At 37.4% G+C, this 288,358-nt stretch overlaps 1 protein-coding gene across 4 annotated transcripts; it reads left to right on the plus strand.

Annotated features, from left to right (window-relative positions):
• Nucleotides 1-64,769: 64,769 nt before the first annotated feature.
• Nucleotides 64,770-225,427, plus strand: LOC131073363 (uncharacterized). Of its 4 annotated transcripts, none has more exons than XM_059213158.1 (18): nucleotides 64,771-65,126; nucleotides 66,185-66,268; nucleotides 66,416-66,469; nucleotides 67,496-67,552; nucleotides 70,932-71,103; nucleotides 97,043-97,105; nucleotides 97,265-97,325; nucleotides 97,538-97,691; nucleotides 97,774-97,829; nucleotides 133,062-133,124; nucleotides 159,426-159,647; nucleotides 167,726-167,841; nucleotides 168,101-168,208; nucleotides 183,235-183,281; nucleotides 183,362-183,389; nucleotides 199,617-199,720; nucleotides 225,023-225,079; nucleotides 225,159-225,427. In XM_059213158.1, exons 1-18 carry the CDS (start codon nucleotides 65,046-65,048, stop codon nucleotides 225,216-225,218), a joined length of 1,587 nt encoding a protein of 528 aa, XP_059069141.1. In that variant the 5' UTR covers nucleotides 64,771-65,045; the 3' UTR covers nucleotides 225,219-225,427. The 4 variants fall into 4 exon arrangements, with proteins under 4 accessions (XP_059069142.1, XP_059069141.1, XP_059069140.1 ...); XM_059213157.1 differs by having other exon boundaries at nucleotides 64,773-65,126; nucleotides 66,413-66,469; XM_059213159.1 differs by lacking the exons at nucleotides 225,023-225,079; nucleotides 225,159-225,427 and adding an exon at nucleotides 223,733-223,982 and having other exon boundaries at nucleotides 64,770-65,126; nucleotides 66,413-66,469.
• The last annotated feature ends 62,931 nt before the right edge of the window (nucleotides 225,428-288,358 follow it).

Genomic DNA, 288,358 nt, shown 5'->3' on the forward strand with positions numbered 1-288,358 from the left:
CTAGCCCTCTTGAGGAGGTGTCCATACACACCTAATACGTGTTTGCACACTATCGTCTCCTCCTACTCCAATGAATTTTGGAGTTTTTAGACCCCTCCACTTTCCTCTCACTTGCCCATCCCAGCTAGAGAAGCTCTTTTTCACCAAATTTTGTTTTTCATTCCTACTGTTCACAACCTCCACAATAGAAGCTTCAATCTTATTGAGGAGGATATCTACATTCGTTCTTGCATCCTTGAAGATCGGTCTGTTTCTTTCCTTCCAAACTTCCCATGCCAGAAGTGAAGGGCTAGTTATCCATAATCCACTGAAGATTCCATTCTTATTCAAGATAGGCCAAAACTTAAAAAGACTTAAAATATCTGTTGGGAGGGAAGTTGACCACCCTAAATTTGCACATAACCATTGCCAACATTTGATGGTATATGGGTATTGTATGAATAAGTGATAGATGGTCTCCTCTTATTTTTCACAAAGCACACATCTTGAGAGTCCACAAAACCCAATTTTCCTGAATCAGGCTACTGTAAGGACATGACCCTTTAGCATTTCCCAAGAAAAGATACCATCTTTCGGTAGACGGGCCATGTTCTAGCATTTAGAGGAATATTTGAGATTCTCCAATCTTGTTGTTTTATTATTGTCCTGTAACCCTCTTTAGCCGAATATACGCCTAAATTACCTCTAGACAACACCAATCTATCATGTGAAGCTCTGAAAGCCACATTTCTATCCTTCAAAATATCATTCAATTGATTAATGTCAACTTGAAGATCATCCCTATCTTGAAGGGCATTCCAAACCCATCCATCCACTTGACCATCCCCATCCAAAGTCACATAATTCTTAACATAGAGACCCCACCTATGTTCCAAGGATTCTTGAAGTCTTTCTGAGTTCAACATGGATTTTATAGGGGGATATCCACCCAGGAGTCATCCTAGAAGCGATCCTTAGCTCCATCTGGTATGTCCCAAGTAATATTTTTCATAATTATATCCCTACAAGGATAAAGTTCCAAATTTTGGACCTTTCAGGGGAGACTCTGTCCTAAATATCGCAGTCTAATCTTCCCCTATTAGATACTTTCTCTTCATAAGTTTAACCCATTTGAGTTGTGACTATTCATATAATTTCCACACCAATTTAGCTCCTAAAGCCTTGTTTTGCCATAATTGATTCCTAAGCCCCACACCTCTGAATTCTTTAGGCTTGCAAATAGAATCCCACACTATTATGGCCATCTTCTTTTTCTCCTGTAAACCTTGCGAGAAAAATTATCTCATGCATTTTTTAATCTTCTCAACTACCCCTATTGGGAGCACTAAACATGACATCAGATATATAGGTAATGTTGAGATTACTTCCTTTAGCATGATTACTCAGCCTGCCCAAGTCAACCATTTGCCCTTCTAGGAAGAGAGTTTCATATTCAGTTTCTTTTTAAATCCTTCCTAGAATTTTACCGGTCTAATGCCACTCTGTAAGGGAAGACCTAGGTAGGTGCAAGGAAGATTGCCCTGATGAAAATGCAGTATTCTGATGATTTGTGCTCCTCTCATGGCTGAAGAAAAAAGAAGAACACTTGCTATTTTTCTATACTAATTTGTCGTCCCGACACTTTAGAGTATTTTTCCAAGATGTATTTGAAATTGGATGCTTCTTGAGGGGTTCCTTCACCCAATAGCATGGTGTCATCTGCAAATTGTTGATGTATTACCGTTGCAATCTCCCTAGTGATATTAATCCCTTTGATCATCCCAACCTGTTGAGCCTTTTGGATATTTATTCCCAAAGCCTCTGACGTAATAACAAAAAGGAAGGGGGATATTAGATCACACTATATGGGCCCTCTAGAAGCCTCAAAAAACCCCATTGGACATCCATTAGTGATCACTAAAATTTTTGTTGTAGAAATACAATAAAACATAAGACCTATCCATTGTTTGTTGAATCCAAATGCTTCTAAACACTTACATAGAAATATCCAGTCAACCTTATCATATGCCTTCTTTATATCTAATTTTATGAGTATACTTAGGACATTCTTGGTTTAGATGGAATGAATGGCCTCTTGTGCTATGATGATGTCATCTAGGATAGATCTCTCGGGGACAAACTCAGATCGCTCCTTAGAGATGATGTGAGGAAGAACTGATTTCAATCTGTTTGCCAATATTTTGACCAGAACATTATAATTGATGTTACAAAGCGAGATTGGTCTGAAGTCTACAAAATCTTTAATTTTATCCTTCTTAGGTATCAAGACTATGAAAGTGTTATTTATCTCATTTAAAAATCTACCCCCATTTATGGTTGCTTCTAGTGCTTCCACCATTTCTTTCTCAAAGATATGCCAACATCTTTGATAAAATTCTGCTGGGAAACCATCTGGACCAGGGGCTTTGTCCGGATGTAGCTGAAACAGTGTTGTATGTATTTCAACCTCTCAGAACTTAGAGTTAAGTTTCTGATTCTGATTCTCGGATATTAAATTGCGGATGTTGGATAGGATTTCCTCTTGATCCCCCCACATAGATCCATCCAAATTATTAAGTAAATTTGTAAAGTATTTCACACTTTCCTTTGATATTTCTTCCAAACTATCTGTGACTCCTCCATCCTCTTTTTTTATGCTTAAAATCCTATTCATCCCCCTCCTTACCTTAGTGTTGGCATGGAAAATTTTTGAATTGTTATCTCCCGCCTCTAACCTTGTTTCTTTGGACTTTTGTCTCCAAAAGATTTCTTTCTTAGATGATATCTCCTGATACTCAACCAAGAGCACTTTCTCTTTGTCAAATAAGTATGTATTCATACCAGATTTCATGACTTCTTTAGAGATTAGCGACAACTCCTCCTCCACATCTTTCTTTTTTGTAAAAATATTTTGAAATTTCTCTCTATTCCACTTGAGCAATTTTTCTTTTATGGCTTTTATTTTGGAGACAAAACAAAAGAGTTTGGATCCTATAAAAGACTCTTCTTTCCACCAATTTTCTATGAGTTCAAAAAAACCATCTTGTTTCATCCACATAATTTCAAATTTGAAAGGGTTGCAAACAAGTCTCTGACCCTCCACAATATCCAAAACAACTGGGAAGTGATCTAACCCTGCTTGAGTTCTAATTGTTGAGGCCATGTCACCTTGAAAAGATAGGAGATCCCCTTTGAAAAATAATCTATCTAATTTCTCTACAATGTTGTTGACACCTCTGTGTCGGTTGGTCCATGTGAAGGTTCCATTCCCACATTTGATATTAATCAGATTATTCCTACTAACCCAATACTGGAAGTTTTTTTGTGTTTGAAGCTCCCTCTGAATACCCCCATGTTTTTCAGAAAAATGAACGATATCATTGAAATCCCCACCAATTATGGTGTGAGGATAATCCATATGGGCCATATGTTCATCTATATTCTTCTAAAGCTCTTTTTTTACCTCTTGTTAGGGTAGGTCCATATACATTAATGATTCTGAATTTGATTTCCCCTTTAAAGCTTTGGACCAGCCCAACCATCTAGTTGTCTTTTTTTACTATTACGTCCACTAAACTTTTTGGGGATTCCACACAATAGCTAAGCCCCCTGAAGCACCATCTACTTTAACTGCTACACCACTCCATTATCCTAACCCCTTTTTAAATGTTTCTATTTCCTCCTTATCCATTTTGGTTTCTTGTAACAGCACTATCTCTACTTGAGCTCTTTTCAACCTGCGCTTGACTAAGCGCTTATTGTTAGGGGCATTGAGACCCCTAACATTCCACGTTAGGATTTTCATAATTCTTTGGGAAGGATCTTCCCCTTTCCTTCATTTAGGATAGTTGTTATTTTGTTTTTATCTAAGGCAAAACCATCTTTTGTCTCAATTCCGGGGGCAGCATTGACATAACCCCAAGCACTCTTGTCCATCATCTTCTTGACCTATTAATTCTTGTTATGTTGGCTCTAGGGATATATCATGTTCTATGTCCTCTATCCCTTCACATTTTAAGACATTTTGCATCAATCTGAAGGTTTCTTCCCTCTCTTCCTTCGAGTTGAACTTCTCTGATGGGGTTAAGCCGAGAAAATTGCAAACTGTTTCTAGCTCCCTAGGATTTTCTGAAAGGTTTTGACCACCCTCTAAAACCACCCCACCTATTTAAGGGATTGTTTGATCCACTATGTCAACCAAATTTGACACCCTTATCTCATTATCTGGGGTAGTCCCTGTGTTAATTTTTGAGGCGTTCTCTCTGTCCCCTCCCTTTATTTTTGAGTTTTTGAGGGTATCGATCTACGATATGATATCTGCATTCAAAGCCTCACTATCTTTTTTAAATTTATTTAGCTCTTCCAATGGTGTTATGCTAATAAACCCCTTGTGGAGGATTTGTGGACATCTCTACTTCTTTCCTCCTAGAGTGAGGTTTGTATGAACCTGAAACGACTGTAATACTTTCTTTTTCCCTATGCTCAATGTTTGAGCAGTTTCCATCCCCTACCCCCAATTCAAAGGTACACAGAATTGATTCCATTTTGTGTTGATCTATAGGGGATTCATTAAGCCTTAAATCCAAATTGCTAATGTTTTTTGTATTTATGTCACTTGTTTTTGCTTATTGATAGCTAGAATCAACTCCCATATTCATGCTCCTACTATTTTCAACCAACACTTCTTTCTCCTTTTCATTTTCTCCTACTGATTTGGATTTCTCTACCACTGTTATCTGTGTAGAGCATCCTTCTTTCATGTTTTCCCTTGGTAAGCATTTACCTGTAATCCCATCCCGCAAGATTTAAATTCTTTGTATCCATTTACCTAATTTTGATATGATTTTTATGTTTTGATAGATACCATGTTGGCATCGACTTCCACCAATAGGTTAGCTATATCTCCCCTGAAACCATTAAAGAATTCTTTTTCTACCCCTAAACATGCACCCAATGCATCCCCAATTCTGATTAGGGTATCCAGATGCCAAAACTCAGACAGGAGACCTATCAAACTAATCCATAACTGCTTTTTGACATGTTGATGTTTCCTAGGATCGAAACTATGATTCCAGTTAAACCTACTAAAACTACAACTTTTGAAAAACACAGGCATTCTATTGAGCATTGAATTTAAATAAATAAAATTTCATGGTTTCAATTTAAGCTACAGAAGTTTTCTTGAGAAAAAAATGAAATCAAGCATGCCCATAAGAATTTCCATAGAACCTTTGGCACTTCCATCGACATCAAAATCCTAAAGATTATCGCTCAAACCAAGGCCATCGGATATACATGCCACTCCTTCATCGAAATGACTATATCAAAGAAGCCTACCATTATCCTATTGATAAAGTGACTTATCAAACAAATCTTGGCCACGATGGACTTCCAAAAGGATTCACCAAAAACATTAGTTCCATCGACATAAAGTACATTGAGGAAATCATGAGTGGTCCCCGCTGATGAAATAAAGAGTTTTGATAAAACTACAGTATCAATGAGACATGTGAACAACTTGTCAAGGGAAGAAGTTTGGCCGAAAGAGTGATATCGAAGGAACCAATGGATATTTTATCGACGAAGCTATTTCGGGGAAAAGAGTGTATCGAAGAGGCACAAAGGATGTTGACCGAAGATAGCTTTCTCATCGAAGGATAAAAGATCGATGAAACATGAGAAATTTCCATCGATGACTTGTTATCGGCCGAACATAAAGAGTCAAAGGAGAGTATTTTTCTTTTACCGAAAGAGAAAATTTCATCGACGGTAGTACAAAGGTCAGATAATGAAGGACTATTTCGATGGAATTCTAACATCGATAAAACGGTGGAGGGACTTGGTGATAAAAGTATTTTCATCGAAAAGGAAGATTTCGATGAATTGATAAAACATTATATTGACATAAACACTTATAGAGAGGCTTCAATGAAATAAAGATATCGATGAGACCAAGAGAAGTGTCGGTGATGATGTCAATTCCACCGAAATAAAGAATGATGTCGATGGAATATGATGTTTCAGGGAGACATAAGATAAAGCCATCAAGGCATATGATTTCATCGAAGTACAACACAGGTGTAAGGTTGAATAAATGTCGGTGAAAAATTCAAAACACTGCTAGACAAATGATTACCCATTGCCGCAAAGAACAAAACAAATCTCAGTGAAGTCACATTACCATAAATTCAAACGAATATCTGTGTGACCATTGCTTAACTGGAATTATTAACTGATGCTCAATGAATTAATGATGAAGGGACATGACTTCTCATAGAATAGGTGTTGCTCATTTATTTATATGAGCATATTATGTAAAATGAAGCAATCATTAGGATAGGAGAGACTGGACAGATAATGTAGCCTCTGGCATACTATTGTACCATTTTGAAGTTTTAATAGAATCAGTCATTTTTCTTTTGTATATGTGTTGTGGATTATCTCATTTTCTGTAAGCAGTTGTTTGTGATATTATCTAAGGGAGATAAGGTTATTTGTATTCTTACAGTGAAGTTTATGTTTCTATATTATAAATTTGGATTAAAAAGATCTACTCGTGGATTGTAATTGTTCCTTGTAGTTCTTCCTTGAATGGTCCCTTAAGGTTAGGGTTAAATTCGTTCAGGCGGTTTATGATATAAACATTTAGCAGATCTCATAAGAAACAGTAACTAACAGATTTACCAAAGGGGGTAGGTTTAAAAATTGTCTCACAAATTATACATTAAGTCCTAAAGAAATATAAGACTCTGTAGCCCAAATAACAGGAAAGGCACTGGTCATTTACAAATCACAATCTTTACCATATTAATTACCTTTACATTAAAGCAGTAGGAATAGTTGAGTAGGATATATAGAATCAATTAGCAATAGTGTATACATATAAATTTCAAGCACAAAGATCGAATAACTTTCATAACAACAATCTTGAACTCATATAAAAGCCACCCATCCTAGGAACCTATGCCATTCTAAGATAGGAGGAAGTTAGATTAAGATAAAAAAATCTGCTATAAAAAACACTAGTCATCGAAAGCCACTAGTGAATAGGTATACCCGCCTAGGTCTTGCAGAGCCTAAAGTGAGGGAGTTAGTAACCAAATTGGTTCAGTCTATAAGTTGGCCAAGTCAAATTGGAGGGTTTGATCACAGGAGTTGGCATTTCCTTAGAACCTATCCAATCTGTTGATTCGAGATCCAATAGATTGGCGACTCTGCTGGGGAGAGTATTCATTTAAAAGGACTCTGCTGTGGGAAATAACTCATATAAAAAGAAACAAATTTCCTCTCTAGAGAGAGGTGGTGACTCTAAAGAAAAGAGAAGAAGTTTTATGTACGGGAGGAGGTCAATAACACAAGGCCATCCAATAATACAATTGAACTTTGATTAGAAAAGAAACAAGAAAAAACCAAACAAAGAACCGACAAACAATCCAATGGAACACATGAATGATTTCATGAATGAGAGGTATAACCAATACTACTCTGAAAAATAACTCACAGCCAACTTGGAATAGATAGGATCATACAATTCCTTCATGCCCAAGAAATGAGGACTTGGCAACTGCAGATAAAGCACGAAAAGTAAAATTTCCTCCTCGTTTTGAAAATCATCGCTCGAATTCAAGAGCAAATACATCAAGTTCCTCAGGTTCAAGTAGGATGGATGCACTAGACCATTTTGCAGATTTGAAAAAACAAATGTTAGATGTAGCTACTAAAATGAAAGATACTGGAAGAACAAGGGAATGTGTGGCATTATGTGCTAGGCTGGGTATCAGTGTTAATGAAAAATGATATTGATCATGACCTGAATAAGTACAAAGAAAGATGTGAACATGCAACCCAAGGATCGAACAAGGGAAGAAATCATAAAGATGAAACAAATGTAAAGAACAATACCTATAAGATAACTGAAAACCCCTTATATGATCGTAGGAATGGTAACTATGCATACACCCATGTACCTCCTGAACATCAGTACAATCATTATAACAACTTTGCATGTCAAAGTCAATTCCAACCCCGAAACCAATTTCCCCATTATAATAACATGAGTCAGAACCATGGGAATTTCTTCCAGGGAGGGTATGGATTGATGAATACAGAGCGTACCAAAAAATTTGACTTTTTAGGAATGATGGTGTATCCTCATCCCATCCCAAATGAAATCGGAACTGCAGTACCAAAATTCAGTGGGAGTAATGCTATCACAGGGGAAGCACATTGCAAAGCTTTCGACACAGTCATGGAAGATTTTTGCCTCCCATATGAAGATGTTAAAATGAAGTTATTCATGCAGTCCTTAATAGAAGATGCATGAGATTGGTTCAGAACATTACCTGATGCTTCAATAAGTAACCTTGCAGAGTTTAGGAGACTTTTTCTCGAACAATATGGAGATCAAAATAGCCCTGAGTTTGCACTACATGAAATCATAAGTATCAAAAAAGAACCTAATGAGATAGTATTAGATTTCAATAGAAGATTTAACAGAGTTATAAACAAAATTCCTAATAGGATAAAGCCAGTCCCAGAAGTAAGCATCTTGTACTACATAAATGCCTTTGACAGCAAGACAAATTATGGACTCAGGATGAAAAACCCTACGACTCTTCAAGGAGTTATGAAAGCTGCCATAACTATAGAAAACAATAGAAAAGTTTCTCAGAGAATTGGGAAGAGAGAAGATACTAGGTTGTTCAACCGAAAAGCTCCCAAACAAACTAAAGATGAAGACAAATTGGAAAAAGTATTGAATGTTTTAAAAGATTTATCTGTGAAGGTAAATAAAACAAAGAAACAACAATTCTTCTGTCATGATAGACCCAGACTACACGATATGCCTTACAATACTACCTGGAAGGATGGGAAACCAGTGGAGAAGAATTAAAAGGATAATATGCAAACGCCAGGTCCTCTAAAAAGAATTGTGAATCAAGTGTCAGATGATAACCTATGGTGCTTTGCTTGTGACATGCCACATTCTCCTTACCAATGTATAGTGGCAAAGAAGCTGCAAGAAGAAGAAGAAGAATGTGAAGGGTATACAGATGACCACACCATACATTTTATATCATTCAAAGAATATGACTCATCTGAGGAAGAAGGGGATGGTGATGTAAGTTCCAGACGGATCAATCAACAATGTTGTATGCATCAAATATTCTCAGATGAGGAAGAAGAGATCAAACTCAAGGTCCCCACTGAGGAAGAAAGGGAAAGAATCATGGTGGCTGCAGTGGAACAAGCCAAAAGAACTTATGCTCTTAGAAACAAAACCATAAACCCCGAGCAGGGAAAGTTCTTCGGAATGTTCATAAAAGAAGTCAATAAAGTATCTAAACCAATAAATAGAATGAGTAATATCCAAGATAGGGACTCAGGGAAAATCAAAGAGAAAGAGGTTTAGATAACAAAATTGCAAAAGGGAGAGAGAGAGAGAGAGAGAGAGAGAGAGAGAATATGAAAGCTACTTCCCCAATACCCATTGCCACATCATTTGAGATTGCCAATGCTTTGACACAAATGAAGGATTACTTGAGATGATGAAGTTCCCAAAATACAGAGAGAAGACTCTAAGGATGATCACAGATGTCTTGGGAGGTAAAGTGAAAGAACACAAGCAAGGTGGTCAGGACAATAATGGTGAACATGATCTAGCTCCAGCCATATATTTGGGGTCAGCAATAACAAAAAATTCTTCCCAAGTAGATCCCTTTTACCTGAATCTAATGATCAATAATAAGATGATTAAAAATTGCATGATTGATTCGGGAGCAACAATAAATGTTATGCCTGTGGGAGTTATTAAAGAGCTTTACGCTATGGATAATTGATCTATTCCAGTGGTGGGTGTTATGAAAGATGTGGAGTTCAAGCTAGCAGCATGCCCCAAAGCATCATACAAGACATACATCACGGTGGTGGATGTCCCTCCAAATTATGGAATGTTATTATCCAAACAGTGGTCAAACCTGATAGGGGGACATGTCCAATTGGACTTGTCATATGCAACCATACCAGTGAACGAACATGAAGTGAGAATTGAAAGAGAGCCTCATTCCTCATATATCATTGAGGATGTGGAAACGCCTGAGCCAATATGTTTTATTCAGTCAGACATGGATAATTTTAAAGTACAATTCACAAAACCAAAGACTAAGGATTTGTTTCCAATTGAGTCTTGCATCAAAGAAACAAATGATCAAGTGTGGTGCATGTACTTTGATGGCTCATGCAATAAGGAAGGAAGTGGGGCTGTAATTCTATTCATTTCACCAAGTGGAGAAACATTTAAGTCTTCTTTCAAGTTAATGTTTGAATGTACCAACAATATTGTTGAGTATGAGGCTTTAATCACAGGACTGAACCTAGCAGTTAAGCATGGAATTAAAATCCTTAGTGTATTTGGGGACTCAAAATTGATAGTGTCCCAAATTAAAGAAATATATGCCTCTAAACATATCATATTGAAGCAATAAAGAAATGCAATTTGGGACACCATTGAATTGTTTGATACCTTTCAGATAAATTGGATTGATAGGTCAAAGAACATAATGGCTGACTTTCTGGCGAATATTGCACTAAATGAAAGTGATGTGACATTAAATGGGATATCGGAAGTGGAGATAAAAGTTAGACCTTCTATCCCTGATAACCTGTATAATTGGCAAATTTTTCAAGATGATGTTGACTTGCTAAACTTCTTGCAGTGTGTGGATCATTATCAGGCACAGGCTATTAACTTAAATGACTTTGTGGAAGAGATTGATGGGAAAGAAACCTTGTTTGGACAAGAAATCATACAACTGAAATCAAACAAAATTCCAAGAGGTTTGGTTGCATTAGAAAGAACTTTCAATGCATGGGATGGAATAGAAACTAAAGTGACTGCAGCTAGAGAAAGTGGTGTTGAACAAGTTAACTTAGGAAACAAGGAGTCACCAAGGCATGTGTTTGTTGGAAATAAATTAACTCCTAAAATGAAACAACAACTGATAATGTTGCTTAGAAGTATAGGCACATTTTTGCATGGTCATATGATGACCTCAAAGCCTATAGAGAAGATCTTTTCCAGCATGAAATACCCCTCAAACCTGATGCTAAGCCATTTAGACAAAAAAAGAGACCTATAAATCCAACCTTGCTACCTAAGATGAAAGAAGAAATAATAAAAATGAAAGATGTAGGGATAATCAAACCTTGTAGGTATTCCACTTGGGTTTCAAACCTAGTGTCTGTCAGAAAAAAGAATGGAGATATAAGACTCTGTGAAGACTTCAAGAACTTGAATATATCATCTTTGAAATATAACTACCCATTACCAAATATGGATATCATGTTGAAAAAGGTAACTGGATGTGAACTATTATCTATGATGGATGGATTCTCAAGTTATAACCAAGTAAAAATCAGGGAGGTTGAGAAATACAAGATAGCCTTTACAACACCGTGGGGTACGTATGTGTATGCAAGGATGCCATTTGGCCTAACTAATGTTGGAGAAACTTTCCAAAGAGAAATGGATGTAGCATTTGTAGAGCTAATAGATGTGATAATGGTGGTATATTAGGATGATCTAACTGCTTACTCAAAAAAGGATGAAGACCACTGCAATCACGTTGAAAGGATATTCAGAAAAGCTTTAGAATATGGGATCTCTCTTAATCCAAATAAATGTCATTTTGGAGTTGAGGAAGGAAAGCTCCTAGGACACATAGTATCTAAGGAGGGAGTAAAACTTGATCCTGAAAGAGTGGCTGCAATCAATGAAGTCCCCATTCCAAAAACTATTAAAGCCATTCAGTTATTTTTGGGATAAATCAAATTTGTCAGGAGATTCATCTTATACATTGCAGATATTGTAAAACCTATAGTGTAGATGTTAAAGAAAGGAGCCAAAATAGATTGGGATGTAGAAGCATTGGAGTCCTTTATAGTAATCAAGAGGGCAATATCTGAGGCACCAGTATTGATATCACCAGATTTTAGCAAACCATTTCTAATCTTTTCTTTTGCCTCTTGTCACATGGTAGCAGCAGCATTACTACAAAAGAACCAAAATGGGTGTGAGCAACCCATCGCATACTTTAGAAAATCATTAAGCCCATCTAAGACCAAATATGATATAAATGAGAAATGGGCATATTCCCTGGTAAGAGCGGTAAAACACTTCAGAACATACCTAGTAGGGGTAGAGATCACAGCTTATGTTCCTAATGCAACAGTGAAGGATATTTTCAGACAAACATAAGTAACAAGAAAAAAGGTGGAAATGGATCAATCAAATCCAGGAGTTTAACATTGAGCTCAAGATCTCACAAGTCATTAAGGGTCAGGGATTAGCTAAACTCATGGCAGGAGCATATTCTGAAGGATTTCGAATAAATGAAGTGGGGCTTGAGGAAGCCAGTATCGAGCACACAGTATGGTACACAGATGTTATGTATTATCTTAAACATATGAAGTGTCCAGACAATATGACTGATAATCAAAAGAGGACCTTGAAGTTGAAATCATTAAAGTATGTGATCATTAATGGTGACTTGTATTGGAAAAATAGAGATGGAATATCACTACTGTGTTTGGATGAATGTCAGGCAAACAAAATCTTGCAAGAAATGCATGGTGGAGTGTGTGGTGGTCATTTTTTTGCCAAAACTATAGCTCACAAGATATAAAGGGCAGGGTATTATTGGCCACATGTGTTTAAAGATTCCTATGAGTATGTTATAAAGTGTGAAGCATGCCAAAGATTCTCAGGAAAATGAAATACCAAGGAGCACTCCCATCAAGACCAATGCAAGTTGAAGAACCATTTCAACAATGGGAATTGGATTTCATAGGGGAAATATGTGATAAATCTAGTGGAGGATACAAATGGATCTTGGTAGCCACTGACTATCTAACTAAATGGGTGGAAGCAATCCCTACCAAACAGGCTACTAGTAAAGTAGTGATCAAATTCTTGATGGAAAATATCATTGTCAAATTTGGTGTCCCTACAAGAATCATTACAAACAATGGTATGTGTTTTAGATCTAAAGAATTCAACACCTTTTGTGGAGAATATGGCATCAAGATATCTCATTTATCTCCCTATCATCCCCAAGGTAATGAACAAGCTAAGTCCAGTAATAAAAATATTCTCAAGATTATTAAGAGGATGTTAGGACAGAATAAGAAAGCATGGGATTCTAAATTGAGTCTGGCAATCTGGGCAGATAGGATAACAGTGAAGAAGCCTACAGGAAGATCTCCATTTTTGTTAGTTTATGGCAAGAAAGTTAGACTTCCTCTGGATAACCTCTTACCTGTTCTCAAATTCATAGTACAGGAAGAGATTGATATCATTGATCCTATGCAAGAAAGACTTGTGCAATTAATAGAGTTGGATGAAATCAGGACAGAGGCCCAGAGGCAAAATGTTAAGGCACATAATCAAATGAAAAGGTTATATGACAAAAAGGCAACAAATAGGAAGTTTGATATAGGTGATTGGGTCCTGATGTGGGATGCCAGAAACCAGGACAAAGGTAGACATGGAAAGTTTGAGGCCCTTTGGCTTAGGCCATATATGATTATAGAGAAAGCAGGGGAGGATGCTTATTACATACAAAGTGCAACAGGAGACAATCAGGAATTGCCAGCACATGGACAGTTCCTGAAGAGATTTTTCTCTTAAAATATTTTTCCATGTACAGTAGGTTAGAGTTCATTTTCCATTGTATATACCGCCAACCACCATTAGTAGGTCCCTATTCACCAGAGATTCTAGATTCTTGAAGGCATCCATAGCATACCTCCATCCCCAGTCAGAGCCACTGTTGAGCATTGAATTTAAATAAATAGAATTTTGTGGTTTCAATTGAAGCTACAGAAGTTTTATTGAGAAAAAAATGAAATCAAGCATGCCCTTAATAATTTTGATAGAAACTTTGGCACTTCCATCGACATCATAATCCTAAATATTATCGCTCAAACCAAGGCCATCGGATATACATGCTACTCCTTCACCGAAACACCCAGTCTAACCGAAATGACTCTATCGAAGAAGCCTACCATTATCCTATTGATAAAGTGACTTATCGAACAATTCTTGGTCATGATGGACTTCCAAAAGGATTCATTGAAAACTAGTTCCATCGATATAAAGTACATCGAGGAAATCAAGAGTGGTCCCCGCCGATGAAATAAAGAGTTTCGATGAAACTACAAAATCGATGAGACATGTGAATAGCTCACCGAGGGAAGAAGTTTGGCTGAAAGAGTGATATCGAAAGAACCAATGGATATTTTATTGACAAAGCTATTTCGAGGAAAAGAGCGTATCGAAGAGGAACAAAGGATGTTGACCGAAGATAGCTTTCTCATCAAAGGATAAAAGATTGATGAAACATGAGAAATTACCATCGATGACTTGTTATCGGCCAAACATAAAGAGTCGAAGGAGAGTATTTTTCTTTTACCAAAAGAGGAAATTTCATCAACGCTAGTACAAAGGCCGGATAATGAAGGACTGTTTCGATGGAATTCTAAAATCGATAAAACGGTGGAGGGACTTAGCGATAAAAGCATTTTCATTGAAAAGGAAGATTTCGATGAATTGATATAACATTATACCGACATAAACACTTATAGCGAGGCTTTGATGAAATAAAGATATCAATGAGACCAATAGAAGTGTCGGCGATGATGTCAATTCCACCGAAATAAAGAATGATGTCGATGGAATTTGGTGTTTCGGGGAGACATAAGATAAAGCCATCGAGACATATGATTTCATCGAAGTACAGCACAGGTGTAAGGTTGAATAAACTTCGGTGAAAAAATCAAAGCACTGCTAGACAAATGATTACCCGTTGCTGTGAAGAACAAAACAAATCTCAGTGAAGTCACATTACCATAAATTCAAACGAATATCTGTGTGACCGTTGCTTAACTGGAATTATTAACAGATGCTCAATGAATTAATGATGAAGGGACATGACTTCTCATAGAATAGGTGTTGCTCATTTATTTATATGAGCATATTTTGTAAAATGAAGCAATCATTAGGATAGGAGAGACTGGACAGATACTATAGCCTTTGGCATACTATTGTACCATTTTGAATTTTTAATAGAATCAATTGTTTTTCTTTTGTATATATGTTGTGGATTATCTCATTTTCTGTAGGCAGTTGTTTGTGATATTATCTAAGAGAGATAAGGTTATTCATATTCTTATAGTGAAGTTTATGTTTCTATATTATAAATTTGGATTAAAAAGATCTACTCATGGATTGTAATTGTTCCTTGTAGTTCTTCCTTGAATGGTCCCTTAAGGTTAGGGTTAAATTCATTCAAGCGGTTTATGATATAAACATTTAGCAGATCTCATAAGAAATAATAATTGACAGATTTACCAAAGGGGTAGGTTTAAAAATTGTCTCACAAATCATACATTAAGTCGTAAAGAAATATAAGACTTTGTAGCCCAAATAACAGGAAAGACACTGGTCATTTACAAATCACAATCTTTACCATATTCATTACCTTTACATTAAAGCAGTAGGAATAGTTGAGTAGGATATATAGAATCAATTAGCAATAGTGTATACATATAAATTTCAAGCACAAAGATCGAATAGCTTTCATAACATCAATCTTGAATTCATCTAAACGTCACCCATCCTAGGAACCTATGCCATTCTGAGATAGGAGGAAGTTAGATTAAGATAAACAATCTACTATAAAAAGCACTAGTCATTGAAAGCCACTAGTGAATAGGTATACCCACCTAGGTCTTACAGAGCCTAAAGTGAGGGGGTTAGTAACCAAATCGGTTCAGTCTATAAGTTGGCCAAGTCAAATTGGAGGGTTTGATCATAGGAGTTGGCATTTCCTTGGAACCTATCTAATCTGTTGATTTGAGATCCAACACGTTCCAAACAATAAATCTAGTTTCATCTTTTCATCAATACATTCTATGGAAAAAATCATTTTACAAGGGTCTGATTCTTAACTTGCTTGGAAGTGTGGCTAGGATCTCGTCTTGCACCCCATTGGTCTCATTCCATCTTACAAACAACGTCTGCTTTTGTAGGCATTCCATGGACATTTTCAGGAGATTTGGAGGAAGGGCAATTAGTTTGTTCCCCGATTTTTTGGTATGTTGGGGATTCAAATTCACTCCCCCATAACCCCTGTCAGCTTTGAACCACCCTCTGCCCGAAAACTTGCCCTTATGGTTTGGAAATTCCCTTCTATAGTCATCTTGATGACCCCAAACTGTTCTAAATGAACCTTGCTTCTGATGTTGGGTTTCCTGCCTGCCAAATCTTCCCTAGGGACCGTTAGGGATTGCTTTTATCCACTCTTGATGTGTGTCTTCTCGTCTAATGCCAATCGGAATTCTATTCACTCCCATGGCAACCCCTACATTCTGTGACTCACTCTTGAAGCCTACCCCAACGACGGTCATACCATTATTTTGTTTCTTCCCAAACCCGAGCTCTGACTGTGAAAATTGTTGCAAGTTTTGCCCTCGCCATGGCCTCTGTTACAAAGGATCCCTTCGCACCATTTTTTTTGAAGTGGAACTCCCTTATTAATAATTCTTATTATTTAATTAATGTATATTTTTTGTCAATTAATTGAATAATTTATATTTAATTAAATTAACATCTTTCATGTTATTTTATCTCTTATAATTAAATAATATTAAATTATTTAATTATTCTTATATAATTGTATTAATTATTTAATTAGTTCAACTATTTCCCTCTACATTTCCACATTTATTAAATAATTTTATATTATTTAATATAATTACTAATTATCATTTTCTTCTAGATAATTAAATAAACCTATTTATTTATTTTGGTAAAAGGTCAAAGGCCTACACTTGTATTAATATTAAAATATTAAGAAAATATTACAATATACGAGGAGACAGAGCAATATTATCAAATTTATACAATTATATCAGCTTTCATGCACTCATTTGTTGAGTATAATATCTCCTTTCAAGTTGCAGATATTTCTTAACCTGATTATGATATGGACATATACTATCTTTGAGATTTGACAATACAAAATACCATTACAGCTGATAGTTACACATCTGGCTATTAACAAAAACCAGGGGTCCATTATGTTGCCCCTTATGTACCAAATCGAGTCTCTTACAGGTTACAAAAGGAGACATCAATGTATATCTGGGTAAACTAAGACTATTTTATGCCATGAACAAACTACCCAAAGATAATAAAATTAATCTCCAAAACTTAATTTGTCGTAGAGAACCCACGAAGTCACTTGAAACCAAAGAAAAAAACAAGTAAGAAACATTCTATTTGTAATAATTTTAATCCGCCATGTCCATGTCCACTACAATATTAGAATCTTGGCTTCCTCTTCTTCATTAGTGCCAAAGACAGCTTCAAGACCAAAGGCAAGCCCATTGCCCAAACCCATGTTCCTGACGATATCTCCTGCAAATGCATGGGCAAATACATCATTTGGTCTCCCCACCACTGGGACCAATGTCACCTTGAAGACCAAGAACATTGCTTTTCACTCTCATTGCTTCCTTGGCTCCACCTACTCCATTGTTTGGGTGGCTATCCTATTTTACATGCAATTTTTGATTGTTCTGAGAGTTTTTCTCTTCCTCACCATAGAGGATATTGTAAGGTCAGGCCGGAGGTTGGTTGTTGTGGATAGTGAGAAGAAACAAGGCTTCATACTTGTCAAAAACTCTATTACATAAGTGTTCTCCCAATTCCAATTTATGGGTTCATATAGCATCCAAGAGAAGCATGTCGTCCTTATAAATTAGAGGTTTCTTGAGAGCTATATATACAAACAGATGGCCAGAATTTCTAGCCAAATATTTTCTATAAAATAACCAACCCACTAAAGCTTTACTTGAATGTAGGTTGTATCCTTAATAGAAAAGGCTAAGGTCTTTTGTGGGCAATACCTTAAGTAATTGGTGGCCAACTCAATCATAATAGGAAAGGATTGGGTAAGGACCATGGCATTAGAAACGAACACAGTAGCCACCTGGGTAGGATATAGTAGGCGAGGATAAGCATCAAGCAGATTAACCCCAATTACAACTCTAATGGCATGCTCAACTCTATGGTATTGCAAGTAGAAAATATTGCTAAGCATTACTTGTGAAAACTACCCTAATTTTAGAATTTCCACATTTGGAATTTGTAGGGCAATGTGCTTGTTGATGGGAGAGATGTCCATGTTGTAGAGACTCCAGAAAGAACTCAACATTTGAGGGAATAGGCACTGGCTTCAAAAAAATAGGAAAAACTCTTCAAGATAACGTGTTAGTAAATGGATAATTTGCCTCCCTAAATATGCCCAAATGTTTTCCATGCCATTTGGATGTAGGGATGAAATAATGGTGCAATGATCATGGAGTACACAGGCTTAAGATGAACCACTGTGAGAAGAGAAACACACGCATAGGAAGCCAATGATATTGAAAGTTGGGGTTTGCATGGTAAAATTTGATGCTATGAGTGGGGTGGTAGTCGTCAAATTCAGGCACAACCTTTTCAAAGAATGAATGTTTATTGTATTCACCAACTCAAATCACAAGGGGGTAAAAAATGTTGCATGTTCGATCATGCGAAGTGGCCATAAATGGTTCCTAGTTTTAGGAAATGGGAGAATAGGTATTTCTATGCTATAAGTGCAATACATGATGTTGTATATGCATATTTCAATAGCAAGTTAGTGGTAAATATAGCTTTTGCCAAAAAGCATGCTTGAAGCCATGCTAGACGTCAGGTGTATAGAGACTCCTTCCTAGGTTTTCGAGAATATGCCACGATGAAAAAAGTAATTTCCAGCTATTTCATATTCCATCTTATCCATATTCTCCTTGTTACCAAATATAGGAGTCCATGTGTGTGGTATTTCAAACAAAACATTCTCGTATGAATGCACAAATTGTTGACCCCTTTTTATATCAAATTGCCTGTAATGCATAAATATTTTGACCTCTTTTTAATATCAAATTTCTTGTTTTGAACATAGTCCTATGTTTTAGGAGTCAATTTCTAAGGATTTTACTTTGCTTGGTCTACCTCATAAACCTTAGGACATATGTATCCTCTTTAGCTTGAGTAAATAGTGCTACTAGTACTCCATCTTTTGAATTGATATTAGCTAACAGGTACTTGTCATCTTACTATTGATATGTTTATTTATCTTTGCAACCCAAGACAAATTGTTTTATTTTAAATTAGGACATAACTAATATCTTTCTCTTTGTAAAATTTTACATGCTTTTGGAAAAAAATCAAAACCTAATTCTTCTAGCACCATTTTTGAATTATTAGGTTGAATACAACCTTGATTTGCTAGCCAACCTACTAGCTTGTTTTCTTCTCTATAGGTGTGCATAATTTCAAAATATTCAAGGTGGTCTAGGATGTCCCAAATGTTATGGAGTATGTGTGAGATATTCATGTTGTTCCCCCTTCTTTGTTTACATGCATTGATAAGGAGCAATGAGTCTCCTTCAATAATGAGTTTCTTGATATCCATCTCCTTAGCCAATTTAATTCCTCTTACTAGTGAAAACACAACCACAACCTCTATATAATTTGTGTTTTGTAATTTCTTATAACACAACCACAACCTGATATGTCTAGATTACCATGAGAGTCTCCATCAAAATTTAGTTTATGCAAGTCCTTAAGTGGGAGAATCTAGGATATCTTATTGCAGTCATTTTTTTTATTCACTTGGTAAATATGACTACTTTTGTAAGAGACTTTTAGGTCTTCCTAATGTTTCAACAATCGATCATCCCAATCTGTAAAGGTCAATACTATGTTTTTATTATTTTTGACATGTGTGTTAATTACTTTTATAATTGATTTTACAATATTGGAGATGATTGTTTGGGCTTCAAAAACTCATGTTTTGAAAATTCTTTTTTATGTTATTTAACTATTTTCATACGTATTTATCAAATAATTATTGAAATTATTTATTAAAACTATCTATCCTCAAATATTTTCTACAATTTGAAAATGCAAACAAATATCTTTTTTTTTTTAATTCATTTTTTGAATCAATTACTTCGGCAACTTATCTTCTTTTCTCAATTTCAAAAATAGAAAATAAGGTGTGCATGTGTAAAAATTAGAAACTTTCCATTTTTCTCCTTCGATTAAAATTGTTATTTTCAATCTCTCTTATCTTCATATCCTCTTATCCAGGATCTTAGTTATTCATCCTTGTTGGATTGATTTAAATCCTAGTCATTGATCAATCATGGATCCTCTATTTAAATCCATCTACTCATCTCCACTAATCACATCTTTGATATCTTCTATTCATTATTATCCTTGATATTTGAATTCACTTTGTGTAGGCATGACAAATATCTAAGAGAATTTGAAGAAGATTAAGAAGTACAATGGAGGCTTTGTAGATTCACTACAATATGGTTTATGGCTCCCATTTCATTTTTTGCATTTTGAATATATTTTCTTCATCGGTTGAATAGTGTTTTTGCATTGAATTTTGAGTTTGTGGTTCATGATATGTTTCATTGAAATTATTTGTATTTTCTGTTCAATAAGACCATATGTGGGTAAGGTAGGATTTGGTATTAAAAGACACAAGAGTTTCAAACTCAACGATATAATGAAACAATGAAACATATTTGTAACTCACATACCATTTAACCAAAACATTAAACCACTTTACTAACATTAGTAATAGTTCATTTCATATCACTTCCGGTCATCTAAACATATCTAAGTAGCTTTGTCAGTTAATCATATCAAAACATATCCACAAAATCAGTCACGACATGACACAATGATTTTTCACATGGAAACCCAAATGGGAAAAACCACGGTGGGGATGAATAACCACAAGTATTTTGAACTCTTCTGAAGTTCGCCCTGTTAGAAGCCAAACCTTATTAGAAGCTTATACAATAATGTCTTGTAGAGAACAAATCCGTTTAGGGACCACCCAATTAAGGGATTGACTACAATACCCTATTAAAGGCAATACCTTGTTAGGAGTAACCTTAGTAGAGGATTTCAAATCCAAGCTAATGGATCACCTGGTTAGAGGATTTAGACAACACCAAGCCTATTAAAGCTTACCCAGTTAGGGGATTTCACTGTTGTCATGGTTAGAGAACAATTGGATCTTTGTTGATCTGGTAATAGTACTAACTTGCTTAATTAGATCCTTTTATGCTCCTATCTGCCTTCAAAACATTCTACAGACACTCCTTCTAGTTTGGCAACAATCATACTCCACACTTAACCAAATTGCCAATACAATTACAAAATAACTCATCGACCTTATAAGCAAATACAATAGGTCGGTAACACAGCACAAAACCTACAACTCTCATAGACATTACAAACATATCGGTTCAATTATGACCATTGGATTACATAGCAATCAACTACACATTGTTCTAGACAACTTGAACCGCTCCTAGATCACCGCACATCGAACCTTGTAACTCATCACACGGTTATCACTTCATGCTATGCATTTTCTCATTCCCAAGATAAACAGTTATCTTCACACACCAAAACCACTTTGAAACTCATCACGTGCATCATGTATACGTGACATATTCATCTTCAATCACCATTCGATCTTAGATCAACATAATTGATTCACCAAGATCCATCCGTTAGGGTTTGGTATATCAACTGGTTAAGGTTATTGGTTGATCACTCTGCTTCAAATACCAATATTAGTTTCCTTCACTTCTCTACTACTGGTTGCATTACTGCATCATTATCGGTTTCAATACAACTCCATTACCGATTAGTATTGACATCAATGACAAATCTATACTCCATCAATGCAATCTTCGTGAAATGCCAACTATCTCCCCCTTTGGCATTGATGGAAATATAAATATCAATACCCTTTGATCGTGATGATTGAGAATAATGCACATACACAAGTATAGGAATCCTAGTTTACATTTTTCATGTACTCTCCTTAACTATATCTCCATTTCTTCAGCTGGTAACTGGCTATCAATCATACAGTTCTTCTCCCCCTTTGATAGCAATATCAAAGTGAAGGTTAACCATACAGTTTCATGCTTCACTGATCTGCAACAAGTTTCTCCCCTTGTGGAATAGCTCCACTCTACACCAATCTGACTTCAATATCTTCAATAAGCTTTGGGACTGATGTCTTCCACCTCTGCTTAATTGACCTCATGTAGGGGTACAACCCCTAACTTACCTCTAAGATACTCAAAAGTAGCCTTAGGTAAAGGTGTATTAAAGATATCCGCTAGATGTTCCTTAGTAGATACATGCTCCGATGACACATCTTTACTTTGCACTTTCTCTCTCAAGAAATGATACTTCGATTCAATATTCTTTGTCCTAGCATGAAACACCGGGTTCTTGTAAATGTTTATTGCACTGGTGTTATCACATAAAATCCTTACCGGTTTTGAAATCTTCAACTTGAAACCTTCTAGAATGTTTTTCGTCCAGATTGCTTGGGTACAATTCATATAAGCTGCAACATATTCGGCTTTTGCAATTGATTGAGAGATAAAACTTTGTTTCTTGCTACTCCAAGACACTAGTCTTCCTCCAAGAAAGAATGCTCCTCTGGTTGTACTCTTCCTATCATCAATATTGCCTACCCAGTCTGCATCTGTATAGACTTTTAAATCAAAGTTACCTACATATGGATACCATAATCTATAATCAATTGTGCCTTTCAGATATCAAAAAAATATTTTAGTTGCTACCATGTGTGTATCCTTCGAGCTTTTCTGAAATCTGGCAACTAAACCTACGGCATGAGCAATGTCTAGTCTACTGTGGACAACATAATGTAGTTTACCTATCATTGACCTATACTCCTTTTCATCCAGTGATGCAAAATCATCCTCCTTAGACAATTTACAACCTATAACCATTGCTTTTCCAACTTGTTTATAGCCTCCCATTCCAAAAGTCTTCAATACTTCTTTCACATATTTGGACTTTGAGATGAAAATACCTTCCTTCATCTATTGGATTTGCAGACCTATAAAGAATTTTATGTCACCTACCAGTGACATCTCAAACTCATTCTCCATCTCATCAGCAAAATCATGGCACATGTCATCATTTCCTCCAAAAATGATATCATCAACAAATACCTCACTTACTATTATCTTGTCTCCTTCTGACTTGAGATATATGTTACTATCTTCACTGGTTCTCTGAAAACCTATCTTCACCAAGCGAGAGTGCAATATTTCATACCATGCTCTGGGTACTTGCTTCAGTCCATATAATGCCTTATGTAATTTGCACACCATGTCCTTTTCTATAGTTAAAGCATAACCATCTGGTTGTTCAATGTAGATTTCCTCTTCCAATATTCCATTTAGGAATGTTGACTTCACATCCATCTGATATACTTTGAATCCTATGTATGCTGCAAATCCAAGTAGAGTCCTTACTCTTTCCAATCTTGCAAGTGGTGCAAATATCACCATAGTCTTCACCTTCTTCGTGTGCATATACTTTGCATACCAATCTGGCTTTATTTCTGACTACTACTTCATCTTCATTCAGTTTATTCCTGAATACCCATTTTGTTCCTATAACATTCTTGTTCTCTGGTCTGGGTACCAATGACCATGTATTGTTCTTCTCTATCTGGTCAAGTTCTTCTTCCATTTCCTTGATCCAGTCTTCATCTGCAAATGCTTCTTTTGCAGTTTTAGGCTCAATGGTAGAAATTATACAAGAGTTCTCTCTAAGCCTTGTTCTAGTTAGCACACATGCATTCATGTCACCAATAATCTGATCGGGGCTATGATTGAGTCTAACATACCTTGGAATGACATGATCTTGATTTCCAGGTTCTTCTTCTTCTAAACTTTCTTTTTCTTTTGCTGGACCTCCCTGTTTCGGTTGAATTGGGGCTTCTGTGTTCTGTTCTCCAACTTCTGGCTTCACTGGTTCTGGTTCCAAAAATAGTGTGTAAGGTTCTTCTTCTTCCTTCTCCTTACTGGTTTCTCAAGAAACTCATCAACTCGGACATTTACACTTTCAATGATCTTCTTGGTCTGGTTGTTGTAACACTTGTAAGCTTTGCTCTTGGTGGAGTAAAAAATAAATATGCCTTCATCACTCTTGGCATCAAACTTACCAACATAGTCACCTCTTTTTATAAAACATCTGCTACCAAAAATCTTAAAGTAACTAACATTAGGTGATCTACCATACCAGTACTCATAAGGAGTTTTATCCTTACCTCTTTTAACCAGTATCTGGTTCATTGTGTAAATAGTTGTGCTGACGGTTTCTCTCCAGAATGTCTTAGCTACACCTCCTTGAATTAGCATAGTCCTTGCAGCTTCAATAACTAACTGGTTGTTCCTTTCTACAATACCATTCCGTTGTGGTGTCCTAGATGCAGAAAGTTGCCTCTTAATTCCATTGTCTTCATAGTAACTAGTGAATTCCTCTGAAGTAAATTCACCACCTTGATAAGTTTGTAAGCACTTTATCTTCTTTCCACTTTCATTTTCAACTAAGGCTATGAATGCCTTAAACTTGCTAAAGCCTTTTGTCTTGTCTTTCAAGAATGTGACCCATATCATCCTTGAGCAGTCATCAATCGAAATCATGAAATACCGATCACCTTGAATACTCCTAGTCCTCATTGGTCCACAAAGGTTGGTATGAACCAAATCTAGCAAATATTTTGCTGAGAAAGATTTTCTCTTGAAGGTTGAGGATGTCATCTTCCCTAACTGACATTCCTTGCATAGAGTATTCACCAGTTTGTCCAGCTATGGCAAACCTCTTACTGATATGGACTTACTAATTTTTACAATGTTATCAAAATTTATATGACAAAATCTTTGATGCCAAAGCCAACAATCTTCTACTTTTGCAATTAAACAATTGTTGACTTTAGAACTTAAATGAAACAAGTTACCTCTGGTCTATTTGCCAGTTGCAATCAGTTCACCTTTGCTTCCATAAATCTTGTAGACTCCATTCTTGAATTCCAATGGGTAACCTTTGTCATTGAGTTGAGCTACACTCAAAAGATTGTGTTTCAGTCCTTCAACCCAGTAGACATCATCTGCACTGCTTTTACCATTCAGAGAGATGGATCCCTTTCCTTTCACCATGCAAGGTGAGTCATTCCCAAATCTCACAACACCTCCATTAAACTCTCTCAAAGTAAGAAACTTATTCTGGTCACCAGTCATGTGGTATGAACAACCATTGTCTATAATCCAATCATCAAAACTATCCATGCGAGAGACTAATGCCTTATGATATGATGTCTCTTCTTTAATAGCAACAAAGACAATGTTCTCATTTGCATCTTCTTCTGATTCCTCATCTGTAATTTCTCCATCCACTGTAATGAGACAATCTCTTTTACCTTTGCCTTTGTACTTCTTATACTTCTCACATTTTTGCTCATTATCTCCATTTGGACAGTTAGCAGCAATGTGTCCAATCCGGTTACATGCAAAACACTTCAAAGGTTATTTACCTCTATACTTACCGGTACCTTTGGGTAACCGCTTGGCCAACAATAATTCAAGCTCAATCAGACTGTCTTCATCATCTACCTCTCTGCTAGATCTAGACTCATGACTACAACTAGCTTCTTTGCTTTTCCTTACCGATGGGTTTGAAACTGAGGCTCTAAATGCAGATTCTGATCTCTGAACACTTCCATCAAAACCATTTAATTCAAATGCAATTAATTTACAAATAATGGAGTCAAGAGTTACCTTTGTTTTATCAATAGACTTGAGTTCCTAAATGGTTGCAACTCGGATAGCATAGACCGATAGAAGGGTTCTCAACACCTTGCTAACCACTGTGGTATCCTCCACTATACCACCAACACTTTTGATCTCTTTCACTATCTCCTTGATCCTCTGACCATACTATTGAATGTTTTCTTCTTCAACCATCCGCATATCATCAAATTTACCTCTTAGACTCTCTTCTTTGGAAATCTTAGCATGCTCATCACCACTATAGATATCTTCCATTTTCTTCCACACTTCATATGCAATCTCCAATCTATGGACATCAACATACTTTGAATTGGACAAGGAACTATAATGGCCTCCAAAGCTTGATTGTTCTCCTGTTGCTCCTTCTTTTCATCATCTGACAAAATCCCACTAGGCAAGTTATATTTAGTAACAATATGTTCCCAATATTGACTTCTTAAGCTCTTGATATAAATCTTCATCCTATCACTCCAGATTCTGTAGTTTTCCCTATTGAATTTTGAACCTTCTTTCTTCATCATGTTTTCCTAGATCTTTACCTCAAGCTATCAAGATTAAACACAAGAGGACTTGAATCACTCTGATACCAATTGATAATATGATGAAACAATAAGGATCCGGTCAACTAATGAGAGGGGGGGTGAATCAGTAGATAGAAAACAAACTAAACTTTCACCAAACTAAATCCCAACTCAAAAACAACTTGCTAAACTAACTGGTTTAGACATTGTACCAAAAACTTCTACTGCACTGTCAAACTTTATCGGTTGACCAAAACATCAATGATACAATGTAACAAATCTTTAACTCACATACCATTTAACCAAAACATTAAACCATTTTAATAACATCAGTAATAGCTCATTTCATATCACTTCCGGTCATCTAAACATATCTAAGTAGCTTTACTAGTTAATCATATCAAAACATATCCACAAAATCATTCACCACTTGACACAATGATTTTTCACATGGAAACCCAAATGGGAAAAACCATGGTGGGGATGAATACCCACAAGTATTTTGAACTCTTCTGAAGTTCACCATGTTGGGAGCCAAGCCTTGTTAGAAGCTTATACAATAATGTCCTATTAAGAACAGATCCGGTTAGGGACCACCCGATTAAGGGATTGACTACAATACCCTGTTAGGAGTAAACTCGGTAGAGGATTTCAAATCCAAGCTAATGGGTCACCTGGTTAGAGGATTTAGACAACACCAATCTTGTTAAAGCTTACCCAGTTAGGGGATTTCATTGTTGTAATGGTTAGAGAACAATTGGATCTTTGTTGATCTGGTAATAGCACTACCTTGCTTAATCAGATCCTTTTATGCTCCTATCCGCCTTCAAAACATTCTACAGACACTCCTTCTGGTTTGGCAACAATCATACTACCACACTTAACCAAATTGCCAACACAATTACAGAACAACTCATCGACCTTATAAGCAAATACAATAGGTCGATAACACAACACAAAACCTACAATTCTCATAGAAATTAAAAACATATCAGTTTAATCATGACCGTTGGATTACATAGAAATCAACTACACATTATTCTAGACAACTTGAACTGTTCTTGGATCACCACACATCAAATCTTGTAACTCATCACACAGTTATCACTTCATTCTATGCATTTGCCCATTCCCAAGATAAACAGTTATCTTCACGCGCCAAAACCACTTTGAAATTCATCACATGCATCATGTATACGTAGCATCTTCATCTTCGATCACCATTCGATCATAGATCAACATAATTGATTCACCAAGATCCATCGGTTAGGGTTTGGCATATCAATTGGTTAGGGTTATCGGTTGATCACTCTGCTTCAAATACTAATATTGGTTTCCTTCACTGCTCTACTACTGGTTACTATTGACATCAATGACAACACTATACTTCATCAATGTAATCTTCATGCAATGTCAACATAGTCAAAACACACAAAAGTGGAGGAGACTCAAGCATAATTTTAGAAACAAAATTGAGTCCATGTTGACTGCTAATTTTGCATTAAACGGTAACAACCTTATGGGAAATTCAGTGATGAGGAACCTTTGCGCGAAGTTCACTAAATAACCTTCAGGTTTGAAAATTTGGCTCTTCATACAATGAGGGGAGAAAAGGGAGAAAGAAAAATGTAAAAGCTACACTAATTAGGTGATGCACCAGAATATTTTTAAGACATTTTGAGCATAGAAAACCCAAGTAATTGCAGTTTTAAGGCCCATTCAACAATATACATACCCAATACAATTTAAAAAGATAATTAAACAAGGCTCTTTTAACATAATATGACATACACCATTCATCTAACAGATAACAAGTCATATAACATAGTTTAATCTGTAGAGTCTCACAACACATATCATAGAAAATACTGAATTTGAATATAGCATAGAAGTTAATCTATTAAGCTTCAAACAAAATAACCATAAAGGTTGTAGGCACAGTCTGATATCTTTATCATCCACAAAACATAATTAACATAAAGGCTTCTTCATAGAGCCAAAGTCTAATGATTTTTCTCAAAAGTCTAAACCTCTAAAACAATAGAGGGAAAGCCAATAAATAGCCCAGCAACTGCCCTCTATCAAAAAATCCTTGCGTGGCGTACATAGAGACGCATGCAATCAAAAAAGGTGAAAACGATCTTTCGATGTCATTATGCTAACTGCATCATGGTAACTTTGGCACCTGCCAAAACAAGAAAATCGTGATGCCAATAGCATTCTGGTTCATGAATCATCAAAGGGACATGCGGCAACTCAAAGGAGACCTAAAGTTGAATGCAAAATGGTGACCAGGACATGGAACACGGAGACACCAAGTGTCACTGCCAGCACACGGAGAATGGTGGCATCGGGAGAATGTACACCGAGGAAAAACCTGTGCCACATGACAACTCTGTACTTTCTCAACCATAAGGCAAGAAAAGCGGACCGCTTAACGCAACGTCGTGACACCACGTGGCACGTGTGAACGAACGAGGGAGCGAGCCGAAGAGAAAAAGGGGAATGCTAAACACTTAACCAAAATGTCGCTTGCGCACAAATTCGAAAGAATATTAATAGTCCCAACAATCATGAGGCCAAAAAACAAAATTATTGAATGATAAATACTTATCAAATAAAACATTTTGGGATCAATATAGTTTTGGATCAAGTATCCAATGATGGAGTAGTTTTGAGTGACTCGACTTGTGACAAATAGAATGTTTTCAATAGCCCTATTCCTTTACCTAACTAAGTAGAATAAAATATTACATACTTGATTGATATACAAAAAAATGTCCCAATTTTTAGTATATGGTTGAAAATAAAGTAGAACAATTAAAAGCCTAGGATGTGGCCCTCACTTATAACAAAAAGTCCACCAAGAAGAAAATGAAGAAGACATATAAGGGTGAAAGGACTTGAGGAAAACAAGAGAAGGATGCACTAGAAATAGATAAAGAAGCTCTTCAACCTCCAGATCCTAGGAAGGGAAGGAAAACAAATAAAATCCCCAAATTGTGTATAAAAGGAAAGTTGCAAACATATAAAAGAGGGAGGAATAGTTGAAGAGGATGTTGCTCCATTGAGAACGAAGAAGAAAGTCCAAGATCAAGTTACTCGATGAAAGAAAAAAGGATTCAAATTTGACACCATTGTCTTCTTCCTCTCCTTCCATTTCCCTCCACCCCTCCTATAATTATACAAAAAAAATTAGTTCCACCTCTAATATATACAATCATTAATTCCTGCCAATCATTAAGTTAAAAGAACCTAGCTAATCAAATTACTCCTAGTTCACCTATAATATTAGTGTCTCTTGTTCTTGCGCCATATTTATCAAATGAAAAAAAAATACTAGGAAAATGGAAGAACATGATGCACTAAAGAACTAAATAACAAAGTGCAAGAGAAAAAAATGATCAAAAATAGAAAGCCAAAAATAAGTTGAAATGAAACTCTCATAGCAAGAGGAATAACTAGGTATACTATTGAAGGATGAAAAGGTCTAGGATGAAATTCAAGATGAGGATAACCTAATTGATGTTTTAACACTATTATTCAAAGCTCAAAAAATGATTGATTAACTTAAAAAATATGATCAAAATATTTTATCACACTAATGAATTGAGGAACATATCAATAAATATTAAGATCCAATCCTATGAGAAATTTCAATATTTTTTCTACACAAGATGTTCCAAACATAAAAACATTAGGTCCCTTAGTATCACAACATCAAGTTGACAAGAATGATCAAGACTATTGAACACAATATACCACTGAGAGGGGGGGGGTGTGAATCAGTGGTTCCCAATATTCTAAACCTTCTAAACCAAACTCTTAGTATCGGTTAGCAAATTAGACACAAGAAGGATACCTGTGAGATAAGGAAAGTGATCAAATGCAAACACACAAGGATACACAACACATAACACCAGATATACGAGGAAAACCCAATGTGGGAAAAACCTCGATGAGAAATGTTGTTGGAGTCTACTGCTCCAATCCAGCCTCACAAAAAACACGGTTACAAAGTTTAGGGCACCAACCCAAGGAGCGCCAACCCCTGATTTTAGGACACCAACCCAAGGAGCACCAACCCATACACCGAGCTCCAACTCAGTAAGATACAATAGATAAAATCAATACAATGGTTGTAGCCTTGTTACAAATGAGTTTTGTAACACATGCAATCTAAATACTTCACCATTTTAACTCTTCTCTATCGGTTCTCCTCTGTTCAGTTCTCTACTGCTTCACTGTCCTCTGTTTATATCCTTTCCACCCTTATTTTTGTCTTGCATAACCTCCACCAGTAAACTCTCTTTTCTCCTTCACCTTCAACAACTTTATTCCTGAATCTCCCTTGCCGGTTCACACAATAGTTATCCTATTTGGCAGCTTACCAGTTGCTCTAACCTTACCGGTAAAACCTCTGATAAACCTTCTACCAGTTCAACCTTTCTGTCAATCAGCTCCGACACTTAGATGCTTTTGATCTTCTCTCTGATCATTTTCTGCTCTCAAAATTACTCTATCTTCACTAGCATCTAGTATCATCTTCTCTCATTTTCGGTCTACATATTTATACTTGGCTTTCCCGCCAAGACCAGAGTTCAAATGGTGGCATGCTAGGGCTTTTCTCCACAAACTTAATCTGTATCAAATCTGATTGGATCTCATCTCCTTGATTGATGATCTATAGTAGATCAAACATCACCGCCATTTCTTATGACATCTATACACGCTTTCTATATTTAGCAACCCACAACTTGTTTTTCGGCCTTGCTTCTTGTGAAATATGGATCGAAGAATAATGACAATGATTCTGGAAGACTGATTATCGTGAGTTATTGATCGTCTCCATCATTGAATCCGGTTCAAATATAAGAGGAAAGGTTGCCTACGTAGGGACATGTCCATACGTGGCAGTTGCTTGTATGGACATTGCCCCTAAGGAGGCAACCGTTCATAACAATTAGTTTGTTTATGTTTAATTTCCAAACTGTATGCTCTGTTAATATATCACTCTCTAGATAATAACTAATTTACCATCAGTTAGATTCACGAGGGCTATATCTTAACACTCCCTCTTAGCAGGAGTGGATCTAAGTAATTTTCTTGGGAGCATATTCTGTCATGACTTCCGACACAATTCGGGACAACATTTAATATAGTCTTGTCATGACAATAAACTCAATATCATGATATCCGGCTCAGTCTGGGACAATCACTTAAGAAGTCAATCATGAGATGATCACATACTTTAGGATCAAGATATCCGGCACAGTCTGGGACAACAACTTAATGTAGTCCATCTTGACACTTGGTCAACTATTGTCACCTTGAAATAGTAACCTTAAACATAAGAAGATCGTCATCTTCTTGAACATAGTTAGAATATTGCAATATACATTTTATTTATTTATTCATTAACAAATTACAAATGGTAGAAATTTCATCCTAATAATCTCAATTATAATCTAGTCATACCAAGTTTACTTCTGAAGTATTCTATCTTCAATCTTACAAGTGGCTTGGTGAAGATATTAGCATTTTGTTCTTCAGTATTGATGTACACTAGTTTTATGACGTTTCGATCTACCATATCTCTTATGTAGTGATAAGGGATCTCAATATGTTTGGATCGATTGTGAAAAACTAGATTTACTGAGAGCTTGATACAGCTCTGATTATCACAGTGAATTATTGTTGAATTCAAAGTTTTTCCAAATAATCCAAATAATAACTTTCTTAGCCATACCACTTCATGAGCTCCCATGGAGGCTGCCATATGTTCTACTTCGGTGGAGCTTTGTGCAACTGTTGACTATTTTCTGCTGAACCAAGATATCATAGCAGAACCAAGACTGAAGCAACACCCTGTAGTACTTTTACGGTCAGTGGTACTTCCGACCCAATCAGAATCAGAATATCCTTCAAGTTGAATCTCAACATTTTCATACTTTAAGCCAAGTCCGATTGTGCCTCGTAAATATCTTAGAATGTGTTTAGCAGCCATTAGATGTATCTTCTTAGGTTCACACATGAAGTGACTTAATACATTTGTAGCATAGCGGATATTAGGACGATTATTTACCAAATACATGAGTGAACCGACGATTTGTCTGTAGAGTGTGGGATCTGTAGGTTCTGAATCTTCTGCCTCAATTTTCAGCTTGTGCAAATTAGTTTCCATTGGTGTAGCTAATGGCTTACACTCCATCATCCCAAATCTAGTTAGAATATCTGTGGTGTACTTTCCTTGATTTAGGAAGATGTAGTTTTTCTTCTGCCATACTTCTAATCCCTGAAAATAATGTAGAAGCCCTAGATCCTTCATATTGAATTCTGCTGCCAGATCTTGCTTACATTTCTCAATGAGATTATCCTCTCTTGTTATCAAAAGATCATCCACGTAAAGGACCAATATAATCATATTACCATTTGAAGCCTTGAAGTAGATGTTGGGATCTGCTAGGTTCTTGGAGTACCCTAGTTTGGAGAGATAGTTGTCTATCCTTGCATACTAGGCCCTAGGTGCTTGTTTTAACCCATAGAGAGCTTTCTTTAGTTTACAAACATAACAATTTTTATCATGTATGGTGAATCCTTATGGTTGTTCTATATATACTTCTTCTTCAATTGAGCCATTTAGGAAGGCAGTCTTTACGTCCATTTGGTGAATTTTCCATCCTTTGGATGCTACAATTGCAATGATTGTTCTTACTGACATATACTGGTCAACTGGGGCAAATGTCTCTTCATAATCAATTCCTGCTTTCTGAGAGAATCCCTTGGCCACAAAGCAAGCTTTATGTTTTTCAATGCTGCCATCAGATGCATATTTGATCTTGAATAACCACTTGGATGAGACAACTGATTTGTCTTTTGGTCTAGGCACTATATCCCAAACATCATTCTTTAATATAAATTGATATTCTTCAACCATAGCATCTTTCCAAGCCTATTTTGATAAGGCTTCTCTGACATTTGTTGATTCAGAATTTGTGAGTTCGGTTAGAAGTGCAGCATAACATTTTAGAGTTCTTGTTCTCTTATTTTCTTTGGAAATTTCATTTGGTTCTACATTATTCTCTTCAATTATTTTCCTTGCCCATAGAGGTCTTTTCTTGTTATTGAGTGTTTCAATATTTTCATCAACAAGAGGTTCAGAAGCTCTTATGATGTCCTCCCTCTTAGTGTCTGAAGGTTTGGAATTTTCTATGATATTCTCCCTCTCAATCTCAGTTATGTGATCTTCTTCTTCTTTAGTAATGTTATCATCCTCAGGTTCTTTGAGTGCAGTGTTTTCTTCAAACTTTACATCTCTACTTATCTCAACAGATTTTTTCCCTGGAATGTCAATGCGATATCCTTTAGTATTTTCACTATAGCCAATGAAGATACCTCTTTTTCCGGATGGTTCTAGTTTTGTCCTCTTTTCTGTAGGAACATGTATATATACAGGACAACCAAATATCCTTAAATGACTTAAGTCTGGTTTGTTCCTTGTAAAAGCTTCTTCAGGAGTTATGTTTTCTAGAACTGAGTGTGGACATCTGTTTTGAATGTAGACAGTTGTATTTGAAGCTTCTGCCCAGAATGAAGTGTGTAAGTTTTGGTCATGCATCATGGCTTTTGCTGCTTCAATTATGGTTATGTTCTTTCTTTCTGCTACTCCATTTTGTTGTGGATTATATGGTACAGTATACTCCCTCTTAATCCCAACAGAATTACAAAAGTCTTTGAAGTTGTCAGATGTATATTCTCCCCCATTGTCGGATCTTAACATCTTAATTTTCTTCCCTGACTGGTTTTCTACTAGTGCCTTGAATTCTTTGAACTTAGATAGTACTTCATTTGAGTCTTTGCACTTTAGAAAATATATCCATGTTTTTCGAGAGTAGTCGTCAACAAAGATTATGTAGTATAAGGATCCAGTTAGGGATGGTGTTGACATGGGACCGCATAGGTCTAAGTGAATTAGTTCTAAAATAACTTTTGATTTGTGCTCGCTTGAGGGAAAAGAAACTTTCACATTCTTTCGCAAGGCACATCCTTTGCAAATGCCTGTGTGTTCAGATTTTAGTTGGGGCAGTCCCAAAGTAATCTTCTTTATGTTGGATAGAGCACTATATCTTAGGTGTCCTAATCTTTTGTGCCATAATTCATTATTATTTGAAACTTCAAGATTTAGTGCTTCCTTTTGATCACTGCATAGTTTGTATAGGCTACCATCTCTTGAACCTATTGTTATGGCATTTTTTATATTTGTATTTTTAGGCCAGAGTAGAACTTTATCTTCATTGAAGGTAACCCGATATCCTTGATCAGCTAGGCCTAAGATTGAGACTAGATTTCTTTTTATTCAGGTACAAACAGAACATCCTTTAATTGTAGAGATACTCCATTTCTTAGTTTGATAGTACAGGTCCCAATTCCTTTCACAGGATATGTGGAGTTATCTCCAATAGTAACCTCTTCACTTGAGTGCCCATTAAGTGTTTCAAACTAATTTCTGAATCCAGTTATATGCCTTGATACTCCACTGTCTACGATCCAAGTGTTTTTATTTGTATTTATTTCGCTTGATAGGGCTAAGAAGAAAAGTGAGTTTTCTCCTTTGACTTCGGCTAGAGTAGCTTGCATTTTCTTCCTTTCTGGACAATTCATGTGAGTGTGCCCATATTTGTCGCATTTGTAACACTGAATTTTAGACATATCTCTTTTCTGATGGTTTTTATTTCCTCTCTTCCATTTGGAGAACTTTTTCTTTTTGTTGAAGGTATTTGTATTAAGTGCTTGGATTTCTCCTTCTTTATTTGGCCCTAATCCTCTTGAGATTAGTCGAGATTCCTCTTGAATGCACTCATTCTTAAGTTGTTCAAATTTGGGTAAGGGGGGTGTTCTGCTAATACATTGAATGTAGGATTCCCATGAAATTGGTAATCCTCTTAGGGCTATGAGAGAGATTTCTTGATCATCTACCTCATTTCCAATAGTTTGTAATTGGTTTTTTACTTCAGATATCCTTGAAAAGTATGTAGATATTGTATCATCTTTATTCATCTTTATGTTTAAAAGTTGTTGTTTCAAGGTTAACATTATGCTCGCATTGTTAACTTCATATGTATTTTTAATGGTTTTAAATACTTCATATGCTTTAGGCAATCTGGCTATAGATGGAAGAATATGATCTTTGACTGAGTCAATAATTATTTTCTTTGCTTTATTATTATGCCTTTTCCAGGTAGATTTCTCTGGTTCATCATTTGGCATGTCTAGATTTTCTTCTATGTAAGACTCTAATTATAGTTCTTCAAGAATGGCAATGATTCGTATCTTCTAGGAAATGAAGTTGGAGGCTCCTTCGAGTCTATCTTCCACTCTCATATTACTTGACATTTTGAATATTTTCTTAGTCGGATATATCCTCTATGTATATAGCCTTTGCATCGATTTGTTATTTACTTCCGATAAATGCTTATGAGTAATATGGCTGTCTAATTTATTCTCTTAATATGTTGGCTCTGATACCATGTTGTGAAATATGGATCGAAGAATAATGACAACGACTGTGGAAGACTGATTGCCGTGAGTTATTGATTGTCTCCATCATTGAATCCAGTTTAAATACAAGAGGAAAGGTTGCCTACGTAGGGACATGTCCATACGGAGGCAACCGTTCATAACAATTAGTTTGTTTATGTTTAATTTCTGAACTATATGCTCTGTTAATATATCACTCTCCACATAATAACCGATTTACCATCAGTTAGATTCATGAGGGCTATATCTTAACATTGCTCTATCATTCCCTATTAATGCCTCAGTTGTTTCCTTCGACCAACGAGCATGAAGATCAGATTGTCCTACTTAATTTACATCCCCAAAAAACTTCTACATCTTGATTTGCCTCGAGCCACACTTCTTTTGTCATTGACTCATGATTTATAGGTACCTTATTTAAAGTCGGCTTGCTCATCACCTACCACGTTGATGGACACTTCACTGACCTCTGGATGCTTGCCACCTGGTATCCACCTGTCATCCTTGTCGGCATCCACCTTTGTTCAATCCACTGAGTCTGTTTAGATTCATTCGTCAACCAAGACATACTATTGGTGTTTGCTCACCAGTTTAATCACCCTACTTGTACATGTCACCTTACTAGTTATCCTTCATGCTTGCTTTGCTTTGTTGTCGGTGGGTCGACCTGGCTTGTCAACAAACACGCCAATTCATCCACTAAGTCTATTTATCGATGATATTACACCTGCCTTCCTACTGGTGTCATGCACATCCTGATAATCATGCCAACAAGTGGATTACACTCTTCTCTGTTGTCTTTTGCTTGCTTACCGGTGGTCATGTTTACTTACCAGTGAACGTCTCCTTCTTGCATCCTGCATATACCTTGTATGCTAGTAACCATCCATATCGGTGACATCCTATACTTACCGGTTGACATCAATGACAATACAATGCCAATAAAGACAACCAAGTTCAAGATGATCTAGTAGAAGTGGATATTCTAGCATCAGGATCTACAAAACAACAAAGGGAAGGAAGCCTACTATTGTAGAAAATTCCACATGACCTTCAACCTATAGCGACATTTAGACCTACCTTTTCTATTGACCAATTGAAAGCGTATGATAAGATATTATAATATTTGGTATTGGTAGAGACATTTGATAGTGCACAAAATGACGCATCTAATCCAATTCAATTGAAAACTAATAATAGAGTCATTTGATCAAGAAAATGTAGATTCAAAGCGATAGATGCAACCCAAATATCAAGTTGTGGAATCACTATACATAGTACCCATTTGGCTCAAGGTGAACATTCAAAAGAAGAAACCAAGGGTAAGCACAACTACTATTAACGAGTAAGATATGTTGAATAAAATGGATACTCCCATAATAAAGAAAAATGCCAAAATTTTGTCTACAATAACAAAGAATGCATGAGGGTATAGGATAATGAAAATTGCTAGGTTAATAAATGATAAAGATAATAGACCTACTAGTTGAGGATTATCAATCAATAATAGTTAATTTGGGTAAACTTAATAGACAACGAGAGATTGAGGAGGTGCAGATTGTAGTATCTATAATGGTATACAAGATGAAGAGAGATGAAAACACCAAGAAGGAGCTTAAAAAATAATAGTTGAGTTATCGGCATTTATTAGACAACTAATTGCTCTATTGTAAGCAATAGATGGAACCTTCTCTCCTTCTATTATCATTTTATAATACAAGGCATATTCACTTGACAAAATGAAATGTTTATCAAAAGTTATCAATGAATTGATAAAAGAATTAATGAAACATAAAAATAAAATGATTGAACAAGCTACAAATCTTGAAATGAATATAAAATCTTGCAAAATAAGATTGGTAAATTGAAAGATAACTATAAATAATAATAGGAGCAAAATAAACCATATCTCGTAAGGCCTTTAACAATAGAAAAATGGATTCTTAGCTATTAGTGAAGGAAACCATTCTAGAGTAACAATCACTCCAACATCCCATAAAAAAGGATTGTGATAACACTAAGGGAACACCTACTTGTTGAATGCCTAGAGGAGATGTTCAAGCTCGAATGTCAAATAGACGATAAGAATTATGAAGAATTAGGATTTCTCAAGGAATCGACAAGTCAGTTATGTTGGCCATTTGGAGGAATTGGTTATGTGTTGCATTGATGTCTTGTCATTGATGTCAACACTAGTTGTTTTGGTTGTTTACCGGTATCCTTCTGGTCCCGGTAGGTTGCTTGGTTTCTGGTTGGATTAGATCATGATTATCCGGTATGCTCCAGTTTGTTTGGGTTATGGAATTGGCTTATTCATGCTACTCAGATTCATGTTCAGTCAGTTGGTTTTGATTTGGTGATCGGATACTATCCTGTATGCTGGTAAGATTGGTTTGTTGTTCCGGTGAGAGTTTCACCGGCAGAGCTTTGTTGAAGATCTTTGATGATATACATTAGTGGTGTTGGTGCGGCTTCTAGTAGAGATTCAGGATGCTAAATGTGATCGTGTTCAAGACTTGGTTGATTGGGATCATTGCTTTAGCGTGTGTGGACCTAAATTGGGTCCCAGTTTATCTAGGTTATGGACCAACTTAATGTAACGTGTTGATTGGACTTCTCTGTGTGTTTTTGGGATGTCTAATGGGTTGGATATTATTTGTTTGGTCTCAGGCCGACATGTTTTGTAATTATGTAATTGCTTTATTGTTTGGCAGTCGACCTTATTATTTATGGTTGAGGGTTTGTATATATGTGATGTAAGATCTCATTGTAGATCATATGTGTGGATGAAATGGATATGTAAGGAGCGAATAATGTAATAATCATTCATGCAGAGGATTTGGTTGATCATTGGTGATCAAGTTGGGTTTATGTAAGAGGATTTAGTCCTCTGGTATTGAGCTTAACCAGAACTGTATTTAGGCATAGAAGATGCTATCATTGCAGTTCATTCCTTCTTCTGGATTGTAGTATGGAATTTTATGTAGTCGGTGAGACTCCTTTTGTAATTAGCAGTGTGCTCTAGGTTGTTGGCCTTCCTGCAAGTGCAGGCCCCTCATTTGTAATCACATACTTACTGCAGAAGTATTATCTGACTGTGAGTAGGCTTCCCACCGTGGTTTTTACCTTTATCAGGTTTTCCATGTACAAATCTTGGTGTCATGTGGATAGTATTTATTCTCTAATTATTACTTGTGCTTAATTGGTTTATCTACTATTTTGGTAATTGGTTTATGCATTCCAGTATTGATCTTTTGGGTTCTGGTATTAAAGTTTTAATTGCTTACAATTCTGGTAATCTGGTGACAACTGATTCACCCCCCCTCCCTCTCAGTTTTCTTCCAGTTATTTGAATTGTCTAACAAGTTATATAATATAAAACTTAAACAATATTGCTAAAATGCAAGTTGATTTCAATAAAATTATTTCTACTAGTCTAGAAAAAACAAAATTGTTAATTCGACTTGGAAATTTTGAATAAAATGATGAGAATAAAGAATATGTTGAGAATTTATGAAAAGGATATTCCAAGAGGGATTATCCTTGTTTAAAACCTATAACTTTATATGCAAATTCATACAAGAAATATGCAATGCATAAAATTTTAACTACATGCATGGAATATTGACAAAGGGAGGTAGTAAAGGATAAATTGATAATTACAGATATTGTTGACATTAACGAGTGGGACATTTAACTAGGATTACTAAGAAAAATATAAACAACAAAGAGATTAATACAAAGAAAATAAAGACTGATATATTGAGTGAGATGAAAACTACATAGGAAGGAGGTACATATATAGAATAAATATCCTACCTATTGAAGGTATGTTTGTTGTTGCGCCAAAATTCCGAGCTATCAATGCCCACTATAAACGCTAGACTTACCCAAATCCACGGGAGGCAGTTAAGCCATGTCACGAACCCCAAAGGAGGTGTTGACCATCAAGTCAACAATCTCCCCCTCGGCACTAACTGAGGGTTCCGCACTGATGAAATGAAGGAGACTTCCAGAGATTCGAACCGTGACCCAAGGCTCTAATACCAATTGAAGGTATGTTTGTCATTGCACCAAAATATCAAGCTATCAATGCTCACTACAAATGCCAAACTTACCTAGATCCATGTCGCGAACCTCGAAGGAGGTGTTGACCACCAAGTAAACACCTACTACCCTACCCAACTTTTCATCTAAGCAAGCCACCTGAGCATTATTATACACCAACACCCCACCTTAAGCATAACATAGGTAAGGAAAAAGAGAGGGTCTTGACATACAAGCCTAATAAGGTACCCAAATACAATACACCCATAAAGAAGACCTAAGAAAACCCTATGGGAAAAAACTCCCTCCTAAATGAGGGTAAAAGATGATAAATACACAACCCCATGTGAGGAAAAAATCCTTGCGAGAAAAGAGGAGGAGAAAGACAATGCAAACCCCTCTTAATGTAGAATCTCTTGCAATGATCTGGTAGATGTTCTTGTATGAATGTTGACATTGATCCAAGCCTATCAAGCAAACATTCGTCCTCTTAGGAAGAAATAGAACCATAGAAGTATGCAAGTTATCATCCTAGTATTGAAAGAAATATGAGGAAATAAAAATTAGCATAAAGGAAGTCTTTTAAATTTTCTCAAGTGTCCCCATGTTGATGTTGAAAGGTACCATAGTAAAATTAAGTGTTTTAGGTCATAATGACGAAGATGGAAATCTTGAATCTAATGAAGACCAATGCAAATCATAGTATAATGACAGTGGTGACCCCTCCAATTGTTTCTCAAATGTCTCCACACCAATGTGAAATGGTGAAAAAATATGATGTAGAGATGAAACAAGAGGGTTTAAAGATGCCATCATAGTACTTGAAGAAGAAGACGTAACTCCATAGGAGTTGTCATGAAAAAGATGAATGCCCTTAATGGTTTCTGTTTAACCTAAGGTAGGACTGAGAGAGGGGGTGAATCAATTTAAAATAAATATTAATGTAGTATATGCACAATTAAACATCAACACACATCCAACTTATGAACATCAATATTTTCTAAGTGGAAAACCCAAATGGGGAAAAACCACAATGAGAACTTGCCCACAAAATATATCCACTTAGATAGAAATGGATAAAAAAGAGAAAGAGTCCAATGCTATAGACTCGCAGATCAAGGGTAAGTGCTCATGGTGCAAGATACAAAAGAGGATTTGCAAAACTTGAAGCTAATTGCACTCAGGGCAAGATACATAAATGATATGAAAAGAAGGATCTCCTGATCATGTTCAATCATCCTTGAACTCTGCATCAAGTGACTAACATCATAACACATAACTCAAACCTCAACTACCAACACTCTGTCTCATATCTTTGTCACAGTCTCAACGCAACTTGCATATCATTCAAACACAACTCTTCGTCTTTGCACTTTACAAAACCTCATTGATTATCCTCACATCAATCATCTACATTCCACACATCATCACTCTTTTCTTACACATAATTCAAGCATAAACATCCTCAAATACAAGATAGATCATCAAAGCTTGAACCAAGTCACCCTAAACCCAGAATATACTTTTTGAAGAAAAAATATACACATTGATCCACTCCAGGAGAAAGAGAGGACCAAAAAACATCTCCCAAAGATTAATTCATCAATCCACAATCACCAAAACATAACCAATAACATATCCAAATGCTATGCATCCATATAAGCAATTAATGGTCAAAACATATTCTCCAATGCAAGCAACTCAAATCTGTATCTCCACACACTATGGTGAGACCCATAGCACATCAAACAATCTCCCACAAATCATATATAGACCTAATGATAGGTCTAACATATTATATCACAACCAACATCAAACACTACTACAACACTTGGAGAACACAAAGATATTTCCAGACCACGGAACAATCATATCCATGATACCAATACTATATCCAACAAATATAACCATAATAAACAACATCAACACTTTATGGACCCGAACACTTCCAAAACAAACAATGAGCACCTGAAACGTCAACACAACAAGATATCTTTGCACCACAAATATTCTGTAACAAAGGCATTATGGAACAATAATTTGACACTAATGGAAACCATAACAACACATCAACACATACTTCCAATAATTTCCTCCAAGTCTATGATGTGATAATCTACAAACAAAGATGCAATATGTAGTTCAAATTTATTCTAATGAGATATATTTGGAAGACAATGAATGACTTGTTGCATCGAGCCCCTCGAAGTCATCGAAGAAGAAAATTTGAACTCAGAAGTAGAAATAGGTATTGGAAGAGATGAATTATGCTCAATTGTAGATGAAGTTGTGTCCACAAAAACTAGAGCAATAGGAGGCTAGTAGTTTTGAAGGAAACATCACTACTAGTTAGAGATTCAAGATCTACAAATAACTGTTTGATGATGGTCCAAGCAATGAAAAGCACTCAATGTGATCTATGTGATGGAAGTATCCCTCATAAATTATAAAGCATAAACTTTGTCATTTTTGTTAAACCATGTATTCCTCTAATATTCATCACTTGGCTCGGGAATGAGTCCAAGGAGATAGGGTAGTAGACCATGCTCACAATAGTGATTATTTATCCCTTGTTTCCGAGATAAATAGTTCTGTAAAGTTATAACATACACCCCTAATATATTTTTTAAATATTTGTTAGGCGAGAAGATTACATAACAATAAAATGATGATAATTTCCTAATAAAAATAATCTTAGTTTTTAATCATTAACTACTTGAACTTTTTTTGTTACAATGCTTAGAAAATTGACACCACTAACAAGCATAATAACAAAGATGCAACAAATTTCAACCCTGATTATCCACCATACAAAAGAGACTTAAAATGGAGATATTTCAATATCAAATAGACCTATAACATGTCTCTGAAAAGGAACAATCCACTACTAATTTGAAAATCAACTTGGTTAGCCTTTGCAAAGTTATCAGGCCTTCGGGCCTTACAACACTCCTTGTATGCTCAGAACTGTTAATCACTATGTCTCAATAATTTTAAGGCCTCCCACATGACTGACATATGTTCAAAAATCCCTACAACATCAAGCTTGACACGAATCACACAAGGGCAATAAGGCAAATAAATTCAAAACTCCCTTTGTCAACACCAAATCTATGAGGAAAATCTTGTTTGCTCTTCTAACACCCTATATGCCTTAGAAAGAGATGATTTGTAGCCTTTTACACGTATACTTAAAGATTGAAAGGTTCCCAAGTTCCCTTAAATACATTGTACAACCTAGAAGCAAAGAGATGATGTCCCAACAGTTCTCTTTCAAAATGAGGGGTTGACCAACAAACTAAAAATGTATGGCCAATTACAAAAAACTCAACAATCCCTTGTAAACAAATTAGAAAAAATTGAAATCAATAAAATAAAAAACCATGTAAATCTTCTTGAAACCATATAAATCTCCATTCTTGAAACCCCATGTAAATCTTCATTCTTGAAACCCCATGTAAATATTCATTCTTGAAACCCCAAATCATAGAGTCTCGTGCAAACCAAGAAAATTTCCTGAGCAATATTGAACCAACTACAATGGATCTCTCACCATCAAAACTAGACATATTGCAGAGTGTTTTCATCCTCAATAATACTTGGAAGAACTTGAATACTCCTTTCAACAACATCTTTGTATGTGTACGGAATTTGAATGAATAGATGAGAACTAAAACTCCAATTTATAGAGTTTGGAGGGAACCAAGGTGATGCAGGAGCATCCTTGGTCTATGAGCAATCTTGCATCAACCAAAGATATTTTCTTTTAGTTTTGTTCTTGTTGCATTTTCAATGTTATTTTCAACATTTTTTGGTTGTTGTGTTCTTTTTCGTTGCGGATCATATTTTCAGCTTCTAGGCTTATTCTTGTTCATCATTCCAGATTTCCAATTCATTTGAATTCTTTTCCGGTAAGTTATTCCTTCTTGAGTGTTTGTTTCTTGGTTCTGGGGTAGTTTTGAGGTTATCATCTATGTTGGAGATTTCTTCTTGTGCAGAGGGATTCCTTGGATTGTGGACCAATTTGGAACCACAAACGATGTTCTTAGGCCCTTGGCCAACCCTCCCTTGTGGTCCACACTTCATGTTTGTTCTTGGTGGATGAGATCTTCACATTTTGGGGCCAACCTGTTTTACATGTTTATTTTTCTTCCTTGGTAAATGTAATCTTTTGTGGCTGACCCGGACGTCTTCCGAATGGTATATATATTGTTGTATGTGATCCTTTGAGATAAGTGAAGTGGTATGATGATCTAGATTCATAAATTATAATTCAGATACTTCTTGGAGGTTTAGATGAATTGTATTCTGCGATGTAGTCTGTAATTGGGCATGTTAGCCTGCATGAAACCTGGATGTTACCGCATGTTTTATGATGAATATATGATGATGCATATGTCTGATTTTCCATTTTCTATGTTGTTGCTTTCATTGTGTTATTCTTCATGTATGATTTTGACTGTTCTCTTTGAGGACCCTCCAGGTCATGGTTGCATTAGATGGTATCAGAGTTGGTTGCGAACCTTGAGGCATTTCTTTGGGTGAATAGATCATCTAATTGAGGTAGGTTGCAAGTGTGTTCAATAGATCACTGACGGAGAGGCAAGTGAAACCTTCTAGTCAGATCGCCAAGATGAGGTATTTGTAATGGAGCAAAGGAGGAGATGTCACCAAGAAGGATGCACCCTAGAAGGGTAGAGTAGATGATGGAGGATTGCAAGAATGAGATGAGGAATGAGATCCAAAATGTGTTGGCTGGTTTGCAGAGGAATCCAAAATCAGAGGGTGAATTTGAAGAGGAAGGAGAAGAACTAGAGGTCGAAGAGGTTGAAGGACTGACATATGAAAGAGAAGACTTATTAGAGTGATGACATAAGTGAGTAATGTTCATAAAGTTGAGGTTTCTAACTTTTCGGGTTCGTTGAATCCGGAAGATCTGATGAACTGGATCAAAGAGCTAGAGGACTACTTTGACTTTGAAAATGTTAAGGACCCATAAATAGTTCACTTAGCACAAACTAAGTCGAAAGGGCATGTTGATTTATAGTGGAAAGAGTTGTAGAGAGATAGAGTGGAGAATGGTGAGATGAAAATCACTCAGTGGAGGCAAATGGTCACGAGATTGAAGGCTAAATTCATTTTGGGAGACTATAAGTTGGAGTTGTTCAAAAAGTTGCAGAACCTAAAGCAGGACATGAGTGTGAACTAATATACTAAGGAATTCTACAAGATGATGATCATATATGAACATAGAGAGATGGATAGGGAGAATGTGTCTAGATACATAAATGGACTCCGATTTAACATCCTGGATGAGATGAGTATGCTGAAGATTTCTATAGTTGACGAGGCTTACCAATATGCTTTGAAGACAAGAGATAAAGTGATGAGAAGATAATAGAATAACCCTGGGGGAAGGGAAAGACATGCAACAGATAGAGGGCAGATGAGTGGCAGTATGGAGAAGCAAACTGTTGAATCTAACCAAAATTTAAATGGAGTAAAGAACCAGAGAAGAAGACACAAAGAAAAGATAAAGGCAACAACAGTAAAGAATTTTTAGGGAGATGTTTTAAGTGTAGAGAAACTGAACATAGATCTTTTGAGTGTAAGCAAGGAATGGCAAGGAATTTCATGGCATGTGAGGAATCAGATGTTGGAGTTGTAGGTGAGAGCATGATATCACCGGAGCAAGGAGAATCCCTAATGTTCAGAAGAGTCTCGATGGAGTAAGACAATGAGGATACCAAACCTACTCAAAGGAAGAATCTTTCCTGGACTCTTTTCAAGTCAAGTGGTAAGTGTTGTAAGGTTATTGTAGATACTAGGAGTACTGATAATTTGGTATCAGAGGAGATGGTAGTGAGGCTTGGTTTAAAGAGGCTTGAGCATCCTAACCCTTACAAGGTGAGTTGGTTACAAGATGATAATAAGGTGGCAGTGAGAGAGAAGTTCTTGGTGAATTTTAATATTGGACCTTTCAAGGATGAAGTCTTGTGTGATGTGTTGCCTACGAGTGCTTGTCATGTTTTATTGGGTATACCTTGGTAGTTTTATAGAGGAGCTATCTATGATGATGAATACTAAGAGGGGGGGTGAATTAGTATGCCAAAAATCTCTGCACTAAAACACTTACACAGTCTAAGGATAAACCGGTAAAGCAGTCTGACAGTCAAACCGGTTACCACACATGCAAACCAAAATGCGAATAAAACATTCACCCACAAAAGCAATACAACCATAACACAAGATATTTGACATGGAAACCCAACTGGGAAAAAACCACAGTGAGATGGAACTCACAAGTCACTATCTACATAATAGAAACCAGACCGGTTAAGGTCTTACAATGTTCTTCACCAGAACAGATCCTATTAGGAATCTCAATCTCTGTTAGGAGATAAGTCTGATTATAGACTACCTTGTTAGAGGATTTTAGATTCACATGTGTGAACCACCTTGTTAGAGGATTTTACAAAGGCTTTGAGGCCTACCCAGTTAAGGGCTACAAACTTGTCAAAGATGTGAGTAATCAACAAGTGTTTGATCTATCTAATAGCACAAACTACTTGGTTAGATCCAGTATTGCTCACAGCTAATGCATTCCAGCATTACTTCATTCTTCTTTCTTTCTCATAGTTACAACTTGATCTTCTCAGATAAGATCGTTCACAACTTCCACCTTAAACCCTAGCTCGACATTAACCCTTTTCGCAACAGCAACAACAACAACAACTCGAAAACCCTAGACATGATGTCATTTTAAAGGAATCTGATTTCATGTCGGTCCAATAGGATTACATTACAATTTCTTAGGTTCAATGAATCTAGACATACTCAATAACACGACACAAGAATTAGAGTCAATGTGTCGGCACCGTCAAACAATCGGTGGATTGGTAACTCATCACAAAATGTCGATTGGTAACTCATCACAGAGTATTACCAGTTCATACAAAATACCGGTTGCTGGTTTGACAAAAATGAAGATTGGTAAGAATGTGTTGTGCCGCTTTGCTCCCTCGTACCGCTTGTGATCTGTGAACCACTTGGGGGTCGACATGCCGCTTCAGACCGGGAAACACATTCTGCAAAATCGCCACTAGTCTAAAGACTAGTATACCACATACTGGTTGGAACAAATATCGGTTGAGCATGAGCTCATACATATAAAGGGGATCTCAATACAAGTGTGTGTCCATCAATGACAATCACAACATAAACATAAAAAATGCCAACACTCTCCCCCTTTGGCATTGATGGCAACACTTAGGAAAATAAAATTTTGACATCTAAGTGTTTTACAACAAAAACTTGCCATTAACAAAATTGCTCCCCCTAAGCATATACACTATCCCTTAATCAATAGAGTGTATAGCAATTTTGCATACAGAGCATAATCATCAGAGCATATAGCATATATCACAACATATATCAAAATTTCAAAACAGATACTTCTCCCTTTGATATACTTCTCCCCTGATATATCAAAATTTTAAAATTTTAAAAACCAAAAACCAGATATACTTCTCCCCCTTTGCCAACAATGACAAAGTACCGCTGAAAAACCTGTTTCCATATATATATAAAAGAGTTTATGACAATAATGAATAATACTTGTCAAAAACTGATTTATAGTCCTGCAAAAATTGTTTCATGGATAGGGACCAGGACTCAAGTAGCGAGGTTGCCACTTCCTTCTTTGTCTGCATCTGGGATACCTGTTCCTCCATGGCATCTATTGTGCTTAGTTCCTGTGTGACTGTCAGGGCATCCAGGTTCAGATAACACTTCTAGAGAATTTGCAATCGTGGAAGTAATACCAGGTGAAGCTCCTGCAAATCCCTAGACCGTGTGCTGATCTCTTGCTCCATCTTGGCTGACTGGATCTAGAACCGGTGAACGGTTTGCCCATATGCTGCAAAGGAGTCGTAAGGAGTCTTGAATGTGCTCAAGTAGGACTGTAAGTCCATTTGAAGCTGTTGCTTCTTGGCTAGCACATCATCACAGAACATATGAGGTTGACAGATTTTGCTGAGTAGCAAGTTTCCCTCATCCAAGGTATTCCTTATGTCCTTTTGATCCTTTAGCAGTTCAATCCTAAGCTCATTCAACTTCTTCACTAGAGCAACATTAAGAGCCTTTTGGTGCTCTTTCTTTACATTGGCCTTTGCTGCTTCTTCTAGACTCTACACCTGATCATCCACTACAGTACATAGAAGTTTGAGTTGTGCTAGTGATGAATCAGTGTCAGGAAGATTAGTACTGGGGATTAAACCGGTAAGTGTGTCTACAGCTGCCTGAATGATGTCCTGTTCGTTTTTCCTGTGAATGATCTCAAGGCACTCTTGAGCAACCTTGATGCTCTACATAAGCTCCGACTCACTTGCAGATTGGAGATCGATAGGACTAGAGAGATCAACTGGTGAGGGTTGACTTCCAGTTGCCTTCAGAGTCTCCGCCTGAGAGCTTTTTGTTGCTTCTCATTCCTTGGCTTCTTCAGCTTTCTTCTTTTTCGCTTCTCTTCTCTTCTCTTCTTCCTTGTCTTCCTTTGCCTTTTTCTTCTCCTCTTCTCTCCTCTTCTACTCTTCCTTTTCTTCTTCTTCTCTTCCTCTTCCTTTTTCTTCTTCTCTTCCTCTTCCTTCTTCTTCTTTTCTTCCTTGTCCTCTTCTTCTTTCTTCTTCCTTTCTTCTTCTTGCTTCTTCTTCTCTTCATCTTTTCTTTTCTCCTCTTCCTCTTTTCTCTTCTGTTTCTCATCTTCATCCTTCTTCTTTTTCTCTTCCTGATCTTTTGTCGCTTGCTGTGTGTCCACAGCTTGTTCACCACCCTGATCGGCCTGTTGCCCCTGTTCAATACCCTCAGAAGGTATGTCTTGAGTGACATCTTCTACATCCAGGGCATCAACATCGATAGTGTCGACTGGTTCTTCCACCAGGTTTCCTTCCTCATCAAAAACCTCATCCGGTTTGGAAATAACCGGTTCCTTTTCCGCTTGGAGGTGGGCCATTCATGCTTTGTGAGAACTGATAGCATGGGCCATGTGCTGATGTGTATCCTTTTCTACATCATCAACTCTCCCCTCCAACAACCAGATTCTTCTTCTCCTTGTGAAGAAGAGACCTTTATTTTGATCCAACACATCAAACAATTCTGAATTTGAGAGTTCGGGGAAGTATTGTGCAAAAACTTTCTCCCTAATCTCTTGTTCTTTTTCAATGGCAATGCACCATTTATTATCCAATGCTTTAAATAATGAATTCGGTGTCTGAGATTTAATCTCTGATGGTGACCGGTCATTTTTACATAAATAAAGAATGATTTCCTGCAGTACTTCATATTTTTCTTCACTATTGAATTCATCATAATAATCTATTAAATCATGAAGTAACTTTCTCCTAATATTCTTTACTATTCTTTGACAATGTGTCAAAGGTTTGTAAGAGGAGATATCTATATTTATCGATGTGGATGTTGCTGGTTCATTCTTCTTCATCTTCTTTGTCTGTCTTGCCTTCTTTGGCTGTTCATCAGACTCTGTTTCTTCGAAGTCCGGTTCATTTGCCTTAGTCTTCCTCTTTCTTTCGAAGACTTTTGCTAGTGTTACCTCCGGTTTCTTCTTTGTCGGTGGCCGCTTGGTCACTCTTGGAGTTGCAGTGGTAGCCGGTGCCGATGCTGCAGGCACTGCCTTAGCTTTCTTAGCTGCCGGTTCTTTTCCCTTCTTCTCTGATGGTTCTTCAACCGGTGCAATCCTCTCCGAGTAGGTTTCGGTCCTCTTAGCCTTTGGATCAAGAGGCGAGGCAATAAGGGTTGAGGCATACCCTTCTAGCATGTCATACATAACCTCATAGCCCATTGGCTCCACTTCCTCCATTCTAGGCTCAACAGCCTCCATTAGACATTTGTCCACCTGAATAGTGAAATAGATGTCATCTTCATATTTCTTCACTATGTCACCTGAGATTCGTACCCTCTGACTCATCTTTCTTCTGAACTCATCAAAATATTTGTTCAGTACCTTAGGGTAGCCGGTTCCAATGGCTTGCACACTTTCCTTTATCTGCTTGGTTACCGGTTGGTCAGGGGACCACTGGACATCTCCTACACTCGGAAAGTAGCCTTGGAAATAGAAAAACAACCCTACCAGTAGTTGTCCAAACTTAAACCTCAGTGAATTGTCCTTTTTTATTGCTTTTAGAATTAACAGGAGTTGCCTCTGCATACCGGTGCATAGGTCAAATGATTTATCCTCTTTAATCATCCGGTAAGTGGCATTTACCACTGCAGCAGATACAAAATTAATCCTGCTGGCTGAGAATGTTCTGTAGCCTATCACCATGTAGGCGTATTTCACCAAATCATCCTTGATAGGATTAACTGTCATATCTCGTGAATCACTTGTCCAACCGGTCAGCTTGGTCATTTCCATTTTGCTTACCGTTCTTAGGGCTGGCACTTCCCCTATGTTGCAGAAACCGGTGACTGCATGAATTGCCTTAGGCGTGCTATCATGCGTCCTCTCTAGGTACATCTTGTCACCATGGACTCTGCTCAAGATGATCCTGATGTGATCCTCTGTGAAGTCTTCCAGAAAATATACCGCATTATGGAGTTTCTTCTTCTCCAAGATATTGAACTCCGGTTTGATCATTTTGTCCTTTCTGCAAAATAGACCTAACTGAGTATGAATGGCTAAAGACCCTAGGTCTTCTATTTTGCAATCAATATAATCAAAAATTCCTTCTTCGACTATGACTCCAGCCGGGACTTGTGACAAAGCATTATATTTTGACTTCCTCTGAATAAAACTTTCTGACTCAATTGATGTACTTGAACTGGTATGAGATGTGGAAGCCATTGAAGAGTATTTCAAGAACACGAAAAATACCTTTCAAACGCGAATCTAGGGCTTCCTGATTTTGCTTCACTTCACTCTTCATCGGATACCAAATCACCGCTTTGAGTTCTCCACTACCGCTTGCAAACTAGATTTGAATCTCTTTCAAGGTTATCCAATTTCTTGAAATCTAAGCTCAAACCGTCTTTTCTTCGCTTTGCACTTGAAAACTTTTCTTCGCTCGAAAACAGATAGTGAGAAATGATTTGAAAAATGCATTTATACATGTCTCTCACCTACCATCATTAATGCTCCTCTATTAGGGCGCAAACCCTAATTTGCCTTTTTACCGTTTCCGGTCTTCTGCCAAGTGACAGGTATAGCATACTGGTTAAGGTCTTTTACCGGTGTTAACTGGGGGTTCGAAAGCATTTCGCCATTTGCTCCCCTTAAGCCTTTGAGGCTTAGTTTGTCGGTTCCGATATTTCCACACTAGGTGCAGAAACTGGTTCCTCTTCCGACATTGTTGGTTTCTTCCTCCATGTTTTCTTCATGTCCCCTTGAACTTTTTCAACATCGATTTCTCCTTCCTGAGTAACCGGTATATCATCAGATATACTTTTTCTACTTCTACAGAATCTTGCAATGTGACCCAATTTGTTGCAGTGATAGCAAACAAGTCCAGGTGCTCTCCAAGGTCCATTGTACATGCTTCCATTCTTCCTTCTACATGTTGCAGCAGTGTGACCATGACCATGACAGATCATACAACTTTCTCTCCATCCGATTGCTGCTTGATGACCACCGCTTCTTGACCGATGATTGAAGATATTAAACTGGTTGTTGTTTCAGTTCATGAAAGGTTCAGGACCTGTTCCTTGAGTCCTCTAAGGATATCTTCCAGTGTTATCCATTATAGACCTGCATTCAAATGCTCTATGCCCAAACTTGTTGCATGCATAACAATGACCATTAAACTTATTTGATCTAGGTACATTGTTGATAAAATAAGGAAAATTATTGTAGGCTTTGCTCCTACATACATTGGCAGTGTGTCCTTCTTTAAGACAGTTAAAGCAAACAGGTTTGAATTTTTGCTTACCTTTTCCTTTGAATGTTGGTTGCTTCTTTGATGCTTCGACATTTGTTCTTGAGGATTCTCCTTCCTCATGTCCAGAGAAACCAAGACCATTGGTATTCTTTGCCGGTCTAGATGACTCAAGCTTTTGCTCTAGCTTGACTGTACTTTTGCCAAACTTAGCAAGTATTTCCTTTGACTCAAAGAGTTCTTTGGAAATAGCAGTGTTTGTCTCCATAAGACTTGCATTTTCAGAGATGGCAATGTTTAGTTCTCCTTGCATGTCTTCTTTTTCCATTCTTCTCTCATGAAGGCAAGCAGTCAGTGCACTAATCTCATGTTTCAACTTGGAGATCTCATGATCTTTGTCCTTTACCAGATCTTCAGCTTTTCTCCGGTTCTCAAGCTCTTGACTAAACCGAATAGTCAGTCCTTCCAACTCCTTTCTCAGATTGGAGTTTGAATTAGTCAGCTTATTCACTTCAACAATCATGGCTTCAATGTTAGCTTCATCTTCAGAACTACTTTCAGATAGTTCCATTAGCCTCTCTGCATGTTCTCTCCTTTTTGCTTGAGATGCCTTGTATTTGACCATAAGATCATCATAGGCTTGCTCAGACTTAGTGAGCCATTGAGTAAGTTACCTCAAGGTGTATTCCCCCATATCTCTTTCCAACTAGTTAAACTTATAGAAAGGTAGGCTCTGATACCAATTGATGAATACTAAGAGGGGGGGGTGAATTAGTATGCCAAAAATCTCTGCACTAAAACACTTACACAGTCTAAGGATAAACTGGTAAAGCAGTCTGACAGTCAAACCGGTTACCACACATGCAAACCAAAATGCGAATAAAACATTCACCCACAAAAGCAATACAACCATAACACAAGATATTTGACGTGGAAACCCAACTGGGAAAAAACCACGGTGAGATGGAACTCACGAGTCACTATTTGCAGAATAGAAACCAGACCGGTTAAGGTCTTACAATGTTCTTCACCGGAACAGATCCTGTTAGGAATCTCAATCTCTGTTAGGAGATAAGTCTGATTATAGACTACCTTGTTAGAGGATTTTAGATTCACATGTGTGAGCCACCTTGTTAGAGGATTTTACAAAGGCTTTGAGGCCTACCCGGTTAAGGGCTACAGACTTGTCAAAGATGTGAGTAATCAACAAGTGTTTGATCTATCTAATAACACAAACTACTTGGTTAGATCCAGTATTGCTCACAGCTAATGCATTCCAGCATTACTTCAGTCTTCTCTCTTTCTCACAGTTACAACTTGATCTTCTCAGATGAGATCGTTCACAACTTCCACCTTAAACCCTAGCTCGACATTAACCCTTTTTGCAACAACAACAACAACAACAACTGGAAAACCCTAGACATGATGTCCTTTTAAAGGAATCTGATTTCATGTCGGTCCAATAGGATTACATTACAATTTCCTAGGTTCAATGAATCTAGACATACTCAGTAACATGACACAAGAATCACCGTCAATGTGTTGGCACCGTCAAACAATCGGTGGATTGGTAACTCATCACAAAATGTCGATTGGTAACTCATCACAGAGTATTACCGGTTCATACAAAATACCGGTTGCTAATTTGACAAAAATGAAGACTGGTAAGAATGTGTTGTGCCGCTTTGCTCCCTCACACCGCTTGTGATCTACGAACCGCTTGGGGGTCGACATGCCGCTTCAAATCGGGAAACACATTCTGCAAAATCGCCACTAGTCTAAAGACTAGTATACCACATACTGGTTGGAACAAATACCGGTTGAGCATGAGCTCATACATATAAAGGGGATCTCAATACAAGTGTGTGTCCATCAATGACAATCACAACATAAACATAAAAAATGCCAACATATGATTGTAGGAAGAACCTAATCACTATTGAGAAGGATGGGTAGAAGTTTACTTTGGCTTCTTTGAAGTAGAAGGAGAAGGCAGAGAATAATTTGAGTCTTGTGAAGTTTTGTAGTGTTGAGAAGTAGGTTGCGGAGGATACACCAGATGGTGCCATGTGTTTGCAAAAGGATCTAGTGGATAGGTCTGTTAACAAGGTGGTATTGAATGGAAGTAAGGTTAAGGTGTTGGTGGCAGAATGGATGAAATCTTATGGCATAAATTAATTAGAGTTTCAGAAGAAAGAGAGCAACTGTCAGAGACAGTGTGCAAGTATGAAGTAAGTAAAGGGAGATAAAGAAAAACAGAAGCTAAAGAATCTGGCTAAGGTTCCAGAATAGGTTAGGAAGAAGTTTGCAGGCAAAGAAGACATTTGGATAAGAAATAAGCATGGGGTCTATATCCTGAATCCTTTTCGATGTCCATGAGTTTCCTCTCATGGAACATCTTTTTCTACCTGGGGTGTCTGATGCAGAAGCATCCCCGATCTATGAGCAATCTCGCATCAACCAAAAATATTTGCTTTTAGTTTTGTTCTTGTTGCAGTTTATGTGTTATTTTCAGCATTTTCCAGTAGTTGTTTCTTTTCATTGCAAATCAGATTTTTGGCTTCCAGGCTTGTTCTTATTCATCACTCTAGATTTCCAGTTCATTTGAATTCTTTTTTGGCAATTTATTCCTTCTGGAGTGTCTGTTTCTTGGTTCTAGAGAAATTTTGAGCTTAGCATCTATGTTGGATATTTCTTCTCATGCAGAGTGATTCCTTGGATTGTGGAACAATTTGGTACCACACACAATGTTCTTAGGCCCTTGGTCGACCCTCCTTTGTGGTCTGCACTTCATGTTTGTTCTTGGTGGATGAGATCTTCACGTTTTGGGCCCAACCTATTTTACACATTTCATTTTCCTTCCTTGGTAAATGTAATCTTTTGTGGCTGAATCGGATGTAACCAGATGGTATATATATTGTTGTATGTGATCCTTTGAGACAAGTAAAGTGTTGTGATGATCTAGATTCATAAATTGTAATTCAGATACTTCTTGGAGGTTCGGATGAACTATATTCTAGGATGCAATTTGTAACCAAGGATGTTAGCCAACATGTAACCTAGATGTTACTGGATATTCTATGATGATACATATGTCTGATTTTCTATTTTCTATGTTTTGTGTTGTTTCTTTCGTTGTGTTACTCTTGTTGCATGATCTAGATTGTTCTCTTTGAGAACCCTCTGGGTCATGGCTGCATCACAAGGGCATTCAACTTTGGTCCTTGCAACGTAGGCGTCCAACCTGGGAATATTCACTTTATAAAATATTTAACACTCAAGTTAATATTAAAACATCACTTTAATACTTAAGTGTAAATTTCAAAATAATTCCAATCACCTTACTAAAAATTGCCAAGGCACTAAAAATGGAAACCGATTTGTACTCAAGTGGAATTGAAGTTTAAGAAAGATGTCTAGTGCTAAAAATAAAAATTACTAAAAATAGTAAAACTATCAAAACCCATTGAAACTTAAAAATTGAGCTTTCAAAGACAACATGAGTCCCCTAACCATCACTAGACAACCTACAAGAATCCAAGAATAGGTTAACAAGAAGAAAAATTGACTAGGTGTGAGAAGGGGACATTACAAAAGTAATCTTGACAACATAAAATTATAGTTTAAATGACATGATGACCCCTCCAAAGTAGAACTTTATCTCAGTTCATATTACATGAATAATCCCCATATTATCTTAATTAGTATCTCAAGCAATTTTTTTTAAAAAATGATGTGTGTAAGAATATAAGACACAACATAAATTATACACTCCCTCGATTCAATAATAGAGAGCCCCCTTACAATTGGAACTTTATAATATAGTGTGAAGGCAACTACGAAATGGAGTGATAGTGTGAAATTGACTCCATTAGACTAGGCTTGAAAAAATAAGCACTCTTACAAAAAATGACACTCAATTTTGAGCTACCAAGCAAAAGTTATGCCTATTTAAAATTTTCACCTCTATATCTAAATTACATTTAGATTTTTACAATATTATTTTGTGCAAAATGACAAATTACAAATAATTGCTTTTGTAAAATTATGAGTAGGATACTAATAAGGTGGAGTAGGGGTAGGTGGGTGGAAAACATCAAGAAAATATTGATAACTTGCCATAAACATATTGTTTGGGGTAGTGTTTTTAGTTCAACATAGCTGATAGGGAGACATATGAACAATGTTTTTATGAAATGGAGGGAACCAAGACACATGTCCATAAAAATTTTACATGCTACAACATCCATTTAAATTAAAAATTCATTCAAAATGCTTTTAAAATGAGAGCAATTATATTTTCTCTTTGTACACTAAACATACTAGAACTCATCATGCTTGAACCAATAGTTTTGAACTTAAGATTGCCAGAGTGTTGAAGATATATGCTCTATATAGAAAATACACTGAAGAACACACCAAAAAAACTCAATGGACGATGGTGGGATCATCAAACCCTTCCCATTGGGTGCACCAAAAATTGTTGTCACTAGAATGTGCACCCTTTTTGAGCTTAGTTCAATTGTTTAGTGAAACATTAGGTTTGACCTCAAATAAGAAGGTCCCACACCTTGAAGTAATGTTAATGTTTCTCTAAATAGTTAAACTAGGCTCAACAAGAGTGCACATTCTAGGGACGATAGCACCAAGGACAACCATACAAAGTGATATAAAGCACATGATAAAAGCCTAAGGTATGCATTTTTCATTCTCAAAGAGGAAACTACTTGTTCAAAGTACCGCTATCCAAAATAACTAATATAATTTATGACTCAATATACCAAAATTAAAATAGCTATCTAATTAGAAAAACTAAATTCAACTAAGACAATGATTGTTTAATTAATTTATATAGTGGTTCTTAAGAACTATCATCTCTTACTTAAAAAAACATCAAATAGAAATGTAAAAGTAGAATATTATGCATTACTTATTTCCACAATCATATAGTAAACTCTTTATTATCATCTTTTTATTTTTTGGGGATAGTTTTTTCCTTCGACCGTGGCACTATGATTTGAAACCAAGAAGAAATATAAACTAAAAAGAGAAACACTTAATCCACTATGGAGTAGTCAAGTGAAACGCTACTTGATATATGAAACAAGTTGGAAACCTATAAAACCATCAAGCAAACTAGGATATGGAATTCAAGTCATTTGTTCCAATAGCCACTAGGACCATGAAGCCATCATCCTTTTACTTAGTTTCACCATAATAGACTAATGTCACAAACTTCATAACTTGCAATAACTAGGAAGTTTTGACACAAAGTCGAGTGAGTGGACTAGAGAGAATATAACAACTAGTAAAACGAAACAAGAGATCAAGAGAACAAATAACCATGAGATAATGGTTTATTTTTCCTTTCCTTACCATCATTATCTAAGAAGAAATATCAAATGCAAGCAAGGGACTTGGTGGCATCCCATTGATGACACACAACGATGCTTTGTTCCTCTTACTACTATTTAAAGTGCCATTATTATTTGCCACCACATACAAGAAGCCAATACACTTATCAAGGGTTGGTAAACATTATACTGTCTTGTAGTAGGTTATATTAAATTTTATTTATTTTTTAAATATTCTAATTACATTTGCGTGTACAAGTGAGCTAATGAGGCAAAGGTCCTTTTTTGTAAGGGAATGTAGTCATAGAGTTATTAGTTATCTCATTGCTCATAAAAAAATAGCTTAGAGGCTCATATTGGTGTTAAGATGGTTGTTACCTTGAAACTTTTTGCATGATGATTGTTTATGTTGGACATAATGGATCACTGAGAGGGGGGTGAAAACAATATTTACTTAATCAGAACTATACCGGTTTGATATGAAATAAACAAAATGCAGACCGGTTACCAAAGCAATGCAAATAAGGTGTGTAGAAGAAATATCTAAAAGATTAATACAGCACACACATGAAGATGTGACACACAACACTAGATGTACAAGGAAAAACCTCGGTGAGAATAGTTGTTGAAGATCTTCTGCTCCAATCCAACCTCACAATGAAAAGATCTGATTACAAATTTTAGGGCACCAACCCAAGGAGCACCAAATCAAATGAGTACCAACCCCTACACAATTTATAGGCTACAACCTAAAGGAGCTACAACGCCTACACTAAACACCTACTCAGTAAAAACAATATGAAAACTCAGATATACAAATGAGATCCCTGTTGCAAATGAAGTTTTGCAACCATTCAAAGCTTTGCACTACTAGTTTCTATCTTACCGATTTGTGTAAACTCAACACACACTGCAACTTAGCCTTTTTGCTGGTTCTAACTCTGCTAAATCTTCTCCCCCTCTGTTTTGCTGAATTCAACTCACACTTGGTCACTGTCTATTAGGTACTACTTCTTTCATTTTGTCACCTTTGCGTTCTATGCTCACTCTGCCAGTTTTTTCCTTACACCGGTTTACCCTGCTTCTCCTTACCGGTACAATCTTCACTCACAAACACTTCAGGTGGTTATCTCTTCGACTCTCAAACAACAGTTTCACTCTTTTCTTCACCCTTCAGCTACAACACTATCTGTCTTAGGTCGCCATATTTAAATTGAAGTTTTCCCGCTAAAAACCAATTCAAATAGAGGGTGGCTAGGGTTTCCTTCTACCGACCAAATCTGCATCCAATCTGATCCAATCCACCTTGGATCGCACACCTTCTTTTGAGGGATAAGCCATCACACATTTTTCATTTGTCCAAAGTATGTTTGCCAAGAATAGCAAACCTGACCTTGATTTCCGACCTTGAAATTTCTTGACACATTTATGACCCAGCTATTTCCTTCTCGAGGTCCTCCTGCAATTTGATTTCCTTGCTTCGATCTAGGCACCAACAACTCCCTGATCTTTCTATGTCGTTCATTCTTCCTCGATTCACACCAATCTGTCATTGACCCGTGATTTGTGGTTGTTTCATTTAATGTCAACTAACTGCTCCAACAACCATGTCGATGTAAACTTCACCGACCTATGTATGCTCGCCACCTTAGCTCCATGTGGTATCACATCGGCATACACTCAGCTCATTGACATGGGGCCGGTTTAAACTTGAACATTCGACAAATCCTCATACCGACACAAACCCTTACTGGTAAAACCTTCTCCTGCTGCTATCCGACAACATACACTACACCGGTAGCTCAACTTCACCTCTGGTGGTTTGTGATCTCTTTGTCACTCTGCCTCTTTATCACAAACATCATCACAAATAAACAACCAACCTTCAACTAGTTACAACTTGTCATGCCAACACACAAATTCATATCACCTCTTACCGGTGATGTCACTGACAGTCTCAATACTTGCTTGTATTTCACGCCTTCGTACCTGTTTTGTCTTCCACCATACCTGTTGACAAGCTTTCATGTTAATCTACCTTATGTCGGTTCAATCTTCTTCATACCGGGTTGACATACCCTACCGGTAGCCTACAATACCAGTTGACATCAATGACAACTCAATACCAACAATCTCCCCCTTTGGCATTGATGTCAACATTATCTATTCTGGTTTATCTCCCCCTTTGACAACAATGGAAAAGGGAACCTTAGTTGGACACCAATAATCTCTCCCTTGTCTACATCTGGTTAGGACACAATCTCCCCCTGTGTCCATGCTTCATGATTCAAGAGTCATAAGATAGTAACAATTGTTGACTCCCCCTGAACCATACATCCTTCTATACATTTAAGTGTTGTCGGATGGTGGGACAACTCCCATCTTATGTCTCAAGTACTCAAATGGACCCAAAGGAAGTGGCTTGGTAAATATGTCAGCAATCTGCTCACTAGTTGGAACATATTCTACTATGACCTCCTTGTCCTTGACCTCCTTGTTCGGTGAGTACTCCTATCGTTAGAGCCCTTGTTCTTGATGGCCCACACAAATCTATATGCACTAGTTACAGAGGTCTTGAGGTATTGTACTCTTTTGTTTTGCAACTTACTTTGGTTTGCTTGCCTCTGATACATTCATCACAAAAAGTACTTGCTGGTTTTGTTATTTGTGGAATGTTTCTTACATACCGGTTCTTTCTTATCTTCACCAGATTGTCAAAGTTTACATGGCCTGATCTCTAGTGCCACAACCAGATTTCATCAACCTGTCCCATCATGCATTGGGACTCATAGCATTCCTTCAGATTATAGACATTACCATATGTTCTCTTTCCTTCTGCCACAACCTGATTGGTACTCTGCTTTCTTATCTGACAACCGATAGAGTCAAATGTGAAATTATACCCTTTGTCACACATCTGACTTACACTCAATAGATTATGCTTTAGTCCTTCTATGTAGTACACATCATGAGCCTTAAGATTACCATCAATATTCAATGTACCACAACCTTTAATCTTGATGGAGGAGTTGTCACCAAAATGGACAGAACTACCATTCCAATCACCAAGCTTGATAAACTTTTTCTTGTCTCCAATCACGTGATTTGAACAATCGCTATCAACTACCCATAATTTTTTTCTTTCAGCATGTAGAGCAGTCTGCACAATCAAGCTTGACATTGTCTTGTTCTTCTCCTTCTCTATCCAAACCCGTTTCTCTTCTTTCTTCTCCTCTTCTGTCATCTTGTGTTCTGGTTTAGTCTCTATCTTCTAATCTGGTACTGTTTTCTTTTGCTCACCAGTTCTTAGCTTATAATTCCTTGCCATGTGACCAAAACTTGTAACATTTTACATTAGTATTGAAAGATGTATCCAAAGCATTTTGTAGGACATCTGCACATTTCTCCTACAATCATAACTCTTATGACCAAACTCATTGCAATTATAACAAGTGACATTTATACCTTGTAATGCAACAAATGAGTTTCTACTCTCAAAAGTGGGGTTTACATTCATTTTCCTACAGTCTGCCATTATATGACCGAACTTATTACACCGGTGACAATAACCATGAAAGTTTGGAACATACCAGTTAGATTATCTTGGTCCTGCAAATAACTGCCTCATCGGGGGTCTTCCTTTCATGTTGCTAACTCTGGTGAATCCTTCATGATTAGCTCTTGCATTTCTCCTTGCATTTGCATGTCGGTGCATTGAGTAGGGTCTCTGGTTCATTGATTGTGTATACCAGTTTGTGTGACAATTCTTAACAACATCTGCATATGTCTTCTTACCGGTACCTTTGCTTACCATGAATGTCTTCTTCTTTTGAATAAGTAAACAGTATTTCCTTATTGGATGTGTCTTGCTTTTTGAACTTTGACCCTCTTCAAATCCTAAGCCACCGGTATCCTTAGATTGCTTTTGTTTTCTCAACATCTTGTCTAAAGCTTCGATGCTGCCTTCATATTTGCTTCTCACTTTCATTTCTTCCTTGCTTTTCTCTAATTCCTTTCGAAGCTTGATAATTTCTTCTTCTAGGTTCTGATGCTCCACCTCCTTTTTACTCAAGCCAGTGCTAGTAACTTCACAAATCATCTTGGCTTCTTCCAATTGAAGTTTTAGATCTGCAATTGTTTTCTTGGACTCTTCAAGAGATTTCTCCAGCATCTCTTATTCTTTAGTTACAACCTTTTTCACCTTCTACAGATCTCTTCTTGTTTTCTTCAGCTCTTCCAAGGCGTTGATGAGCTTTGCTTCAAGATCTACTTCTCCTTCTTGTTCTTCCTCTTCTCCTTCTTCAGACACCTGAACCTCTTGGGCCATGAAAAGGGTTGCACTGACTTCATCTTCACTGCAATAGTCATCTAAGACACTCTCCTCATCGGTGGTATCATTTTCATGCGTGTAAAGCCCGTTCTGCTTCTGGTTGCCTCTTCTACCATGCCAATAGACATTCTTCTTCCTGTCCTTACCGTATGATCTGCTACCATTTGATTGATCATCTTCATTCTTATCACCATAGGGACATTTGGTAGCAAAATGTCAAATCTTTCCACAATTGAAACACTTCAGAGGTAGGTTGCCTTTGTATTTGCCTTAACCCATCTTGAGTCTTCTAACAAAGTTTTCCATGATACCATCAGAGTCTTCATTGGTTCCATCATGAGCAGACTCTTCTTTTCCTTTTCTTGATGTTTTGAATGCGGCTTCTTTCTTCACAGCCTCAGTACCAACAATCCTCATTTCATAAGCAGTTAGGGAACCATACAACTCATCCATTGTAAAGACTTTCAAATCTTTTGCTTCTTCTATTGCTGAAACCTTTGTATCATACTTAGGTGTGAGGGATCTAAGAACTTTCTTCACTACCACCTCATCTTTTATTTCTTCTCCAAGCCCTCTAATGGTGTTTGTTGTTTCATCAATCATTTGGAGATAGTCAACAATCTTCTCTTCATCTCTCATCTTCAAACTCTCGAGCTGTGCTCTTAATGTATGTAACTTGGCTTCCTTGACTTTAACATCGCCTTCAAATATTTTATGCAACTTATCCCAAGTTGCTTTGGCAGATGAGTAGTGCATGACCTTAACAAACTCATTATCAAATAGCCCACTAAGAATAACATTTTTTGCCTTAGCATTGTTCTCATATTCCTTCTTAGCATCTGGATTAGTAGGAGGATTATTAGGGATTGTATACCCATTCACAACCGACATCCATACATCACAACCTAGAGAGGACAAATAGGTTTCCATTCATCTACTCCAAAAGGCATAGTTTACACCATCAAACACAGGGGCTTTTGAGGATGTTGATTCATTTCTTGCCATTGTGAACACTTGACAGGATCTACCCAAGGTAGAAGGCGCTTTGACAAAATAGGGTACCTATGCTCTGATACCAATTATTGGACACAATGGATCACTGAGAGGGGGGTGAATCAGTGATTTAAACAATTTTTACTTAATCAGAGCTATACCGGTTTGATATGAAATAAACAAAGTGTAGATCGGTTACCAAAGCAATGCAAACAAGGTGTGTAGAAGAAATATCTAAAAGTTTAATATAACACACACACGAAGATGCAACACACAACACTAGATATATGAGGAAAACCCAATGTGGGAAAAATCTTGGTGAGAATAGCTATTGGAGATCTTCTGCTCCAATCCAGCCACATAATGAAAAGATCTGATTACAAATTTTAGGTCACCAACCCAAGAAGCACCAACTCAAAGGAGTACCAACCCCTACACAATTTATAGGCTACAACCTAAAGGAGCTACAACCCCTGCACTAAACACCTACTCGGTGAAAACAATATGAAAACTCAGATATACAAATGAGATCCCTGCTGCAAATGAAGTTTTGCAACCCTTCAATTTGCACTACCAATTTCTATCTTACCGATTTGTGTAAACTCAACACACATTGCAACTTAGCCTTTCTGCTGGTTCTAACTTTGCTAAATCTTCTCTCCCTCTGTTCTGCTGAATTCAACTCACACTTGGTCACTCTCTATCAGGTACTGCTTCTTTCAGTTTGTCACCTCTACATTCTATGCTCACTTTGTCGGTTTGTTCCTTACACCGGTTTACCCTGCTTCTCCTTATCGGTACAATCTTCACTCACAAACACTTCAGGTGGTTATCTCTTCGGCTCTCAGACAACAATTTCACTCTTTTCTTCACCCTTCAGCTGCAACACTATTTGTCTTAGGTCGTCATATTTAAACTGAAGCTTTCCCGCAAAAAACCAATTCAAACAAAGGGTGGCTAGGGTTTCCTTCTACAGACCAAATTTGCATCCAATCTGATCTGTTTCACCTTGGATCACACACCTGCTTTGGAGGGATAAGCCATCATGCGTTTTTCATCTGTTCAAAGTATGTTTGCTAAGAATAGCAAACCCGACCTTGATTTCTGACCTTGAAATCTGTTGACACATTTATGACCCAGTTGTTTCCTTCTTGAGGTCCTCCTGCAATATGATTTCCTTGCTTCGATTCAGGAGCCAACAACTCCCTGATCTTTATCTGTTGTTCATTCTTCCTCGAGCTGCACCAATCTGTCATCGACCCGTGATTTGTGGCTGTTTCATTTAATGTCGACTAATTGCTCCAACAACCATGTCGATGGAAAGTTCACCGACCTCTGTATGCTCGCCACCTCAGCTCCACATGGCATCACATCGACATACACTCAGCTCATCGACACAGGGTCAGTTTAAACTCGAACATTCGACAAATCCTCATACCAATACAAACCCTTACCGGTAAAACCTTCTCCTGCTGCTATCTGACAACATACACTACACCGATAGCTCAACTTCACCTCCGATGGTTTGTGATCTCTTTGTCACTCTGCCTCTTTATCACAAACATTATCACAAACAACCAACCAACCTTCATACTGGTTACAACTTGTTATGCCAACACACAACTTCATATCACCTCTTACTGATGATGTCACTGACAATCTCAATACCTGCTTGCCATCCACACCTTCATACCGGTTTTGTCTTCCACCATACCGGTTGACAAGCCTTCATGTTAATCTACCTTATGCCGGTTCAATCTTCTCCATACCAAGTTGACATACCCTACCAGTAGCTTGCGATACCGGTTGACATCAATGACAACTCAATGCCAACAGTTTGTCTAATTCTTAATAGATATATTCAAATTGAATATTTTAAAATTATAAAATATTTAACATATATCATTAAAAAATTATTCATATTTTTAATAAACAATTTAAAACTTAAAATTAATTTTTTATTGAGGTTTTATATCATCCATAAGTTTGTTTTGTTATTTGATACAAAAGTGTCAGTGAAAATTGTCCAAGGAACAATACTGACCTCAATCCTTATATCATTATTCAACGGATTTGAAACTTGATGGATGGTGTAATCAAAGAACACATCATCACTGTTATATTCAACCAATAGAACTACAATCCTTTAATTGATCGTAATCTCAACCCTTATATTATACCTTCAAAAATTTGAAACTTAATAAATAATATCATAAAGAAAAAAATCATATCGATTGTACTCACCAAGTTAAATGACTCTCACCATTACCTTATTAAATCTTTTTAAAATTTAAAAAGCAAAAACCAAAATTGCTAGCATCTCAATTAATGCATTTGAAACTATGCCTACCTAGTCCATAACTAAATCTGTAACCCAACATTCCTATAAGCTTATCACACAAACTTTCGTTTCTAGACCCTGGTTTGTAATATCATGAGTTTGATGACCTTAAACCTGTGCAACCTGAAGCCCATCTCGTTTAAAATACATCTGAATGGCGGCAAATGAGGGAGCGTCTCCCACGAACAAAATGAAACGTTAAGACAGGTTAACGAGCCCTATGTAACAGCACCCGAATTCCAGGGGCGGTCAAACATGGCTGAGTGCTGGGCAACGCGCATGGCTAAGTATTGGGCAACCTGCGCTGCAGGTTTAGAGTTCACGGTTTGCAAAGAGGTACTTTCTTTCATATATCATCTTCATTGCTCCCGAACACTAAATACATACAGGATAATTAAATTCGAGGCCAGTCATTTGCCCTTTTCCGTAACATATTTTGTTCCATATTTTACTTTAAAACTAATATTGGAGCATTCGTTGCAAATTGACATGTTGATTGGATTTCTTGCTTTATATAGTTTTTCTTTTTCTGGTGAATTTTGGTTGAGGTTATGAACCAGATCCACATTCTTATAGTTGTGGCTTAAAAATAACCTCGCTGTATGTTTTTATCCGTTGGGGTAATTCTGGGCATTATTGTGGTGGGGAGGTTGCAGCCAATATCCCATGATCATTACACCTCACTGAAGTCAACATATCTCGTTACCATTACACGTCGCTGCAATTCGCAACAATTTATGCTTGGTTTCCTATTATAACATGGATATGTTAGGTTTAATAGAGCTCTGTATCAACAACTAAAGAAATCAGAATCCCATATAATTTTGTTACCAGCCAAATATTTGCATTAAATCAAAGTTTGTTAGTGTTTATGATTTTTATGTTTATTTTGCTATATTTTTGAATTACACCGCATGTGCTTCTTTCATCTTTATGCGATTAACAACAGAGTCAAAGTGACACTAGAGATATTTTCTCTGTCAATTAACGGTTAAGTGAAGGAAAATATTCACATGTCAATTAATAGGAATTCTGTCCAGGGGTCATTTCTGGTTAATGCCTGCTGGTCAAGAAGCTGGGTATATTTTATGGGTTATTTTTCAACAAATGCTAAATGTTTACAAAGTTTTTAAACATTAAATTTTCCGATCAACAAAAATTTCAAATGAGATGACTAGGTTTTTTGTAAAACATATTTCAAGTTGTTAAATTCACTAGACTAAGCATTTGTATTAGTATCTACCATGTTTTATTTTTTCAAATGAGAAAGAATTCCCAACCATAACATTATTGTAAAATAGCCCCACCCTTAAAAGATTTCCCTGAATTATGAGGATAGGTATAGATTAGATTTGGTATCTATTTGTGTAGTAATTCTTAGGTTTTCTTTACAGTTGAAAGGGCTAGAGGGGACAGGTGTTATATCCAATTCTTTGTTCAGCGGGGGTGTTCTTTTTGAAACAATGTGTCCTGCTGAGGTAACTCTTTTCACTTATATTTACAATTGATGAAATAGAGTAATGCAGCGTTTCTGTTACTGTCTGGCAGTTGTTCAAGACGATTAACCTGTATTTTGTTTCTTAGAAAGACGTTTTGAAAGAATTTCTGACTTTGTTTTGTAGAAGCTGCTGAGTCTGCGGGCTGTGGATAACATATATGCATTCGTTGCACATTTTCAAGTGATTTCTTCCTCTTTCTTTCCTTTTATTTCTGTATACTACAAAATTATGCTATACTTCTAACATTTGTACTGAATTAATTGATTCTCAGATGCTGTTTCTTATACATATGACGTCTTTCTGTGAATTCCCAAAACTATTGCCTGTAGACTGGAAACAGTCAAATTTCCCCCATTTTGGAAACTTATGAAAACTCATCGGGAGGGGCTGTAATCTTTTAGTAATGTTTCAGCTAAGGAACACCAGTTTTACAGGAGTTCCAATAGGTTTGCTGCACTGAAATTTACCTTTGCTGAACATTTTTCAGGTTTCTATTTCTAATACAATCTCTAGGAGTTAGTTTTCTGTACAGTTTCCTAGAGTTTACAGAAGTTTGTGTTATCTGCCTGGAAGCTTTTCTCATTTTCTGACCTAGCCATTACCACATCTTGTAATCTCATAGCCTTAAATTCTAGAAATTCCTTCTTGATTCTTGGTGCAACACGATGTTATTTTTGTTTTGAGTCAGTTCATTATGGCATGGAGTGAAATTGTGTATACCGTTGTTCTTATAAGTAGCATCACATGTTGATATGATGTCTTTGTAATAATTTTTTTTTTCAGAATATGGCAGTGAATGCATTTAAAAATTCTTGGTACCGTTTAGGCTTTTAGCAATATCTCAAGTGAAGTTCTGCAAACCTTAAAACAAGAAAGAGAAGTATCGAGCCTCTCAAACCCATATATAACTATATACTTATTGCTTCTTGCCACTTGCATATCATTCTTGCTCAATAGAAGCACCAGTTACTCACATACAATATGAACCAACAAGCTTCAAATATGATCCTCCAATACGTGGATCTGTGTCAAGACTCAAATCTTTAATCTAGTAACAATTAGACTATATAGATAGACATTTGGCATGCCATATTTAGATATAATAACATTTTAATCTTTATTTTACAAAAAAGCTAACTTGGCTATATAGTTTTCAGTACTTGTTTGGTTTGCATAATGATAATAGAAAAATGAATATATTTGCAGGATTTGCCAATGGAAAAGGATGCCGCAATCAGTTTTCTTAAGGGTCTAGCTGTGAAGGTAATGTATGGTTTATATTTAACAAGATTTTAAAAGCAGCATGTCTTTGTTGTATTTTTTTTGTTTCATATTTACCGCTTATATTTTGCATCTATCAAGGATGGTAGCATGACAAAGCTAGAGATAGGATAGTGTTAATATGTTGCCTGAACCTTCATTAGAAAAACAGGGATGTGGTGTGTCAAGAGACTATATGGTTGCTTTTTAGGATAAATTGTTTGTGAAGTTTTGGCCATATGAAGCAACTTTGAAATATATTTATTAACTATATATGAAAACTAAAGTAGCAAAATTTTAATCATTGAAAAGCCAACAATTGACGCAGTTCATATTGTACATATCATGCAATTAATTTTGTGTTTTTGTGGTCGAAGTGTTTCAAGGACGAAGAAGGCAATTGATTTGAACGAATTTGAACAACTTTCTATTTTTAGAAAGTTTGCTTTTTCCTATTTTTTAGGAAGTTTCGTTTTTGGCATTTTTAGCCCGATCCTCAGTATGGCTATTTTTAGAAAGTTTTCCCTATTTTTTAGGGATGTCTGCTTTTTGCTTTTTCGGAGTGGGGACCTAGAGTTTGCACTGGTACCATCAGCCTGCATTGATCGCGATCGAAGATTTCCAAGTTTTGACCCAAAAAGCTAAGTTCCTACATTTTAGGGGTCATAACGCTTCAGATAGGCTACCTAAGTTTGGATTTCAAATATCATTCTAATTTGGCGAAAATTGGTGAAATTATCAAATTTTGGAGTTTTTCAAGTTTTTTTCTCTAAGTCTGGCTAATCAATGTGTGATGGTGAATGTTATGGCAGGAAAGATCAAAAGTCCGCCCATGATGAAGAAGGTGCCTAAGTCTCTAAAAGTCCGCCTTGGTATGTGGTGCCTGAGATGGGAAAAGTCCGATCTACCTTGTCTTGAACCAGCTCAAACTCCGCCCTCCTTGGTGCCTAGGTAGAGAAAAGTCCGCCTAGCGAGAAGGCAAGGTCATGAACTTCAAAAAGTCCGCCAAGGTGAAGGTGCACAAGACTCCAAAACTCCGCCCTATGGATGATGGAGAAGGTCATGAACTCCAAAGTCCACCCTCAAGGTGTATAAATCTTTCAAAGTCCGCCTTGATGAAGTCTCTCCAAAAGTCCGCCCTCAAGGTGCATAAATCTTTCAAAGTCTGCCTTGATGAAGTCTCTCCAAAAGTCCATCCTCAAAGCAAAGAAGATGGTGTTATAAACTGAAAAGTCCGCCTTAAAGGTTTCAATGAAGTCCGCCTTATGGAGAGCAAGAGATAAACTCCGCCCTGTTCTTGGTTGCATGCCTCCAAAAGTCCGCCCTCCAAAGTTCCTAAGGGGTAGAAAGTCCGCCCAAGGTGCCTAACTCCAAAGTCCGCCTTGAAAGATATATATCAATGGTTCCTAAGTTGGAAAAAGTCCGCCCTCCAAAGACTAGGGAAGGGAAAGAAAGTCCGCCATCCATGAGCAAGTTGTGAGATCAATGAAGTCTGCCATGTAGGAGAGATGGAAAGTCCACCCAAGCAATGGAGCATGAACAAAGAAAGTCCGCCCTATCTTGTGACACAAGGCTTTCAAAGTCCGCCCTATGGGTGATGTGCAAGCAAAGGTTTCAATGAAGTCCGCCTTGGTGGTGAGCCATCAAATTCCAAAAGTCCGCCCTAAGACATATTACTTGGCGCCTAAACTCAACAAAGTCCGCCTTGATGAAGGTCAACTAAGTTTGAAAATTTGAATATTCCGAGTGATGTCAGCGTAATCTTGAAGAATTCGAACTGAGTTCTGAAAATAGAAAGTTTCTTGAAGGATGAATTTTGGAGATTGAGTTGATTTTAGAACTGGAATTTGAAATAGAAAGTTGCATTCAAAGGAATTCAAACTCAAGGATGATGACTATGCAACTTGAAGCTGAATTAGAAACTTTCCTCATAAACATTTAAGACTGAAATCAAAATGGAAACAGATTTTAGAGGGAATCTGTGTGTTTCTAAATATGAAATTCAACTTCAATACAAATAAGACATTCTTTCCTTCATTATTTTTCACAAGAGTTCGAACTTTCAAGTGTTGAGAGCAAAGTTAAGAAACGTTCTTGCAGATTGAACATATTTTTGGAGAAGTTAAGAGACATTCCTGCAGGTTGAAGGATATTCGAAGGATATTTCTGCAGATTGAACATATTTTTGGAGAAGTTCGAGGTACATTTAAATGCTTGTATAGCATTGACTTTGCTGCTAGCTTGGAAGTTCTATTGCTCAATAGTTATCTACAATCATATGATTGACAGAAATGTGTATTTGAGGATTCAAATCTTATTTATTTGTTTAGAAGATCTGTTCTTTATCTTGAATGTTTAATATTGTGTTTCTTGTAATAGAGTATGCACAACTTTGAAAAGATGTAAGCCTACAATTACAGAACTGAATGTACCACCAACATTTTCTCTTGTATGGAATTTTGTGTTGCCAAATGATTGCATGAAACCAAACCTGTGACCATATATATAAATTTGAGAATTGAACCCACATTGTTTCTTCTTAAAGGATTTGTTCTTTGATTATCGATTTCTTTTAAAACTCTGTATTGTTGTTTTAATGGTTGGGAGATGCTTTAGGAAGCATTTTACAGCTATTAGTGTTGATTGTACTTTTGAGTCCGATTGAATGGTTTTGGTCAATCTTGGATATTAAGATAATTTTATAAAGAAATATTCTCCTTTTCTAGCACAATAGGTTATATCATTGTGGGGGAGTATGTTTGCTTCTATCTGACATAGACAAGGCTGCAACTCTCCTTAAATTGTTTTAGGGTGCTAGGTTGTACATATGTTGCATAGGAAATATTTGTTTTATCTGTAAGGTTTGTGCAAAGAGGGAGATATATACAACATTCTAATAGGAAGGAACATACAACTGGTCAGCTTTCAATAAACAATAGGAATAAATATACAATGCAAAGATAACAAATCCTGCAGAGTTAAAAGCATTGAATAAGATACTGAAACAATAAAAAGGACATGGATACCATACTGATATAATTTTTTTTATTTCTTTCTTTTCAGCTCCGCCTATAACTCAGTTAATAATTTTTTTTAATCTTATTAGTTGCCATTTGTCTTTGTTACTATTGATCTTGCTTTTTCGATTTTTGCATATTCAGCCCTATGAAATTTTGATCTGTTAATGTATGACTTAAATAGTTCCTGTTATCATCCTTATTCTCTTCAAGGTCTTTGTTTTGAACAAAGTTTTGTACATGACTAACATTCTTAGCCATTATGTGGTATGCCTTTGAAATTCACGTGCAATATTATGCGAGTATGATGCTCCAGCAATGACATTATGATGGGCAGTATGATTAACACATATTTTGTCCTCTAGGTTGATTGGAGTAATGCTTTTTATATCTTTAGAAGTTGGAACAGAGATGGAGTCAAATATTCTCTGCCCAGACCCTCATTAGATGGAGATGGTTCAATATCTTTCCGTGTGTCATGTGATAGAACATGTACTGAGATGAAAAGACATGAATTCACATCTGTGGATGCTGAAGGTACAATTAAATACGTTTATAGCATTGCCTTTGTTGCCAGCATGGAATTTCTACTGTTAAATTGTTATCTTGAACCTTATCATTGATATTAAATGTGTATTTAACTATTGAAACCTTATAACATTTGTTATGAAGGCCTATTCTTTTTATAGGCTTTCAATATTTTATGTTTTTTGAAATAGAATATGCACAGCTTTGAAAAGATGAGAATCAACATATTGTGGAGGTGAAGGTACTATTAAAATTTCCTCGCCCCAGATTTTTTCTTGCTAATTGATCATATGGAACCCCTCTTTACTATAAATATATATTTGAAAATTGAACTTTTTCTCATTTGTCCAACAGGTTTTGTTCTTTGATTATTGATTTTCTTAAAATGTTCTTTTGCATTCATGGGTGGTGTTGATGCAGTATTTACACATAACAAGCATGAACTCACAATTTGTTATTTAGGTTGGAGCCCTCACTTTCAGGATATAGTTAAGTAAGCAATCAGCTTACAACTCATAGATTATGGTGAAGTTTGTCGATTCTAGCATATGTTTAAAAGAATTATACTTAGTGCAGGGCTTGCTTGGTCACCCTTTGTAATGTCCCTTTCATAGTTCTAGTCAACTTGATGACTGTTAGCCAATTTCTTGAGTTCTTGTAGGCTAATTGCTATTTGTAAGGGGACTCAATCGATCTCGGAGAGCACATGTTCAGTCTTTCTTGGTTTCTGTTGTTGGCATTGAGTTTAGTTGGCGTTGTAAATTGTAGTGACATTTTCAGAAGCATTTTTTCGGATCCCTAGGGTGGTCTCCAAACTTCTTGGAGAGCATGTCTATTTTTAGTGATACAATAGGAAATCAGGGCTATTGAGCCCAAGCAATCAGAAATAATCAAATGTACATACTGTAATTGGGAAGGGCATATTCGGAATGTATGCCCGAAGGATAGAGCAAAGAAGACATTAGCAACAGCCAAATCAGTCAGACCTAATTCAATGTATTGTGCTATCTGTGATGAATCGGATCTACATCTCATAGAGGATTTTCCAAAGAATAAACCTTCGGTTTGGAATGAAGGAAACCAATGCTGTCAGAACCATAACTGCAGTGCAAATGAGAAGAGTGATGCGGGATACTGGATCTCACCTTGGCAAGATAACTGGAATGCATGCACCATGCAGAACAATCAATAGGGCTACCAGGATGATAATCACCAATCTAGTTATAGAGGAGGTTGAGGAAGAGACCACGATAGTAGAAGAAATGATGCCAATTGCTTCAATTGTGGGAAGATGGGCCACTGTGCATCTAAATGTTGGGCAAAGAAGAAACAAAAATGTACCTTTTGTGGACAAGATTCTCACAATACGTTTTCATGTGAAATTGATAGAACATTCTATTAGAATCAGGATGCTAGCCAACCTTCCCATAATGATGAGTTACAAAGAAGAGTGAGAGTGATCCGGAGGATGCCGCAACATGGAATAATAGGCTGCCATAGAATGGATGGTGGTCCTGTTGTGACCATTTCACACATCGCCCCATTAGGATGGGGACCCCCTCTTTTTTCTTAGGTTTTGCCTTTCCCTTAGCTAGGTTTTCTCTCTGCTTGCTAGGTTTGGAGTGAGTGAGTGGTCGGCTGGGCTGGGTAGATTAGGGTTTCTATCGAGGTTGAGGGAAGTCTAGATTTGGGAGGTCATAGGTTGTTTGCCTTGGCCCTAGGGTTGTCTTAGAAGAGGTTTTACTTTTCAGGGAGATTAAAGATGAATAGATTGTGCTAAAAGGACGAAAGGTCTCAGTTCAGGGTAGGTCAGAGTGTTGGTTTTCATGTCAGAGTCCTGCTTTCTTCCAAGTCAGAGTTGACTAGGATGAGTCAGTGGCCAAGGGGAGATTCAGGAGGCGATTTCAGGAATTGATGAGCAAATTCACTTGATGATGATTGAAGAAGTCTTGGAAAGTTATATCCAAGGCAAGGAAAGGAGGTTTGAGGTGTAAAATGAGCCAAAACCATGAATTTCGCTCCTGACCCTTCCAAAGGGTCCAGGGCGAAATTCATATTTCCTCTGCTCTGCTCCTTGTCTTGACCAAGTTTGAAACTTCAGCTGCATGGTGTCGGAGACTAGGATACATTTTTGCCTTAGGAAGAAGGTTTGAAGCGATAAAATGATGGAAGTTAGCCTAGAAGAGGAAATTCGCTCCTGACCCTTCCAAAGGGTCTTGAGTGAAATCCTCATTTGACCCTCAATTTTGGCCTAACACATGGAGAATGATGGCAAGAAGACATAAGGGTGATAAAGAGAAGTGAATTTGACCAAGTTGAAGTGAAAGGAATGAAATTGAGTGTGAAATCAACCCAATTGGATGAATTTCGCTCCTGACCCTTCCAAAGGGTCAAGAGCGAAATTCTTTGAAGTCACCTTTTTCTCCTTGTTTGCACTGGAAACCTTGATTCCTTAGGCGTGGTAAGGGCAAATTTTCATATTCTAGCCCTAGGAAGTGATTGAAGATCTTTTGAAAGAGTGGATTTTGCCTAAGGCATGGATTTCACTCCTGACCCTTCCAAAGGGCCCAGAGCGAAATCCACTTTTCCTCCACTTTGCTCAAGGATGTGACCAAGATTGTTTCTTTTGAGGCGTAGTTGAGGAGGTTTTGAAGCATGTTTGCCTTGAAGAGGAGGTTTAAGACTTGGAAATAGTGAAAATCAACCTGGAAGGAGAATTTCGCTCCTGACCCTTCCAAAGTGTCCAGAGCGAAATCCTCCATTTAGCCTTCTTTTTGGCCTTAAAGACCTAGTTTGACCTTGCCTGGAGCCAGTTGGATGGTGGATTGTCTTGATGGCGATAGGAGGAAGTTGAATTGATCAAGTTTGAAGGAGAATGAGATGAAAGAAAGTGAGAAACTAGCCAAGAGTAGGGATTTCGCTCCTGACCCTTCCAAAGGGTCCAGAGCGAAAATCCCCTCAAACCTCAATTTCTCACTTGTCAAGACCAAATTTCTAGTTGCTAAGGCATGTATGGAAGTGTTTGACATGTTTTTGCCTAAGGGAATGACTAGAGGTGGAGGAAATGGAGGATTTTAGCCTAAAAATTGAATTTCGCTCCTGACCCTTCCAAAGGGTCCAGAGCAAAATTTTTGAAAACACTCATTTTCCCCTTAGACAAGATTTGGACCCTGGGGGAGATGCAAGAAGAATGGTCTATGTTTGCCTCCCAAGGAAGATTGGAGTTGAAAAAATGAACAATCAAGCCTAAGACATGATTTTCGCTCAAGACCTTTCCAAAGGGTCCAGAGCAAAAATCTCAATAAACCTCATTTTCTTCCTTGTTTGATCAAATTTTTAATATCCAAGGCATGTTGAAAGGAAGAATGGACATGTTTTTGCCTTTAGGAATGTTTGAAAGCGATGAAAGGTGAAGATTTTGTCCTAGAAAAGGAAATTCGCTTCTGACCCTTCCAAAGGTTTCAGAGTGAAATTCCACTAAACCACCTTTTTTCCCAATTTTATGCCAAGGCAAGTATGAATCAAGATGAGTTGAGATGGGAGAGGCCCCTAGGGATGACTTTAAGTTGCTAAGAAATCATTGAATTTGAAGGAATTGAGCTAAACCAAGATTTTCGCTCCTGACCCTTCCAAAGAGTCTAGAGCGAAATTTCTACAATCATCTATTTTCCTTACAAGTCAAGTCAAACTTTGGGTTTTTATAACTTGGATAGGTGTGAAGAAGTATTTTCTTGCCTTTTGGACTAGATTTAGGTTGAAAGGATGGAGAAAGAAGCCTAAAACAAGATTTTCGCTCCTGACCCTTCCAAAGGGTTTAGAGCGAAAAACCCTAAAACCATCTTTTTCTCCAAATTTTGTGTGAAGTCAGGCCTAGACCTAGGTGAGAGAAATCCTTTGGATTGCCTTTGAATGATTCTTGATCACCAAAAATGCAAATTTTGAGCTAAAACAAGAATTTCGCTCCTGACCCTTCCAAAGGGTCCAGAGCGAAATTCTGGATAGGTCCTGTCCCTGGCTAGGTTTTTGAACGAATTTTCCTTTTCAAGCATTTTGAGGATCAAGCAAATGTTGCCAAGCTGAGAGATGGATTCAAATAAGGGAGTCTAGAGGAAACAAGGTGAAAGGAATGGAGTTGAGTTGGGATAAACAAGCAAAAGATGAATTTCGCTCTTGACCCTTCCAAATGGTCCAGAGCGAAATTCTTCAAAACCACTATTTCCTCCTTGTGTCAAGTCAGGATTTTGATCCCTAGGGCATGGTTGAGATTGGAATGATGTTATTTAGCCTTGCAAGATGAGTTGAAGTGAAGGAGATGGAGAATTAAGCCTAAGACTTGAATTTCGCTCCTGACCCTTCCAAAGCGTCTAGAGCGAAATTCATAAAATGTCATGTCTCCTCCAAGATTGTTTTGAGCCGAGTCAGTGATCAAGCCTTAGAGATTGCCTTAAAAGAGATTGTGAATGAAAAAAAGGGTGAATTTTGCTCCTGACCCTTCCAAAGGGTCCAAAGCGAAATTCTCATCATCACCTAATTTGCCCATGTTAGAAGCTAAAGAATTGAATCCCTAGGCTTTGTTGAACTAAAACTAGCATATGCTCACCTTTAAGAGGATTTTGGAGTGAAAAATGAGGCAATTAAGACAAAATCAAGGAAATCGCTCTTGACCCTTCCAAAGGGTCCAGGGCGAAATCCTTGGAAAAAAAAACTATTCTTCACCTTGTTTGGGCTAGGCAAAGGCATGATGACAAGAGCATGATGTGGTGACAAATCAAGGTTGTAAAGGTGTTGATAGATGGAGTAAATGAACCTAGGTTAGAAGTTCAAGCAAGCCTCCTTGGGGTGATTTAAGCCTTCCTCATACTTTGAGCATTCTAGTGCCTATGGAGAAAATGTGCCTTCATCAAACCTTGAGCAAACTCTAGCATCCACTAGGTTTACCTATATCTTCTCACTAAATTGCTAATCAAACCTCATTTAGGGGACTAAGACAAATTCACATGAGCTGAGGAACTTCTAAAAATGAATTAATTAATTTCTTTCAAGCCTTAAAATCAAAATTTTCATACTTTAGCGCTCAACACATTTTTTTTGTGTTTTATTGCCAAGTCGGCCAGCTTGTGCAAGGCTTTTTTTTTTTTAAACATATTAACCAAGTTGGCCTAGTAGTAAAATGGTGGAGCGCCCTATAAAGGAGAGGTGTATTTTGGTTTTTTTTAATCATTCATTCATTCTTTCTTATGCGATTTTAGAGAGCAGACCTAGAGGTGCGAATTCCAGCAGATTGAAGGCGAATTTCTTGATTAGAGAAAACTGGTTAAGAGCTGGTTGAAGGCTGATTGAAGGCAAATTTCTTACTTGAAGGCTGATTGAAGGCTGGCTGGAAGCTGATTAAAGGTTAAGTCATCAAAGGGGAGGACCTGAAATTCAGATCAAAGACCTTTCATCCAACAAATCTTCATTTTCCTTTATCCTTTTTTCAAGGTTGATAGCTAGGAATCAAGGAGGAGGTATGTTCAATTAGATTTTTTGAAGGCATATTGAAGATTAGATTTGATTTTCTATATCAATCCTTTGTAAGGTTAAGTATTGCATAATTTGATTTAATTCATAAGTAATATCAATTTGAAAATTCATAATTCTAAAGGTTTATCACATTATTTTCAAATTGTAATCTATTTATTTCCTTGAAAGGTCTCAAATCTCCTATCTTAAGATACTATGCTCAAACCTAACTTAAGCCTTTTTTTATAGGTACCAAATGACGACCCCCAAGGCCAGTGGATCCACTACCCGACAGGCTCTCATCAAAGAAGATCAGAAGAACAATGACTTGGAGACCAAGATCGTGTCTAAGTGGAGCAATATCGGAGACACTAATCTAGGAAACTTCAATGTGAAGAAGTTTCGAGAAGCACCCTACATTGGCAAGTCATCACCTGTTGCCAAGAGGATAATTGAGAGTGGCATCATCGAAGCTGCAGGCTTCCCTCTCGCAGTCAAATGTCATGAGCTGATGATTGAATGTGCCCGGCATTATGATTCACATTCAAGGACGATCGTAGCCAAGGATGGAACTGTTCTAGCCTACCTTTCAGAGGAAGCTATAAGTGAAGCTTTTTTCATCTCCTGGAGCCGAGAGACATGATCTACAAAGTTTGGAAGGAGCTAGGTCTATCTACGAAGATGATCTTGATACCTGTCTGAACTTCATCAACAAGAATTGGTTACTCAAGAGTAGACCTCGCTTGAACAAAATACCTAATACGCCACACAGAATTGATTTCCAGGAAGAATTCAAGGACTTGATAACCATGCTCAATCGGGTTACTAGTGCCTCTCAAGCCTTCTTCGACAAGTGGATGTTCTTCTTCATACAAGTGATTGTCCAAGGAAAAGGAATGCTCAATTGGGCTAGAATCATTAGTAATAACCTGGACGTGCAGTTAAGGAGGCTAGCCCCTACCAAGTCATTTCACATTAGTTCATATGTTATATATTCCTTAGTCAGAAGTTTTGAGTATGCAGGGCTACCACACATAGGAGTTGTTGGGAGAGGACCCAGAGAAATAAGAGCTTGTGATTCTTATGTTCAACTACATCATCCACCTAATAATTGCTACAAGCTAGTCAATGATACCTTCATGATATATATCACCAGGACATTGCAAGGAGGGATTCACCATCGGTTGTCTCCGGAGGCACAAGAACTTGTGAAGAAACATGGTGCATGGTTCATTCAGTTTCCAAAATTCACCTACAGCAGGGTCCATGGATGCCCTTCACCTCCCTACATGTTGCCAAGGTATCCTACAGACAGAATAATATTACTTGAGGTGACTAGACAGTTGGCAGCTTATGCTAGAGCATCAAGACATAAACATGGAAATGGAATTCCCGTACCCATTCTACTAGGGAATTCAATTGAAGTGTGTCCTAATTCTCAAGCCGCGGAGGATGCAGAGAAGGAGTTATCTCTATATTCATTCACATCCTTTGCCTCTAGGGAGAATTTTGACCCTCATGGTCACATGGAAGAAACAGTTGGGAAGAAATACAAGCATGAGTTTCAAGTAGAGGACTTATGGATGAATATTCAGGATGATATGGAGGTGAAAAGAAAGATGCATTCCAGATTACCCTTGGATCTCATCAGGAAATGTAAGGTTTATAGAGTAGCCGATCAAGCCCAGGACAGTGGTAGATATCTCCAATCTTCCTACGAGAAGGAGGATAAAGAGGTGAAGATAGATTGGAATGAGCCCGAAGTTGCAGACCTAAGAGCATTGATGGATCCCGTTTTAACTTGCACTCGCAGATGGGTGGACGTACAACATCAAAAGTTGAAAGAGCAGAATGTATCTATGACATTCACCCTGGAAACAAGAACGGAAGAAGGAGAAGCAAGTGTGAGTGAGAATGCTTCTCATTCCAAAGGATCGAAAAGAAAGGAAGGACCTGAGAAGAGAGAACCTTCCAAGAAGAAGCAAAAAGTAAATCCTGATCGTCCACCGAGTACGTCTTCTAGGCACGAAAAAGAAACAAGTCAAGGAGAAGATCAAAGACAGATAGTGTATGAGATTGATGAATCTATGGAATCCATGGTGCAGAATGATAAACAAGGTAAAGGACAAACACTTCAGCATTCATCAAGTCAATCTCTCCATATTGGTGCTAATGAACAACAAGAAGGAAGGAATGATGATGAAGCAACATCTCCTTTCAGAGAAGATAGACCCCTGCCTAAGGAAATACAAGTAAGAGAAAGAAAGTCTTCTATTCTAGATTGGCTAAAAGAAAGATTGACAACGGTAGTTGTGGTTGAGGAGGAAGAACAAGTATTCGATTTGGAAAGTCTCATAGGAAATTCCCATGAAGAGATAGAAAAGAAGAAGGCCACAAAGATGTCAAAGGTAATTAGAGATGAAGCAGGATCCAGAAAGGTGCAGATAGCTACACCAGTGGTGGACAATTATGAGGATGAGATTCTAGCAAAGGAATATGATCTAGAGACATTTGATCTTGGTCCACTTACCTCCGAGCAAGCCATGGAAGAAGCAACTGATCCAGTGAGAGCACTTAATGACAAACTCAAAGAAGAAATGGAAAAGAATAAGAAGCTAGAAAGAGAGGTTAGTGCTTGGAGAAATTACTTTAGTCATCTTAGTCAGCCATTGAGACGACAAGATCCAGCAATATCACCTTTGCATGCACTTCCTCTCGAATCGGTAAATGAGGCGGAAAAGATGAAGAACTTAGCCCAACTCATGAGTTCTTGGATTGATGAATCTTACAAGGTAGCCATTGAATTTGCAACAAGGATGATGAGGACAGTCCATCGGGCTATCCAGGTTCTTGAGATCATTCATAATCTATTGATAACTGTGGATGCATTCGCTCACACGAGGGATGTTGTCATCCCGGTCTTGCAAGTAATAAGAAGAACACCAAGAGAAATTTTAGCACAAGAGAAGATAATGGATGGAGAAGCCCATAGCCTTCTGCAGTGGTCAACTTTGCTCCAGATGAAGGAAGTTCTTTTCGAAGACATCAATACCAGATGCAGCCGAGTTGAAGACACCATCCACCCTATTCAAGACAAGGTGTTTGATATATTGTGTACGATCCTTGACAGAAGGATTGAGATCGAGATAGATGTGGATGTCCAAGAGTTGGAAGACAGGATCAAGATCATTTTTTGCAAGGAAGAAAACATGGTCACAGAGGAGCAATGAGGTCAGATGTATGCTACTATGTTCCTGATCGAGAAAACGAAAAAGCTAGAGCCTGGATGGGAGACGACCCTTCTCACAGCTTTTGATCAAGTCCTCCACTTGGAAGAACGAATGAAGAATCTTCATGAGATTCCCATTGCTGAAATTGAGGGAATTACGTCCACATTCATTGAATATGCTAGAAAAGAGCATAGGAAAGGGAACAAAGTTCTAGTTGAAAAATTGTTGTAAAATGATGTGGCAAGTTTATTCCCATTGGGCTATGTTTCCTCGTTATTTGTGCCAATTCCTATTGGCTATGGATTAATAATGTTTATCTAAATGGGGACCTTTTTGTAACAAACCCTAATTAGGGTTTAGGTGTCAAAATCTCAGCAATTGATCTTCTTCTGATCCAGGTCATTCTTTGTATTTGAGAGTGCTATATAAGCCCTCACTCATTTCATTTTAAAGAGTTAGAGAGAGTTAGAATCAGAAAAGTGAAATAAGTTTAATATTGTCAGCAACAGAGAAATAAGTAGTGAAGAGAGAAAGTTGAACAATTGTTGTTTTATTTGGCTATGAGATCAATGAAATATTGAAGTTATGGTGTTTTATTGCAATCCTTGTGGCTATTTTCATGGTTGTTTATCTTCTTGAATCACTCTTAGTAGAGATAGCATTTAATTTTTTAAGATTGAAGGACGAATGTTGTGTTTGATCTTTGGTAAAATTCATAATCCAAACCTCTAGCTCCTTACTGATTGTAAGTACGCCCTGTGTGGTCAACTGGAGACATTAAGATTGTTTGAGAGTTCAATCATTGTTGGAGGTATTGATATGTATCTTACTGATAGTATCTATCCCATTGATGATTTGAAAATCATTGAATCCCCTTAGAAGATCGCACCAATTCCAGTGGAGTTGTAATCTTTTGGCAATACTGGAATTAGTAGAGTTTTACCTGGACCAGTCCTCATTGAGTCATTCTTAGGATTAGTTTAGTCTCATCTCCTTAAAACCATTATCTTTTGCCCCCTTTTTTTTGAACATCAGTTAGTATTAAGAAAATCCTGTTTCCTCATTTGAAAAGTAGTTGCACGAACAAGCTTTCCTTGAAAGTACGTAAGGCCCCTTGTAAAACAGCAAACGCAACGACCATTGGTGCTTATCCACGAGTAGAGATCCTACATAACAGAACCTTGAAGTTCCTCCGATTGATCCTTTTGCGATATCTTCAACATTCGGGAACTTTACTCAAGAGAGGATAAGATACCTCTGGGTATTTTATTCTGTGTTTGGTCGTGTACAAAAGACACATCAACAGGTCCTTAGACACCTTTATAGAAGAGCACTTCGGAGATGAACTGGCCATGGAGAATAAGAAGAAAAAACTGCAGGAAAGAAGAAAGCTGATGTTGTAACTAGACAGGGTATTGATACCATGAGAAATAAGAAGAAACAAATGTTGGAAGAAGGCTACGAGGAATTGGAGTACTTTGCCAAACAAACTATAATGCAGCATCAACATGAGGAATTAGGTTGCTTCATTGAGGAAGAAGTTAAGATGTTAAAAGATCTAGCAGCCTTGGCCAGATAGAAGGATCTAGTATTGAAACTGAAACAATGGGGAAAGTACCAGAATAAGAAGAAAGTAAACTAGTTATATGAGGACCAGAACTTGAAGAATGGTCTGTTGCTGATTAATGTTCATTTAAATGATTAAAATGCTAAGTATGTTATGGTGGACCTGGGTGTAGACCTGAACACCATTCCATCCAGTACATGGGAGAAATTAGGTAGACTAAAGCTAGTAAAGACATCAACGAACATAAGCCTAGCTGATGGTTCAAAAATGGAGACATTGGGGACATGGAAGAATGTTGAAGTGAATGTTAAAGGAATCAAACAATGTATAGATTTTGAAGTAGTAGAAATGAAAGAACTGTTGTCATTTTATGACACGCTTGGTCCATCAGTGGGAACCGATTAGAGATATGATCCATGGACTAGCATTGCCCTAGTTGATCAAGGAGAAAAGCAATGGAATTATGAAATGTGAAGTGTTGTCTGTCTGGAGGAAGTTCCTTAGTCCTCAAACCTGAAACTTCGGACCCCCGAAGTTCCCAGGTTGCTAGGTCTCCTTTCTCTTCCTCAGAACTCCGGAACCTCGAGGTTCCGAAGTTCCTTTCCTTAGCCTCTCCTCTTCCTCGGAACTCCGGAACCCTGAGGTTCCGAAGTTCCTTTCCTTGGTCTCCTTTCTCTTCCCCGGAACTCCGGAACCTCGAGGTTCTAAAGTTCCTTTCCTTACCCTCTCTTCTCTTCCTCGGAACTCAGGAATCTCGAGGTTCTGAAGTTCCTTTCCTTAGCCTCTCTTCTCTTCCCCGGAACTCAGGAACCTCGAGGTTTCGAAGTTCCTTTCCTTAGCCTCTCTTCTCTTCCCCGGAACTCCGAGGTTCCGAAGTTCCTTTCCTTAGCCTCTCTTCTCTTCCTCGAAACTCCAGAACCCCAAGGTTCCGAATTTCCTTAGTCTTCTCTTCCTCAACCTCAGAACTTCGGAACCCCGAAGTTCTGAAATCCCAAGCCTAAGTATTCCCAACTTCCTTCTGGCTTGCAACACTTCCAGATGGCGTGATCAACACTCAAGGCTTTTAATGCTCCAACACCTCTGCGACCGGTTTTCTATATTAAGGCTGTTAAGCCTCATTGTAAAGGGTTCTCTCCTTGCTTGTTTGAGCTATTCTATGCTCTTTCACTTCTCTTAAAGACTTGTATTTATCTTGCATTTCTGCAACTGTAAGTTTGGCCATTGGCCTTATACTGAATTGAAATCATCATTCTTGCCTTACTTCAACTTATGTATGTTGTGTATGTGTTCTTACCTTCATTGTAAGTGTATCTTGTGGCTTTCTTTCACATATATGCTGTGTTAACTTGTTTCTGGGTGTGACTTGTGGGAAACCTTCTCCCCTATTGACATTCAGCAAGCCCTAACCTCCATACGCGTGTTAAGGTCATTCATGCAATTGAAGTTTGTGCATCTCTTGAGTATTTCAGTTGATTCTTTGTGCCATTTCGGGTGGGGAGAGAAACATCCCTTATCTTGGTGCATCACCTCCTTTCATTTTAAGCATTTCGCTCTTCCCTTTTCCTCTACAAGTTGTTAGGATAGGTTTAGAAGTAAGATTTGAAGTGTTGAGTTGGCTCAACACCTGCACTTGGATTCAGAAGGAAGTTGGCCTTCTCCGGAGATTCAACCCCCTTGCGCAAGGTCCCACACTTCGGGGTTGTTTCCATGTTTCACGAGGTGTTGAGTTGATAGCTCAGCAAGGGTGCAAACTTTTGTGATAACAAGAACCATTAACTCATTCAAAGTACTACTTGGATTGAGATCTTTCGTCAATCCTAATGGTATTGTAGACTCTCAGAAGAGGAGATGTTTTGTCAATCCTTAGAACTGGATGATGAATCCTATATAGAAGTAGCACAAGTTAATGTAGGTAAGGTGTGAAAAATCTATATTCAATTTCTAAACTTTTAGATACAGGAGAAGAAGAAAACTTAAACAGTGAAGGAGAACTTTAACTGGAGAGTGATAATCGCAGTATTGATAGTGATAAAGTATTAGATGCATTGATGCAAAGTGAATTGTAGTTGACATCCCGAAGATTGTATGGATTTCAGAGAGATTTTCTGAGACATACCAAACCTATAACCCGAACTAAACATCCTAGAAAACACAATAATAGTTGGAAGAAGTCTACATTCTTTAAGTAAAAAACTAAACCCAAGTGTAGAATAACAAAACAAAGATAAACCGGAGCTTGCCAATTCTGGGTAAACTACAAAATGAATATGAGGGCACTCGTAACAAGAAAAACAACAATTCTGAACTTACAAATAGAATGCAACTATTTCTAATGAAAATTGGTCACTTAAGCATTGATATCCTAAAACCGGTGATAAACCCTAGGGGTATTAAATATGGAATTAGGAAAAACAATGATAAATATGGCCAACATAAGCATGTTCTCTTGCACTATAGCTGTAATATAGTTTATTATAAATAAATAAGAAAAAGTAGGTATAACAGTAGGAAAGAGTTAGCCCTAGAAATGTAATGAGCAGAAAAAGGCGAGAAATGACTAAAAACAGCTATAGTAATAAATGAGTTCAACCTAGGAAATCAATAAAATACCCTCACTCCATTTGTCTACTCACTTGTCTACTTTAGCTCCCTTGTGCTGTAACAAAGATCATATTGCCATGCACTTAGCTTCTTTGTGTTTTCACTTGCAAAGGCCTAACTTTTGTGCCTTAACCCACACTTCAGTTCACAATCATGGCTATCCCTGTCCTTATCCTTGCTACAACTAAGCCACAATCTAAATACAAAAGATTTCCTTACAAGGCGATGGAGACAGACCCGAATGACACATTTCTCAAGGCTCCTAGCTAGAGTCATTTACATGAAGGATGTAAGGAAATACATGCACTTATTGCTGGAGGAGACTGATCACACAACTTTTGAAGGGCTTACATAGGAATTACTGCAAGAAGGAACCGATTGGTATTTACCAAAATACACTTGGATAAGAGAGAAGAAATTAGATGTTTAGAAGTATTTCCTAGACTTCACCAAGGAAAAGGAGTGGGTCCAATTGGTGTTGAGTAGGCTACATGACGAATATCTCTACCTGGATAAACCCTACCGGATTACAAAGTAGGTCATCTAGGCCATCACTGGGTTGTCGGCGGAACGAACAGTCCCATTGAAGAAAGGAATAAAAAATGCAGAAGTGGAGAAGTTAACTAGAGCTACTTTCGATAGCCTACAAAATTTACTTCACAAATTGGAAGGGCTCTGCTATGACAATGGCTATTCATATGTGCATCAAATGGTTGTTGAAGGGAAAGATTTTGATTTCTATGAAGTGTTAAGAACAAAGTTGTTAGAGAATGTATCCCAGACAAAGTAGACATGTTATCAATTCTGGTATGGCACCTTATTAATATGTTTAGCATTCTATTTTCTTCGTGAGATTCCACAGTATGCCTCTAGAGTATAGGCCATAGAAAGACCTGTAGCTGCACAAATCCTAGAATATGCAAGAAATTACCTAGCCCTTAACACATACATACAAGTTTTTGGTGGATATTTTAAGGGCTTTCAAAAATGAATATAGGACTGGTATAGGATCACATCATATAGTTTAGAAGTACATAGATGCTTGTTGTGACGTAATCACACATTGTTCCATTGCAAATGGGGACCCCCCCCTTGTTTTTTGCTTTTTAGGGTAGTGTTTTGGCGTCTTAGGTTTTGTCTCCGATCTCTCACCCTCGCAAGTGAGTTAAGTTCTTCAAATTCAGAGGAGTCATGAAATCAATAAGGAGAAGGAATGATCAAAAGAATGTTTTGATGCTACAAATGTGCTCAGATAGGTCAAAGGAGTAAAACGCAATTTTCCGAGATCAATTCTGATAACTTCCTATTTTTTAGGAAAGTTGTTTTTTTCTGCTTTTTGCTTTATCATTTTTTGGCATTTTGGGGCCAATCCGAGAACCAACTTTTTTGTTTTACTTTTTCTAAAAATAGAAAGTTGCTTTTTTTGTTTTTCTTGGGATCACAAGATAGTTACCAAGTCAAAAGAAGTGTCAAGCCAAGAAAGTTCATCTGGAACGAACCAGATATGGAACCACCTTCGAATCTAGAGGAAAATGTTAGGAATGCTAATGGAAGATCACAAGAAATTGGCTTAGTGTGAAGTTTAGGTGAAGAATCCACAAAATTGACATGAAATCTGATCTTCTTAGTAAGAAATCTTGTTGAAGGCGTGAAATCCACCAAGGAGTAAAGGAAAATCCAGTTGAAAGTGCTAATCCCGCCCGAACAAAGAAACAGAGATTTGTGTTAATATCATGGAGTCCGACTTCCTCAAGAAGATAAAAAATCCACTGACAGTTCGAATTTCCAAGTTGAAGGCAAAGTTTGAAAAAAAAATCCCACTTGGAAAGAGAGGAAAGTCTCATTTGAGGTTCGAATTTCCCAAGTTGAAGATGAAGAAAAAAAATCCACTTGGAAAGAGGAAAATTCCACTTAGAGTTCAAATCTCCCAAGTTGAGGACAAAAAAAATAAAATTCACAAGGCAAAGAGGACAAATCCACTTGAGGTCCAATTTTCCAAAGTATAGGTGACCAAAAGGCTCCCTAAGTACTTGAAAATTCCTTTTGAGACAAATGGAAAATCTACTTGGAGGTTGAATTTCCCAAGTAAAGAAATAAGTAAGGTTAAGTTGAAAATCTACTTAGAAGTGGAAGAATAATTCCTTCATGAGGTCGATTTCCTAGAAAGGGAAAATCATTTATTTTGTTCAAAAAGAGAAATTAATTATTCTATATGCCAAAATTGCTCAAGGAAGGAATCAACAAGTTTTATGGCGTTATTTGCAAATTCATTAAGGAAAGAAAGCAAAGGCTTTATTGTCTTTTTGCAAATCGCTTATGAAAGGCTAGAGTTATTGTTTTTTTTTTTAAGAGATAGAAGGCACGAGTCGACCTCCTTCTAGAAGGATTCACAAGTCTATTAAAGGGAAGAACAATAATCATTCATTTCACAAGTTCGATTTTGCTCTAGGCAAACCTTGCAACAGTAAACTCGTGAAGAAGAGAGGCTGATCAACCACGCAAAGCCTTCATCATTTACAGGCAAAGAAGTTTCAGACATACATTCAGCCTTGGTGATCATACTTTGAGCTCAAAATCACAGAATTTCTCCCTTTGTCTTTGGATTTTGGGACTAAAATATAATTTCTAGATCTATATCTCTAAGTTCCAATTGTAATTGTGCACCTGGTTTGTTGGGAACCTGCAAGACAACAAGCAAACATCAAATGCACTCATGAAACATTATATCAAGATATCTAAATGAAGAAAACATGTTCATCAAATCAAATTGCTCAAAACCGTCTCATGGTCCTCTATCTCCAAGGATCTTCAAGATTTAAGGCGGCTCTCACTTGGAAGAGCACTTGATCTTTAAGATGTCAACCTAAAGAATTAGATTGAAGGATAATGATCTAGGATCAAAATGGATGCAACTAAGATCCTAGTGATGAGATGAAAAGCTATTGATATGATATGCAAGATGGAGGTGTATTTCCAAATTGAAAGATTAAGTTATCTAATTAAGCTAAGATGAAGATGAGATATGAGAATGCTATGGAATTGATATGAAATTAAGCTAAGTGATAATCTAAAACATGATATAATCTAAGCTATGATGCAATTAGGATGGCCTAGATGCTTGAAGACGAACAATTGGAGCTCGTTGATAACCTGCACAACAAAATAACTATAATATGGATGCAAAAGAAGATGGATTCTTAGATTGAAGAAATGGGCTCTATTTATAGAGAAAATAGAGAAATGGATGGCCAAGATTGAGCAATCTTAACAAGGGCTAGGATTGAAAGTTATCAATCCATGAGGGGGATTCAATCCAATCCCAAGTTGACAAATGTCACCTTGAGATGGCTTGAGAGGATGCTAAGCAAGCATTAGATGCTATGTAAGCATGAGGGATACCATCAAGGGATGACATCACTGGATAATGCCATTATCCAAGGGAGCATGCTATTGTCCAAGAGGTAAACTCTTGTGCAAAGTTGAGGGATGGCCAAAGGGACAACCATCATGGGCTAGGGTAATGTCTTGTAAGAGGCATTAAATGCTCTTTGAAGACTTTGGAGGTTAACTTGTTGAAAGTTAGATAACCTTACAAGTTTGGAAGACTCAACAAGTTAACTTGTTGAAGAAGGTAGAGTCTTCAACACATTTTGAAGACTTTCCCCAAATTTGGAGAAGTGACTCCCCCAATTCTAGGGATGTGACATGATTAGAGGAATTAGGCTAGTTAATGAGGGATTAGAGGGGCTCTAGAAGAATATTAGCATGCTAATGGAAAATGTAGGAGAATGCAAGTGGAAGGAAATAGGCATTTTTAGATAAAATAAAACATTTATTTTAGCCAAAAGGGGTGCAACTTGCATTTGTAGGGTTTTGCAAGTGGGGGGACTATTCACAAATAAACAATGATTTATTTAAATGCAAAGGGATTTTAATCAAATGTAAATTCATTTAAAAGGGAAAAAGGGGGTTTTAATTAAATAAATAAGATTTATTCAATTAAATGGCTAAAGGGTACTTTAATCAAACCTTAGTTTAACTAATAGGTTAGACTAGAAGAAAAGGATTTTTATCAAATCTTTAATTTGATTAATAGGTTGATTGGAAGAATAGGGATATTAATTAAACCTTAGTCTAATTAATAGGCGAATAAATGATGATTAAATGAATAATGAATAAAATTCATTTAATTAGTTGTGCAAGTTTTAGGTGTCTACAGTAATCAAACCTCCTTAAAAGGTAAAAATCAGGTTTTAGAATTTCATTTTCCAGATTTTGTCAAGGTTTGAGCATTCATAGTGTTGAATTCTGATTTTAGAAATTAAAATGTCTGAAATTCACAAGAAAATCAGAACTTCTGAAATTCTGGAATTAATTAGTTTTCCTCTATGTTTTAGTTGCCTTACAAAGTCATTAATTTCAAGCTTTGTACATGTACCATGTCCTGTCTGCACCTAGGAATATGGGAGGAGGAATTAGGAGGATTCAAGTCAAGGAGGTCGCTAAGGGATTTTATCCTGAATCCCAAATGTCATCCAAATGGAAGAATGTTGGAGACACGAATTTTGAACAATTCATCATGGCTCAACACAAGGAAAGATTGTTTGCATTCGTACTAAAATGCCTTCATCCATAGCAACTAACATAATCAAGTATGGACTGCATCAAGTAGCAGGTTTCCCACTAGTAGTTCAATGTAGTGAGTTGATGATCGAATGTGCCTAGAGGTATGATCCACAAACAAGGTCCATCAGGGCACCCAATGGAGCAATCTTGGCCTATCTCACCAAAGACTCGGTTAGGGAGGTGTTTTGTATTCCTCGGCGCAATAAGATGTTGAGTAGAAATCAAGAAGAATCGCAAGCAATTTTTGAACAAGCACAAGAAGCCTGCATGGGTATAATCAATACCAGTTGGGTTAAAGAACAAAAGAAGCTTCATTCCAATTTACCCAAGAGGCTTATTTGTACTACTTCAAAGGAGAATATAGTGATATGATTCACATGCTGAACAAGGTCATGGGTATCTCCCAAGGTGCATTCTTCTGTGTGTGGATGATCTCATACTTAGAGGAGATTGTCTTGGGACAAGAAGTGATAAATTGGGATAAATTGATAAGTGATAACCTTGACATCCAATTAAGAATCTTAGAAGGAACAAAGGCTTTCTACATGAGCTCTTATGTAGTGTATATCTTAGCCTTATACACAAAATATAGAGGTCTGATATGCAAAGGAGAAGTGGAACCTAGGAGTAACCAATTCAAAGTCTATGATTGCTATCCTCAACTGCAATTGCATTATAAGAATAACTACTAGATAACTAATGGCGGCTTTCTCATGTACACCACCCAATTGCTTCAAGGAGGAATTCACAAGAGATTATCCAAAGAGGCCATGGCATTAGTCGAGAAGTATGGATCATGGTTCATTCAATTTCCAACCTTGACCTACATAAGGATTCAAGGGTTTTCATATGCTCCATAGAAACTTTCAAGGTACCCAACATACAAGGTAGTCATGCTCGAGGTTGCAAGACAATTGGTTCACTTGGACTCCATTCAGAAGAAGGAACACAAGCAAGGGGTGCATTTTCCTATTGTGATAGGAAAGATGATAGATATATGTACTTCACTTCAAGCAGCCAAGACAACTGATTTAGAATTGCAATTTTACAAGCCGAGAGATACAAAGAAAGAGCAAATTTTGGTTTGCATCCAAAAGTTCATGGAAATAAGAAAGAACATATAGTGGAATTGGAGGACTATTGGTCCAAATTGATAGATGAATTTGGGGAAGGAAGAAGATGTGGTCCAAAATTCCAGTAGATTTTATAAAGAAATGTGACTTGTTTCCTATTCCTGATAAAGTAAAAGATAATGGAGATTATATGCATCCTCAATATGAACAAGAGAAAAATAAACCCATCTTATTACCAGGTTGGATACAACCAGAGTTAACAGATATGAATATATTGATGAAAGAGGTCATAGCTAACTCCAGAGAGTGGGTAGATCGCCAGATCAATAAGTTGAGGAAAGAAGGTGCTGCTCTTACCTACTCCTAGTTAGACAATGTTGGGGTTCCCTCAGGTCAGAATGAAGAAGTTGAAAACAGTAAGGGCAGGATATTTACACTGAAGTTTCAGGTTCAAGGAAAAGAAAATAGATGGTTGAAAGCAAAAGAAGTTGCAAGTGGACAGTCTGGATCTAGGAAGAAAAAGAAGTTGCAAGTGGAGAGTTTGTAACTAGGAAGCAATGGGCTAGTCTTAGTCAATCAGCTACAAGCACATTAGCCACCAAAATAGTGGAGGAAATATCCATTGCAAACAATGAGTCATACTATGAACAACAAATTGAACTTCGAAATGAGGAACACCTAGAGTCTTTTCAAGAGCAAGCTTATCCATTCATAGCTTACATGGAAGGGGGTGATAGACCCATGCTTGAAGATGCAAAGGATACTGAAATCCTAGACACCAATGCTAAAATAGATGAGGAGATAATTTCGGCCTCAAGGGGAATAAGTGATAACAGTCAATTAGAGGATGGAATGGAGCTATCTACTGTGCCAAATTGTTTGGCAAAGAATTTGATGAAGAAGCCCAAGCCGGTAAATGAGGTCCAACCAATCAAGAATATGCATGAATTCTTAGAAAGGATTGGTAAAGCTAAAGTACCAAAGAAACCAAAGAAGTATTCTCAAATCACCAGGGATGATATAGGATCCAGGGTCTTGCAAGTGGCAGTTCCAAAGGGTGATAAGCCTAGAGATGAAGTTACCCCTATGAATTATGAGTTCACAACACTTGACATTGGACCACCCACAAAGGATCAAGACTTCCAAGAATTAGCTGATACAACGAGAGCTATCAAGGAGAAGTTTGATAAAACATAAGAGAAGGATAGATTAGAGGTGGAGAATATGAGGCTTGTAGAGTTCATTCAACGGATGGCTGCTCCAATAAGGCAAGAAGATGAGACATTCATTCCACCACTTTCCCTTCCTCAGGAATTAGTTGACAATCTCAAAGCAATGAGGATTACAAGTCAAGCAACAAGGTGGGCTGAATTTACCTCAAAGCAAGTGGAGCAATTCTTGGAGAGAGATGTGTTCGAACCTTTGATCGAATAGTCATGTTCATAAACGAAATTCATAAAGTAGAGGAGAATTGGAAAGACTTCTAGGTTGTAGAAGATAGGATAATACCTTGTCTAAGAGTGTTGGAAGAGTTTCCATTGTGGATATTGATTCAGGAGTGTGTTATTGATGAAGGGGCTTCATATGATTTCAGTAGATGGTAATGTTCTTTGATAGTAAGGAAGAAAGTATTTGATAAGATGAAGGAAGAATGCATGGATATGAATGACTCACTTGAAAGGATACGACTCAAGATCCTTAGATCGCTTGAGAAAGTATCTGGGCAGGATGTTAGTGATGCAAATGGTTTAAATTTGGAAGAGTTGAGGGAGAGCGTGAAAAATGTGTATCACAAATAAATGGAAGTTATCAAAGAAGATTAGCTAGATGATATGTTTTCCCTTATGATTACATAAACAATTTTCAAAGGCAAGAAGACAAATGGGAGGATACTTTTGGCCGATCCATGAAGGCCTTGGACGTGATAGGAATGCAATTGGATGCCTTGCCAAGCATAGTAATGGAGGAACTGAATCGGTTGATGGCCAGGTTCATTGCATTCACGGACAAAGAATGAGACAAGTGGAATCACATTTTGGAATCTGATTCTATGGATTAGTTCACAATGTGTCAGTGTCATCTATGTTCCAAGTGGCTCTTCCTCCTTGTGCCACGTGTCAAAGATGAATAACCAATCAACTGAAAGTTAGTAAGACTTTTGTAATTAACCCTAATTAGGGTTTTATCTGTTAATCTAGGCCGTTGATCTTTGATCAATCTGGGTCGTTGCTTTGTATTTAAGTGTCTATATAAACCCTCCTCTTTTCATTTGTTAGGGAGAGATTTTGAACAAATTGTTGTAGTGATACTTCTTAAGTAATAGACATAGTTCATTGAAGTTTGGTGAATCTTTGTCCACTTTTGCAAGTTAGCATGGTTTCTTGGCTCTCATTAGAATAGATTTAATTTACAAGTTGATATATTGAATGAAGGATTGATAAAATTGGTTAATGTGGAGTTGATGTGTTCATACTTTTTATGATTGAATGATTTTCAATTTTTTTGCAAAGTTAGCCTGGACAAATAAATGAAAACTTAATTTCTATTACTATATTCATTGTTCAATATGTTGGTGAATATAAGCGATATGAAAATCTTTTGAATTCCTTAGAAGATAGCACCGTTCTTGTGTAGTTGTTGAATTTGGTGAAACGAGAATTGGTTTAAATTCCACTTTTGCAATTTCTGTCTCTAGAGTTCATAGGAGTAGCTTAGGATTAGAATTATCTTCCTAAATCTTCACCCTTTTTTCCTTTTTTTTTTAAAGTCTTAGTAGAAGTATGATTGAAAATAGTTTTTGCAAAATCATTCCAAAAAAAAAGGAAAGTTACAAGTGTCGGGAATCAGCAGAATCCTTAGATTGATTAAGTCCTCAAACAATTATGTAAGTCCTCCTCGAGATTACCAATAAATCACAACGAACCAATTGAGGCTATCCTTACGCATTTGGGAACCTTGGAGTCGTCTTTGTGATCATGGAGTTCATCTGTTTAGCACATAGAAGATTTTGATCAAGAGAGAGTAGGATATCTCTGGGTATTTTATTTTGTGTTGAATGTGCATAAAATCACCACCAACAATACCATAGTGTTCCAAGTAGATAAAGATTTTACCATTATGGATGCATTGGAGCCTTGAACTTCATGGATACCCCCACTACCCTACGAAGTGTCTGATGTGGGAGTAGTTATATGCATAGGGGTTGCTTGGATTGCCCAAAGACCGAAAGCACAAAGAAATCAGACCACCAAGGAGTTTTTTGACTCATTGGGTAAGGAGAAAGCAATGCAAAAGGTTGAGAAGAAGAAAGGGAAACAAACAAAGCAAACAAAAGAGCCCCCTAAGGAAGAACAAGAATAATGAGTAGAAACTGGGCTCACCCCTAGGAGGTTCAAAAGACTACAAATTCAAACCCCATTTACAACACTTGCAAAATTTGGAGGTAGCTAGAGAGTAAAAAGAAAATTGCCTACTACACCAGAGGAGGGGTCATTTGAGCAAGAAGCGTTAGAAGCCCTACTCCGAATGAGCTTAGAAAAGAAGCCAAGGAAGAAACAATAGGCACACAAACCATCAGAATTTGATACAAAAAATGAGGAGGCGGTTCAATTCATAAATGAAGAAGCCATTGGACCAAGGACTACAACAAAACAAGCCCCCTTATTAGATGATAAACTCTACGATGCTCTCTATGACCCTAAAGTTTTTGAATAAATATTGGAGAAGTACAAGCACATGCCTTTGGTAAACAAACACACATCGGAGCGAGCATTGATCTAGTACATGATGACAAACAAGTATACTCTAGAACATTTTATGTGTAATTTATTGGACCCTATAGCTCCTGCCTTGAAAATTTGGAGGACGAAAGCATAACAAGAAGAGGAGAATCTGAAGGAGATAGCTATTCAGATGATAGCCTCAACTATGACAACCTCCCAATTGTAGAAGTTTAAAGATATACAGGCTAAAGAACTTTGGACAAAATGGAGGGTTGACAAATTGATGCTGGACAAACTGGGGATAATAAAAGTATAGCTAGAAATAACAAAGGCAACTACCAAGGTCTACAATCAATTATGTGAAGAAGAAGCAAAGGAGAAACATAAAGAGGCTACAACTCCTCCATCTCATTGGATAGATATTAAATCTACTGCCTCTACAACATGATCATCTGAAACCTCTACAATAGAGCACATAAAAAATTTCTTGGCGTAGCAACAACTACAACTGGTAGCGTCAAGTCAATTACTCTAGATTTCAGTAACTAGAAATCAAGAGGACATAGGGAGCATATTTCCCCTATGAAAGTTTAGTTAGGAGATATCTTTCACCAAACATCCTGAGAAGAAGTTCTAAAGTAGCATGTTCAAACCATTGAACAGGTCGAAGCAATAATTAAGGAGATTTAGGGCAAGTACCCTCATTTGAAAGGGGATCCTTCTTAGTCGTCTTCGACACAACTTAGGTTATTAATGGATGAACTACTACAAGATCCGGTTTTTCTAGAAGGATAGGATTAAATAGGAAGTATAGACATAATTTCAAAAAGCAAAGGAGGGTGAAGCAAGGAATTGGTGTGCCACAATCCGGTCTACCCTAGAGACGCAAATCAATACAATCAAGGACACAGAGGTAGAGGTTAACCAACTGTATTAGTATTGTTTGCAGTGGTCGACCCTAGTAGGCCCCTTGAAGACTCAAATGGATCAATTGGAAGTTAGAACTCTGTAGCTAGCATAACAATATGATGCCTTAAAAGATCTGGATGGGAGAGAAAGAGTAGCAATAGAAGATCCACATGATCAATACCAACAGGTCAAGGAGTAGAAGGATAGATCCTAGAGAATATTCAAGCAACAAAAGGAGGTCGTTAGCCTATATCATCGAAATCATTTAGGATGCACACTTTTTTTTTAAGCACATACGAATTCCAAATACACTTTTGGAAGCTAAAAACCGACTTTTACAATTGCATATACACATCAATTAGTTGCAAACAACAAATATACAGTGGGATGACAATTTCAAGTCTCTACAAGATATTTACAAAGCTATACTTTTGTAGGTAGGTTGACTTGAGGACAAGTCAAGGTTTTGTTGGCTGAAAAATAGTATACAAACACCAGTCCGGAGATACTCAATATTTAACTAGAAAGAAGGGTCTGAAATAGGACCTTTGGATGATAGAATGTAGTTTAGGGATATTATGTAAGTGACATGTCTCCTATGGTAGCTATAAGTAGTTAGTAAGATCTATTCGCCAAAATAGATGATGTAGAAGAGAGATAGAATGGTGAAATATAATGTATTAAGGATATATAAGGAATGTAATATAGATTGATATATGAATACAAATAAATATAAATTCTGATCTAATATGTGTATATGGTATTTTATTTTGATTTACGACTAGTATAGGATCTGGAATACCTTCCTTGTTGCCTCAAAAGGATTGAGTCTGTGGTAAAAGACTAAAACATCAGAAATTCTATGGGTATAGAACTTCGGTATGCATCCCTAAAATTTCTTGCCGACACCTAGTTTCATAAGATTAGTCACATCCAACTGAGGATTGAATATAAACTTTCACAAGTCTGAGAAGATGATGCAATAGGGGAGATGGAGATATCAAAATTAAATGAAATTAAAATCTAGTGCGGGTCCAGGGACAGTATCAAAAGCAAATGTTAAAAAATTTGGGAAAATGATTGGATAGGGACCTGACGATAATTATATGAAATTAAAATCTTGGGTTTGGTCAAGAGGGACCTATCAGAAGCAAAATATATATTAGGGTGATCAAATTATGCAAGAAAGAATCTAGATGTGATAAGCTCATGAAATGGAACTTGGGGAATTTGAAATCTGACTACCTTGAAGAACTAAGCTCAAGCCTGAAATATGTCGAGAATACACTAGGACCCACCTTATTGCTCCATTAATGCCATTGGAAATAAAACTTGAAAAAATGGACAATCCTACTTGATAAAGAAACAAATGTGAGGGGGAACGGATTTAAATTGGGTTTAAGGAAGTGTTGCATTTGTGTGACCATTTCAAATTGAGACCTGGGGAAAATAGAGCAAAGAGCTGGATAAGGGAATTATGGAAGGGATTCAAGTGAGATTTGAACCAGTTTAAAATCTTTATCAATGAAAAAAGAAAAACTGAGGAAAAACACACAGAATATGATTCTGATGTGGAATCATGGAAGCTTGGAGACTTGGGAAACAATGGTGGTTAAAGACAAACTGAACAAGCTGAGGAAGAAAAAAAAGCACAGGGAAATGATTATCTGGGAGGATAAAATTGAGAAAGAAACTGCAAAATGCTGGAAAGAAAGCAGGGGCCCCAAGACTGAAATCAACTTGAAAATGTTGTGGCCGCAACAAGTGGAAGATGCATCAAGCAGGGCTTTTACTGTTCTTAGTGTTGGTTGTACCTTTTGAGTTCCAATAACTGGATTTCTTTGTCTCGGATATCAAGATAATTCCTTTTTTCTGTATTTGTTTAAAGTAGCACATTTCTGTCATTATCATTTTTATTTCAATGGGAAAATAGGATTACTTCTACTTGAAGTAGACTATGGTGAAAGCTTATCGTAATTATTTTGAGGATGTTCTATATATGGATAAGTTGTTTATTGTCTGCAATGTTTGTTTAAAATAATAGATGCGTATAGGAAGCAACATATAACTGGTTGGACTTCTATAAAGAGCATTGAGAATGGTGCACATTCTATACCAGAAAAGATATTTTTTATGCAGTCTATAAATTTTAAAAAAAATGGTTCTCATTTACTCTTATTATCTCTTCATTTAGACTCTTTAAGTAGTTTTATCATCTCTTCATTTTAGATTCTTCATTGGTCATTCTTTTAAGAGGCTGATTTTGTGGTTCAATTTTTTTTATCTACTGGGTTTTGGGTACTTTTGCTTCATTTTTCCGAGAATGTAGACTTTGCATGTATCATTAATGTTAAGCATGCTGTAATGGTCTGTTATTTTCAAGCCTTACTAGAGAGGTAAAATATTCTATCTTTTATGTGACTGGAAGATTCTCCTTGTTTTCACAAACAACCTGTTCCTTCTGGATAATTTGATTTCATTCTGCAAATTAATTATTATCTAGTGATTTATCAATTATCTCCCCTTGATTCTCTGAGTTTGTTACGTCAATGATACATCTCTTGACACTATGATGTTATACTCAAACAAATTGAAACTGCAAAAGGCACTGCAGGATTTCTTCTTTGATTATTATCAATGTTCTCACTATGATGGCACAGAATCTAATAGGAAAAATGTCATGATTCTGGGGTTCACTTTGGGAGTCATTTCTTTCAGCTGCCATTGGGGAAGGAATTCATTATCTGTTTGGCTGGCCGGCTAGCATGCGCATGTATGATTGTAAGTTGTAATTACACATATATAACATGATCAAACTTTTGTTCTTTTAAAAAGTTCTTACAGTTTATCATAGATTCCAACACATTCTTGATTGTCTTTTAACAGTTATGCTTTCTTGAGAATCTACTGATACCGTACACATGCATATTTAACTTGCAGTGGAGGTTGTCACATGGATTGTAGATGCTGAAGTCCTTATGTCTATTGCTCTTCTTCCCAAGTAATTATCCGCTTTGAAGTTTGAATGAAATGTTCTCTCACTGTTTTTATGGAAGTAAAATATGTAATTGTAGTAGCTTTTCATCCATTCTTTTTTCCTCACGACTAAGGAAGGTTTTGTAGGATACTGGATACCTTAACTGTGTCCACTGATATGCATTTGACTTCCTCACATATGCTTTTGGATGACAAATTTTGGGGATTATTTTGCAGTTGGAATAGAAGAATGCTAGAAGCTATTGATGTCTGCAATCACAAACATAATTCAGCTGTTCCAGATCTACTGGCTCCACCCTTTGAGACAAAAGCAAGCTCAGAGATGGGAGAAAGAAATCTAAGATCACGACCAAGCCGCACGGATTCTCAGGTATTATTCTGTGTGGATCGGACAAAAGGGTTGTTAGAATTCCTTATATTTCTGTTGACTTATTGTCTTTACCAACATACAGCTATATGCTAGACGGTTATACAGGAAAGCACTAGTAGAAACATCATTGAAACCAAGGTCAGGTTCTGATTCTTTACACTAGATCTTAGCCCCATCCTATTAATCTGTAAGCAATATTATTAAAACTATTATATGCTAAAGAAATAGAAACACCCAAGCTTCAAAAATGATTTACTTTGTGTGTATAATTATGATATTTCCAGCATTTATTTATTACACACTGTCTCAATTATGCTGTTGTAATGATAGTTTGTGCCTGCTTAGATGGTGTCAATCATTTCTATCTTCATAAAATCCTCCCTCTCTCCGTGATGACCAAATTGGATGGCTTTAATGTTTATTGGATGTGGATGCATGATTGGTGTATAAGCCACTATGTATGTTGTGTATGCATAATGATCAGTTTAAATCTTAAAGATCTTACTGTTAGTGACAGGGTGTAATAATAAACTGATCAAACATAAGGATTGTCAAATGGATCCAACCGATCATTGAGCATCTAAGGAACCCCAATTGGGTCCCTACGTTGAATTTTGACACTGTTGTATTGTTAAAAGCATTTTTTCACACATGCTTTTTTGGATACATTTCTAAAAGTTGGGTTTTGTCCTACTGGTTTGTGTTGGGTCTCTGTACAAGCATGGTCAATCCTTTGTTCTCAATCAGATTAATCATTCTGTTTATTAGTATAAATGATGTGAGCAGCCATTTTCATAGTTCTAAAAATTGGACTTGACTAAGCCTCAGCTGGTCTAATGTTTGACTGAGACTTGGGGTTTGTCAAAAAATCAGCAAATGTAATGTCCCATCTCCAAAATTAAAATAAATTCCATCACCCTTCATTTATAGTGCAACAAATGTATTATCTTCGTGAACAAATTGTAATAACCAATGCAGATTTTTTGTTCCCATTATAGTGCCCATATGCTTTCTACTTTTTTGATCACCCTGATCCTGGAATGGGCAAGGTGAGAGCATACGTTGTTCTAGAATACAATTAACTGGAATGGAATGTTGAAAGGAAAGCACCAGGCAGCAAGCTATCCAATACCACTTGTTCAGTTGGGTGCATAGGCATTACTGGAAATTAAAATATACATCCTCCACTTCAATGGTGAGCGAATGGTCATGTCCACTTATGTAGCGGGAAAGTTTATGCAGTAGGGTGCATATGCATTACTGGAAATTAAAATATCCATCTTCTGCTTATCCAATGTTGAGCAAATGGGCATGCCCACTTGTGTAGTGGGAAAGCATATGGGCAGATCCACTTATTCAGTGGAAAATCTTATACAATACTGAATTGTGAAAACTAGCTTCTTTCACTTACGCAGTGGTGAGCGATTACAACATTACCACTTATTCAATGGGGTAAGTACATCAGCAATAACAAATTTAAACACACAGGCGGTATTACCATTTAATACTTAAAAAATAAAGTGTATAGAAATTGAAGCTTTCGGCGATGTAACTATCTGAAGCATTACAAGGTTATCACTTATGCATTGTGAACACCAAAATAAGAGGATTAGCTACTGATATAAAGTGCTGATGGAAAAGAATTGCCAAAATACCCCATAATAGTGCCAAATATGTACGCAATAACCAAGCTATGAAATAACAATGTGATACCTTGAATGGGTGAAGTAGATGGCTGGTACAGATCTGAAAACACCCTTTTTGTTGCAATATTTTGGACAAATCAGAATTGGAACATTGCTATTGATGCTCTGCAAACTCAAAAAAGAAGCATACAAACATACCCACAAGCACACTACTCGAAAATCACTTCAAACTCCAATTACACCTCAAATTCATTGCTAAACACGATAGATTAAACTCGAATGGAAACGATAGCCACTAGAAGTCTAAGACAACTCATGTTGATCACTGAAATTGTTGACTAAACTGAAAATTTGTAAGATCCTTCAAACCTAGTATTTGCATTGTAACTCCTAAAGATCTGAAACCCATCTTAACCATTTTGACAATATATATGAAATATAACTATAAGTATAAGAAATGAAATACACAAACTTATATGTTTATTTCATGTATGGCCTATGGCTTCTTGCAATCATGATAACTCCACACATACAGATCAGAATTGAGTGGATTGTCTTCAAACAAGCTAGGCACCTCTATTCAATATGAAACATCACCCTAAGTGCAATGTTTTGGTCCTAGCATCCTCACGCCACCTCTCATAAGCTAATCAATGCATTGTACAACTCCCACACAGCAGCAATATCTTATTATCAAACTGTACGGCCTGAAAATGTAGAAAATATGGTGTCCAACATTATTGAAACATCTTAAACTTTGTAGGTATACCCACATAAGCAGCCAACAAGTATATGTATGACCTGACCTCAAAATGGTATGACCTAACAACAGCAAAACACTTCCAATTGTCTTTAAAGCACTCTACAAAATATAGCAATAACCAACATCTTCAAAACACATCAAAATTCTTCATGTTTGCAACCCTAAACTTGAAGCTTCAATTTGTAGCTCACTGGTGATCTTTGTATGAAACCACACCAACCAGCTGGATGGTTCTCATCCTCAAGAAACTTTGGAAGAACTCAGCTTCATTTCAGCAGCATATCAATATCATTCACCAAGTCTCCCTCAAAATGAAATATTACTAGCTATTACATGGGTTTTTCTTTTTTTTATTTCTCAACATTAGACAACATAATTGAAATATTAATTAATGATTCAATAACTTACCCAAGTTGTGGAAAGCACTGAAACTATATCAAAATCAAACTTTTGATCATACTAATGCAATTTTGAAGACTTGGGATGATGATCGGAGCCAACCGGGTGGCTTACTAAAAATAGATTACTTCTCCAAGAAGTTTGTGGAGCACACAAAAGGTTATAAATCTGAAAATCCACCAAGGACAACTAAGCTGATTGCCAAAAACCAAAGTCATTGATGACCACCTGGGCACTCTAAGAAGTCCAGAGTTTTTTCCAACACACCAAGAAGCCTTTGGAAGTTGGCTAAAAGTTCACAAATCAATATTATTGATATTTGGGACATTACACAAATGCAAAACCAATGGATGACACTAGCAATCAAACAATGGTGCATGGTTGTTAACAAACTCTCTAAGGCAAGATGAAGCTTGCATAGTATAATGGATAATTAAGGATGACACGGTGGCTTGTTGAAGAGGAATTCAAAGCTTGCACATGCAACGTAAAATCAGTTCAGGATTACAAGAAGTTAAAGGATTGAGCATTGTTTAAAACCCTATGAACTTCACGACAGTCCTACAGAATCTACTAGAAACTTTTATTACATGCAAATGGATATTGTAACTGCTATGGCCATTTGATATGGCAACAATGAATATTTCAACCTGTGTTCACCATGATCATGTTCCTCAGTAATGGATATCATTTACTCTCCCTTTTGTGAAGTGTTTGTTAATGGATCTTATGATAGAATGACGAGAATGTTTCCTTACAAAAGGGGTTGTTTAAGAGAAATCTACCAAAGAAATGAATGCAATGATTTTTCACAGTGAATACACAAAACATGGATATCTCAAGTCTGGAAAGAAGCACTTAATATGTCTTGTTGAGATTAAATGTATTGACAATCATCAACACTTATGGAAGCCTATTTAAAGTCTTTGCTTTGCTGCATATTATGAGGCTAGCAGAAAAGACAAAGAAGAAGATAGATCAATCACAACATTCAAGAAAGTTTCCACCACATACAACTCTTCAATAAAATCAGAGTTTTATGAAATAAGAAGGAATTGGCATATTAGAAGAAGCACAGTAGTTAAGACAGCTGCTTCCCAAAGGGGATAATTAATATAAAAGCTACAATTAAAGTTTACTATTGTAATATCAAGGGGTGTGAAAAGAGCTGTGCCTTTTGGAGGAAATAAGTATTTAAGAGATGTTAATGTATATATAGCTTCGGTATGATAAATGATTGAATGAGAGATAAATGAAGTCTCTCATTCAATCATTTATCATATCGATTATTAAAATGAATAAACTCAAGCATTCAATTGACAAACATTCCTTTTATATTAATTGTTCATTATCATAGATTCCAAATTTGATAATCTATTCGTATTCACTGATTGACAAGTCGAATTAACCTTTGCAAATACGACTTAATGATTATCGGTTAGACTATCGATTGATATCGATATTAGTCTATGTTTGCACCGATTAAATATCGGGTGATATATTAAACTCACACCGATTATATCAGGTGTTAAGGATAGCAATAATATAACCATGCATCGTTTGACATACACCGATTATATCGGGTGTTAAGATAGTGTTAATATAACCATGTACCGTTTGGCATACACCGATAATTATCGGGTGTTTGAATATGCACCGGTTGGTAAAATAAAACGCCATTATAGTGAGGGGGCACGATCAAGTGATGTCTTGATCGGCCATGTGCAAAAGACATGGTCGGTCAAGGCATCGCTTGACCGTACCCAACCCACTATATATGTCAAATGAAATATGTGAGAATGGACATTGAAATTTATAAATGCTCCTCCTCTCATGGCACATAAAAGGAGACAATCAGATTTATATAATAATTCAGTAATAGAGAAAACAAAATAATAAAGTAGAATATAACTTGCATATTGAATGTAAATTGAACATCATTTACATGGTATCGAAGCTATAGTTAAATCGAACCTGAGGCTTTTCAATTTTACGTAAAATTCAAATCAAGTATATATTCAACATCACAATCCTATCAATGGCTAGCGCTATCAGATTTGAAGACAGACTCGCAGGGGGTGACGACTTCTCTGCATGGAAATTCAGAATTCAAATGATTCTAAAAGATAACAAAGTTGAATCATTTGTAAAGACTAAAACTAAAGAACTTGAGACTGAACCTGACGAAGCAATTCAGGAAGAGAAAAGGTCGTCACAACAAGAACTCCTTCAAGAAGGACCTCTCTCAAATTCAGTGTTATAGATGTGACAAATTTGGGCACTATGTTGCCAAATGTCCAGAAAGAGCTAAACAAGTCACATTTGCCAAAACAGGAAAATTGAAAAGGGAAGAGGACTCCGAGAAGTATGTACTCTATTCAGCACTCACAAATCAAGCATCAAACAAAGTGAACTCCTGGGTGATCGACAATGGCTCATCCAGACACATCACAGGATTCCGAGAAGTACTAGACTCCATGAAAGAAGAGAATGATGAAGAGGTAACCATCGGAGATGACTCTACACACCCTGTCAAAGGAGTTGGAAACTGCACCATCAAACTAAAGTCAGGTGTATCATTACAACTTAGAGGAGTGCTATATGTTCCAGGCACTAAGAGGAATCTTGTCTCAATATCAGCACTGGAGGACAATGGATACAGAGTGACCTTCATGGACAACAAAGTGTTGGCTTGGCCAAAGAACTCATCCATCAAGAAAGCTAAAACAATTGGTCAAAGACAAGACTACTTATATGAGTTATGCACAGAGCCCAACTTAGCCCTAATTCATGAAACTACAGATGCCAATGAAATCTGACATAGACGACTAGGCCACCTAAATTTTAGAGCTTTATCATCAATGGGAGACCTTGTCACAGGTCTACCTAAGCTAAAGCAATATCATTCAGGGGCATGCACAGGATGTGCCCTAGGTAAAAATACTAAGGGTGCTTTTTAGAGTAGTACTAGGAAAACAAGTAAAATTTTAGAGTTAGTTCATTCTGATGTATGTGGACCTATGTCTCTAAATTCATTGGGGGGATTTCTGTATTATGTAATATTTGTTGATGACTACTCTAGGAAAACTTGGATCTACTTTCTGAAATGTAAAGAATCAAAAGAGATCCTTAATAGGTTTAAAGAATTCAAATCACTAACAGAGAACTACTCAGGAAACAAAATTAAAACCCTAAGAACTGATAATGGGGGGGGAATACACATCAGAATTATTTAAAGAGTTTTGTAAAAATTCAGGGATTAAGAGGGAGTTAACAATACCTTACAACCCTCAACAAAATGGGATAGCAGAAAGGAAAAATAGGACAATCGTTGAAGCTACCAAAGCTATGATTCTTGATCAGAATCTAAATATCAATCTTTGGGCAGAAGCAACTAGCATTGCTGTATATATTCAAAACAGATGTCCTCACTCTCATCTTGAAGACAAGACCCCTGAGGAAGTCTTTACTAAATCAAAACTAGATATAAGCCACCTTAGGATTTTTGGATGCCCTGTCTATATTCATGTACCTAAGGAGAAAAGATTAAAATTAGAGCCTTCTGGAAAAAGGGGAATCTTTGTAGGATACAGTGAAACCTCCAAAGCCTACAGGATATATATACTTGGTCAAAAGAATATTGAACTAAGTAGGGATGTGATCTTTGAAGAAAACTTAGCCTTCAAAAGATTCCAAAGCTCTCTAGATCTTGAAGTCTATATTCCCAACCCTAGCTTAGATAGAGATCCTACTCCTGAGCTTCAGAGGGAGAATCCTGAGGAAACTATGAGTGAAACTCAAAGTCCACCTAGAGAAAACCTCAAGAAAAGACCACTATGGGCCACCAAAACTGTAGAAGAAGCTCAGAAGTTTGTTGCTCGCTTAGGAACCTTCAGAGAAAGCAAAAGGCCTAATAAATTCACTAGCTATGTTGCCCTTATGAATGACCTCTCTAAAGCTGAACCAAACAATATATCAGATGCACTTGAACATCAAGTATGGAAGGATGCCATGTTTGAAGAGTATCAGACCATTATGAAAATTGATGTTTGGGAGATTGTTCCTAGGCCAACCAAGAAATCTGTGGTTTCATTTAAATGGCTGTTCAAAATCAAACATGCTGCAGACGGCAGTATTGAAAAACACAAGGCCAGATTTGTAGCCAGAGGCTTCTCACAAAGGGAGGGAATAGATTATGAAGAAACCTTTGCGCCCGTTGCCAGGTATACATCAGTAAGAGCTGTATTAGCCATTGCAGCAGCAAAAGGATGGAAGGTACACCAAATGGACGTTAAGACAACTTTTCTAAATGGTGAGATCTCAGAAGAAGTCTACCTAGAGCAACCTGAAAGTTTTGAAATTCATGATGCAGAGTCTCATGTGTGTAGACTCAAGAAAGCTCTTTATGGGCTCAAACAAGCTCCTAGGGCCTGGTATGAAAGAATTGACACCTATCTCTCAGGACTAGGCTTCTCCAAAAATGATGCAGATCGTAATCTCTACTACAAAAGAAATAAAGGTGATATGCTAATATTGATTTTATATGTTGATGACTTATTAATCACAGGAAATGATCACCTTATAGATCAATGCAAGAATGATCTATCCAAAGAATTTGATATGAAGGACTTAGGACTCCTTCATTACTTCCTAGGATTGGAAGTATGGCAGAATTCTGACAACATTATACTAAACCAAGGAAAGTACACCTTGGATATTTTGAAGAGATTCAGAATGCTAAATTGTAGACCCATGACCTCTCCTATGGAAACCAACTTACATAAACTTAAAGAAGCAGTAGCAGAGTCACAACCCACTGATCCTACTCAATACAGACAGATGATTGGGTCCTTGATGTACCTGGTAAACACAAGACCAGATATCTGTTATGCAATTAATGCTCTAAGTCAGTTTATGTGTGAACCGAAGGAGATACACCTGGTTGTAGTGAAACACATTATGAGGTACCTACAAGGTACTCTAAAACTTGGTCTCAAATACGAGAAGGTTGATATAGACCTACATGGATTTACAAATTCAGATTGGGCTGTAAGTGTGACAGACAGGAAAAGCACTTCATGGTGTTGCTTCAGTCTAGGTTCAGCTATGATATCTTGGATCAACAGGAAACAGTCTTCTGCAGCTCAAAGCTCCACCGAGGTAGAATACATTGCAGCTTCTATGGCTGCCCGAGAGGCAGTATGGCTTAGGAAGTTGCTTGTGGGGTTGTTTGGAGAACCTATGAAACCCACTGTTATACACTGTGACAACCAGAGCTGCATAAAACTTTTAGTAAACCCAGTGTTTCATGACAAATCCAAGCATATTGAGATTCCATACCACTATGTGCGAGATATGGTAGATAGGAATGCAATCCAACTGGAATATGTTTGTACAGGAGATCAAACTGTAGATATTTTGACCAAACCTCTTTCCAAACACTTCAGAAAAGGTTTAGGTATGATAGAAAGGTAATTTGCTTTGTAATCTATGTTTGCATACGTATAAGATGTTTAATGTGTAAACCTCTTTGTCATGATAGGACAATTTTTGGATTCTATCCCCTGGGTTCATATCTAAGAGGTGACGATCTCTCAAGATAGTGAACACTTGTATGTGGACATTATAAGGTGACGATTTTATAATGTCCAAACCAGTTATCATGTTGCATCTCTGGTGGATCATGGATGAAGCCATGATTGTGTTATGGTAAAACATTCATATGAAGTTTTAGTGCACTTACCATAACTTGGATAAAGGTGAGAATTGAATATTTTCTCATATGATTATCCTTAAGTATTACATGCTTAGGTAATACTGGTATCACGTGCTGAGGTGATATCCTGTCATCACAAGACTAATGTGATAGACATTTTGTATCACGTGATTAGGCGATACTTCATATCTTGTGAGTAAATGATATGATCCCCTAGAAAATTAAAATATGTAAAAGAATGCTAACTATCGGATGAATTATGATGTTTGATACACTACTCTTATCTATCTTACCTAGTTAAGAGGGAGTGTTAATGTATAGATAGCTTCGGTAAGATAAATGATTGAATGAGAGATAAGTGAAGTCTCTCATTCAATCATTTATCATATCGATTATTAAAATGAATAAACTCAAGCATTCAATTGATAAACATTCCTTTTATATTAACTGTTCATTATCATAGATTCCAAATTTGATAATCTATTCGTATTCACTGATTGACAAGTCGAATTAACCTTTGCAAATATGACTTAATGATTATCGGTTAGACTATTGATTGATATCGATATTAGTCTATGTTTGCACTGATTAAATATCAGGTGATATATTAAATTCACACCGATTATATCGGGTGTTAAGGACAGCGATAATATAACCATGCATCGTTTGACATACACCGATTATATCGGGTGTTAAGATAGTGTTAATATAACCATGTACCATTTGGCATACACCAATAATTATCGGGTGTTTGAATATGCACCGGTTGGTAAAATAAAACGCCATTATAAAGAGGGGGCACGATCAAGTGATGTCTTGATCGGCCATGTCCAAAAGACATGGTCGGTCAAGGCATCGCTTGACCGTACCCAGCCCACTATATATGTCAAATGAAATATGTGAGAATGGACATTGAAATTTATAAATGCTCCTCCTCTCCTGGCACATAAAAGAAGACAATCAGATTTATATAATAATTCAGTAATAGAGAAAACAAAATAATAAAGTAGAATATAACTTGCATACTGAATGTAAATTGAACATCATTTACAAGAGAGACCAAGCAAGGGGAAGGATCATCACTGAGAATACATATTTATATTTGATTATTACTACTTATGGTGCAAGAACGACAGTTCAACCAACCTGAGGACGAAACCTCTTTAGGTCTGGAATTGGATGACGAAAACCCACAATTTCCAAGAGTGATTTCACATGGAGATTACCATTGTGCAAATTTGAGTTTGAATTGTAATATCCTTACAAGTGGCAGCAGATTGTGCCTTTCTAAAGATGATTATCAAACAGTTTTAAAGGCAGAAAAACAAGTTTCACTTAGAAATAAAGCATTGCAGATTTGGGATACTTAACATCCAACACAAAGGTTGAGTTCTCTTCTTTTCCGAAATATATTCTAAATATCATGTTTGATGAAAGATCGCGAACTCAATTTTTGTTAATGTGATAGCTATGGTCGGATCCTTTTGGCCGACATAGCAAATGGAAAATGTGTGAATGGCCTATCGGCCTTACACATTTACAAAGTCCGATTCAATACTTATCCTTATCTACTTTGTAATTTGTATTTGCATTTATATCTAAACCCGCCACCCTTGGTCTATAAGACGTGTTAATTATACTGCAACCGATTCCTAACAAAAGACGTGTTAATCAAAATATAACTAATCTCTAATGAGGAGACATGATTGTTAATAAGAAGCCGACCTTTGAAGGAGACATGTTGTTTGGCATCTCCAATGTATGGGTATATAGTTTGGTTCTTCTTCTCTTCCAAGGCATTGAAAACAACTATCATCTCCAGCAGTTCGAATCATCCACACACCAAGCAGATCGTGTTCATTCTTAAGCAGTGATTCATCTCCCTTCAGTAGTTTGTATTATTCAAGTAGCAGATCGTGTATCTTCACTCTTAGCAGATTATCGAACTCACACAGAAGTTCGCACTATCAGCAGATAGAAGACTATCTACAGCAGTTTGTGAATCAACTAAGGAAGAAGGATTTTCATAGCAGATCGTATATTCTCTATTGTGGATTGTTGCCATTCATATATATAGCTTCAAGTGTGAAGCAAATTCTTTGTAAAGTCACTTGACATAGCTGAAAGAATAAAAGATATACTTCATTGCTGGGTTTTTCACCTTCAAAAGGAAGGTTTTCCTGGGGTAAATTCTGTGCATTTGTGTTTGAATTATCTCCATCTTAATTTGATCACTAAAATTTAACAATTCTAACCAAATCTGGTCCAATTTCTGAGGTTATTTGCAATTGTTTGTTTGCTGATGAAGTCTTTGGCCAGCGTATGATAAAAGGAGCTTGACTAGTTTTCTTGTTTTTGTTTGGTTTTTTGAGTGTTTTTGAAAGATTCTTTAATGCTAAATGAAGCTAACTACTGATACAAACTAAAATGATGTATAACACATAAAGAAGACATAAAAAAGACCGATGTACATACCATTAATTGAGCATATAGGTTTGATACAAATTTCCAGCAGATGGAATATAAAAATCAGCTCCAATATTAGCTACAAACCCCAAATATAACCTAGGGTTTGATGCCCTTCTTCCCAAAATGGAGCGGCTGTTTGAGAATAAGCTGGAAATGATCGGAATTGACCTCTAGAAGGTCTGCCCTCCAATTAATTGAAGAAAATCCGCCCTCAAACTGATAAATCTGCACTCAAAACCCCAATGAAGTGCTGCCAAGTGCACATTGAAGCTGAATATTGATGAAACTTGTCACCAGGAGAGATGGGTTTTCGTCCAAATCTCCAAAATTCTTCGAGAAGTTTGCATTGCTGGAAAGCTCCAATATGCTCAAACCCTCAAGCTTGCTGCTGTTCTGAAAATTGAAGACATAAGAATGGATGCAAAAGATAGACAAAATGCCTTTATAACCTCCCCAAGAAGTTCGATTTAATTTGGAGTTACTATCTGGCCTTGAAAAACATAAAATATCATTGAGGGTCTAATTCCTCATTGTGAATTTGGCCCCCTTTTTAAAAAAACAACTTAAGTTACTAGGATGGGGGCACTTTTCACTGTTCATCTTATTTTTTTCTGTTACTATTCACATAAGGTCAACCTTAGTATTTCAATTTTAATCATGGATACAACTCCAGAACTCCAATTTGAGAAGCTCATAAAGCTCTCAGTTGGCTCCACAAACCCCGATTGAGTCTCCAAACCACCTAGTTGACCTACGTGACTCTAATAGTAGGTTAACCTCCACTAAAGTTTGAGATGCCTAAGGAATGGATATTACATTTGACTTTAATTAAACTGTTAAAATGGTAGTTTCTGAAGTTGATATCATATTTATAATTAATTGTGGTTCTATAATTGTGAGATAAATTTTATTATTTATAGAAAAATAAGGAAAATTTAAAAGAGACATTACAAAAAAAACTTGGCAAATGAACGAGTGTTTTTAATAACGTCCACGAGGCCAAAGCTTCACAAATTTTCCGAACATTATAAAACAAATAAATCTGTAAAATAGTTTGAAAAAGCATGCGTAAAAGTGAATTTAGAGAACTTATTAAGTATTTTTTCCTTTGTAGATCAAAAAATGACTTCAATGTACATCATGATGTCAAATGTCATATCATATATGAATATGAATAAAAATTTCATATTCATATTTATCTTCTAAAAATTTCTTCTTCTTAGACTAAAACTTCTAGTGGTTTTAATGGGTGCCCTCAATATTATGGTTTCTATATCAACACATATAGCAGTCAATTTTTCTGTATTATGTTGTAATGCATTTGATATAACTTTGTAATGCTGTGGATGGTAGTAAAGCTAATGGTCTCACATTTACTATAATGTATTTGCTCACCCTACTAAATAAATGGAAAGTATTGTATTGCTCATCCCAGTGAATAAGTGGAAGTGTTGCAATGGCTCTTCCCATTGAATAAGTGGAAGTGTTGCAATTGCTCTTCCCATCAAATAAGTGGAAATATTTTATTTGCTCACCCATTGAATAAATAGAGATAGCTGTAATTGTTGGAATTGCACTCACTATTGAATAAGTGGAAGTCCCTGTGGTTATAGTTTCTGCATACGTTGTTGAATAAGCGAAGAAGTGTGTTTTGTTTTCAGTTCTGGTATATCACACTCCACTGAAGAAGGGAGATTGATTGGCTTGCTACCTAATGTATTTCCTTGCAAGTTGTTGCATATATATCGTTGTGTGGTCCTATACACCATATGCTCCCTCCTTGCCCATCTTGGGAACTGGGTGATCAGAAATTGATAAGGACATTGCATTGTATCTTATTTTCAGTTAGAAAAATTTCAAAAAAGAGGAGAGCTTATTACATGTCATTTCATTAGAGGTATTAACTGATGTGAAGAATATCAAGTGCACATGTGAAGCCACAAGGAGGTCGATTAGTGTGCATCTCTTGCCATCTGTCCATCAAGTAGATAAAATAGTGCAGCCCCTTTTTGCCAAAGTTGCTTTTGTTCATCAACTAATACCTTTGTGTTTTTGACAACATACTTTGACAAGGGCCCACTCAGATCATAAAAGGTTGGTGCTTCGAAACCCTTTCTTGCAATGATTAATGCATTGACCAATGACTTGCAATAGGGGATCCTCATCACATTGAATTGCATGTTGTTGTAGTACCAAAAAATGGACATGCCAACTTCGTCTCACTATACTTCTCTTGATTCAGCACAATACCCTCTAGCGAAGGTTGTACAACCTGAGCATTACAAGGAATGAAAAAAATGGTAATTGTGCTTGGGATTATGAGGGCCAACTAGAGCTATCTGTATCATAAGAGCCTCATAGCTATAATTAAATGCAAGAGCCCACTAGATTAGCTTCTGAATATATCGAAAAACTTATTACAACTGCCATTAACTTAGCTGTCCTTTTTTTTCCTCTTTTTCTTTTTCTTTTTCTTTTTTAGAAGAGGAAATGAGAGTCTTAACCTCTTGCATAACCTTAGGCTCCATTGCATTACATAGTTGTACATCTCGGCCATTGATCAGTGCAAGGTGAAATTTTATGTGATTGATACCTCCTCTCATATGTGGCCCACAATAGTTGTACACTACTATTCATGTCTTTGTACTTCATGTGCAATGTTTCAAAATAGGTTCCTTAGCTTAGCGACCTCTTATGTTGTTTGCAAAGGCTATTTTAAAAGTTGTCTATCCAAAAATTGAAACAAAACCATAGCGAAAAACAAAAATAGAAAAATTTAAACATTGAACAACATAAACCCTAGCAAAAAAGAAAAACTGAAAAATGCAAACATTAAACATAAACCTTAGAAGTTAGTAGAAACTAATTGAAAATTTGAAATAATATTAAAAAAACTAAACCCTAGTGAAAGAAGAAAAATGGTGAAACATTATTACATCCATTTCAAATGTGGTCGATAAATGCATTTACTTGTCCCACCCTGTTGTGGAACACTGGGAACTAAACTGTAGCAATCTGTCATGTTCTTTTTAATTAAAAATATTAATGTTTTATTTTTTTGTGATCTTTCAGAGTTGGACAGAAGCTGCAGAATGGTTTTGTTTTTGCAATATTTGAGACGATCAACATATATGAACTTAAAAATAAATCTTCAAATATCAGCTATAAAATCTGTAGCATAATAACTTGCAACTTAGGAAAGGAGTTTCCAGATTTATTCATATATCTGAAAATATAAGTTTTGCTGTATGAAATTAAATTAGTTTGCAATATTCTACAAATCAGTTTTAGGCATATCCATAAATTGTTCTCTGATACCTTGCTGAGAATGGACTGGAAGAGTAGTCTGCAAGTCTGATTCTGAAGGTGGTAGCCACTTAGGTCACTCAGCAAATGAGTTGCAGCCTGCTATAAGTCCGTCCTGTCTACTCCAAATCAACTCCTAGTGTTAAGCCAACTTGAGGCACTCCAAAATGTAGAAGTTTGCCTTCTAGTAACTAGACGCTTCTCCTTGAGAAACCTTTCACTTGTAAGAACTGGTTTGAGCTGATTTATTTCTGATTTGCTGTTGTAATCACTTAAACCCTCTGCAATAAGGTAGAATACTTGTACAAACTGCTGTGAAGAGAAGAACCTTGTAACCCGGATGCTAGACAACAATTAATTAGCTGTTTTACCTCCAAAAATGGTCAAGAAAGGGGTCGGCTAGACTAGCAGCCAGCTCACTCAGAAACTACTCCACAAAACCCCCTCAATCCCTTGAAATCAGCTACCAAATCTGCCCTTTTCCATTGCAAGGAATGAGACTGATCAATATCAATACTAATCAGCAGTTGTATTGATTTCTATGGGCTCCTATGCTTTCTAAGAGGAGTCAGCCTAACAAGAAGACACCTCACTCAGAAATCTATTTCAACAGCTCATAAAACTTGGAAACTCTAACAAAAGCTGCCTCTAGCTATGTTGATGAAGAAGAACTATTACAACCAGCACCAAACAGCAAAGGTAATGGCTTTGCCTTGCTCCAAATATGCCCAATAAGGGGTCGTCCTAGCAAGAATGTATCTCACTCAGCCACAACTAGCAAAACACGTCAAAACTGATTTTCCTTTGTGCCCAAATGAAACTCCTGAAGTAGAGCTTCCTCACACACCTTGAGAAGATTTTCTACAACTGCAGGTGTGATGACTTGTGCAGTTTTCTGTCTGCACAAGCTGCTCTAAACCCTAGGGTTTAGCTAAGCTTCTCTCAAGGGGCAAGAGTGAAAAATATCAAACATAACATGGCAAAGTGATTTCCAAGTTGCCTTTGTATCAAACTTTAAAACCCTACACCCTAATTAGGGTTTCTTTACGAAGTGCCACTTTATGATTTTAATTAGTGTTTTATTTAATTTCTAATGTCTTTTATTATCTTTTTTTTCTCCTCAAAAGGGTGGCCACTTTAAGTCACAATTTTTTTATTATTTCCAACTCCACTTAGTATGGTGTCCAAGGAAAGTGACTTTATTATAAAGTCATTTTCATAACTTTATAAATCCAGCTTTTAGAGTCACCTTTTAATATCATTTGCAATATTCCAAATAACCTCAAAATGCAATGAACTCCACTTTCTCTCTCGTAAAGCATCCATACTCTCTCTCTAAGATATTAGGTGATTTGTATCATAAAGTTCACTTTTGATGTTCCTAATTAAAGTTAAATATTTTTTTAACTTAACAACCTTTTTGCAATATCATAAAATAGTGCTTTTGATCCATCTTATTAATCTATGAGGACTTGGTGATAGATTAACCCTGATTGACTAATGCTGACTAAGAAGGGGACAGCACAGAAACTAATTGAAAATTTGAAATAAAATTAAAAAAAGTAAACCCTAGTGAAAGAAGTAAAAAGCTGAAAAATTGTTACGTACATTTCAAATGCAGTTGATAAATGCATTTACTTAGTCCATGATCACTTAGTATCACACAATATCACCTTTAGACAAATCCAATCTTCTTAATGTGGTGTTAGGTTGAAAGATCAAAGGAGGTGTAGAAAATGAAATTTGAGTGTTTATGGGCAGATTGTTCCTTTTTTGCACAATGCAATTATTTACCATGGACTTGCCAAGTTTGGCGATTTTCTATGTGAGTTTCGATCAAGTAGAAATACTCTAGGGTCGCTATTCTTGGTTTTGAACACAAGGAATCCATTATGAATTTTTGTTACTAGTTTGATATATAATGGTCATGGTATAAAAATTCCCTTGGCAATTCATAGATTCTTGAGTACTGTTGTGACCTTTTTCACACATCGCCCCATTGCAAATGGGGAACCCCAATTTTTTTGCTTTTTAGGTCGCCAATCTTCGCGAGTCTAGAGTTAGGGGTTTTAAAGACTTTTTCTAAAGTCCTCAGATCAATTGGATCAATCATGATCAAATGGGCATTTTGACATCACAAAAGTGCTAAGGCAAGCCAAAGGATGAAAAAACGCAATTGCTTGAGGTCAATTTTGACAATTTCCTATTTTTGTAGGATTCTGCTTTTTTGCTTTTTCATTTTTGGCACTTTGGGACCAATCGAGGGAGTCGCTTTTTCGCTTGCTTTTTTACTTTTTGGAAAGTTGACCTAGGATTAGATCATTTAGGTCATAACAATGAGGTTCTTGTTTTTAAAATGAAAAGTTTGTATCTTCAAGGTGAGAAATTAAGAAAATTCTCTATACAAGGCATTGATCCAAAAATTTCTAGATAAACATGGTGATGAGCAAGGAATTAACTTAGTGTTCATGGCAAGGAGGAAAATCCTAGAACAAGCTGAACTCCACCATCTCAAAATGAGAAAATCTTAATCCAAGGTAAAGTCTTCCCAAGCCTTGGTAAAATGTCTTGAACCATGGCAAAGTCCACCCAAGCAAAGGTTAAAAAATCTTTGACCAAGCTGAAGTCCGCCATGGCATGAGGAGGAAAATCCTAGAGTAGTATGAAGTCCGTCCAAGCTTTGTAGAAAATGTCTCGAAGCATGATGATGTCCACCCTCCACATGAAGAAAATGTCTCAAGACATGGCAAAGTCCGCCCATCATTTTTAGAAAATGTCTTAAAACATGGTAAAGTCCGCCCAAGCCTTGGTAAATGTCTTGAAACATTCTAAAGTCTGCCAAAGCATGAGAAAAATAATCCTAACCAATGGCCAAGTCCGCCCTAGGAGGATAGGTAAAAAGTTTGGCAAGTGTGAAATCCAAGGTGAAGTTTGCCCAAGAAGAGAAAATGTAGGGAAGATTCTTTGCCAACACATCAACAAGATAGAAGAAAAAATGGCTAAGTGTGAAATTTCGCCAAGGAGGAAGGAAGGAATATTCTTTGGGAATCTTCTAGAGGGATAAAGTCGCCATCTTTAGGAGAGAAAAACAAGGAAGAAGATATGTGAAAGGGCTAGGTTCCTTGAACCTATTAAAAAAAACAAAAAGATGCTAAAGAAGTTTGAACTTCTTAGCTCTCTCTCAGATTTCAAGAGGAAAGAAGGCATTTAAAGAGCAACAGCAAGTGAATTTCTGAGTTTTGTGAAAGTATTAATCAATTTCTTGAAGGATCTCATCTTCTTTCAGAACTGACAACAAATTTTCCATCAACTTTTGGAGTTAAAAGTATATTTTTCAGTTTAAAATTTGAGCTGTGGACTGATTTTTCTTTTTTATCATTTTTTTTTTTTTTACAAAGGCTAATCTTCACAAATTTTACTAATTGTTGAGCGGATTCTTTTCATACATAGTCTGATTTTTCACAGAATTTCAAATTTATGACAGGCTGAAGGTGAAAAGTTGAGACAACAAAGTTCAAAATCAGGAATAAAATCTCATTAGACTTAGAATTCACATATTGAAAGTTATATTAATTTAATTTCTTTGCCTTTTTCAGGGAATAGATGACCACTCAAGGAGGACTTTCAAGGAAAGTTCAAATGAAGTTTACCAGCAAGGGAGTGCAGCCGGAATCTAAAATCATTTCAAAATGGAAAAAGGTTGAAGACACCAACCTTGGCCATGCTGATTTCCATGACTTCAAGAAAAGAATTTACGGACATGACGGGTATCTACCTACAACAATCTCTCGGATGATGAGAAACGGTATTATCCAGGCAGCTGGATTTCCACCAGTAGTAGAGAGTAATGAATTAATTGTAGACTGTGCCATACACTACAATGCCCAAGAAAGGCAGATTGTTGCACCTGATGGAAGAGTATTGGCATACCTTGAAGAAGTTGCTGTCAAAGAAGCATTCAAGATTCCTATCTACCATGCAACCATGTTCAAAACCAAAGAACAAACTACAAGGTTTTATGAAGCACAACTTGAACCTTGTGCAACAACTATCAACAAACTATGGTTAGAGAAACCAAGGCCTAGCTACAAAAAGATGCCAAAGAAACTTCTTCACACAGATTTTAAAGAAGATTATGGAGATATTCTCTTGGTACTCAGTAGAGTAATGGGCAGTCCTCAAGGTGTGCCATTTGAAACTTGAATGTTTTATTTCAGAGATGAAATCACTGCAGGACTTAAGATTTTCAATTGGGTGAGAATAGTCAGTGATACTATAGATGAACAACTAAGAAACTTGGAAAGAACAAAATCCTTCTATATGAGTTCTTATGTTATTTACCTACTTGCCATAAATTACAAGTACATAGGATTAATTTGCAGAGGTACAGTAGGTAATGGTGAGAATGAAATCAATGTACATGATTGTTACCCACAATTGTAGTTTCATGAGAAATCTCATTTCAAGCGAGTAAATGATGCATTTTTGATGTATATCACTGGAGTATTACAAAGAGGAACTCATTAGAGACTAACTCAAGAAGCTAAAGACTTAATAAGCAGATTTGGATCTTGGTTTATTCAGTATCCAAGATTCACATAATTGAGAATTCAGGGATTTACTGGGTGTCCTTACAGACTTACAATTTATCTCACCAATAGAATGATACTGCTTTGAAGTTTTAAGACAGCTAGAGACATATGAAAGCTTCTAGAGAGGAAAACACAAGTCTGGAATTTCTTTTCCATTTTTTATTGGAAAAATGCTAGAATCTTGTTCAGCAACACAAGCAATTGAAAGTGCAAGGATAGAGATGCAATGGTATCCATTTATCTTCTACTGATCTTGAGCAAACTTCAATCCTCATAATCATATTGGATCAGTAAATGGAGAAAAATACAACCACAAAATGGATCTTGAAGACTTTTGGGCTAATGTAACAAATGAATTTGATATCAGGAAACGAATGTGGTCAAGATTACTCGTGAATTTGATCAGGACAACTAATTTTTTCTGTGTGCCTAACCAGTTAGAAGATGATGGAGAATACACACAAGCACGATATGATGAGGGCAAACCTCTTTTTGCAATAAGATGGTTTGATCCTAAATTTGCAGATTTGACCACCCTGATGAGGCTAGTTGTTAAATATACAAAATGGTGGGTTGATCAACAAATTCAGGAGCTGAAATGAAGAAATATGCCTCTTACGTACAATTTGATGCACATTATGGAGTCATATTCTTCCAATAATGATGAAGCATCTCAAAATGCTGACCCGCCAGAAAGTATAACATAAGGAAGAGAAAGGAAACTAGTAAAAGTTCTACAAGGTCAAAAGGAAAGAAAATTACAAATGAAGGAGCTGTTGGAAAGAAGCAAAGGTCAGGTCAATCTCATTCCTCTATTAGCACATCATCCAGAAATTTGAACAATATATCAATTCTTGAAAACGAACCACTAGGTGAGATGAAAATCCCTTCCCCAATCCGTGAAGAAAGAAACGTGGAAGTTATTCAATAGGAAGCTCAATAGCAACCATTTGCTTCAAACATGAAAATAATAGAATTATAAAGTGATGAGATGAATATCCTAGATGGAGAATTCTAGGAAGGAATGATTTTTGCTCTTTGAGGAGTTGATGATAATCCATGTGTTGAAAACAATCAAGAGGAAGAAGAAATTGAGCAACCTACAATTCCCGATTGGGTAAAAGAGAGGATGAAAGTAAAAGCACCTATGGAAATTCAGCAAGAAGATGATACAATAGATTTCTTGGCTAGGTTAGAAAGGGTTACAATAAAGAAAACAGCCAAGAAGTATTCCTTGATCCAAAAGGACAATGCAAGATTTCGTTGAGTTCAAGTAGCTGTGCCAAAAGCTGATAAGGCAAAAGAAGATATTACTCCTGGAGAGTATGAAGTAACAATTATCAACTTGGGCCCAACCACTAAAAAGCAAGAAGTTCAAGAATTGGATGATTCAGTTAAGACAATCAAGGATAGATTGAAGAAAGAATATAAAAGAAATAGGAATTAAAAATAGAGGTTGAGCAACTGAGATGTTATATCCAACATTTAATCTATTCTATTACTCAAGAAGATACAACAGTCCCTCCGCTCTTGGCTCTTCCACAAGAAATAGTTGGAGACTTTGAAGAAATGAAGGTGACAACTAAAGAAACTAAGGAATGGATGACATACATCAATAATGAATTTGTCACTTTCGTAGAAGAATTGATATTGGCATATGGGTAAATTTCTTCATTACTATCTAGAGTTCAAGACATGGCAGAAATGTGGGAGGATCTCCAAAATATTCAAGATAAAGTAATCCCATGCTTGAAGGTGTTGAAAGGAATTCCCAAACATGAATTAATAGATGGACAAGTAATTTGCAGTTAGAGACATCTATGACTTCAACACATGGTATTGGGCATTGATAGCAAGAAATGAAGTTTTAGAAAGGGTGAAGGATGATGGTGTCAAAATTGAAGAGCTGATTAAAGAAATTCAAAATAAGATTTTCCTTGTAGCCATTGATGTGCTTGGAAAGGAAGCAATTCGAGAAAATGAAATGAACATGTAAAATCTAAAGATCAAAGCTCAAGAGAATTTCTTCACTTTCACAGGACCAATTCTTAAGCAAAATTTGACTAAGGCAGCCACCTTCTTTTCCACCAAGAATGCCTTTTAGAAATAGGAACTAGATTGGGAGAATGCTTTTGCTACCTATGTTGATGACTTGGACCTGATCGAATTCAAGATAAATATGCTGCCACATGTCACAATGGAAGAGGTTAATCCTCTGTGTCTAGTTTCATCGAATATGCTGCCACAGAAAAGGGATAAGGATGCATTCTTCTAGAAAAAAGCTCCCCGTGACCCGTCTTTCTTTTTTTTGCTCTTGTTGGATAACTATTGTAAATTCTATTCAGGGTATCTGTGTTTCGATCTCGGCCATTGATTTGTGTTTGATCTAGGCCTTTCGTTCATTTTCAAAAACTCTATTTAAGCCCCTCTTCTCTCATTTGTTTGGGAGAGATTGGCGAAATTGTTGCTTAAGACTATTATGATAATAAAGTTCATTTGCATAGCTTTGAATCTCTATGTTATCTCATAGTTGCATGGTTTCATATTTTCTTCAACATAAAATAGAATTTGCTTTATTAAAGTTATTAAAATGAATGCAAGATTTGATAGTATTGGTTGGTGAAATCATTGCTCATACTTTTGATGAACAGATGATTTTTGTTCATTGTGAAAAGTTAGCCTGAGCATATTTTGTGGATGTTTAACTTCTACCTACGGATAAGTATTGTTTATTTTGATGGTATTATTCATGGTATGAAAATTCTAAGCACAACCCTTGAAGATTGTACCCACTTTGTTTAGTTGTTTAAATTAGTGAACCAAAGCGTGGTTTAGATTACAACCCTTGAAGATTGTACCGACTTTGTTTAGTTGTTTAAATTAGTGAACCAAAGTGTGGTTTAGATTCACCCAATCTCCACTGTCTCTTAAATTCCTAGGAATAGTATAGAATTCTTGAATCCTTTTCCTTTTTTTCTTTCTTTTTGAAATCCAAAATCAAAAATCCCCCAAAAATAAAGGGTTTTCATAGCTGAAAGTTTTCATTGTGAATGAAATTTCCAAGTTCCTCTTGGATTACCAGCATACATCACCAAATGAGCTATATCCAACATTAAAGTCGCTAGTTCGTAGTAAAAACATTGGAATCGCCATATGATCTTCTTTGCAATCTTAGCATACATAATGTTTTTATTCAAGAGAAGATAGAGTGTCTTTTGGGCTTCTTTATTTTGTGTTCGATGTGTCATAAAACATACACCAACATAATTGGTGCTAGAAGGAAGGCATCTAAAGAGAAATTTCAAACTATTGAAGATTTTTGCAGCATGATTCCAAATGGTTCTACCTGAGGAGGATTTATTTTTAGGTGAGCAACAGGATATTATTTCGTAGTTGAACACTCTTGCCAGGAGAAATCGAAGTAGTGCTCTTGAGTTTAGGCAAGTAGGAGTTGTTATTGACAAAGAAGAGCAATTGGGTCAACAATCCCCAATCATTTTTCAAAGAGCAGTTCCTCCTGTGCCTAACATGAGCATCCCAACAAATCAACCACATCCAGCACGCCAATAGAAGAAGAAATATGATTCAAAATGGTACTTCCAGATAGTGGCATTATTCTAGTACTTAAACTAGATTTTGGCTTCCAGGACGAGCAGGAAGATGTTATTTCAGAATTGTACACCCTTGCATGGAGAAGTAGGAGAAATGCTCTTGATTGGTTTTGGATGTGCTTTATCCGTGAACAAGAAGAATGAAAGGCCCAACACATTGTGGCTGATTTTCGAAGAGCATTTGCAGCACAAAGAAATCAAGCGAATCCTCAACTTGCTCCCGCAAATACCCAACCAACACTTGCAAATCTTCAACAGAATCGAACAAAGTCACGCTAGATAGCATTAATTCCTTCTCACCTGACAAATTCCAAAGAGTCTTAAGATCAGCTGCAAGCTTATCCAAATAATTTGTAGAGTTAGAATCTTCTACTAGATCAAAGCAGAGGGAAAAGATAGTTTCGTCAAGCGAAGAAGAAAATCCATCAAGCAAAGAAGTGCCCACTAAAGATGATATTTCCAGTTTATTCCATATTTCGAGTTTGTTCCAAACTCTGCAGTCTAAAATCTCTGGATCAATTGACTCCAATTCAAGTAGTTCCACCACTAGTTATCCCACAAACTCTAGTTCAAGCAGGAGTACATCAAGCAAATGTCCCAATAGCATGGCGTCTAGCTAGTTCGTCTTCTATGGTATTTACTATTTACCATGACATGCCCAAGAACCCGGAACAATTTTGTTCCAAGTTCCACAATGGTGATATGAGCCACACTACGGAAGAACATATCAATATTTTTGAAGATCTCCTCCAAAATAGATATATTCAAGAAGAAGTTGCTTGCAGGTTGTTCTCATATACTTTTGACGATGAAATGTCTTATTGGTACATCCACTTGCCAGTTGACTCTATCCACAATTGGCAGGAGATGAAAGATACTTTCTTACAAAAATTCAGATCGCCTACCACTCTAGAAGATTTATATAGATAGTTTGTGGAAATAAAAAGACAAGAGCATGAACCAATTAGCACTTTTAACAACAAATTCCATAAGGCTTATACAAGATTGCGTGATCTATACAATATAGACAACGCTACAACATTACCAGTCTATTATGTAGCCTTGGATTGCCTCACGATGATGTTTGTGAAAACAAATAACCCACTCCCGTTGAGTCTAAAAGAAGCTTATGCTATAGCAGTCACGGTGAGTAATGATCTAGGAATAGGAGCTGCCTCATGGCCACTCAATTATTTCGGAAATCTCGCCATCCAAAACTAAATTCAAGGGATCAATTGTGCATTGGCTCAACACATGCTTGTCATAAATCCGGTTCCCACTCCAAATAATCAATTGGTCCTTCACCCAGGAGCGCCTCTTTCTCAAGCGCCTTCATGATAACTGGTGTATTTTCAAAATGCAATGACCTTAGTTCGAACCCAGGAAGAAAAGGATGAGATGAAGGAATTGATTGACTTAGTCAAGAAGCTGTCCACTGAAGTAACGTATTTGAGGGGTCAGAATAATCAAATACAAAACATGCAGAGAAACTATCAGTCACATCAAGGAAATTACCAAAGTCTAGGTCCTTGTGGATATCAAGGAGTCAATCAAGGAAATAATCCAAATTTTCAAGAGAATAACCAAGGTTTCCATAACAACAATCGAGCATACCAAAAGAGAACATGGAATACTGCACCGAATAACGGAAGTGTGCCTTCACCCTTGGATAATCCGCTTGCTTTTGATAAGGTTTTCTTAGCTAAATCAACATAATTGGATTGGTGCAGATTACACAACACGAATCAGCATAATGAATTAAATCGTCATGAGTTTCAAGTAGCAGCGGGCATTGTCAAAAATGACAAAAGAAATACAGAGATGTCAGAAAATCATTCAATAATAGGATATGAATTGGTTCCTGCGCCAAGATATGATCAAGCTTTGGTCCTGGAAGAATACAAATTTCCGTTTGGATCCCAAGAACATATTTTTTACATCAACCAAATCATAGATTTCCACTTGCATTTGCCAACGGTCCAATGGAGGTGCCACGATATCAATCTCAAGTTTCGCCAAATGAACCAGTCACAAGCAATGGTTACAATTTTCCTCCACTTTATGATAGTGTCATTATAGAAGGAACAAAGGAAGTACAATAAGCTCAACAAATGTTAGGGAATCCGATGAAGGTATATCAAATAAATTTTCGGGATAAGGAGTCGTTGACTACGCCAATCCCACCAAGTAATTTCCAAACACCTCCCCATCAAAATGCGAGCAACGTTCCAAGTCCTCCAAAAGATTCTCCAGAATATAGGCAGCCCAATGGTCAACAAAGTGATCAACAAAATGCTTAGGAGAGTGAAAGAAGACAACAATCTGCTCCACAAATAGAACGATAGAGGAATGATTTTCCTAGAGATGAATTGAAGAAATTAGGTTCGTATGTGCTAGAAGAATTTAAGAAGATCAAAGTCATCTTGCCTTTGATTGAATTAATGAGAGTTCTTGAAATTTGGGAAACATTATTGGGTAGTTTGACTAATACTACTATTCCACAAAGCACACCAAATGTTCCTAGAAATGCCAACAATGCTCCGCAATTCGATGTAGCGTCTCTTACAAATATTGTTCAAGACAAACCTCCCTTGTTCCACAATGCGTTTGATGCACCCAAACAACCAAGTTATGTAGTTGTAATTCATAATTCATGTGATGATCCCATAGAGAAAAATATATCGCCAAGCATGGATCTACCTCAAAAGGAACCAAGTGCTAATAAATATTGATTATTTTAATCATTATATTAAATGACATGAAGTAATTTAATATGGATGTTTTTGGTACTATAGCTGAACAAGCAAGATCAAACTTGAGTTCGAAGCCAATTCCACTTAATTTTGAAAGGATTAAAAGTAATATAAATCTTGTAAGGTTCGTTTCATGATAATATACACACACTCAAGAAATAGTGCATGGTATTTACATGTTATAAGTAGATTTGCACAAAAGAAATGAATTTGGGAGGTTTATTTAGTAGTTTTTCAATGAATAAAAGGATGGTGTATAAACAATGAGAAATGTTGGTTAGAAAGTAACTAGTTTATCAACAACCTAGAACTACCTGTGGTATAAACAATAATGATAAGACTTGTTATTTATGTTAATAATTATAAGATTTGGCTATGAAGTTTGTCACCCAAGATCTAGAGGCCTAATGGAAAACACAATAACAAGAGAGAAATAATTTGACAAGAATAAATTGTATTCTCATTAATGATGCAATACAAATGGATCAACTGGATCGAATGAATATTACATAGGAGACCCCTTGGTTATATAGCCAAGGCGAGAACATAGGAGTGCATAAGATTACAACAAGTGTCATAATCTTATGACATGAAACAAAAAGTGAAAAGCTATCATCTCACCTAAAGTGGAAAAGTGATAGTGTGATAACAACACTAAAGGTGGATCACCCACCAAAGATGGAAAAGTACAGCCACAAAAGTCGGATTTGATTATTTGATAAAGGCACTAAAGATGGAGACACCACATAAAGTGGAAATGCTCCAACAACTCCTATGTAGTTCCCTAAGTAAGCTTAAGTGATGTGTAATTAAGACCTAGATGAGAAATAACCTAGGTAAAATACCTTAATTAAACCAACAATAATCATACAAGGATGTAATATTGTATTTATTCTAACAATCTCTGTTTATTACGTCATTGTCAAAAGAGTATAAGTCAAGAAGCTCTAGGAAGCTTTAAATTTTATGGCAGCAAGAGATTTGATGAAAATATCTGCACCGTGCTCTTGAGTTCAACGATATTGGAGCTGAATATTTTATTTGTTGCAGATGCTTGTGAATATATTGGACCGAACCTCAATGTGTTTTGTGCACTCATGAAAAACAGGATTTTGAATAAGCTTCAATAGTCTCATTGTTGCAAAATGGAACAATAGGTGTGTACACACATTCTTGTCAAGATGTGACATTATGTGTTGCTTCATAGACAACTTCACTTACGATATGATATTTGTTTTTGTGAGTGAGCAATAATGTCTTGCTTTTTAATCTCCCATGGTACTGGCCTATATTTCAAAAAGAAAACAAAGATTGAAGTAGGTTTGTCATCAACAAAATCTACATAGTCCACTTTGTGTATCCTTGCAAAGAAAAATGTGCATTTTATTTATATTTATGCCCATACTCCATTGCACTATGGTTGCATCTCAAAACTTGCGTTGTTGCTTTTAAAGCTCTTGCCACAATGGCATCTATTGATTTACGCTAACTATTGATTTTAGAGAAGAGATCCAATAGTTTGAAGCTCCCTATTGTCAAATACAACTAGGTTCCTTAAGGATCATTGCATGGAAGCTTCCTCCCTTCTTTGTGATTTTAACATTGTTCTTCCTTTCACAAAGTGTGGTTGAACCCTTGGTCAAGTAATACTATTTCAATCTGGCATATCCTATTGCATGTTCAATACACGACTCTACTATTCCAATGACCATTAATTACAAGCTGCAAGTAGACATTCTGGTTAGCTAAGATTTACTATTTGATAGATATCTTATGCACTCTATATTGAAAGATAATAGGTGGCACATGCATTCAATGAAGGGCATCATGGCTCCCATCATTTGTTGTAGAAGTTTCTAACTGACTGCATGTGTCTCCTTTCAATTGCCTATTTTCTATCATTTGATAGATGCAATTGAGGTAAAGTTAAATAGAAGGAAGAGCATGCGAATGAAATAATATGTCAAGTGGATATCAACATGCAAAAGTGCCCGAACACCGTGGAAATCAAAATATATGTGACAAAGCTAGGGCAACTATATGGACAAAGCAACTTTGGAGAAAAAGGGAGTACCATGTCAAACATTTGAATCCTACATGTGATGATGAGCAAAAGGAATATATAGGAGCATAAATAAGATGGAAAGTGAACATGTTAATAGTTCAGCTAAGAACTAGCTTGCATTTTCTTAGTTGCCATGCTAGAAGATGGACAATGCCTAATGAAAAATGGGTTGATAGGATATGTTGCTTTTGTACTTTGGCGTTAGTGGAAACAAAATGACACTACATCATAGAATGTCCAACTTACAAAGATATAGGGATCGATTACATTGATATTCTAAATGTTAGACTCCTTGATTACCTTGTTTGAAGAGGAAAGGCTAACAAGAAGAGCAAAATATTTCATCAAGAATAACAATAAAATATCTTAGATAAAAAAGGAAATAGATGCTAGTTAGACTTAATAAAAGGGAGCTTGCTTGTTGGAGCTTATATGCATGGCAACATTGTTTAATATTGAAATGGTGAAAAATGCGATCCTAGGCTAAGAGTATTAACCTAGAATCAATTCCTTTTCAGATGCATTTCATTTAGAAGAGGTGTGAATGGGTTTGACTACAATCCTCAACGGATTGTCAAATTGTCTTGGATCCACACCTAATTTGTTTCATTGTTGTGTTGTGTGTGATTGATTGAATATGTGTAATGAACTAGCTAAAGAAGGCAATTTTGAACAAGATTAACAAAATGCTTAAAGATCATAATAGAAATGCAACACGGAAAGGTAGATTTGGAAAGGAAGCGCAAAGAAGAACTTGTTGCTGTAATTTGGAGTCGATTGGGCAGGACATTGGCGTTGGGCACTGGAATCTAGAAGTAGATGCCAATGTTGGGGATTAGGTTAGGAGCTTTTTTGGCTGTCCTAAAAAATTGGGGCAAAACAAGAGGACACTAACGTTGGGCACTATTGTCCTAGGGTTTTGGGCTCTGCAAAGTTTGAAACTAGTTGTCGTTGTCTTCTCAATTTGTTAGTATCGTTTTCGCAAATTGGATTGCTTGGATTTGCACCCGAACACATAAAAGAGAGGAAAATGTTGTGCTATATATGGTCTTGCCAAAATCAACCCCATGTTGGCGTTCCCACCTCCACAAGAGTAATGATGAATGACAACAATTGCATGGTGCTTCAGGAGTAGGGGCAAAACGGTATTGTTGTCGTAAATTGGATTCCTTGGATTTGCACTTGAACACATAAAAGAGAGGAAAATGTTGTGCTGTATATGGCCTTGCCAAATTCAAACCCCATGTTGGTGTTCCCACCTCCACAAGAGCAATGATGAATGATAACAATCGCATGGTCCTTTTGCAGTATAGGCAAAACGAATAAAATCAACCACAATGATTACCTTAAACATAAAATCAGTGTTTGGATTTCATGTAAGGTGATGAAGACTTGCTCTCATGAAGTCTTGCAAAACATTAGTACAACATGATAACAATAATAATGAATGATGCTTGATAAAAGATCTTAGTTTGCTTCATGATAATCTTCAAATTTCTCTGCTTGATGGATCTTGAATCCTTGTTAGAAAGACTTAAATTGCTAGATTGATCACTAGATTTTTCGTTAAGCCTTTTAAATGAGGGAGTCACATTTATATGTGTCTTGCACCTTTTTGCAAAAAACTCTTTAGGAGAGGCCGACAACAAGATTACAACCATTAAGGGCTTGAAGTTGACACTCAAATTTTTGAATTAGGAGCCAAATTGGGAGGACACTAGCACTGTGTGCTAATGTCTAGTCCTTTTTGGCTACGCAAAGGGCTAGGCACTAGAGGGGCGACCTACCCTTTTTGGCTACGCAAAGGGCTAGGCACTAGAGGGGCGACCTAGTGCAATCTTCCAAGGATGTTGAAGGATTTTCACATCAAGAAAGTGCATTTGAATACCTTAAGCGACACAATCCAAACTACTATCCACAATCGAACTTAGCTCGAATTTAGTGGCTCAAGCTAACTTTACATTGCAACTTATAATCAGCAAGATGCGAAAAGTATGAACCATGGAAATTCATTAAACACCATTACATTCTCCAATGAAATAAAAGCACTAACTCTACTTCTACTCTAAGTGAGGAAGGTGAAACCATGCAAGTTTTGAAAAATAACTTAAGTGAACATCATCAGAGAACAATGCATCACTGTTATTATCTCAATAACTTATCACAACAATTTCATACAAATCTCCCTGCTTTGGAAATGAAGGGGTCACCCCCTTATATAGGCCTCCAGCCTTGATTACATGCAATCCCTGATTAGGGTTTGACCCAAAAGATTCCACACACATGATGCAACAAGGTGGGAATAAACATTAATAACCCATCATGCCCATTATCCATTAATTACATTCTACCAAAAATGGCATTCATTGTGCATTAAATGCACCACTTTTTTCAAATTTGCCCTATGTGTAATAAATGCACCATCACCTCCAAAATTGGTTACATGCAAAAGATGCTCCACCACTGCATTAAGTACGACAGTTGCCATGCAATGAATTATCCTCCACCTTGGTCAAATATTCTAGCAATGAATGTGCCACTATGCCTTCATGTAAATAGATTCACGGCATGCAAATGGACCCTACTGTCATTTATAATTTTCCTGGTTGTGCTTCATTAACATGGAATATTCTCTTTGCATGTCAGCAACTCATCCCTTACAAGAATCTCTCCATTCTGGGCTCACAAAAGAGATTTTGAAGATTTTCTTGCCTTGGAAGAATTTTAACAAATTTATCTGCTCCTGCAAGAATCTTGCACATCTGGAATTCTTGGAGAGAGAAAATTCTTGAAGAGAGAATTTTGTCCTTAAGCACACTTCGTCTTGAAGGAAGATTTTCCTGACCACTGACCATTTTCCATGCTTAAAGAATTTTGTCTTGTTCTGAACTCTAGAGAGAGAAAATCTTCTTACTTAACCAATTTTCCTTGTGCCTTGAAATTCTTCACCTTGGGCACATTTCTTCCTTAAGGAACTAATTTCTTCAATCTTTAGCCAAATTTCACACTATCTTAAGAATTCTGTCTTGAAGGAAGGAAATTCCAACACATCGTCTCGAAATTTGGGTGAATTTTCATGCCTGAAAGAGGATTTAAAAAAAATTTCGCAGGGGGAATTTGCTTTCACATTTTCATACTTGACTTCGAATTTCCATGCCTTGGAATTCATCCTTCAATCTTGGGTGCTGGAATGACCTTGTGGAGGAATTTTCTTTGGAAGGAAAATTCCTTTCCTTGGTTTGGCGCTCCTCTTTATCCTTGGGCACTAATTTGATGTCTTGGAGGAATTTTGATAATCATTGACTTTTCTTGCATATCCCCTACCTAGCGCTCATCTTCCAACCTATCTCTTTTCCTTTTCCTAGGTAGTTTAGGGTAGGCTAGTTGTTAAAGCAGTTTTTATTTTGCATCATTTGTAGTAATGGCATGGCCTTAGATGGTTAATTAGTAGTTGTACAATAGAAGAGAATGCTGACCTTCTCTAGAGGGTTTTGTGTAGTTATGTGAAAGCAACTTTTTTATTTGAGTATCTTTGGTATCACAAAGCTTAGTAGACACAATTCACATTTTTGCTTCACTTGTTAAGTGTTGGTTGCAGCCTTGAGGTCCGCACACCTAGGAGAATTTTTGTCTAGCCCACATATGAGTGTGAGGTTCCCTACTTGTTTGCTCTCTATGAGAGCTTTTCTTCCAATGCCTATGGTTAAAAATCCATAGGTAATATGTTTACTTCAATTGAGCCTCAAACTAGTTGATGATTTATTAGTTACCTGCGCTAGGACTTGAACTCATTGTAATTATTATAGGTTATCATTACCGAGGATTGTATTGAATCGTATTTGATGGGATTAATTTCGCTAAGGATTTGACCAAACAAATGAATACATTAACATTTATAGTACAATAGTTAGTATGTAATGGCCCCTTCTCGCACATAGTCAGTTTGGCTTCCTATCAGCCTATTCTCAGGGTTCCGGTAGGTTAAGCAAATTTGGTCAAGGAACTCAGTGTTTTGTGGAGAGGTCGAGCTTGTGATTTTAGTGTGTTTCGACAATGCATCTATTTTTAGCATATGCTAGTTTTAGGGTGCTATTCCGAGCACTTGGTCTTAGTTTCAGTTCCCTCTTGGCTTCAGAGTGAAATGTTTTCAATTTCAATGCCTTGGCGAGCTTTCTAAGGTGAAGTGGATAATATTTTATAATTTTCATTGAAGTGTTTAAAAAGGTAACTTTATTTTATAATCTAAGTGATTAAAGTGTTTATTAAGTGGCCCCAAAAATGGATGCCATGGTAAGGGGAAATTGTGTTTATTAAGTTGCCTCAATGGGGAGGTCTAGATGAAGGGGGTGACTAAAGTGAATTTAAATATTATTGAAAGACAGCTTGTGAGAAAACATTATGATTCAAATTTGTGTTGCCCTAACTTTTTCCTTCAACTCTATAAATATGAGTTGTGACTCTCATTTCTGCATTCTGAAATCACCAACATAAAGAAATGCTGCTGGAATGAAGTTGGATAGTTCACTTGGCGCTGGTTGAGGACGAAAACCCTCTTCAATTGTGCTGGTTTTGGTGGTAAAATATTCACCCTAGCTGGTTGTAGCTAAGAGATTGTGTTTTCAGTGTTCTTGGCTTGCAGTTGATGATATTGGTTTGAAGATGAAGAAGGTTTTTGAAGTATTTTGATGTGCTTAGCTTTTTTTTGGAGTGCTGTTCAAGTTTGATGTGTGATGCAATTTTCTCAGTGCTAGACTTCCATTCTCAGAGTTATAGAGAAACCTCTTTTTGCGTATATCTCTTCGAGGGAGATTTATTTGTTTCTGGGTATTTTTGCATATCTCTTATCTGAGCTGGGCAACCTCTTTTGATAGGTCATTTGCAAGATTTGGTTAAGAAATGAATTCCTAAGGCTGGTTGAACTTCTTGGAGGGTTGTACATTCCCTCTTTTGGCATGTGGGAGATTTGGGAGGTCAAAATCTGCAATTTGACGAGGTTTAATAAATGCTTTTGAGGTGCTTGGAAGGATGGAATCATCTGAAGCAGTTTGGGACAGATTCGTGGGGAGTTTGGTTATCTGTAAGTTTTTAGAGAAAATCGCCCCTTTGCAGTTTCTAGCACCCAGATTTGCAGCAGACCATTGGAACTCCTTTCCACACTGGGAATCACTCATTTCAATGTGTTGGGACTTCTTTGGTGTGGACGGATTATTGTTGCATGAGTTCTGATTGTTTAGGTAGCTTGGAAAAGTATAGTCAATGACGCAATGTCTCATATGTGCAATGTTTATTGCCAATGAGTTTAATTAATGCAAGCTTATAACAACCTTAAAGAAATCCATTTCCAAGTCTGCACTTGTGCTAAGTCTGATTTTAGTTTATTTTAATAAGTTTGATGAAGAATTAATGGTGAGCTTGCTGTTTGGATGCACTTATTTCTATCATATTTGGAATGTATCATGTTTTATGAATGTCCTTCATTGTGAATGAAATCTGAAAGCAATCAGCAAACAGTATACATTTGGTTTCAAACACTTGCAGAACTTTCAGGAAAAAATAAATCAGGGCCGCATGTTACATGGTATATATGACACGCAACTGGGATTATGCTTAATTAACTACACTTTTTCTCTCAGTCAACCCTATACAATAGTCAATATGATATACAATTACCACTTTGTGGTCAAATTAAGGTCACCTGTCAGCTCACCTTATAAAAGAAGCAATTTTATACTTGACAGCTTGTCAATGGTTAAGATAAGCCAAACTGGTCAACAACAGTGGATTCATAGTCACACTTCGATTGGTCAGTCAAACATGTTGATTTTGTAACTAGGTTAGGAAAATAAATAGGATTCGGATTGCCTTAAGGCATCATCCGAATCCTTATAGGGCAGGGCCCTATCTATTGTATTTATATGTAATGTGTAAAACAAATAGGGCTGGGCCCTATTCCGATGTTGTCCGAATCCCAAAAGGGGGCTGGGCCCTGCTTCATTAAGGAGGCGTGTAAATAGGGCTGGGCCCTATCTCTATGTGCACAAACTCGAATAGGGCTGGGCCCTTTATATCCTACACGCCAAGCAACATGAAACATGTTCATCATATTATAGGGCCGACCCTATATCACTTCATGTAACGTGTGGCCCTAAATAGGTGCGCTCCCCTTGCAATATAACTTAATCATTATTAGTACGCCAAAATAGGGCAAGACATAAGGTAACGTGTAAGCCCTATAATTGTAATTAAGTCTTGGCACAAAACTTAAGGTGAAGCCGACTTGAGTTGGTCTCCACGACAAATATAAATAGAGATTAATGTGTATGCATTAAACACTTAGTTTTCATCATCAATGTGAAGTTAGGTCTGCAAGATCTGTCCACTCATTCTGGAGGTTAGCGAATCCTCATTGAAGGCAAGCGAACCACTTCTGATCAAGGAATCAGCGAATTACTTCTGCCATCAACATTTGCCATACATGCGATCTTGGACAGTGAATACATTGAAGAGGATAGCAAGTTCCTCTTGAAGGTCTACAAACATCATTAGGTCTGCAATTTTCAGTGAAGAACTATGAAGAGCTGGAAGCTATATGCTGATGATATTCTTATATAAGAAAGAGATAAGTCTGCTATCTTCTGCTGTTACATTGTGCCCTAGCTGGGTTACGACTGTAACTCTAATTCTGCCCTAGGTTGACAGTTATATCAGATAAGTAATCTGATCTTTATTGCCATTGTATTTTACAATTAATAAAAGGATCTAGATCTGATTTGTTGCTGGGTTTTTCCTCCAAGAGGGAGGTTTTCCCAGGGTAGTCTTGTGTTGTGTGATCCTCTATTTGTATGCTTTACTGTGCAACTTTAGTTTTCTGTTTATTGTGGATAATCTAATCATGAAAACTAACAAAACATAGATTACAGGTTAAGTCTGCATATTTTTGATATCATTCATTTAAATTCTCTTCTCAACTCTACTCTTGATAATGAGATAGGAAGAAGGAAGTTCATTGATCCATGCATAGTAATGGGGCTTCATAATATCTTTACAGTCACTTATATGCATTCAGTGAGGAAATTTTTGAAGGCAAGCATTCATTAGGCTCATCAGTAGTGCTATTATAGTTAATGCTTCATTTATGCAACGTTGTCAGAGGAGGAGAGAATAGATATTCAAGTTCATTATTGGTGATTATCATTGTTCCACGGCCGTTGGGGATGGGGGGATGCGGGGACGGGCTTTAGGGACTGGGGGACAAAAGGCCTAAGTTTTGGGGGCGGGTTTCAGGGATGGTGGGACTTGGGCCTGGGGGGGGGGTAGATGCGTACCTGTGGAACACTGGTGATTATTCAATAATGGATAGCACTGTAGGTTCTGCTGTTACTCCATCTTTTCTATGCTTTGTATGGCTTCTCTGGGGTAGTAGGTTGTGTCACTTTGATGCATCTCGTAGGGTTTGTATGCTTATAGCTGCTGGTTTTCTCAATGATGTTTGCTACTTTCTAGGATTGACACATTTCTAGATAAATTCTTATGTTTTGTTTTATTAGGTGGATATATTTTTGGCTCTCTTTTACTACAATAGTTTTTTTTTTTTGATAGGTAAATAGTTAGATAGGGCCAGCTCCCTTTTATATTAATAAGTTCAAAAATTTACATCCGATTGTTCAGCAATAGATTTACTACAATAATTGTTGATGGTACAGCTAAGTTGCATTTACATTTGTTGGTTGTTTATTGAAATCAATATAATTTTTCCGTCTTTCTCAAATGTCTATAGCAATATATACTAATAAAATTTCATAACATTATCTTAGAAAATGTTATCCTTTCCTGCAGACCTTGGATATTATAATTCGAAAAAGAAAAAAACATTTTTTTTTTGTAATTTTTAAATTTTTTGATTATATCTTTTAGACTCTTGTGGATCACAACTATTGTGGATATGGCTTTAGTGCTAATAGTCATGTATTTGTGTAGCTTATAGATTTTATCTGGTCTGTATCTTGAAGTTAATATGCTGTTTAATGTTGCATCCTTATTTTCCTTGCAGCACAGCATTTTCCTTGCTTCAATTGGGAGAAGTTCAACCTGGCCATTTGATTCTTGATCCGATGTATGATCCTTTCGCTGTTTAATAGTTGCCATGTTTAATATTTGCAAGTTCATTTTCTTTTTTTTTGTGTTCTCAAATGGAAGATTTGGAATCTAGGACTTTCATAAATCAAGATATTCTTTAGGTGAAATTGTTTGTTGGGACCTATGAAGCTGTATCTTGTTGAATAAATTATTGTTTATGTGATTGCAAATGAAAATAAGGAACACTCTGGTATGCTAAAGGTTCATTACCTTAACATACTAGTGTTTTTCTTTCTTTGAGTATGAATATGAAATAACATGTGTTTACTCTTATAAGCTAATTAGAATAACACAGAAATGGGAAAGTATATGTAGTTGCTACTGACATAAAAAAGCACTCCCAATTTGTCATTTGGTTATAATAGATGACCACAGAAGGTTGCAGAAGACCAGTATAGTGGCTAACATATGCTCAGAAACAAAAATCAGAACCCAAAAAGTGCATTATATTCTCCTTAGTAAGTATAGTGATTTGCCCAAGGAAGTGCAGGGAGGAATCCTATAGAGAATAGCTAAAGTGCATGTTGTGATTTGTGTGATAAAGGAGTAGATTAAATGATTTCAGAAAGGTACCATGGCAATGTAATAGATTTAGTTTGCAAGATTTTGGCAAGAATTGGCTATGGAGTAATAAGGTTGCAGGGATTATGGGGGCAAATGATATCAATAATTGCAGGAAATAATTGAAAAATAATGTAGATTGTGCAGGAATAAGCCTAAGATTCGAAGGACAAGCATTAGGGAATGGAGGCTTTAATGTGTAGTAAGAGTAAAACCATAAAGCATAACTTTTGTCAGCAGACACTGTTGGTATTTTGATGATGTTTAGTTGTGATTGGCATTGATGGACACACACTTATTTGATGAATGTATTATTCTCAACCGGTAACTATTCTAACCGGTATTGTATGAATAGTCTTTATTTGATTGAAGACTATTGGTGTTTTAAAGGAGAAGCTTATCGGTCAAGTGGTATGAAGACCTTAAGCGGAATGGAGACCCCGAGCGGCAGTTAATCTTTTGATCAGATCGACTATGATCAAGTCCAGTCTTCACCTATCAACTGATGATTGGTTTATGTAATTAACCGGTATACATGTAATGTGTGATGAGTTATCATCCACCGACACTTTAGCGGTGTTTCTGTGCCATGTTACCAAATGTGTCTAGATGCACTGTACCTAGGAAATTGTAATCTAATCCTATTGGACCGACATGAAATCAAGTTCCTATTTAAGGACATCATGTCTAGGGTTTTGAGAGAAATAGAAGTTGTTATGTGCGAGTCTTTTGAGAGGAAAGGTATCTTGTGATTGAGATTGAGAGTGCAAAGCATAGAAGACTGAAGTAATGCTTGAATGCATTAACAAGGAGTTATTAGGGATCTAATCAAGCATTTTGTGCTACTATCTAGATCATTCACTTGTTGATTACTAATATCTTCGACAAGTCTGAAACCCTTAACCGGGTAGGCCTAGCCAAGCCTATTGTAAATCTTCTAACAAGGTGGTCCACAGTTGTGGATCTGAAATCCTTTAACAGGGTAGTCTTTAACATGACTTATCTCCTAACAAAGATCTGGATTCCTAACAGGATCTGTTCTGGTGAAGAACATTGTAAGACCTTAATTGGTCTGGTTACTATTCTGCAGATAGTTGACTTGTGAGTTTTACTCACCGTGGTTTTTCCCATTTGGGTCTCCACGTCAAAATATCTTGTGTTATGGTGATTGTGCTTTTATGGGTGAATGCTTTATTTGCTATTTGGCTTATTTATGTTTTAACCAGTTTATTGTTTATGCTACTACACCGGTCTACTAGAAAATTGTTTAAGAGTTTGGTTAAGTTTTTAGGCATACTAATTCACCCCCCACCCTCTTAGTATTCATCAGACGCTACTGCAGTCACATTAGTGTCGAGGACACAGGTTTGCAAAATGTCAGGAATGGATAGTAAACAATTAACGGATGAATGTTTGGTCTGTATGATGCTTTGCTCAATGGTTTCAAGCTCAAATATGAGCTTAATAAGTGCTAGAACATGTCTAGGGGAATGCCAACTAAAGTGATTGCTCATATGGAGTGAAAAGTGCAAAGTATGCAATTTTTTGACACTAGAATGATAAATTCTCAAGTTTTCTTTGATTGTTTGATTTAAGGCCTCATATACTAATTTATTGTTGCAAATGCCTATGCAGTTGGGCGTAATATTGCTGTCAAACAGATAGTTAAATAGAAAATATGTTTTGTGGCTTGTCCTCTACTTTATTTATATTAAATATCCTACCAGTTTTTTGTTCTGATAGGGTTTATGAGTGAAACATTTTTGTGCTATTTGGTCATGTGAGTTGGTTCTTAGTTTAGCAATCATGATTTTATTAATGAGGTGAGTAACCTGGTGAGGGTAGGCTAGTTTGGGGTTGATAGTGTACATATAATGCAAAGTTTTTTCTTGGTGTTTCATTTTAATAATTTTATCATCCTTCAATAGGCTGTTTGCAATTATGGTTTGGATAATTGTTTCAAGGTTGTCCAATTTTTATGGTAGCGTGTGTTCATGAATATCCTAATATTTTAACTGTTTATTTGAGTCTTCTTTCCAACTTTTTAGCAAAAAATGGATAACTTTTACAATGTCGCTAACACTGAATGAACATGGTTGGAGACAATTAAGCTTTACCCAAACAAGCCCTTGAAAGTAACATGGTAGATGCAGCAAGACACATTAGAAAAACACATGGAAACAAATGTTATAGCATAGATTTAAAAATTGTGGGAAACTTGCAAATACTCACGAGTTGTAATGTCCCCTCTTCTTTAGTTACCATTCAGTTGCTCAGATTCACCTGTCATCCATCTCCACAGGTGAAGTTCGGTGTTTGGAGATGAATTCGCTAGCCAAAGGGGATCTAGACTTAGTCATCTTATGACTTTGGTGGAAATAATAAAGTCGCTTTATAATATAAAGTTACATAAGTTAAAAAGTTAATTTAAAAGATGTTTATTAAAGACTTTATTAAGTTACCTTGCACACATCCCTAGGTGGTAAAGAAACTTTATTATGGCCCCTTCTTAATGACTAATTACCCCCTCATTGCTGGTCAAACTTCTTTAAGGAGAAAAGATTCCTTTGGAATCTTTAAATGATGCCAAATAGTACGATGATGGTTTGAGGGGTAAAAAAGAGGCATGGAGTTGGAAAGACGTATCATTTTTGTTTTGGAAATTATTCATTTGGTCTCTGCAGCAGTCTACCATAGCAGGTACAGCTTGTGGAATCTTGATTGAGGGTGAAACCCTTCAATCTTGGACTAGTTGGACGTTACCCCAACCTTCTACATCACTCCAGCACTCATATTTATGCACTTATCAGGCCATTGGGGCCCCAGATTCCTTTGTTTTAGACATCAGATTTCAGGGAAAGTGGAATTGATTAGATCTGGACGGTTTTGGAGAGAGTTCTTTGCAGATCATTAGTAATTAATGCCAGCCATACTGTTTATCAGCCAGCCATACCCTAGCCTGGAGGTGTGGTTGCCAAATAAATAAACTAGGGATATTTAGGAGTTGGAATTGGGATTAATTTTATTGTCAGCAATAAGGAAGAACAGATCCATGGTTTATTTAGAGGAATTCCAGTACATGTGGTCTACAGAAGCAATTCATTGAGGAAAAGGGACATAATTTGGGAATCTTGCCTGGCAAGAATTTGGAATTCCAACTAGGTCTGAATATTTCTTCAGTATTAGTTTTTGGTAATTATGCTAGAGTTAAATGAAGTCATTTGCAACCCTTAGTAGCAGCTAGAGGTGCTTAGAGCAACCATTGTTTCAGTTCAGGCTCAAATTCTACCTTCAAACCCTGGCGTTGGACTCCTGGTAGGCCCTGAACGGCTTATTTCTATGAAGAATCCTCTTTATTAATTATTTGTACTTGCTGCAATTAATAATCAGAAGTCTGGAAACTATTATCAGTTCTATATTTATTGTATTGCATTTATTATTTTTCATGTTTTGTCAAAAATCCAAAAAACTACAAAAAATTGAAAATACAATAAACTTCCAAAAACACTTTTCGCTGGTCAAAGAATTTGAATTTGTAAACAATCAGCAGTTTGGATAAGAATTCTAGTCATGGATCTTTTAGTGTTATCAAAGCGATGATCCTGCCAGCCTGTGGGTCATTAGAGTAACTCTATGCAGCGGGGCAGATTTGGTACCTACAGATATTACACATGCAGGAGACCTAGAATGGATTTAAATTTTGTCACAGAACCACCCTTTGAGACTAATATGGGTGATATACCTGAAGGACAGAGGAGCCCACCCAGACAGGAGAGACAGATTCCACTCAATCTTGATGGGATTATGAGGAGCTTGGCTGAAGCACAACCAAGAATTGTTGAAGCAATCAACAGGTTATGAGACACACTTGATAAAATGGATTTGGGAAATAATAGGGGAAGGCACAGGAGCCGTAGCAAGACAATATCAACTGCAGGAAGTAGGGGCAGCAGTAGAATTCCATCTTCCTTGAGTAATGCATCCATCACACCACGGAGAGACAGGACCAATACTAGGATAGCGGATAGGCCTATGCTCCCACGGTTCACTCCTATAGATGTACCATCGTTGGCTGAGCCTCCGAATGGAATCACCTTCTAGGACACAGTTATGGCTGCTAGCGATGAGTGGGCACGTCTACCAGCACATGTTAGAGATGCATTCCCCTTGCATCAATATTGTATGCAGTGCCGTGATTCCGTGAGGGGACAGAATGACAGGGGACCTAGACAACAGTGGAATAATGATCTGAAGAAGGCTACAGATAAGCTGATTTTATCCACTTTTGATGGTAGTGGTTCCACTAGTGCACGAGCGTGGGTTCACAAGCTAGATATATACCTCTCCTTGAAACCCATTGCTGAAAACGAGGCCATTCATATTGCTGTGCTACATTTAGAGGGTGTCGCATATGACTGGTGGCACCATGGATTGGTCATGTAGAATCACGCTCTCATTCATTCATACGTAGAGTTCACAGAGAGGCTGATTTCCAGATTTGACAGGAAAGATGTGGAACTTTATTACAGGAATTTAGCTCTCCTCAAACAGTCGGGTCATGTGGATGCATATATTAATGAATTTCAACGTATAGCAGTGATGTTACCGTAGATGCTTGATAGGAGGATAGCTATGCTCTTCATAGAGGGACTTCATGAGAGATACCGTGGTTTAGTCAAGGCTTTGAAGCCTAAGACTTTGCAGGAGGCTATTTAGCGCATGTTAGACTTGGACACCACTTCTCCATCCTCCACTTTTCAGCAAAATAAAAACTTTCCCAGGAACTCCAAACCCTTCCAGAAGCCTTTCAATCCATAGAAGGGTAACACATCTTCTCCTAGGATTGATCAGGAGACTAGAAATGAATTAAGGAGAAAGAAACTGTGTTTTACTTGTAAGGAACCTTGGGAACCGGGTCACAGATGCCTTGGTAAAGGCAAAGCTCATCTCATTAAAGTGAGCTCAGATGTGGAGGATGAGCACATACAGGACACTGATAATGAGGGAGAGCATATTGAGTCTCCCCAGATTGAGCTTGACTCTACTGATGCACAGGCTACGACCAATGTTACCATGGCCACTCTTTCCAGTTATCCTAAGTTCCACGCTTTCAGATTGAAGGGAACTATTCAAGGCAACATGTAGTGTGTTTAGTAGATACTAGAGCGACCCATAACTTTATTGATCAACATGTGGTAGAGAGAAGTGGGTAAAAGAAATTTTTTAGGATTTGGTGTGAAGGTCGCAGATGGTGTAGTGTTGGGATGCACCAAGAGGATTCCTCAGCTCAATATCCAGATGGGGGACTACACTATGACAGATGACTTTTATGTTTTATCCTTAGAGGTTTATGATACAGTTATAGGTATACAGTGGCTATAGGGAATTGGTAGATATGTCATTGATCACTGCAGAATACAGTTGGAGTTCTTAGCTGATGGTAAGAAGAGAATACTGAGGGCATTATCGGATGGAGGCCCCAAGGAGGTTTCCTCTCGCAGGATGGAGACTATTATCAGGTACAAAGATATCCTTAGGGCTACACAATGCTTCATTTCATCTAAAGCACCTTCATCTTAGGATGGCGATTCATATCACATTGACATACAACAGATTTTAGATAAACATGGGGTGGTGTTTGGTGATATACCTCCTAGAGTACCACCTGATAGAGGCTTTGAGCATGTGATAGAATTCGAGGATGGAGCAAAACCAGTCATGACCACTCCTTACCGCCATCCTAAGGCCTACAGAGATGAGATTGAGAAAACCACCAGGGAACTTCTGGACATGGGATTCATTAGACCGAGCTCCAGTCCCTTTGCTTCTTCAGTTGTGTTGGTTAAGAAGAAGGATGAGACCCTACGCATGTGTATTGACTACCGTGTACTTAATAAGAAAACCATTAAGAATTGGTAACCCATTCCATGCATAGATGAGTTGTTGGATGGGCTTCATGTCTCAGTTTGTTTTTCGAAGATTGATCTTCGATCAGGGTATCACCAGATTAAGGTGTGGGAGTCTGATATTCACAAAACAACCTTCAGATGACATTATGGTCATTACGAGTTCTTAGTGATGCCTTTCGGTTCACTAACGCCCATGCTACAATTTCAGTCATGTATGAACCACATAATTAATAAGCATCTGTGTAAGTTTGTATTGGTATTCTTTGATGATATATTGATTTACATCAGATCATGGGAGGAACATCTGAGGCACTTAGATGAGGTATTGAACATTATGGAATTTCAGTCCTTGTATGCTAAGATGTCCAAACGCGAGTTTGGGCTCACTGAGATTTTATACTTGGGTCATGTGATAGGAGTTGATGGAGTCAAAGTCCATCAGGAAAAGATCCAAGCTATTATTGATTGGCCACCTCCCAGGAATATTTCAGAGTTGCGTGGTTTCCTTGGTTTATGTGCTTATTACAGGAGGTTTGTAAGGGTTATTCTCAGCTTGCAGCACTGTTGACAAATCTCACCTGGAAAGGGGCTTTCAGATGGACTCAGGAAGCACAAGAGGTATTTGATAGACTTAAACAGGTGATGAACACTTGTCCTGTGTTGGTACTTCCTGATTTCACCCAACCTTTGGTGCTTGAATGTGATGCTTCAGGAGAAGGTGTGGGTGCAATACTTGTGCAAAATCAGCATCCTATTGTGTATGAGAGTAGAAAACTGAAAGACAATGACAAATTATACTCTACCTATGATAAAGAAATGTTGGCTATTATGCATGCTCTCACAAAATTCAGACAGTACTTAGTGGGGAGGAAATTCATTGTTGAACTGATCATAACAGCCTTAAATACTTCTTAGGACAAAAAGATCCTAATGAGAGGCAGCAAAAATGGGTCAGTAAGATCCAAGCATATGATTTTGACATTGAATATGTCAAGGGGAAAAGTAATGTAGCTGCTGATGCATTATCTAGAAAGGCATCCATTGCTGCCCTTTGTTCATTGAGTGAGATTTCAGCTGATTGGAAATCTCAACTTTTAGTAAAGTATTCCAAAAATCAGCATGCATGTGAAATTATGGATGGGATCATTCAGGATGACCGGTACACAGTTGTGGATGATGTGATTTACTACAAGGGGAGAATTTATTTAGTTCTGGAATCTAAACTAAAAAATCAGATTTTACATGCTTTTCATGACACTCCTGGAGCAAGACATCAGGGGTATGGTAAGACTTACAGGCAGATTAGAGAGAGGTTCTCTTGGAAAGGCCTCAAAGATGATGTTTTACAACATGTAAGGGAGTGTATTACTTGCCAACAAATTAAAACTGAAAATACACACCCTGCTGGTCTGCTGCAACCATTACCCATTTTGGAGCAAAAATGGACGGGTATTTCAATGGTTTTCATCATGGGTCTTCCCAAGGTGCAAGGAAAGATTGCATATATGTAGTAGTAGACAGGTTGACAAAATATGCTCATTTCTTTCCCATAGCAGTAGCATATACAGCTTCACAGGTTGCTGATCTGTTTTTCAGAGAAGTATTTAGGCTCCATGGTCTTCCAAAGACCATTGTCAGTGACCGTGACAACCGGTTCATGAGTTCTTTTTGGCAACAATTGTTTAAACTTACTGGCACCAAGTTGACACCTAGCACCAACCATCATCCTCAAACTGATGGACAAACTGAGATTGTGAACAAGTGGCTTGAGGGGTATTTACGCAACTATGTGTCAGGACAGCAACGGACATGGGTTCGTTGGTTATATTTGGGAGAGTTTTGCTACAACACGACACATCACATGTCTATTAATATGTCTCCTTTTTGTACACTACATGGTTATGATGCTTTGACATTCATGGATTTGGCACTTGGAGATAGTAGAGTACCACTGACACAGGATTGGCTTCAAGAAAGCCAAGACATTCTCAAGGCACTTAAGGAGAACATTCAGCAAGCCCAGAATCAACAGAATTTATATGCTGATCGCCATAGGATTGAGAGAACATTTGAGGTTGGGGATATGGTATTCTTGCGCCTCCAGCCTTACTGATAGAGTTCTATGAAGATGAGTGGGGTAGAGAAGCTTAAGCCCCGATTCTATGGTCCGTACCGTGTTTTAAGGAGAGTTGGGGAAGTGGCATATGAGATTGAGCTTCCACCAGAGAGCAAGGTTCATAATGTCTTTCATGTATATTGCTTCAAGAAGGCAATTGGACAACACAATGACTTCTTTAGTGTTACCACCCTTGGATGAGGAAGGGAAGTTGATCATGGTTCCAGTTGAGATCTTGGATAGGCGTGAGAGGACATTGAGGAACATGGTGATTAGAGAATTTTTTATTAGATGGAAGAATTTGCCCATAGAGGATGCCACTTGGGAAGGAGAATCTATTCTACAACATCTTGCTCTTCAGGTGCTTGAGGACAAGCAATTCCAGGAAGGGAGAACTGTAATGTCCCCTCTTCTTTAGTTGTCATTTTGTTGCTCAGATTCACCTATCATCCATCTCCACAGGCGAAGTTCGGTGTTTGGAGATGAATTCGCTAGCCAAAGGGGACCTAGACTTAGTCATCTTATGACTTAGGTGGAAATAATAAAGTAACTTTATAAGATAAAGTTACATAAGTTACTTTTTCTAAAAATAGAAAGTTAATTTAAAAGATATTTAATAAAGACTTTATTAAGTTACCTTGCACACATCCCTAGGTGGTAAAGTAACTTTATTATGGCCCCTTCTTAATGACTAATTACCCCCTCATTGCTGGTCGAACTTTTTTAAGGAGAAAAGATTCCTTTGGAATCTTTAAATGATGCCAAATAGTACAATGAGGGTTTGAGGGGTAAAAAAGAGGCTTGGAGTTAGAAAGAGGTATCTTTTTTGTTTTGGAAATTATTCATTTGGTCTCTGCAGCAGTCTGCCATAGCAGGTACACCTTGTGGAAGCTTGATTGAGGACGAAACGCTTCAATCTTGGACTGGTTGGACGTTACCCCAGCCTTCTACATCACTCCAACACTCATATTTATGCACTTATCAGGCCATTGGGGGCCCAAATTCCTTTGTTTCAGACATCAGATTTAAGGGAAAGTGGAATTGATCAGATTTGGGCGGTTTTGGAGAGAGTTCTTTGCAGATCATTAGTAATTAATGCCAGCCGTACTGTTTTGCAGCCAGCCGTACCCTAGGCTGAAGGTGTGGTTGCCAAATAAATAAATTAGGGGTATTTAGGAGTTGGAATTGGGATTAATTTTATTGTCAGCAATAAGGAAGAACAGATCCATGGTTTATTCAGAGGAATTCCAGCACATGTAGTCTACATAAGCAATTCATTGAGGAAAAGGGACATAATTTGGGAATCTTGCCTGACAAGAATTTGGAATTCCAACTGGGTCTGAATAATTCTTCAATATTAGTTTTTAGTAATTATGCTAGAGTTAAATAAAGTCATTTGCAACCCTTAGTAGCAGCTGGAGGTGCTTAGAGCAGTCATTGTTTCGGTTCAGGCTCAAATTCTACCTTCAAATCTCAGCGTTGGACTCTTGGTAGGCCTTGAACGGCTTATTTCTATCAAGAATCCTCTGTATTAATTATTTGTACATGCTGCAATTAATAATCAGAAGTCTGGAAGCTATTATCAGTTCTATATTTATTGTATTGCATTTATTATTTTTCATGTATTGTCAAAAATCCAAAAAACTACAAAAATTTGAAAATACAATAAACTTTCAAAAACACTTTTCACTGGTCAAAGAATTTGAATTTGTAAACAATCAGCAGTTTGGATAAGAATTCTAGTTTGGGATCTTTCACAAGTTGCAACTACAGCTGAGAAACTCACAGTCACTTGGGTGCGAGCATTGATGAGTTGCAGATTTGAATTTGGTTCAAGTACTCGGTGAGTTTGAGTGTACCACTTAGTGAGTCCATGTTTACGGGTCAACCTGCACACAGAATGTGCCTAAAATGCAGGTTTTTTTTCTCTTTTTAAGCTTATGCACACCCTCATTTCACTCACAACGATCAATGGTCTTTGAGCTCTTCTTGTGGTGCTTTTAGGGAATTGTGGAAGTTAGATTTCAAAGATTTTTAGAGATCTTTAATGTTATTTTTTCATGTTTTTTCTAATTTGTTTTAAATTTCTAAAATTTTCCAAGCATTTAGAAACATAATTTTACATGTAGTATTGTGTTTATAAATATATTCAAATTAAGATATGCTAGCTAGGTTTTTATGTTTCTAACACTTGTTTCTTTTGAAATTTATTTTCAATCATGCATTTTTTATTTTTCTTCAGTGTTAGGATTATAGAAATTAAACTAATTTTTTTATTTTTCATTGCCAAGGTTTGTTGTTTGTATTCAATTGCATTAGCAATTGGAAGTCAAAGCATTGGAAACAAGGATGTTGCTGTCAAGCTTGGTGTTGTAGGGCTGACCCCAAGATTGGTCACTGCAACTAATGTGGATTGAAAATGAGTGGGACATTAATTGCCTCAAATACCACCTTGAACGGATTGCTGGCCGTAATGTCAAATTTTTGTCTAATCAATAGAGTCGAAGTTGGTATAGGATATGACTTAAACCCTTGTTTTGACAAGGCAAAAATAATTGGAGAAGATGAGGATAAGTACAAAGTTAGTAACAATGATCAATCCCAACATGATTTAAGTGTTGAAAATAATAGCTAGCTTGGATACCTGATTATTGCATTCTAAATACAAATGTATTCTCTCTTATGTAAATCGAATTTTGGGCTGGACCCAAACATGTAATGTGGAGGAAATTAATTGTAACTTTGGGCTGGACCCAAACTTGTAACGTGGAGACACTTAATTGTAGCTTTGGGCTAGACCCAAACTTGTAACGTTAAAGGCAATAAATAAAATAAATCAATAAACTAAATGCATGCCGACTTGAGGGTTGGCGCCAAAGATGGGATATAAATATAATAGCAAATGAAGTCATTACACAATCATCATCTCATGCAAATGCTATCTGCTCTACTAGCAGCGATCTTTCCTTCACTCATGCGAACTTGTATAAGGCTATTGTGCGAACCCTTCAAGGTTGATTGTATGTGGCGAAGTTGTCAAAGATCTTCATGTGAACTCAATAAGGTCTCCTCTCGTGCAAATCTGATCTAGACATCTACTGCTCCTCCTAACCATCTGCTGTTGATGAGGGCTGCAATCTTCACTGATATAGTGAACAACATTCTGAGATAAGTTATTGCCTTGTAATTGCCTACATTTGAGATAATGCATATTGTATTTGAGGTTGGGTTTTTCACCTCCAAGAGGGAGGTTTTCCCAGGGTATTGGTGTCTTTTGTCTTGTACTTTATTGCTGTTATTGTTCATTCACAGTTTGATTATAATTTAATTGCTTAAATTAACATGTGATTGCTTAAAACTAACATGGTATCAAAGCTTTAGGTTCATTCAAAATAATCAAATTATTTGTTGTCCTTCACTTTCAGTTTGCTGTTTTAGTTTTGCAAGATGGTTATAGGTCTGAAAGTAGAGGACAGACTTGAAGGTGCCCTCAGTTTTACATCATGGAAGGTTCGTGTCCTCCTTGCTATTGAAGAATTAGAGCTGTTGCAGTTTGTAGAAGACAAGGATTTGACTGAACCTTTGGATTCAGAAGATCTAAAGCAATTCAAGAAGAATGCTCTCAACACAAAGAAGTTCCTTATTGATTCCGTGAAGGATCATCTTGGTCCAGTTATCTCCAAACTGAAGACAGCCGAAGAGATGTTTAAACATCTTGAAGGGATATATGAGATCAACAACATCAACCAGACACTTACATTGAGGCAACAACTTCTTCAAGTCAAAATGAGCAAAGGAGATTCAGTTATGTCCTTCTTCTTGAAGATTTCAGAATTGATGGAGCAACCCAGCGCCATTGGAAGCAAAGTTGTGGACAAGGATATTGTCATGATTGCTTTGAATGGTCTTCCTGACTCTTGGGATCCTTTCATTCAAAGCATAAGTGGAAGAGCTGAATTCCCTTCCTTCGATCGCCTCCGGTCAGATTGCATTCAAGAGGAGTCACGCCTTGCTGCCAGAGGAATGCATAAAGGCACTCATGGAGGTGATCAACATGTTAGAAGAAAGGGAGGCCATTGGAAGAAGAACAACTTCAAAAGAGATAGACTTCAAACCTCCTGCTTACTATTCAAGGAAGAAGCAAAGGGATCTTTCATGTGTCCGTTGCTTCAGATGCGACAAGTTTGGACATTATGCCAAAGAATGTCAGAATCCGCCCATGCAAGGAGAGGGCAACCTGAATGAAGTTGCAAACTCAGAAGATAATGACGACTATCTCTTCATTTCTGCCTTGTCTAGCAATGTGCCAACCGATAGTAACACTTGGTTGATAGATAGTTGTGCATCTAGACACATCACGGGATATCGAGAGAATCTCTCAGACTTGATGGAGAAAGAGTCCAAGTTTCATGTCGTAATTGGTGATGATGCTCAGTATTTGGTAAGAGGTTTTGGTTGCACTTCTTTAAATTTAGAATCTGGCATGTCCTTGCATCTTAGTGATATTTTATTTGTTCCTGGAATTGAGAGGAATTTAATTTCTAATTCTGCCCTAGAAGATAAAGGTTATCAAATAATATTTTCTGAGGGTAAAGTACTTGCATGGCCTAAGAAATCTAGTATTAAATCTGCTCGCGTTTTTGGAAATAGATATGATAGTTTGTATAAGCTTTCAGCTAACTCCATTCAAGCACTCATTCATGAAGCTCCTGAATCTAGCGAGCTATGGCATAGAAGGCTCGACCATCTTCACTATCAGGCTCTTCCTTCACTTGAAAAGATGGTTAAAGGTATGCCTAAACTTAATCAATTTCATGATGATGCTTGCAAAGGTTGTGCATTAGGTAAGAACACTAAAAGTCCATTTCATAAAAGTGAAAATAGAGCGAAGGAAAAATTAGCACTTGTTCATTTTGATCTATGTGGACTCATGTTTGTTCCTTCACCTAGTGGATTTCTATACTATGTTACATTTTTAGATGAATTTTCTAGAAAGACTTGGATTTACTTTCTAAAATCTAAAGAATCTAATGAAGTGTTAAGTAGGTTTAAAGAGTTTAAAGCTCTAGCTGAAAATATGTCTGGTAAAAGGATTAAAGTGTTAAGATCTAACAATGGATGTGAATACACCTCAAGTGGCCTCAATGACTTTTGTGTAGAAACAAGAATTAAGAGGGAGTTCTGCGTTCCCTACAATCCTCAGCAAAATGGTGTAGCTGAACAAAAGATTAGAGCCATTGTTGAAGCTGCCAAAGCTATGATTCACGATCAGGTTCTGCAGACCTTCTTATGGGCTGAAGCATCCAAGATTGTAGTGTACATTCAGAATAGATGCCCTCACCGAGTCCTGAAGAACATAACTCCTGAGGAAGCTTTCACTGGAGTCAAACCAGATATCAGCGACCTAAGGATCTTTGGAAGTCCGGTCTATATTCATGTGCCAAAGGAAAAGAGGACTAAGTTAGAGCCTTCCGGGAAGAAGGGTATCCTTGTTGGATATATTGAATCTTCCAAGGCATTTCACATTTACATTCATGGTCAAAAGTATATTGAGGTAAGTAGGGATGTCACCTTTGAAGAGAATATTGCTTTCAAGAAATCTAAAGGTTCTCTTATTGATAATGATAAAGAAGTTAATGATAATCAAGATATGGATATTGATACTAACCCTGAGATTCAGATGGAGTCTATTGAGCCTCCCGAACCTATTGAGCATGATGATTCTCCTGAGCCTCTAGTTCCAATTGATGGACCTAGAGATATTGCAGTTAGCAAGAAAAGACCACTTTGGGTTAGAAGCACAATTCAAGATGCATAAAAGTTTGCAAGTCCTAGTGGCACTTTTAGAGAAAGTAAGAGACTTCAGAAGCTCTCCAACTATGTTGCAATGATGTGCAACATCATTGAGGCTGAACCATCCAACATAGAAGAAGCTCTGAACCAACATGCATGGAAGTTAACCATGGATGAAGAGTATCAATCCATCATCAAGAATGATGTCTGGGATGTTGTGCCTAGACCTAAAGGTAAGTCTGTTGTTTCTTCCAAATGGTTGCTTAAAATTAAACATGCTGCTGATGGTAGTATAGAGAAATATAAAGCTAGATTTGTAGCTCGTGGGTTTTCTCAAAAGGAAGGCATAGATTATGAAGAAACATTTGCTCCTGTTGCTAGATATACTTCCATTAGAACTATTATTGCTGCAGCCAAAGGTTGGAAGTTACATCAGATGGATGTAAAGAGTACCTTCCTTAACGGTGTTGTTGAGGAAGAAGTCTATATTGAACAACCTGAAGGTTATGAGATTCTTAATAGAGAAACTCTTATGTGCAGATTGAAGAAAGCTCTCTATGGCATCAAGGAAGCTCCTAGAGCTTGGTATGAAAGAATTGATAAGTACTTAGTTAGTTTAGGATTTTATAAGAATGATGCTGATCCTAACATTTACTTTAAAGTATTTAATGGTGAAAAGCTAATTTTGGTTTTATATGTGGATGATTTATTTCTAACTGGTGAAGATAGTCTCATCATTAGGTGTAAGAAAGAATTAGCTACTGAATTTGAAATGAAGGATCTAGGTCTAATGCATTACCTTCTAGGGTTAGAAGTGTGGCAAAGACCTAATGAAATTATTCTAAGTCAAGATAAATATACTATTGATATATTGAAAAGATTTGGCATGATGGATTGTAAACCTATGTCTACTCCTATGGAAACTAACTTGAAGAAGTTGAGTATTTTTGCAGCTAACTTTGATTTTGCAGATCCTTCAGAGTACAGGCAGTTGATTGGATTCTTGATGTATCTAATCAACCTTAGACCAGATATTTGCTATGCAGTGAGTGCACTTAGCCAATTCATGAACCTGCCAAAGCATGTTCACTTGGTAGCAGCCAAGCACATCCTGAGATACTTGCGTGGAACAGTTGGCTATGGACTGAAGTATCCAATCAACACAGTAATCAATCTGGAAGGCTACTCTGATTTTGATTGGGCTGGAAGTGTTACTGACAGGAAAAGCACCTTAGGAATCTGTTTCAGCTTGGGTTCCGCTATGATGTCTTGGGCCAATAGGAAACAGTCCTCAGTTGCATTAAGTACTACAAAAGTTGAATACATTGCTTCAAGTGTGGCAACTAGAGAATCAGTTTGGCTTCGCAAGCTTCTTGCTGGGTTGGTTGGACAACCTTGGGAATCCATTGTTATTTATTGTGATAATCAGAGTTGTATTAAAATTTCTAATAATCCCGTGTTTCATGACTGGTCAAAACATGTGGAAACTCATTATCACTATGTTCGTGGTATGGCACAAAGAGGTGCCATCCAGCTGAAATATATCAGCACTGATGAACGGGTTTAAGATGTTCTCACCAAGCCTCTACCTCGAGTGAAGTTTGAGTACTTCAGAGAGAAGCTTGGAATTGTGGAGAACACAACACTGATTGAGAGGGAGTCTCAATCTTAGTGATGCAATTCAGTTTGCATCCTCCACCCTCTACGGGCATCTGCTGTTGATGAGGGCTGCAATATTCACTGATATAGTGAACAACAATCTGAGATAAGTTATTGCCTTGTAATATTCAATTCCTATTTCTTTAGCGCCTGTTGTCTTTTGGACTGCATGTATTACACCCACGTCAACTTCTCAATCTTCCTTTAACGTTGACTTATATTCTACTAAAGGATAGCGTGTGAGTTCTAGTTTTGATTTGACCAACCTTTTTTAATTCATGCCTTCATAAAACTTGCAACTTTATTTTGTCTTTAATATGCTTTGCTGGCTACTTTCTTGTCTCTTGCGATTTGTCTTATTCCTCCCAAACTGCAAGCTCACTCTTTTTTGGTCGTAATCTCCCTGAATCTCCCATGCCCTTGAATATAAGTTCCCAAAGATGTCATGTCATGCTAGGCACAACAAATCGATTCCCTGTAATACTTTGTCTTCATCTACATTTGTTTTCTCATGGCAGAAACCAAGTTCTAGACCCCCACGAGTGTGAAGAGAACTCACAAAAAGCTAAAATAGCAAATTGACCCTTATATCTATTTGATTATACACGACTTTGCACAAACTGAACTCGTACCCAAATTTTAGAATTTGGTGGCCTTTAATTTGTTCATTATGTTTGGAACGACAACCATAATGATAAGGAGCCTTGCTAAAGGTGCTGCTCCATTGTATATAAATCCAGAAAAGGCCACGTAGGCAGATAAAGAAGGATTCAAATATTCCTCAATGAAATCAACTAGCTCCAAGGTCTTCTTTTACCACATAGACAACTCCAAAACCGATACTCCTATTTTTTTTTTTGAAGTTCTGAAATCTTGATTAAAAACTTCAAATGCAAACATTGATAAAACCTCAATCTTGAAATACATAGTGAAATACCTGATCAATATCTCCAACCAATACTAGCCAGGATGGATCTTTCGCCATCGGAGATAGTCTTCTCCAAGTGGGTTTTCATCCCGAGGAAGGCTAAGCCAAACCAAGTCCAACTCCAAAAACCATGTAGAGTTTTCTTCTTATCTGAGAGAAATATAAAAAATAATAAACTCTTACATATAACCAAATGAGCTCCAAAAGTGCCTTTTAAATAAGCTCCTTAGGGCCAATGCCCTAATCACGGTTTGCACTTTTTAATTTGACTTTAAATAAACCTTATGTCTCCTTGGGCACCAATATTAAGTTACTTTATTAAATTAAATAATGTAAAGCTAAATAATTAATTTAGCTTTAATGTCTAGACATTATTTAAAATAATATCCATACACACCTTCAGTTGCGGGGACATTATAGAAACAATGTATAATGATAAGACAATTGAGGACAACGATTTTTACCTTGGAGAATCTGAAATTTTGGAAGAAAACTCTAACAGATTGAGGCAATTGAATCCCTTATCCATAATCTCCTCTCACTAATACAAACTTAGTTCTCTTGGGAACACAAGTAACTTGGAACAATATTGTTTAGGCCCTAAGATCACTTGTGAGTTCTCTAACCTGCCATTGATTTCATTCACCCTCCATGTGTTTCTATAAGTGCTTCTTGCCTTAGGAAATGAAGAGACACAGCACAAGCTTTCGTTTCCTCTTAGAAATGTAGAGACAAAGTACTTTTCATCAGCTCTTGATGGAAAAGACGAAGTGGGACATTTCTCTCTTCCTAGGAAAAGATAAAGTGGGACATTTATCTCCTCTTGGGAAGAGACAAAGTAAGAAGGCAAAGTAGGGTGTCTTCTTCTCTTAAATGCTTTTTTCCTCCATCTTCCAAAAGCCATAACTTTGCATATTGATTATCTTTGTTCTTTGTTGTTCCCATAAGGAATGTACTAGAACAAAGAATAAAGAATACAGTGGCAGCCCATTCAAGTTCCTGAAGGTGAGATGATCTTTGGAATCTTGGGAGTTCATCAAAGATCATCCTATAGCAATGGTGCAAACGGTCCTAACTCTTCCACTGGTAGTGAACAAAGAGAGGTAAATATTTGGGATTGAGGAGAACCTACAACAAATCTTCTAAACAATTTTATTGTTGAGCAGAGAACAATAAATCAGCTTATGGCACAATTGTTGGACATGATGGCCCAGACTATGATGAGCAATAATTCCAATGGCAATAACTATGGTGGAAACAATGGACAAGGTGACAACTTTGTGAATAACAGGACAACAAATCAGCGCATAGTTGGAGCCAATTGTAGACCTTTGATGTTAGTCTTTCCATTGAGAGTCCAACCACAAGCTGGAAATGAGCCTACTTTGACTGATTAGCAAGATCAATTAAGACAAGATTGGATTGATGTAGGCTCCAAATTTTAGCATTGTATATCCCTTCGGGTTATATGGATCTTGAGATGAGGCATATGTCTAATAGGGGCATCGAAGAGCATAACAATGACCTTTGGACGAAGATTCAAAAACTTAGCCTTCCTTTCTTTGGTGGTTCAGGCAAAAATACTTCAAGAGCATGGGTTCAAAAGGCAGACACCTACTTCTAGCTCAAACCCATGCTTAAAAAGCAAGCAATAATGTATGCTGCTATTCATCTTGATGGATTTGCACATGAATGGTGGGATCATGGAATGATCACCATGGGACATGCTCCGATCACATCTTATGATGAGTTCACCGAAATACTCATAGAGAGGTTTGATAAGAAGGATCCTAAACTTCGTTTCAAGGAATTGGCTCAGTTGAAGCAATGGAGCTCATTAGACACAAATATTGTTGATTTTCAGAGATTATCTATGCTGGTCACTAACAAATCAAAAAGAAGGTTGATTGTATTGTTCATGAATGGTTTGATGGATCCTCTAAGGGGATGGACAAAAGCCCTTAGCCACAATAGTCTTCGGGAAGCCATCAAAAAGGCGAGGGACATGGATTTTGCTACAAATAAGAGTAAATATCAGTCCAAGCGGTCCTCATCTTGGAAAGACAAAGACAAAAAGTCTTTCCATAAAGAGTAGCCTAAGCAAGATAGATTGGATGTTGAAGCTCAAAATCAATTACGGAGAAAGAAATTGTGTTTCAGCTGCAAGTAACCTTGGGAACCAGGTGTCTTGCTAAGGGTAAGGTGCTTTGTATTGAACTCATTTTTTATAATGAGGGGGAAGAAAAGAAAAGAAAAAATTAAGGCAAACGATCTTATTGAGTCAAATGAAGAGCAGCCGCAGGAAGATAAAGAACCATCTAAGGATGTGAAAGGTGAAACTATTACCGCTTTGTTTGGTACACCTTGATACAACACTTTTTGGGTGCATTGAGTCTTGTAGGGGTAGCGAGTGACTGTGTTGCTCGACAATGGGGCTACTCACAATTTCATAGATTCAATCTTAGTTGCTAAGAGATGCCTCCAAACTGAGGAGCATGAGGGCTTTGATGTTATGGTGGCTGATGGCTATCAAATGTAATGTCTAACAGAGGCTCCATAGTTGAGTATTTCTCTAGGCAACTATACTGTTACTGATGATTTTTATGTGGTCAACTTAGGAGAAACTGATGCTATTTTGGGCATTTAGTGGATGCATTTCCTTGATAAATGGAGTTCTCATTCAAGGTTGATGGCAAGAAAGTGGTCTTGAGGGGAATGCCCAATGGTACACCCATAGTTGGTTTTTAGCGAGATTCGTCTAGGGAGACCCTAGACAGAGGGTTTGAGCATACAATTGAATTAGAGGAAGGAGCAAAGCCAATAATAACAACTACATATAGACATCCAAAGAAGTGCAAAGATGAGATTAAGAAACCATCAAGGAGTTGTTAGATATGGGTCACATTAAGTGTAATGTCCCCAATATAATTAAATAATATTAATTATTGTATGGCCCTAAATTTAATAATAAAATCTTTTGGGCCCCCTTTTTATTTTTTAGTGAAGTTTATGTTTGTCGTGTCAGCCCATTTGTAACCCTTCGGGAAGTTTCCCGGAGCCCATATATATGGCCAAGTTAGTCTTTGTCATAGGTATGCGAATTTGGTATTTTTCTCTGATTGTGCGAATTCTTGTTGGAGTTCTGTTATCCGCCATTTCGGAGGTGAAAGACCCTCCCTACTTGGTATCCGCAGTTTCAGTGGGATTCATCCCTCACCCTATTCTGCTTTGTGTACTTGCTCCGGATCTGGCAAATCTGGAAACTCATCATTGTTGAATCAAATTTTACTTCAGGCTTCATTTCTGGTATACATGCATGTTAAAGGATTCTTATCACTCAAAGTTCAATACTTGGTATACGTGCAGAAGATCAATCTGTGAAACCGAAGGTAACTCATTGAACCACCGTACCACTCGGCAACCTTCCACACGTACCACTTCACCGTACGACCACTCCTACCTCACACCACCGTACGATCTCTTCCTGTATGACCATTCAATCCCCACACCACCGTACGACCTCTTCACAGTACGGTCACTCCAATTCACACCACCGTACGCCCTTTTCACCGTACAACCACTCCATCCTCAAACCACCGTACGACCTCTTCATCATACGACAACTCCCTCTGCTTCACTCTGTACGCCCTTGCCGGTGCAGTATCGTATGACTAGGAACATTTCACACCGTACGAATTTGCCGTACTGTCTGGGAACATTACAATGGTATCAGAGCTGGTGATTCTGCCAGCCTGTTGAGAGAATCATGGTACCGAGTGAAGGATTGATAGATGCGCTGAGGGAGTTAAGAAATCAGCAAGAGCTCTGCCAAATCCTCGCAAGAAGGCCTTCCATATGTTCTCTATCCCAGATTTCGGCGGATTGGAAGGAACATCTGTTGGTTGAATACTCCAAGAATACATTCGCATGCGAGCTGATGGATGGTCAAGTGCAGGATGACATATACAAGGTGGTTGACAACATCATTTACTACAAGGGAAAAATCTATTTGGTGCCCGAGTCCAAGATGAAGGAAATAATTCTAAAAGAAATGCACAACTCTCCCTTGGCCAGCCACCTGGGATATCTGAAGATCTATAGACAAATCCGAGACAAATTTTCTTGGAAAGGCCTTAAGAATGACGTTCTGCAATACATGCGTGAATGCTCCACCTGCCAGCAGAACAAATCCGAGGACACCTTACCTGCTGGATTGTTTCAGCTGTTGCCAATCCTCGACCAGAAGTGGGATAGCATCTCGATGGCTTTCATTACCGGGCTTCCCAAAGTGCAAGGAAAGGATTGCATCTTCATTGTGGAAGATCGTTTCACCAAATATGCCCATTTCTTTGCCATCTCCACCGGATGCCAGGCAGTTGAAGTGGTCGACTTGTTCTATCGTGAGGAAGAGCGACATCTACATAAGAAGAACCTATTGCAGATGAGTTTTGAGATTCCAGACCATCATTGGGAAAGGACTGATTGGCATGATGGCATGATAGGTTGGGATCCGGGCATCGATGTGTTTGATGATTGGCTTCAGAGGGAACTTGGCGACTCCGGGCATGGCAACATTTATATCAAAGTGGAGTAGCGGAAGCTGGAGGGAGATTTACTCTTCTTGCTTACTTCCATGTGCGTGCACGTGGTCATGTTGCGGCATGGAGATTTTAGATACGGCTATCGGTGTTCGCGCCTAGTTTGGGACCTTGGATCTCCACAGTGGGCTAACCATTTGATGACGGATTGCTTCAAGGCAAGCAATCTTTGGGCGACGAGGATTTGTAATGTCCCCAATATAATTAAATAATATTAATTATTGTATGGCCCTAAATTTAATAATAAAATCTTTCGGGCCCCCTTTTTACTTTTTAGTTAAGTTTATGTTCGTTGTGTCGGCCCGTTTGTAACCCATTGGGAAGTTTCCCGGAGCCCATATATATGGCCGAGTTAGTCTTTGCCGTAGGTATGCGAATTTGGTATTTTTCTTTGATTGTGCGATTTCCTGTTGGAATTTTGTTATCCGCCATTTCGGAGGTGAAAGACCCTCCCTACTTGGTATCCGCAATTGCGTTGGGATTCATCCCTCACCCTATTTTGCTCTGTGTACTTGTTCCGGATTTGGCAAATCTGGAAACTCATCATTGCTGAATCAAATTTTACTTCTAGCTTCATTTTTGATATACATGCATGTTAAAGGATTCTTATCACTCAAGGTTCAATACTTTGTATGCGCGCAGAAGATCAATCTATGAAACCAAAGGTAAACCATTGAACCACCGTACCACTCGGCAGACCGTCCACACGTACGGCTTCATCGTACGGCCACTCCTCCCTCACACCACCGTATGATCTCTTCCCGTATGGCCATTCCATCCCCACACCACCGTACGACCTCTTCACCGTACGGTCATTCCAACCCACACCACCGTATGACCTCTTCACCATACGGCCACTCCATCCTCACCACCGTACGACCTCTTCACCATATGACAACTCCCTTTGCTTCACTTTGTACGCCCTTGCCGGTGCACTACTGTATGGCTAGGAACATTTCACACCGTACGAATTTGCCGTATAGTCTGGGAACATTACATCAAGCACAACTCGGGTCCCTTCGCTTCTTCTGTTGTTCAAGTAAAGAAGGACAAGACATTGAGAATGTGCATTGACTATTGTTCTTTGAACAAGAAGACAATAAAAATAGATACCCCATTCCCAAAATTGATGAGCTGTTTGAGGAGGTGCATGGTGTAGTTTGGTTTTCCAAGATAGATTTCAGATCCAACAATTTAGATTTCCAATATAAATCATAGTCTTGGGTACGATTAGTTTAGATTAAGAGAGCGGGATATCCATAAGACTTCTTTTAAGTTTCATTATGGGCACTAAGAGTTTCTAGTTATGCACTTTGGGTTGACCAGTTCTCTCTGAACTTTCCAATCTTGTATGAGTCATGTCTTCAACAAGCAGTTGTAGAAGTACTTACTAGTGTTCTTTGATGACATTATATGCTAGAGCTTCTAAATGTGAGTTTGGAATGACAAAGATCCAATATCCAAGATACATTATCAATGCTCTGGGAGTTCAGGTGCATCAATAGAAGATATAGTCATTCTTGGATTGGGCACCATCGAGGACTCTTACGGAGCTGTGAGGTTTCTTATATTTGTGCAGCCATTATAGGAGGTATGTTAAGGGCTTTTCACAGCTTGGGGCACCTCTATAGACCTGACTAAGAAAGGGGCCTTTAGATGGATAGGAGAAGCTAAACGAGCATTTTACAAGCTTAAGGAGGTGATGAACACTTGTCCAGTTTTAGCCTTGGCTGATTTTACCTAGCCCTTTGTGGTGGAATGCAATGCATCGGGTGAAGGTATTGGGGCAGTATTGATGCAAAATAGACAACCCTTTGCAGAGATGCAAAGAGGCTTTACTCCATCTATGACAAGGAGATGTCACCATGATGTATGCATTGGCAAAGTTCAGATAGTACCTGGGTAGGTGGGAAATTTGTGGTTAGGACTGATCACAATAGCTTGAAGTATTTCTTGGAACAAAAGGATCTTAATGACAAACAATAGAAATGGGCTAGGAAAATTGAAGCATATGACGTCGACTTAGAGTATGTTAAGAGTAAGGAGAACATTGTTGTGGATGCCCTTTCCAGGAAACCCACTGGTTGTGCTTGGATGGAGATCTTAGCTGATTGGAAGGGTCACCTTTTTGTTGAGTATTCCAAGAATACTTTTGCATGTGAGGTGATGGATGGGAAAGTTCAAGATGACAAATATACGGTGGTAGGTGATGTCATCTACTACAAAGACATAATATATTTAGTTCCAGAGTCTAAGGTGAAGGAGAAGATAATGAGAGCCATCCATGACATCCCTTTGACATGACGTCCTTGATACCTTAAGACTTACAATGCTATTAGAGAGAAGTTCACTTAGATGGGCCTCAAAGATGATGTCTTGTGTCATGTCAGAGCATACATTTCCTTTTGGTATGCTACAATCATTTCCCATCTCAAAGTAGAAGTGGGAGAGTATATCGATGGACTTCATCACTAGTTTACTAAATGTATAGGACAAAGATTGTATCTTCGTAGTGGTTGATTGGCTGACTAAGTTCACTCATTTCTTTGCAATCTCATCAGAATACAAAGCACCACAAGTTGCAAATTTGCCTTTCACGGAGGTGTTTTGGCTTGATGGGTTGTTGAGGAATATTGTCAATGACAAGGATAGCCGGTTCCTCAGTGCATTCTGGTAGGAGCTATTTAGGCTAGTTGGCATAGAGTTAACCCCTAGCATGAGTTACCACCCTCAGATAGATGGCCAAACAGAGATTGTGAATAAGTGGGTTGAGGGGTATATGTAATTTTGTTGCAAGGTAGTTGAAGGCTTGGATCATATGGTTGCATTGAGTCATTTTGATATCTTGATAGACCGAATCAATTCCTTTGGTCACCATCCGGATTCTCCCCTCCCCTCCCGACACATGCCTGGACCGAGGGGCCTTTCAGTCGAGTGATTTCGTCCCTCTCCTCTCCTCAAAATAATTGAGTCTTCAGGACTGTCTTTCTTTCCAAGGGCTTTTGAATCCCCCTGCCTTCTATCCATCCTTCCTTCCAGTCGATCGATTGTCAACATTGCTATAACACTTTGTATCATATGTCGATAGGGATGTCTTTATTCTAGGCTTTGTATGGATATGATGTGCCTTCATTTCTCAATGTGGCTTTTGAATACATCAAGGCTACCGAAGCCAAAGATTGGATTTAGGAGAGCTAGGATATCCTTAAGTCTCTTAAGGATAATTTGCAGATTGCTCTAACCAGTGGAAGATTTATGCAAACAAGGACAAAGTTGAGCGTAGCTTTGAGGTTGGGGACTTGGTCTTCTTAAGATTGCAACCATACAAATCATCTAAATTGAAGAGAAGTGGTCTAGAGAAAATAAAATCATGATTTATGGTTCTTATAAAATAATTAGGAGAGTAGGGGAGGTGGCCTATGACCTTGAACTACCAGAGAGTAGCAAGATCCATAATGTGTTTCACGTGTTGTGCCTCAAGAAGGCACCTGGCCACCATATTACCACTTCAATAGAGCTATCGCCACTGGATGAGGAATAGCAGTTAGTTTTGGTTCCTGATGAAATTCTGGAAACTAGGGAGAATAAGTTGAGGAGTAGGACAATTAAAGAGTATTTTGTTACATGGAGGAACTTGCCCACAAAGCATGCCACTTGGGAAGGAGAGCAGATTCTACAACATCCTAATGTGTAATAAATTGAGGAAAAACAATCTTGGGAAGGGAGGAGTGTAATGTCCCCTCCTGCTTAGCACTCCGGAGGGCTTATTATTGTATTTAATTCTCATAGGCTATAGTCGGGTTTAAGGGAATTAATTAATTCAATTATCTAATATTAACCCTCAAAAGTAAATCGTAAGAGTAATACTGTTTAATTAATTTAATAAGTATTAAAGTGACTCTAATGTTGATTAAGTGAAGATTTAATAAAGTCACTTTATTATTATTGCCCCTCAAAATCAAAATTTATAATAAAAAGGGAAAATCAAGACTTAAAGGAGGAAGATCAAAGGGTGACTCCAGTGGGTATAAAAGAGCGGTTTGGGCTTCATTTGTGTCATGCTTGGTTTATTTTTGTTTTGATATGGAGAGCCTTTTGAAGCTAAAACCTTAGGATAAAAATTCTTAAGGTTTGCTGGTTTCGATAGTGCAATTATCTGCCCTAGCCAGTTTGTTCAAGATATTGCCTCTGATATTTCATGGTTCATTTGTAGAGTATATCCATTTTGTGAAGCCTCCTTTAGAGACAAAATTGCATGGAATTTGGGGCAAATTTATAACCATGGGGACCTTGCCAAAGGTTTTTATTTTGGGAGTTGAAAGGAAATATCCCTAAAGTTATAGTATCGACGTTGGAGGATAAATTCATTTTATTATTTCATATTGGCAAAGTTTTTCTCATTTGTGGCCTTGCTCAAAATTATTATTTCTAATGTTTGAAGTTTATAGCATTATTGATTATTTGGTGTTGAGGATAGTTTGTAACTGAAATATTTCATCATCGGCTATTCTTCTTGGTATTATTATTTCTAGAACTGGCTTCTACATTTTTGTTTTCAAGTTCCTTTTTGGGTGGATAGTATTTCCAGCATGAGGTATAACTTATGGGTGAGTGAATCAATTCAGATTTGGCAATATTGTTCATCTGTTATGGCGTGATGGTTAGATTCAAATCGCAGTTCCTCTCTTAAGCTATTCGTACCTTTTGAATTCAGTGTAATTTCAGGTATCCTTCAATGGAGAAACATCTGTATTCATAGGGGTTGTTTGGAAACGATTTTGCATCCTTGCCTTGAGTTCTTTCCCCTCTTGCGTGGGTCACTTGGAGGTTGTGGGGTTGCTTCATCAATGACACTTATAGTAGAGGATTATTCCTTCTTGGCATTGGATATTTTCATCCTTGTAGGGATTCAAGCAGCATTCCCTTTCCAAAGAATGTGAGTTTATTGATAGCAGTGACTCTATACATTCCAGGTGATTACTATGTATTCATTATTGTGAGATTTTGAAGTTATAGATTAATGTTAGCAACCATCAATGCTAAACATTCTCTATATTGCCTAGATTCTATTGGAGAAATTTTCTATACTGTTGTAATTTTCTGGAGTATTATGATTATTTCCATAACTCTGGTCTACTGCTCTATTGAAGATGTTAGATTTCATATTTGTAATAATTGTTTCTTTCTTTGCTATCTTTATTCCTATTCCTTTAAATATCTTGAATGGCAATGTTACATTTCATTGATTAAACAAACAAACTGCCATATATGCAAAACGAGAACATTCAAAACAACAGTTTTAAAGCTTGCTTAAGTTTGAAAATTGGTGTGTTGGGAAAGGGAACTTTATAATGTGAGCTCTAAACTTCATATCGGGCATATTCATTTCAATCGTTGCATTTTATTTTGAGGCTTCTTGATTGCATGAATAATAATCTCCACTAGGGCGTGAAGCTACGAGAAACTCATTGGAGATTATTGTTGATTGATGGGGTTGTGATTTGGCTGGGCATGACCATGTATTGCTAGGTCATGGCTTTAGTGTTGACTTGGTGGTTAGCTCCTCCTTGGGGATTGGTGACATGGCTTAACCTACTCCTGTGGGTCAGATTAAATCTGGCATTTGTATTGGGCGTTGATAGTTCAAGCTTTTGGCGCAACAACAAACGATTCCAACATTTCGTATCACAGCCTTGGGTCATGGGTTCGAGTCTCCCTTTAGTGGGTGCTTGTTGATGTGTCTTTTGTACACATGCGAACACAGAATAAAATACCAAGGTATCTTATCCTCTCTTGAACAAAGTTTCCTGATTGCTGAAGATCTCGCCGAAGGATCAGTCAGAGTAACTCCAAGGTTCTTGTATGTAGGGTCTCTACGTGTGGATAAGCTTCTCGTGGTATGATGTGATTTTGCTGGAATCACAAGGGGACTTACGTTTGATTGCCTGAACGTCTGATTTGCTTTGGATATTGCTGGAACGTGAGATTTTATTGGCCATTGATTTTGAAAAAAAGGAAAAAGGAGAAAGGTTGAAATGGGATCTATTTCTAATATTGAGAATGTAAGAGCAATGAATGACCTTTGATGAAATTCTAACTAAGTCTTGCTTTGATATCCCAGGACCATCTCCACAAGGTTAATGCGATCTTTTGAGGAAAGTTTTATGATGTTCAGATCACCGCTACAAGCATGGACACCATTAGGCTGATGCATATCAATGAAGAAGCGACAATTGAAGTTAAGCTTAAGCTGAATGATTCAAGTTGACTACACAAGGCAAGTCTACAATCAACAAACTGCTAGTAGTATGGATATACAAATTTCACCATCGATCATACACATTTCTTCCACTCATCTAATAACATGAAATCAAATTTGAGAAGTATAGAGGCCATGCAAATTGTTGAATCGACCCATAGAATTCACCATTTCTTCAATGATGTTTACAAGACTTTTACAACAACATCTTGGCAACAATCTTTGCCTTCTCTTTCTATTCTACTCTAACTATTTCCTACTCTCTGACTATTCAATACTATCTATTCTCTATTAACTAACTATTAACCTTTACAAATGAGGAGCCAAGGCTTTATATAGAGAGTCCTTTACGAACAGACAACTCTGATTGACTTAGAATCAAAGGCTAGGATTACAAGATAGAAACCCTAATTAGGGTTTGTTACAACAACTTCCTCTAGTCAATGAGAAAATTACATTCCAAGGGCGAGGACCAATAAGAAGCAGGGGTAGGTACATTGAAGTTTGTGTCGCCTCCGATAAATTAGGTACATTGAATCTGGTCATGCTGAGGTGGACCGATCCAACTGGAGGAATGATGACTGGGATGCCACCTTGTTTGACACTTGTAACTTGGTTGATGTTCAATTTGATGATGCTGAGAAGCTAACTTTAATTAACTCTTCTGAAACTATCTGCTTCTTCAACGGCCGTACCCTTGCTTTGACCTCCTTTGTCTTTGATGCGTTGGATGGATGGTGTACCTTTCCTTGACATGCTGGCATCGCCTTTCTTTGTCATCTTGTGGTTCCTTAGTGTGGTGAAGTGAAGGGCTTTGGAGATAGCTGGCAATTCCTTGAACACCTTGAGTCTTCCCTTTTGCCTGTGGAACGTCCTTGACGAAGATGGACTGGAAGAGGTCACCCTTGATGATGATGGACTGGAAGAGGTCGTCCTTGATGATACTGGACTGGAAGTGGTCGTCCTTGATGATGATGGACTAGAAGAGGTCGCCCTTGCCTTGGCCTGGTTTTCTCCATCTGCAAAATAAACCAAAAGGTGATTAAGTACATATGACATGTTCATTTCAACAAAGCATTTTCCACCTTAAATCATCAACAAAAAGACTTCAAAATAAAATTTGCTCAAAATCCTTCCCAGGGACAGGCCCTATAAGAATTTCACCTTGGACCCTTTGGAAGGGTTAGGAGCGATTTTTGCATTCCTGGCCAATTTAGACCTCATTTCATCATTATCTCACAACTAGCCCTTTTGCCTAGCTCAAACAGGGTAGAAAATAGGAACTTCAAAGGATTTCGCTCTGGACCCTCTGGAAGGGTCGGGAGCGAAATTCTAGTTTAGGCTCAAGTTCAATCACTCCTCCACTCTGAAATGTCTTCCAAGGCAAGAATACACTAATCTTCTCTCCACCAAGGCTTGGGAATTCATCTCCTGATCTTCATCATGAGCAATTTAGGTGAAATTGGGAATTTCACTCTGGACCCTTTGGAAGGGTCAGGAGCGAAATTCACTTTTCAGGTCAAAATCCACCCTTCTTTCGCTTACAACCTCTTCTAAGGCAATCTCTAAGGAAAATCCACCTTGATCACTGACTTGGCTCAACACTATCTTGGAGGAAAACATGATATTTTGTGAATTTCACTTTGGATCCTTTGGAAGGGTCAGGACTGAAATTCACCTTTTGCTTGCTTATCCACACTCAATTTCATTTTCTTCACTTCAACTCATCTAGACTCCCTCATTTTGAATCCACTTCTCAACTTGGCAACATTTGTTTGATCCTCACAAGGCTAAAAAAGGAAAATTCGCTCAAAAACCTAGCCAGGGACGGGACCTATCCAGAATTTCGCTCTGGACCCTTTGGAAGGGTCAGGAGCGAAATTCAAGTTTAAACTCAAAATTTGCATTTTTGGTGATCAAAAGTCTTTCCAAGGCAATCCAAATGGTTTCTCTCACCCTTGTCTAGGCCTGACTTCACTCAAATTTTGGAGAAAAAGATGGTTTTTAGGGTTTTCGCTCTGGACCCTTTGGAAGGGTCGGGAGCGAAAATCACTTTTTAGGCTTCTTCCTCCATCCTTTCAACTTGGATCAACCTCAAAATGCAAGAAAACACTTCTCCTCACTCATCCAAGCTATAAAAACCAAAAACTTGACTTGATTTTGCAAGGAAAATAAGTGATTTTAGGAATTTCGCTCTGGACCCTTTGGAAGGGTCAATAGCGAAATTCACTATTTGGCTCAATTCCTTCAAATTTGATAATCATTGGCAAGTCAAAGTCGCACCCAAGGACTTCTTCTTGAATTTATCTTAGCCCACACTTGTTCTAGCACAAAGTTGAGAGAAAAGAGAGGTTTTGAGAAAATTCGCTCTAGAACCCTTTGGAAGGGTCAGGAGCGAAATTTGACATTTTGGTCTCTCCGTTAGGATTATTTTATGGAATATAACATTTATGTATAAGTGATATACTTTAAGTTATATTCCATATATACTGTTAGGATGTTTGAGAATGGTTTCGGACCTCCAGGAGTTATAATGCAAAATCTAGTTAATGGAGGATTCTTCAGCTTTCCAGATTTAGTCAAATTTCAGGATTAGGAAGACATTCCAGACTTAGCCAAATTTCAGGGCATTTGAAGATCAGGATGACATTCTAGACTTCATCACTCACCAACTTGACCTAGCTTAGACCTTCAAGGATGATACTCACTCACCAAGCAAGACACAATTAGCGACAAGAGCAAAACCAGGCCCTAAGGAAGACTCTCAAAGAAACCCTAATTCTGGGACCCCGCGGACTCACCCTGGCTCAAGCAGAGCCTGCTATCCTAGTGATCCCCCTGGCAACACTCAGCATGCAAAGGCTAACAGACAAACCCTAAAAACCTAGAAAGCAAAAAAGTAGGGGTCCCCATTTGCAATGGGGCGATGTGTTAATACGTCACAACAGTGCTGAAGGCTCAGTTGGACTTAAGGGGGAGATTGTTGACTTGGTGGTCAACACCTCCTTGGGGATTGGTGACATGGCTTAACCGCCTCCTATGGGTCGGGTTAAATTTTGTGTTTGTATTGGGCGTTGATATTTCGATCTTTTGGCGCAAGGGCAAACGATCCAACGTTTAGACGCACTCAAACTTTTGATAGATTGATGCCAAGGATGTGCTTGTTTGTGTGTAGTGGGCTTGAAGCTGAAGATGACCACCACTTTAGTTGTATTTCCTTCAGATGAATAGATTTTCAATTCGTGGTGCTAGTTGTGGGAGCTTACTGAAGAGCTTGAGGTTTCATATTGTGGACTTCATAACCAAAAATTTTGTGTAGAGTTTGGACCTTATTTAAATATCTCAAATATTGGTATCCCCGAGCGTTGGAAATATCAATTTCAATTCGCTAAATGAATTAAAGGTAGCTGCCAAATGTATCTGTATGTTAGACCTATGCGTTAATAAGAAGACACATTGTTCTATCCATTTATGCACACAATCAAATCATTTCTATTTAATTAATACATTTTATTGTTTATCTCTCAATAAGAATTCTGCGCAAACCTCTATAATTATCCTTGTAAAAATTGAAAACTATACATCCATGATATTAAACAATTTACTTGAAGAATTATTTTTTCTAGGCAATTGAGCAAGTGATCTTACATACTCTAATGAAGTCAACATTCACAAAAATATTTGGCACCATGATCTAGCTAAATCCAAAATTCAATTATTTGACAATGGAGCTCGGGATTATCTTTTCTCATACTAGTGCTCGAATAGAGACCATCCTATAATATTTGCATCCTTATATCATCTAGCATTGTCAAGCAGCCTGTTTGCAATGCCAATTGGACTATGGACATTTGTCGGCCCCCTAGAAGACCTTGGAAATTGAATGTGGAGACCTTCGTCCAATGATCGTTTTGAGGTTGAAGGTTGAGCAATTGATCAAGTCATTCTGTTGAAATTTTAAAAATCAGGGTTTCAAGTTGTGGTTAGGGTTTCCAAATTTGTCTCTCACTCAAACCCTTTTGTCTCACAATTCAATTTATAAAAGACCCTATAGTTGTTCAAAAGCAGAAAATAGAAGAAAATTCTACAATTTTAAGTTTAGAATTAGCCACTTTTAATTACTTGCAAATACTAGTTTTTGCCAGTGGAACAAAGAGGTCAAATTTCATTCAAATGCTTCTTGCAACATAAAATGAATGTTATGGCAACCAAAATGCATATTTATTCAATCCAAACAACTTGAAATTGGATTGGTAGCAATCATATTTGCGATACATGCCTATTCAATTGAACTAAGTGTTCGCAACTAATCGTTTTGGAGTTTGAGTGTGCATGGTTGATCTCAAATCGGCACAAGATCTATGATTGTTAGCGATTTGACCTTATTTAAAAATCCATCATCTACATTGAAAAGTTTTGGCCAATCACCATTCACCATGTGAGAAAGTACTCTAGATGTCATCGTACAAGCTTGTGCATCAGCCGCCTCCTTGGACACGTGTCATCATTCTATGTGCTCGCACTTTGCATTTGGTCCCTCACTTTTGTCTTCAGAAGCTTGTGCTTGAATGCCATGTGGATTGCACTCTTTAAATGTTCTTATGAATGCCTGTAGACCCAAGAGATGCAATATCAAACCATGGTCTCAAAGTGTTAACAAGGCTTTGACAACTGTACCTACTTGCTCGTGCGCAACTAATCAAGAAATGCTCCACTTGGAGATAATTCATTTCAGCCTCGTTAAAGACTCTTGCTTGTTGAGTAGGTGGCGTCATAGCGCAGCTTTGTAACTCTAATAGAGTTCAAGTTTCTCGAGCTCGTGGGTTTGCACTAAGCTGCCAAGTGTCAACACCTTGCACCGGCACCCATGAATTAAACACTTAGGAAACGTAGGAAATTTTAGAGGGAATCAGGACATGCCAATCATTGGGTTGAAGGGGCCAGTAACATGACTACATGACATGACTTGGGTTATAACTTAAGAAACTGAGCATGAGCAACAACAAGTCATCAACGAATTAAAAGGAAAAGTGACTAAGGCATAAGTGACTCTTAGGGCTTGGACATCTAACCAAAAAATGAAGGACCAAACAAGGCTTGGGAGAGCTAGTAACTTGCAAGGTGCTATGTCATGGTAGGAGAAGTAAATGAAGCTCCAAAGGCCTACACAAGCCGAAGTTATGAGAAGGTGCATAGCACTTTATTGTCAAAGGAGGTCAAACATATAGAAACTTAATTAGGTCCCATTAAGGCCTCATAGAAAGAAACAGGTGTTTATATTATGTTCGACAGATGGAAGGATGCAAAAAATAGACCATTAATTAATGCGATTGCAATGTGCTCTAACTCGACAATGTAACTAAAATTTGTGGATTGTGAGAGGCAGTTGAAAGATGCATAATTTATTGCTGACATTCTTATATAGTGCATTAACAAAGTGAGTCCTCAAAATGTTGTCCAAGTTACAAGAAACAATGTAATTGTAGAGCAGCTATGCAGTCAATTTGGGTTAAGTGATGGAACAAAATGACCACCCCACTCCATGTTCTTGTGTTCTAATTGACTCCCAAATATTATAGTGAAGAGATCCTTGCTATGCCAAGAAGGGTGCCACCGTATTGTGATACAGAAGTTAGTGACGGATTTCTGAAATGGAATATGTAGTTACAAGTGAATTTGCTGATTTTGTAACCTCTAGTGGTCAAATTCCTGTTGTTCATGGCAATTATAGGAAAGATGCTCCCTCTTGGTGGTACCTCAATGGCCACAATTTGCCACACCTCCAAGTCCTCGCGATCAAAATATTATCACAATTAAGTTTATGAATTTTCATGTGGTCTCTAAGTTTGGTTGTCGTTTAAAAATTACTATTTTTAAAGTTAAAGTTTGATTTGCGAAATCTTTAATTTACAAACTCTAATGAGAGCTCTCTTTGCTTCAATAGTTTGCTAGTTCTTATTCAGTTGAACAGAATTGGAGTACATATTCCTTCATCCACTCAGTGAAGTGCAATCAATTGGTATCAAGAAAAGCAGAGGAGCTGGTTTACGTGCATTCTAACTTGCACCTTCTGACTCACAAAAATGATGAGTATAGGGAAGGGGCAACAAAGTTGTGGGATGTAGAACCAGAGCGTACTGGCTTGGATCTTTCTTTTGTTGCATAATCTTCACTTGTTGAGGAGTCGAGTAGCCAACATACTTTTAGTTGAATTGGTAGTGGGCTTCCATCATCAAATGTTGATGATGATCTTGGTCTTGATTATGACCCATTTGATGTTGATTAGTGAACTGGTTACTAATAGTCTAGTTGCATTAATTAGATGTTAAACAATGATTATCTATCATGACTTTCAAGTTTGATCCTTTTGTATTATAAACTGAATCTCAATTAGTATGTTATGTTTCAAATTTTGGAATTTGTAATGGTTTTTTTTAGCATTTGTATTAGTAGATGGCATTCTAAACTTAATTCTGTTTTTATGGCTGCATATATATATCTTTTCTATGAATGTACCCAAAACATAGGCAACCCCCCCAAAATATTTGCCATACCGGTGTATCATACTCACATACCTGTACCAATACCCATACCTGCACCAATCAGCAACTTGGTTTATTTCTGATAAAAAACATTAACTATTTGATAAGTTAAATTCAAGAGTCACTATACATCTTTCTAACGTCTGATTTGTGTGCCTTACAATAGTTGATGCATTCCATATTTTCTGATGGCACTGTTGCTACTCTTTCAAGGTGTGGATGTGGTACAATACCTCTAGAAGCGGCAGCGTATTTTAGTGGACAGGTGATGTGTCTTGGAGGTGATACTTCTTCAAAAGCTATTGCAGCTGCAGAAAGTAATTCACGGGGTATGTCTAAGGCCTATGGGATTTTTACTACCTATTTCATTTCTTGTTATGCTTTTAAATTTGTATTTTCTAATAAGATTCTGATGATTATAAGGATTAGGACAGTTCCAGTTAAGACTATCCCACAATAGAAAATTATTATTTGCACTATCGTCAAATTTAGCATTTGCTTTTTTTCTTGGGGAAAGAATGAATGTGTATGTTCATTTATTCTACTCGTTGTCTTGAAGCTTTTAACTAAATTTATGTCATTTTGCAGAAATAAAAGAGCTCTGTGATGTTCTACATTGGGATGCTACACGCTTGCCTTTACGTAGTGGTTGTGTTGATCGGATTATATGTGACATGCCATTTGGTGTTCGTTGTGGTATGTCTCCAAAATATGAGCAATGCCATAAGGCCCCATTTGCAGAAAATTAAAACCTTTCGTGGAATTCTTACCTAGGCTCATTAAAGGCTGCAGGCTGATATCCATTCTAGATTGCATAAAATGGAAACATCAGTCACTTTAGACAGTCTATGCAGAAAGTGATGGATTTGGTTTGATAATATTAATGTTCTTTCTCATCTTATGTACTTAGTTGTACACTTAATATTATCTGCATTAAATAAGTTGCTTTAACATTATATATCATCTATAGGGAGTGTTTGGGGACAATCAAAGGCACATCCCCTATATAATATTGATGCATACTTTGAATCATTTAATGAGGCAACACTCCCACTCTTAGAAGAATGCCCAACATACTTCTATAACTTCTAGTTCTTTGTTGAATTTCAATATGTTTACTCTCACTAGTCTCAGTGTCAGCCATTATTTTTTTGTGTGAATAATTCAAAACACAGCTGCGAGTGCAATCACAAAATAAAAATAAACAAAAACCCTCCCTAAGTGTTTAGGAACTTTCAATAAAAAACGAAAAGGAAACAACAAAGGAATCTGAACAAATGAATAATAGATAGTAAACTTGTCTCCAATGACATGGATTTGATGCTCTATTACCTTCTTCCCACTACTGTTCTCCTCTTTTCACTACAACTCTTTCTTTTTGTCTTCTTCACAAATTGGGAAATGTCTACATGAGCTTGTTTTTTGTTTTTAGTTTTTTTTGGGGCTGTTTTATTTTTAGGTTTGGTTCAAAGGGGTGCAGCGTTCCTTGTGGGTCCACCCATCCCACACCAAGCACTCCAAACTTTTCAAAAGTGTGTTTATTTATTTTTTTTGTTTTAAAATCTGTTATAAATTGCTTGGGACATTGGGGATGACTAGCCAGCCCTTGATGTACCCAGGCGACCCCTTAAAAAAATTGACATATTGAGGATGTTTGGTTTTTCTTGGCAAATAAGCGACGAGGTGGAGATGTTTTCTACTGATTGCCGCATCCCCAAAATGTCTCCTATGGGGCATGGGGTCGTTTTTGGCAAGGTTGTAATGTCCCCTTTCTTGGCGATAGGAGATGAGTAGGGGTTGACCTATCATTCGAGTTCCCATAGATCAATGGTATGGTTAGGGGACTCATTCTGATGGCTATGGAGCTTTGCAGGGGCTTTGTGAGTTGTTTTGGACCTTCAAAGGGCAGTTCGTACTTTTTATGGAGGTATCCTATTTTTTAGGGAGGACTACCAGCTCATTGGTTGACCACCCAGAGGGCCACAGAGCAAAGCAGGATCATTTTTGAGCATTCCCAGATGTTTGGAGACAATTTCCTACTTTCTAGGAGGATTCCTACTTTTTAGGGGGATCACTGCGAGTTAGCCTGCAACACTCAAAGTTCATCCATGGACATGTGGCTTCAGTCAGAATTCGATTTGGAATCCAGATGAGCAACTTTTGAATTATTTGAGAAATATTTAATATTTCCTAAGTTGGATTAAATAAATAATAATAAAGTGAAATAGTATAATCACTTTATATTAATAAAGTGTCCCCTTGGCCCATTTTCCTAGAAGTTATAACTTAATAATATGGTCACTTTTAATGAGGAAGTAGACCCTCAATGGGTTAAACCTCTTAGGGGAAGTTATTTGTTAATAAAAATAAATTTTTTAACATGTGTTATGATGCCAAAAGTACAACCCTAACCCCAAATTCGAATTACAGTATGAGGCCAATAAAGCAACATGTTGGAGGCCATTTTGGGCATCATTGTTATTCATTTTTTGGAGATTACTTTTCATCAGCAGGTCTGCAACGTGGTTGACAGAGATCTGAGAGCAGATTGGAGACAAAAACCTCCATTCTTTGGTGACAAGACGTAGCCCCTTTCACTAATTCAGCATTTGGACACACAAAGAACTTCATTTCAGGCCATTGGGGGCCAAATATCAGAAGTTTGCAGGGTTCGATAGCAATTACAGGGCTTTTGCATCAGGTCTGAGCATATTTGGATGATCTTATCAGCAATTCGGACATTATTCCGGCAGATCATACCTTTCCTAGCTAAGCCATACATCGAATTCTTGCCTGGAGTTTGTAGAAAATAATTACAAGGGTTTTAACTCATCCAATTGCACTAAAATTCATTGTTGGCAATTAGGATCAGCCAATAAGAAGCTATTTTGGAGAAATAAGGTCAAGGTCATATGTGATCAGCATATTCAATAATACAGGGAACTTCTTCATTCCTCGAGGGCCATGCCTGGCAAGGAGTTAGAATTCCATCTGGGTCTGCATATTTCTTCATCAATTGTTTTTAGTAATTCATTCTAAGGTCAATAAAGTCAATTGGATCTGTCAGCACATTTAGGAAGCTCCCATTTCATCATATACTGAATTTCAGTCAAATAAGGAGGCTCAACTAGGCAAGCTTAGGACACCCGGTATGCAAATCTGCTCATTAAGTAGAAATAAAAAGTGATTTTAGATTTATTACATTGCTGTTGTAAAAATCAGAAGTTTGATTTTAATTCTCACTATTAGTTTAATTTCATTTTTGCATTTATTTCCATTATGCATCATTCAAAAACCCTCAAAAACGCATAAAAACCAAAAAACCTCATCAAAACCAAAAAATTATATCGCTGGTCAAAGATTCAGTTGAGACAAACCAATCAGATTTGTGCCAATCCCTAGTTGGCATCTTTCAAAGGGATGCATCCTTGAGGAGCATAGGAAAATATATAATGGTGTCTATAGGCAATATTAATAATACTATTGATAAAACTAAATGAGAATATGATGGATTTTGATGTCTGTAAATACACATCCAACACACATATCATAGGATGCAGGCTTAACTAAGGCAGTTAGCCTTCAAAATACAGATGAAAAACATTAGAAGATCCTAGACATGATTATAAACTCCAACAAATTACTTTCACGACCTCTAGGTCTGTTTACTCTAGTAGCTCTCTAATGTTATAGGATGTCTTTTTTTGAGCCCCATATCCAATTATGGACAATAATATAATTTCTTCTTTCAATATGTTGTAAATTATTCTTATATATTAATATGCATTTTCTTTTTGATTTAGCAGAAAATAAAATCATCCCATGATTGATGAGTGAAAATGAGCTTATGAGAAATTTTAATATCAATGTTCAAGATTCAATTTCTTCGTTATGCACACTCTTATGCAGAAAACTGCAGATGATGTTTTCCGAAAGATAATTGTATCTCGTCAAAAAATGTGACTGTTTCTGCAACCAAAAGATTTCTCATTAACCATCATTATATGTATGTAATAACTGTTGTGATGTATTCACACATCGCCCCATTGCAAATGGGGACCCCACGTTTTTCCGCTTTCTAGGATAGTGTTAGAGTCCTTTTGTTACTAAGCTTTGCGTTGAAGAGGTATAGTTGGTCAAGAAGCTAGGAGTTAGGTGAATAGCCCTTCTGTGAGGCGTGAAATGAAGTAATGTGAGATGAGGAGTCAAGTCAAGAGTTTGATAGAGGAGCCCCTTAGGCCAAACCTAGTTGACTATGCAGGTATTTTCTTGATCCTCCAAGTGACTTGTTGGTGTCTGTTTTATCATCTACCAAACATATCCTATCCTCTCCTGAAAAATCACTACTGATTCCAAGGTCTATATGTGCGAACAAGCGACTTTAGTGGAATAGCTTCTTGGGTAGTGTATGCTGAAAATCTCAAGGGGGACTTACGTTTAACAAGTATCTTGAACTGCTGGATTTAGATGGATTTAGCAATTTTAGGCTCTTCTTTTTTCGGGGATTTTTTGGGATTTAGACTTTCAAAAAAAGGAAAAAGAGATAGGGTTAAGAAGGTTAACCTACTCCTATGAACTCCAAAGACGGTATCAATTGGGTGCTCTCGAGAAACCAAACCTTGCTTCGCCACACTAGGGACAACTACGCAAAGCCGGTGCAATCTTCAATGGGTTGTGCTTATGATCGAGATGTTGGGATGCACAAAGGATGGGCTCAGATTAACTTTGCACGGTAAAATGGAAATCATCCATTTACCAAAGGTATGAGTGGAGATACACCATCAATTGACACTTATCAAATCCTTCATTCAAATTAACAACAATGAAAGCAAATCTATATTAATTTTAACTAAGTGTTGAGGAAATTGAAACCATGCAAATCATTCAAACAATAGGGATTACAAAGCAGCGCACATGCAATATATTATCTGGAAATGACCTTACGCAACATTACATCAAAAACCTCCCACTCTCCAAATGAGAGGAGGCAACCTTATATAGTTTCTCAAAAATAAATGAACGACCGAGATCAAACAGTGATCAAGGGCCCAGATTGAAAGCTACAAACCCTAATTAGGGTTTCCCAAAACTAACTACCCTCAACCAATGAGAAAAGTACATTTGGGACACTTGTCCTTCTTGCTAAATATGAGCCATCAATGAAAATAAAAGGTTGTTGCATTGTGAAGTGTGCTCTTCTGGACATGTTGACTTGGAACGGTCTGATTGGTTGGAAGATGATGAGGCGCCACCTCAACGTGTTGGATGTCTTCCTTGAATTTTCCAATTTGTGTCAAGAAATTGTCTAAGTATGGAAATTTGATTCCTTCTTGTCACCATTTGATTCTGCTTGGGAGCGTCTCTTTTTTAATTTCTTCAGGAGATGAAATCCTTCAAGAAGTTGGAAATTTATTTAACTTTTCCATATTTTTACCAAGTCTGAGAACTTTTCTTTCTTGATGCCTTGAGATTCTTTCAAGTGCCTCGAATTTGGAGAAGAAATCCCTTGGTGAAGTATTTCTCATACTTGGCCGAATTTTGGCCCTCTCTATGCTTGGGCGAACCTTGCTCGTGGTCCTGTCTTCAATTCTGAATTTGGCTTGAAACTCCATTTGTGTTTTCTATGACGATCCTGCCTTCAACTACCAATTTATGTTGCGCGGGAGGAGGGTAAAAGCTCTAGATAACCCCTTGCAAATATGAAATGATGGGATCAAGCTGTTCAGGCATTCGTTGTGATCATGCCCTCCCTCTCAATACCCTGACATTTGGAGAAGAATTTCTCCATGCCTTCATCATAACTGAGGAAATTGGAATTTTCTCATACTTAGCCAAATTTTGGCTATCTCCACGCTCGGATGAACTTTGCTCGTGAACTTGTCCTCAATCCTTTGTTTGGCTTGAAATTTCAGCTGCGATCTCTATGATGATCCTGCTTCTATTTCCTCATGTGACCTGTAAAACCAAAGGAAAATAAGTCAGAAATCTATCTTGGATTAAAGAAAATCGAGGCTGCGAACGGCTAAGTGTTTGGAGATTTCATTTCATTTTCATGCTTAGCCATGAGAATGGGATTTTCACATGTAAATTCTCCAACCTTCAAGATAACTGTGATCACAATCCAACACCACGTGTTATAACTCTGAAAATTTCTTATACTTAGCCAAAAAAATGATTTTCCTCCCTTAGAAATTCGAACAAATTCACTAAAAATCATTTCTCAAACTCTGGAAAAAACTCAGAAAATACATAAATCTGCATCATGAATTTAATTTCACCTTCGAATAAACGGAAGTAAGGCTGGAAATTTCTCAAAAATACTCAAAAATTCAGGAGAGATTCAATAATTCTTCCTTATATCGGTTGTCTTTCTCCAAAAATCTGTGAAACTTTTATCAAAAAAGTTTATCCAACTTCCAGCAATATCCAAAACTTTCTCCAGATGAACTCCAAACTGAAAGTATTTCACTATGCTCTCCTTAATATTTTCGAACTTCTTGGTGTAGAAATGAAGTTTACAACGAAGTATTTGTAAATAAAGTTAAATCCTCAATCAGAAACCCTTAAAGTCTTCCAACTCATGTTTCCAATTTTAACTTCATTCTTTAGGAAAGTGTTGTCATGTTTCTAAATTCGAAGAAAATGTCTTCCCAAAGTTTCCAATTTGGCTATAAGTTTGAAATATTTATTAATCTTCCAATAATCTCTTTTTAAAACTTTCCATTTTGGATTTAAGTTCGAAATCCTTATCAATCTTCAAATATTCTTTTCCAAAGAACTTTCTATTTTGGTCTCTAAGTTCGAAATCCTTATCAATCTTCCAATATTCTCCTTTTGAAAACTTTCTATTTTGGATTTAAGTTTGAAATCTTGAAGGATTTTCATGACATCACTTGTATTTTTGTTGATTTTGTTTGACTTCTATGTTTAGGCGGACTTTTGAAGACTCACCTTCATATTCATCAAACTTTGGCAGACTTTCCTTACCTCTCCAAGGCATGGCGGACTTTTAAGACATGGTTACCGAGGGCAGAGTTTGAAGACCTCTCCTTCAAGCATAGGATGGACCTTCTAACTAAGGCATGGCGGACTTTGAGAAGGCCTTCACATGGCCTAGAGTGGAGTTTTGAAGGTCTTCTTTGATGCTCTTCCTTTGCATGGCAAAGTTTTAAGACATCACCAAGGCGGACTTTTGACTGCTTCCTCATGCATGGCGGACTTTGGAGTTCCCTCCAACATGGCGGACTTTCTTCACTTCTCATGAGAGTGGACTTTTGAGCCTCCAACTTCATGGTGGACTTTAGACACCTCCCTCAACATGGCGGACTTTTGGAGAGACCTCAACCAAGGCGGAGTTTTAGGTTTCCACCAAGGAGGGCGGATTTTGGAAGACCTCTTCAAACATGGCGGACTTTGAGCACCTCTCCATCATGGGGTGGAGTTTAGATCTCTCTCTTCAAGGCGGACTTTTGAAGGCTCTCAAGAGGCATTGTCAGGATGTTTGAGAGTGGTTTCGGACCTCTAGGACTAATAATGCAAAATCTAGTTTTTGGAGGATTCTCCAATTTTCTAGACAGCCAAATTTCAGGACATTTGAGGATCAGGATGACATTGCAGACTTAAATGATTTTTCGAGTTGATTACCCTTTGAATGTGCCATGACCCCCTAAAATATAGGAACTTAGCTTTTTGTGTCAAAACTTGAAAATTTTCGATCACGATCGGAGCAGGCCAGTGCCACCAGTGCAAACCCTAGGTCCCCATTCCGAAAAAGAAAAAAAACAGACATCCCTAAAAAATAGGAAAAACTTTCTAAAAATAGCCATATCGGGGATTGGGCTAAAAATGCCAAAAACGAAACTTCCTAAAAAATAGGAAAAAGCAAAAAAGCAAACTTTCTAAAAATAGAAAGTTGTTCAAATTTGTCCAATTCAATTGCGATCTTCGTCCTTTGGCCTTTCTAGGCACTTTGATGGTATCCAAACTCTGGAATCACTTGGTTTGCAAAAACTAACTTTCAATCCTTAGGACTTGAACCATTCAAAACTGAGCAAGGCTTGGCAAAATTGAAGCGGAAGGCCACGGGACACTTGCAAAAACCCTAGAAAGCAAGAAAAAGAGAGGGTCCCCATTTGCAATGGGGCGATGTGTGAAAAAGGTCACAGCATGACCCAATTACACTTCAATAAGAGGTGAGACCTGGGAGCAAAATTTGACTAAGTATGCTAAAATTTCCTTTGCTCCAGTCTAGGAACGAGTTTTGCTTCCATTGCTCCCTTTTAGGAGTGAAATCCTTCTCTAGGCCTTCCAAATCACCTAAAGTTGCCTGTAATCATCATATGACACCTTAGTTTGAGTGAAGGATTCAATCCTTGATCAGGAACCTTGAATGAGGTTAAGTGTAGAGGTCATTTCCATTGCTCCTCATTAGGCGTGAAAACCACTTCCTTTGCCCTCATCTTGGAGCGAAATTGTTTTCCTAAGCATATTTGAAGAAAATGAGTGAGTTTTAATGCCTTTGACACCATTTTGAACATAGAAGAGGTGAAGTTCATAATGATTTTCGCTAAGGAATGAAGGGAAGATGGTGAATTAGGGTCAATTCCATTGCTCCTTCACAGAAGCAAAAAACACTTCAATTGCTCTCTTTTGAGAGAAAATTTCCCTTCCATTGCCTTGGTTTGAGAGCAAAATCCTCTCGAAAGCATTCATTGAGGGCTTTTGGATAATTTTTTTGTGCATAAAACCAAGAACTTAAGGTATGAGTGGATAAAGGGGGCAAATTTGAGCTCATTTGCATTGCTCAAGATGGAGGGTGAAAATCATTTCCATTGCTCCCTAGTTGGAGTGAAATCCACTTCCTTTGCCCTTGTTTAGGAGCGAATTTGCTTCTAGACCTCACAATGAGCATGGTTTGATGCATTTGAGTTGAGAGAGTGAATGTAAGTAAGCGAAAAGGAGATAAACTTCAACTTGGAGTCATTTCCTTTGCTCCTCCTTTGGAGTGAATTCCACTTCCTTTGCCCTTAGATAGGAGTGAAATTCTCTTTAAGGCTTTCCTTAGGGCTAATTTGACATATCTACACACTAGGAAGGCAAAAATACAAGGTCTAAAGTTGATGCAAAGTCAAAGAATTGATAAAACCTAGCTAAGAAGTGAGTTTGAGGCCTACTTCCTTTGCTCCTCATTAGGAGCAAAACTGCCTTCCTTTACCTGAGTCTAGGAGCGAAATTGCTTATGGAGCCTTTCTTAAGGTTGATTTGATGCACTTGAAGTGATGAAAGGCAAAATTTGATTAAGTGAGAGAGAATTTCCTTTGCTCCCTGATTGGAGTGAAATTTACTTGCTTTGCTCCTTGCGAAATTTGCTTCCTTTGCCCTTGGTTGAGAGCGAAATTGTTTCTAGAGCCTCCTTTGGGGTCAATTTGACATTTTTTCATGTATGGGTGGCCAAAGACTAAAGGTTTGAGTCAGTGGAATGAAGGTAAGTGAATGATATTGAGCTAAGAATCCAATTTGCAATGACTTCCTTTGCTCCTTGATTCGAGCGAAATTCACTTCCATTGCTCCTCATTAGGAGCGAATTTCACTTCTATTGCTCCAATCTTAGAGCGAAATCGCCTTCAAGACGCTTGGTGGAAGAAATTTGGCAAAGCTTGTATATGGAGAGATGAATTGATGAATGGAGGGCAAGAATTTGGCTAAGTATCATAAAATTTCCTTTGCTCCTCATAAGGAGTGAATTCTTGCTCCATTACCTCCCTTTGAGAGCGAAAAAACTCTTCCTTTGCCCTTAGATAGGAGTGAAGTTCATTCCAAGGCTCTTCTTGAGGTTATTTTGACACATTTTCATGCATGAAGAATAGAAAACTTTTTGAATTGATGGAATGGAGAGAGAGGTTGAAATTGTGGCTAATTATCAAAAAAATTTCATTGCTCCTTGTTAGGAGCGAATTCTACTTCCATTGCCTTGATGTTGAAGCGAAAATCACTTCCTTTTCCACTTTGGAGGAGCGAATTTCTCTTTTTGCTCATTGAAAGAGATGCCTATGCCAAATTTGCTAAGTGTTGGAAAATTTCCATTGCTCCCATTTTGGAGCGAAAATTACTTCCTTTGCTCCTTGAGAGGAGCGAAATCACCTACCTTTGCTCCTTCATGAGAGCGAATTCACTTCTAAGGCACCAATTGAGGGTAATTTGATGGTTTTTGCACAAGGAGACTAAAAAACTTAAGGAATGAATGAGGTACAAGAGATCAATTGATGAAGAGGTGATGGAATTGCTCCAACTTCCATTGCCTACCCTTAGGAGCGACCTCCTCTTGTCAAACCTGCAACACATAGAAAGTCATAGACTATGTCAAATTAATAGGGTGTATAAAGGTCATATATCATATGTGTGTTTGATATCAGATTTGTTATGTTTTGCAGATGTGAAAGGAGGATTGCAAGACCCCGCCACCATACAACTTCAAGAGGATCTCATAGGCAAACACAAGGGTACTGTTATCACAAAAGCTTGCACCCTTGCTAAGCTACTAACTTAGCAACCTTGTGAAATATGGAAACAACCCTGAAGTGTGGGACCTTGCACAAGGGGTTGAATCTCCGGAGAAGGCCGACTTCCTTCTTCAATTAGGTGCAGGTGTTGAACCAACTCAACACTTAAAAACTAACTCCTAAGCCTATCCTAACAACTTGCAGAGGTAAGGGGAAGAGAGAATGCTTGAAATGAAAGGAGGTGATGCACCAAGAAGAGATTGTTTCTCTCCCTACCGAAATGGCACAAGGAACCAACTAAAAAATCCAAGAGATGCACAACTTAAATTGCATAAACGACCCAAACGCATGTATGGAGGTTAGAATTTGCTAAGTGTCAAGAGGGGAGAAGGATTCCCACAAGTCACACTCAGAAAACAAGTTAACACAGCATATATGGAGAGAAAAGCCACAAGATATACACCTATGATGAAGGTAAGAAAAGCATACATAGCATACATAGGTTAGAAGGAGGCAAGAATGGCGATTTTCAATTAATCATAAGGCCAAAAGCCAATCTTACAGTTGTAGAATCGCAAAAATAATTACAATTCTCCAAGAGAAGAGAAAGAGCATAGGAAAGCTTAAGGCAGCAGGGAGAGAGCCCTTTACAATGAGGCTTAACAACCTTATATAGAAAAATGGTTACAAGAGTGATCATGACCCCTGCATGTCAGTCTGGAAGTGCAGGGAAGTGCATGGACTTGACTTGTACATGCAAGCAACCTAGCCATACCGCCAAAGGCAATTCTGAGGAAGGTGGACTGATTATCCTTCCAAAGTCAAACATGACATAAGTCACCCAACATGGCCCCGTACCTCCCTCGATGGAAATCCTACCAAAAACACTTAACGCACCCTTGTGGCTCCACAAAAGAAAGTGCACAAGTCACCAAAATTGTCGAAGCATGAAAAGCCTTGAGTGTTGATCACGCCATCCGGAAGTGTTGCCAGTCAGAAGGAAACCCGGAGACTTTGGAAGCTCGGACTCCCAAAGTGAGGAAGACAAGGGAAGGAGCAAGGAACTTCGGAACCTCGGGGTTCCGGAGTTCCGGAGAACTTCAAAAGGTTAAGGAAAGAACTTTGGAACCTCGGCGTTCCAGAGTTCCAGGATAGGGAGAGGAAGAGAAGAAAAGGAACTTCAAAACTTTGGGGTTCCAGAGAGAAGAAGGGGAGGGAATTGCGCAAAGGAACTTCGGGGTTTTGAAGTTCCGGGATAGAGAGGCGAAGGGCTAAAGAGAGAAGGGGAACTTTGGAACCTCGGGGTTTCGGAGTTTCGAAGAAGGAAAGAAAGTGGCTAAGGCAAAGAACTTCGGAACCTCAGGGTTCCGAAGTTCCGGAGCAGGAAGAAAGAAGGAGACAAGGGCAAAGAAATTTGGAACCTCGGGGGTTTCGAAGTTCTGGAGAAAGAGGAAGAGAGGGCCTGGGGACTTCCGACAAGGCAACACGTCAAACCATGATTCTATGGCCTTTATCCTTGATCAACTGGTGCAGCGCTGGTCCATGAAACATATCCCTGATCGGTTTTTACTGATGGACCAATGGTGTCATAAAATGACAACAGGTACCAAGAAGGTGACTACACAAGAAACATTTACTAATACAAGGACATGATCCAGCTATTCAAGGTTTGATGCATTGAAAGAATCAACAACATGAAGGGAGTCACAAAGAAGGAATTCCGAAGGAGAGAAGCAGTTGTGACATCAAGAGTTCAATCCAAGGCAACATCAATGCTTCAAAACTAAGAGGAAGTCAAAATCTATACCTTGAACCTCCATGATTGAGACATTCAAGAGGATAGTTTCAGTAGAGTTAATCAAAGTTAGAAGAATATGATCTATCACCATCACTAAGCTTGGAATTGTTGAGTATCAAGAAATATTGCTCAACATTCTTTCATATCAAGTCTACAAGTGCAAGTTGAGGTGTCATCCCAGTCACTACTCTGCTAAATCAAGGAGTTCCACATCATCACGTCCGGATTCAATGAACCAAGCTCATCATATGGAGTACAAACTTTGAGGCACCTACCCCCGTTTTCTATTGGTTCACATTCAGTATTGAACTTGAATGTAATTATTTCATTGGCTAGAATAAAGTTTGTTGTAACAAACCCTATTTAGGGTTTTCATTGTAAAATCTTGGCCATTGATTGGGTTTGATCCAGGCCATTCATTGTAATGAGCTCTCTATATAAAGCTCAAGCTCTTCATTTGTAAAGGTTAATAGAATAGAAGAATAGTAAAGAGTCAATAGAATATCGTGTAGTCCAAGGATAGATAGATTAGAAGATAGAATAGAAGTTAGATTAGGAGGAGGAAGAATTATTGTTAAGACTTGTAAATGAGATACTCTTTTCATTAAAGATATGGTGAAATGCATTATTTCAACAAGCTACATGGTTTCTACTTCTTATTTGCTTTCCTATTGATTAGATTGAATGGAGGAACTTGTCGAATGCATTTGTGTGGAATCCGTTTAGTCCATACCACTAGCCTCTTGCTGATTGTAAGTGTCCCTTGCGTGGTCAACTGGAATGATATGAGCTAACTTCAAATTGTTATATATCCATTGTTTATGCATTAACTTGAATGGTAATCAATGTTTGATGATAATGATTTGAACATCTTTGAATTATCCCTTAGAAGATTGCACTAAGCTTGTGTCAAATTGTTTAGTTTGATGGTGAGACCTTACCCACTAGGATTACATTGAATCATTCACCCATTCTCTTGCATTCTTAGGATTAGGAAAAAATCCCTAAACCCTATGCCTTTTGCTCTTTCTTTATTCTCCAAGCAAGTAGTTAGGATCTAAGTTCCAGCGATTCAAGCATTGAACAATTCAACGTAAGTCCCTTTGTGATTCCGACATAATCACATCACACCATTGAGCTTATCCACGCATCATGACCCGACATTTATGAACCTTGGAGTTATCTCAAGTGATCCTTATGCGAATCTTCAACATTTGAGTAACTTTGTTCAAGAGAGGATAAGATACTTTTGGATATTTTATTTTGTGTTCACATGTGCATAAAAAACACATCAACAATAACCCTACTGATTTTGAAATCCAATTTGTTCTATCTGCTCACTGAGAATTGTATCAAGCAATTTGCAGATTTTCTGAGCAAGTTTAATTTGTTGCAGGGTTGTCTATCATAGTTTCAATGTTTATCTTTGCATCATACTAACATATGCTTTTAAAAGGAAAATGAATCAAATCATACTGCTGTTTCAAGACTTTACAAATTTATTGGAGAAATTAATAGGAAGAAACAAAATATATTCTGACCTTTATATATTCAGGAACAGCTGTTACAATTAAAGGTATCCACTGCCCAGAAATGAATGCATATAAATCTATCCTTTTGGTGGTTTGAAAGGCTTTAACATGCCCAGTTCTGTCTGTAGGTTCTTCAAATATACTATCCAACTGACTGCAATTATATCTCAGGTTGATGTGCCTCACTTTCAGCCTCCAACACCTAAGCTTTTCCTCCTTTATATGCTGCCTTAATCACTAGCTTTTGTAGTGACACAAAGATGGATACTATCTGCCATTCTTGGCTAGAACTCATGCTCAGCCTGTAGAATATCTATAAACCCTGCCATTCAGTATATGTAAGGATATCTCACGCCAATGTACCTGCAACTTCAATTCCTCACAACGCTTGCTTCACGGCATGATTTGCCTTGCAATTTACCAGTAATTGTGCCAATGAGAAGTTCTACACCAGGAAATGAATACCCGTGCCAATATATATATCTCTCCAGATTTCTTCAACCAAAGAAACAGGGACGACTGCACACCACAAGATAATATCCCTGTTTCAATTATAGAATGTTTGCAGAGATTAAGTGTGAATTGATACTGACTAATTCACCAACAACAATGATAATATTGTATTACTTATGCCCCATCACACCCAGGTCATCGTTCTCATGTTGGCAAAGTGATATCTCATATCATTTGTTTTGGCATATAATTTCTTATGCTGATACAGAGAAATATAATTCTCATGCCAAATATCTGGTGTGTGAACTGAACAAGTCATCCAATCTGAGGGTCCCAATTTAAATATTTTAAGTGCAGAAACTTACTCCAAACATCAGGCAAATACTACGATAATATTAATAAACTGTAGCAGCCTAAACTCATGCCAATATCTACTTTTCAATATATTCAGGCGGAATAAAATCTCCTGTTAATATTCATTCATTATTAATATATTGCCCATTGATGATATTAATCCTTTCCATGCCAACTGGTATTAAAGGCCGAAACAAATATTCAATTCACAATCTGAAAAAGGTAATCGCCCAAATAATCTTTATTTTATTATGTCCAAGTATTTGCCAAAGTAAGCTTCTTGTATGAGGCCGCTTATAAACTAATTTACAACTTGCATGCCCATTTCATTGCAATATAAAGACCCACGATGACTAATAAACTAATCACCCAACATAAGTGATAAAATGCTTATTTTCCAACCTGAATGATTTATTTTGAAAATGACAGTATTAACTTTGAAATTAATAAAATACCTTCTGAAAATTTGTCTTTGAGGGAGACTTCACAAATCTTTCCTTCACTATGCCCCAATTGAGAAATCTGGATGATTCCTCCAAGATCACTTAAAGTAGATCAGTCCCACTACTGAAAGTGATGTTCTCAGGTTTCCGTCCTGAGCCCACAAATCTATGAATCTCCTTAGAAACTCTAATGTAGGAAACAATTAATCATTTCATAACATCCTCAAACCCAAAGTCCCCCTTTATGATATTATTTTTCAGTTTTTTCCCCTGACGGTTGCTGATTAGTGACTTAATAATTTAATTTGCCTTTTATGCATTTTACGTTTAATTTCCCAAACTTGTCAAAATTGGGACATTACAATGTATAATGCTGTTCTTTTTTTAATTTAACCCTAAACCGACTCCCATAATCTCAGGTCTCTGAGAACATTCCCTACCCAGTCTCATGTAATAAATAATGTTTTTCCATGCTAGATGACTCACCAATGGTAAGGAAACATGTCTTGTAAAAACACTTTTGATAGTTGAGCAATTTTCATATTAATGGACTATGAATATTTTAAGAAACATTAGAAGTTTTATTATATGCCAGAATAGCTCCATGTAGTCTCACCATTTTAATTTTCCAAATTTTGTATAGGAAGCACACGAGTGCGCCAATGGCTTTGTCCCAAAGTGCTAAGAGAGGTAAGGCAAGTTTGTTTTCTTAATTGATAAAATGTTGCTATATGAGAAGTGCTTATCGATTGTGTTTGTTTCCTATACAGATGATCCGTGTCTTAGCACCCAACACAGGTATGTACCATTTTTCTTTTTCCTCTGGATATATTAAAAATTGTTACAAAACTTAGGTTTATTTTCATTTTCTGCTCTATTTTTCAAATTTGTTTTGTTTCATGAGTGAATAACTTAATATCATTCTGGAAAGTGTCATTTTCATGAAATGCCATCAGCAACAAATTAGCAGGCAAAATTTGTTAATCCTCGTCTAAGCGAGTTTGAGTGGTTGAGTAAACAATTTTTATGAAAGAAAATAGGCTTATACTTCAAAGAATGATCAGTTGCATTTGGTATTATTCATAGGTGCAGTTGAATACGAGACATTGTCTCGAGCCATTTAAATTGGCTATGCATGCATGCATTAGACGTTTTTTAAATACTATTCTTAAATTTTCTGTAAAACTTGATTCTTGAAATTTTAGATAAAAGAATCTCTAGTCCTTCAGCTCCGAGTAAAATTTCATACTTGATTCAAGAGACTCTTCATCTAAAAAACTTTTTATATAAGGGAAAAAAACTAATGTGCAGAAGCAAATTCCTAAGCTTGAATGTAACCTTAGCAATGTTCAAGTATGGTTATCACAACCTTCATTTTGAAACAAACATGACTTATGGTACTTCATTTCATACCTTGAACAAATGAATCTTTTCTTAGTCGAAAAATCTAAGCCGAGATCTAAACAAGAAAACATGAAAGTCACTCATTCTGTCAGTTGTGCAGCTGAAACATTGTGTTTTGCATTACTAAACTTGGATCTGAAAGAGTTAAAGTCAAACTTGACTCGTTGATTTAGGAGCATACTGGGGGTTGAGCATTCTTGCATCACCTGAAAAGAGATTCATTTCATTTTGCTATGTTTTGATATTTGTCATAGTAGACTAGCTATTGTGTTTAAGTTTGAAGTCTGTTTTGTGGGTTTTGGTGTGCAGTTTTGGTTGTGTGCTTGGGAGACTGGGCAATCTACAACATTGCCAGAAAGGCCATTAGTCGTGACATTGGTGCCACATGGGTCACAAAAGCTGAAGCAGACTCTTGACTTTGTAAGTGAACCCTCTTAGAATCATAGAGAGAAATACATGTAACTGTTGTCATTTTATGACACCCTTGGTCCATCAGTGAGAACCGATCGGAGATATGTTCCATGGACCAGCGCTGCCCAGTTGATCAAGGAGAAAAGTAGTGAATTCATGGTTTGAAGTGTTGTCTTGTTGGAAGTTCCTTGGCCCTCTCTTTCTCTAGCTCGAAACTTCGGAACCTCGAGGTTCCGAGTTTCTTTGCCTTAGCTTCTTTCTTTCCTGCTTCGGAACTCCGGAACACCAAGTCTCTGAAGTTCCCTTCCTTCCCTTAGCTTTTCTTTTGTCTTCTACCCCCGGAACTCCGGAACCCCCAGGTTCTGAAGTTCCTTGCCCAACTACGGAGACCCCGGTCTCCGAAGTCCCCAAGTTCCTAAGTCTTCTACCCCGAAGCTCCGGAACCCCCAGGTTCCGAAGTTCCTTAGTCTTCAACCTCGGAACTCCGGAACCCCCAGGTTTCGAAGTTCCTTCCCCAACTACGGAGACCCCGGTCTCCAAAGTTCCCCAACTACGGAGACCCCGATCTTCGAAGTTTTTCAAACTACTTCCGACTTGCAACACTTCCGGATGGCGTGATCGACTGAAAGATCCCTGATGGATCCCCTTGCTGATCTGCTGTAGTTTTTAAATTAATAAACTAAATTTTCCTGTGTTTCCTTTAATGGTTTTAGAGAATAGACAGAAGATGCAGAAGGTTTGTTTATTTTTGTGTTTTTGATAGTTTTTCAGCAAATAATAATTGAAGAACAAGTACATGAAAAGAGTACTGGAAATAAATGTTCATACACAGCCAAATCAGAATCGTACCAAGCAGATTTCTGATTATTTAAATCAAATAATTATCCAGATAGTGATTCCAAACAATTCCAGGAAGATTACAATAACAATGATTCCAACCTGGATAAAGAGTGAATACTGCAATCAAGAATGAAGCTGCTGCAAATGTCCAACGCTCTTACATAGCTCCACGTGGGAAGAGAAATGGCTGCAAGGTACAGCCGTACGGCTGTTAGGTGATGCCAAGCTGGAAACCCCAACCTCCACGCTGAACCCTAAGTCTGTCCACTGAATTCTCCAGAAAGATGTCGTACCAACTCCAAGGCACTGAAACTGAATGCTAGAACCAATAACCACTGTGCTGGGGGCTACGTCCTTGACAGGCAAGATCCTGGGGTTTTCGTCCCAGATGCTGAATCGCTCTCTAGAGCAAATTCTCTAAATCAAAGATGAAAATGTGTAAAAGATACCAAGAATTAGGTCTCAACTTCCTTATAACACCTTCCCACTTAGCTCGAACCCTAAAAGTGACTCAATGTGGCGTTTAGGGTTAAAATGTTATATTTCTCATTTTAAGTTGCCAATTGCATAGAAAAACGACCCTTTTTCAAATATAAAGAAATCCGTTCACCGAAAGGATCTGAGTCAAAAGAGAAATATTTAGAAAAGTCCAAGACCTTTCCAACGAGCTATTACACATGGGCATATGCATCCAGATGAAGCCAAAAACCCCTTATTACTCCAAAATGGCTATAAACATAGCCTTATTTAATTAATTAAACGCTAACTTAGGAAATATTTAAATATAACCCAAATAGCTGCAGAAGGCTCAAATGACTCCAAAAGCCTGAAACGGAACCTGCCACCTATTTGTGACTGAAGTCGGAAATCATGGATCCACTGGCAATCTTATCCCTAAAATCTAGGGATGCTCCTAGAAACTAGGAAACAGACCCAAATCTCCTGAAACTGAAACCAAGGAATGGTCTCATGGAACCCCAACCCTGGACGCTGTCACAACCTCCTTAAAAGTAGGAACTGCCTCCTAAAATGTAGGAACTGCTCCAAACTGGTCTACTACTGCCAGAAACACCAAATCCAAACACTGAATATCCTGACTGAGTCTCTATCCACCATTGCCAACCTACAAGACTCCATAATAGGCTAACTCACATGTCTCTGCTAGACAGAGCTAAAGAGGGGACATGACATCGACACTCAAAGCTTTAAATGCTCCAACAGTTTTGGTGACTTATGCACTTTTTTTGTGGAGCCACAGGGGTGCATTTAATGTTTTTGGTAGGATTTCCATCAAGGGAGGTACGGGGCCATGCTTGGTGACTTGTGTCATGACTACATACTTTGATTTTGGAAGGTCAGTCAATCTATCTTCCTTAGAATTGCCTTTAGAGGTATGGCTAGGTTGCTTGCATGTACAAGTCAAGTGCACGCACTTCCCTGCACTTCCAGACTGACATGCAAGGGTCATGATCACCATTGTAACCCATTTTTCTATATAAGGCTGTTAAGCCTCATTGTAAAGGGTTCTCTTCCTGTTGCCTTGAGTTTTTTTATGCTCTCCTCTTCTCTTGAAGACTTGTAATCTTTGCATTTCTGCAACTGTAAGATTGGCGTTAGGCCTTATGTTGTGTATGCTTTCTTACCTTCATCATAGGTGCATGTTGTGGCTCTTTCTCTTCATATATGCTGTGTTAACTGGTTTTCTGAGTGTGACTTGTGGGAATCCTTCTCCCCTCTTGGCATTCAGTGGATTCTAACCTTCATCTATGCATTGGGGTTACTCATATAACTGAAAGTTGTGCATCTTCAGGGTGTTTTAGTTAATTACTTGTGTCATTTCAGTAGGTTGAGGAATTAGCTTTGAAGTGTTGAGTTGGTTCAACAACTGCACCTAGATAGAGAAGGAAGCCGACCTTCTCCGGAGATTCAACCCCTTGCGCAAGGTCCCACACTTCGGCGTTGTTTCCATGTTTCACAAGGTTGCTGAGTTGATAGCTCAGCAAGGGTGCAAGCTTTTGTGATAACAGTTTTTGGCACGCCCGGTGGGACTTATTCAATTCACATGCTAAGGATTTAGTGCTATTCTTAGTGTTTTGGCCTTTTGTGGCAGTCATCTCTCAAGCACTTGGCGACTTTGCTCAAGGACCAGTTCGTGCTCACACAAAGTTCATAACTCTAGGACCCCGAAACCCCCAGGTTCCCAAGTCATCATAACTCTGCTTACTCCGGAACCCCGAAACCCCTAGGTTTCGAAGTCAGTGAAGCCATCTTACTCCGGAACCTCAGAACCCTTAGGTTCCGAGGTGCTAGGCCCGGAAGCTTGAAACTCCCAGGTTCCGAACTCCCGAACTTCCGACTTCGGACATCTGAGCTCTTGAGGTGCCGAAGTGGTCACACTCTGCAACTCCGGACCTTCGAGCTCCCGAGGACGGTTGCAGATTTCATGCCTAGAATTCATACAAGGGCCTCTTCTGGGGGCAGTTTCCAATTCATAGAGCTTCCATCTGTAGCTCTAGAAGGAGGAGAGGTAGACCTTCATTATCACCAGTCAGGGGTGACGAGGTTGTAAACACTCCATCTCCCAGGTCTCGTTCTACTCCTCCATTTACAAGACCTTTTCTATCAAGGGCTCCCACCACTCATATAAATAGACCATTGTTTCACATGGCGAGAAATCAAGTCTTTGTTACCTTCAATGGGGGGAGTCCCCTTGTTTTGACTCAATGAAATGACATACCAGTGGCTGCGTTGAAGAGTATACCATACTTCACTTGTAAATAGCTACTACACCCATTGAGCACATTCAAGACATTGCAAACATCTACTCCGTCCATAACGTCACTCAAGATGATGTTGCTGTTAGACTCTTGGCCACATCTTTGAAAGGCAAAGCCTTGGAGTGGTATAGAGGGTTGCCGTCTAGCTCCATCCACAATTGGGATGAATTGGGGGAGAAATTGTGCAACCATTTTGAAGACAAAAGTGATCACCTATCACTTGTGGAGTAGTTAACTATGATCAAGAGGGCACCCCACGAGTTCATGGGAGACTTCAACTTCAAATTCCATAAGACATGGAATAGGATTCCTGCTCTAGTGAAGCCATCCCCAAATCATGCCTTCTTGTATTATCTTAGAGCTCTCAACAGCGATATAGCTGTCATGGTACAATCGATGGGTGGAGCCTCTCTACCGGGTGCATATGACATAGCCATAAGAGCAGAAAATTGTTTGATCCAGGCTGGGAAGATAGCTCCAAGGCCTCCAATGTCTCTCTTCTCAGAAGCTCCTACTCAACAACTAACCTTGGCTCCTATTCCCATGGCACCTGCAAATCAACCATCCACGCCATCTACGTCCTCTAATGAGCTCCATGAGGTCAAGGCTCTATTACAAAACTTTGGCAATGAATTGGTGGCACTGAAAAGACAACAAACTCAGTATAACAGACCTTACCAAGCACAAGGTTAGAATTATCAGCAAAACAGGCCACCTTTTCAAGGGCAAAACTAATGGAAGAATGCCAGGCCTTTGAATAGTGTGAACCCCACAAACGCAAGGAACTCAAAGGCGATAGTTCCAATGCAAAATAACCTTGCCCAAGAGCAAGATTGGTGTCAACCATGTAATCAGCCACACAACCAAGGTGTATGCCAAAGTGGAGGGTTTGCCCAAACCTTAGTGGTGCAAGATGAGTTGACCACTTCTTGCCAACAATATGACCCTAATCAGCCTAGTGTTGGTCCCCAAGTTCACTTACAAGGGGATTCTACCTTTGTCAATTGGCAGGAGGCAGAATTCTGTGGTTTGAACCAAACAAATGGTGAGTCCATGTTGTAGTATGCGAGGTCAAAGAAGAGAGCCATGGAGGCTTGCTCACCTTCAACATCAATCCAAGCTCCAACACCCAATGTAGCCATCCATGATACAAGCCAAAGTACCATGCAAGGGAACAAGAGGCAGGAGGAGACCCAGGTCATCCAAAGAGCAAAGGCAGACCTTGTGGCCTCAAAGGGGCCTCTAAAACCAGCCGGTGTCCCTTTCAACATAGTTGATCAAATGAAGAAGGCCAACCTCAACGTCACTATGTGGGAGGCCCTTTCAATCCCATCTCAAAGGGATTTGCTTAAGGAGGCACTGAAGGAAATCAATCAGTCAGGTGAGGAGGCAGCAATCAACGGAAAGACAGTCTCCACTAGTTTGGTGCAAGCCAAGGAGGAAGAAGATTCAATCAAGATCAGCAAGCCTCCCCCTTTTTATCTCTCCTTAATCATATGAGACAATTCGGTTCACAACTGCATGATAGATTCAGGAGCTAGTAGCTCAGTCATGCCTAAGAGGGTAGTTGATCTTCTTGGCATAGAATACGAACCTGTGACCAAAGGGGTGGTCCAATTAGATGGCACTTCTATAAAGACAGTAGGGGTGGTAAAAAAAATGAAGTTAACCTTGCATGCATGCCTTGGTTGCATTGTCTTGCAAGACATATCAATCATCGACCTCCCTGCCTTCTTTGCGATTTGCCTGTCTAGAGACTTCACTGCGAAGATAGGTGGGTACCTGTCTTCCGACTGGTCCCATATGCTATTTCGAACAAGGTATGGTACCAAGGTCACCATAAGGGCAGAGCCCATTGCCCAAAACCACATTGAACCCTACACCCCTAGCCCTATAAACATGAATTGCACTTTGCATGAAGAGGGGGAGGAGTGTGCTGTCCGTGAGCCTGCTACTCTCTTGCAAGAGGTTCCTGATTGCTTGCTGGACGAATGGGCCAATGCTTTTCAGTTTGATCCATTAGCTGAGATTGAAGAAACTGGGCTTGGCACCTACTGTATCCATGAAGAGGATACTCCTATCCCCAACCTCATCAAGACGCAAGGAGATTCAGAGGGGTTATGTAGCGTGTTTTTTGATGGTTCAAGAAACAAGAATGGTGCAGGTGCTGGGGTAATGCTTGTTTCTCCTGAGCAGGAGAAATATTTCTTCTCTTTTAGGCTTCAATTTGGTTGCACTAACAATGTCGCTGAGTATGAAGCCTTGATCCAAGGTCTCCAACTTGCACAAAGCAGAAAGATCATATCTCTGCAAGTATTTGGAGATAGTGAGCTGGTTGTTAATCACATCCGAGCCCAAAGTGTAGCAAAAAAAAACCTACTCAAATCATACAAACACAGGGTTTGGGACTTGATTGAAGGATTCGAGGCCTTCAATATCCAGAGCAATCCTAGGGGTCAGAACAAGCATGCTGATAGGCTTGCAGCAGTTGCTGCTCAGTTCGACATACCAACGCATGTTGCACGAGAGGAAGAGCAACACATCAGACTTATTTTGAGGTCTGCTGTCCCGGACAATCAAGTGAATTGGCAAGTGTTTGAAAGCGATCAACAGATCGTCAACTTCTTGCAAAATGAAGCAGAGTTTTCTGCTAAAAATCAGTCCAAGTTGCAAGACCTGTATGGAGATCAAATCATGCAGCTCAACTCCAACAAGTTGCCAAAAGGTCTAGTTACCTTGGACGTCATTTTCAACTCGGATGATCAGTTGAAAAAGAAGATGAACCCGGCTGCAAAGAGGGGTGATTACAAGCCAATCGTTGTTGCTGAGGGTAGGTCCTTGAACTTGGGCAAGGTGTGTTCCTCAACCGAGCAAAAGGCCTTCGTTGAGCTTTGCCAACAATATGATGACATAGTTGCTTGGACCTATGAAGACTTGAAGGGTTTTGATCCTAGCTTAGCCTAGCATACCATAGAACTAAACTCGGATGCAAAGCCAGTAAGACAAAAGCAAAGGCCAATAAATCCCAAAATTGAGCCGCTAATGAGGAAGGAGTTGACCAAGCTCATAGAAGCCAATATCATCTTCCCTATCAAGCACTCCTCCTGGGTGGCCAACCTTGTCCCTGTAAGGAAGAATAATGGGGAGATTAGACTATGTGTAGACTTTAGGGATCTCAATAGAGCCTCCCTTAAAGATCACTATCCCCTTCCCTCTATGGAGTAGATTCTCCAAAAGGTCAGTGGCTCAGAAAGATTTTCATTTTTGGATGGGTATTCAGGCTACAATTAGATCTTGGTCCGGGAATCAGACCAAGACAAGACTGCATTTACTACTAAGTGGGGCACCTATGCTTATTGTAAAATGCCCTTTGGGCTAGCCAATGCAGGTGCCACGTTCCAAAGAGCAATGGACATGGCCTTCAAGGTTGTATTAGCAAAGTTTGTACTTGTATACCTTGATAACATAACTGTTTATTAAAAACATGCAGCTGACCATCTTGGTCATCTTGATCAAGTGTTCCTAAAATGCAGGGAGTATGGTGTGTCCTTGAACCCTAGCAAGTGTGTATTTGGTACTGATCAAGGAAGATTGCTAGGACACATCATATCCAAACATGGTTTGACCATTGATCCAGAGTGAGTGGAGGCTATTCTTTCTCTTCCACTCCCTAGTCACAAGAAAGGATTGCAAAGTTTCCTTGGTAGGATCAACTTTGTGAGGAGGTTCATTCCCAACCTTGCCACCATGGTTAAACCCCTCACTTACATGTTGAAGAAAAACTTGGTTTTCAGTTAGACCAAGGAAGGAAGGGCTGGTTTCGAAGAGATCAAACAAGCAATTGCTCAGGCCCCTACCCTCGTCAGTCCTAATTATGGAAGGGATTTTATCCTCTATACCTTCGGAGGAGAATCCAGCATTTCAGCTGTCCTAACACAGTTGAACGATGACAAGTTGGAGCAACCTATTGCTTTCTTTAGTGAGGGGCTAAAGGACTACAAACTTAGATATAGCTATGTAGAGAAGCAAGTCCTCACTGTTGTAAGGGCATTAAAAAAGTTCAGGCACATGTTGTCCAACAACAGGATCCAGCTCTTAGTTCCGCATGCAAGTGTCAAGGATTTCCTTCTAAACAAGGATATCAGTGAGAAGAGGGCTGGGTGGATAACCAAGGTCATGGAGTATGACATCAACATCAAGATCACCAAGCTTGTAAGAGGTAGGTGCATATGTGAACAACTTGTCTCATCTTCTGAGACTACTTCAGAGGTCGCCCTTGTGTTACAAGAGGATCAATCAACTGACAACAACACTCAATTCAGTTGGGTAAGTGACATGACCACCTTCTTAATGGAAGGTAGATACCCCCAAGGTCTAGACTGGACCAAAAGAAGACATTTCAGGTTGTAGTCCATTCCCTATGTCTTGGTGAATGGCACTCTTTTTCGAAAAGACTCGCATGGAGTTTTACTAAGATGTATCGAGCAAAACCAAGTTAGCAGATTGTTAGAGGAATTTCATGATGGCTCTTCAGGGGGCCACTTCGCTGCAAGGACTACGGCTATCAAAATAATGAGGGTTGGTTATTACTGGCCATCCTTATTCAGTGACTCACATAGATGGGTGAGGAATTGCAAGAAATGTGCTCTCCTCTCTGGGAAGCAAAGACTAGCTGCCCTACCTCTTCATCCCATCGAAGCAGATCAACCGTTCGCCCAATGGGGTTTAGACTTCATTGGCATGATAAACCCACCTTCTAGTGCTGGCCATAAGTGGATCTTGGCCGCAACAGATTACTTCACTAGGTGGACAGAGGCAGTTGCATTGAGGGATGCTACTGAGGCCTCAGTATTGAGGGAATTGTGACAAGATTCGGTATCCCCTCTACCATCATATCAGACAATGCCGGGGCATTTGTTGGAACCCAAATCAGTTCTTGGGCAGTTAAGCATGGTGTATACTTGAAGACATCATCCAACTATTACCCTCAGGGTAACGGCTTGGCTGAATCTTCCAACAAGAGCCTCATCAAGATAATTAAAAGGACAATTGAAGACAATCAGAGGGCATGGCACACTAAGTTGAGGACAGCCTTATGGGCTGACAAGATCACACGCAAGAGGGCGATTGGCAACTCCCCTTTCATGCTAGTATATGGGAAAGAGGCAAGACTCCCAACTTCCCTAGAGTTACCCTCTCTTGAGCTAGCACATCAGCTGGAATTAATAGAGAATGATGCCATGACAGTAAGACTAGCTGAGCTGATGGAGCTGGAGGATGTTAGAAGTCAGGCTATGCATACACTTAAGACTCATCAAGAGCAGGTTAAGAAGGTTTTTGACAAAAAGGCTACTAATAGGGTCTTCAAAGAGGGAGACCTAGTTCTCAAGTGGGATGCAGACAGAGCCAAAGCTGGGCGACACTCCAAATTTGACGCTATCTGGAGTGGTCCATATGTCATCACTAGTTGCAAGGAGGCCAATGCAATTCATCTCTCCAAGCTTGATGGCAAAGTTCTTCCAATCCTAGTGAATGGGATTCATCTCAAGCCTTGCTTCTAAAGAGGGTGTTGATGACTATGTAAATATTAGACTAGAGGTTGTTTTGCTTTCATAAGTGCTTATGCACATGCTGCATTCTCTTTAAGAGGGTGTATGCTCTAGTTTTCAGTTTTCCTCCAAGTGATTGTACACACATGTTTGGGTCTTCCATGACTCAGTGCCCAATGGATGCTTAAGGCTTGTGGACTTCATGCTTAGCAGGCAAGTATCTCGCAGAAATCGCCAAAAATGTTGTCATTTTATGACACCCTTGGTCCATCAGTGAGAACCGATTGGACATATGTTCCATGGACCAACGCTGCCCAGTTGATCAAGGAGAAAAGCAGTGAAATCATGGTTTGAAGTGTTGTCTTGTCGGATGTTCCTTGGCCCTCTCTTTCTCTAGCTCGAAACTTTGGAACCCCGAGGTTCCGAGTTTCTTTGCCTTGGCATCTTTCTTTCTTGCTACGGAACCCCGAAACTCCAAGTCTCCGAAGTTCCCTTCCTTCCCTTAGCTTTTCTTCTATCTTCTACCCTCGGAACTCTGGAACCCTTAGGCTCCGTAGTTCCTTGCCCAACTACGGAGATCTCGGCCTCCGAAGTTCCCCAACTATGGAGACCTCGGTCTCCGAAGTCCCCAAGTTCCTAAGTCTTCTACCTCGGAACTCCGGAACCCCCAGGTTCCGAAGTTCCTTAGTCTTCAATCCCGGAACTCTGGAACCCCCAGGTTCGGAAGTTCCTTGTCCAACTACGGAGACCTCGGTCCCCGAAGTTCCCCAACTATGGAGACCCCGGTCTCCGAAGTTCCCCAACTACAGAGACCCCGGTCCTCCAAGTTCCCCAACTATGAAGGATAATATCAATAAAATGTAGGATAAGTGCGATGACACTTTATCAAATGTGAAGGATCTTGGTGAAAGGATCCTCAAATCAATGGTTCCCAGTTGGAAAAATAGTATGGAAGATAATGAGGTACAACCACAGTGGGAGGACAGGCTTAAGCCCAGGGTCACTTACTCCATGGAGGATCTAGATTTTGCTGGTGGGCTGCAAGCGGACATATCATGCTTTGAAAATCACAAGTCATATAGGAGGGAGGAACTGGAGAATTTAGATAGCCTCCTACAGGGTATTCATTACAAAATATTTAATCCTTCTATGCCACCGACAACCGAACTATTCAAGTTATGTCTAAGATTTCAGGACTACGTTCGGGTAGAGCGCGCAGCCGATCAGGATATCTGGGGAGAGTACCTGCGCGGCGAGGTCGAGTTTATCGCAAAGGAGTCTGTAGCAGGAAAGGAAAAAGTGCTTTCCTAAAATGCATTTTTCTTTTAAATTTGAAAAAGCACTTTTTGGCCAAAAGTTCATACTTGACTGCCAAGTCAGCTGTAAACTTTAAACTCTGTGCATATGCACTTTTTGAATTGTTATGGATAGTTTTTAATTACCTTTTTTAGGTAGTTATTGCTCCCCTTTGGGTGGTTGCTGATATTTACTTTCTATTTATGGGTATGGGTACCTTTTTGTACAGATGAATCTGGGCCACTTGTTTAGTTTAGATCTTGGCCATTCATCTATTTCTGGAAATCTATTTAAAGGGACTGGTTTTCCCTTATTTTTGTAAGAAGTTCAAGATTGTTGCTGAAGCTCTGGCGAAATTTATATAGTATTAATGGAAAATTAAGGCTGTTTCATTTATTTGTGAGTGCATGGTCCCCTTCTTCATCATTTAAATTATTTTGTTATGTCTTTTATTTTTCAATAGCATTTTTAGGATAAACATCTGATAGAATCCTCGCTGTTCATACCATTAAGGACTGACTGATTGTCATTCCCTATGCATGGTTAATCTGAACCCTCTCATATGCTCAGTTCGGTTATTAAATAGTTAGTGAATGAATGTTAAAATTCTGAATTTATGTTTAATAGCATGAAAATCTAGTTTTCCTTGAAGATCGCACTAGGTTCTTACAAACATTGTGCTTAAATAGCTGATAATGTTAAAATCTGGTTATTTGGAGGTGTCTGTCTGTTTTTCCTAAACATGTTATCTTAGTTAAGTAATCAGAGTTTCTATATCTCTTTTCCCTATCCCTTTTTTTCCCCTTTTTTACCAAGAAGAAACCACAGTCCAGCTGAATTAGTATCGATCCAACTGAAATCAACCGATAACAAGACTGTTAAATTTTAGGGAACTCATCCGAAAGTTGTTCACCTAACTGTAAGTCCCCTTTGTGTTTCCAGCAAAACACATCAAACCACTAAGTTATCCTGCTGTCAAGACCTGACAAAAGAAACATTGAGCTGATCCCCTTTGATCAAATAAAAACAGCATTAGGGATTTCCTTATTTCAAGAGAGGGTAGGATGCTTAGTATTCTATTCTGCGTTGGTCGGATGGAACCGTAGTGGTGTGATTTCAGACACGTCAACAGGTCGTGAATTTGCTTGGACTAGAAGTTTTTAAGTCTTATGGTAAGTGTTTTGTGATGGATTTTAGGGAGGTGAATGTTATTGGTATTGTACATGCAATTGAGGTTCCAAGTAGCACAAATATTTTCTCATGGACATCATCATTGTGGATTGCCTTGTTAAGTGGGTTATGTTACCATCAAGAAAATGGGCATACTCCATTGTGGGTAACATACAAATGGAGCTTTCTTATGCTACTATACCTTTACTTGGAGAAGAAGTTAAGGTGTGTAGATAGAAGAAGATGCTACATGTAACAGAAGATGTCGAGAAGGAAGCTAATATAGTGCTTTGCATGGATAGTGGTGTGATCATTTCATTGATTATAGTTATGACACTAAGAGCAGTCCTTTAGACCTTGTTTTCGGCCCTAAATCTTCTTGTTCCAAAGGTGATGACTGGTGGAGTTAATGATGCAGCTGTGGTACTCATTTTTCTTGATGGGAAACAATTTACGTTTTCTTTCAAGTTTGCATTTCAGTGTACTAACAACATTCTTGAGTATGAAGCCTTGATTTTGGGAATGAACATTGGATTAAGGCATGGTATCAAGTGCCTAAAAGCATATGGTTATTCAATTTTAAATGTGTAAAGTCAAAGAGGTGTATACATCTAAAGACGAGATTGAAGTTGTACCAGAATGCAACATGGGATACCATGGAAGTGTTTGAAGCTTTTGGTGTCCACTAGGAGAGTAGGTCAGAAAATAATTCAGTTGACTCACTTGCTATTTTGGCTTACAAATTTGATATAGGGTTGGTGTATCCCCATTGTACTTGTAGCGTTGAAGTTCTTACAAGGTGGTAGTTCTTTGATAATGATCAACATATCTTTAAGCTCTTTAATTGTGTTGATCTTTAAAAACAAGTAATAGATTGGGCACTTGTGGTTGAATATCAAAATCACAAACACTAATTGGGGCAGATAACAGAATTGGAAACAAATGCCATCCCAAAGGGATTGGTTGCACTTGAAAGAATAGAAGAGGCCGACATATAACTATCCGATGTTTCCACCGGAGTCGCGTTCGCTATATGCCTATTGAGATTATCGATTCAAACCTAGACTCCCCTTAAATAGGAGGCCACCACGCTAATCTTTAGTTGTTTAATAATGTTGATTGCTACAAGGGTGGAAGTAAGCCAATCAATAATGCTGATGTAGGTGAAACATTGGTACAAAAGAATCTCCCAAAATGATACACATCTGCAAGAACTTTAAAGCAGATGAGAAGCAAATGCTGATTATATTACTAAGGAAGTTCGAGAAGTGCTTTGCATGGTCTTATGATGAACTGAAGGACCATAGGGAAGACCTACTTCAACATATTATTCCATTACAGCTTGATACAAAGCCTTTCAGGTAGAAGTAGAGGCCTATAAACCTACTCTTGCCCCTTAAATGTAGAAAGAATTATTGAAGCTAAAAGAGAGCAGCATCATTAAGCCTATTAGGACATTCTTCCTAGGTGTTTGATCTTGGGTGTGAACTTCAAAACTTTAAATTTTAAGTCTTTTAAGGACAACTATCCATTACCTAGCATAGATCATTTGTTACAAAAAATGACTGGAATGAAAACTTATGTCTATGATGGATGGATTCTTAGGCCACAATCAAAGAGTTGTCAAGGAGTAATAACAACTTTTATCATGCCTTGGGGAACTTATGTTAATGCTAGAGTGTTATTCCATCACAAAAACATGTTGGGGTCTACTTTTCAAACATCTGTGGATGTTGTTTTTCCTAGCCTAATAAATAAGAATATCATTGTTTATCAATATGACCTCAGCCTATTCAAAGGACATAAATTATCACTATAAGCACTTGGAATTGAGCTTTAAGAGGTGCTTAGAATACGTGATATCATTAAATCCCAAGATATGCATGTTTGGTATAGAAGAGGGCAAACTACTAGGATGTATTGTGTCCAATAGGGGGTGAAGATCGACCTTGAAAAAGTGAAATCTATAAACCTCATTCGTTGGCCCAAAACCATTAAAGGCATACAATTGTGCTTTGGACAAATCAATTTCCAAGGAGATTTGTGTAAAACATTGTTGCAAAGACAAAAATCTATTATAAATGCTTAAAATTGGGCTAGTTATCAGTTGGGACAAAGAACCATGTGAGTCCTTCAAATAAATCAAAAGGCCTTTAAAGAAGCATTAATATTGGCTAGCCCGTACTACACCAGGCCTTTTCAGTTGTTCTCCTTTGCCTCGTATTACGCCATAGCTCTAGTCTTATTGCATAATAACAAGGAAAGTTTCCAACAATCTACTGCATTCTTTGCTATGTTCTTATAAGGTGTTGAATTGAAGTACTCTATTATGGAGAAACATGCTTATTCACTTATCAAAGTTGTCAATAATTTCAGGCAAATAGATATGCATTGTCACGTTGTTTGTACTACTATATAAAATGAAGCCTTAGACTGAAATATGCCATTGGGGATGTTAGATGATATATCATTGGTTTCATACATGGTCTACCCTTTTTGTTTAAAGGAGGTTGTTAGTTCTCAGTTGTGGTAAACTAGTACACTGAAGCTTAATATTGGAGCTCTCTTGTGCACAGGGCATGGTTTATTGTCGAAATAGGTTGTGAAAATTCATGTCTTTCTAATTGTCCTATGATGAAACCTTAGGAAATATCCCCATCATCTTTGCAGAGCCTAAAGGAGGAGAAGATATCCTTTCCTATGAATTGGTCCAAAGTTGTCTCTGCCTGATCATAAGTTGTAGGCCTGATTACTTAAGTTCCCCTGGGGCTTAGGTCAGGCTTTTCTTTAGAGTGTTGGGAGTATGTTGTTGTGGGAGCCAACACATTGAATAATGGAAATTGTGAAAATGCAAGTACAGCATAGTGAATTCTTTGAGCCAATGCTAACTTTCAAGAGGCCCTAAAGAGAAATACAAATGTCAAAAATGTCAAACACGTGTGAAAACATTGTTTATTCTATATGATCTAGGAAAGAATCTTTGTAAGAGTATTTAATGGTAAAAATGCCTTATAAGCCCTAATTTGGCTTTAAATAGTTTTTTCTACCAACATTTGATAGTGGATTATGAGAGTCATTACAACCCATTATCACTGATTCATGTTTGATGATGTCACACTGCATTTTCTGTAGGCTAGTTTAGACTGCAAAACTATTTATTGTATTTTCGTACCAGTGTTCAAATGAAGTTCATATCAAGCACCCAGGAAAGAAAAATGCCATTCTAACATGGTTAAACCAGCTTTAGGGAAATTACACTACAAGAGGCATCTTCCATGTTGAAATTCCTTTCCAAGGCACACGAGCTGCACTTTGGTGTTGAATCAATAAAGATATCTCTCTCCATTTCATTCTTATACCCTTCTTAAGACTTATAAAATGGGATTCAATATAAAAATTCCCCATCCTTGTATACTAAATAATGAGATGTACCATGGACACAACAAATTGAGATGGCTAATCATTTAACTACATTATGTTGAACTGTTGAACTGATTTTTCAGAAATAAGGTGCTTTATTTGAGGATGTAAGATTTTATTGTGTTTTCCCAGACTTCTAATACTATATATGCATGCAGGACTTGTAGTTCTGATGGTTCAAGGTAGGTTTATGAGAAAAGAAGTTGAGATCAATCAGAACCAGTTTCTCAGATTGCTCAAGCACTTGGATGTCCAAATGGAGGTAATTTGTTTATGTGCAATAGTTGTAACTTATTTCATATTAATGCAATAAAAATTGAAATGTTATTTTTTAATTCTTTAGGTAAAGTTCTAATAAATTACTCCGCTAGAGCTACTTATTATGTTTTCTTAAATCAAGTAAAATCTGAAAACATTTTATTCCAGAATCAATTATATGTATTACTATTCATATATCTTCAATTGAGTTTGTCGCTATGATGGTATCTAGCTTTTAGGATTTTGTGTAGAAGTCATCATTCTCATTTTGAGTTCGAAGATTTGATGTGAGCTTGAGTAAACCACTGGTTACAGAACAAAAGAATGCTATATGTTTAGAGTTACATTAAATAGGGCATGTAATTGATCAGCCACACAAGATTTCTAGTTATTCATGAGCACAACTGCAAGGCTACGACTCGAACCTAGGACCTTCCAGCACGGACCAGCTAGGACTCGAACCTAGGACCTTCCATACGCTGCTGGAGTGCTCTACCACTGAGCTACTGGCCCCTCTTGGACCAGTCCATCGTCAGTCCGGGTGTGGCTGTATCATTTCATAAATTAGGCTTGCACTAAGAAGGTGTATGGCATATGACTTGAGCACTAACAATTAATCTTTTTTTCTCTCCCAAATTTGTGAAATGATACTGTTTTTGAGTTTTAAAAAGTATGAGTATGCTTTTGACTCGATGAAATTATATTGTATTTCTCAGCATACTCAGTAATTTTTCTAGAAGTTTATTTTGCTACTCTAAAACCAAATTTTAAACAAAGCCATAGATTAAACAGTTTCCATTTTTCTTATACAAATTACAAGGGTAGAGATTAATATCTTCAATTTTTTATTTATTTTTTGGATGAAAATACTAGATGTTAAAACATATGCATAAAAACACATAGCTAAATACTCCAAAAAGTGGGCAGAATGGATCATGCCTTAAAGTCAAAGTTGCAGCAGTAGGAACCACAAAACACAAACGTGGCAAAGCCATAAATGAAGCAGCCATGACCTCAAAAGGAAACAACTCTTACAAAATCAGATGATTATAAAAAGAAACATTGAGTTTCTAGAGCAATATCAAAAGTTCAAGGGGATGCATGGTCCCCAAGATAATTTCTAGCCTAGAAGATCACATTCACCATCCATTGGCTCTATTGCTTCATGCACATTATGCTAATTGTTTCTAGTCAAAGAATTCAAAAGCTGATGCCAAGGGAAGTTACCTTGATCAAGAGGCGCCCATCCTTGTTATTGAGTGGAGGTGGAAGAGTGATGTAGTCGTGGAGGCAAGCAGGGGGGGTGGGGGAAGGGGGGATAGGGGTTCAATCAAATTGTTGTCGTGTAGGTGGTGGCCCTTTGATGGCTTTCTTGATGGCTATCAACATATCTCAAATGGTTGTCTCCTAGATGATTAGGGAGGGTGGCATGATTGCCACAATGCAAGTAGGATTCCCACAATGGCCAATAAGGCTTTGGAGATATTGAAGCTCCTATGCAAGCTGTTGATGTGTTTTTTATGCACATGCAAACATAGAATAAAATACCAAGGTATCTTATCCTCTTTTGAACAAAGTTACTCAAATGCTGAAGATTCGCCTAAGGATCACTTGAGATAACTCCAAGGTTCTTAAATGTCGGGTCACGACGTGTAGATAAGCACAGTGGTTTGATGTGATTATGTTGGAATCACAAGGGGACTTACATTCGAATACTTGAACGTTTGAATTATGAAACTTAGATCCTAACTACTTGCTTGGAGAATTAAAAAAAGGCAAAAGATGTAGGGTTTAGAAAGACTGCAGTAGTCCTAAGAATGTAAAATAAGAGTGAATAAATGGAATCCTACTGGGCGGGGTCTTATCATCAAACTGAACAATTTGACACAAGCTCAGTGCAATCTTCTAAGGTGCAACTCAAATATGTTGAAATCATTATCATCAAACAATGATTATCATTCAAGTTAATGCATAAACAATGGACGTATAACAATTTGAAGTTAAGCTCATATCATTCTAGTTGACCACACAAGGCACACTTCAATCAACAAGAGGCTAGTGGTATGGACTAAACATATTCCACACAAATGCATTCAACAAATTCCTTCATTCAATCTAATCAACATGAAAGCAAATGAATTGAGAAGTAGAGACCATGCGACTTGTTGAAATAACACATTAATTCACCTTAACTTCGATGAAAAGAGTATCTCCATTTACAAGTCTTAACAACAATTCCTCCTCCTCCTTATCTAACTTATATTCTATCTTCTAATCTATCTATTCTTGGACTGCACACTATTCTATTCTTCTATTCTATTAACCTTTACAAATGAAGAGCTTGAGCTTTATATAGAGAGCTCATTACAACGAATGGCCAGGATCAAACCCGATCAATGGCCGAAATTTTACAATGAAAACCCTAATTAGGGTTTGTTACAACAAACTTTATTCTAGCCAATGAAATAATTACATTCAAGTTTAATATTGAATTTGAACCAATAGGAAACAAGGGTAGGTGCCTCGAAGTTTGTGTTTTCATATGATGAGCTTGGTTCATTGAATCAAGACATGCTGAGTTGGAACTTCTCTAATTGGTTTTTGGTGACTAGGACGCCATCTCATCTTGCACTTGTAGATTGGATTCATCATCATGAATGAGTATTGAATAACATTTCTTGATACTCAACATTATCCATCTTCAACAGTGATGATGATGATCTTCTAACTTTGATTAACTCTTCTAACACTATCCTCTTGAATGTCTCAATCATGGAGGTGCAAGGTGTAGACGTTGACTTCCTCTTAGTTTTGGATCTTGTGACTACCTTGGAATGAGCCCTTGATGTCTACTAGTAAGTAGAATAGAATAGCAATTAGAGTAGAGTAGGAGGAGAAGGCAAGAGATTGTTGCCCAAAATTGTAAATAAACTTCACTTTTCATTGAAGTTGTGGTGAAATGTGTTGTTTCTTGCAATACGCATGGTTTCTTGTTGGATCTTCATGTTAGATGGTAAATAATTAGATTGAATGAAAGGAATTTGTTGAATGTACTTGTGTGGAATCCTTTAGTCCATACCACTATCCTCTTACTGATTGTGAGCGTGCCTTGTGTGGTCAACTGGATTGATACGAGCCTAACTTCAAATTGTTCTACACTCATTGCTTATGCATTAACTTGAATGGTGATCATTGTGTAATGGTATTGATTCGAACATCTTCAAAACTCCCTTAGAAGATTGCACTGAGCTGGTGTCGAATTGCTCAGTTTGATGGTTAGACCTAGCCCAGTAGGACTCCACCTAGTCATTCATCTATATTCTTACATTCTAGGTACTAGAATAGATTCTCTAAACCCTATGCTTTTGATACTTCTTTATCTCCCAGTGAGTAGTAGATAGGACTCAAGTTACAACAAATCAAACACTTAGGCATTCGAATGTAAGTCCCTTTGTGAATCCAGCATAATCACATCACACCAACAAAGCTTATCCACACGTAGAGACCCTACATATAAGAACCTTGGAGTTATTTCGATTGATCCTTAGGCAAACCTTCAACATTCGAATAACTTTGTTCAAGAGAGGATAAGATACTTTTTTGGGATTTTATTCTGTGTCTGCATGTGCATAAAAAACACATCAACACAAGGTTAGTGCTATTTCATGTTGTTAATTGATGACTATTCCAAGATGATGTGCTTAGCCTTTCTCAAATAAAAATCTGAAGCAATTGAGAAATTTAAGGCATTCAAAGCCTTAGTGGAAAATGAAAAAGGGCTGAAAATCAAGTGCCTTAGATCTGACAAAGGAAAATTTACCTCAAATGATTTTGACGAATATTGTGAAAGACATGGGATAAGTAGACAATATTCCGCTGCAAGTACTCACAACAAAATGGAGTAGTTGAAAGAAAGAATAGAACCTTTCAAGGTATGGCAAGCTCCATGCTCAATGAATCCAAGTTAGATGACACTTTTTGAAAAGAAGTGGTTCGTACAATTGTATACATTTCCAACCGAGCACAAATCAGGGTAAATAACAACAAAACTCTTAATGAAATTTGGAAAGGAAGGCCTGCATGAGTAATTATTTCAAGGTTTTGGGATCCAAATGCTACTTAAGAAGGGACAAGGAAGATTTAGGAAAATTTGATTCGAAAAGTGATGAAGGTATCTTCCTTGGATATTCCACAAGAAGCAAAGCTTACATGTGCTATAACAAGAGATTGCATATAGTTGTTGAATGTACGAATGTGAGGGTTGACAAAGAAAAGCATCTAAAGGAAATGGCACAAGATAATGTCTACAATATGCCTTTGATAGCAAAATAGGAGGTGACCAAGCCAAGGCTTGGCTAATTGGAAAGGATAAGTATTTCAACCTATTTGGCATTAATAGAGATAGGAAGGCCTGCATAGGATCTTATCAATTGGTAAAAGGGGCATACCTATATGGTCATATTACAATAATATTGTACATAAATTAGCATGTATAGTTTCTTTTGGGATCAATACCTAAATCTTTTTAAGGAAAATGATTTCTTGCCTTGTTCCAAGAGCAAAATTTAAATGAATTCCAGCATCTTTGAGCAAGGACGTATGACCACCACATAATATGTGTCTAAGTCTCTTGTGATGTGTACTTATGCAAAAGATGAAAAGGTGAAAGTTAATGAGTATGTTCTATGATTGAATCACTTGAAAGCTTGATATGCCAAGCTAGCCAAGGCCCCAAATCCGAAATGATGAAATGAATTAGAGCTGACTATAAGATTCAACACAAGTCGTCCTTTGTGTTGTTGTTCTCTTAGGGAAAAAGGGTTAAAATGATGCCCCCTCAAAACCGACTGTCTTAGTAGTTAGGACCAAACGTTAAATGTTCTACCTAGGGAAAATGATTAAGGCATATTAAAAATGACAGCAAATGTGGGTGATTGGGTGGTCAGGCTTTACAACACTGTTAGAATATTAATCTTTACTTGGTAAAGGTTAATTATTTATTTGTATTAACTATTATGTTAGGAGGTTCCTTTGGAATCTCTACATGTCCTTTGTCATTTTGAGTCATCTCACGCGTGTGTGGATGACTCATTTTCTTTTATTTCCTTTATTAAGGAATATTAGTTGTCTCCTCCTTAAGAGGATCTTGACACATTGCACACACACATTATGAATGGTGGCGTTCATAGAGTTGGACGTTACAAAGTAATTCCTCTCCTCATCTCTATTTAAGAGATGCTTATCGTCTCATTCTTCACAAGTATTTGTAATAAGCTACTTGTTTAAGCTCTCTCTCTCTCTCTCTCTCTCTTAGGCTATTGCCTTCCATTCATAATTCTTAAGGGGTTTTTTCTTTTCTTTTTCCCCTTTCAAAATCTCTTGTGTCTCCTCTCCTATTTGGTGATTGCTCAACTCAAGTTGATCTTCATTCTTGGTAACATTGCTTCAATCAACAAACTTCTTGGATTATTTTTCATTTTTTGCTCTTATTTTCCTTTCATTGTATCAGAGCAGGTTACCTTGTCTTGTGAGCTCACCTTTGGAAGCACTCTTTAAGAGAAGAGAAGAGATTTTCACTTGAATATTTATTATTATTTTTTATTTTTTTTGTGCAGGGATCTTTAACTATATTTTCAATTTCCAGATCTAGAATGTTTAGTTTAAATCTATTCATTAGATTTGCATGCATAATTTTTTTTCGAAGAAAACTTGATCACAAGTTATTTTTTGGTTTCATTCTAACAGCAAGTTATGTTCAATTGATTGCAAAATTTCAAAGAAAACTCAATCACAAGTTATTTTTTGGTTTCATTCTAACAGCAAGTTATGTTCAATTGATTTCTTTTGCATGCAGATCTAATCAACAAATAGTTTCAATCTTAAACTTTTTTTTAATATATATTTCTGTTAACTCTGAATCTAATTTTTTGTTAGTATTCTCTTGCAACTATGTTCTCTGCAATTTCATATCTATACTTTATCTTACTGTTATTTTCTGCATAGAACAATCTTAATCTATATTTTGTATAAAAGAATCTTTGTTTAATTTATAAATCAAAGTTTTCAAGTTTTCTGTTGTAGCTTATTTCACTTTTATTTTATTGCGATAATTGATAAAGATAGAGAATTTCAAGCTGAGATAGGATATATATTTGTTCACATGTGATCCTCTGTTAAAATAAGTGGTGTTGAGAGCTTCCTTTGTTCGCTGCCTCTATTATTCAGTATTCAGGCTTTTTGTATAGTTTGAGATAATTTTCACTTCAAAGTTTTTTTTATCTCTGCTCTCTTCTTAGCACTATATCAGCTCTCTCTCTCTCTTGTATTTTTAGGCTATTGCCTTCCATTCATAAGGGATTTTTTCTTTGCTTTTTCCCCTTTCAAAAGCTTATGTCTCCTCTCCTATTTGGTGATTGCTCAACTCAAGTTGCTTTTCATTCTTTGTAACATTACTTCAATCAACAAACTTTTGGATTATTTTTCATTTTTTGCTCTTATTTTCCTTTCAATCGTGCTTTGTGTCCTTGTTCTCTTAGGGACAAAGAGTTAAGATGATGCCCCCTCAAAACTGACTACCATTGGAGTTAGGACCAAAGGTTAAATGTTCTACCTAGGTAAAATGATTTAGGCATATTTACTATTGTACAATAAATGAGCACATATAGTTTCATTTGGGATCACTACATGGATCCTTTTAATGAAAGTGCTTTCTTGCTATGTTCCAAGACAAAAACTCAACTAAATTCCAACATCTTTAAGAAAGGAAGTATAACCACTCTTGTCATTTTATGACACCCTTGGTCCATTAGTAAGAACCGATCAAAGATACGATCCATGGACCAGCGTTGCCCCAGTTCATCAAAGAGAAAAGAAGAAGAATCATGAAGTGTAAGGTGTTGCCTTGCTCGGAGGAAGTTCCTCCCTTGGCCTTTTATTCCTTCCCCGCAAGTTCCTTCTCTTGTTTTTCTTCTCCGGAACCTCGAGGTTCCGAAGTTCCTTATCTTTGCTGCCTCTCCTTTCTTTTCCCAAAACTTCGGAACTCCGAGGTTCCAAGGTTCCTTTTTTTCTCCGGACCCCCGAGGTTCCGTAGTTCTTTTCCTTTGTTTCCCTTCTTCCTTCTCGGAACCCTAAGGTTTCGAAGTTCCTTCCTTAGCTTTTATTTTTTAATTCTTCGGAACCCCGAGGTTCTCTTCTGCTCTCTTTTCTCCTTCCCAGAACCCCGAGGTTTCGAAGTTCTTTCCTTGTCATCTCTACTTCGGGAGCCCGAATTTCCAAAGTCCCCGGACTTCTTTCCGATTGGCGACACTTCCAGATGGCATGATCAACACTCAAAGCTTTAAATGCTTCGACAACTTTTGTGGAGCCACATGGGTGTATTTAATGTTTTTGGCAGGATTTCCATTAGGAGAGGTACAGGGCCATGCTTGTTGTGGTGACTTATGTCATGTCTGCATACTCTGACTTTGGAAGGTCAATCAATCCACCCTTCTCAGGGTTGCCTTTTTCAGAGTATGGCTAGGTTGCTTGCATGCACAGAAGTCAAGTGCATGCACTTGCCTGCACTCTCAGACTGCCATACAAGGGTCATGATCACTCTTGTAACCATTTTTCTATTTAAAGGCCGTTAAGCCTCATTGTAAAGGGTTCTCTCCTTGCTGGCTTGAGCTATTCCATGCTCTCCCACTTTTCTTGTATTTATCTTGCATTTATGCAACTGTAAGTTTGGCCATTGGCCTTATAATTAATTGAAATCACCATTCTTGCCTTCTTTCAACTTATGTATGTTGTGTATGTTTCCTTACCTTCATTATAGGTGTATGTTTTGTGGTTCTTCTCTCATATATGTTGTGTTAAATTTATTTCTGAGTGTGACTTGTGGGAAACCTTCTCCCCTCTTGACATTCAGTGGATTCTAACCTTCATACATGCATTGGGGTCACTCATACAACTGAGGTTTGTGCATCTCCTAGCTGTTTCAGTTAATTCTTTATGTCATTTCAGGTAGGGAGAGAAACAATCTCTTCTTGGTGCATCACCTCCTTTTGTTTTAAGCATTTATCTCTTCCCTTTACCTCTACAATTTGTTAGGATAGGCCTAGGAGTTAGCTTTGAAGTCTTGAGTTGGTTCAACACCTGCACCTGGATTGAGAAGGAAGCCGACCTTTTCCAAAGATTCAACCCCCTTGCGCAAGGTCCCACACTTCGGGGTTGTTTCCATATTTCACAAGGTTGCTGAGTTGATAGCTCAGCAAGGGTGCAAGCTTTTGTGATAACAGTTTTTGGCACGCCTAGTGGGACTTAGTTCGACATACATGCTAAGGATTCAATGCTAATTCTTAGTGTTTCAGCCTTTAGAGGCAATCACCTTTCAAGCACTTGGCGACTCTGCTCAAAGTCTAGTTCTTGTTCATACGGAGTTCACAATTGCAGAACCCCCAGGTTCCAAAGTCGACTACTCCGGAGGTTCGGAACCCCCAGGTTTCGAAGTGCTAAACCTCAGAACCGAGGTCTCTGCTCAACAGGTCCATTGCTTGCTCATGACTTGTTGCAGCTCCAGATTTCATGCCTAGAATTCATACAAAGGCGTCTTCTAGAGGTAGTTTCCAGTTTGAAGAACTCTCATCTTCAAGCTCTAGAAGGCGGAGAGGTAGACCTTCATTATCACCAGTTAGGGAGGTCAGGGTTGTAAGCACTCCATCTCCCAGGTCTCATTCTACCCCTCCATTTTCAAGACCATTACTATCAAGGGCTCCCACCACTCATATCAATAGACCATTGTTTCACATGGCAAGAAATTAGGTTTTTGTTACCTTCAATAGGGGGAGTCCCCTTATTTTGACTCAATGGAATGACATACCAGTGGCTGCGTTGAAGAGTATACCATACTTCACTGGTGAAACAACTACTACGTCCATTGAGTACATTCAAGACATTGCAAACATTTGCTCCGTCCATAATATTATTTAGGTTGATGTTGCTGTCAGACTCTTAGCCACATCTTTGAAAGGCAAAGCTTTGTAGTGATATAGAGGGTTGTCGTCTAGCTCCATTCACAATTGGGATGAATTGGGGGAGAGTTTGTGCAACCATTTCGAAGACAAAAGTGATCACTTATCACTTGTGGAGTAGTTGACTACGATCAAGAGGGTACCCCATGAGTTCATCGGATATTTCAATTTCAGATTCCATAAGACATGGAATAGAATTCCTGCTCTAGTGAAGCCATCTCCAAATCATGCCTTCTTGTATTATCTTAGAGCTCTCGACATCGATATAGCTGTTATGATCCAATCAATGGGTGGAGCCTCTTTACCGGGTTCATATGACATAGCTATAAGAGCAGAAAATTGTTTGATTCGAGTTGGGAAGATAGCTCCAAGGCCTCTAATGCCTCTCTTCCCAAAAGCTCCTACTCAACAACCCACCTTGGCTCCTATCCCCATGGCACTAAAGGACGTCGATCACTCAGGTGATGAGGTAGCAGTCAGCAAAAAGGCAGTCTCCACTAGTTTGGTGCAACCCAAGGAGAAGAAAGATTCAAGTAAGATCAGCAAACCTCCCCTCTTCTATCTCTCCTTAATCGTAGGCTAAGTCACAAGGTTCGACCTCGAGTTCAAGTTCGGCAACAATGAAATTCAGATGAAATTCGACAAGGGTAAAAAATTCGAAAAAAAAATTGACATTAAATTCGCCTTATACATTTTTTATAAAAAATATAAATAATAATTTAGTTTTTAAATATATAAATAATAAACTAAAAAATAAATAATGTTATATTAAATTTGAATAAATTATAATAAATTTAAAATATTAGAATATTAATATGTTTGAAATTTTAATCTAAATGATATTAAAGGTAAATAATAAATATATTACTATTTAAAAATCTAATTTAAATATATTATAAAAAATTAAATAAATAAACGAATGTCATGGGTTAATATCGTAAAATATAAAGCTACTAAATTTATAATTTGGAAAAAAACAAAAGGTTAAAAGAAAAACAAAACTTAAAATAAAAGGCCCGTTCGTAGATAACCCTAATGGGCCAACCCGATAGAGGAAGGAGCACACGAGCACAATCTATAGGAGTTTCACGCAGCAGAGACGGAAAGAACTTGCGAAATTCATGGAGGATAGTATGGAAAAAACCATGGTGTGAAGGAAATAATCGAAAGACTGTGGCACAGAGAATAGACAAAAACAACCGTAAGGGATAGACGGAAAAAACCGTAACGCGTCGACTTTCCTTGGAGTGATGTTTCAAAGCTCAACCTGCTCCACACTTAGGGTTTTGTTATTGACAAAGACAGGAAAGAAAAAAACTAAGCCCTTCAGTCATATGAATCTAAGGCGTATTTGAACGAATTTTTAAAGACGTTTTGGAGTTCGCCGAATTTCGAACTTCATGGTTGAAGTTCAGCGAACCCAGTGACTTAGATCATAGGAGATAACTTAGTTCACAACTGCATGAGAGACTCAAGAGCTAGTAGCTCAGTCATGCGTAAGAAGGTAGTTGATCTTCTTGGCATAGAATACGAACCTGTGACCAAAGGGATTGTCCAATTGGATGGCACTTCTATTAAGACAATTGGGGTGGTAAAAATTTGAAGTTAACCTTGCATTCATTCCCGGGTTGCACTGTCTTGCAAGACATATCAATCATCGACCTCCTTGCCTTCTTTGCCATCTGCCTGTCTAGAGACTTCACTGCCAAGATAGGTGGGTACCTGTCTTCTGATTGGTCCCACATGCTATTTCGAACAAGGTATGGTACCAAGGTTACCATAAGGGCACAGCCCATTGCCCAAAACCACATTGAGCCTGCCACTCTTTTGCAAGAGGTTCCTAATTGCTTGCTGGACAAATGGGCCAATGCTTTTCAGTTTGATCCATTAGCTAAGACTGAAGAGACTAGGCTTGGCACCTATTGTATCCATGAAGAGGATACTCCTATCCCTAACCTCATCAAGACACAAGGAGACTTAGAGGGGTTATGGAGCATGTTTTTAGATGGTTCAAGAAACAAGAACGGTGCAGGTGTTGGCGTGATACTTGTTTCTCCTAAGCAAGAGAAATATTTCTTCTCTTTTAGGCCTCAATTTGGTTGCACCAACAATGTCGCTAAGTATGAAGCCTTGATCCAAGGCCTCCAACTTGCACAAAGCAGAAAGATCAAATCTTTGCAAGTATTTGGAGATAGTGAGTTGGTTGTTAATCACATCCAAGCTCAAAACATAACAAAGAACAACCTGCTCAAATCATACAAACACAGGGTTTGGGATTTGATTGAAGGATTCGAAGCCTTCAACATTCAGAGTATCCCTAGAAGTCAGAACAAGCATGTTGATAGGCTTGCAGCGGTTGGTGCTCAATTTGACGTACCAATACATGTTGCAAGTGAGAAGGAGCAACACATCAGGCTTGTTGTGAGGCCTGTTGTCCCAGACAATCAGTTAAATTGGCAAGTGTTCGAAAACAATCAAAAGATCGTCAACTTCTTGCAATATGCAGCAGAATTTTCTGCTAAATATCAATGTAAGCTGCAAGACCAGTATGGAGATCAAATCATGCAGCTCAACTCCAACAAGTTGCCTAAAGGTCTAGTTACCTTGGAAGGCATTTTCAACTCGGATGATCAGTTGAAGAAGAAGATGAACTTGGTTGCAAAGAGGAGTGATTACAAGCCAGTTGTTGTCGTCGAGGGTAGGTCCTTAAACTTGGGCAAGGTGTGTTCCTCAACCGAGCAAGAGGACTTTGTTGAACTTTGCCAAAAATATGATGACATAGTTGCTTGGACCTATGAAGACTGGAAGGGTTTTGACCCTAGCTTAGCCCAGCATACTATAGAGTTAAACTCGGATGCAAAGCCAGTTAGACAAAAGCAAAGGCCAATATAAACCCCAAGATTGAGCCACTAATGAGGAAGGAGTTGACCAAGCTCATAGAAGCCAATATCATTTTCCCTATCAAGCACTCCTCCTGGGTGGCCAATCTTGTCCCTGTAAGAAAGAAGAATGGGGAAATCAGACTATGTGTAGACTTTAGGGACCTCAATAGAGCCTCCCTTAAGGATCACTATCCCCTTCCCTCTATGGAGCAGATTCTCCAAAAGGTCAGTGGCTCAGAAAGATTTTCATTCTGGGATAGGTATTCAGGCTACAATCAGATCTTGGTCCAAGAATCAGACCAATGCAAGACTACATTTACTACCAAGTGGGGTACCTATGCTTATTGTAAAATGCCCTTTGGGCTAACCAATGCAGGTGCCACATTTCAAAGAGCAATGGACATGGCTTTCAAGGGGGTCTTAGCAAATTTTTTGCTTGTATACCTTGATGACATAACTGTTTATTCGAAACATGCAACTGACCATCTTGGTCATCTTGAGCAGGTGTTCATGAAATGCAGGGAGTATGGTGTGTCCTTGAACCCTAGCAAGTGTGTATTCACTATTGATCAAGGAAGATTGCTAGGACACATCGTATCCAAGGAGGGTTTGACTATTGATCCAAAGGGAGTGGAGGCTATTCTTTCTCTTCCACTCCCCAATCACAAGAAAAGATTGTAAAGTTTCCTTGGTAGGATCAACTTTGTGAGGAGGTTCATTCCCAACCTTGCCACCATGGTAAAACCCCTCACTTCCATGTTGAAGTAAACTTGGCTTTCAGTTGTACCAAGGAGGGAAGGGCCAGTTTTGAAGAGATCAAAACAATTGCTCAGGCCCCTACCCTTGTCAATCCTAATTGTGAAAGGGATTTTATCCTCTGTACCTTCGGAGGAGAATCCAGCATCTCAATTGTCCTAACAGAGTTGAACGATGATAATTTGGAGCAACCTATTGTTTTCTTTAGTGAGGGGCTAAAGGACTATGAGCTTAAGCATAGCTATGTAGAGAAGCAAGTCCTCATTGTTGAAGGGCATTAAAAAGGTTCAGACACATGTTGTCTAACAATAGGATTCAGCTCTTAGTGCCACATGCAAGTGTCAAGGATTTCCTTCTAAACAAGGACATCAGTGAGAAGAGGGTTGGGTGGATAACCAAGGTCATAGAGTATGACATCAACATCAAGATCACCGAGCTTGTAAGAGGCAGGGGCCTATGTGAACAGCTTGTCTCATCTTTAGAGACTACTTCAGAGGTCGCCCTTGTGTTAGAAGAGGATCAACCAACTGATAACAACACTCAATTCAGTTGGGTAAGTGACATGACCACCTTCTTGGTGGAGGGTAGATATCCCCAAGGTCTGGACTGGACCAAAAGAAGGCATTTAAGGTTGCAGTCCATTCCCTATGTCTTAGTGAATGGCACTCTTTTTCGAAAAGACTCCAATGGAGTCTTTTTAAGATGTATCGAGCAAAACCAAGTCAGCAGATTGTTAGAGGAATTTCATGATGGCTCTTCAGGGGGCCACTTTTGCAAGGACTACGGCTATCAAAATAATGAGGGCTGGTTATTAATGGCCATCCTTATTCAGTGACTCACATAGATGGGTAAGAATTGCAAGAAATGTGCTCTCTTCTCTGGGAAGAAAAGACTAGCTGCCCTACTTGTTCATCCCATCCAAGCAGACCAACCGTTTGCCCAATGGGGTTTAGACTTCATTGGCCTAATAAACCCACCTTCTAGTGCTGGCCATAAGTGGATCTTGGCCGCAACAGATTACTTCACGAGGTGGACAGAGGGAGTTGCATTGAGGGATGCCACTGAGACCTCAGTGTTGGAATTGTGACAGGATTCGGTGTCCCCTCCACCATCATATCAGACAATGGCAAGGCATTTGTTGGAACCTGTTGTGACGTACTCACACATCACCCCATTGCAAATGGGAACCCCTACTTTTTTGCTTTCTGGGGTTTGCTTTCTAGGTCTTTTAGGGTTTTGCGTGTTAGCCTTTGCATGATGAGTGTTGCCAGAGGGATCAATGGATAGCAGGCTCTACTCGAGCTAAGATGAGTCAGTAGATGGGTTTCTTTCCAGGTCTTCTTTAAGCTTGGTTTTGCTGGTGGTGTCCAGTTTGAGTTCGAGGAAGTCAGTGAGTGGTTGAGCAAATTTGGCTAAGACAAGGAAGGAATGAATCAAGGATCTAGCCTAGAACAAAGTCAAGCCAGTTTGAGGGTGAATCGAGCCAAGAATGTAAATTTCGCTCCTGACCCTTCCAAAGGGTCCAGAGCGAAATCCATATTTCCTCTATTTTGCTTCTTAGCTTGACCAAGTTAGGAACTTCTAAGGCATGGTTTGGTAGGTTTTGATACATATTTGCCTTGAAGAGGAATTTTTGGACCTCAAGATGATGAAAGCTAGCCTCAAATGAGGATTTCGCTCCTGACCCTTCCAAAGGGTCCAGAGCGAAATCCTCCCTTTTTGCCTTCCTTTGGCCTTAAAACCTAGTCTGACCTTGCCTGGACCCAGTTGAGTGATGGAATATCTTGATAGTGAAAGAAGGAAGTTGATTTGATCAAGTTTGGTGGAGAATGAAGTGAACATAAGTGAGAAGCTAGCCAAGAGTGGGATTTTCGCTCCTGACCCTTCCAAAGGGTCCAGAGCGAAAATCCCCATAAACATCAAATTTTCACTTGTCAAGGCCAGGACCATAGCTTCCTTAGGCATAGTAAGGGCAATTTGATACGTTCTAGCCCTAGGGAGTGATTGATGGGTGGATGAGATGAAGGATTTTGGTCAAAAATGTGAATTTCGCTCCTGACCCTTCCAGAGGGTCCAGAGCGAAATTCTTGAAAACTCTCATTTTTCCCTTGGCTAAAGTTAGGATCTTGATGGAGATGTGTGAAGAAGGATCTATGTTTGCCTCTCAAAGAGAATTGGAGTTGAAAAGGTCAAGAGTCAAGCCCAAATCATGATTTTGGCTCCTGACCCTTCCAAAGGGTCCAGAGCGAAAATCTTTGTAGCCCACATTTCCTTCCCAATTTTGTCTAAGTGCTGGTTTCTAGGGCATGTTTGAAGATGAATTGGTTTGATCTTGCCTTGAGATGGAGTTGGTGGATTTTTGAAGAGCAAGATTTTGGCCTAAAGGAGAATTTCGCTCTTGACCCTTCCAAAGGGTCCAGAGCGAAATTCATCATAAACCCCATTTGTTACCTTGTTTGACCTTGAAACCTTCTTCCTCGGGTGGAAAATGATCTAAGTTTGCTTCTTGAAGTGGTTTGAAGTTTGGAAAGTGAGTAATCTAGCCTAGAATGAGATTTTCGCTCCTGACCCTTCCAAAGGGTCCAGAGCGAAAATCCTCTTAAAGCTCATTTCCTCCTAAGATTGACTAAATTTTGATTTTCAGGGTATCTTGAAAGGAAGGATGGACATCTTGAATCCTTTGGAAATGTTTGGAAGCATTGAAATGTGAAGGATTTTGGACCAAAAGATGAATTTCACTCCTGACCCTTCCAAAGGGTCCAGAGCGAAATTCCTAAAAATTCTTATTTTTGCATTGAAGGAGGTCAAGTCCTTGGTTTTTTATGGCGTGGATGGAAGTGAAGTAGCTTGTCTTTGCCTCTTGAGGTTGTTTTGAATTGGAGAAATGAAGAATTTAGCCCAAAATCTTGATTTTCGCTCCTAACCCTTCCAAAGGGTCTAGAGCGAAAATCTCTCTAAGATGCATTTCCTTCCTTATTTGACTAAAATTTGATGTCCAAGGCATGATGAGAAGGAGAATGAACATGATCTTGCCTTTAAGAGTGTTTGGTAGCTATGAAACTGAAGGATTTTAGCCAAGAAAGGAAAATCGCTCCTGACCCTTCCAAAGGGTCCAGGGCGAAATTCCTTACAAGCCTACTTTTTGACCTTTCTTAGGCTTAAAACCTTGTTCCTAGGGCGAAGAGAGATGAGATTTTACCTTGCAATGAAGTTTCAAGTTGAAAGAATGATGATTTTTGGTCAAGAATGAGATGTTCCAAAGGGTCCAGAGCGAATTTTCTCAAAACCTATCTTTTCCCTCAAATTTATGCCAAATCTAGTGTGGGTCAAGATTAGAGGTGTCTTTAGGCATGTCCTTGAATGGTCAATAATTATCAAGTTTGAAGGAATTGAGCCAAATGATGAAAATCACTCCCGACCCTTCCAAAGGGTCTAGGGCGAAAATTCTTCAAACACCTATTTTCCCTTGCAAAATCAAGTCAAACTTGGGTTGGACGTGAGAGAAGTGTTTTCTAGCCTTTTGAGGTGAATGCAACTTGAAATGATGGAGGAATAAGCCTAAAAAGTGATTTTCGCTCCTGACCCTTCCAGAGGGTCCAGAGCGAATTTTCTCTAAATCACCTTTTTTCCCAATTTTGTGCCAAGCCAAGTGTTGACTAGGGTGAGTTTTGATGGGAGAGGTCCTCAGGAATGACTTTGACTTAGCAATGATTATCAAACTTGAAGGAATTGAGCCAAAAAGTGATTTTCGCTCCTGACCCTTCCAAAGGTTCCAGAGCGAAAATCCCAATTCCACCTATTTTCTTTGCAAGGCAAGGTAAAATTTTGATTTTTATGGCCTAGAGAGGAGTAAGGCAAGGTGTTCTAAGTCTTGGAGGTGATTTGAAGTTGAAAGGATGAGGAAATAACCCTAAAACAAGATTTTCGCTCCTGACCCTTCCAAAGGGTCCAGAGCGAAAATCCTAAAATGTACATATTCCTTTCAAATTTATGCTAATCCATGCCTAGGCCAAGGTGAAAGATGCCCTTGAGTTGATTGTTGTCTCCAAAAATGATGATTTTGGGCTAAAGGAAGAAATTTGCTCCTGACCCTTCCAAAGGGTCCAGGGCGAAAATTCTTCAATCACCTTTTTCTCCTTGCAAAATTAAGTCAAACTGGAGTTGGATGAGAGAAGAGAAGTGTTTCCTTGCCTTGTGAAGTGATTTGAAGTTGAAATGATGGAGAAGTGAGCTACAAACAAAAAATTCGCTCCCGACCCTTCCAAAGGGTCCAAAGCGAAATTCCCAAAATCACCTAGTTTGCCCATGAGGAAGGTCAGGTTGTAGATTCCTAGCCTTTGGTGAGGACAAGGATAGCGTATGCTTGCCTTGGAAGACATTTTGGAGTAGAGACATGATGGAATTTGTCCAAAAATGCAAAATTCGCTCCTGACCCTTTTAGAGGGTCCAGGGCGAAATCTTTTGAAACTACTATTTTTCACCTTGTTTGGGCCAGGTGAGGAGCTGGTTGTGAGGTAACGTTGAAAAGAGGTCTAAGTTGGCCAGGAATGCTAATTTCGCTCCTGACCCTTCCAGAGGGTCCAGGGCGAAATTCTTATAGGGCTTGTCCTGGGAAATCTTGAGCAAGCTCCATTTAATATCTTTTGTTGATGACTTATGGTGTAAAATACTATGTTGAAATGAATTTATTATGTCCTTAATCATCTTTTGATTTGTTTTTGCAGATGAAAGAAGATCAAGCCAAGACAAGGACGACCTTCTCCAGTCCAGCATCATCAGGGACGACCTTCTCTAGTCTAGCATCATCAAGGACGACATCTTCCAGTCCAGCATTCCAAGGAAAGGTACACCATCCATCCTGCACATTGAAGACAAAGGAGGTTAAAGCAAGGATCCGTTGGAGAAGCAGACAGTTTCAGAAGAGTTAACTAAAGTTAGCTTCTCAGCACCATCAAATTGAATATCTACCAAGTTGCAAGTGTCAGACAAGGTGGCATCCCAGTCATCACTCCTCCAGTCGGATTGGTCCATCTCAGCGTGTCCAGATTCAATGTACCTGACTCATTGGAGATGGCACAAACTTCGATGTACCTACCTCGGTTATCCATTGGTCGAATATTCCAGAGAAGACATGTGTCCAAATAATGCAATTATTTCATTGGCCAGAATTGAGTTGTAAAAAAACCCTAATTAGGGTTTTCATTGTAAAATCTCGGCCATTTATCTCAAGTTGATCTGAGCCATTGAATTGTATTGAGGGCACTATATAAGCCCTGGCTCCTCATTTGTAAAGGCTAATAGGGAGTCAATAGTTGATAGTAGGTGAATAGTTAGCTAATAGTGAACAGGCAGTTGATAGAATAGCAATTAGAGTAGAATAGCAAGAGAAGGCAAAGATTGTTGTCAAGATGTTGTAAAAGACTTGTAAAACTTCATTGAAGAAATGGTGAAATCTATGGGTCGATTCAACAATTTGCATGGTCTTTATACTTCTCAGATTTGATTTCATGTTATTAGATGAGTGGAAGAAATGTGTTTGATTGATGGTGAAATTTGTATATCCATACTACTAGCAGTTTGTTGATTGCAGACTTGCCTTGTGTAGTCAACTGGAATCATTCAACTTAAGCTTAACTTCAATTGTCACTTCTTCACTGATATGCATCAACCTGATGGTGTCTATGCTTATAGCGATGATCTGAACATCATAAAGCTTTCCTCCGAAGATCGCACTAACCTTGTGGAGATGGTCCTGGGATGTCAAAACAAGACTTAGTTAGAATTTCACCAAAGGTTATTCATTGCTCCTACATTCTTAGTGTCAGAATTAGATCCTTTCCTCGCCCTCATCCTTTTTCTTTTTTTTTTCAAAATCTAGGCCAGTGAAATCTTGTGATTCCAGCAAATCAAACGTTCAGGTCATCGAGTGTAAGTCCCCTTGCGATTCCAGCAAAATCACATCATACCACAAAGAGCTTATCCACGAGTAGAGATCCTACATAACAGGAACCTTGAAGCTTCTCCGATTGATCCTTCTGCAATATCTTCAGCATTCGAGAGCTTTATTCAAGAGAGGATAAGGTACCTTTAGGTATTTTATTCTGTGTTTGGTCGTGTACAAAATACACATCAAAAGAACCCAAATCAGTTCTTGGGTAGTCAAGCGTGGTATATACTTGAAAACGTCATCCAACTATTACCCTCAGGGTAATGGCTTAGCTGAATCTTCCAACAAGAACCTCATCAGGATAATTAAAAGGACAATTGAAGACAATCAGAAGGCATGGCATACTAAGTTGAGGACAGTCTTATGGGCTGACAAGATCACACCCAAGAGGGCGATTGGTAAGTCCCCTTTCATGCTAGTATATGGGAAGGAAGCAAGACTCCCAACTTCCCTGGAGTTACCCTCTCTTTAACTAGCACATCAGCTGGAATTGACAGAGAATGATGCCATGACAGTAAGGCTAGCTAAGCTGATGGAGCTGGAGGAGGTTAGAAGTCAGGCTATGCATACACTTGAGACTCATCAAGAGCAGGTCAAGAAGGTTTTTGACAAAAAGGCTACTAATAGGGTTTTCAAAGAGGGAGATCTAGTTCTCAAGTGGGATGCAAACAGAGCCAAAGTTGGGCGACAGTCCAAATTTGATGCTATCTGGAGTGGTCCATATTTCATCACTAGTTGCAAGGAGGCCAATGCATTTCATCTCTCCAGGCTTGAAGGCGAAGTTCTTCCAATCCCAGTGAATGGGATTCATCTCATGCCCTGCTTCTGAAGAGGGTGTTGATGACTATGTAAATATTAGACTTGAAGTTGTTTTGCTTTCATAAGTGCTTGTGCACCTGCCGCATTCTCCTTAAGAGGGTGTGCGCTCTAGTTTCTAGTTTTCCTCCAAGTGACGGTGCACACATGTTTTGGGTCTTTCAATGACTCAATGCCCAATGGATGCTCAAGGGTTTTGGACTTCATGCTTAGCAGGCAAACATCCCGCAGAAATCGCCAAAAATGTTGTCATGTTATGACACCCTTGGTCCATCAGTAAGAACCAACCAAAGATACGATCCATGGACCAGTGCTGCCCCAGTTGATCAAGGAGAAAAGAAGAAGAATCATGAAGTATGAGGTGTTGCCTTGCCTAGACAAAGTTCCTCCCTTGGCCTTTTCTTCCTTCCCCGGAACCCCGAGGTTCCAAAGTTCCTTCTCTTTGCCTTCTCTATTTTTTCTTCTCCGGAACTCAGGAACCGGGTTCCGAAGTTCCCTCCCTTTGCTGCCTCTCCTTTCTTTTCCCAAAACTCCAGAACCCCGAGGTTACGAGGTTCCTTTCTCTTCTTCCTTTCTTTCTCTGGAACCCCGATGTTCCAAAATTCACTCTTTGCCCTTCTTTTCTTTCTCTAGAACTTCGGAACCCCAAGGTTCAGTAGTTCCTCTGGAACCCCGAGGTTCCAAAGTTCCTTCCTTAGCTTTTTTTTTTAGTTCCTCAGAACCCCGAGGTTCCCTTCTGCTCTCTTTTCTCCTTCCCGGAACCCCGAGGTTGCGAAGTTCTTTCCTTGTCATCCCCACTTCGGGAACCCGAGTTTCGGAAGTCCCCAAACTTCTTTCCGACTGGCGACACTTTTGGATGGTGTGATCAATACTCAAAGCTTTAAATGCTCCGACAACTTTTGTGACTTATGCACCTTCTTTTATGGAGGCACAAGGGTGCATTTAATGTTTTTGGCAGGATCTCCATCAGGAGAGGTACGAGGCCATGCTTGTTGTGGTGACTTATCTCATGTCTGCATACTCTGACTTTGGAAGGTCAGTCAATCAACCCTTCTCAGGGTTGCCTTTTGAGGGTATGGCTAGGTTGCTTGCATGCACAGAAGTCAAGTGCATGCACTTCCCAGCACTCCCAAACTGACATACAGGGGTCATGATCACTCTCGTAACCATTTTTCTATATAAAGGTTGTTAAGCCTCATTGTAAAGGGTTCTCTCCTTGCTAGCTTGAGCTATTCCATGCTCTCCCACTTCTCTTGTATTTATCTTGCATTTATGCAACTATAAGTTTGGCCATTGGCCTTATAATTAATTAAAATCACCATTCTTGCCTTCTTTCAACTTATGTATGTTGTGTATGTTTCCTTACCTTCATCATAGGTGTAAGTTTTGTGGTTCTTCTCTCATATATGCTGTGTTAAATTTATTTCTAAGTGTGACTTGTGGGAAACCTTCTCCCCTCTTGGCATTCAATGGATTCTAACCTTCATACATGCATTGGGATCACTCATACAACTGAAGTTTGTGCATCTCCTGGGTGTTTCAGTTAATTCTTTGTGTCATTTTGGGTAGGGAGAGAAACAAACCCTGCTTGGTGCATCACCTCCTTTTGTTTTAAGCATTTCTCTCTTCCCTTTACCTCTGCAATTTGTTAGGATAAGCTTGGGAGTTAGTTTTGAAGTGTTGAGTTGGTTCAACACTTGCACCTGGATTGAAAAGGAAGTCGGCCTTCTCTGGAGATTCAACCCCCTTGCGCAAGGTCCCACACTTCGAGGTTGTTTCCATGTTTCACAAGGTTGCTGAGTTGATAGCTCAGCAAGGGTGCAAGCTTTTGTGATAACATCCACCACAAAATATGTGTCTAAGTCTCTTGTGATGTGTACTTATGCAAGATGAAAAGGTGAAAGTTAATTAGTATGTGATGTCCCAATCAACACAAGCAGCAATGTTTTAGATTAGAACAAAAACCATCCATTGATCATAAAATGGATACATAGCATATCCTGAAAAAACAGTGAAAGTGCCATAGTTATTGTAAAGGAGCAGAACTGTTATAAGGATCGATCTTAGGTACCTAAAAATAAGCTATCAATCAGTTTGAAGGCAGCAAAATTGTATTGAACAAGCAATGTAAAAAGGGGCAATGTCTCTTAAGAGACCCTATCCATTATATAAGAAATACATTTCACTGTAATAAAAAAGATGGCTTCATGGTATTCCGCACCATATGTAAGAAGTTTTGGAAAGAACATAATTTATAAAGCACGTAATTATCATGCTAACCGATGTCAAGAGAGAATGAAGAGCAGCAGCAATTTCAAATCAAAAGAGTGTCAATTCCCATCAAAGAAACGATTGTAGTCAGCGATTAAAGAAAGGGAATCATTAGGCAGTGATTAGTTAAAGGGAGAAGTACAATTGCTAGAAGATTGTTTAATCATTAAACAAAAGGTAAGGATGTGTCCATTCCAAAACAAGAGATGCAACCATTCTATATTATAAGTATATAAGAGGATCAATATTCATTTCAAAAATCATCATTGGATCAGTTCTATTTCTTATTCTCATCCTCATTGGATCACTCTAGTTGAGCATTTGACCAAGTTTCAATAATCGGTTGCATATAGAACAAGATCTAAATTAGAGAGCACCACCATTGTTGCAAGCTTATACTGTCATATCTGAAACATCACCGTTAACTATTGTTGCAAGCATATAATTTCAGATCAGAGACAGCAACATATCACAGTAAGTGATATCATCATATACCTCTGCATATTCATAGACATAAGGAACAGCAGACCATCATATAATTCTAAGCGATATTTGGAGAGTAATTGAATAAGTTTAAGGGCCAAGATCAGACACAGCAAGAGTATCTGCAAAAACATTAAAAATTCATATTGGTATATCAGGAAAGCACATTACATCGCTATCAGCAATAGTAAATTCTGTGAGACAATAAAGATCATCTTGCATAAACATCATTCAATATTTTAGTAAGAGCAGAGGTAATCCATTGGTTGCATTGCACTTAGTGCATATACATATATCTATTGATCTAGATGATTTTGCATACACCAAATTGCTAAATCAGAGATAGCATTGATATTGACTTCATATCATCATATTATAAGTGAAAATCATTGTATATACTATATCAAATCATTCTTGCATTGATTATCTTTATTTTTAAGTATGAATAGTGAAATCGATGAAAGGAGTCTCTTGCAATTGATTCTTATGAGTTAAATGTTCTTACTTCATAAATAATAAGGGGACATTACAAGTGGTATCAGAGCATTGCATTTTGTGGTTATATTGCATTATTCCTAAAATGGGACATTACAGAGTATGCCTAAGTTGTCGATTTGGGTATGGGTGCAGGTATGATGGTACAACAATTTTTTCCTTGGTATAGGTACAGGTACAGCAATATATATATATATATATATATATATATATATATATATATAAACAAATTTAGATAAACTTTGTAGTGTAAGTTTTTTTTTTAAATATCAATTTTATTAGAGCCGGCTGGGCCGAACCAGTAGTGAACCCATGGCCACACCAAGACCAGACCTGGACCCAACTCGAACCCGGACCAGCACCCGGGCTCCCAGTACCACACCTGGTAACTTAGGTGTATGTTCTATGATTGAAACACTTGAAAGTTTGATATGCCAAGCAGGCCAAGGCCCCAAATCCTAAATGATGAAACGAAGATAACTTTGGCGCTGGAGCCAAAGTTTCTTTAACAGTTGACTATAATATTCAACTCAAATCCTCCTTTGTGTCCCTATTCTCTTAGGAACAAAAGGGTCGAAATGATGCCCCGTCAAAACCAACTGCCTGAGGAGTTAAGACCAAAGGTTAAATGTCTACCTAGGGAAAATGATTGAGTCATATTAAAAATGACACCAAAGGTGGGTGATGGGGCGGTCAGGCTTTGAAACACAAATCCTCCTGTGTCCCTGTTCTCTTAGGAACAAAGTCTTAAAATGATGCCCCCTCAAAACCGACGGCCTTAGGAGTTAAGACCAAAGGTTAAATGTTCTACCTAGGGAAATTGATTTAGGCATATTAAAAATGACTCTAGATGTGGGTGATGGGGCGATCACGCTTTACAACACAAATCCTCCTTCGTGTCCCTGTTCTCTTAGGGGCAAAGGGTTAAAATTATGCCCCCTCAAAATCGACTGCCTTAGGAGTTAGGACCAAAGGTTAAATGTTCTACCGAGGGAAAATGATTTAGGCAGATTAAAAATGACACCAAATGTGGGTGATGGGGTGGTTAGGCTTTAAATTTGATGGTCATCTATTGCCAGCAAATGATTCTTGAGTGATGCTTGAATTTCAAGATTGCCCTTACTAGTGCACACTTCGAGTCCAACATACTGACAGAAATAAAAAGGTAGCCACCAGTTATTTTAACAATTTTTTATATGTATCTACAAATAATGGGAGTGCTCAAAGTGAATAAGTAGAGTTCAACAAGTTTTAGTGGCTTTGGTTGGTTGACTTGACATTAATGGTTTTCTAGCTGATAGCATGATTGTACCTTTATGGATTCGATAGCAGCTTGATGTTATATTATCAACTTGTAGGGTTGCCTGGGTGCCTTAAAGAAAAGAATAAGAATTTACCTCTACAGTGCATACAGATGATAAATTAATTGGATCCAGCTTCATGGAGCTTCAGAAGCTGGCTTGAAATCCAGATCTTATAGTGAAGGCTAAAGATTGGAGATTTGAATAATCTAGGGCTCCATAATGGTCTAAGTTTTTGCTATGTAAAGTTATATTTTCACAGAGGTTTTATAGTAGTTACGAAATAATACTCAATGGGACGCATGACAAACTAGAATATGTAAAGGTAGGCAAAGGCATGCCCCTAACTTATGAAATGATAGAGGACATTGTACCCAAAAAAAAATCTCAATAATGAAACATTGCTTCTCTTTTTGCATCTACCTTTTATCTCAAAAGGGAAATGCAGCTTGTATTTACTTTTTTGGCACCATAAGCATTGAGTTTTGTTGTTACAATTGAGTGATCTTAGGAAATAATTAGTGTTATGATCAACCATTTCAGTTTTTTCATGCCATGAAACTAATTTTTAAGTTTGTATGCATTAATGGAGCCGTTTCAAAGCAGAAAATCTTTAGAGCAGCCATATACAGAATTGTATGTCTTGGAAGGTGTACTAAATTTTGTTAAAAAATGTTATGACCTTTCCGAAAGTAGTTTTTCTGTAGCACGAATAATTATCCTCAGCAGTTAGAGCTTAGTAATATCACTGGCATCTTATCATCTAGAATGAACACGTAATGCAGGATGACATTAGGAAAGTTCATTAAATCCTTTAGAATACTTCGTAGTTCGTGTGATATTAGACTAAATATTTGAGAGATGCGGGGATAGTAAAGCATTTAAATAGAAAATAGATATTAAAGGTCGGTTCAATTATGGTATTGTTCTTTTACTTGACAAAGGTGAGAAGTTCCATCTTTGTAAAGATGGCAAGGTTTTTTTTTAAGCGGCCATCTATTACCAAATGATCATACCTAATTATAATGAATTTATAGGGACTGAAGTTTCTGCTTGTGTTCGTCATAGGCTGTAGTTACTTTATTTTTGCTATTATACATTCATTGTGCGCACCGTCCTTTTAGGACATAAATTAATTCAATTCTTAGATGCCATTCAGCACTATTATTTGAGTGAGCTAGTTTTCAAATATTGTGCTCTTTCTATATTAAAATGGGTATTTCAAGATGCCTATCATCATGGAAAAGCAATTTACAGATATGTTGATTGTAAAAATTATTTGTAGGAATACATATAATTTTAAATAAAATATGTTTGAGCAATGCCAAATATTGGTTTTCTTCATAGGGTATACGCGTGGAAGTGTTCGTCATGCAACGCACTTCAGAACCAGCCCCTGAACATGTAAGACATTTCAATCTTTTGGTGGTTTATTAGACGAGAATTGTCTCAAACATTTGCTAACCCATATTATCATATTCAGGGCTCTTCCTGCAATACCAAGTCTCTTACCAAGAAGAATATTAAGAGGAGGGGGAAATAAACCATATTGTGCACAACTCAATTATGCCATTTGTTCATTTATCATTTATCAAAATTTCTAACTCGATATTACAAATAAAATAATCGTGTATTTTTATTTTATGAGAGGCAAATTTATTAATTTGGTTTTGTTCTTGAATATCACAATATATTATTCCTTGTGTACAACAAACAATGTCGAAATATCTCCTTTGCTGCTCTTTGGGTTTATATTTCAACTCACATGATTCATCTTGCCTTGTTTTTGTGACGTGCAACATAAAAAAAACCTATATTCTAGCCTTATGATCTGTTTATGTCAAATTGTGTACATAATTATATTTGATAAATTTTTACTAGTTGAATATTAACAATCAAATCACTAGCAATATGAAAGATCTAAATACATATGTAAACTCATTAACAATACAACAGAATATACATTTATTATTAAATTGTGTTAGTAGCATGAGATAAAGGCCAAAGTGAATTATCAAGGAATTAGATGAAAGAAATTTGAGGTTTTGGCCTAACATTGGCACTTGGAACTAATCTTTTAGTAGATAGTTCATTAAATAAATGCTAGCAATCACACCTTGGTGTGCAATGGTTAAGCCAAAAAGATGTGGAAGGTCAATTAGAAAAAATTTTGATCTATTTTTTGCCTACATTTATGTAATACTTGAGATCATTTAGCAAACCACATTGTTTGCATAACAAAGTTCTCAATGGAGAAGTGATAGCATTAAATCAATTGTGCATCCACTTATAAGAATCCAAACACAATGTAATGTCCCCTTTTATCTCATCTTAGAAAATAATTAAATGATTAAAATTATGTTGTCGAAATTAAGTAAATTTTGTGACGACTAATTTTAATTATTTAGTACAATCATAAAAGTAATTAATTCCTCAGCTTTTAAAGTGACTTATGCAATAGGAAAATTTAATAGTGTCACTTTAATAGTTTCCGCTAAAGTTGAAACTAAAAGTAGGTGGTGAAGAGTCTATAAAAGAGTAATAAGAGGTTCATTCTCAACATGCTTAGTTTTGTTATTTTCTCCTAGAGAGCTTGAAAGCCACTTTCAGTTCAGAAACTTGAGATGAAAACTTTTGGGATTTCTCAATGGATTGGATGGGAACCCAATCCACCTTTGGTGTAGAATTCACCATCATACAGCATTGATCTGTGTTTTTGTGGTTTTTAAAATTGGTGGAATCTTATTCTAAGACCAATTTCAGGTTTGAGGCTATTAATTCATTTTCTGGACAGAATGAAATGCCATTCAAAATGAGTCTGAGGTTTTATGATGAATATTGTATTTTCATTATATGGAGCGATTACGTATTTTCAAATATTAAACTCCTTGTTTAAGGCGTGAGTTTCATAAAGAGACATTGCTATTAAAAATATCAAATTATGTCATCTTTGTTCGATGTATATTTCTCGGTGTGAGATTTCATGGTTAAGGAAAGTTGAATATTCAAGCAGGTCGATAATTTCTATGAGGATGTGGGAGTTGTGTATGCAAACCTCGTATCCTAAGTTTATTGTGAACGACATCATTGGGAGCAGGAAAGACATCTGGAGGTGAATCATCCCACTAATGAAGTTTATAGGTTATAGGAAAGATATGCTGGCTGTTTCTCTCTTTCTTCGGCACGCCTAAGGTTGGGTCAATGATATCAATTGCTCTTGGGAGGCGTAAACACTTTGCTGTGTAATGTATATGTCTATATTCCTGGTCGATGTTGTTGGTTATTCACGTGAGATTTCTGAGAGGTGTGCGGCCCTTAAAGGATGTGTTTCCGATATAAATGTTTCCCTTGCATGGGAGTCTCCTATCCTTCAGCGTGGGTTTTCTGTTCATTTGCCATTTTCTATCTGATCTTCGCATATTTCCTTTTCTTGGAGGGGTTACATTTCCAACTGGGGATGGTTTATGACATTTTACGAGTTTTCTTTTCACTCACCATGAGACTTAAGAATGGTTGCAGCACTCATTTTAGAAGGTCGTAAGTCATAGTCGGATCTCATGGTATTTGGCATGCGTTTCCAAATAAGGGAACGATATATATTTCTTCTTGGTGTGGATGTCTTCTCTCCTTAGCGTGAGCCTCTGAAGATTATCGACTGTAGTTTGTAGAGAGACGTTCCTATTGCAAAGTGCAGTCCATTTTGTATTGGCGTAGGAAATCATATTCGATCTTATTCTCTAGCCGAGTGGACTTCTTTGGGCGCAGCTCTCACTTTCCCTGCGTGGTTATACCTTTCACATTCTTTAGTGGACAAACAACGATTAATGTCAGTAGTATATAACCAAAGGTGATGATTAATAAATCAAGTTAATTCAATGTTAAAAAATAACAAAGGCAATGAAAAGGTGTGATATCATAAAGACCATCGATGATCAATTAAATATGTGATAAATCATACTATAACAAGTATTGATGATCATTAAAGCAGCAAATTAATGAAGAAATATTAATAACAAGCATTCATTGCAAAGGGACTTATGGTAAACATCGATTAGTGTAAGAAGATCAAGTGTTAACCAAAAGGCATGACTATTTCTCAAAAGATGTAGTGATTTCTTAAAAGATTTGTCTATTATGAAATGGTATCTCTCTAAGGAGAAGTTCTACTCTTTCAAAGGGAATATGAGGATATAAGATGGGATGAGATGTGAGATTAAGAGGGTGTGAAGAATCTATTTACTATTACTGTAATCTAAAATTTCAATTCAACAGCAACAATTTATAACATGGAGACATATATTTCAAGTATATAAATTAGAGAAGGCTTCATTAAGAGAACTGCATAATTATAGTGATTTCAATTAGGTAAAGCAATCATACTATTACTCTAATCTAAAAGTTCAATTCAACAGCAAACAATTTATAATATGGAGACATATATTTCAAGTATATAAATTAGAGAAGGCTTCATAAAGAGAACTGCATAATTATAGTGATTTCAATTAGGTAAAGCAATCAAGTTTTAAGGCCTATAATAAGTAAACTTATACACAATTCATGCGAGTCGTAGATCAGGAACAACAATTAGAGTTGCATTAAGATCAATATCATCTTCTGATAGCTACACGTTACTTCTTTTAACTCTATGATGATGTCAATAGGCATGAACAATTGAGACTTCCTCTTGACGGGATATGTTAAGATTTTGTTTTAGTGGTTGAGAAAATTTATTTTGTCATTACTGAAGAATGAGTCCAACAGTGATATCTATTTCAGCTCCTTCATGCATTCTAGTTGGAATCTACACGATGAATACTTCTCTAGACTTCAAGGGAGACAAATGGTAATTGAGTATGAGAATTAGATTGTTGAAATCAGAATGGCACTGCATCAGCGTGATATTTCGTTTCAAAGCCAATAGCTTATGATGATTTTCAGAAGCCTAATCCTACTGCATTAAGGTTGGAGGTTTTCTGAGGACCGTCTTCTAAGGAGTTTGTGCAACATCAGCTTATTGGTGGTCATCAAAAGATCTCTCTTATGGGTATTCAACCTAACCGCGTTTTGAGTAGATGGTACTACAAACTTTGGGATTCGGGATTTACTTTGGTAAACAAATATAGTGGCAGAAAATTGTTTCATGGTATGATAAGGATTGATAGACTTTGTGAGTTCAATGATGACAACATTAAGCAAGGAATAAGTATTGGAGTATTCTACAGGCTTAATTGGGCAAGCAATTTCAAGGAGGGGAGACTGTTATGTACCCATCCTATCCCAAAAACCAATCCAGCATAAGAAACATATTTTGGTCCAGGTGTGGCAGACCTAGGACACCTTCAAGTTGGACAGTAATAGAAGATAATTATGCATAACAAGAGTAGTAAAAGAAGGAATAATTATTAGTTGTCAGTAAATAGTTTTGATATGCTGCAAATTATTAGGTTGAGAGAAAGCTCCTTGCATATCTTCATGAATGATGATAGCATGCAATACATGAAAAAAGCCAATACAAGACAATGATTAAAAATAACATCAATGGTGCAGCAATTAGGATATAATGACAAGCAGAAATCAAAGGCAAGCAATTGACGATTACTAATGAAACAATGATTTATTTTAGTTACTAATAAGTAGCGATCCCATACAGGATCAGATTTGTGAACATGGTCAGCAACTTCATCAAAGCAATAACCATTTATATGCATACAAATTATGATAAAAAAACAGAGATTAGTATGTGAGAAGATGGTTGATCTTCATATTATTGGGAGCGGCTTAAGGAATTTATAACAATAATTTAATTCTACAAGGTAGTGATCAATATCAAAGAAAATGGCAACCTATATCAAGTGTTGACTCCATCACACTCGCATGCATAAGACAACAACAATATCAAAAGGAGACGTAAGAAGTCGTTTGTTATTTGGAACAAACAATAATTAATGGGCAAACAACAATTAATGTAAGTAGTATATAACCAAAGGTGGTGGATTAATAAATCAAGTTAATTCAATGTTGAAATAACAAATGCAGCAAAAAGGTGTGATTTCATAAAGACCATTGAAGATCAAATAAATTTGTGATTAATCATGCTATAACATGTAACCACTTAATAACAAGCATCCATTGCCAAGGGACTTTTGGTAAACACTGATTAGTGTAAGAAGACCATGTGTTAACCAAAAGGCATGACTATTTCTCAAAAGATGAGTGATTTCTTAGAAGATCTGTCTATTATGAAATGGTATCTTTCTAATGAGAAGTCATACACTTTTAAAAGGAATATGCTGATATAAGATAGGATGAGATGTGAGAATAAGAGAGTATGAAGAATCTATGTTATTATTACTTTATTATGAAGGCTCGGTTGAGCAGCAATAATTTATAACCTGGAGGCATATATTTAAGGTATATAACTCATAGGAATTTCAATCAAGTAAAGCAGTCAAGTTTTATGGTCTATAATAGGCAGTCTTACACACAATTCATTGCATGGTTTTAGAGTCATAGATTAGGAACAACAATTAGAGTTGCATTAAGAAATAAACTACATATCAGAAATTCAAGAAAGATGTAATCACTTTTAGTTATCTAATATCTTATTATTCAATTTTGATTGTTCGTTTGTTAAATACATTGCAATTTAATAGATATATTTTAGTTTTCCTAAAAGGGGACATTACAAGTGGTATTGAAGCTAGTGAACCTATCAACCTTTTATGTAGATGTGAAAAAAAATGATTAATCACGCAATTAATATAAAACAATTGGAAAGATCACTCTATGATGTAGGCAACCAACTTAGTACTAAATTTCAATCTAAGGATGAGGTCATGAATCCACTTGAAAGGGTAGAGAAATGTTTGATACTCATTGAGGAGTCATCCTCCGAAGTGTTAAAAATAGCCTTAACTCCTACAGTGGCAACCTTGAAACAACAGAAGTCATTGATGCATCATGATGAAGAGATCAAATTGTTGGTTACCTATTGTTTAAGTAAGGTAATGAGAATCTTGGTACTTTTAGTCTTGTATGATGCCGACAAATTGAAAGAAGTGTTGCACCTAATCATAGATAGTTTCAAAAGTCTTGATGGCATTATTAGTACACATCATTCAATAAGGGTGACCATATCGAAAACCCTTGCGGAAATTAGGACAATTATCCTTCTTATAGACTTGGGGTTGCAAGGTCTAATCCATTACATGTTCTACCATTTATTTGCTACAATCAACGAAACGTATGATGAAGATATCTTTGCAGCCATGAAATATATTTTAATTCTAAATATCAATGAGAATCATGGTATTTTTGAAACCATCATATCTATGCTATGGACAGCTTGGAAACAAGAATAGACTCTCTTCATCTGCATATACATTAGTCAATGAAGTGTTCAAATAATGTGAGATCAAACTCAAACCTCACTTGAATAAAGAAGAACAAGGAATTTTGCAGTTAGAAAATGAAGGTTCCCCAAATCTTCCTTTAGTTGTACATATAGAAGGTAAATGCAAGGACATGGAAATAGTTCATGAATCTTCATACATCCCTTCTATTAGAAATGAATTGGGTACTTTGATTTATAAGGGTTATGAGACAACCACTTATGAGGATTTGATGCATAAAGAACAAGAAGACAAAGAAAGAAATAGGGAATTGGACAACATAGATAAAACTGATGATAATTATTCCAAAGAATCAAATAAGGAAAGTTTGATAATGAATAGATTTAAGTTTGGAATTAAGTATAAATTTAAACTTATGAATAATCTTTTGTTTGAGGTTGAAAATGAAATGACTTATTATAATCTCCCTTTTGAGTCGGACAATGGAGCATCACAAGAATCGGGAGATGGGATTAAACTAAATCACAAAACTTGAGGTTTAGTTGCATCCTTTATCAATAAAGTATTGAGGCGAGATAGGAGTTGCAAGACAAACCACTCTCCAATATATTGCAAGAGATTACGATTCATAACAAGTCCATGAGTGGGATTCATTCTTTCAATCAACAAACTATCAAATGTTTAAACTTGAGTAAAGGTGTCTTTATGACTATGCACATACTTCTTATGAGGTTACATGATGATTAGTGTTACCCTTGTTTCTCTACATTAATGACATTAGTTTGTGATCAAGTGGATTTTATACCATTGATAAAGTGGAGGGAGCTAATAGTGAGAGGTTCTCCAAGTACAATTCAAATTTTCACCTCCACAATGAACAATGATCCTACCAAGAATCTAGAGTATTGCTACACCTTCCTTATAACATTGTGATGATGTCAATAGGTTGGAGCAATTTGGACTTTCCTCTTGAAATCTTGAGGGGATATGTTAATATTTTGTTTTGGTGGTTGAGAAAAAAAAATTGCCATTAGTAAAGAATGAGTTCAACGATGATATCTATTTTATCTCCTTCCTACATTCCAATTGAGATCTAGACAATGCATACTTCTCTAGACTTGAAGGGAGACAAATGCCAATTGAGTATGAGAAATAGATTGTTTAAATTGGAATGGCACTACATCGGCATGATATTTCATTTCCAAAACCAATAGCTTATGATGATTTTTAGAAGCTTAATCCTATTGTGTTAAGGTTGGATCTTTTCCAAGGACCATCTTCTAAGGAGTTTGTGCAACATCAAATCATTCATCTTATTGGTGATTATTCAAAAGATCACTCTTATGGGTATTCAAAAGATCCGGGAATTAATTTGGAAAAAAAATATCGTGACAAAAAATTGTTCTATAGTATGATAGGGAAAGTTAGGGAATGAATGGATTTAAGTTTGGAATATTATGAATTTCAACTTGTGAATAATTTTTTGTTTGAGGTTGAAATTGAAATGACTTACAATAATCTCCCTTTTGAGCGAGACAAAGGAGCATCACAAGAATCGAGAGATGAGATTCAAGTCAAATCCAAGTCTGCATTTGTCTTTAGATGGTTTTTTAGCACTTAGCATCTCATTAAGCATATGATTGTCACCTTTGAGTTTAAAGTTCTTATCAATTTGTTATTTTGCCTCTTCCAACTCTTTCCTCAACATAACCACTTCTTTTTCAAGCTTCGTGCATTCTCTGGATTTGTTATGTAGCTTTGTTTCAAGATCATCAATGGTCCTTTTCCCTTCATCAATTTGTATTTTCAGATAGACAGCATGTTACACTTTTTTCGTGGACCTTTTCTAATAAACCTCTAGATCAGATAGAGCAACTCTTAATTCTCCTTCAAGATCTACAACTTCATTAATATCCCATTCATCTTGCTCCATAGCATCCAAATCTTCAAATTCAAACATTGTGTTCAAATCCCGGATCTACCTCAACTGTTAGATTGTTTCTTCAACAACATCGCTCTGATACCAATTGTCGAACACATCATAGGACTAAGAGGGGTGAATCAGTCTTGGCCTTAAACTAATTATCTCTAAGCATTTTAAACTTCAAACCATAATTATCTCATCTCTACAATAATGAAACATGAAACCACAAAACACAATACACATGAGAACACTAGATTTGCGTGGAAAACCCTAAGCAGGGGAAAACCACAGTGAGAATCGCACTCACAATATGAATAATTGATTACAATGTTTTAGGCTCAAGGCCAATGTAGCTCACTACTCCTAATTTGGACTTGCAAGACTAAAGCACAGAACGTCATTGTAAGATATAATGGACTTGTGAACACTAGATCACTTCTTTAGGGCAAGATACAATAATCTGAATACAATGAATCAATATTTTTGAACTGCGAAGAAATGCATTTGAAATGTTGATTACAATTCATTGTTGTTAGACATTTGAAACTGACTTCATTACTACTCAACTATACTTGCCAACCTTTGCACTCACAAGATACATCATCCACAACTTCACATCTCACATATATCACACTTTTCTTCCTCCAAATACTCCTATGATATCTCATAGGGTATCTTAGGTAGCCAAGCAATCCTTGGCTCTACCGCCTCAGTGTAGAAATGGTCCTTATTGACTAGAAAGGTGATCTCATTTCTATACTTCCAGACCAAACTGGCAGGAACCCTCTATCTTTCTTGCATCTTGTCTTGAAATTTTTTTAACCACCCAAAATACGTAGTATTGTATGCTTTCGTATCATTATTAAAAATTTAATATGATGTTTTATTTCCACTGTTATAGGTGTGAACTTATTCCATACTTTACTCTTAACACTCAAGAGCTCATTCATGAACATAAATGCCAAACATATGATATGGGACCCATACTTGAACCAATACTTGTTTTTCTATGTCCTATCTAGATTATCCAAAAGGTGTTGTCTCAGAAGCCCACAAAGATTAAAAATCTCTCCTTCAACTACCATCTGATAAGTAGAGTGTATAGCAATGGTAGTTGCGGAACCCTCATAGTTCTAATAGTAAATTTTGTATGTCAAACCCTTGGTAACATAGCGGACACCTAGATCAATAATGTCTAAATAATCATATCCCTTCCATCAAATTTTGCATTGGTAAGCTCGTACACAATATCATTCTTCACCAATTTCAGAGCAAGAAGTGTACCAGAGATGCATAGCCCTTTCAAAGCCCTAATAGCATCCTTCGTGATCTTGTGCGGACATTCTAGAAACATAACATCTCTGTGAATTTGTTTCAAAATGATCTGAATCCATGCATGCTCATAGTTGAAGTTAGGGAACTTCTTCCAAATGTTCAACCCTAACTTTGGAATATGCTTGTATTTCTACTTGAACGTCGTTAGATCATCTTTCACTAGCTTCTTTCACAAATTGTTGAACATTGCATGACTAACCTCTATTAAGGGTGCATGGATATAAACCCTAACATCCTTCATGTATACATCCAACGACACCTTCAACAAATCTCCTTCCTTATCTCTTTTCATCGTTACAAAAGGATAGGGTTTGAATTATAGTCATGGCTTCTAACACATGTTGACAACAAACAGTGTAGCCATCTTAATCAAACAAATGAACTGAACACACAAACATTGCAGAATACCTTGAAACACTTTGTCGCTAGGGTTAGTACCATAAATATTTTTTGCACACAATAGGGCTCGAATTCTCAAGATCACAAGTGATCAAAATAAATTCAAAATCACAATTTACCCTTAACTCTACCAACTTAGGTTTTTTGCCTTTAATGCACTTGATTGTTACATACGAAAACTTGATACTCTGTTACACATCACAAATACCTCCATGGATCACTACAAATTTCCAAAATGTTTCAAAAATACCTTCCTAACATCTACCATGTTGAAACCAATCCAACATCCACACAATAAGCAGGGCCTTAAGGTATTCAATTAGTTCTATGTTGACTTGGTCAGCACCTCCTTCGATATTCGCGACATGTGCTTCCTTCCGCCTCTCATGGATCCTTGTCTTTGGCCGCTCTCCCATTTGGTGATAGCTCAAGCTTTTGGTGTAACGGTAGCGGTGATTCCAACAAGTGGTATCGAAGCGTTGGGTTACAGGTTCAATCTCAAGAGGCCTCCTTCATTCCGTCGGTGCGGAAACCTCAGTCGGTGCTAAGGGAGAGATTGTTGACTTGGTCAACACCTCCATCGAGATTTGTGACATGTGCTTCCTCCCGCCTCCCGTGGATCCTTGTCTCTGGCCACTCTCCCATTCGTTGATAGCTCGATCTTTTGGCGTAACGGCAGTAGTGATTCGAAAATTCTCCCCCTTAGATAATGCATTTTATCTACTTTTTTGTAATATCCCCTTTCTAGCCAGTTAGCTCATGATTAGTTGTTAGCCTATTTTCTCGTGGTCCTGTAGGCTAACCAGGAAACATAATGTATCTTGGAGGAATTTCACATAGGCATTTTTAGTTGTAAGTCATTCTTAGGTGATTTGATGCAGTTTTGGTTGGCCTACTATTTATAGTAAGTCACTTTAGAGTGATCCAGATCTTCAGTGGGCGCCAGAGATTTCATGGTTAATATTCGGGAGGTTGGCAGACATTTATAGTCATTTAAGATTTATTATTTAAAGCAAGTTATAAAGTTAAATTTAAATATTTAACTCTATTTAATAAATGACTATAATGGGATAAAAAAGTGTTAAGTCATAAATATAAAATGTCCCATTTCATTTTTTAAAGGTACATTGCACACATAAAGAGGGATAAAATATAATAAAGTGTTTATTTATCCCACATTGAGAAGACAAGTGAGTGGGCTCTTATGAAGAAGTTATAAATTTGATTGAAGAGCTCACTTTCAGCATGCTTGGATGAAGTTAATATTATGTTGTTGGATTTCTTGGAAACCTAGTTATTGGCCCTGGAGGACGAAATCCTTCTTTGCCAATGATCTCCTATTATAATGAGAGTGTCAGTCTTCTAAGGATCGATTTAAAGAGCCAAAAGTTGGGATTCCAGTAAGCTTGTTGTCTGCACATATATTCTAGTTGACCAAACCAACTTAAGGTTGCATTAGCATTTTTTGGGTTGTCTTTGACAGAGGAAGAGTGTCGTATTGTTTTGGGAGTTACTTGGGAGGTGTCGTACAAGCTTGGATAGTGTTGTTCCTTTTAGAATACACCTACAGCAAGCTATCTAAGTTTGCAGCCACCTAGAACAGTGTCGTATAGGTCTACATAGTGTTGTTGTACACGACTAAGATCAATAGTAAGTGTGTTGTACAAGTCTTCTTACACCTGGAAGGAACTGTACATGGCTGGAAGTGTGTTGTAGGAAGCTAGAATGTGAAGATACAAGGTATGTAATGATGTTAATGTACTCATCAATTAATATCAGACCAAGAGCGTGGATTTTGTATGCAAAAATATTGTAAAATTTCCATTGCTTGTGGGAAACTAAGTTGTAGTTTGTTTTTAAATTTTTCCAGTACTGTGGAGTTAGAATCAATGATGTATCTGGCTCAAGCTTATTGATGTTAATATAGTAATTTGCAATATCAATATTTTGTGTTATGTTCATGTATATCATTTCTTTCTAAACCTCATTCAAGCAATTGCAAACTGAGAACAAATCAAAAAACCAGTAAGCAGCTTGCAAGCAAACTGTTTGACAAAATTATAGTGAGTGGAAAGCCACAAAAATTTGGTCTAGAACAGTGGGTGATCTTACAGTTGTATTAGACCAGTGTATCCTGCCATCCAGGAGGGTATAATATGAGCAAACATTGACATGTTTGGTTATGATCAACAACCCTTCACCCACCATTACAACACACGAGGAAATAGAGAAGCACTTAATATAGGTCCAAAAGAACACAGAGTAAAAAGAGAACAAAATATTGACAATATGGGTGAAAGAAGGGATCTAGGTGAGAAGAGATTTATATAGTTATTAGACACACCAGTTCAGGGACACTAGCTAGCATAGCAAAGAGCACTGCAACAGAATCAGTGTTTGGACTTACTGACACAGATGATGACTCGCCAGATGGGTATTAATGTGAATAACTTGGGTGTGGAAACAATGGTGGAAATAATGATGCCAATAATCAGAATGGAGGTAATAATGGACAAAATGGTGGAAACAATGGAGGTAATAATGGTTGACAAAATAGAAATGGGGGTAACGGAGGAGGAAATGTGGACGACAATTTCAGACAATGATCAGTTGAATGAGCTCGAAAGAAAGAAACTTTGTTTTCATTGCAGAGAGCCATGGGACCCTTCACATAAGTGTAGTATTAAAGCGAAGGAAAAAAAGTTAGTATCTTTTTTCTAAAGAATAAGTTTCAGAAAAGTCAGAACAATAGTCAGATTCAGAAAATAGTGATGAAGAAGCTACTACGACAAAGGAGGCTAGAGAAGATAATACCATTGCACAACTTACCAGTATTGAACTGTGAATAACCTTCAAGGTGAGAGGTGTGATATAGGGACAACGAGTGGTTTCGCCGATAGACATAGGAGCCATGTACAATTTCATTGATGAAATCTTTGTGAAGAAGCGAGGACTTCATACAGAGGAGCATGAGGGGTTCATAGTGATGGTATCTAGTGCACACAAGATTCTCAGTACTAGGATGATTCTTGATCTTCATATGTGGATGGGAGACTATGACATGATAGGCAAGTTCTATGTTGTTGATATGGGAGATTATGATGTCATCTTGGGCATGACATGGATGAGATCTCTAGTGGAATTCACCTTCAATCTGGGAAAATTGGAAATGAGATTTGAGCATCAAGGTTGGAAAGTGGTTCTCTGAGGCTTATCAAATCGGGGACTCAGAGTAGTCTCACTTAAGAAGATGGAACATTTGTTTAGACATGACAAGTTGGAGTGGGTAGCAAAATGTACGATCATGCCTACAGTTACAGAGCAACAACTTAAGGTTAACCATCCGGACATTCAGGAGGTCATATCTAAACATACAAAGGTGTTTGGAAGCATTTCTCCTGGTGTTCCTCTGGAGAGAGGAATAGAACATGTGATGGAACTAGAAGAGGGGGTGAAACCCATGATTACCACCCCCTATCGTCATCCTAAGGTGCACAAGGATGAGATTGAGAAAGCGATAAAGGAGTTGTTGGAGATGGGACATATTAAGCCAAGCAAAAGTCCATTTGCTTCAACAGTGGTGTTAGTGAAGAAGAAGGGTGGGACAATGCGGATGTGCATTGGCTACAGAGAACTTAATAAGAAAACCATAAAGAACAGATATTCCATTCCTAGGATAGATGAGTTGATTGATGAGTTGCACAGAGCTTGTTATTTCTTGAAGATATACTTGAGATCCGAGTATCATCAGAACAGGATGAGAGCAAAGGACATTGAAAAAACAACATTCAAATGTCACTTTGGGCATTTTGAGTTCTTGGTTATGCCATTTGGGCTAAGCAATGTATCGGCTACTTTCCAGAGCTGCACGAACCAGGTCTTTCGGAGACAGCTAAGGAAGTTTGTGCTTATATTTTTTGATGACATCTTGATATATAGTACGACATGGGAGGATCATTTGCAACACTTGGAGGAGGTATTGAGCATTCTTGAGAGTGAGTCCCCTTATGCTAAAGAATCTAAATGCTAATTTGACATGACAAAGTTGTTGTACCTTGGGAATATCATTAGCATAGATGGAGTGAGGGTGGACCCCGATAAAATTAGAGCTATAGTTGAGTGGCCTACTCCTACTAATCTTACCCAGCTCTATGGGTTCTTTGGTCTATGTGGATTCTACAAGAGGTTTGTGAAGGCGTCTTCACGGACAACAACTTTGCTTACAAATTTGACAAGGAAGGGAGCCTTTTTATGGACAGAGACAACTCGGATTTGTTTTGAGCACTTCAAACAGTTGATGACATTTTGTCCAGTATTAGCACTTGCAGACTTTTCCAAACCATTCAAGCTTCAGTGTGATGCGTCTGGAGATGGGGTGGGTGCAGTCTTAATGTAGGAAAAGCATCTGATTGATTCTGAGATCAGGAAGCTAAGGGGAGTAGAAAAGAGCTATTATATATATGATAGGCAGATGTTGGCCATAATGCATGCATTGGCTAAATTCAGGTCTTATCCGGTTAGGGGTAAATTTGTGATTAAAACATATCATAACAGTATAAAATATTTTATGTACTAGACATCTTAACGACAGGCGGCAGAAGTGGATCACCAAACTACAAGCATATGATTTTGGCATCGAGTATGTCAAAGGGAAGAAGAATGTAGTGGTTGATGCACTTTCTAGGAGATTGTATGTATGCTCCCTAATTGAGATTTCAACAGACTGGAAGGAGAAAATAATAGTTGAATATGCTAAGGATCAGTGGGCAACAAATTTGATAGAGGGATCTATACAGGACTATTGATATGCAGTGGTTAATGACCTTATCTTGTACAAGGGTAGGATTTATTTGGTGCCTTTGTCACACATCAAAGGTACTATCTTGAGGACATTCCACGATGCACCTATGGCTAGACATCCTAAGTTGTTCAAAACATACAGGCAAATTCTTGAGAGGTTTTCTTGGAGAGGACTCAACAATAATGTGCAGAGATATGTTAGAGAATGTCTAATTTGCCAACAGAATAAGGATGAGCATACCCCTCAAGCTGGATTACTACAACCTTTACCCATTCCTAACAGGAAATTGGAGAGCATTTCGATGGAATTTATCACAGGCCTACCCAAGGTGCAGGGTCGAGATTGTATTTATGTGGTGGTGGATAGGTTAACAAAATATGCTCATTTATTTGCTATTACATCTACCAGCATAGTAGCACAAGTGGCAAACTTATTCTTTCAGGAGGTGTCTAGGCTTAATGGGATGACTAAGAACATAATCAGTGATAGGGACAATAAGTTCTCAAGTCTATTATGGTACGAAATTTTTAGATTGAGTGGCACTGAGCTCACTCTTAGCACTAGGTATCACCCATAGATGGATGGACAGACAGAGATTGTTAATAAGTGGGTTGAGGGGTACTTGCGTAACAATGTATCAGGGTAGCAGAAGGCTTGGATCAAATGGCTTTATTTAATTGAGTATTGTTATAGTACCACCTATCACATGTCGATCAGGATGACTCCGTTCATGGCATTACATGGGTATGAAGCTCTTAGCTTCACATATCTTCTTTTTGGAGACAGTCGAGTACCGAGTGCACGAGATTGGTTACAGTTAAGCTAGGATATTCTGAGATCTCTTAAGGAGAATATTCAACAGGCTCAAAATCAACAAAAGTTATATGTTGATAACACAGAGTGGAGCGCAGTTTCAAGGTTGGGGATATGGTATACTTGAGACTTCAGCTCTACAGGCAATCTACACTCAAGAAGAGTAGATTAGAGAAGTTGAAACAAATATTCTATGGGTCATTTAGAGTTGCACGCCCCATTGGCGAGGTGCCATATGAGTTGGAGTTATCAATAGACAGCAAGGTGCATAATGTGTTCCATGTCTCCAGACTTAAGAAAATCTCTTGGTCATAGTGTTGTTCCATCTGCAAAATTGCCCCATCCAGATGAAGAGGGTAAGTTGATATTGATTCCTAAGGCCATCATTGATACTAGAGAGAGAACACTTAGGAGAAGAGTCATCAAGGAGTACTTGGTTAAGTGGAGGAACCTACAAATGGAGGATGCTACTTGGGAAAATGAACAAATATTACAACATCCAAAGTTGAAATTGCTTGAGGACAAGCAATTTTGAGAAGGGCGGACTGTAATGTCCCCTTTCTAGCCAATTAGCTCCTGATTTGTCGTTAGGCTATTTTCTCATAGTCTCATAGGCTAACCAAGACACAAAAGGGATCTTGGAGGAATTTTGCCCAGGGATTTTCAGTTGCAGTTCATTTTGAGGTGATTTGATGCAGTTTTGGCTTACTTACTATTTATAATAAGTCACTTTAGAGTGATCCAGGTCTTCAGTGGGCGCTAGAGATTTCATGGTTAATATTCGAGAGGTTGGCAAACATTTATAGTCATTTAATATTTATTATTTAAAGCAAGTTATAAAGTTAAATTTAAATATATAACTCTATTTAATAAATGACTATAGTGGGATAATAAAGTATTAAGTCATAAATATTAAATATCCCCTTTCATTTTTTAAAGGTACATTGCACACATAAAGAGGGGTAAAATATAATAAAGTTTTAATTTATCCCACATTGACAAGACAAGTGAGTGGGTTCTTATGAAGAAGTTATAAATTGGATAGAAGAGCTCACTTTCAGCATGCTTGGATGAAGTTAATATTATGTTGTTGGATTTCTTGGAAATCAGATTATTATGTCTGGATGATGAAATCCCTCTTTGCCAACAATCTCTACGCTATTGACAAACACAGTTTGGAGATTTGGTTTGAGATTCAAGGTAAATCAAATTGTTTGTAATATTTGCTACTCCTGTTTGAATGAATGTCAGTCTTCTAAGGATCTATTTAGAGAGCCAGAAGTTGGGATTCTAGTAAGCTTGATGTTTGCACATATATTCTAGTTGGTTGAACCAACTTATGGCTGCATTAGAATTTGTTGGGTTGTCTTTGAGAGAGGAAGAATGTCGTACTATTTTGGGTGTTACCTGGGAGGTGTCGTACAAGCTTGGATAGTGTTGTTCCTTTCGGAATACACCTACACTAAGTTGTCTAAGTTTGTAACCACCTGGGACTATGTCATACAAGTTTGTATAGTGTTGCACATGACTGAGATCGGTAGTAAGTGTGTTGTACAAGTTTGCTTACACCTGGAAGAAACCATACATGGCAGGAAGTGTGTTGTACGAAGTTGGAATGTGAAGATGCAGAGTTTGTAATGTTGTTAATGTAATCAGAAATTATTATCAGACTTGGAGCAGCGATTTGGTATGCAAAAATATTGTAATGTTTTCATTGCTTGTGGGAAACTAAGTTGCATTTTGTTGTCAATGTTTTCTAGTACTATGGAGTTAGAATTTATGATGTATTTGGCTCAATCTTGTTGATGTTGATATAGTAATCAGCAATATCAGTATTCTGTGTTATGTTCATGTATGTCATTTCTTTCTAAACCCCATTCAATCAACTGCAAACTAAGAACAAATCAAAAAAGTAGTAAACAGCTTGCAAGCAAACTATTTGACAAAATTATAGCAAGTGGTAAGGCACAAAAATTTGGTCTAGAATAGGGGGTGAACTTACATTTTTGAATGAAGCATTTGCACCAACAGTAGGTACAAATCCATCCACTATCTTGCAATCTACATTCTCATCAGATTTCTCCACCAATGTCTTATGCATCTTCTCCTTTATATCATTAATGTTAAAAAAAAATTTCAAAGCAGAGGTCTTCTCATTCTTTCTAAAGTAGAACCTAGCAATGTGTTCTAATGTTTTGCGATTATAACAAGTAGGACCTTGTTGCGAACCACTTCAATTCCTTTTGAAATTAGATATGCACTCAACAGCCATGTACCCATATTTGTTGCATGCATAACAATACCCATTGAAAGACTGTACATTTTTACCATAGTTTGTATTCACATATCCATACATAATTCTATTTTTGCATCTATTTGCCTTATGTCCAAACTTATTGCAAGCATAGCATTGACCATTAAATGGTTGAAATCTAGTCTATCTTCTACATTCAGTAGCTTTATGCCCAAATTTATTGCATGTAAAACATTTACCATTGAAGGATGAAGAGTACCTGGCTGGTATCAAAGTGAGATTCCTAAAGAAATAGTCTAATAGCTGAGGTAGATACAAGATTTGAACACGATGTTTGAATCTAAAGGCTTGGATGTTGTAGAACAACATGAATGGGATATTGATGTAGTTGTAGATCTTGAATGAGAATTAAGAGTTGCTCTTTCTAATCTAGAGGTTTATCAAAAAAGGTCCAAGAAAGTAAAAGAATATGTTGTCTATCTGAAAAGACAAATTGATGAAGGTAAAAAGACCATTGATGATCTTGGAAAAAAGGCACACAATATATCCAAAGTATACACCAATCTTGAAGAAGTGGTTGTGTTTAGGAAATAGTTGAAAGAGGCAAAAGAACAAATTGATAAGACTCTGAAGCTCAAAGGCGGGTTATTGCAAATATGTGTTTGTGTTGTCTTTGATGTCAAACTTCTTGTTATTGATGTCAAACTTGTTATCATTGATGATAACTTTGTTTCGAAAGGTTGATCAATTACATTCTGGAGTAATGCAACATCAGATGATTGGTTATGGGTCCATGTGGATATGTGGAGATTGATTGGTGTTGCTTGATTTGGTATATTTGGTTGTCTTATGACTTTTGCAAAACTTTGGAGGTGTATTATGTAGTCTGCAGTTGAAGTTGGCTAAAGGTGGTTGTCCCAGTGAATAGTTTGTCATATTGGGTATAGTTTTATGGTATGCATTGTGGCGCATTTCTTCATCATTGCTTGTAGCTAGAATATGATGTTGGTGGATATAAATTCTTGATATATCATAGTTTTTATGTTCTCATTTGATATACAATTGAAGTTATGATGGTTTGAGTATTGGCTTGTACAATGACAATGTGACAGTTTGCAAAAATGTGTTGCATTCCTCTACCTTAATTTGTTTTGGTGGTGCAGCTCAATGATTTTACTAAAGAGCCTTGGTGTTGTACATCATGTTTTGAGTAAGTTTGGTTGGTGTGCTTTAACGGTTCTATCCTTTGGAGCTAACCTGTGCAGTTTTGGTTCGAACGACAGTGTATAAAGCTGTAGGAGTTCATCTAGGATGGATAAGGTGTGTTGACAAGGTGTGATCCTTCACACATTTCATTCTTCCTTTTGCATTGCCTTGGATATTGTTTTTGGGCCAACTATTTATATCCTACACGTTATATCTAATTAGGCCAACCTAATTGATATTTTTTTGTTGTGAATGGTATATAAAGATGAAATCCATTTGGAGGAAGAAATATGTGATATATGTGAGGTGTGAAGTTGTGTATGGTGTATTGTGTGAGTACAATGGTTTTCAAAATTAGTTGAGCAATAGTGAAGTCAGTTTCATATGTGTAACAACAATGAACTGTAATCAGCATTTCAGAGGATGTGTTTCTCTGTAGTTCAACAATATTGATTTATTGTATTCAAATATATTATATCTTGCCCTGGAGAAGTGATCTTCAGTATTCGCAAATCCATTATATCTTGCCCTAAGGTTGTACACCTTAGTATTGCAACTCAAAATGAGGGGAGCGGTGAGCTTCCTTGGCCTTGAGCCTAAAACTTTGTATATTGTGAGATAGTTATCACCGCGGTTTTTCTCTCATTGGGTTTTCCACATAAAATCTTGGTGCTCATGTGTGATTGCTCTTTTGTTTTTCAATTCTTTTCTTCTGCAACTATGGTCATTGGAATGAATTATTACATTGTTTAAGTTTTAATATATGCTAATTTACCCACCCTCTTAGCATTCAGAAGTGTTTAACAAAAATGATATGATAATCTCCCTTTTGAGTGAGACAAACAAGCATCACAAGAATCAAGAGATGAGATTAAAGTCAATCACAAAACTTAGGGTTTAGGTGCATTATCTATTAGCAAATTATTGAGGCAAGATAGGGGTTGCAAGACAAACCACTCTCCAATAAAATTGCAAGATATTACAATTCATGATGTCCACAAGTGGGATTCATACTTTCAATCAACGAACTATAAAATGTCTAAACTTGAGTAAAGGTGTCTCTACGACTATGCACATACTTCCTATGAGGTTACATGATGATTATCATTGCCCTTGTTTCTCTAACTTAATGACGTCAGTTTGTGATCAAGTGGATTTTAAACCATTGATAAAGTGAAGGGAACTAATAGTGAGAGGCTCTCGAAGTACAATTTAGATTTTAACCCCCACAATGAACAATGATTCCTACTATCTAGAGTATTGTTACACCTTCCTTCCTGTAACCTATGATGATATCAATAGGTTGGAGCAATTGGGACTTTCCCCTTGACATTTTGAGGGCATATGTTAAGATTTTGTTCTAGTGGTTGAGAATATTTATTTTGTCATTACTCAAGAATGAGTTCAACATTGATATCTATTTCAGCTCCTTCATGTATTCCAGTTGGGATCTACACAATGAATCCTTCTCAAGACTTCAAGGGAGACAAACGCTAATTGATTATGAGAATCGGATTGCTAAAATCATAATGGCATTGCATCAACCTGAAATTTTGTTTCCAAAACCAATATCTTATGATGTTTTTCAAAAGCCTAAACCAATTGTGCTAAGGTTGGAGCTTTTCCTAGGACCATCTTCTAAGGAGTTCGTGCAACATCAAATTACTCATCTTATTGGTGGTCATCAAAAGATCACTCTTATGGGTATTCAACCTAACTATGCTTTGTGTAGATGGTTCTACAAACCTTAGGATCCAAGAATTACTTTGGTAAACAAATATTATGGTAGAAAATTATTCCATAGTATATTAGGGATTGATACACTTTGTGAGTTCAATGATGACAACGTGAAGCAAGGAATAAGTGTTGGAGTATTATATAGGCTTAATTGGGATCCTAGTATCAATTGCTTGTGGGCAAGCAGTTTCAAGGAGGGGATACTATGATGTCCCCATCCTATCCTTAAAACCAATCAAGCATAAGAAACATATTTTGGTCCAAGTGCGTCAGACCTAGGACACCTTCAAGTTAGACAGTAATAGAAGCAATAATTGTACATAGGAAGAGCAATAAAAGAAGGAATATTATCGATCATCATTAAGTAGTTTTAATATGCTACAAATAGTTAGGTTGAGAGAAATCTCCTTGTATTATCTTTATGAATGATGATAGCATGCAATACATGAACAAAACCTATACAAGACAATGACTAAAAATAACATCAATGGTGAAACGATTAGGATATAATGAGAGGCAGAATTTAGAGGCAAGCAGCTAAAGATTACTTAATGAAACAATGATTTATTTTAGTCACTAGTAAGCAACAATCCCATACAGGACCAAATTTGTGACCATGGACAACGACTTCATCAAAGCAATAACCATTTATATGCATACTAAATTATCATCAAAAAGAAAAGATTAGTATGTGAGAATATGGTTGATCTTTAGATTATTGGAAGCGGCTTACGGAAGTTGTGACAATGTTTTGGTTCTACAAGGTAGCGATCAGTATCAAAAAAAATGGCAACCTATATCAAGTGTCACTTCATCACGCTCATATGCTTAAGACAGTGACTATATCAATTTAGGAGACTTAAAAAGTTGCTTGTTGTTTGGAACAAACAATAATTAATGGACAAACAGATATTAATGTAAGTAGTATATAACCAAAGGTGGTGGATTAATTAATCAAATTAATTCAATGTAAAGATATAACAAATGGAGGAAAAAGGTGTGATATTCTAAGGAGTTTGTGCAACATCAAATTACTCATCTTATTGGTGGTCATCAAATGCTCACTCTTATGGGTATTCAACCTAACTATGTTTTGAGTAGATGGTACTACAAACCTTGGGCTCCAGGAATTACTTTGGTAAACAAATATCATGAGAATTAATCATTCAAAGACCCCTTATTAGCTTTGGCATAAATAACTTGCTACTATCAAGTATTTTGGAATATTTGGAAGCAAATATTGTATCAGAAGAGATGAAGATGATCTTGGAAAGTTTGATTCAAGAGTTGATGAAGGAATCTTTCTTGGTTACTCAACAAGAAGCAATGCCTATAGATGTTTCAACAAAAGACTCTAGAAGATAGTTGAAAGTGCAAATGTCATAGTAGATGAAGATTGGGGTTAAATTACACTAGTACCTGAGGATTGTGGGCGTGATACTATTCCCTAAGCTGAAGTAAAAGAATAAGAAAAGTAAATAGAGGAAAAGGATTCAAAAAAGACCCCCAAGACTATGGAAAGATATGTTCAAAAAATCTCTTTGAAGATTATATCATTGGCAACAAGAATGAAGGAGTGGAGACTCGAAGGAGATTTGCCAATTAATAAGTAAATATTTGTCTTCTATCAGAAGTTGAGCCTAAAACTTTTTCTAATACATGCAAGTAGAAAGGATGTATTAAAGCTATGAAAGAAGAACTTGATAAAATTGAGAAGAATCAAGCATGGGAACTTGTTCCCAAACCTATTGATAAGAATGTCATTGGAACCAAGTGGGTGTTCTAGAACAAATTCAATGAAGAAGGTGTTGAGCACCAAATCTGAATCAAATAAAACCTCTTGATTTGTGGAATTAAATCATAAAATCCTCCATTTTTAGAAGAAAAAATCATCATTTTCCTTCCAAAGTAAAATAACCAATAAGTTGTCGAACAAGTATGATGGCATCCTATCGAAAAATCCAAAATCAAATGGTATCAATGAGACCCAGCGATGTATCATCGATATAAAAGGGTTGTTGAAGGGAAAGGGAACATCGATGAACTTGAAAGAAGACTCACCGAAAGCAATGATTCCATCGACAAAAGAGTATCAAAGAAAGTAAAAGTGGTCTCATCGACGGAAAAAACTTTCGAGGAAATAATGTTGTCGGCCCAACACATAGGAGACTCAACGAAAGAAACATTCTTATCGAAAGAATAATATCGATCAAACAGAAGGAAGTTACATCGATAAAGGATATCGATAGGATATGAGTTTCGAGGAGACCAAAAGACAAGTTACCGATACGTATTGTTTCACCGATGGAATTTTATGGAGGAGATTACTCATGAGTTCATCGATGAGAGATGATGATGAAAGCAAGTCATCGAAGAAAGAAGGGCTTCGATGAAACGATATACTCATTCATCGAGGGGGTGTAATGATGTCGATAGAAAAATGTGTTTTGATGGAAAGATAAGGGAAGTTATCGAAGCCTGAGGTTTCTTCGACATGGAACCCGATTGACATCGGATACGAATCGGTGAAAAGGCGGACGTTATCATCGAATACAGCATTTTGATGAGGGGAGAAAATACCTAATCGACATAATATTCAAAGCAAAAGTGTTTTCGATAGAAACAAAGAGATCGATGGACCAAAAAATAAAATGATCGAAAGACATATTCTCATCGAAGTGATTATTGATTGCCGCGAAGATCAGAATCAAATCCCAGGGAGGTCACATCACCATTTAATTCAAACGTGTATCCACGTGACCGTTGTTGAACTGCCATTACTAACTGCTTAAATTCGCCATAAGTAATGAATTGATATTGAAGGACACAGTATTGAGGAATTCACAGGCGACGAACCAGAAGCAGAAATTGGGCGAATTTACAGAGAAGGCTCATAGATTTCAAGTAAGTTGTCCATACATAGAGCCCCTTTATAAATTCAAATGGAGTCATCATCTAAGGCTAGAAAAACTACAAAGGGGAAGGAGCCTCTTACCACAGAGGAAAAACCCAAGAGACCGAAAAAGGAAGGGCGTTCTTTGGCCCAAGATTTAACTGACCAATGGCCATCATCCAGTTTAAGGTCTAAAAAGATTAAAGCTGATGAGGAAGGTCTGGAGGACCGGTTTGAGGATCTTGGAGACACATGGACCGAGTTAAGGGGGTATGAATTGTTCGTATATGGATACAATAGAAGAGTTGCCCCTCGGCCTATAAATAATTTATGGCGATTAAACCTAGGCAAATTGGTTGTGGCTAATGTCTTTGTAAATGTAGAGCTCATGAAAGCCTTGGCAAACAACTATGACCCTAAAACCAGAACCATATATAACTATATGGGTAAGCCGATTCTTTCAATTACAAGGGAGGTTATCGACAATGTGTTTGAGTTAGACTGGGGGTTTGAGGAACCAATTGATCTCAAGAAACTGACAAATGAATATTTCAACCTAGAACACATTTACAAAACATGGAGGTTCCCCATACACAGGCCTAGAAATGCAGGGTCTTTAGTGCCATTAGGCCAGGATGACAAAGCCCCTTATGATGTCAACTCATTCCACCCTTACTTCAAATACACTTATTACTGTGTTGCTCAAGTCTTGGGGATAAAAGCCCATCCTTTAATGGATATTGCAGCCATGGTCATTTGTGTTGATTTGCAGTCTAGGGACCCCCGTTTCTTTGATTTTACTACTTAGTTGAATCCCTGAATCATGGGTTGGAGAAGTTGAAAGGGGATGTAATCAATGTGCACTTTAAGCATTATTCCCTTCTTATGCATATGCTGTTATATGTTGGCCAAGATGAAGGATTGTGGCCAGAAGAATTATGTGTCAAAGCATATGACAATGTTGGAGTGAGAAAACCAGTGCAGTTATGGGTTTCTTCATGGGACCAGAGATATGCAAATAATCAGTATTGGCACTTTGAAGAGTTCTTTGTTAAGACATTGTATAGATTGTTGGGTTGTCCATATGACCATGCCCTTGCACCAGAGATTCAAAGGTTCTTGAGACCTAAGGATTTTGGTGAAGATTCCTCAATTGACCACAATTGGGGAGATTGGTATTGTTTTTCGGATTGCACACAAGTAAGAGTATACGGGTTTGAAGGGAGACCATATCTATTACCACTTATAGTGCCTAATAGAGTGGCTTGCCTAGAAATTGTGAGGCAACTATCAATTGTGAGTACAGAACATCTGACAAGCCATGGGAAACAGTCAATTGTGCCTGGATTGTTACTCTTTTCAGATTTTATTGTCAAAAGTTCCAAAAGTTATAGCTTGCTGTAGACAAAGTTGGATTATTATGGCATGGCAATGGGGGATCCAAGGCCAAATTTTGATCCTGAGGGATATATAAGGACAGAACGGTCATCACAGAAGCTAAAGGTTGGAGAGCATAAGTCATACTTGCCAGATGATCTCATTAAGAACATTGGTAGAGAAGAAGCCAGAGCAAAAAGAGGAAAGTTTGAGAAGGTAATGCAAGCCTACAAATGGAAGCTTTTTAGAGGTAAAATGGATGAGAATGTATTACAAAAGATTGAAGACCCCTTGGAGTTGGCCAACAAGCTTATGGAGCATGAACTAAAAATACTTGAAGGAGTTCCACCTCATGTCTTTGGGGAGATATTGATGGCATTAGAAGTACAAAGCCTTTAGCTCAAATGTCCCCTGCTTCTACATCTGGTGTTATTCCATTTACTCCTAGAGAAGACTACCCTCCTGGTTATGTAGGGGATACACAGATGGATTTGACAACAGGACAGTTCAATGTCCGAGAGGTTGTTGATATTAGGTTCTTGGAACATGAGGATTTCAATGTTAACAGTGACTTTATTGCCTCCAAAGAGTTCACTACATTCCTTTATCAACATAAGGGACTGCAGATCAGAAACATCATGAAGGATAGCAATGAAGATCAGCAGGTCCAAAAGCTACAGGAGGAAATGGATCTCGTGATGAAAGAAATGACACCTGAAAAGGGGAGGCAATTGCTTAAGGAGGCTGGTGTGCTATTGTACTCTAGATGGGACATTAAGTCTGCCCTGTTGTTTGATGGCTTTCTCAAGAAACAAGATCCAAACAAGCAAATGATGCCAGATGAAATTGATAAACTCTTCAGAGGATCAGGATATGATCCAGATCAAAAGGCTCTTCTGCAATGGGCTATCTATCCAAAAGATAAAAGACCCACACGAGTTGACACAAAAGAAGTTTTTGGACATCTAATGATACAGCAAGTTGGAAAGAGTGATCCCAAGATCACTGCCAAACTAAATTTGGACGTGGCTAAACGGAATCAAGATCAAATAGAGTTTATTGTCAAAGAGAACTCTACATACAAGAGCCTATATGAAAAAGCCGATGAAGAGAAGCAAAGAATGCAAGCAAGATTACTGCATATTGATACAGGCACTAGTGAAACAGGGATGTCATATGGTATGGACCAAGATGCTATGGATGCTTGGACAGATGCAATATATTGGAGGAGCAAGGCAGAAAAGTCATCTCGGCAAATAGAAAAAATGCAACAAAAGATGGATAAGTTTGATCATGAAATCATTGAACATAGATTCAGAAGTGGGTTGCAGGTTGCAGAGAACTATTGGAAGACATACACTGGGACAACCAAAGCTTTGAGGGAGCATGAAAGGCTCAGATCACGGTTGCAAGAAATGATGAATGATAACAGTTTAATGACTCCTGGTGAGAGGACTGAAGTCGAGACCTACTTGAAGTCCCATGATGGGTTTGCAGATCAATTGAGAAAAGAGCTTCAGAGATCGGATGATGGGAATACCCCTAGGGTGCCCTCTTTTTACAATGATGATGAACCGGTGTTGCTAGAGCAATGGAAACAAGAGTTCGCTAATGACAAGGATCGAGCAGTGGTAGGATTGGATCTGGATAAAGACTTGTCACCTTATGTGAATCATATTCTCTCCAATTATTTCCTGATAGAAACCGACATGAGAAAGATGAACAATGATATTGTGATGTACAAGGATGACAACTACATAGAACATGTAGGGATGCTAAATTTGTTTATCTTTCAGTTTGTTAACAAAAGCAGTAGTTAGTAGCTATGTACTGAAAAGTCACACCTCTTGGTGAAGATGTATACTCTCATATAAATGAGGGAATTTTTTTAATATTAGAGGGATCATTAGAAAAGAAGTAGATTATAGCCGCAGGCTCACCATTGTACCATTTTGACAAATATATAATACAATCAGTTGTTTTTCTTTTGCGAATGTGTTATGGATTACTGCATTTTCTGCAGGCAATTGCTTGTGATATTGTCTAAAGGAGATAAGGTTATTTGTGTTCTTCTAGTGAAGTTTTGTGTTTCATATTGTAAATTTGGATCAAAAAGATTTACTTGTGAATTGTAATTGTTCCCTGTAATTCTTCCTTGGATGGTCTCTTAAAGTTAGGGTTAAATTCATTCAAGCGGTTTATAATATAAACATCAAAATAGAGCTCATAAGAAACAGTAACTGACAGACTTACCAAAAGGGGTGGGTTAAAAAACTGTCTCATAAGTTTACACAATAAGTCCTGAAGAAATATAAAGACTGTGTAGCCCAAACAACAAAGAAGGCATTGGTCATCTATAAAATACAATTCATCGCCATATCAATTCACATTTTACTTAAAGTAATAGGAGTAGCTGAGTAGGAAATATAGAGTAAATTAGCAATAGTTTATATATAAAAATTTCAAGCACAAAGATCAAATAGCTTCTACAACAACAATCTTGAACTCATCTGCTATATCTCCATCCTAGGAACTTATGCCATTCTGAGATAGGAGGAAGTCAGATCAAGATACTTAATCTGCTATAAAAGGCACTAGTCATTGAAGACAACTAGTGAGTAGGTATACCCACCTAGGTCCTGCGGAGCCTAAAGTGAGAGAGTTAGTAATCAAATAGGTTCACTCTATAAGTTGGCCAAGTCAATTGGAGGGTTTGAGCATAGGAGTTGGCATTTCCTTAGAACCTATCTAATCTGTTGATTTGAGACCCAACAGTAGGAAAAGTGACAAGGAATAAGGCTAGATTGGTTGTAATGGATATTCTCAAGTTGGAGGAATTGATTTTGAGGAGACTTTTGCTCTAGTGTCTAGAAGGGAGGCAATCATAATATTCTTAGATTTTTTTTCTCACAAAAACTTCAAGTTATATTAGATGGATGTCAAGTCAACCTTTCTAAATGGAGATCTAGAAGAAGAAATCTACATAGAACAACCAAATGGATTTCCGTTGGAAAAAGATTTGGACATAGTATGCAGATTGAAAAAGGCATTATATGGTCTCAAGCAAACCCCTAGGGCTTGGTATGCTAGGTTGGACAAGTATCTACTACAACAAGGCTTCAAGAAAGGTACAATTGATAGCAATCTTTATTTCAAAATTGAGGATGGAATTTTGTCGATAGTAGTTGTATATGTTGATGATACCATCTTTGGAGGTGAAGATAAGTCATATAAAATATCTGTAGAAGAAATACAAAAGGAATTTGAGATGTCAATGATTGGTGAGTTATCCTTCTTTCTTGACCTTCATGTTGCTTAGTTAGATAATGGAATCTTTATCTCTCAAGAAAACTATGTTAAAGAGATATTAGAGAAGTTTGGAATGGAGAATGCTAAACCGGTGAGTACTCTTATGACTACTAGTTGTCACTTGAGTAATGATGATGGATCTTTGAAGGTTTAATCAAACGATATAGATATATGATAGGTGGTTTATTGTACGTGACTACTTCTAGATTGTATATTATGTATGCAATATGTATGGTTGTGAGATATCACAGTGATATTCAAGTATTTGAAAGGGACTCTAGATTATGGTCTATGGTACAAAAGGGACAATAATTTATCTCTCATGGCTTACATAGATGTTGGGATAGTTGTATTGGTGACAAAAGAAGTACCAGTGGTCATGCATTTTTTATAGGAGGCAAATTAGTCTCTTGATTCAGCAAGAAACAAGAATTAGTTTTCTTATCCATTGCAAAAGAAGAATATATATATGAGGCATCTTGTTGCACTCAGGTGTTGTAGATGAAGCGGACTTTGAAAGATATCAAGGTGGTTTATGATGAGCCCATTCCTATTATGTCTGATAATATTGGTGCAATAAATATTTCAAAGAACCATGTGATGCATTTAAGAATCAAGCATATTTCTATCTGGAATCACTTAAGGGAAAAAGTTACAAAGAAGGAAGTCATATTAGACTATGTGCCCACTAAGGATCATATTGTAGACATATTCACTAAGTCACTCCCAAAGGATACTTGAGAGTATCTCTAGCGGAAGCAAGGGGTTATTGTCCATCCTTTTTCCAACTAAGATGCATATAATGGTAAATTTGTCTAAGGGGAGAAATATAAGATATATCCTTATTCTTATATTGATGCTAGGTGTTGCTCTCAGGGGGAGAAAGTGGTTAGTTTTTTGTTGTTGTAGAGGTAGAATGATTTGGATATAGAGTTAAAGAGAGCGAGATATTAGTTAAGGGGAAAGTTATCTATTGTTGTTGTTGGAATGATGATGAGGTGTATTTGTGCGCCCTTGATTTCAAAGGGCGAAAGAGGCCTACTAGGGGAGAGATACCAGCTGGGGAGAAGAGTTGTTGCTGATAGGGAGAGTATGAAAATATTTGTAATGTTATATATAGCATTGTCATCAATGAAAAAGGGGGAGATTATTGGTGATATGTGTTGTCATTGATGTCAACCAGATGTTTAACAATATGTGTTGTCCTTGATGGAGTGTTCATGATTATGAACAATTGTTATGTGGTCATTGATTTTGTTGTGTTGTTGTTGATGTCAATATAGAGAGTGTTGGTAGTGTTGTCTTTTGCTGTCAATTTGCAACTTGTATTGGGATGTTGAAGATATATTCTCGTAAAATATGAGGAGATTGTTACTACTCATTACAGTTGCTTTGGGTTATGGATGTCCACCTTCTTGGTTTATGATTTCTACATTCAGATTGAGGTATTGATTGTAATAATAGTTAGTATAATGTTTTAGTATGATGATGATGATGAGTAGGATGTGCTTTCCTTGGCCCCGGCACTCTTGTTTAGGTTAATATTGTTTTCTAGAATCTTTGTAGTATGAGGGGATGTGATATACAAGAAAGAGTACTTAAGGTCTAGCTAGAAGAATTATTTGCATTCCTCCACAGTTAAGAATTTAGTATTGGAGATCCTGACTGTGGAGGGAAAAAGCGAGACCAGGTGACTAAGACCTAATCCCACTTTTGCCAACACATTGGGAATACGAAAGAGCCTAGGGAGATAGCTCACTTTGACTACTTCTTGTGAGAAAGACAGAGCCAAGGATTATCTCTTAGGGTTTCTATTCCTCTTGTTGTATATGAAGAGAAGATGTGAAAAATAGGTTGTGATTGATCAACTAAACTAGGAGATGAAGAGTGAAGCATATATGAACTGAAATTGTAGAAACTTGCAGGACTGAAACTGAGATACTGAAAGCAAAGAAGGGGGGGCGATTTGAATGTGTACCTAGCACCAAAAACTAAGTCAAACTGCCCGGGACAAGGGTGCCATGCCCCTGTCCTGATTTTGCAAACAAGAAGCTACAACTGATTGGTATGGTTTCATTTGGTGGGGGGACAAGGGCACCACGCCCCTATCCCTAATGTTTTTGGGGCAAATTTGAGGCCTCAAGACAATCCTTGTGCCTTTTAGTAGTCTTGAAAGTCTTCTGGGTACCTATACCTGCACCTACAACTGAAAAAGGGGGTTTGGGGGGCTATATAGGGATTTTCCTTGGTCAAAACCCTTGTTTTGGTGATTTCCACCTCCACAAATAGTCGATAATGTATTGAAAATGTGTGTGCTAGAATCTTGTGTGTATGCAAGATCCTAAATGAGAAAGATAAGAAACTAAAGCTACCCTATGCTTTGGAGAGCAAACCCTAAATGCGTGTAAATGTAAATGAGAATGCTCTAAATAAAATGTTCTAAATGATCTAAAGCATGAATATAAATGTGAAAATGATTGTAAAGAAGCTCATACAAAGACATGAAACTAACATGAAACCATACCAATTCCAAAGGGAGAGATATAAGCCACTTGATCTCCTATTATTTCTCAATGTCTTCAAGGCTCCTAATTGATGATAAATTCTTCATGAATACTTGATTAATCTTGTTGACGAATCCACATAAGCTTCTCTTTCACTACACAGAAGGCTCCTTCAAAATTTCTCCAACTTGATTGATTCAACTCATGATCTTCCTTTTTTTTTACTTGCCTTCAAATGAAGAAAGAGAAGTTCTTATATATGGAACCCTAGACCTTAATTTCGACTTTAGGCCAACTTATAGATTGAATTTTCCACCAATTTCTTGGGGTTAAGCATTATAATATCATATAACTATGCTCCCAAAATTTTGGGAAAAATGTCAGGGACCATGCATAACTTACGCACGATCTGACCAACTTTTCACCAAATTTTTCAAGGTCGTTAGATATGATGATATTAGAGTGAATCCCAAAGTTGCAACTGATTTTGAGATGTTTTGATATGCGAAATCGGACCTTAAAGATTGAAATAAGACATAATTAGGGTTTATGATTTAATGATTTATTGGAGGAATACAATAAAAAGGGGCACACTTAGGGTAAAGGGCCCAATTTTATGATGTGGGGAGTGATGAAATATGACTTTAGATTTAATTAAATGCTTAAAGGGAAAATACAATGCAAGATGCAAACACACTAAGGCGATGCTAAACTAAGCGTAGAATTGTACCACCCTAGAAAAAGTGTACAATTTACGGTGCTACATTTAGCCCCCGCTTTAGCGGTCATATGACACTACATGCATATGCAAGCTAAAGTAAAGAAAAGTAAACATTCATGAAAAAAAAGGATATATCCACAAGTTGTCGAGCGAAGCCCCCAATAGTATTTGCAGTATACAGTTAGGAACCACGCCCTAAAAAACCACATGTTAGATAAAATCACAAAATTACCTAAATGCTTACTAAGGAAGGTGATGAAAATTTGAGGGTAGCTATATGACCCCCCCCCCCTATTTCGGCTTGCTAATTTAGTGAGTTGAAACAGGGTATCATGTTTACCACATCGAATTGTGAAAGAAGATTGATGACATGCTCACAAGAAGACTTGATACAAGATCAAAAACTAATGGAGAATCATTTGGTAAGAAAGAGGACTAAACCTCAATTCCAACACAACAAAGAGTGTGAGGATTTGAGAGCTCTTTAATACAAGATAAAATATTTAAATGGAAACAAATGCAAAGAGATAGAAAGCATGAATACACACTTTGGTAATCCATGAGAAGAATGATGAAAGAGAGAAGACATGGACTAGTCACCTCTAGAAGTTTTATCTAGGTTATCCATGTAAGGGAGGAGAAAGAGAACGCTACTAGTTCCAGTCAACCTCGTGCGTGTGTGTGCAAGTGAGGTTCGAAGCACCTCATAGGAGTCTATGCCTGATTATGCTTCAACCTATATAAGACATATAATGCAAATGCCAAGGGACAAATGTCTAACATTGTGAACATCTCGCTCTAAGGGTTTGGACCCTAGTTCCGAGAATGAACACCTTGTCTAAGACATGATAAATGATAAATGATATGCAAGAGATATAATCCGAAAAAAAAATGCAACTCCATAAAGGAAATTGGAAAAGAATGGAGGATTGAAATGACATCAAAGAGAGATTATTTATAGCAACACTCTTCTAAAAGAAGGCAAGAGATCCTCATCGGGGACATGCACATTCACAAAATAGAAGGGTTTATTATAAAAGATACTACTCAGTGAAGAAAAGAAATTGATGAATGATCAAAGACTTCCAACACCAAAGAGGAGGTCCCAATTAAGGATATGTACTTAAGATCCCCATTAGGGATGCTTGTTCCAACATGAGAGAAGGAATTCAAATATGAATACACCTCTAAAATCAATAAGAAATACTTATAGAAGACACTACTTCACAAAGGGGAAATTTTAATCTTAAGAAGGAGAAATGTTTGAAATCACTCTTGCCCCCCATATATAGGGAGAAGAGATGAGATAGAAATAGGCTATTATGTTGCTTCCAAAAGTATGATTGCACGTGAAATTGTACCATCATGAATGACAATGAGCCCCCAGTAAGTGAGCTACCAATGTCACATAATGATGAGCAACATAATAGTCACTAATGTTATTTAAAGACATGATAGATTGAATGAGGTATTTGAATATGACATGTTAAATGCTCTACTATAAGTGAGATTAAAAACGTATATAAGATGATGAATGTTAAAAAGTCTTTAGAAAGAGAGAAGTTTAGAGGAGAAGAATATGTCACTAAGTCATACTTTTCTTGCACACAAGAAATCTTAGGAGAGGGATAAGTGTAATTCATTAGAGCCTTATTCCTAGAAGAAGGGATTTTAGAATGAGTAGAAGATAAAGTCTCGTAAGTGGGATTATAAATCTCTTGAGGAGATTCATAAAGAGATTTGTTCATCACTAAGATTTCCTTATGAGGGGGATGAGTGTTGAAAGAAGTAGAAGATGATTTAGTTGAGGTGAGGTCATCACCACTACTAAATATAGTATTCACATTGAGAGATGGTCTTTTAGATTCTTTGGTGGGCTTAGAGGGATTATATCCAAGTCCAAATGAAGCTTCATGTGTGTTATGTTCTAAAAGAACTTTAATTCCTTGTTCATTTGCGCCACAACCATTGCCATTATAGCCACTCTTAGCTAAAATGTGAAAACCAGGACCATAAAGGGATGCCAAATCAAAAAGAGATGGTTGTGCCTCATAGGTCTCAGTTCTATATGAATTAGAGGAAGGATTTGAAGAATTATTTGAATTAGAAGCAGCCACAAAGTTGTTACTTAGTTGTTTAGACAAAGTGGGTTTCTCTTTAGGTTCCTCCTTGGATTTCTCCTTCTCAGCCTTAGATTCTTTCCAAGATACTATATACTCTCCTATAAAAGTAGGGTTAAAGTCTAGAGATCCCCAATCATCATCTGAGAGAACTCCTTCGAGAGAAAAGATATCTTTGGGAGGAGATTCTGATTGAGTAGAAGAATCAAGAGTACTAGAAGGAACAAGATCATTAAAGGAAATAGATGTATTTGAAGAAGTAGGAGGATTGGGAGAAGAATGGGAAGTAGTTGAACAAGAAGATTTAGCTTTTAATGGAGCTTGAAGATTGGTATCAGCTAACAAGGTGTATGTCTTATTGTCATAAATGAACTTGACTGGCCTATGCAAAGTTGAGGGGACAACTTGCATGCTATGAATCCATGGTCTCCAGGTTATATATCAAATTACCAGGCATGACATGAATAGGTGTAGATAAAGTAACAGGACCTACCTTAACATGCAAGGTTATGACACCTAAATATTGTTTAGCAACATTATCAAAGCCTCGAATAGAAATAGAAGTAGGTTCAATGAGAGAATGATCCACATTAATCTTATCCAATAAGTCCACACTGCAAACATTAGGGCCAGATCCATTGTCCACAAGAGTTTGTCTTATAGAATTATTGTTGATAATAACCACAATCATAAGAGGATCGTATTGATGTTGGATTTCATGAGAAGGTAACTCATCTTGTGTGAATGCAATTTGAGCTTTGGGTTTGTTTGGAGGATCAATCAAAGAAGCCATGTTATTAGGTGTCACTGCAGATGGGACATCTAAGTTTTTCAAATCATCTTGTAACATCCCATGATATGCAGGTGGAGTTTGAACCAAATCCCAAATATAAATCTTGGTAGGAGTAGCTTTAAGTTGTTTGATGAGATCATACTCCTTACGAAGAGTCTGTGATATACGAGGTGCTTGTGGAAGAGTAGGTTGAGAGGGAGGAAGTGAAGTTAGGATAACTGGAAGAGGATTAGGTTGCCTATTGTTTCTTGTGTTGTAGGTATGAGCAACCGCATGATAACTCTCTTTAGTTATTTTCTTAGCATACTCATAAGGGCTCTTAGTAGGATAACCTATTTGCATAGTAATAACAGGTTTCTTAGGAGTGCACAAAGAATCATTGGTATAACCACCTTGAACCACTAAGATAGGCTTACGTTGAGAACTTTGAGAAGGACGAGCACCTTGAACTGTGAAGAGGGGTTTATTAGGTGTTTCATTCACATGTATCAAATTGATTGGAGATGGTTTAGGAATATCAAAGGTGTCCTTATGAATTTTAGAATAAGAATGGACAAGATTGTTGGAATAATTGTTGATAGTCTCTTCTTGCACTAAAATTTTATCATGGATAGGATCAATTTTAGGAGGTAGACTAGGAGTAGGCATTGATGTTTTAGAAGGAAGAGTATTAGTAGGAAAGGTCATATCATCCTTTATCATCAAAGGATCTACATGGGGAATAGACTCTCTAGGAGAAGCATCAACATTACTCTCTAAAGTTTCACCTTTGAGAGGGAGACCTTTGAAAGAGATGTTAACAATCTCTTCTTGAACTAAGGTATCCTTATGAGTAGAACCTAGTTGGGGAAAAGGAGATGCCTTACCTTTAGAGAAAAAATGATTGAGATTCATGGAAGGTGAGATTCTATCAAGAGAGTTATCAATCATGATTTCATCCTCTTTGGGTAGGGTTCTCTCATGGGGTAGAGAATAATCAACACCTTCTTCTAATTCTTCGTCCCAAATAGTGAGGTCATTGAAAAAAGTATTAGAAATATCTTGCACAAAGATGTCCTTATTGTTATTGCCAATTTTGGGAGAAGGGATAACATTGTTCATTAATTCTTCATCCTTAGGAGGGAGAGCATCACTACATGTGTTTAAATCATCCTCTTGCCTCAAAATATGTTCAATAGGATGTTTAGGGGAGAGAGAATTAGGGAAATTGAATGTGATTTCATCTTCTTTTTCTAAGGCATCTTTATGGGTAAGACAAGCTTCGGGGCAAGGAGAACCATTTCTCATTAATGCATCATCTCTAGTGGAAATTTTGTTGAAGTCAAAAGAGGAAATGTCATCACTAGGAAAAGTAGGGACGATACCATCTTCTTGTACAAAATTATCCTCATGAGGGGAGTATTCTTTAGGAGGGAGATGAACATCTTTCTCCAAATATCCATGCTTAGGAAGGAGATCTTTGAAATAAGTGCTCATAACCTCTTTTGCACTAACATGCCCCCATTGGGAAGACCAAATTTAGGAGAAGATAAGTCAATGTCCATCAATAGCTTTTCACTTAGAGAGGCATCATGTAAAGAAGGTAAAGTAACACTAAGAAAAGTGTTTATGATATCATCCTCTTTCTCTAAGATAACTAGATGGGAAGGGCACATTTTAGGAGAATTGTCAAGATCACTCTTCAAATCTTCATCCTTAGAGCATGGGAGATTTTTGAAGGGGTTGATAACAACTCTTTTAGGCACTAAAATGTTGTCATAGATAGGAGGAGGTTCTTTAAGAGATGGAAATATTGAAGCAAGGGAAGCTAACTCATTATCACATTGATGAAATGAATGCATCATGACAACAATTTTCCTCTTTCAAATGATAACATATGCAAAATAGAAGGAGATGTTCAATTTTAACCAATGCAAGCACTCTAAGTGTTGATTTAGAAAATGAAATTTATGAGTGAAATGTGTTCCTAAATCGGATCTGAAATTAATGATCCAAATTAAGCTATCCACAAGTTCAATTTTGAATTGAAAAATTAGGGTTTTAACAAAATTGACCCCTAAATTTTTGACATTTGCAAGGAACTGAAACTTGTAAATGTAAATTTGAATTTTAAATAGCAAAAACACATAAATCAGAATTAAAGAATATTGTATTCACGTCGGGTTTACCAAAATGTGGAGGGAAAAAGTGAGACTGGGTGACTAAGACCTAATCCCACTTTTGCCAACACATTGGGAATACGGAAGAGCCTAGGGAGATAGCTCACTTTGGCTACTTCTTGTGAGAAAGAGAGAGCCAAGGATTATCTCTTAGGGTTTCTATTCCTCTTGTTGTATATGAAGAGTAGATGTGAAAAATAGGGTGTGATTGATCAACTAGACTAGGAGATGAACAGTGAAGCATATATGAATTGAAATTGTAGAAACTTGCAGGACTGAAACTGAGATACTGAAAGCAGAGAAGGGGGAGGAATTTGAATGTGTACTTGGAACTAAAAATGGATTCAAACTTCTCGGGACAAGGGTGCCATGCCCCTATCCTGATTTTGTAAACAGGAAGCTGCAACTGAGAGACTGCAATCTTGATGTTCTGAGCCTTCAACCTACCAAATTTCACCTTAAAGTGGGGGGGACAAGGGGGCCACGTGCTTGTGCCTAATGATTTTGGGACAGATCTGAGACCTCAAGACAGTCCTTGTTCCTTTTAGTAGTCTTGAAAGTCTTTCGGGTACCTATACCTACACTTGCAACTGAAAAAGGGGGTTCGGGGGGCTATATAGGGCTATTCCTTGGTCAAAACCCTTATTTTGGTGATTTCCACCTCCACAAATAGCGGATAATGTATTGAAAATGTGTGTGCTAGAACCTTGTGTGTATGCAAGATCCTAAATGAGAAAGATAAGAAACTAGAGCTACCCTACGCTTTGGAGGGTAAACCCTAAATGCATGTAAATGTAAATGAGAATTCTCTAAATAAAATGTGCTAAATTATCTAAAGCATGAATGTAAATGTGAAAATGAGTGTAAAGAAGCTCATACAAAGACATGAAAATAACATGAAACCATACCAATCCCCAAGGGAGAGATATAAGCCACTTGATCTCCTATTATTCCTCAATGTCTTCAAGGCTCCTAATTGATGATGATTGCTTGATGAATACTTCATGAATCTTGTTGAAGACTCCACATAAGCTTCTCTTTCACTACATAGAAGGCTCCTTCAAAATTGCTCCAACTTGATTGATTCAACTCATGATCTTCCTTTTTTTTTACTTGCCTTCAAATGAAGAAAGAGAAGTTCTTATATATAGAACCCTAGACCTTAATTTCGACTTTAGGCCAACTTAGAGATTGAATTTTCTGCCAATTTCTTGGGGTTAAGCATTATAATATAATAAAATTTTGATCCCAAAATTTCAGGAAAAATGTTGGGGACCGTGCATAACTTACGCATGGTCCGACCAACTTTTCACCAAATTTTCAATGCCGTTAGATATGATGATATTAGAGTGAATCCCAAAGTTATAGCTGATTTCGAGATGTTTTGATATGCGAAATTGGGCCTTAAAGATCTAAATAAGACATAATTAGGATTTATGATTTAATGAATTTGATTTTGATTAAGTGGATATGATAAGATGAATTATTTTAATGAGAGAATGAATGATTGTTTTATTAAGTGTTGAGATGGGGGAGGTGGTATGGAGATGGGCATATGTGAGATTCCATTATCTACACTATTACCAAATGAAAAGATAAGATGGTAGTGAGAAGTAGAGAATGATAGAATAAACACTTGGATATGTAAAATTTAATCTTGTTACATCAATAAATAACTTCAATGTTTATTAAATTCAACTCATTTTTTATTTCTAATCACTCTACAAATTTTTTATTGAAGAAACTTGCAAATTAGAATAAAGAAGGGCTTAACAATTTTAAGTTTATATGTCAAAAATGACTTTAACTTGTCACATTTTATTCATGTGGAAGGGCTAAACATATAGGAATATAAAAAAAAATTGAAAGATATGTGTAAATAATGTGAAAAATATATTAAAACAACTTGCAACAATTCTTCATATATCAATATATTTTGGTGACATTGTCACCTTTTGCCAAAAATAAATCAAAAAAATGGCAACATTTAACTTGTGTTAAAGAAATATTATAAATTCAATTACTTGTAGACTACATGGGGCACCATAGTACTATCATATTACATATCATTCAAACAGTCTTGAAATACATAAATAATATGAAGAGCATTGTTTGTTTAACAATGTTCATAGGATGTTTCACTCAAGAAACTGCAAACCCAACTAATTTCTTTCATGTTACATTAAAAATTCATTTAAATATAAATTCTCGTATTGCTTGGACCTCCAAACATTGCATAATGTGTACATGTGTGCTTGTTACTTTTACTTTTCGAGCAATCAAATTACTAATAAGTGAAACTCAAATTACAAATTGGTGAATTCTCAGTTAAAAAATCCTTTCAATTCATATGTGTTTAAATTAGTTACTAGCAATGGGTCTTGTCACTTCAAAATTGGCACACTCTACAATTGTCTTTATTTTCTATAATTATTTCTTATCATAGACATTGTCATTTTATACTTAAGACTTTATATCAATATTTAAAGTAAAAGCGCTAAAATTGATGAATAATTGTGTGTTTAGTCAGTTGTTTTCAAAATATGATAGTATATTATATTTCTTATGATGATATTAGAATGTAAGTATTATGGATAACCTAAATCATCATGCAACAAGAAGGTAGATAACCTATATCCAAGGTTGTCAATCACCTTTGGTAGAAAGAGCAAGTGCCTATGGTAGAAGATGTGAGCAGAACCTAGTGAGTGTCCATAGCTAAAGGACCTAGTGCATTCAACCAATGATCTCAAAAATCAACAACTCATCACCAAAAATAATTTCTTCCATGTCAAATGAGAAAAAAAATGAATAAGAAACAAAAAGTGGCAAACACTACAATAGTTCTTTAGCAATAATTGCATAAATCATGCCATTTGTCTTCACATTTCCATTATGTTCCTTGTATTTGTTGGAATATTGTATTAGGATTACACTTCTTGAAGCATGATAGCACTTAGTTTCTTGTTTGTGTTAGAATAGATTAGTTCTCTTCCCATGTCTTAGAAATGAGTTGACAAGAATAGCTTAAACTAGTAAGAGTCCAATTAGTTTGCGATGTTTAAATTTTATCTACATATATTGAAAACTTTTTGTCTCGAGGGAAACAATACAAATATTTGCAACCTATATTTTTTTTCAAGCAAGTAATTCAAGATTCAAGTTTACTTCTCATAAGTTGATATTATACTATGTGAGTAGATAATGTTGTTAGTTTGATGTTTTTAATAGTCTTAGATTTACTTTACGTAGACATTTTTACTATTTAGGTGCAAAAGATGTTATTTGTGGCATTGTAATTTGTTGTTATTTGTGGAACTTGTAGCATTAGAAATAAATCACAAAAATTACTATATAATTTCCATTTGCTTAAAATTCATAGTATAGATTTCTTTGATTTCATACACAACTACCTAGATGATAGTTCCCAAAATTCTGTAAGCCATACATGTATTGGTATTTGTAATGGTGAAAAAAATCAGGGTTTCCACCCAGAAAGGATGAAAACCACTAATTTTGTGGCTTAGGGACCATTACATTCAAAAGAGGGTTGAATCCAATAGATTTAGTCACAAACCATCAAAGATAAGGACTAAAAATATTGATTGGATTCAAGGGGTGGATTTGTTTACCCTCTTTTGTGAATTGAATTGCTGAAATTAGGCTAGAGTGTTGAAAATGAAGGTAAAAACACAAAAACAACAAGCTACAGTCGTCAGATTGAGGCATGCACCTGGATCTAAGAAATATAAGCAGATTAAGACCTGATCCTTGAAAAACCTCCAAAAATGTTGGAACCATAGCGAAATTCGCCCTGGTCCTCCAAACTTTTTGCACACCAAAGGGGGTTGATTCATCTCTGCAAATAATGTCAATTTTGAAGATCACAACTCTATAATTGTTTCATGCACACAGAAAGAAAGGGAAATAGGTTGGGAATAGGGGCTTTCCTTAGTCAAACCCCAATTTAGGAATTAACCTTGACTAAAATATTACAAATACTAAAGTAAATAATGAAAGGATATACCTCAAATATGCAATGACAGATAATGATGCTTTGCTTCTTGAATGCAATCACATATGTTTTATGAAATGGCATACACATGAAAAAAAACCCTAATCAAACAAACATGCTTGCATATGATTGATGTAAAGCTGCTCCAATATAGATGAATGAAGAATGCAGCCTTGAAGACCTCTAGAAACACTTGATGATGAATACTTCAATGCTTGATTATTATAATTTCACCCTTCTATCCTTGTCTCCCTATCCTTGTATCTCCAAATGAGAGGGGAAAGCCTCCTTATATACTTTCCCATCGAAAAATATGCTAATTTTTTATATAGGTCGACATAAAGAGGGATTTCCCACTCAAATTTGATAATGCCAAAGGGGTTCAAAATGGGGCCCAAATAAGGAGGACCATAGCGTGGCGCCATGGTTCTAATGAGGACCAAAGCACCATGCCTTGGTCCTACCCTATTTTAGGGCCATGCGGTGTATAAAGTGAAAATAAGGCCATATTTGCATAATGCAAGCATAATCAGGTCTTAATTAAGTATTGAGGGACGAACACTAAGGTGAGGGCCCAAAATGTGGACTAAATTGTAAGGGAGTGCAATTTAGGACGCTATATTATTATCTGAAAAGAATACATCATTGGTTTGACATTATAAATGTATTACATTCTAGTCAGTACATCACTTGACAAGGGATGCAAGGATCCATTGAGTTGAGTGAATTCTCCTACTACACTAGATTTATCGATCAATGATGGTTCTTTACAACAATCGGTATTTGAATATCATAATTTAAATAGGTAATGAAGGATTTGTCATGACTAAAGAAAAATAAATAAAAAATTGCTATGTATCCTTGTTATATTCATATCTATTGTATGTTTTTTATTAAGACAAAAATAGTTTTTGAAGGGACCCAAAACCCTTTAGCAATAAAGCACAGAGTAGTCCAGACTTAACAAGGCATTAAGCCAAAAAGACCACAAAATCTAAACAGCCCCATAGAAAATCATTAAGCCTCAATACAACGAAGGGGCATATGCTAAACATACCAAAAAAACAACAATCAAAAACTAGTAGATAAAACCGGACAACAAAAAGACCAACAGAACCAGAACCAGCACAGGGACAGCAAAACACCAGCATTGGTCCAGCATTTTCATAGATTGTGCCATCTATTTTTCAATATCAATCATGGCGTCAATGATCTTCTTAAGCTTCTGAAAGTCAGGAGGAGGTCCCACCGTCTTTCTCTTTAGGGTACCTCTAGTCCTTTTGTTGGGGCCCAAGGAGATATCCTGATCATTATTTATGTCCACATCCACCACATATTTCAGCTGGAGCTGCTCTTGAAGATTGCTAATCATATTCTTGAAACTTTCCACCATGGCACCAATTACACCATTACTAGTTTTAACAACAACTTTCATGCATTCCTTTATTTTTGCAATTTTCTCTTCTTGAGTTGCCATCCTAACTTCATAGTCTTTTTTGAAATTATCAAAAGCCTCCATAGTGGTCTTAAGGCAACTGATGATAGAGGCCTTCTCCTTCTTAGACTGGGAGCTATTCTCATCAAATACCTGCACTTTATCCATTTGCTTAGCCTTTTCTTTAACAACCTCCAAGTTACTGTTGTCAGCTCTCTTTGTTTCAGCTGGATATCTTTGATCTCATGGAAAATCCACTTAAAGATCTTAAAGGTATTTGTACACACCTAAAAATGTCTCATTGATTGCATACTAATTATTCATCTATTTAATTAAGTAATTATTTAATTATTTAATTAAGCTAATTTACTAATTCAAATCATCACATTGTACATTACTAATTATCCAATTTCCATTCTTTAATCGTTTCATCATTCAAACCTATCTCAAATATTAATTAAATATTAATTATTTAATTAATTGTGATTTAGTCCTTAGTTAAATAATCTTTATTATTTGGAGTTTGGAAGGATGGCTCTGCATTTGCGTGGGTGTCATGCTAGGGCTGACGTGCCCTAGCATGTGTCCTGTGCTCTGCTTGCTTCGTTCCAAGGGGAGGTTTCTTGCTTGTTGGGGGTCAGTTTTTGCTTGCCTGTGGTCATGTTTTTTGGGTTGTCGCGGGGTTTTTTTGCAACCCTTTTCTGTTTCTTTTGCTCTGGGTTGTCATTGGGGATGTGCGAGGTTTTGGGGTTGGGTTTTTTGCCCCTCTTTTTTTCTTTTTTTTGGTATTTTATCTTCTTCGAAAGAGCCTTTTCGCATGAAAAAGGTGAATGGTTGTTTGGAGAGATCCCAAGATCGTCCAGTTCTGGTTATTCAACCTGAACAAATTTCAGAGGATGTTGAATATTGGTGTAATCATGCTCTCATATGCAAATTTATCGGTCTTCGCCTCTCTATACCTGTTTTAGAGTCTTGGGCACATCGTGTCTGGAATCTTGAAGGAGATATGGAGCTACTTATGGCAACCAATAACTATTTTCTAGTTATTTTTTCCAACTTGGTAGACAGGAACAAGGCTTTTGAGAGTGGCCCTTATTTTTTCAACTAGGTGGGACTCTTTATCAAACCTTGGCATATTGGCTGTAATTCTACGAAGGATCTTCCCTCTCGTGTGCCCGTGTGGATCCGATTGTCGAGGCTTCCATTGGAATTCTGGAGAGAAAATATTCTTCACTCAATCTCACTGCTTTTTGGTAAACCTGTAGGCTCGGCTTCACAAACTCAAGATCGAAAGGTAATTTCCTATGCTTGTATATGTGTAGAAGTTGATTTAAATAATCCTTTGCCAAACTCTATGGAATTTTTTTGGGGGACATCTTCTTGGATCCAACAGCTGGACTATGAGACTCTGCTATTTAGATGCAGAATTTTTCATGAATATGGTCATTTACAGCGGAGATGTCCCAAAAATAAATCTTCTAAATTGGTCGTTTTTTATCCTCCTCACTCTATTCTGGGGGAAGATAAGGGGAAAGCCCCTATGCCTTGTGGTCATGCTCATAAAGATGGCTTCATTCATGTCAAACCTCAGAATAAAGACAAAGGAAAGAAGAGAACCTGGTTGGATAGGCAAAATGATGTCACCCTAAATAGGTTTGATGTTCTAGATGATTTGGTCCAAGAGGAAGGAGTTCCAATTGAAATGTCCTTGGGTGCTTAATTTCAGCATAAGGTGTTGGATGGGGATTCCAAGAAAGAGGGTCGGGCCCTATCTTTGGAGAATCAATAGGATGTTCAAATGGTTATGGATTTGCCTTCCCATGTTCAGAACAACAGAGATCTTAGTGGGTCACAGGTCCCTAGAGGTACATTGGTCATGGCCTCTACTCCTCCTTCCACTATAGTGGCCTCAGATTCTGTGAAGAGTAACAAATCCCCGCCTATTTTAGGCTTGCAGCAGAAGATCCTCAAAAAGGGTTCTTTAGACAAACCTTTAAGGAGTGGATGAAAAACGGATCAGAAAAGGGTTAAGCTTATTGGTGATACTTTGGTTGAGTCGGGGTCTGTGAAGCCCATTGATTCCCACTTCTCTTTGCCACATTAATGATTGTGCTCTCATGGAATGTAAAGGGGTTGAACAACATCCCTAGACAAAAGGTTGTTCATAGATTAATTGACTCTGAGTATCCTGATGTTTTTATTCAGGAAACCAATCTTTCAATGGATGGTTTGGCCAGTTGTGCTTTGCATGTCTGGCCCCAGAGCCTTTGGCAGGGAGTGAGCTCTCATGGCAGTTCAGGGGGGTTGCTTGTTTCTAAAACCCGAGGAAAGTTTCCCCTTTGTGGTGGTTTTCTAGCAGGTCTTCTATTTCTATGGTCGCTTCTAGCTTTGAGACTAGAGAAAGATGCCTCTTCTCTAATATTTATGCTCCTACTGATCTTGTGGATAAGTCACATCTTTGGGCTCACATCAATCTTGTTCAGGCTCAAGATCCTTTTCTCCCCTCGATTTTGGTTGGAGATTTTAATGTTGTTACTAGTTTGGAGGAAAAGCAAGGTGGGTTATTCAGGCTTGATCCTTCCTCAAATTTACTCAGGGATAATATTGGTCTCTTGAATCTCATTGATGTGAAGCCAATTAATGGTGTCTTTACATGGAATAATAGGAGGAGTGGTGTTGAGACTATCTCTGAAAGGCTTGATAGATTTTTGGTTTCTTGCTATTGGGTGCATGATAGGTGGTCCACCAGTTCATAAATTCTTGATTGGAGGGGTTATGATCATTGGCCTATTAAGATTTCTATTACATCTTTTAGAATCTCCAAAAATCCCTCTTTCAAATTCCAATTGATGTGACTTCGTGATCAGTTGTTGAAGGATCTTATGGTTGATTGGTGGTATGAAGGGGTGCCTACCCACAGGCGGGCTATGTACACCTTTGGGAAGAGATTACAACATGTGAAATACAAGTTGAAGAGGTGGAATAAACAATATTTTGGGAATCTGCACAAACACAAGATGGCAGCTCAAACCAAGCTAGATGAGGTTATGCATCAAATTAGGGATCAAGGGATGACTGTGGCACACAGTTTGGTCGAGTCCCTTGCTCATAAGGACTTAGAAGAGTGGGAGTTGCACGAGGAAGTTTTCTAGAAACAAAAGTCTCGTGTGGATTGGCTCTAAGAAGGTGATAGAAACACAACTTTTTTTCATAATTCTGTTAAGTCTCAGAGGTATGGTAACTCTATTACCTCTCTCATATCTTCAGAAGGGGTTCATCTTTCATCTAAAGAAGAAATTGTTGGGGAAGCTGTCAGTTATTTTTCTAATTTGTTTACCAAAGAGGATCTTGATGCTATGGTGGAAGAGAGGGCCATATTGAACTGTATTCCTCCTCTTGTCTCTATTTAAATGAATGATGCTCTCTTGCGCCCCATTTTGTTGTCTGAACTTGAGGGGGTTGAGTTTCAAATGAAAAAAGGCAAGGCCCCTGGCCCTGATGGGTTTCCTATTGAGTTTTTTCAGGAATTTTGGGAGATTATAAAGTATGATCTTCTAGATATGATTCAGGAATCTCAGAGGAATAAAAAAATGCTCAAATCTATTAATTCTACCTTCTTGGCTTTCATTCCTAAGAAGAAGGAGGCTAATACTTTGGATCAGTACAGGCCTATTGCTTTATGTAATGTTGTCTACAAAATAATCACTAAATTGATTGTTGAATGACTCAAACCTCTCCTCTGCACTTTGGTTTCTAAGGAGCAAGGTGGTTTCATTGATGGAAGACATTTCCTTGATGGAGTTGTGATAGCAATGGAGGATATTCATTTGATGGCTTCCTCTAAGGAGAAGGCTATATTTATCAAACTTGACATGGTCAAAGTTTATGATAGGGTGAGTTGGGATTTCTTACAGAAGATCCTTTTGGCTTTTGGTTTCGGAGAAGAGTGGGTGAATTGGGTTCTTAGTTGTGTAACTTCTACCTCCTTCTCAGTTCTTATTAATGGGGAACCCTCAGAATTGTTTAGCGCTTCGTGAGGGCTTCAGCAAGGGGACCCTTTATCTCCCTATTTATTTATTCTCATGGTTGAAGGTCTTGGCAGATTTCTCACTTCCCAGGTGAGACATGGTCTTATTCAGGGTTGGAGTTGGAGTAATGCTCTACCTCCCTACTCTCATCTTCAGTTTGTGGATGACACAGGTTTGATGGGCAGGGCCAGAATCAATGAGGCAGTGAATTTTCGGAGAGCTTTGGATATCTATTGCAAAGCCTCGAGTTAGAAAATTAATGAAAATAAATCATCCATATATTTCTTTAATACTTTTCGGCTTATTCAGAATAGGATTGCCAGGATCCTCAGATTTTAGATGGGGTCCCTTCCTTTGTTGTACCTTGAGATCCCTTTAGATTTGGGGGTTCAGCGCGGAGATATTTGGCAAGTAAATTTGGATAAATTTTGTTGCAAGGTTAATCATTGGACTTACAAGTGGTTATCCTCTACTGGAAGAGTGATTCTTCTAAAGACTGTGGTGCAAGCACTTCCCATTTATAGGTGTTTTGTGCACGCTCCCCCCTCCAACTTTGTGAGAGAGTTCGATGCTCTTTCTCGTCAATTTCTTTGGTTTGGTAGTTTTCTTTCTTCTAAGTGGAGTTTAGTTAAATGGGACTCTGTTTGTAGACCGAGACATGCTGGGGGTCTTGGCCTCAGATCTATTGCTTTGGTTAGAAAGGCCTTGATGGCTAAGTTGTATTGGAGGTATGTAACAGTCAGGATCAGGACTAGGCCAAGATTTTAACCCACAAGTATCCCCCTGGTGCTAATGATCATGAGGTGCCTCATCTTAGTTTAGTGGGCAAGGGCTCTTGTATCTGAGATACTCTTAAAAAAGGTGCCCAACTTATTAAAGATGGCATTTTTTGGATTTGTAATAGAGGCTTTGAAACTCTTTTTTGGCAGGACTCTTGGGATGGTCACCCTCCTATTCTGTCTAGTTATCCACAACTTCAGCCTCTTTGCAATATTTTCACTGATGTTGGATGGGTTAAGGTGGAGGATTTTAAAACGGTTAGGCGCATTGGACAAGTTGAGGTGACTTGCTAGAAGGATCCTCTTCAATGGCCCATGGGTGGCTTGGATGAAGATCGTGTGGTGTTGGTTAATATCTTGGAGGGTAGGTTATGTAGTTCCCTCGAGGAGATAGATATTTTGGCTTGGGGTCCTAACCCAAAAGGCAAGTTTTTTGTTGTTGAAGGTTATTCTCAGCTTGATAGGCAATTGTATGGCTTGACAGATGTTCCCTGGTGGAAGAAGGTTTGTAATAGCTTCTCTTGGCCGAAATGTAATTTTTTCTTATGGTTGGTTGCTCAGAGGAAATGCCTCACGTGGGAGAATCTTCGTAAGAGAGGCTTCCAGGGACCATCTATCTGTTATCTTTGTATGCATAATAAGGAAGACTGTTCCCACTTGTTTTTTATATGCCCTTTCTCTAGGGAGGCTTGGCAACATGTTTGTTTTCATGCTACCTCCTTAATTGACTTTTGGGATAGCTTGGGCAGACCCCTAGCGAAGACCTCTTTTCTTCAAGTGGCCTGGACTATTGGGCCAGCCCTTATCATCTGGAATCTGTGGCTGGAAAGGAATGGAAGGATCTTTTGTGATTCACATGTAGGTGGTCCTCAGTTGTGGCAAAAGATAGTTAATAGGCTTCAGGAGACAATCTCAGCTAAGTGCAATTTGTCTGAAAATGTTGATCCGGGTGATTGTGTTATTGTAAGGAATCTGCAATTGGAAAACATTAAAATGGACTATGCTGCTAGAAATAGATCTCGACATGTAAAGCAGCGGATAAGTAGAGATGGAAGATGGATTCCCCCTCCTATGGGAATCTTAAAAATTAATACGGATGGCTCTTCCCATGGGAATCTTGGACATGCAAGTATTGGAAGTATAGGTAGAGGTGATGATGGTTGTGCAGTTTTTTTCTTCTCTATTTATATTAGGTAGCACTCTAACAATCTTATGGAGGTCCTAGCTTTTAAGATTGTTGTTGAGCAAGGTTGTTCTTTAGGATGGAGGAGTATTATTTGTGAGTCAGATTCTCAGATTGTTGTGGACATGTTGAACAAACAAAATTTGAATGATGTGAGTTGGCAATTAGCTTCTGTGGTCAGATAGATTTTACAACTGTGTAATACATTGGAATTTGTCACCTTCTGTCATATTCCCAGGGAGTGGAATAGAGTGGTTGATTGTTTGGCCAAGTGGGCTTCAGAGCATGTTGATGGTTGCGATTTTAGTGGAAGGGATGGTCTACCTCCTAATTATCTTGAAACTTTAGACAGTTTAATGCTAGAAGACAGGATGATGCAAGAGCACCCAGTGGTGTAGGATCAATTTCCCTTTTATGTTTGTTTCCTTTTCATTGTCATTTTTCAGGCCCTTCGAGGCTTCGGATGAGCCTAGTTTTTTATGTAATTCCATGCCATCTTTTTTAGGGCTTTCCGAAAAGGTATCATTGGAAACCCGACAGTCGGATCTAATGCTATGGTCATTGGACTTTGTAGTGGTGGTGCTGGTGGTTTTTAATGATTCTTTTAGTTTTTTTTGCTATTTTGGTGGGCCTAAGGCCAGAACTTTGTATTTCTATGATTTCTAAATAAATCTTTACCCCTTTTTTTTAAATATTATTTAATTAAACTTATTTCTAATGTTTAAATAATTTCATTTAAATTAATTAATTATTCCTCCAATTCCCTAAATTCTAATTTCAATTAATTTCATCTAATTGCATTTCATCTTTTCCCAAATTCGAATTTCACCTAATTCCAATTAATTTTATTTCATCAAATTAACATTTCACCAAATGTGAATTTCAATTAATCTCATGTGTATTTCAACATTTGAAAACCCAAATTCAAATGCAAATCAAAATGAAATTGAATTTCAAGTCATTCTCCTACAGCACATGTTGAAAATCATAACTGGTTGACCAAATTAGTTAACCAATCAGTTAACTCTTCAATCTCCTTCAATCACCTTTTTCTGACTAACCAGTTATCTCTCAATCAATTCAGTCATCTCTCAATCAACTCAGTCAACTGGCTAATCTATTTAGTTCACTAGCCAATCTATTTAGTTGAATCCCCAATCAATCTAAGTTAACAAACAAATCAATTGAGTTCACTGATCAATCAAACTTAGTTATCTATCAATCATCACTTGAGTTCTATTTCTCACCTCCTTTGTGTTGAAAATCTATAATTCAACCTCTTTTCTCAATTCAATCTAGAATCACAGTTTTCAAACAATTGTCTAATCTATGCAGGAATCCCAATGCAACACCTAAGAGCCACCGACAAGCACAATTCGGAGAAGCACAATGGAAGCAAAGATGCAGGATGAGGGAGTCTTTATTTGAATTCATTTCTCATTTTGTATTGATTTTCATTGATTATGTTTGATAATTGTTAATTAGTTGAGAATTGGTGATTCATTCTTATTTGCTAATTAGCTTAATACATATGACATTCAGGCATGAAAACAAATATTGGTCTCGGCATGAACCCACAGATCTAACCTTCATTCTCTTATTTCTTTGATTTTGCAAGTATGTACAAACCCAGAAATTGCAAGTTCACAAATTACACTACATAAATTCGTAATTGCAAATATCAATTCACAATTGATGTCATATTCATTCACATTTGCTTTCATAATGTCGCGCAATTGCTAAAACTGCTCTACAATTGCTAGAAGGGGTCAAAATTGAATTTTTGTTTGTCGTTTCTCAATGAATTGGTTTCGCACACCTAACCCATAAATATTTTTTAATTCTGGAAAATTCATTTTTTTGCATGAGATGTGTCTAATCTGATGACAGGAAGGGTTACATTCAAGATTTCAAGTGCAAGAAGGAGGAGACAGCACAAAAGGCAACTTAATGCACATGAAAGGCTTCTAAAGGCAGAGAGAAAACTTCGTGAACTTGAAGAGGAAGAGGCAATCGCTCAATACCACAGCAACATTCATCGATTCCTTGCCAAATTTGATTTCTATGATGACATTGAAGTAACGGCTCATGTAATCTGGAGTGATATCATCGCAAAATAACTTTTGTCTTCTGTCTTTTCATTTTTATTTTTATTTTCTGAAAATTTTCCAATTTAACTAGTGCGCAATTGATCTGTCATCAATTCACAATTGATTTAATATTCATTCGCAATTGCTTTCATAATGTCTCACAATTGATGTCATATTCATTTGCAATTGGTTTCATAACTGAGGTCAAAAGTTGTAACTAAAAAAATAAAATAAAATTAGGTTGGATAGCCCACCATGTATCAACTAACATTTTCTTATTTTCTTGCAAGGGTAGCTTAGAAATACTTCAATTTGGTGCAAATAAAATAAACCACAACAATCTTCTTTTTGCTTTACGATTGCTATGAAGGATAAAATTAACACCATGTTTTTATGGAGCAACATCTCCATTTAGACTAGACAAATTTACAATTGGGGTTAAAAAGAACATTGTTTTGTGTGTTTGTGAGGTGATAGGTATATGCTCTCCCCTCTTTTGGGTGATCAAAAAGTCAGACCCACCTCTTTTATGCTTTCTTTCAATTTCAGCATTAGGATAAAACCCTTAGAAGGTCTGCCTCCCAAGTAGCCCATAAAGCCAAGTGAGAGGGAACGACCTAAAGTGGCAACGGCTAAAGCCAAGTAATCTGAGCCACTCTAAAATAAATGTGTTTGCAATGAAAATTGTAAGCAACGGGTGTTGGAATGGCATAGCGACGATTAAATTCGTCGGATCTATGCCCACTCAAACGGAAACCTGATTAAAAACCTTAGGATCTAGAGGCCAAACCAAGTTAGTAACCAAACACTCGAATTATCAGAGTGCAAGGGTGGGGAAGAATCTGCCCCCAAGACAGTCATCATATATCTCCCAGGATAACGGGTCAATTGAGGAGCGATCTTCTTTGGTCTAATTTCTAGAAAAAAGGCAAAAAAATGAGCGCAGCCTAGGGTGTGACAGGGTTGTTTGAACTAACAGAGTATCAAGTTGTGGGCTATGATAATACTTGTGACCTTTTGACCTTAGGAGAGTCTGCTTGATTTTCTATCAAATTGCCAAAATACTATCAAAAACAAAATGGGGTCTTGAAAAAGATCTCAACATTCATGAGGATTTGAAAAAATTCATGTTTAGTTTAGATTGTTTTCTTTGCTTGCTACTGTGTCTTTGCAACATCAATATCAACAAGATCAAACCCCTCAACAAAGTCAAGTTTCAACATCAACAAGATCAAATCCCTCAACAAAGTCAAGTTTCAACATCAACAAAATCAAACCCCTCAACAAAGTCAAGTTTCAATATCAACAAGATCAAAACCCTGCAGCAAACAAGCTTGTCAAGATCAACAAATCAATAAAACATTGCAACATTCTAGAAATGGAGAAGACATCTTACATGTTGTGATCCTAGGTCCAAACCAATCAAGCAAAAATCATGGATTGGCATTATGCATTTCATAGGGAGGGTGAAGAATTCATCTATTCCATTCCTATTCCATTGTCATCCATAGAAACCTTAGCTCAACAAATCAAGACTTTCAAACAACAAATGATAGACATGACTAGTCCTAACAACCATATGGGATGGTTAGAAAAAATGATCGGAAAAGTGATAACCATGAGGGAATCATTATCAAGCCAACCTTCTTTTTCTTGTGCGACCATTCAAACATGCCAACCTTCATTCTTCAACAAAATCATTCCTACCTCAAATCAACCAACATTAGAGTCATGTCAACCTTCTTTCAACCCAACATACCAATCACATCAACCCAACATTCAACCTTCTTTCAACCCAACATTCAAACTCCTTTCAACCAAAACCAAAACTCTTTCAACCCAAACCAAACCTTTTTCAACGAAAATCAAACCTCTTTCAACCCAAATCAAAACCCTTTCAACCAACACCAAAACTCTTTGAACCCAAACCAAATCCCATTCAACCAAAATCCAAATCAATCATGTGTATCCACCATTTCATCATCCCTTGAAGTTACACAAGAGCAATCCACACCATCTTTATCCAATAACACAATCTCCCAAGGGGTATCCATAGCACAAATCCAATCTATTCCAAGTCATGATCTAGAGAGTTTCATTCAAAATCCTTTCTCATCAAGTCAAAATGTTGAAACCTTCCAAACTCCTTCACCATGTCAAGAGGATAATCCAAAATCAAAAGAAATGAGTCCTAAAATAAATCAAGATCAAGAACAAGCCCTTTCATCCTACCCAATTTTTTATCAAGATCCAACCTATCAATAATCTTACGATGATCCCCTCATTCTCTTCTATTCCACTCATAATGATACCATTTTATCTCAAGAACAAAGTGTCTTTCCAAGTCCCCTTCAGCATCCACCTCCCAAGCAAGATCATAATGATCCAATTCAAAATCAAGAGCAAAGTGCAAATTCCAATGATCCAATTCAAAATCAAGAGCAAAGCACAAACTCCCATGCTCCTATTTTAAGTCAAGATCAGGGATTCCCTTCACCTCCATGTCATATTCCTCCTAATCTCCCTAAAAATCTCATCATTCCTTCTTATCCCTCTCATGGTCCTAATCTTCCACCAGATCTTATTGCATCTATCCAAGTTGTTCATGGATCTCGATCAGGTCCACTTCATGATCCTGTCATTTCTTCCATACCTTCTTCTCAATCCCAAATGCCTTCTTCTAAATCCCAACATAATTATCCTCCTTCACTCTTCAAATCCATTTTGGGTCCTTTTATCCCAAAATCAAAGGCTTCCTCTCTTCCATCCATATTAGGACCCTACATCTCTCCATCTACTATTCATATGATCCCTAGCTCACAATTCAATCGAGACCATCAAAAGCACACATCTTTATTACCTTCCAACCATCTACCCACATCAACTCATCGAAACTGCCTCTATATCATTCCTATCTACCCACGAATCCTATTCCCTTTGAAAGTGATTCAGATGCCAAGCATAAAAACAAATCCAAGAATCCACATACCTCCAAATATCAACATGTCTCATCTAAAAGATATATCAAATCAAAGAAAATCTAATCCCAAAGAAAAAGGCAATACCCAAAAGGCTACAAAGGCCCATTATGAGAAAAGAAAAATCCGAGACTATGTGGATTCCTATGTCATCCATAGAAGCAATATGTTCCAAAGAATTAGAAATAAAAGAGAAATCAAAATTGATGTGGATTCCCATAAAAAATGTTGCAATCCAAAGAAAAATCAAAACTGGCATCCAGACTTGCTATTCCAAATGCGTCCATCAATCATCTGTCTTCATATCTCCCACTTTCCAAATCTATTATTCCATCGTCTCCTTCATCCATTTTGGGTTTTTGTGTCCTAAATTCCACATCCACTTCTCCCTCAAAATCTCAACATCCAAAATCAACTTGTCTTCCTTTACTTCACCACCTCATAAGGTGGTGTCAAATTTCATCTTGAAAACATTTTCATCTATCCTTACACAACTTTTCCAATATCCTTTCTATTATCCAATGCCTATTTTCCATCCTTTCATCCTTCCCCAATAACAACATACACCTAAAAATATATTACATCTAAGGGTGGGTTCATTTCAATTTTCAATACTAGATTTGCATATTTCTTTACTATATTGCATATCTTCATTTCAGAATACATCATAGTTGCTTGCATATTACCATTGCATGACATATAGCTGGATATCATTATTGCTTCCTCATGTAGTTGCATCAATAAAGCAAGGAGATTGTCTGATTTATTTACATGTCTGCACTGAAAGGAAAGAAGATGGATGCATTTCCTAGATACCTGATCAAGAAGTCTTTAGGAGGTCTTTAGTCATTCACCTTTAGCATCACATTACAATTGGGATTTATCCTTGGTTGTGTAGAGGTTTCACTATTGAGTCTTGTTACCCAGAATCTATCAATTGCTATATCTCACACATTAATCAATGCTCTAAGTCATTTTAGATACCTAGTTGATCATGTGGCTAGTGAAAAATCCAAAATTCTACTTAAGCGTTGCTGTAATGGTCATACCCAAGTAGGTTTCATTACTTACAAGTCAAGGCAAGAAAATAAAAGAAAAAGTGCTATGCCAAAATCAATATCAAAACATCAAGGCAAAAAGAGCAAAGATATATAATTGAAATATCACGCATACAAGTGTGATAATAAAAGCTTGACTATGGGAACATGAGAGTAACTCCATCGGGGTCATGGACGCTTGCTGACAATGGACCAATATTTGAGAGATTACAGTGCATAACCTCATCGAAGCCCTAAAAGCTTGTTGGCAGCAAGGCTCTATCCAGGTTGATTTTGAAGTCGGAATAACCTATGTAGCTAGTCACATAGGATTCCAAGGGTCTTTGATGGTTATAAGAGTCAAAATAAATTCAATTGCACACACATGGGCAAAAGAAGATCAAAGTTTCAAGAATTGATGGAGAATTTTTGCGCACCTCCATTCATAAATCTTGGTTACATAGTGTGTTAGGTTGGATGGTCTAAGGTTTTCTAATTACGGATTGAACTCCTATCTCTAAAACGTTTCCTACCTTTGAGATGGCCAAGTCTTTCATGCCATATAGTAAAATCAACAGTAGTAAGCAAAGAATACTTTGGAGGAGCAAATTCATAGAACTTGAATAGGTTATCACTATCCATTTTAGCAGTAGCAATAACTTGATTAGTGTTTGGATCAATGATATAACATATGCCCCTATAAAAGTTAATCTTATAATCTTGACAAAGTTTAGGAACTGAAATCAAATTTGATTTTAATTCAGGAACATAAAGAACATCATGTAATTTCCCATTAGGAACATTCACATCACCAATAGCTTCAACTTTACAACTATGATTATTAGCTAATTGAACAGGAATATTAGAAGTATCGGGATGCAAAGATTCAAAACATTCTTTATGAGAAGTAACATGTTGAGATGCACCAGAATCAATAATCCACTCAAGTGGTTGAGAAACATTATAAGTACATGTAAATGCATGACGAGATGAATTACCATTATTATTATTACCCTTCTTATAATGAGGTTTATGTTGATTATTTTGATTATTTTGATTCATGGGCTTTTTACCATTTTGTTTCTTAAAACAATTATTAGTAATATGTCCATCTTTCCCACAATATGTGCAATGGGGTCTTGTTTGAGAATTATTCCTTTGATTATTGTGATTATTATTATGATTATTATTATGAGAATTATTATGATAGGATTTAGAATGAGATTGATAATTAGAAGATTTGTGATTGTTATGATGATTATTATTATGATTATGATTATGTTTATTATTGTTGGATCTAAAGTTATTATTATGATTTTGATTTTTAGACATAAAGGCATGTTCGCTACTTTTAAGAGTACCAAATTGAATTAATTTAGCTTCCTCTTGACGCAATAAATTACGAAAAATATCATATGTTAATTGAGTAGCTAAGCTAGGAATAGCAAGTTGAGCATGAATATTCGTAATAAATTGTTGAAATTGACGAGGAAGACATTTTTTAAGAATGAGATGAATTAAACGTAAATCAGCAAGAGTAACTCCTAAACCAGTTAATTGACTATTAACAGAATCAAATTTTAATAAGAATTCATCCATAGTTTTAAAATCCATATACCTTAGATCTTCAAGTTGATCTTGAAGTTGAATTTTTCGGGATTCATTTGAGCTATCATAAGTAGTTTTTAAAATTTCCCAAGCTTCATGCGCTTTTGTACAATTTCCAATTAAAACATACAAATCAGGAACCATTGAAATACCAATTAAACCAAGTGCTTCCTCATTTTGAGCCTTCCATCTATCTAGGTCGGCTTGAGGAGCAAATGTAGCGGGTTCAAATGTTTTATCAGTCGCAACATCCAAAAGGTGTTTGAAACGAAAAATAAACGAGATATGTGTTTTCCAAGAGTGATAATTGGAACTATTTAATTTAATTTCTGGAATTAATGTAGACATGATAGCAAAATAATGAACAAATTATGCTTAATATTGAAAAAAAAATGCCCTCTTGGATAAAAAAACTTTAACCTCCTTGATTAAAAAAACTAACTAAATTTGAATAATATATATATATTTTTAAATAACAATTTTTTTTATAAAAATACCAAAAAAAAATTGCAATTTTCAAAGTTTTAATAAAACTTTAATTTTAGTTAAAAAACTTTATATTAAAAACTTTAAATCTTAATTAATAATAAAATAAAATTATTGAAAAAAACTTTTTAAAGAGAGAAAGCTTTATTAAAAAGCTTATAAACTTTTTTTTAAAAAAATAAATTAATATTTAACTAAACTAAATTGTAGTTTAGTTTATTTTAAATAGACTTTACTTTACTTAAAAGAAACTTAAACTTTTATTTAAAATAAAGTAAGGTAAAACTTATATGAATAGGAAACTTTAAAATTAAAGAAAATTTAAACTTAAATTATAAAACTTAGCTACTCAACGTGAAATGTTAAAGTCAAAAAAAATAATGGCTCTTGCATGCAATCAATGACAAAAATTGACAGAGGCGTTATTGCACAAGTGACAGAAAGGCAGATTATGATGATTTGCAGGGAATACACAGTGCAGCACAGAGAAGTTACAGGGAAGTTTACAAATTACAAAATATCCAATTAACCACTTTTCTCCAAAATAACGCACAGATAAAATAATGCTTCCAATGATATCCAATTAACAACACTCCTCCAAAATAACGCACAGATAAAATGCAGAAATTTAACTAACGTTTTAACGCAGTATAAGGCGAAATATATTCTGCTTCGTTTTTTTTTTTCTGTTCTCACATTTTATTTTGCTTCGTTTTTAGGGTTGCTGCGCAGATTGCCCTATGGGCGCTGAGAGCTGAAGAGGTGATAAAAAAAATGAAGCTTGGGTTACAGACTTAACGTGGACTTGGACTTGTCCCTGCTGTTGCTAATAAGAGGTATGAGATTGCAACGTGGACTGCAGAAAAAAAAAAGCTCCAAACCAACTCCTAGTTGATCGCCCTCAACCCTAGAGGAAAGCGCTTCGCTAATTGATGTGTCTTAATGCCAAGTAATGAAGGTATGACCCAAATCGAGGGGTTCTCAATGCACAGGTCTGATTTTGATTACACACTGATAGATGGACGATTCTATCACCAACCTCTCACAAATTATCACAAAGGAAATTGCCTTACCCTCTAATGTTGTTGTGGCTAATGTTGTTGTTCAACGTGGAGAACAAGACAGAAGCTTATAACACCAACAGAACAATAGCTTTCACGGCCCTTTTTCAGCTATTTTGTTTTATGGGTACACATTGGATTTGTCACATAACATGTTTAGTGGCTCTATTCATGCTACAATTATTCCAATCTACACTTTGTTTTAGAGGGTTCGATCAAATATGATTGCCAATGCGAACAAACAAGCAAGTTCCAGCTCTCAGGTAGAGTTTATTGCCGTCAGGGCAGAGGTAAAAGCAGAGGCAGGAGCAGTTTGGGAAAACAAACAGAAGCGCACTAACAGGAGGAGAGGACAAGATGCCACAGTTGCATAAGAGAGTAATGATGTGCGTAGCAGCACAGATTCAGTTGCCACAAATGAAATATTTAAAACAGCTTCACAGAAATTCAGAGGACTATCCCTAACGAAATCTTTAATAGCTACAAGTGAGAGTGCCTGCAATTTTGGCCCAGTCCTCTGCCTTTACTGTCTTATGAGGGTTATGCAAAACTTGTTCTTTTAAAGATCTATTCTCAAGCCGCTTTTAACAGTTAAAAAAAAAATTTGATTTTAGAGTTGATGGATGGAGATTTAGATTTTACTTAGAAAATGATTTTAGATTTTAAATTTTCAAAATGCTTAAATACAGAGAAGGTTTGAAATAAACTGATAAAGAATAAATGATATCTGCCTTAAAGAGAAATTATAATAGCTTGCTACAATCAGTTATTTTTACAATATAAACCCTTTTATTTATCAATAACACCTGCAAATAAAGATGTTAGGACTGAATGGCAGATTCAAACAAATTGAATCAGAATAGTTGTAAGCAAGAAAAAGAGTTAAAATCTGCAAGTGAATCAGAAATGAAATTTAATAATAAATTAGTTTTGGCGGCAAGCCGACCAAATGAATTAAGAAGACTAAGTTTGGCGGTAAACCTTCCAAACTAAATGAATATGAAATCTAAAATATGCAGGAAAAGAAGTTAGCACCGGAGTTTTGGCGGCAAGCCTTCCAAAACTTTAAAAATAATTAAATTTGAACTAGAAAGAAGGAACTTTGGCGGCAAGCCTTCCAAAGCCCTTTTTAATAAAAAACTAACTAGAATAGGAGATTAAACCTGCAGGCAAACTTGTTAACAAGTTTGAAAAAAAAGTTAAAATTTGAAACCAAAAACCTGCACAATAGAAAATATTAGTAAAAGAACTTCTTCTCCTCTCAAGAATGCCTCCAACAAGGTGAACTCCACTGAATGGTAACCTTCATCAATGTTAACTTAAAACAAGGATTAGAAACCTGCTCTGATACCATGAAAGGAAATAAAAGAGCAAGGAAAGGAAAATTAATCCAAGAAAGTTTATGATGAAGTAATTGTTACCAAGAGAAAAGCAATAAACTTGGAGCATCACCCAAATGAGAAGAAGGAGGCACAAGAACTTTTTAAAGGGGAAAAGCAAAGAAAAACCCCTTGTGATATTATGAATGAGGCAATGCCTAAAAATGAGAGAGAGAGAGAGAGAGAGCAAGAAGCTCTTTACAATATTGTCATTAAGAAGAAATGAGAGAGGAGGCATCTCTTAAATAGAGATGAGGAGAGGAGTTACAAAGTAACTCCAAATCTATGAATGCCACCATTCATAAAATGTGTGTGCCATGTGTTCACATCCTCTTATGGAGGAAATCTAATATTCCTTAATAAAGGAAAATAAAAGAAATGACTTGTCCTCACACATGTACTAGAGGACAAATTACATGTAGGAATTCCAAAGGAATATCCTAAATTAAATAAAAATAAACCTAAGCTAAGTAAAGATTAAATATTCTAACAAGTTTGCATACTTGGGGGCATAACTGAAAAAAATCTAAAAATCGTAAAAAGACCTGAAAAATCCTAAAAACCATAACATCCAAAATCCAAAAAATCTGAAAATATCCTTAAAAAAGCAATCAAAATCACAAAATTAAAAACTGAAAAATCAAAGCAGGAAACCATAGACCATCCATCAAATCAAATCAATAACAGACAAACTCTCAAAGTCTACAATCAAACTAATCACATGTCTTGTTAATCAATCTATCGATCAAACTTTATCAAACATCAACATGTCTTATACAAGGAAGGGTACACTCAAAACCAGACAGATCGGTCTTATGCGGGGTACTCACTCTTTGAAACTAGACATTCATATCATTGATCACACAAATCAACACAATAACATAGATCAGTATGGCTTCTAGATTTTGTCCAAGTTAGTCTTATCTTTATCAATTAATGGTAGGTCATGTTTCAAAAAAAAAATCAAAAAATCAATCAAAAACATCAACATACCAAGAGATTGGTCAAAAAGAGCAAAGGCGGGAGATTGGGCAAAAGAAGTTGAGTGCACCATCCCAATGGAATCAATTCGGTAGAGAGAAGCAAGCGAGGAATAGCGTGTGCCCTGGAAGTTGGAACAGAGGCACAACTGGAACTATCCCAGAACGGGAAATAAAGACATAAGGGTCGGAAGGGAAATAAAGGCAAAAGTATGAAACGGTGTGCTTATCGCATCCTGTTGCGACTAGGGCAAATGTGAATCCCCTTGGCACAAGAAATCAACTTCGAGAGTCCTCCAATTCTGAGAACCTGGATCACAATTCTTGGAAAAGTCACCCACTGAACCAACCTAAGCCAAAGAAAAGGTCAAGGAAACACAAAGAGGCAGTAGACCTAGGCACCTGGAAATTTCCATCGCTTTCCTCGGAACCATTACCAATTGATGTTACGGGTGTGGTCGAAAAGGAAGCAGAAATGTTGAGTGAGATTGCCCTTATCAGGAAAGTTATTGGGGAGAATCCTAGTAGACAGCATATCATAAATTGGATCAAGTCCTCGTGGAGCGATGCGATTAACCTCACTTTTCTTCCAAAAAACTTCTTCATGCTTGAATTTCCCTCTTCAAGCGATCGGGATTCGGTGTTATCCCAAATTGTATCAAGGTTGGGGAACCATCTGGTCTACACAGAAAGATGGACGCGAAACTTCAACCCGTAGACTATGGCCCTGTCCAAAGATGAATATTGGATTCTCTTATACAACCTCCCGATGGAATTTTGGACGAGAGATTGCTTGGAGAAAATTGATGCGAAGTTGGGAATTGTGCTTGGTCTGGATATGAGTGAAGCTGATCGGGCCTCCTACATTAGGATGAAACTAATATCAATCAAACCATTGCCATCAATGTTGCATTTGGATTCAAATAATTATCACTGGGATCAACCAGTAGAAGTAGAAATGCAAAAGTTCTTTTGTCTGAATTGTGATAGTAGAGCCCATTTTGAAAGGTGTTGCTCGCAAAGAAAGGATGTGCTTAATTCAAAAAAAGAGGATCTCCCTCTCCCCCACCCTAGAAGGGAACCACGCACGGTTTCCTCGAGAGAGGCTGAGGGAGCGCAACTTGATTTAGTTGATGTGTCTCCAACCAACAATACTAGTCACCCAGCATCTGAAGGTGGAGAAGAAGCTACAAGGATAGAAGGAGCTTGTGTTGGGGAAGCAGATTTGCGATCCACAAAGAGGAGGGCACTTTATGCTACAATGCAAAGAGCTGATCTGAGGAGCGAGGTTGATAGGTTCCCCTCCCCAAAGGTTTCTCCCACAAAGAAGGACAATCAGAGCCACAACCCAATCCTAGAGGCAAAGGAAATCATGATCGCAGAGAAGCCAGGCATCCAGCCAGGCCTAGAAGCTGTAGAACAGATAGCGGAGGGTAATGTGTTTTCTGAAACCCAAGAACAATCAAATCTTTATGTTGTGAATTTTGAAGGTCAACATCAGCTGGATAACTACGTTCCCCTAAAATTGGATGAGCAAAGAGTGGAGTACCACACTGGTAAATCTACTTCTGATGTGAAGATGCCTATAGAATTACCAGTGTTAGAGGAAGAGGCGGATTCTAATAGGGAGGAAGTTGGCTTAACAGAGCCAAGGCATATTTTCCAATCTGCCCATCAATCTCTGGAAGGGGGCAGTAGTAGAAAGATAGGGAGGAAAACTAACAGACAGAGAAGGGAAGAGGTTGTTAGGGATCAAGGACTTCCCAGCATCAAGGAGTATCTTCTGAGATCAAAGGGAAGCGTGGCCTCCCTAGGGGAATGATGAAACTTGCAACTTGGAACGTTAGGGGCTTAAATGCCCCTAACAAGCGGTGCTGGATCAAGCGCCATATCGATCTCTTAAATGCTGAAATTTTAATGCTTCAAGAATCAAAGTCGAATGAGAAAGAGGCAACCGGTTTCTTAATAAATTGTAAGAGGATGGATGGAGTGTGGGTTGAATCATCTAGCAGTTCTGGTGGTCTGATGACACTTTGGAATCTGAGGACTATAGCGATTTCTGAGGTTTCTTCGAATCCAAATTTCATAATGTGTAAGGTACGATTTTTGTACTCTAATCTGCAGTTTGTTCTTCTCAACATCTATGGTCCAATTAAAACTGAAGTGAAAGCCAGACTGTGGGATGAACTCATGATCAAAATTCAGCAACATCAAAAATTAGATGGTCATCCTTGGTGGAGACTTTAACGTTATTTTAGAGCTGAGAGAAAAAAAGTGGGGGTCTATCAAGGGAAACTGTGGTAATAAAGAACTTCAAGTCCTTTGTAATCAGCAATTAGCTTCTAGATGTTCAAACTAAAAATGGTTGGTTTACTTGGAATATCGAAGATTGGGTTTTGCTCACATTGCGGAACGCTTGGATAGATTCCTACTGTCATCTAGCTGGTTGGGGCAAAATGTAACTTGGGAAGAAATGGTTCTTCCCCACTCTGGTTCGGATCACCACCTTGTTGCCTTGTTGCTACAGTCTGATAAGCGCCCTTCCGGTAGTAGTTTTAAGTTTGAAAAAATGTGGCTCAGAAATGAAAGTCTTCTCCCAGAAATTGCTAAGTGGTGGAATGTTGTGCAGCGTGGTCATGTGACAAAAAAATTCCAATTTATGACAAATCTAGGTACAATCAAGGCTAACCTCAAAATATGGAACAAAACGGTTTTTGGTGACATTTTTCAAGAGAAACTCGGGCTGGAAAATGAGCTCAAAACATTAAATCAGAGTCATTTATCAAGGGATGACTAATGTTGAATTCATGGAAGAAAAAAGACTAACTGAAGCTTTAAATGAGGAACTTGCAAGGGAGGAGATCTTCTGGAAAAGAAAATCCAGGGAAGTTTGGCTTAATGAAGGTGATGCTAATACCAGCTTCTTTCATAACACAACCAAAATAAGAAGAATTAGAAACAGAATTGACTCTATTACTAGTGATGATGGAAGACTCTTAACTTGCAAAGCAGACATTCAAGTTGAAGGGGTGAGGTATTTTAAGGCCCTATTGGCCCCCATAGAGGAGGTGGACCCAACGGATCTAGGTTAGATATTGGATTTAATTCATAAACTTGTGACACAAGAGTTTAACTAGCAACTCATGGCTCCATTTTCAAAGGAGGAAGTGAGGAAGGCCGCCTTTGATCTGCATCCAAGTCACCAGGCCCAGATGGCTTCCCGGCACTATTTTATCAGCAGTGTTGGGATGAAGTCTGGGGATGAAGTCTGGGAGGTAGGGAAGACTATAGGAAAAGGTGGAAAATGCTGAAGCAAATCAATAGTACATGTATTGCTCTCATAAGGAAAAAGGTAAACACCTCTTCATTCGCATATTTCGGGCCTATTTCCCTCTGTAACTCCCTATATAAAATTATTTCCAAGGCAATGGCAAATAGGTTGAAACCAATAATGAGCTCCATAATCGCACTAGAGAAAACTGGTTTCATTCCTGGAAGGGAAATTATGGAGGGTGTTGTTATTGCCAATGAAGTAATTCATTCGATACACACGGGTAGATAGAAAGCTATGATCTTGAAGCTAGACATAAGTAAAGCTTACGATAGAGTAAGCTGGCACTTTTTAATGAAAATCCTTGAGGACTTTGGTTTCAGAAGAGACTGGTTGGATTGGATATATGGCTGCATTTCCTCTATTAAATACTCAATGTTGATAAATAATTCACCTTGTGGGTTCTTTGAGTGCACCCAAGGGCTAAGGCAGGGAGACCCCCTCTCCCCATTTTTGTTCGTGTTGATGGCTAATGCCTTAAGTAGGTTGATAAATTCATGCAGAAGCAATGGTCTTTGGAGAGGTATCAAAGTTGTGGAATCCATGGAGACACTCACTCACCAACAATTTGCAGACGATACAATGCTATATGTGGA

Source organism: Cryptomeria japonica, chromosome 10 (genome assembly GCF_030272615.1).
Source record: "Cryptomeria japonica chromosome 10, Sugi_1.0, whole genome shotgun sequence".
Taxonomy (NCBI): Eukaryota; Viridiplantae; Streptophyta; class Pinopsida; order Cupressales; family Cupressaceae; genus Cryptomeria; species Cryptomeria japonica.

Coding starts and splice junctions, on each gene's coding strand:
- LOC131073363 (XM_059213157.1), top strand. CDS start 65,046: ATGGCTGAGTGCTGGGCAACGCGCATGGCTAAGTATTGGGCAACCTGC. Junction 65,127..66,184: donor AGTTCACGGTTTGCAAAGAG/GTACTTTCTTTC, acceptor TTTTCTTTACAG/TTGAAAGGGCTAGAGGGGAC. Junction 199,721..225,022: donor ACTTGGATGTCCAAATGGAG/GTAATTTGTTTA, acceptor TTTTCTTCATAG/GGTATACGCGTGGAAGTGTT.